Source organism: Phacochoerus africanus, chromosome 11 (assembly GCF_016906955.1).
Source record: "Phacochoerus africanus isolate WHEZ1 chromosome 11, ROS_Pafr_v1, whole genome shotgun sequence".
Taxonomy (NCBI): Eukaryota; Metazoa; Chordata; class Mammalia; order Artiodactyla; family Suidae; genus Phacochoerus; species Phacochoerus africanus.
In genome coordinates this window covers 129,782,471-130,070,828 of record NC_062554.1, presented here as the reverse complement: position 1 = coordinate 130,070,828, position 288,358 = coordinate 129,782,471, and the positions used below count along the sequence as shown (strand labels likewise).

The 288,358-nt window shown below is 43.9% G+C and overlaps 7 protein-coding genes and 1 non-coding gene across 13 annotated transcripts; 5 read left to right on the top strand and 3 right to left on the bottom strand.

Annotated features, from left to right (window-relative positions):
* Nucleotides 1-35,083: 35,083 nt before the first annotated feature.
* On the top strand, nt 35,084-48,350 carry ATF3 (activating transcription factor 3). Of its 2 annotated transcripts, none has more exons than XM_047752349.1 (4): nt 35,084-35,279; nt 41,411-41,654; nt 45,620-45,727; nt 46,882-48,350. In XM_047752349.1, exons 2-4 carry the CDS (start codon nt 41,415-41,417, stop codon nt 47,077-47,079), a joined length of 546 nt encoding a protein of 181 aa, XP_047608305.1. In that variant the 5' UTR covers nt 35,084-35,279; nt 41,411-41,414; the 3' UTR covers nt 47,080-48,350. The 2 variants fall into 2 exon arrangements, with proteins under 2 accessions (XP_047608305.1, XP_047608306.1); XM_047752350.1 differs by having other exon boundaries at nt 35,196-35,297.
* Nucleotides 48,351-52,620: 4,270 nt separating this feature from the next.
* On the top strand, nt 52,621-54,448 carry GARIN4 (golgi associated RAB2 interactor family member 4). The gene has a single exon (XM_047753421.1). The coding sequence runs from the start codon at nt 52,621-52,623 to the stop codon at nt 54,406-54,408; it is 1,788 nt and encodes a 595-aa protein (XP_047609377.1). The 3' UTR covers nt 54,409-54,448.
* A 54,462-nt stretch (nt 54,449-108,910) lies between these two features.
* Nucleotides 108,911-121,108, bottom strand: BATF3 (basic leucine zipper ATF-like transcription factor 3). The gene is made up of 3 exons (XM_047753772.1): nt 120,907-121,108; nt 118,160-118,264; nt 108,911-109,408 (listed from the first exon to the last, which is right to left on the bottom strand). The coding sequence occupies exons 1-3, from the start codon at nt 120,982-120,984 to the stop codon at nt 109,223-109,225; spliced, it is 369 nt and encodes a 122-aa protein (XP_047609728.1). The 5' UTR covers nt 120,985-121,108; the 3' UTR covers nt 108,911-109,222.
* Nucleotides 121,109-148,736: 27,628 nt separating this feature from the next.
* Nucleotides 148,737-148,884, top strand: LOC125112259 (small nucleolar RNA SNORA57). Its single transcript, XR_007131058.1, has one exon. It is a non-coding gene; the product is annotated as a small nucleolar RNA SNORA57 (small nucleolar RNA).
* A 2,960-nt stretch (nt 148,885-151,844) lies between these two features.
* Nucleotides 151,845-197,033, bottom strand: NSL1 (NSL1 component of MIS12 kinetochore complex). Its single transcript, XM_047754134.1, has 6 exons — nt 196,774-197,033; nt 194,107-194,185; nt 189,966-190,096; nt 188,123-188,177; nt 156,995-157,062; nt 151,845-153,333 (listed from the first exon to the last, which is right to left on the bottom strand). Exons 1-6 carry the CDS (start codon nt 196,990-196,992, stop codon nt 153,055-153,057), a joined length of 831 nt encoding a protein of 276 aa, XP_047610090.1. The 5' UTR covers nt 196,993-197,033; the 3' UTR covers nt 151,845-153,054.
* Nucleotides 197,034-197,059: 26 nt separating this feature from the next.
* TATDN3 (TatD DNase domain containing 3) lies at nt 197,060-223,863 on the top strand. 5 transcript variants are annotated; one of them, XR_007130987.1, is made up of 11 exons: nt 197,062-197,214; nt 199,020-199,052; nt 199,959-200,032; nt 200,250-200,334; nt 202,964-203,026; nt 204,197-204,306; nt 204,468-204,523; nt 206,442-206,554; nt 210,108-210,188; nt 212,089-212,536; nt 223,670-223,863. XR_007130987.1 is itself a non-coding variant. In XM_047754136.1 (10 exons), exons 1-10 carry the CDS (start codon nt 197,149-197,151, stop codon nt 212,230-212,232), a joined length of 822 nt encoding a protein of 273 aa, XP_047610092.1. In that variant the 5' UTR covers nt 197,061-197,148; the 3' UTR covers nt 212,233-212,888. The 5 variants fall into 5 exon arrangements, 3 of the variants coding, with proteins under 3 accessions (XP_047610093.1, XP_047610092.1, XP_047610091.1); XR_007130986.1 differs by lacking the exon at nt 223,670-223,863 and adding an exon at nt 214,518-216,627; XM_047754136.1 differs by lacking the exon at nt 223,670-223,863 and having other exon boundaries at nt 197,061-197,214; nt 210,111-210,188; nt 212,089-212,888.
* Nucleotides 222,462-248,148, bottom strand: SPATA45 (spermatogenesis associated 45). Its single transcript, XM_047754138.1, has 3 exons — nt 247,272-248,148; nt 223,403-223,714; nt 222,462-222,700 (listed from the first exon to the last, which is right to left on the bottom strand). Exons 2-3 carry the CDS (start codon nt 223,674-223,676, stop codon nt 222,681-222,683), a joined length of 294 nt encoding a protein of 97 aa, XP_047610094.1. The 5' UTR covers nt 223,677-223,714; nt 247,272-248,148; the 3' UTR covers nt 222,462-222,680.
* Nucleotides 248,149-248,205: 57 nt separating this feature from the next.
* FLVCR1 (FLVCR heme transporter 1) lies at nt 248,206-276,961 on the top strand. Its single transcript, XM_047754133.1, has 10 exons — nt 248,206-249,171; nt 254,319-254,463; nt 261,041-261,181; nt 267,285-267,352; nt 268,037-268,140; nt 270,100-270,210; nt 270,987-271,092; nt 271,584-271,695; nt 274,891-274,958; nt 275,126-276,961. Exons 1-10 carry the CDS (start codon nt 248,434-248,436, stop codon nt 275,210-275,212), a joined length of 1,680 nt encoding a protein of 559 aa, XP_047610089.1. The 5' UTR covers nt 248,206-248,433; the 3' UTR covers nt 275,213-276,961.
* Nucleotides 276,962-288,358: the final 11,397 nt, after the last annotated feature.

Genomic DNA, 288,358 nt, shown 5'->3' with positions numbered 1-288,358 from the left:
TCTGGGATTTTGTTCTGTTACATTCATCAATCTGTCTATCCTTCAGGCCAGTACCATCCAGGTCTTTTTGAATATCTAAATAGCTAATAAGACAAGTCTCTCTCTACCCTCTTCTTCAAAACTGTCTTGATGCTTCCTGTCCCTTTCACATGAATTTTATTAAAAATCACACACAAAGACACCTGTGTGCCTCCTCACGTTTTGAGGATTTTTAAAATTACAATTGCATTGATGTATAGATCTATATGGAGAAAACTGACATTTTTTGTTATTGAATAATCAACAGACATGATATTTCTCTCTATTTAGGTCTTTCTTTACATTGTTCAATAATACTTTTATAGTTTTCTTCACAGAGGTCTTGCACTCAATAATCTTATTACTAGTTTCCATATAGTTTCTACTATGGTGAATAGAATTCTTTTTTTCCTATTATATTTTCTAACTAGTGACTATTACTAGGAATCCTACTAGTTTTTGTGTGATTTTTGTAACTAGCATCCTTGCTGAACACTTTTTTAGCTCTAAGAATTTCTCTGTGAATTTTCTTAAATTCTTTAGCTACACAATTCCATTTTCTGCAAACAAGAACAGTTTTATTTCTCTTTCCACATTCTCTCTCCTTTCTTTGCTACTGCAAAAAAAAAAAAAAAATTCAGTCAAGACTTCCAACACTATGCTGAATACAGGCGTGTAACTAGTATACTTAATAATAATAAATAAATAGATAAATAAAGTAAGTCCTTAATAATAATCCTGACTTTAATGGAAATGCCTCTAAAATATAATCAGTTGGTATAACATTTGTTTTTAGAATTTTGATACATGGCCTTCGTCAGGTAAAGAAAGTTGCCTTCTATACAAAGTTTTGCAAAGATTTTTCTTAAACCATGAATGAATTCTATATGCAATGAAATATCTTTTCTGCATTTATCAAAATGACACTAAAAATGTAAAAAATAAAAGAAAAAGGTTTTTTCTTTTTTAAACTTTAGTAGGTTTTCTAATCTTCAATTTTGCTTTCAACTTGAGATTAAGTCCTATTTGGTGATATTTTCCTGCAAGATTTTGTATCTACATGAAAAGTGGGATTAAATTATAATTTTCTTTCCTTATAATTTCCTTGCCTGGCTTTAGTATTAAAAAATAAATAAATAAATAAGGTGGAATTGCCATTGTGGCGCAGTGGAAACGAATCTGACTAGGAACCATGAGGTTGCAGGTTCGATCCCTGGCCTGACTCAGTGGGTTAAGGATCTGGTGTTGCCCTGAGATGTGGTGTAGGTCGCAAATGTGGCTTGGATCTGCATTGCATATGCCGTGGATGCGGCCCTAAAAAGACAAAGGATACAAAATTTAAATTTAAAAAATAAAAAAATTAGTTGAATAATCCTTTTTCTTTTTTTGCCCATTCTCTGGAACAGTTTATTTTTTTGTTTCTAAAAAAAAAATGTTCTATTTATTAATTTTCTTTGAAGATCTGGTAAAACCATTTGGGCCTTGTGTTTTTGGAAAAAGACCTTTTGATTAACAATTTAATTTCTTTAATGGCTAAGGCCTTATTCTGGCTTAATCTGAATAAATTACCAAATTTTTAATTTTTTCTTAAAAATTACCCATTTCTCCAGTTTATATATTTATTGCCATGAAGGTTTCTAACCCCTTTTTATTTTTATTTTCTGTTTATTGGTTATTTTGGTTTTTTTCCATTTTCTTGATCAGTTTTGCTCAGGGTTCATCTGTTTCTGTAAGTCATTTAAAAAAAAATCAACTTTAGATTTTATTCATCTTCCCTAAATACTATTTCTTTAATTTTTTCTCCTATATTTATTACTTTTTATTTCTAGTTTAGGACTTTCTGTTCCTAGTTTCTTATGGTGATCGTTTTATTTATCTACTGAAAATATTTTTAAGGTATTAAGTATTCATTGTTCTCTTGACCAGCACTTTTTAGTTAACTATTGAACCCCGCTTCCCATCTTGTTATTTTTGTTTCAGCGCCTTAGTTGCACTCTTTTTAAATATTGAAAAAAAATTTAAAACAATAAATGGTTATAAAATTGTTTTAATTAAAAAAATAAAAACATAAACAATCAACAGTTATCCAGGCTTACTAAAATATAATATCCTTTAGTAGTTCTTTTAGTGACAGTCTGATTGATAAAGTCTTGGTCTTGGCGTGTCTGAAATGTCTTTATTTATCAGGGTATTGTATTCCGGATTGACAGTTACTTTACCTCTGTCCTTTGAACATATTATCCTCATTTCTTCTGGCATCTACTGTTATCTATGAGAAGGCGGCCACGAAACATTTTCATTCCTTTGTAGGTAATCCATCTTTCATCTCTGTTAATTTTGGATTATCACCATCCTTAATGTTCTGCAATTTTGCTACCATGTGTTTAGGTATGGATTTATCCCTGTTTCCATGCTTGGTACTCAAATGGACTTTTAATTGGAAGTCTTCAATTCTGAAAACTTCTCAGCAATGATCTCTTTAAATACTGTTTGACCGTCCTTCCCTCCTTTCTCTTCCTTCAGAATTCCCCTTAGATGATGGTCAGTTGGTGTCTCTTCATCAATTCTCCAGATCTGTTAATACATTCCCTTCTCTGCCTGTACTCTGGGTGTGTTCTTAGCACCCCTTTACACCTCACTTCAACTTCAACTTTATTCAGTGCAGAAATTTGTTCATCCAGGGCATCTTAAATTTCAACGATGGTATTTTTTATTTCTGAGATTTTTAGTTGGTTCTTTTAAAAAATAATAATAATAATAAACTTAGTATTGTTTGTTCCATAATTTCTAATATTTTTTATCCCTCTCTTTTGATCCCTCAGATGTACTTATTTCTAGTCTTTGTTAGGCTGGTCTGTAAAATTAGTTTTAATGTGGAGTAAAAATCTTGTCCTGATTATTGACTTTGCTGACTGTCTTTCTTAGTGTTAGATTCACCCACATATTTTGGAATTTGAGTTTGCAGACTCATTTCAGATGGAAGTCATGTTTGGTTTTGTTTCTGTTTTCTTTCTCTCTTTTCCTCACTCATGCCTCTCTTTTCTACCACTGCTGCAGTTGTCCCACCCAGCCCTCCAGGTCCTCAAACCCAAACCAGAGTTTTTAGGGGCATTTCAGGGTTGCTGCTGCATGGTGATGGTAGGGACACAGCAGATCCAGTCGCTGACTCATTCCCAATCAGCAGACGATGTCGGCATCCTCCTACACCCCTAGGCCTGCAACTCCAGCATTTAGAGCCCAGGCAACTCTCTGCAACCTCAATCTCTCTTCCCAAGCTTGGGGAAACTCAAGTCCATGTAACTCCCCACCATAAAACCATAAGCTCCATAAGGAGAGGGACTGTATATATTTTGATCACCACTGTATACCCAGAGCATAAAATAATGCCTAAACACAGTAAGCTGAATGAATGTGCTATGACTAACATGTCACAAACATGACTACACCTGTATAGTTGAACCTGGAGCTCTGCTCCATGAAGAGTGGTCAGTCTAATACAGAGATAACTTGTATATATACAAGAGAAGGAACAGTGGGTGCAAGAGTTCAAAGACCTCAGTTTGAGGATGGCTGTGCCTCTTGCCTAGCTAAATCACTCAATCATCCCAAACCCAGAATTCCTCTTCTATAAAATGAACATCCATGGTTGGATGGCAACACTCTACCCACATTGTGACTGTGATATCAACCTAGGTTCCAGGGTGAGAATTTTAGAGCAAATACCCAGCTGGTGGATATGCAGTGCTAATGAGAAACAAACTCACTGTTTCAAGGCATTGAGATTTTGGAGTTGTTACCACAGTAACCTAGGCTATCCTGACAATACAATTACCTACCTGTATCTCTCCTCTCCACAGATTTTGAGCTCTGGTGGGGGAAGGGTCCTCTTTTTTGCACTACTGTTTCCAATTTCCAGTTTAATGTGTAAATATGGTTATTGTTCTTCATTTTCACTACTAAGGACAAACACATTAAAAATCAGTAATTAGGAGTTCCCGTCGTGGCGCAGTGGTTAACGAATCCAACTAGGAACCATGAGGTTGCGGGTTCGGTCCCTGTCCTTGCTCAGTGGGTTAACGATCCGGTGTTGCCGTGAGCTGTGGTGTAGGTTGCAGACACGGCTCGGATCTTGCGTTGCTGTGGCTCTGGCGTAGGCCGGAGACTACAGCTCCGATTGGACCCCTAGCCTGGGAACCTCCATATGCCGAGGGAGCGGCCCAAGAAATAGCAAAAAGACAAAAAAAAAATCAGTAATTAGCCCACATTTGCAGTCTTCTAATTTTTTTTTTTTTTTTTTTTTTTTTTTGCCATGCCAGCAGGATATGGAAGTTCCCAGGCCAGGGATTGAACCTGTGCCATAGCAGCAACCTGAGCTGCTGCAGTGACAATGCTGGATCCTTAACCCTCTGTACCACAAGGGAACTTCCTGCAGTCTTCCAATTTTCTAAGAAAACTGTGACCTTTGTCTAGAATCCTCAGAACTATAATACAATTTTTAGAAGTGTTATGGTGCTCTTTCTGGAGATGGGAAGACAAAACTTTTGACCTGAACATAATTTAATTTTTGTGTGATGACATGCAACATTATTATATGCCTCAATGAGTCAGTGATGCCAGCAGGGGCTGACACAATGTGTAGGTCTGCCGGCCCCCACAGGAAATGCCCCCTGACCAGGATGCTCTTTGAGTTCTTGGTCCCATATTTCCCTGGGGCTTTTGCTCTTACTCAAGTTGCTCCCCATGGCTCCCTCGAGGTGGAAAACATGAAAACCCAGATCTCAGAAGGGCAGTGACTACACAATTCAGTTTTGAGTTGCTATCTACGAAAAGTTCAGCAGTGCCCTGAGAAAAGTACGTAAGCCCCATGGTAGCTCTTGTGGGTGTTGTGGAGTTTTGTTGCTGTTGTCATTGTTATTGTTTTAACCAATGGGAGCATGTTTCATTAAATTTAAAAAGAAAGAAAAAATTGTGGTTCCATAGATGTTTGCTCTGCTATAAATATTAAACTTTATGATATAATAATTTTGATTTAAGAGAAATAAATATCATAAACAAAATATGACCTATACTATGAAAAAACAAGCCATACAAATTAAAGCATAAAACAATTACCAGTATGACAAGGAATATATCATATATGGGTGTGAACTGTCTTACATATATATACAATGAAAACTCGGCAGTGATTTAGTATTGGATGTTGCTAGATGCATGGCCTCTAGATAAGGGATATAGTTATATATTCTTAAGGAAATTCAGTTTTCTTATTTTCAAGAGCATAGACATTACAACTCTGCCAATAGAATGTTATTTAGTGTCCTCTTTTAATGAACATAAAAAAGCAATTTATAAAAAGCACATTGGTTTCTGAGTAAAAGGGAGCTTCTAAGATGTGTGTGAGGATCCTGAAAACAACGCTCTCTTAGGCCAGTAAAACATTTCTTCCCCTCACCTATGTAGGGCTTCCTGATTTAGCAAATAAAAATACACGATGCCCAAGTAAATAGGAATTTGAGATTAAAAATAAAGAAATTTTAGTGTAAGTATATCCCAGATACTGCATGGGGGCACACTTATACTAGAAAAAAGGTTATTTTTTTGTTTGGCTGAAATTCAGATTTACCTGGGCATCCTGTACTTTATCTGGCAGCCATTACTCACCCTCACTTTTTTTTAACCCTCGTTTTGCACCATCTCCTGGAGAGAAGTAGGCCAGCTTCTGCCCCAAACTGCACATACCCTGTATTAGCAAGCCTGCATTAACGCATTTTCGATTACACATTGTGAAGCTTATGAAGAGACTAGGATCATCAGCCAATGGTTCTCAAACCCTCTGCATCCTTGTAAAGCAGTGCAGCCTCTAGAACTTCTCCGAGGGGAGGGCTGTTGGGCTGGCCCCATAGCGCCCTATTTTAGTCACAGTCATTAGCGCTGGAGAAAAAACACACTGGTCATGCGATTCACCTTGGACCATGTTGCAAGAGAGTCAAAACTAAATGCCTGAAAAAGAAAGCTTGGGAGAAAAGACCTGTCTCCTGAGCCCAGGACTCGAGAGGCCTCCATCTCAAACATGCCCACCTTTTTTTAGCCGTCAAAATCCCTGACAGCTCTCCCTGAGTCCTTTTTTTTTAACCTAAAAAAGAGACCGGGTGACTTCAGGCACTGCCACAAGACCCACACTGAGGAGAGACAGGAAACGCCAACTTTACTGAACTGGTGACAGGAACACACTGATTTACTGACTCCTCATTCCTGTCCACTGTGGTACAGCTCCACCTTGCAAACGAGGAAACAGAGGCTCCGAGAAGTCAAGCCCCTTGCCCAGAGTCACAGAGCTGCAAGCTGAGCTTGGATTCAAAATATGGTCTCTGAGGCCACAGAAGGCAGAGCCCTTTTTCCATGCCACCTGTCTTCCTTTCTGGGAGGAGCAGGTCTAAAGAATGCTAGGCCTATAGGAGGTTCTACAAGAGATCACAGAATGTCCCGGGGAAGGTCCTAAGCGATTTCTGAGAGAAGAGTAGAGTAATAAAATGAAAACAGGCTTCAGAGCTAGACACACCAGGGTTCAAGTTCTGCCTCTACCACTTTGAGCTGACTTTGCTACCAATCCTTCTTCATCAGGATCCCAGCAGGAAAACGATGGCCCACACAAAGCATTGAACTAGCGAGAGTTTAGTGAGGGACTGTTACCTGAGGCTTTCGCAGCAGTAAGTCGACAAACAGGGGAGGGTGAAGTACAGAGAGACAGTAAAAGCAGGAAGCCATCATCACCCCAGGCGAAGGAAAAAGCAAGGGAATATTTTATTGGATCCTTTTGAAAGTTGGAACCATAAAACAGGGGCCGTCCGTCCGACAGGAGCCGTGGCCCTGGAGGACACAGCCACTGTCAGAACTGTACCCTGGAACAGAGGTCTTAACCTTGGACTCTTCTTCCCTGGCCAGGAGCCCAGGTTATCTGTCTGTAGAGGTCAGCCTTCCAAGGGCCCAGACCAGGGTGGACATGGACGGAAGAGGTGGGGGTGGGGCGTTGTAATCAGAGAGCAACAGCGCTCAAGCTGAGCATCAGTTTGCTTTTTTAAAAATGGAACTCACAGTACTGAGCACGGGGCGTTGCTGTGAAGATGAGGAACAAATTGACGGATTCAACAAGTATTTATTGTGTACCAGGCTCTCTCCCATAGATACAGTGGTGACCAAAACAGAGAGTATATCTGCCCTCAAGGAGATTATACTTACAAGAAAGCCAGACTTTACATTAGTATTTACAAGAAGGAAGAGATAAAATATCACTAGAGGGTACTCATAAATAGCAGCTATCATTATTTTTAAAGTCTCCCAAAGAGACTCCTGTCACACAGCACTTCTCAATTTCTCATAATATTTATTAACAACCATTACTGTCAGGCTAGTTTTGCCCACTGTACCACAAAGTTCTGAGCATCTCAAAAGGAGAAAACAGCTTTTACTACCTGCACTAGTTGGGATTCTTGGGGTTCTCTAGAAAAATGGAAGATATATATATATAGATATAGATAGATATAGATAGATAGATAGATAGATAGATAGATATATTTAGAGAGAGAGAGAGAGATGATTGATAGAAAGGTATAGAGATGATTTGACAGATAGATAGATAGATAGATAGATAGATAGATAGATAGATAGATATAGACAGACAGACATTCTTTTTTTATAAGGAATTGGCTCACACAATAATGGCAAGCCCTCAGATCAGCAGTCATCAAGCTGGTGATCCAGAAGAGCTGATGGTATACTTCCTATAGTTCCAGTCTGAAGACCAGCAGGCTTGAGACCCAGGATGAGCTGATGTTTCAGTTCAAGCATTAGCTCAAAGGCTTTCAACTGGATAAGGTCCACCCACATTAGTAGGGCAATCTGCTTTACTTGGTCTATTGATTAAAATGTTAAACTCATCCACAAACACCCAGAATAATGTTTGACCAAAATATCTGGATACCCTGCGGCCCAGTCAAATTGACACACAAAATTAACCATTACACAACCCTAGAGTCAAAAAATTTTCAAGTTATCCCTCTTTGTCTGCTTCCTGTCTAAATCTGACCTCTCTCTTTTACCTGGAGTTTCTCCAGGTATGACTCCCAGTCCACCTACATCAGGCTTTTGTAGGAGCTTGTTAACCATGGAGACAGCAGGGCCCAGAAAGGCCTCCTACTTGAGTGCCTGGGAGGGAGACTGAGGAATCCGCCCATTTTTGAACCCTTGGATCATCTAACAGTGCCCCCTCTCCAACCTGCCAGATACCAACCGGAGGAGGTGAAGAAACCTCTCCAAGGGAAGTCTGTTCTGAGGGCCAGGGAGGCCTCCAAAGGCAAGGGGAGAAGGGCCTTCACAGTGAGGCAGAACCAAACACATAGTGGGCAAAGAGGGAGGCTTTATTAATGAAGCCAGAGGTTGAAGAAGGATTCTTCTGTTTGTGGTGGCATTGCAGCTGCTACCTATGGAAGGATTCGAAGGCTTTGCTGGATCTGCCCGCCTCTCCACCGCTCCAAAATCAACTTTGCTCACCCCCTTGCTCACTATGCTCAGTCACACTGAACTTCCTACAGTTCCCCAAACAGCCAAGCTCTTTCCTGCCTCAGGACCTTGGCTGCTGCTGTTCCTTCTGCCTAGGACACTGTTATACCTCTTTGCATGGACGGATCCTTCTCATCCTTCAGGCTTCACCTTAAAGAGAGCCCCCTTTAAAGGGCCTTCCTCAAACCACCCTATCCAACATAGATCCTCCCTCTTGGCCTCTATTTCACCACCTATATCTTTCTCCCAGAGACTGCATGAAAGATATGTGATTTTTTCAATTTACTTGTGAAGCAGCAGCAAATTTCACAGGCTGCATACTCATTTATGCATAAAATATAATCAATTATTTTTTGTATTTATTAATTTGTCACAGGGGCACAATCTAGTCTTCTTGGGATAAACTCAGCCAGATTAATGACTACGGAATCATTTCAGGTTATCCATTCAGTCAAATTCAGCATTCTGCCTTTGGGTATCTTTCTCAAAATAATGATTTTGCTAAGGTGTAGGATCCCCTTAGCCTTTGATCATTGGCATTCATCCCCCTGGCTTCCTCCTAAATGACCCAGGTCTTGTTGTGGCCTTCCCTGCCTTCTGCATCATCCTTTTCCCCAAACTCACTGGGTTCTCCAGCCTCTCTCAACTCTCCTGGGTTCTGCCTATGAGCTTGGGGCGGGAGTTGCAGTGGGTCTTGGCTACTCTTTCTGCCCCATGCCATGAGGTTGCTCTGGGCCCACTGTGGATGCCTCACTCAGCCATGCCTCTTTACCCTCACACACAGGCTTCTCTGGGAAGTTACCTGTGGAGGGGATGAAAGTCTTCTATGCTCTGAAGTTAAGCAGTTTTCCATGGAGCTTCTATGATCTTCTGAGCCTAGAGCCTGACTGGGGATGGAAGGAGCTATCCCTGCATCTCCCTCTCCTGATGCTCTCTTCTTTCCCAAGCTATAGAGCTTTATCTGGGGTCGGGGAGGTCAGTGGGAAGGAATACTCTTCTTGGGCCATGGTGCAGAGTTGATGGTGCAGAGCTGACGCTGCAGAGTTGATGGTACAGAGTTGATGGTGCAAAGTTGATGGTACAGAGTTGATGATGCAGAGTTGATGGTACAGAGCAGAGGGTACAGAGTTGATGGTGCAAAGTTGATGGTACAGAGCTGATGATGCAGAGCTGACAGTACAGAGCTGATGGTGCAGAGTTGATGGTACAGAGTTGACGGTGCAGAGCTGATGGTGCAGAGCCGATGGTGCAGAGCCGATGGTGCAGAACTGATGGTGCAGAGCTGATGGCACAGAGCTGATGGTGCAGAGGTAGCTCCAGGAGGGCATATATAGCCCATAGCACAGTGCCTGGTACATGGCAAGGCTTCAGTAAATAGTCGATGAGTGGAAGAACAAATGAACAAATGACTATATCAGTAAGAGTTTTCTATCTTGGATGATACTTCTGCCCAGAATAACCTTGGAGAAAGTGCCAAAGAACTTAGTTTGGTGAGAGTTTCAAATGTCCTCTGCAATGTAGTTGTCCCCCTCCTCCTGAGTGAGAGCGTTGCTCTCTGCAAGCCAAGACTGAATCAGTGTACAAGAATATAAACTCGTGAAGTACTGCATTGGTAACATGCTCCAATCATCTTTGAATTTTAGGGGAAGGTAAAAAATAACCAATAATTATTGGTAACAAGCCTTAAAAAAGTGGCTTTTTATTCATGTCCGTGCTATAGACTTAGAACTCCAAAGACAGTTGATGAAGAGCTAATTCCCAGCTTCACCCAAGTCACTGCAATGCCCTGGAGAAAGCATGATGAGTGACTTTCCAGAAGGGCCCTTCACTGGGCAGAGGAGCCCTCTAGGAGCAGCGAGCATCACTGGGGGCTTCTTGTCTCTGACAAGTGAACATCTGCACTGACTCTGACATAGGCTTTGCTTTTCTCTCTTAAGGTGAAGTGAGTGAGTTGAGGGAGGAGAAAAGAGGGGTATGTTTGGAAAAGAGAGGACCACTTAGAAGTTAACAATAATGAAAGCTAAAAATTGAGCAATGACGTCTTTAAAAGATTGTGTTTGATAGGATCTTATGATAATAATACAGTGCTCAAATCACACATAACTGATGTGAACAAATTTGGGGTGTGGGTACATTAATAAATAGAGAATATTCATACCTATGAGCTTTAAAAAAGACTCTTGAAAGCTGGCCTGGGAACTAAAATATTTCCTTATTATACAGTTCCTATAGAAAAATATATTTTGCATTCCAAACTGACTTCAATTGGACTTTTGTAGAAGTTGGGGTGCTGCAATGGGGGTGGGTTACATGATGCAAACCACAGTCTCTAGACTGGGCCTCTTGTCACCAACACACATGTTTAGAAGCCTATAGGCTCAGCTCAGGGAAGCAGCCGTTGACTGAGGGACAAAGCATTGCTAACAGGTAATACCCCGGAACGTGAATTCACAACAAAGAGCAGAAAATGATAAACTCCAGCCTTCCTGTTTTAAAGTCAATTGCAACTTCAGTTAAAATGTAGCATTAACCATTCATTCATTCAAAATACATAGATATCTCCATTCTCTCTCTTTATAAGCCTCTTGAAAATAACACCAAAGCGATTAAAAAAAATTATATTGACTTATAAGGACAGAAAGGACAGGAAAATAAATAACAGCAGACAAGAGATATAAGCAGAACTGTGGAAGATGGAAAGCAGGGGTGGGATGGGGCATATGTAATTAATTTAGCAAGGAAGAAGGATCCCAAGGGAGGTACCTACTGGGGAGGGATGGGGGTCTCTCTACAGACCCCTGTGAGACTCAGTATCTGAGGGCACAGTAACTGCAGGAGGTGAGGGTGAGGGGTGAGGCTGAAACACAGGAGGCTGCTTATAAATCTGAATCAAGAGGTGACCCTTTAAGTAGCTTATCCTACCCCCTACAGCCAGGAGGCTACTCTCCCACCCTAAGAAGCTTCTTTTAAAGGAAAATTGAAGCTGGAGAGGCTTGGGACATGAAGATTCCACGCAGGGTGTGGACCTGGATAAAAACAAAGGGCTTAAACGAGTCTCTGTACACTCTGAACTTGGGGACCCTCAGCGTGCTTCCCGTCCTGCTCACAGACAGCCCCCATCAGGCATGATTCCATCAGTCCCCCTCAGTGGGAAGTTACAGAAAAGAATATGACTCAGCCATTAAAAGGAACGAAATACCGGCATTTTTGGCAACATGGATGGACCTAGAAATTATCATGCTAAGTGAAGTCAGTCAGACAATGAGACATCAAGATCAAATGCTTTCACTGACATGTGGAGTCTGAAAAAAGGACAGAATGAACTTCTTTGCAGAAAAGATACTAACTCACAGACTTTGAAAAACATATGGTTCCAAAAGAGACAGTTCAGAGGGTGGGGGGATGCGCTGGGGTTGTGGGATGGAAATCTTATAAAATTGGATTGGGATGATCATTATACAACTATAAATGTAATAAATTCATTGAGTAATTTAAAAAATTAAAAAAAAAAAGACTTAGGGTTGCTAACACTGCGGTTTTCCAAGGAAGAATCACATCTCATCACCCTGAGGCATCACCACCAGGCCACGAGGCTCCGCCCCACACAAAGAGCCCCCATTCTTTTTTTAGTGCCTCACTCTCAGCTGACAGTTGGGTCAGCAGTGATTATCTTAGAAGTGAGATGAGAGGCTTAGGGACTCTCTTTTTAAATTTAATTGTGGAGTTTCCATTGTGGAGCAGCGGAAACAAATCCGACTAGGAACCATGAGGTTGTGGGTTCGATCCTTGGCCTCCCTCAGTGGATCAGGCATTGCTGTGAGCTGTGGTGGTATTGGTCGAAGGCGTGGCTGTGGCGTAAGCCGGCAGCTGTAGCTCTGATTGGACCCCTAGCCTGAGAACCTCCATAAGCCTCGGGTGTGGCCCTAAAAAGACAAAAAAATAAATAAATTTAATTGTAATTTTTATCAAAGTAATCCATGAACAAAGTTTTAAAATTCCAAGACTAGAGGCTCCGAAATTTTAAAAATGCAACAGTCTCCCAGCCCAGGCAACCCCACCCCTGATTTCCACTCCCTGAAGACAATTGTTTCCATTCCTTTAGCCATTTCATTGCCATGTTTATAAATACTGCCCTTATACTGCTAACTTCCTGATTTTTCCATTTTGGGACACTGTCTACTGATTCTAACTCTGGACTTTCTGGATTTAGCTCTCTTCTTGAACCATCTGCATAACCCTCCTTCAAATGCTCGAAATAATGCCACACTTTAGTTGTCTTCGTATTTGGTCAATACCTTCCTTTTTAAAAATGTACATAGTTATATTTTTAAACAGAAAATTATTGTCTCATTTGAAGCCAACTAAAACACAGCATCATTTTGAGCAAAAGAGAGAACCCAGGTGACTGGTTTTGCTAGGCATGTTCTCCTTTTCATGGCAGAGAAGTGGTGACTTTGACCTGGCAGAGAAGGAAATATGATCCTAGCAGGTCCCCAGACATTGCAGTAGAGTCGGTCCCAAATTGCTATGACTAAGGTTCTACTTATGATTTTACAACTTTATGGTAATTTGAAAGCCATAAGTTTCGACAGAAGCCATACTTTGAATTTTGAATTTTGATCTTTTCTCAGGTTAGTGGTCCACAATCTGATGCTCTGTCGAGATGCCACAGGCAGTAGCAGGAGCTGCAGATCCTAGGCAGCCCCAGAATCACGAGGTTAACAACCGATACACTGACAACCACTGTTTTTCACTTTCAGTACAGTGTTCAATAAATTACATGAGATAATAGGCTTTGTGCTAGATGATTTTGCCCAACTGGAGGCTAATGCAAGTCTTCTGAGCACATTTAAGATAGGCTTGGCTCAGCTCCAATGTTTGGTAGGTTAGGTTTGCATTTTTGATTTAAGATATTTTCAATGTACAATGGGTTAATTGAGATGTAAACCCCCCCCCATTGTAAATTGAGGAAGCGCTGTAATCCCAATTCGCATAGTCCTAGTAATGCAAACCCTATTTGCTTTTCACTCTGAAATCAAACCACTCACAAAGCAAGGGCAACTCAATGCCGGTGACAGAGCTAGCTGATTGTAGATGCTTTCCTTCTTGATGCAAAGGTAAAGGTACAAACAGCAGACAGTAGGAAGTAGAGGGTTGAGATGAAAAGAAGGGAACTGTGCTAAGATCCTCAGCTTACATAGTGGGGAGTCACACACTGCCTAGATGGAAAGGGAACAGGAGGATTAAGTGTAGCACGTAAGTGCACAGAGGGAACCAATAGGACTAAATTCTAAATCAGAAAGCTGGGGGCAGGGAAGAAGGAAGCTAACATCCTCATGTTTTAGAGATAAGTCAATAGACAATGTCTTAAACTGACCGAGAAATTGTATTGTTTTAAATCTGAAAAAAAATTAAAAATAATCTTTAAGGGAGTTCCCATTGTGGCTCGGTGCAAACGAATCTGACTAGTATCTTTGAGGGTGCACTTTTGATCCCTCGCCTTGCTCAATGGGTTAAGGATCCGGTGTTGCCATGAGCCGTGGTGTAGTTTGCAGACACAGCTCGGATCACACATTGCTGTGGCTGTGGTGTAGCCTGGCAGCTGTAGCTCCGATTTGACCCCTAGCCTGGAAACCTCCATATGCCGCAGGTGCGGCCCTAAAAAAAATTTTTTTTTTTTAAACAGGCAGGTGAAAGTGGTGGTCTCTGAAAAATGACATGAATGTGGGGTGAACACTTGATTTTCTTTAAATATATTCCCAAACTATTAGAAAATTTTAAATCTTGTGCCTAAATATACTTCAGTTTCAAAGATGTAAAAGAGGGAAACATCTTTTAAAAGCACATATTTTTAAAAGGTGAATTCAGTGTGAACCCAGAAGCCCAAACTACAGTTTGCTTTTTTTTTTTTTTTAGGGCTGCACCTGCGGCATATGGAGGTTCCCAGGCTAGGGGCTGAATCAGAGCTGCAGCTGCTGGCCTACACCACAGCCATGGCAATGCGGGATCCAAGCCGCATCTGTGAACTACACCACAGCTCACGGCAATGCTAGATCCTTAACCCACTGGGCAAGGCCAGGAATTGAACCTGTGTCCTCATGGATGCTAGTCAGATTCATTTCTGCTGAGCCATGGCAGGAACACCCAAACCTACAGATTCTCATTTTGCAATGGCAATGTGTTATTATTCCTTCAAAAGTTGCACACTTTCCAGGCACTTCTTTAAATGGTAATATAAGCTTCATGGGTTTCTGACTGAGGGATGTAGGAGGTTGGCATTAGATATGGGCTACATTAGGGGAGCAGGATAATGTACTTTCATTGCTCTTACTGCTGGCGACAAAGTAAGTGAGCTGAACTCTTAGTGAAAAGAGAGTGCACAGAGTGAGAAATATCTAGATGAACCTGGTTTCTTGCACCAAGGCTTATCTGTAGTCTGGAAACTTCTTTTATTACCTAGGCAGGTGTCTCTTCTTTGCTCTGCTTCTACCCACATCCACAAAGCTGGGTTTAAAAGATGATTCGAGATTCAAGATTCAAGGTGTAACAAATAGCTATGGAGCTCATAGCCAGGTGTCCCAGGTTGTACAATGAAGTCACATCCCTTCATCATTCCTCTTCTTGGTCAGGTGTCTTAGTTAGGAGGGAAAGGGCTCATCTTTGCAAAGAATGTACCCCTTAGGCACTGAATTTACTGAAAGAATGAAATTCATAGCAAGACATGTAAGAGCATCCACAATCTGATGCCAGCCAGCTTTCTCAGCCTCTTCTTCCCCTCTGGGTCCTCCACCTGGAGACATTTCTCCTTTGCGCTCCCGTGCCTTCGCACATACTGATTGCTCTGCCTGGAACGCCTTTACCTGCTGTCTTAAGGCTATGTCTTCAAGACTCACCTTCTTTAAAGGAGCCTCCCCTGCTGAAGCCTCCTCAGGGTCCTTAGGCAAGGAGGGCCCCTCCCAAAGATGCCAAGCAGCTAGTACCATCCTGTCACTCAAAAGAGGTTCTTTAACGATATAGTCAGCACTTACCACCAGGCCACTATGGCAAGGCAAAATCTAAAGTGATATCTTGGCTTAGGCATGTGGAAAAAATATAATCCAGAAGCTCATCAATCTGGTTGAGAAGGTACTAGGTGTTCCAGCAAGAGCAGAGGTCAGGAAAACATTGTCACCGAGGGAGGCGGCTCTGAAAAAGCAAGCGCTCCTTAGAAACTGGCAGCCCATGGACTTGTCAGGGGAATGCAGCCGCAGAGGCTCTCCACAGCCCTGCCCTGGGTCCAGTGCAAGTGCCTTTCCAATTGGCTGACAGATTTGCACTGCAGTCACCTGCTCTTGAAAGTCAGGCATTTTATAGTCATTTAAACACTTTTTAATGGTGGCATTTTTCAAACATGCCCATAAACATCCCCCATACCTATCACCCAGCTTTAACAATGATCAACATTTTGAAACTTATTTTGTTTACTTTTTTGTGGGGGAGGGAGGGTAGGAGCATTTTAAAGCAAATCACAAAGGGAGTTCCCAATGTGGCTCAATGGGTTAAGAACCCGACTAGTACACCTGAAGATGCAGGTTTGATCCCAGGCCTCGCTCAGTGGGTTAAGGATCCAGCGTTGCCATGAGCTGTGCTGGAGGTCACAGATGAGCTCAGATCCTGCATTGCTCTGGCTGTGGCGTAGGCCGGCGGCTATAGCTCCGCTTTGACCCCTGGCCTGGGAACTTCCATATGCCACACATGTGGCCCGAAAATAAAAAAGAGCTAAAATAAATAAATAAAAGCAAACCATAGGTTATTCAGGGTATATCTTTTAACAGGTAAATACTTTTTAAAATTGTGGTAAATACAATATGAAATTTGCCATTTTATCTATTCTAAGTGTACAATTCAGTGGCATTTACACTGTTGTGCAACCATCACGCCACCCGTCTCCAGAGCACTGTAATCATCCTAAATTCAAACTCCATATTCATTAAACAATAACTCCCTGGAGTTCCCTGGTGGCCTAGTGCAATTAAGGATTCAGGGTTGCCACTGCTGTGGCTTAAGTTTGGTCCCTGGCCTGGGAACTTCCTCATGCTGCAGGCAGGGTCAAAAAATAAAAACAAACAAAAAGCAGTAACTCCCCATTCTCCCTTCACCATAGCTCCTGGTAACTTCTATTCTACTTTTTGTCCCCATGAATGTACCTATTTTTGATAGCTCATGTAATTAGCATCAGACAATATGTGTCATTTTGTGTCTGGCTTATTTCACTTAGCATAACGTTTTCTACATTCATCCATGCTGTAATATGCATCAGAATTTCATTCTTTTTTTAAGACTCATGAAAACATTTAAAGTAATAATCACAACATACCTAACAAAATTAACAATACTTTTCTAGTATCATCTAATTAACTAGTCTATATTCACATTTCCAAGATTATCTCTTTAAATGTCATCTTACAGTTGGTTTGACTGACAGGAGCCAAACAAGGTCAATGCGCTGAAATTGGCTGATGTGCCTCAGGTCTCTTTTAATTTATGATAATTCCTCCCTTTTTTTCATGCTATTTATTTGTTGAAGAAAAAGGGTATTTTGTCCCAAAGAATTTCCTCCATTCTGGATTTGGCTGATTGCATCCTCATAGCATTATTTAATCATTTCCTCTATCCCCTATTCTGAAAAACAATGGTCATATGTAGGGCATTATGTTAGATTACTTTAGATTCAGGTTCAATTCCCTTCATGGGGCTGGCTGTGTGCTTCCTACTCCATCACAGCAAGAGGTCCTTGGTGTCCAGTGGTCTTGCTTCTAGGGAGGTCAACATGGATCAGTGGGTTTGGGTGCTGCAAGACTGATCCACTCATTGATACTAAGGCATTTTAAAATTAGTGTTCTCAGGTCTTTGTTAGTGATCTTAAGCACACTGTGCCTATGTATTTAGTCACTAGGCTCCGCTTTAGAACTGTTGTCTATTTGTTTCTCAGAACTCCCCATTGTCCCTGTTCAATCCATGACACCGAACAGCCGCTCCTGGAATTCTTTTTTTTTTTTTTTTTTTTTTTTGGCTTTTTAGGGCCACACTTGTGGCATATGGAAGTTCCCAGGCTAGGGGGCCAAGCAGAACTGCGGCTGCTAGCCCACGCCATAGCCACAGCAACACAGGATCAGAGCCACATCTGTGACCTATACCACAGCTCACAGAAACACTGGGTCCTAAACCCACTGATCGGGGCCAGGGAACAAACCCACATCCTCATAGATACTAGTTGGGTTCGTTACTGCTAAGCCACAACAGGAACTCCACTCCTGGAATTCTTGAGCTCTCAGATTTCACCTAAGACAGCTCTCTATTTCCAGTTAGTCCTTGAGTTGCCTACAAATGGGTACCCATTAGGAACCACACAGACCCACCCAAAAGGGGTCCTCTCCACCTGCCTTGACAGCCTGATCTAATAGCTAAGCTCTCATCAGAGTCAGTCTTCCTCCTGTTTCATCTAGCTGTCTTCCTGGAGCTGAATTCTCTTTCCTAGTTGGGGGCTCAGTAGGGCTGAAGAGCAGGTGGCCAGCAGACCTTGCAGATGGGAGCTGGGGAAACGATACACGAGGCTAAGACCCATCACAGATAGCCTACATGCTTCACGGATTTATAAAAGACTGGCAAGAATTAAAATATGTTTTGCTGTAACTTCCCAGCAAGGGCTTGGTATTTTTCTTTTCAAATTAAATACTAAATTATTTTTTCAAAGTCAATATTCAGAGAATATGAACTAAAAGATAAACCCTGACAAGTTTTCAAAATTCAGAATCGATATTGCTCATTTTGTGCCCCAATAAATTAGCAGAAGCCAACAAGTGTCAGACCGAAAAAGTCAGTCTACCTCTCACACATTCTGTTCTATGAGGGAGGAAGGATGGAGGAATAAGGAGAGAAAAGACAGTTCACAGACAGTGGTGCAGAAGCGCCTCAGATGAGGGTGACAAGAGGCAAGAGGAGAGCTTGAGTCTATAGATAGAAACAGAGCAGGAGCCAGGATGCTAGGCTCCAGATCAGCTATCCAAAAGAAATAAAATACGAGCTGCAAATGTGAGCTGCATATACAATTTTTAATTTTCTAGGAGCCACATTAATAAAAGTAAAGTCAAGTAAGTGACATTCATTTTAATAATATTTGTATTTAACTCAATATATTCAAAACATAATTTCGACATGTAATTAATGTAAAAATAATTAATGTGCTAGGGAATTGTCTTTTTTTTTTTTTCCTAAGTCTTCGAAATCCAGTGTGCATTTTAGACTTCCAGCACATCTCTATTTGGATTAGCCACATTCAGGTGCTCGATGGCCCCATGTGGCAGGTAGCTATCATACTGGGCCTCGTAGACCTTGGATCTTGACAAAACTGCTCAGACTATTCTCTCCACTTTCAGTCTGTGAACTGGAAATGACTCTCCTTGCTCTGATCCCTTTTCAGGGTTGTGTGGGATAAACAGGAGCTAAGGGAGGTGAATGTGCTTTGCAGGCCCCTCACAGGCCCCCACCTCAGGAGAAAGAAGAGAGTGTGGCCAGCACCTGTGAGCAGAATTAACCTACCAATCTATTGCCTGGTCACCTGGACTTGGCATGAACTAAACTGAATGGAAGTGTGGCAGAGGATCACAGACATCTTGATTTTACAGACTAGTTAAATTTCACAACAGAACTCGGGGGAAATGAAGATGAGACTACCAACTGCTGCTTTTCCATCCACTGTCATAATCATTCTACTTATTACTAGTTTAATGAGCTCTCTGGATTCAGGACGCCTGGATGCTCAAGGCCTGATCTCAAAGCTGCCAGGACCACAGAGGGAGAGGGGCTCTGCCCTGACCTTTCAATATAGCCATTGGTCTAACTTAAAAAAAAAAAAAAAAAAAAAAGGATATTTTAATACTATCCCAAGCACCAGAGATGGTAAGATTAAAAAAAAAAAAAAAAAAAAAATCTTGCTCCCAAGGAGCTCATTAGAGCAATGGGGAAACATATACACACAAAAATGTATAAGGACCAAATAGTTGTTTATTCCCTAGTACTCTTTTGTTTCCAAGTGTAAGAAAACTCAATTCTAAGTGGCTTAAGCAAAAGGGGGTAATTTACTGGCTCACATAACTGAAAAGTGCTTGATAAATGCGGCTGCAGGCCCACCTTGATGCAGAGCCTCTCACCTCTTGCTTCTGTCCTTTATCTCCTGCTCCATGTGACAGCCTCAGCCATCTCATGCTCACAGCGGCCTACATTCAAATCCAGTGCAAAGCGATTACCTGGGTCTCTGGTAGCCACTCCCCTCGCCCCGCCAAATGCTCTCAGCAGTTCATTGGCTCTGATTGGATCCCAAGCGCATTTCTGGACCAATCACAGTGGCCCTTGGCATGGTTTGCTCTGACTGGTGGCTTAGTGCGTTATGCATGGCAAGTATGAGGGGAATGGCTTTCCCAGATGAAAACTGGGAGACAGGTACCTGAATTGGGTGGATAATGAATGGCCAATAAAAAACAATATTGACTAAGAATTGGGGAAACACAGAAAAAGTGTGACCAGGGCTGGCTCCATGAGCTTGTGATCTGTGCAGTTCCACTCTGTTTTTTGTTTTGTTTTTTTGTCTTTTTTCCTTTTCTAAGGCCGCTTCTGCGGCACATGGAGGTTCCCAGGCTAGGGGTCTAATCCGAGCTGTAGCCACTGGCCTATGCCACAGCCACAGCAACGCCAGATCCTCAACCCACTGAGCAAGGCCAGGAATCGAACCCGCAACCTCACGGTTCCTAGTCGGATTCGTTAACCACTGAGCCACAACAGTAACTCCTGTGAATCCCACTTTTAAAAGGTCCCACACTTGGTTTAATGCTCAGCAGTCACCATCTTGAAATTCTTAATAATTTTTGAAAAAAGGGATCTACATTTTCATTTAAATTATAAATTACATAGCTAATCCTGGTTGTGACTATCATTTACATACATGACTTTGGAACTGAATTTTGAAAGATAAAATAGCAATTTTCCAAGCAGAGAGGGTTGGGTAGTTGGGAAGAGGAAATTCCAGGAAGAGGGACCAGCATAGGTAGGCAACTACGTAGCGACAGAAAGGCTCTGTGAGAAACTGAAACGACTAGCGCCTCAAGTGGTTGGAGCTGGTAGTGCCGGTGGGGAGTGACCCCCAGCTGAGCAGGAAAGACTGGCAGAGAGGGACATTTGTGTCAAGCCAGAAGGCTGGCACTCAGTAAGTGTTTCTTAAATGAAATTAATAAATACAAGTCAAGTGAATTACAACATTAGAAAAAAAGTATTTTTAAACCTATATTATTTCAAATGATTATTACAAAATAATCGCCCAACTTTCCACCTTATTTTTCTGCTCCAGACTAAAGCTAAGTTTTCACTGTGTAATATTATCGCCTACTGATCTTTATCATCAGCATGTTGGCAAGGTTAGCATTCCACCTCTGTGACTTCATCATCCAAATATTTATGAATCAGAGAGATGTTTCTAAGAACGTGTTTTCCGATTGTTTACTCTATAGCAATAATAGTGTGCCTTAATTACAAGGATGACGTTTTAAAACCTAAATAGAACAAGCCTCAATTGTGTGGGAGTGCATTGCTTTGGTGATAAAGGAGAAACACAGACAGTGACTCAGGTGGAGAATTGTTTCATTTTCATTTTGTGTTTCCATTGGTTCTACATGTCAGGGCATGTAACAGTCAAGCAGAAGTGTACTGTGGGGAATGCGAAAATTAAAACTAAGGCTTTATACATAAGAATGAAGTACACGGTCCCAGTTCTCCCAGCCTCTCACCTTATCAAGACCAAAATGAAAGGGGAAAAAAAAAAGATGTTGGCTTTCTTCCAACACATGGGATGATAAGCTGGTAAAGGTCAATACTTTGCTCCCAATTCTTTAAAAGAAAGAGACAACACTGGTTCTTCTGAATTGAGATTTTTTTTGAGTTTCCACTCCAGTATTTTTTAAAATTTAAATTAAACGTAGGAGGAGAGATTAATGTTGAGGTATCTGATAAACACCAAGTGTAGAGCCTTTGACCGTTCACTCTTCTGTTCCCAGCACCTTGAACAATGCCTGGCATGTTGCAGGCATACAATAAATATTTGACAAAAAGGTCAATAAATTTATTGCTCTCAGTAATCCTATGTGACTGTGGCAACTTTTCAGATCAAGAAACAGAGACCAAGGCAATGTGCTGGAAATCGAGGGAAAGAGATAGTCCATCCAGGCAAAGAGGGACCACACAGGGCTTCCTCGGTGACTTTTATGCAACCAGGTACATGTTTCTTCTGTAGAACCCTTGAGCAACAGAGAATGACAACAGAAAGAAAAGGGGCTTTTGAAGTGTAATGTCGCCGTCATGATCACCAATAATCACTGACTGCAGACATAGAGATTAAAATCAGAGAACTGAAGAAATGAAAAAATGTCAGAACTTATAGTACCACTATAAATAGACATAGATATGTCACACACTACCCTCGCCTTATCAACTCTGCCAGGTAGGTCTTACTAGCTCCATTTTCAATGTCCCAGGCCAGCAAGAGTCAGAGCCCAGACTCTTGCCTCTTGGAGCCATCCCCTTGGCACAGGTTCCTTGATTAACACAGAAAGAATCTACCCTCATTAAAGTACCCAAGGGTATTCAATTAGTGCAAAACCAGGACTTGAATCCAAGACCGCTATCGTTTCCACTTACCCACTTTCTCAATTCGAGATGAGCACACTTTGGATTTCTTTCTGTTTTGTAGATGTCAGTTAATACTAAGTTAGTGGGACAAAGACTATCCGAAATAATTCAGGACTAATCAGTCATTCCATTTCCCATCTTAGAAATTATTTCATTCTTTCCTATATCCCATCTCAGTTCCTGGAATATGGCAAGCATTCAATCAGGACTTGATACACTTAATTAAGACTCTCAGTCCTTAGTATTCTTCAGAAGCAAGACTGGAAAAAAGTAGGCAACTATACCCTTTGAAAGGCACAGGATACTAGTTTTTACCTTCATTATAATATAAAGATTAAACTTTCATCTTTTAACTTGCCCCCATTATAGAAAAGTTGGGAAATTCTGACATATATATAAGGGCAAAAAGAAAATCACCCACCTGTACTTCCACCAATCAGAATAAAGCACTTTTAATATTTTATGGACTTTTTTTGTTTTTTGTTTTTTGGGCCACACCCGAGACATATGGAGGATCCCAGGCTAGGGGTCGAATCAGAGCTACAGCTACCAGCCTACACCACAGCAATGCAGGATCTGAGCTGCGTCTGTGACCTACATCACAGCTCACAACAAGGCCAGATCCTTAACCCACTGAGCAAGACCAGGGATCGAACCCGCAACCTCATGGTTCCTAGTCGGATTTGTTTCCGCTGTGCCATGACAGTAACTCCATGGAAATTTATTCTCTATTCATGTATTCCATTGTTTATTTATAGTTTTTATTGTAATTGTTGTTTTAAATGTATCTTGTTTTTTAAAACTTATATTGTCCCTACAGCATTCCCTAAGTAATAAGCTCTTTGTAAACATCTTTTTAAATAGGAGCAGAGCATTGAAAAAATAGACTCTTACTTAAACGAGCATCTTCTTTGCCAATTCTCAATTACGCCAGGCCAGGGATCACTGACTTCTCCTGGTCCCTTGGTAACCACACCATTTCTCATTAGCCACTTCAACAGAATGTTAGCTAGGGTCATTCTTTTTTTTTTATTAAGACTTTTGTGAGTAATTTTAGGTTCACAGAAAACTGAAAGGAAGGTACAGAGATTTCCCATATACCCTCTGCCCCCTCCACATGCACAGCCCCTCCCATTATCAATCTCTCCAATCAAATCCCCATTTGCTACAACTGATAAACTCATTTGCTACAACTGATAAACTCATACCGACACATCATAATCACCCAAAGTCCATAGTTTCCATTAGGGTTCACTCTTGGTGGTGGATCTATGGGTTTGGACAATGGATAATTAATGACGTGTATCCGTTACTACAGTATCATACATAGTATTTTCACTGCCCTAAAAAATCTCTGCCTATCCATGTCCCACTCACACATACACACCTAACCCCTGGCCAATACTGATCTTTCCACTGTCTCCACAGTTTTGCCTTTTTTAGAATGTCATATAGTTGGAACCAAATAGTATATAGCCTTTTCTGATTGGCTTCTTTCTCTTAGTGACATGCATTTAAGGTCTTTCGTGTCTTGATAACTCATTTCTTTTCATCACTGAATAATATTCCACTGTCTGGATGTACCACAGTTTACTCAACCATTCACCCACTGAAGGACATCTTGACAGCTTCCAAGTTTTAGTGATTACCAGTAAAGGGGCTATGAGTCTCCATGTGCAGGTTTGTGTGTGTGTGTTTCTGTGTGTTTGTCACACGCACAGCATGCAGAAGTTCCAAGACTAGGGATCAAACCTGAACCACAGCAGTGACAATGCCAGATTCTTAACCTGCTGAGCCACCACAAAACTCCCTGTATGTAGGTTTTTGTGTGGACATGTTTTCAACTTTTTTTGGTAAATACCAAGGAGTATGATTGCTCGATTATAGAGTAAGAACAGATAAGAGTTTTGTCAGAAATTGTCACACTATCTTCCAAAGTGGTGGTACCATTTTGCTTTTCTACCAGCAATGAATGAGTGTTCCTGTTGCCCCACATCCTCACCAGCATTTGGTGTCATCAGGGTTCTGGGTTTTGGCCATTCTGAGAGGTGCATAGTGGTATCTCACTGTTGTTTTAATTTGCATTTCCCTGATGATGGAACATCTTTTCATATTCTCATGTGCCATCTGAAAATCTTTTTTGGTGAGGTGTTTGTTAAAGGCTTTGGCCCATTTTTAAAATGGGGTTATTTGTTTTCCTATTGTTGAAGTGGGATCAATATTACTGTCAAAATCCCAACCAAAAAACACCAGCACAGGCTGTGAACCAGTGGGAGCAGATTTACATGGTACTTGGTCATTAACGGTAAATTCTGAGTCACCCAGAGCAAGGCTCCGTCAACGCCTACACTGAGCTGCAGGGCCCAGCCTGGCCACCCTTCCTCCTTCTGTCCCCTCTCTCCCCTGAGCCTTTCTGTCACTTTGACGTCCCCAACAAGCTGGTGCTCAGCAGACACTGCCTTCTTTGACATCCTACTATTAAAAACAGTATCCCCAAATAACCCATTAGCTCCTTTCCTGCCCACAGCCCTTCCAACGCCAAGCACCCCCAACCCCACCCCCAACTCTGTGCTATAACACCTGAGGCAGGGGACTCCTCCCCTCTCGGTCTGTCCTTAAACCAAGCCGGTGCCAAAATCCAAAGGCAGCTGCCTAGAAGTGTCCCCAAATCATCTTCTCCTGCTCACCTCACGGACCCCACCTCAGTTCAGGCAGCACGGCTTCACCCCCATGGCCTAACAATCACCTGCTTAGGACTCTGGTAAAGTGAGGAACAGTCCCCCACATGAGAAAAGCTCAGCTTTAATGAAGGAATCTCGAACTCTGAAAGGAAGCTATCTAGGAGACAAAAAGCTGCTTCACTTTCTACACACGAAAGAGCGGTATGTTTCATGGATAATTTTTATTCTGAATAAATAACACAGGGGAGTGGGGCATCAGCGTCATCTCAGTTCATCTGACCTGCGATCACCCCACCCAACCAGAGGTGCGGCTCCCTGATGCCTCCACCGGCATCCTCCTCTCCCATCCAGCCCGCTCTCAGCCCGGCACCGGCAGTCTTCCTAAACAACATCTGCTGAGTCGATCCACTGCCGCAAGACCCTGGGCCCCACCTCTCCCTTTCGTCCTGGGACACAATCCAAAGTGATTGTGACAACCTTCAAGGCCGATCACAATCTGTTTCCCCCTCTGGCTCCCCAAGCCCGCTCCCCAAGCCCCCTCCCCTTCATGCATACTCCTCAGCAGCTGCTTCAGCATGTTCCAGACCTGCTGCACGTTTTCCCAGGCCAGTATTTTCACTCACTGCATGTACCTTTACTGTGAGCCCAGCCTATGCCTGGAATGGTACCAGGAGCTGGGAATGAAGAGAGAGCTGAGCAGGGCACAGTCCCTGACTTCCTGGCACCCATAGCCTCTGCATATACGTGTCTCTATGCCTGGAATGCCTGCCCACCTCTGCCCAGAAAATGCTCAGCTTCAACATCCAGCTCGAAAGTCACTTTGTCCATCAGCCTTCGTCAGCTCTCCTGGGCAAAGCTTCCTGGCCCCACTGTAGCCCTTATTACCTCAACCTACCTGTTACCAAATTCTGTCTCCCCATGAGCTATGAGCATCTTCCAGGCAGGGGAGCATCACGGTGCCTCTGCACCTCCTGACACAATACCCAGCACATAGTAGGTGCCCATTAAATATTTGCTAAAATATATTTTCCAGCAAACATTTAATGGGCACCTATTTTAAATATATACACACACATATACTATACTACATACATACGTACATGTATATATATATATACACACACACTATACACACATACACACCCTCTCTCACACACACAACAGGCTGGATACTGTTTCATGCATGTTAATTTGCCATCTAAACAGATTTTAAACTCCTCAAGGGCAAAGGATGCTTTTAGGTTGCCCTTGTAACCCCACGATGTCTAAACATACTGCCGAGCACAGGATCTGGCAACAGGACAAAATTTGAAGGAGTGACTGGAAGGTACAAACTCACCGGAGTGACTCACTCCACCCTCAGCCACTCCAGTTTCAAGTACAAGTTCATCATCAGATGATTTCAGCTCATTGTATTTTGGGAGACAGAATAAAAGTCCAAAAAGCCCTGCTCAGTTTACTCAGTCAATAACAGGGCTTATGTTTGTGGGTAAAGCAAATTATGGAATAATTTCAAATTTGGCAGACGGGATAGCGTCACAAGGGCACAGGGATCTGGAATTCATCATGTGAGAGTCTTCTGAGACTTTAGGTGTAGAGTAAGGTCAACACTAGAAGGTTCTATGCATTCAAAAAGGCTTTGGTAAAGGGAGGGGGTGCTCCTCTCCAACGAGAGAGGGGCGGCTGAAGCTCTCTACGATTGGGTGGATAGTACGGGAGTTCCCACTGTGGCTCAGCAGGTTAAGAACCCGACTATTATCCCTGAGGATGTGGGTTTGATCCCTGGCCTCGCTCAGTGGGTTAAAGGATCTGGCCATGCCATGAGCTGTAGTTTAGGTTGGCAGCTGCAGCTCCAGTTCAACTCCCAGCCCTGGGAACTTCCATATGCCACAGGGGTGGCCAGAAAGAAAGAAAGAAAGAAAGAAAAAGATCAGGTGGATAGTAGAGCTTAAGAGAAGTTTTGAAGGAAGTCAGACCAGTGTTTGACACCAATGCCTAAGAGCAATTTTCTTAACTTTTCTGAACTTTGATTTCCTCGTCGGTAAAACTGAAATAATAATACCTACCTCACAGGGTTATTACAAGGATGAAATAAGATAGCGGGTATTTTTAAAAGTGCTTACCATTGTACCTGGCATGTAGCATGTGCTCAGTAAATAGTAAGGACTGAATATGACCTGACCTCACACTGATTTTTTTTTTTTATTAAAAATCAGTAAGTCAGTCAGTCTGAGAGATGGAGCTTTCCATTGGGCTCTAGGCACTTCTGATGTCAGGGTTCTTTGTGACATGTTAGCTTCAACAAGACATAAGGAAGGAAAAAGGTACAGGTGCAAGGTTCTTTCTGCTATCCCTGGTTCCCACCCCCTGCCACTCACCCTTTCAGCTCTGGGGATGTTGTATGGGATCAGCCACGGGCACAGGGTGCCCTTAAAAGTTTGTGTGTCCCTCTCACCATCAGGTGTTCTTTACCTCGGCCCCATCTTAACAAATGGAGCATCTCCTGGGGCAATGGGCAAACAGCAGGCTCAGATGTCTGCTGCTAGGTGCCTTTTGGTGTAAGAATTTATGACTCTGGAGAATAGTAAGAAGAGACACTTCTCCTCTCTGAACTCAACTGCCCAACCATCAAGTGAGCACGTTGAGCCGCATCAGAGCTCCCCAGGTTTTCCTGTGAGCATGTGCCGAGAGGCAGCAGATGCTGCGGTTAAGCACCCAGCCTCGGGAGCCAGGCTGCCCGGGCTCCGATCTTGCTCTGGCTCTCACTAGCTGTGTAACCTCTGACAACTGTTTACTCTCTCTGTGCCCCAGTTTCCTCATCTCCAGAGTGGAGATGTTCAGAGTCTTTACCTCACAGGGTGGTTATGAGGGTAACAGGCAGTATCTCTATGCCAAGGGCTTAGCCCACAGTCTGGAAAACAGTGAGGGCTACTTAATAGCACTTGCTCATATTATTTTACAATTAAAAGCAGACAAGGAGTTCCCGTCGTGGCTCAGTGGCTCACGAATCCGACTAGGAACCATGAGGTGGCAGGTTCAATCCCTGGCCTTGCTCAGTGGGTTGAGGATCTGGCGTTACCATGAGCTGTGGTGTAGGTTGCAGACGAGGCTCGGATCCTGAGTTGCTGTGGTTCTGGCGAAGGCCAGCGGCTACAGCTCTGATTAGACCCTAGCCTGGGAACCTCCATATGCCACAGGTGCGGCCCTAAAAGGACAAAAGACAAAAAAATAATAATAATAATAAAGGCAGACAGATGAGAGGGAACTAATCCTCCCAAGGTCCTAGGAGTTTAGCCCATCCCAAGCTCCAAATGTATGTGGTATCTTCTTCCTTTCTTTGAAAACTCTTATGTGACATATTTAAATTCAACATATCCATATTTGTTTAACATAAAACAATATTTAAAGCACTCTAACTCATTAAGTGGACACACACTCCAGTAAGACGCCCTCTGTTTGCCTCCTGGCTCTGGGGCACAAGGGTGTACCCATGTACAAGCTCATGCCCACTTCAATGGGAGTAGGTGACTTCCAAGGTCCTTTTGGCTCTGCTGTTTTGTGGTTGGCAGAATGAGTGGCACCAGGCTCCAGGAACCTGTTCCAGTGGTCCCCATCTAGTATCACCTCTGCCACCCGTGACGCTCAGTGCCACTGAGCTGGCATAGGAGATGTCAGGGCAGAGGTGCTACCTAAGCCACAGTGAGCTATTGCCTGGAAGGCACAGGCAGAAGCATCACTCCAGCTGTTCTGCCGCGGTACCACTCCCCCTGCTGCAGACCAGATTGTCTGTTCTGAGGAGGACAAAGAAAAGAGGATGGGAAGGTAGAAAGGGAAAGCGGGGAAAAGTGCCTGCAGGATTTCGTTTATTTGAACGTTAGGAAACCAGGAAAATGCTCAGGTGGTGACGATTCTTGGAGGGTCCTTCCACCTTCCACTATGCCCCATGCAGCATATGAAGACAAATCAAGAGCCCATCTCTAATCTCATTTAAACAACCTGGGCAATGATGGAATTTGATGCCTCTTCCCCATAATAAGGATTCTAATTTTCAGAGCACTCTAGCAAAATATTGGCAACACTTTAAATGCTAAAAGTAGGGGAATGACTAAGTTGTATCAAGACAATTGGCCATTAAAAATTATGGTAATAAAACTCAAGACGGTGGTCACCTCTGGGAGTTAGAGAGAGGTGGATTTGATCAGGGATGGTCACGTGGGGGCTTCTCAGTATTTGAGGTAACGGTCTACTTCTTCACTTGGATGGTAGGTTCTCGAAGTCTATTATCAAAATGAATATATAAGTACTTATGACCATGTATATGTATGCTACATTTCACAATAAAATGGATAACATATTGTAGGAAAAACTTATGGTAATAAAGACCACATACAATTTGGAGTAATAAGTAAAAGAACAAATTTCAAAGTTGCTCACAATCTCAATCACAATTTGGTTTTAAAAAATCATATGCATGAGAAAAAGACCAGAGGAAAAGACACCAAAATGCTAATCGTTTTGAATTATGGTAATCTTTTTCTTTTGCTCACTTACCAAATTTTCATAATGATAAATTTATATTAGCTCCCCAAAGGAATTTTTTTTTTTTTGTCTCTTTAGGACTGCACCTGCGGCATATGGAAATTCCCAGGCTAGGGGTTGAATCAGAGCTGTGGCCACTGGCCTATGCCACAGGAAAACTGGATCCTTCAACCCACTGAGTGAGGCCAGGGATCAAACCTGTGTGTGTCCTCATGGATACTAGTTGGGTTTGTTACAACTAAGCCACATGGGAACTTCCACCCAAAGGAATCTCTAAAAGTATGATTCTTTTAATTATTTTAAAATGATTCTCACATCTGGTATTTCATTGTTTCTTACTACACTTTGGGGGGAGTAAATATTAAATATAAATTACAGACTGGAACACATCGAAGTATTTACAACCTACACTAACTCACTCAATTGTCTGGAGGGAAAACTTTAAGTGGGTCCCAGGTTTCCTGAGTCCTATTAATCCCCTGGCTTCTGGGACTTCAATCTTGGATGCCATGGGGCTCCAGGATCTCCATCTAAAATGGGAAACACTTCTATCTGGGCTTTGGTCCTATGTCCAAGGTAGACATCTATGGCATAGAAGATGGACTGCATGCAAGAAGGTCCCCAAAGATGCTATCTCTTCCTGGGATACTCCACTCCCACCCCCTTCCTATCTAGCAAGGCGCCAAGTTCATTGGCAAAATTCCTCTGAAATGTTCAGAGAGAGAGAGAGAGAGAGGGAGAGCAGAAGGGGGGCGGGGAGGAAGAAAGGAAGGTTGCAGGCCCACAGGCTGTGTTTCAAAATCAAGCTGGACAACATTTCTTTCCTTCTTCCTTCCTCTCTTTCTTCCTTTCTTTTTTCTTCCTTCCTTCCTTTTTTTCCTTCTTTCTTTTGGCCTCACCTGCAGCATGCAGAAGTTCTGGGGCCAGGGATGGAACCATACCACAGAGGCTGCAACCTGAGCCACAGCAGTGACAACGTCAGACCCTTAACCCACTGAGCCACCAGGGAGCTCCTGGACATTTCTTAACTGCAGTTTTGGGAAGGAAGGAGAGATGATTGAAATGGGTCTGTTCTTTGTGCTATCCAGTGTCTTCCTCTGATGCCTTCTCTCCCTCCAGCTCTCTCAGGAGAAGTTATAAGATACATCTGCAGAAGGTCTCCTTCAAGAACCTCAGAGCTCAGCCCAGGGCTCCTCACTTCAGAGAAGATGGGTCCTTAGAGTGGAGGAGTGCTTTGCATGGAGTGTCTTTCTCAAGAATTATAAAGGCAGGACCAGATGAGAATTCAACCCCCTACCCCAGCCCAGGGAACTTAGCACTGGTCTGCCCTGCACTGAGAGCCCTGCATATGCACCAAAGTTGTGTAGATGGACAGTGGGGCTTGCTCTCATTTTCTTTCTTTTTTCCTTCCTCCCTCCCTTCCTTTCTGTCCTTTTAGGGCTGCACCTGTGGCATATGGAAGTTCCCAGGATAGGGGTCGAATCAGAGCTGTAGCTGCAGCCACGGCAATAGCAGTGTCAGATCCGAGCTGCATCTTCGACCTACACCACAGCTCACGGTGATGCTGGATACTTAACCCGATGCTCAAGGCCAGGGATCATACCTGTGTCCTCCTGGTTACTGGTCAGATTCATTTCCGTTGAGCCAGGACAGAAACTCCTCGTTCTCATTGTTTTCTTTGTGGAGTCTTATCCCTGCTCCCCTGAAAGAGGTCGTTGCTGGACATAGCGCCACTCTTCCACAATGCCCTTGCCACTGACTGGAGGGACAGAGTGGGCTCTGGGAGAGATTTAGGGGTATCCCCAGAATGCCATCCTTGAATCATAATTAATGAACCACTGCAGAGGACTGGCTCTGTACCTCAAGGAAGCCGTATACATTAGGTGTTATTATCAGTGCCATTTTTCAGCTGAGGAAACTGACGCAGAGGGTGAAATGACTTATCCAAGGTGACAGAGCTGCAAAGCGATGAATCCGAAAGCAAAGTGCCACCTTCCCCAGTTCAGAGCCCGGTGTACAATGCTTCCCCACATTTCCTGAGGGAAAAGACTCTTAAATTACTAACCCTCACTTTCAGACTGACTTTATCGAAAGCATGGGCTTTGGAAAGCAGAAGAGAGAAGAAGAAAAACCACCCTACTCCCTTTCTGAGGTGAAGAAGTGTGTTGACTCAGGTCAGGGCTATTAGTACCCCGGCTGATTTCAACTTCTGTCTTGCCTGCCTCTCCAGAGCTGGGTGAACAAATACAGTCTTGAGGTTTGAAGAAGAATGGGGTGGGGGGGAAGGAGTGGGAAGGGACTGCTCCCTGGACTCAGAAACTGCTAAAACCTTTAAATATCTCTTGAACTTTTTTTTCCCCTCTTTTGGCTCCCTGCAATGTTTTGATGTTTAGATTCTGTTGCTACAGTGGGCTGTTTTTAGCTGCCTGGTTCCATCCCCTCCCCTTTTAACTTTTTTCCCTTTCTTTTGCACATGCCCCAACATGAAGTTTCCAATTCTTATCTCACTCAGCAAACACACGGGGGGCTGGTCTGAACGCAGATTCCCCAGGCGATTCTCCAGGGTAAAACCTCAGCAATATTCAAGCCTCTGCTTAACCCTCTTTCAGTGAGGATTAACCCCTGAAATAACCCTACCAAGGGCTTCCTTCTCAAGGAGGAAAGGGGTATTCTTTGCCTTTGTGTAGAGAAGCATTTTGATCTGGGGAGCTTTCTTTGCCCTCCTCTAGGTGGTACAGAGTTTGCATGCTGGACACTGGTGGCAGGAAGCAAAGTCAGGGTGAAATGAGGATGCACAGAATTCAGATGCCACGGATCATGCCCTCTGGGCACACACCTTGGGGCTACTCCCTCCCCCTGCTCTTTCCCAGCCTCTCTCCCTTTAGGCGGATGTCGAAGTTCTCCTGGGAGCTGGGGGCAGGGAGGCAGCAGCAGTAGGTTTTGTTTTCCTTGGATAAGAGTTTCATTCACAAGGGGGTGGACTTACAAATCTATCAAGATTCTTTTAGAGTTTCAGTGGGAAAGGAAGGCTCAGAAGTCTGTCTGGCAGCTGACAGCATTTCTACCCAGGTGTGATTTGGGGATTCAAAACCAAGATTAGAATGAAACAGATTTAATAGGAGGAGAGGCATCACGGTAAGAAAAATAAACCAATCAGGGGCTGTGGGCTTCTCTGTCTTAATTACCTGTCTCTTGCATTGTGTTTGTGGAGATTGGTCTGGCTGTTTACCTATGCCCGAAGTTGAATTTCCCCTTAAGGACAGGACAAAACCTCCACAAATCTGGCTTGAGTGTATTAATGGAATTCCAGTTTAAAATGTCAACTGGTTAAAGGTTTCTGTGGGCATTGCACGAAGGGAAAAGGTAGGGAGGAGAAAGCTTTCACGCGTTCCCCGCACCCCCCCCCCCCCCGCCTTGTTTCACTTTATAATGGTGCAACTCACTCGAGAGCAGCGGACAAAGAGATAGACAAGATCTGTAGAGAATCCCACATAACTCACGAAAATTTATAAACGCCCTTCCCGCTCTCGTTGTGTTTTAGGGGTTGTGCGGACACGCCCGGGGTTTACCTGCCGCCGGTGCCTCGGCAAGAGGGCGGGGCGTGGGGGCCTGGGGCGTGGGGGTGGGACCAGGAAGCCCGTTACTACGGCGAAAAGTAAAGCAAAAACAACCGCCCCACGCTTCCCTCCCGACTCCGCTGGAAACCCAGTGAGATCCCGGGCACATCCCCGAGAATCCTGCATGGAAATCCGGGGCTCCCGGCGGCGGGTGGACTTCTAAGACCTCTCTCCGAGTTGTCCCGGGCCTAAAGTTTGGGGTGGGGGTGTTCTGGGTGAGGCTCGGATTCGAGGGTGGAACCCAGGTACAAGGGACTCAGCTTTATCTGCACCTTTGAGGGTATCTGTCCCAGGCTGCTGAGCAATTAAGGGAGGCTGAGGAGAGGAACTGATTCCCCGGGGGTACGGACTCTGTCTTTGTATGCAGGAGAGACACACAGACAGACAGACAGGCCCCTCCATCCACAACTGTTAACAACCTAGGGCTGCAGGTGGGGCGGGGCTGAGGGAAAGATCTGGGCTCTGGAACCCTTCTAGTTCCTACCCCAAATTACCAAAGTGTGACCTTGGATCGCCTCTCTCCGTAAAGGCAGGTGGAAGCAGGTGCCCCCACACCCCACAGGCGCGCGCGGGTCTCCTCCCAAATAGGTAGGTAACATGGCGGGCCACACTCGCATCCACCTATATTCGTCGGCGAGCAGTCGAGAAGGTCCCTGATTCTGCTGCTCTCCAATCCAGAACAGCTGGGGTCGGGGAATCGGAACTGGGAAATCGATTTTAAGGTTCAAGTTCAGTTCTGCTGAAGCCTGGGCTGGAATCTGGGCCACAAGACCCCGCCCCTCCCGCCACCCGGCTTCGGGGCGGAAAGGATTCCTGCCACGGGGCTTCATTTCGGCTGCTGTCAGTGCGTCTCCAGTCCGGGCTGCCGAGTCCCAACCCAATCCTCTCTGGGCGCGGAAAAACACGGGAAAGCCGAAGATGGGTCTTCCCGCAACTTTGCCTGACGGCGAGGCAACCCTCGCCCGGCCTTTGCTACTCTCCCTGGCCTTTAGGCTTCAGTCTTACTCTTACCCCCTCTCTGAGTTACCTCTCCAGGTCGCTCATCTTTCCACGGGTTGTTTCAATGTCAATTTCAAACAATTTGTGGCTGTTTAAAAAACAAAAAAACAAAAATCCTAATCCATACGGCCCTACACTCGCCCTCGCCTCGAAGTCGGGCTTCTAACTCGCCAGGAGATGCTTCCGCGGGGAGCGCCAGTGGGACGTGCGTGGGCCGCGGGCGTGGGCTGCCCTCCGCGCTTGGGTTAACCGACACACTTTCTCACGGCCCCCGCCGCCTAGGTTACCCCCGGGGGTAACGGCGTGGGTTCAGCGTAGGGAGCGCTTGAGCCCTTCTCCCTCACCGCAGGCTAACGCTTCTGTTCCTACGCGGCCCTCTTACTTGAGGAGGTATTTAGCTGGCAACGGGGTATTTTCCTGAAGCTCCAGAAAATGACCACGCATTTTAGAGAAAGGTCGTTGCCCGCTTCCCAGCCTCACCTAGTCTGGACAGCTGCCAGGACCCGCCTCTCCAGCCGCCCCCCCTCCCCTTCCCCAACCTAGCGGAGGGAGAGATGCCAGCGCGGTGGAGTCATGCCTCTGGCTTGGGCACCATTGGCTCATGCCTCGAACACGCAGCAGTGAGTACGCACATCTGGCGGCCAGCCCGGGCGGCTCCGGTCCTGATATGGAGAGAGGGCGGGCGTGCGCGTGTGCCCCGGCGCTCCAGGCCGGGAGAACGCGCCCGGGCCGGCTCCTCCCCGAGCTTGCATCACCAGTCCCCCCCCCCCCCCCCCGCCGCTCCCCCGCCACTTTCCCCTCCTCCTCTTTGGCCCCTCCCCCCTCCCTCCGCCCTCTGCCCAGCCTTGTTCGGCTGGTTCTCCGGGGAAGCTATTAATAGCATTACGTCAGCCCGGGACTGGTAACCCGGAGTAAATGGGCTCGTCGCCAGCCGGAGGGCTATAAAAGGGGTGATGCAACGCACTCCCAGCCACAGTCGCACGCAGAGAGGCGCGCAGAGCACAGCGCTGTCCCCGCGCCGCCGCCCCAGCGGACCCGCCAGATCGCGCCCCGGCCGAGCGCCCTCCGTGCCTGCCCGTCGGCCCCACAGCCAGCCAGACCCCACCCCGACCCCGCCAGCCCTCCGGACCCTGGCCACCCTGAGTGGAGACAGGAGGTGAGCGCTAGAAGCCGAGTGAGTGAACGCGGCAAGGGTAGCTAGCTTTCACTCCTTTGCGCCCCTCTAGTAACCAGTCCCCGACCCTTGCCCCCAGCCTTGGGCTTCAAAAGAACTCCGGCTGAACTTCTCCCAGCCGCCACCGCTCTTCGGCGCTTTAGAAACTTTCTCTCAAAGAACTTTCTCTTTTGACTTGGGGCGCGAGGTGTTCCCGGTGACGGAGAGGTCCGCCTCCCACTTCTCAATCGGCCTCGGAGCACAGCCCCTCTCAGCCCTCGCGCTGAATTTACCCCCTGGGAGCGGGCGAGGAGAGGCGAGGTGGGTGCGCGGGGTGTCCCAGCCTTTCCCGCTAGCCGTCTTGCTCCATCCCTCGCTCCGTGCGCAGGGACATTTTCCGACCCCAGCCTTCCCGAGAAGCGCGGAGGCCCGGGCTCGCGGCAGAGCTGCCCCAGGGGCAGAGCGGAATGAATGGGCAAGGGGCAGGCGAGCCGGGGTCGCAGGCGTGGCCGCTGGGGGTCGCCTTACACACCCGAGAGCGCGGGGCGGTGGAAGCCGCGCCGGTGGCGGGGAGCTAAAAGTTGGTTGGGCTAAGTTTGAAGGAGGCGCGCGCTCCTTTCGCCGCCCCAGGGCGGAAGGCGGAGAGGGCTCCCGGCACCTGTGCCGAGCTCCTGGGCCTGAAACGTCCCGTCCCGCGTTTTTCACACGCTTTTCTCTCTTACCCGTTGACCCAAGCTCCGACTCTTCCTCTGGCGGTTTGCGGATTTCTCTGCTTTTCATCCAGGGGTACCGACCTACCGTAAGGGGGAAGCGAGAGTGTGAAGTCAGGTCAGATAACTGAGAGAATGGCTCTTGGTCTAGCGGCCGGGACACTGAGAGCTTATACTGCACTAGATGTGCAGCCTCGGTATCCCCAGCTGGGAAATGCGGGCATATAGACACTCCTAGCCCCCTCCGCCTGTTTGCCAGCACGAGGCGGTGGCTGGATCGGATAACTTTTACAGTCCCTTCTAGACCAAGAGTTTCAGATTTTAGAGTGGTTTAAGGGAAAAGGGACCGCTGAGGGGATTTGAATGACTTGAATGAGGGGGCTTGGATGTCCCTGGCCAGCCTCCGAGGCAGTGGGGGAAAGGGACTTTATGGGGAGAGGATCTCTTCCCTTCCCAGCGTCCTATCTGCTGGAATGGTTCTCCTTCTCTATTTGATCTCATCGACTTACTTCCTTTCCTCCTAACCATTTTCTTTTCCCTCATTTCATTACCAAATCACATATGCTTCCTTACAAATAAAGGAGTTGCTCAACTCTTAATGGAGCCAGAAAAATCAAATCTGGCACTAGAATATCGGGGTGCGCTCTCAATGCATCCATTTCACTGTGGGTGATGGTCACATCTGTTTGGGGCCTCTGTCTTTTTAAATGAAGGAGCAATTGGTATGACTGTCTCCTTGTTTTGCATTTAGCATTTGTTGTGGAGTAATGCTAACACATAAGCTATTGCTTTGAGGATATCCTGGATGCGGGCTGGGGTGGAGGTGTTGTATGAATGGTTTTGAAGTTGTCTGAATGGTTTCAGAGGCAACACCGCAGGCAGCACTCCAGACACAGTGTTAATAAGATACTACACCCAGCACCTGTGGAGCCTCCAGATCCTTCCCTTTTTTTTTTTTTTTTCCCTGGTCTTTTGTCTTTGTAGGGCCCCACCTGCGACATATGGAGGTTCCCAGGCTAGGGGTCGAATCGGAGCTGTGGCCTCCTGCCTACACCACAGCCACAGCAACTCGAGATTCGACCTGCAGTCTGTGACCTACACAACAGCTCACCGAAACACGGGATCTTTAACCCACTGATCGAGGCCAGGGATCGAACCCTAGTCCTCATGGATGCTAGTCGAGTTCATTAACTGCTGAGCCACGAGGGGAACTCCCTTCCTGTCTTAACCACACCTTTCTCTTTCTCTTTCTGGGTCTTTTCTCCCCATTGTTCTCTTTCGCCTATACTCCCTCCCTGTCTTAGCACTATCAAAGCCTCCTCTGCGGTGGGTACAGGTTACTAAGATTACGAACTTCTCATCTACCTGGCCAATGGCTCTGTTCTCCATTTGCCTTGCTGGTTGAGCCTCGTGGTGTTGAATCTCTTTTGGTGATGGAGCAAAATGAGCAGCAGGGGGATGGTCAACAGCTTGGCCTGGGCTGGGCCACTCACCAGCTTTCTGGCCTGTGCACCTCCCTTTACCTTCCTAGATGGACCCTGTTTTACTCCATTACCAAATGAAGATCTGACCTGGATGACTCTGATATTGGGTGTTCTATCCCACTGTACGGAGCTCATGATTTCTTCCTTTTTCAAACTAGCTGGGCATGGAACAGGGTCAGTGGTTCCAAGAGTTACCCAGCCTGGGGAGGAGGAAGTATACAACCAGGACACCACAGAAACCAGAAATGGTTTCATGCGTGAGAACTGGTTATTTCTCAAGTACTTAAGACCAGTGGAGACAAGCTGGTGCCAGCAAATAGTGGGGTGGAATTGATCTGGTGTGTCAAGAGCCCAGAGGTCAATCAGAGTACAAAAGAATCTGTGAGTGACCTGAACTTCTTGATGGTTCCAGTGAATTCCTAATTTATGGGGGCTAAGTTGCATTAACAGCAGCGATATGAGTCCCCTCCCCCAACATGAGGAACGTGGAATCACAGCAATCATGGCCATCCAGGATATGTAAATCCCCTTCACAAATCTCATATGATCTTCTTGACAGCCCTGTGAAGGCACAGGTGGTACTGGTCTCATTTGACAGATGAGGGGACTGAGGTCCAGAAAGCCTGTCGCTGGGGGAGTGAGAGTGACAGGCTTGCAAGCATCATCTCTGGGCCTGATGCCCAGCCTTATACCTACAGCCTTCAGTGGGCTAGGAGAAAGACCAAGATAGGAAGTTGGTGAAAGAACTGGCTTCCTTCTATAAGATGTTTTATGAGCAGTGCTTAGTGGAAAGAGATGAAAATTAAAAGTGAAAATTCAACCTAGTAGCAGCTACTGGGAAATAAAATCTGGGAGCTGAATTTCCAGTTAAAGAAATAAATGAGTAAAGTTTCACTTTCTTGAAAATGATGAAACTACTGATGATATGACATGATCTCTGATTGGAGATAATGAAGCAGAAGCAAAATGCAGGTTCTTTGTAGTAGGTCTGGACAATTTTAAGATCAATGGAGAAAGTCAGCTCAAAAAATCCCCAAACATTTTTTTTTCTTCAATGAGGGGAATGTGAGAGGGTCCCAACTTTCTGAAAAGCTGTCTGAAGATTTAACTTCATTTTTCCTGCAGGGACACAGCCTGAGTCTAGGCTGAATCACACCTTAAAAGACTGAGTCAAGGAATAACTAGAAAGTATCTCAAGTAACTAAGCTTTAGCCAAGTATAGGAAAAGCCCAGATCTCTACAGATACAACTGCTTTACTCTCTGAGAGGCTTTTAACATTTTTACAACCTGTTTCCATCTTCAAATAAGCCCACTCGATGCTTTTCATAAAAGCATTCCATACCGCTGACATTCTTTAGTTTCTTTCATCAGGACTGCTGACTTTACACTAACAAGGGGAGGGGGGACGTCCCAAACAGCAGACCCCCCAAACACTGAGAGCACATTAATAAACTTAGTTGGGAGGTGAAATGGAACTGCAGTCAACTGTGGCAGAATTCAAACTGCCCTTGTAAAACGAAGCCACACAGTTCTCCAGACAAAGGCCAGCCCAGGGGTAGCTCTGAATTCCACCCCTGAACTACTGGGTGTTTTAATGAAGTTGGAAAGGGAGGGAAAACATGAATGCATGGGAGAATCTTAAGCCTCCGGCTTTGGAAAGCTGACTTCTCAGAGTTTATCACCTGCCAGAAAAGTCTCCTCCCGGCATCCTAAGATTATAGGATTAAACTGATAGAAGAACATCAGCTCTGACTCATGACACAGAGCTTTGAGAAGAGAATTACATACACTTCCTGGTTTTTTTCTGAATAGTCAACAGCAGTGGCGTTTGCTGGCCTGGCATGCTTGCCCTCATCAGTGTATCTTGGATCTTAAGGGGGATTTAGAGGCGAGGGTGTTCTATTCAGAAGTGTTTGAGATCAAAGAGTGACCAGCCACCCTCCCACCTGGACCCCACAGAGCATCTTCAGAGAGCCAGCCCTGGGCTGGGGAGATGCCTGGGAGGCCCAGTAATAAGATATTCCCTAGTTGCTTTCGGTTTTCCAGGGTACACGCAGGTATTATTTCTTCAACACTTTGTACAACTCTATGGGCAAAGAGGGTGATTGTTAATTGGCCTTCTTTTACAGAAGAGAAAGAAGGCTCTGGGAGGTATAAGGATGACCCTTGAGGGAGTGGCCCTCAAATCCTGATGTTCTGACCCCAGTCTGGGAATTTTGTGCATAAAAGACCCACTTACACATAATCCCTGAAAGCAGACAACAGCCTGAGCGTGCCGCCTGCAGAGGAAGCTCAGCCATTCATTACAGAGTTCAAGTTTTCCCCATGGCTCTTTGCTTAGTCTCCCCACCATCACCTCAGTTCCAGGAGCCCTACTCATCCCCAAGCCTGCACCCACTCCCCAAGAAAAGTTTTCTCTGATTTTTTGTTTGTTTGCTTTTGCAATGAAGATTAATTCTCTACATTCTATAAATTAAAGGCATGAGTTCTGGAATCAGACTTAATTCCAAATCCTGATGCTGCCTCATACTAAACTCTATGACTTTGGACAAATAACTTATTTAGCTTGTCTAAATTTCAGTTACCTCATCTATAAAATGGGACTAGGACCTAACTGGGTTCTCATGAAGATTAAGTGAAATGATGCGTATCAGGTTTCTGGCAGGAAGGAGGCACTTGTTACATGAAGGGCTTCTTGTCTGGCTGGACTCGGCTAATGACTGTAGGTCCCAGATTGAGAGGGATGCCCCAGGGGACCGTCGGCCCTGACAATCCCCACACTCATGGCACCTGGAAAACTGATGGCAGGGATAAGGGGGGATGGCTGGGAAAGATTTATAGAACTGGAACCATGGAACCATTACTGTTTCTGCCCTTTATTTTCTTCTGGTTGTCCCTTGGGGTTCCCTGGCTATAGAGCAGCAGAGGTAGGTGGGACCTCAGAGGCCGTTTGATTGGACCGCCCCTTCCCTGTTTTATGTATTCAGTCGGATAGTCTCCAGCAGTCAGTAGGCACTGGGAGCAGCTGGTGCCAGGCGCTGGGCTAGGCTCTGGAAAGAGCGACAGAGGAGACCCCCGTTCCAGTGCTGCAGGAGGTCCCAGACATTTGTCATATGAAGACTGAGACTCAGAGAGCTCAGGTCACACTGCTCCTTAGTGCCAGAGCCAGTCCCAGGGCCCCCCCTCTGCCCACAGCCCAAGCCCCTCCAAACACCACGGGGCTGAGCAATACTCTCCAAGAGAGGTCCAAATTCTTAGTGCCTCACTTTCTTTACTCCGAGGTCTTTTGCTTCACCAGCCTTAACCTTAGGAAGGGACCACTAGTCCCTTGTGACCTGAATTCTCACGCCCCATACCTTGCCAAACTGGGGCGAAGAAACACACCTGCTACAGTTACTGTCCTCATTCTTGTTGACTTGGATCCAGCTTCCCAAGGGAGAAGCTTTAGAGCTGTGTTTGCTCAATTCAAGGGTCCCTCACTCCTTGCTTTACTTGCACTCCCTGATAGATGCCACTCGATTTCAGATACCTTCCAAATATCTTTTCAAAAAGGAGACTACAAATGGGGTTCCAAAATAGTCTCACTGATTTTTTTTTTAATGCTCTTCCTCTTTCAGGACTGTTAGAGGCTACTTTGCATACAGGCACACCAGCCAACGCTAATAATTCTTATGAATTCAGAACAGCCTTAAATGCCACCCCATATAAACTTCAATTAGGCATTTTATCCACATCGCTGAGTTGGGTTATTTTAAGAAACTGCTTTACTCGAGATGAGGGTGGCGTGAAATGAGAACAGCAGAAGCTGGGGGGCTTGTGGGACCTTCCTCTGGGGGTGGGACTTGAGTGTTGGAGGTCACGGGTGTGTGTGTGGGGGGGGGGTACTTGATCCCATCCCCCACATCCCTGAAGTAGTTTGGGTTTTGATGTGTCTTTCAGCAAAATGATGCTTCAACACCCAGGCCAGGTCTCTGCCTCGGAAGTCAGTGCCTCTGCCATCGTCCCCTGCCTGTCCCCTCCTGGGTCACTGGTGTTTGAAGATTTTGCTAACCTGACACCCTTTGTCAAGGAAGAGCTGAGGTTCGCCATCCAGAACAAGCACCTCTGCCACCGGATGTCCTCGGCGCTGGAGTCGGTCACCGTCAGCGGCAGACCCCTCGAGATGTCAGTCACGAAAGCCGAGGTAGGTTCTCGCGGGGTCCCCGTCCTTTCGGCACTTACTTATCACACACCTCCCCGTGCCGGGAACACTTTAGGCAGGGAGCTGCAGTGAATAAAAGAAACAAAATCACTGCCCTTAGGGAGCCTGCCTTCCACTGGGCAGAGACTGACAACACACACAATAAGTAAGTACATAATCTGAGAGCCGGGGCAAAGGGGTCAGGGGAGTGGGCCAGGGGTGGGGTGGCTGTCTTACATCAAGAGGTCCAGGCAGGCATCACTAATAGAATGGCCTTTGAGCAGAGACTTGGAGGAGGAGCAGATGCAGGCCATGTGGGTACCTGGCAAAAGATCAGGGGTAAGACTCAGGGAAGAGGGTGGCTGGTGTACCCGTGGGCCAAGTGGCTGGGATGGGGGGTGGGAAGCGAGGTCAGGGGTAGCGGCCAGATCACGCTGGGTCTTACACGCGACCGTAAAGCCGTGCCACGTACTTACTCAGAGAGGAGGGAAGACGCTGGAGGGCCTCTGAGCAGCGGAGCCACACGGTCTGACTATCTTTCAATGATCACCCTGGCCGTCATGTTGAGGATGGGCAGGAGCGGCAAGGGCAGAGCAGTGTACCGAAAAGAGACGGTCTGCGGCTGGATGAGGGCAGAGAGGTGCCGAGACGTCAGCGGCTTCTGGAACTGTGTTGATGATGTAGCTGATTTCCTGGAGTCCTGCGTGGAGCATGACTCCACGTGGAGGACTCAACAGGGACTTCAGACTTTCTGACCTGGTGGTAGTAAGGACGGAGAGCCCACTTGCTGCTGAGATTGGGGTTGTGGGACAAGAGCAGTGCCTGTCCCATCCGACACCCCCGTGCAGGTGTGGAAGAAGCAGTTGGTGTGGCGCTAAAGTTCAGAGGAGAGTCGGAGCTGGAGATACAGAGTTGGAAGCCATCAGCTTGGGATGGTATTTAAGCCACGAATCTGTATGAGATCACCTTCTGCGTCCAGTTGTTCTGAAGAAGCAGACTGTGGTGATGATTTTCATCACCACAAGAAGCCAGGAGGCCAGACTGTGAAGCAAGGACAAGCCGGCCATGCTCACAGCCTTGGTACAGGTTCTGTTCCAGGTTCTCTTCTGTCTCTGACACTTGTGCTGGTCTCTGCTTGGCAACCTTTTATAAGACACCTGGAAAAACAGACACAGTCAGAAGCCTGGAAGGTGGTTGCTGGAGATGGTGTGGGGGCTCAGAGTCACGGTCTCCGTTGTTTTGTTGGTCTTCCCCTCACGGATGCGAGATGGGAGTGTTTCAAGCTTACTTGACGGGCGTGATCACTACCTTTGGGTTAGAGGCAATGGACCTGGCCAGAAAAGAACTGAGTTTTAAAGGAAGTTGGTTAAGAATCTTCATGATTCTGTTGGGGGGGGGGTAATAATGACTCCTGTATAGAACTGATCTAAGGGTTAAATGAAATGACATTTGTTAAGGGTCTAGCAGAGGACCTGGCCGAGAGTTAGCACCCAGTGAATGGTAGGCAAGACATCTATATGATACTGTATCCACAAGGCATCACTGGGGGCATTGGCTGTACCCCAGTTAACCTCAGAGGTCACCGGTGCCCAGTCCAATACAGGACACTGCAGGATGGAACATGGGACATTCAAGGGAAAAAAAATTTTGTAAATTTCTAATTAAATGTCTTGTGATAATAGAATGCAGCAGAAGTAGTAGGGTGCCCACGGAAGGAAGGAAAGCATTGGAAGGATATTTTCAGGGTTCTCCAGAGGAAGAGGCAGGCATGGAGTTCCCATTATAGCCCAGCAGGTTAAGGACCCGACATTGCCTCTTCAATCCCTGGCTTCCCTCAGTGGGTTAAGGATCCAGTGTTACTGCAGCTGCAGCATAGGTCTCAGATGTGGCTCAGATCTGGTGTTGCCATGGCTGTGGTGTAGGCTGCAGCTAGGGCAGCTCCAATTCCACCCCTGGCCCGGGAACTTCCAACTTCCATATGCCGCAGGGCAGTCATAAAAAGAAAAGAAAAAAAAATAAGAAGAAGAAGAAGCAAGCAGCCCTGCTTCATGGAAACACTCCTTAAAACCACCCAACTCATAGACTGTGCTTCTTTGTTCATCAAGTGACCTTCTGATCTTAGGTCAGTTTAGCAAATAGACTTTTCTACTGGGGGGATAATACACCAAATGACCTAGCTGAATATTCTGGTCCCCTAGGTTGCCTTAATTCTCAGCTTAAAATGAGGCACTGAGTCTGTGACAACCATAGGCATCCTGGGCAGTTATGAGCCTGCTCCCCAGATCCCAGGAGAGAAGGCAGCAGATGGAATGAGGCAGCCGGGCCAAGAGAGGATGCAGGACAAGGAGCCACAGGCCTGGCTTTACGTCTGGTGACCATGAGCTGGTGATTCCTGGGCCTCCTTGAGGACATTACTATTGGCCATTCTGTGCCTCATTTCCACATCAACAGAGTGAGGGGACTGAACTAAATGGCCTTTAGAAAGGCTTTTCTATGTCTGACAGTGTGACACTGAGATTTGCTCTATTTTCAAGTACTTCTTCTTAGGAGAAAACTTGGACTACTCTCCCTATTCCAAAACACATGTAGAGTTAGTTGCAAAGCACATACTAGAGTTACTGAGTTCTTAATGAAGATGTTAATGATGATAATAACTAAAGCTTTCATAGCACTGACTATACGCGAAACCCTGTGCAGAGCACATATATTAATTAATTTGATTCTCATCACAATCCTATTAGGGAGGTGAGATTACTGATCCCATTTCACAATCAGGAAACCGAGGCTCAGAAGAGTGTGATAACTTTGCCCAAGTACTCATAGCTAAGAGATGGTGAAGCTAGGTTTCAGAGACAATTTATTCTAATCCCAATGTCTTGGGGTTCTTGGAACCAAGAAAGAGAAGGTAAAAATGCCTCTCGTTGTATTTCTCCCTTGAGCTTTGTTTCTCCTATGTTGTAAGGTCGCCATCTCAGCCCCAAAAAAGTTGATGTCACATCTAATCCAAAGTCAGATGTGAGGTGATCATGGCGTCTCAGGATCTCTTTGGTTCGGAGTGAGGCTCTCGTGCCCTTTCCTGCTGTCTGGAGCACTTCAAGTGACAGGATGAGGTCTGACATTAGCAACCTAAACCATCACCTGCTCTGCCCACCGTGAGTGCTTCACTCCAGCTGGACTCTGGTCGCTAAGCCAAGGCCAGCAGCCAGACTTTGCTGATTCCCCTTCAGTCCTCAGACAAAGTCAGGATCAGAGTGAACTTCACAGAGGATCAGATCCTAAAGCAGGATGGGGTTTTGTTCTCTAGGATCCCGGGGCTGGCTCAGGATGAGGCACAGAGGAAGACATCGGTATCTACTTGTTGGATGAATCGATGGATGGTCCTAGTCCACCACCCACAGTTGGCACCAAGCCATGGGCTGGTAACGCCACTTTGGTTGGGGAATGGGCTTGGTTGCCTCTTCTTGAGGAGCTGCATGGGCTTCCCCTGAATTTAGGAAGGAGGTGCTAAGATGATGCTCCAGCTAAAGACAGATAAATCCAAGAAGATGCAGGGGGCATGGGTGGTGAAATGACATTCCTGGGGTCTTTCTTGCTGCTAGGGGAAAGGGCTATTAACCACAAAAAAATCTGTTTCTTGCTCTGATTATAGAGTTATTACCAATAGTTATCACTTTGAATAGCACACTCCTATTTTAAAATGCAAATGCTTTTTGAAAATACAATAAATTTTAACTTACTAATATTGCCAATACAGTTTTAACAGTTCTTTGATTTTCATTATTCATTCTTAAGTCTCTGTGTATGTGTATATGTGAAAAGAGGTTTCATGCAAAAAGTCTAGGGCTTTACTTCTGGCTCCTTTAGGGCTGCCCTGGTTTGCCAGGTTCAGTTGGCAATAAGAGGCAGTGTATTTGAAGTGAGTTGCATTTTTTGCCTCCCATTAAGCTTGTGCCTCTTTAATTTTACAGGTAGCCCCTGAAGAGGATGAAAGGAAAAAGAGGAGACGGGAAAGAAATAAGATTGCAGCCGCCAAGTGCCGGAACAAGAAGAAGGAGAAGACGGAGTGCCTGCAGAAAGTGGGTAACTTTGTACTTTCCCCTTCCTCCTGCTCACGCCTGTCCTCCACCACCTCATGTCACGTGAGGAAGGGGAGTTTGAGAGCCCCCACCCAGAAGTGTTTACCCAAGAAGGGCACTGGAGCTGGTACCAGAAATACCAGTTGCAGAATGAGGAAGTAGCAAAGCTGTCAGCCCCAGTCAATGTGACCCTGGGCATGTAAGAAGCAAGTGTGCAAACTAAAACCCACAAGACTGTCCAATGCCCATATTCCCAGGAGACTTGATCCATCTATGTCTGGAAGCTTCCAGGCTGCAGGATATATCAGTCCAGTTAAATAGGTTTCACTTGCCCATTTTCCTGAGAAAGGGAAGCTGCCCGCTCTCATTTGGCTCACTGTGAAAAGCCTTTCATTACTGTCTTCAAACAGGTTATTCCCTTAATCCGTAGGCAGAGGTTACACTTGCCCTGCATTCCTTTCTAGTTCTTAACCCTGCAGCCCTTCTCCGGTCTGTGCTGCCAGCTGCAGTCAGCCGGCTCCCGTTCCAGAAGGGAACAGCACCAGTGGGAAGGGCATCTGTGGCAGGCGGAGCAGGCCATGTGCGTTCTTTCCAATAGCTAGGTCCCCTCCCCTAAGTGTGGACAGTCCAAGGCAGAGCTTTCACCCAGGTTCATTGCTTCAAGGGGTCAGTGAAAATTAAGACATTTTGTGTATTGCTGTGTACATTTTTTCCTCGGGAGATGAGCTTCTCAGTGAAATCAGTGACTCATAAAAGACTAAACACCATTGAGTCTGGATTTCTTTCCAGTCCAAGGCCCTTGCGGGCTGTTGGGCTCATGCAAAGGAGATCTCTGAGCCACTGGTTCTGCTGCTGCTTCCCTCCCATTAGAGTCACAACCTTGAGTGGAAACTCAAGGGCATCTCTGAAAGAGCCTCCGAGTTTAAAGGCTTCTCCGGGCTCTGAATTCTTCCGAACCTAATACTGCTGTCTCTTGCTTTGTGGGGCATTGCAGCAGGGAGCCAATGGCATTCCCTCTGCAGGCCATTCCCAGTGCAATAAGTCCCCATGTGTCCCAGCTGTCACCCCTGCCACCCAGGAGCCAAGAGCAGGCCACCCCCGCTCCTTGCTGGGCCTTGACTCCCTTCCTAATCCCTCTGTTGCTTGTCCCCCAGGAGTCAGAGAAACTGGAGAGTGTGAATGCTGAACTGAAGGCCCAAATTGAGGAGCTCAAGAATGAGAAGCAGCATTTGATATACATGCTCAACCTTCATCGGCCCACGTGTATTGTCCGGGCTCAGAACGGGCGGACTCCAGAAGATGAGAGAAACCTTTTTATCCAACAGATAAAAGAGGGAACGTTGCAGAGTTAAGCAGCCATGGTATGGGGGCAACTGGGGAGTCCTCATCGAATCCTCCTTTTACATCCAAAACCCTGAAGCCATTGGAGAGCTGACTTCCTGTGCACCTCTCGAATCCCAGCAGCAAAGAGCCATCAAGGCGAGGGCCCTCGGTGACTCAGCCGGGCCGTTCCACTCCAACCCAGAGTGGACTTTGGACCTGGGCAAGGGCACCTTTGCCTCAACTCTAGGATTGAGGCCTTAACATCCCGGGCATCCTTGGATTCTCCAGATGGCCCTTGGTTAGGGTCCTGCCTTTCATCTGGATTCTACAAAAGCCAGAACTCCCACCATTAGGATTCATGCAGACGTGTCTGTACCTTGGGTGGGTGGGGTGAGGCCATCTCCTCCGCTGCCGCTGCCGCTGCGCTGCCACTGTCATTCGTAGGGGATGTGGAGTGAGACTGGCATCTCGTGAAGTCGTGCAATGGCCAGGGTTGTGCTTTCTAGCAAATACGCTGTTCTGTACAGGAACTACTGTGTGCAAGGTGTTCATTTCAAAGCTAGGCATTGTGCTCTTCTGACGTTTGTGTCGCACAGCACTGCTGGGACTTCTTTGTGACTTCGCTCAGATCTGGTTTCTGAGAGTTTGGGGGGCTAGCAGCACCACACGCAGCGTCTTACAAAGTGTCCAGGTGGCCAGAAGAGCTTGTCAGCCCCGGGGGAGCAGAAGTGTGCCGGCCAGCAGTGAGTGCTGCTGCGTGCCAACAGAAGAGGCCTCCTTCCCCTCAGCACCCAGGCATTATTAACGCAGGTCCTCTGTTGCACTATGACGCGGTTATAATGTCACAGGAAGAAAGCAGAAACAGAGTCCAGCTTCCAAAAGGTGAGGACTCTGCTCAGTGACGTAGGTCAGGAATGTCTTCCTAGGCTGGAAGAGCCAAAGAATATTCCATTTTCTTTTTCTTGCAATTGAAAACCACACTGAGTGGAGACACATTTGAAGCCAGGTGATGCCCGGGCTTTAGCATTATTAGATGTTAATGGCATTGTTTCTGTCAGGCAGATGTTTGTAGAAATCTGGCCCAGAGCAGTTATAGCTGTGAGAAAGTCATTCACACTGGCCATGAGGGCTCTGGCTACTGTCTGTTTAAATTCTGATGTTTCTGTGAAATTCTCAGAGTGTTTAATCCTGCTCAATAGTATCATTACAATTTTCTGTAAGAGAAAATACTACTTATTTATCTTAGTATTCCTAACCTGTCAATATAATAAATATTGGAACCAAAACATGGTGAACTTAAGTGTTGTGCCGGTTTCTGTTCTTTCCATCGGGTGTTTGTTGAGATCTAACCATTTCCCTCCCCTCTTCTTTTGGTGCTGGGGGGTGGTCTCCAGCTTTAACTATTCAGGTGCTGTCCTTTGTTCTCTGGGGTGTCACTAGCTATTTGACTTGCAATCCTAGTCCTCAGTCTGTGGTTTCTGATGCTCAGCTTCTCACTGACAAACTCTAGAACACAGCAGCAAGTATATCCTCTAGACTAATGGGTATTAAGATAGAATTTTGATATAAAATCTGAATACCTCAACTGCCAGTTTCTTTGCATATACAAAAGCCTAAAATGAACACTTGTTCAGCTTGAACCACAGACCCCTTACATTCTGTCACAGAACTCCTCGTGAAGTATTTACCCAAATTACATCTCTAGTAATGCCCAAATATGTCTCATTGTTGCAAATATGTACTTCAAATTTGGAAAAGAATGAGGGGCGGATGGGGAGGAAGAGAGAGAGAGAGTATAATTTTAAAACAGGATAGGTGTCATAAACCAAAGAAAAGTAATCCACGTAATTTTCTGGCATCTCCAAAGCAGGTGATCCCTTAGGTCGGGAAGAGAACCAGGGTCCTTGTTCTTTGCCTGTGCACATATTTGCCTCTGCACTCACAGCTAGAAATAAAAACTGGCTACTTCAGAAAGATGTTGGCTTCGTTGAAGGTTCATGCACAAGAATGGTGCCTGCTCCTTTAAAGGAACTCCTGTATGGTTCCTTTAAAGACTATCACCTGTGACACATGCATCCTCATTTTGCTGCTTTAATTACATATCAGGGGCCATGCCTAATCTGTAAAGAGCATCTGGTGGAAGTACCATTCACCACTTCTTTCAGGGAGATAATCTATTTTCCTTATCTTGGTGGAAGAGAAAGGATTTCCTTGCATTTACCTTCCAGCTGTGCCACCAATCAGCCGTTATGAAACTCAAGACACTTTTAAAGCTGCCATGGACAACAATGAATTAGAGAGGAAGGAAGGGGAGGTGGCCGTGGCAAAAAAAATTGATCTGAGAAATGCACTGTAAATCATCAGTGGAACTGTAAGTTCTTTTAACGGGTGCATCAAAAAATACTTTTGTTTTCTGTAGCCAAGTTTAACATTTTGATACTTTAACTTTTAAAAAGGGACGAATGTGTATTTACCATCAAGTTCCTTAGTTCATCTTGTTTGACATTCGACGGAGGGGAGGTGGGGGTTCTGAGAGAATACACTTGGCTGGGATCTCTGCCAGAGACAGACACCTGCTCTGACAGGGTCTCCTCCTTGGGCTACCTCCTGCTGGGGTGGTGATGTCACACTGGCCAGACATGGAAAGCCCACCTCCCTCCTGCCTCCTGCCCTCATCCCGTCCCTGTGCTTTTCCCTGAGGTCTGGCCTGACACCTACGTTGTTGGCAGTTGGTGGAGTAAAGAGTTGTAAAGGATTCTGGCCCTGGGCCAGACAGGGGTTCTGGAGCTGAAACTTCCACTTCCTGCCAGAAGCTAAAATGCTGACTACTTTCCATCTGTATCCTAATTTCTCCCACGAGCTTTGAACAAACCCTGAAACCCAAACCCATACCAAGCTTTTCCGCTCATCAGCATCCCATACTCTTCAGTAGTGTTCATGTAGTTTCTCTGTGGAATAGTGCGTGCATGGATCTTCCTGGAGGAAAAACCTCAGAAGAGTCAGCTTTGCCTGATGGGGATCCTTCTGTGTCCACGGATGACTCTAACCCCAGAAGCTTCTCTCTTTGTCTTATTGAAAACTGCTATCAGGAAGGGAGTCGCACTGAGGCTTAAAGGGCCATTGAGACTAGGTTTAATAACAGCTGGTATTTATTGAGTGAGACAATATACTCAATACTTTACTTGCCTTATCTCATTTAATCCTCACAGCAACTGCTATTACACCTATTTTACTGATGGGGAAGTTAAGAGCTAAGCAGTTTGCCCAAGGTCACACAGGTGACCTTTCTAAAGCTGAAAGATATGTTTTATAAGGTTTTGAGCAGTAGTGTATGTGTGTGTTTGTGTGTGTCTGCAATAAAACACACATAAAATTTACCATTGTAATTTTAGAATGTGCAATTCAGTAAATTCACAATACTATGTAACCATCACCACCATCTAGTTCCAGAATTCTTCATCACGCTATACTCCCCATTCTCCCCTCCCTCCAGCCCTAGATAACCACTAATCTAATCTCTCTCTAGATGGATTTGCCTCTTCTGGATATTTAATACAAATAGAATCATACAATATGGGGCTTATTTCACGAAGCATAATGTTTTCATCCAAACTGTAGCACATATCAGTACCTCATTCCTTTTTATGATTGCATAGTATTCCACTGTACCAATAGACCACAGCTCGTTTATCCAATCATCTGTTGACAGACAGGTGTGTGTATTTTAATGGAAAGATAGCCTTTATTCTCAAGGAATGAATCTCTAGGGTGGAATTTCAGGCGGCATAACATCAAACTGGGAGATAAGAGTTGGGAACAGGGATCCTTCTCAGAACTTTCGAGCAACAATTTAGAAATCCCTTATTCTGTGACTGGCTCTGGGGGAGAGGCAATAAGGCAGAGTGTCTAATGGTGCATGCTCCCTGTAGGTGTTAACGCTTCCAAACCACTTCCGCTGGTAGGGAGGTTACTACGAGAGGGGATCTGGTGGGCTCTTGGGATCTCAGGCTATGCACCCTCCACTTCGGTGGGGGAGGAGGGTCATAAGAGAGAATGACTAGATTTTCACACAAGGGCTGTTCTCACAAGCATAGTGGAAGGTAGGATCTGAGGTGATTCAGTCCCCAAAATCAGCCCAGTTGATGTCTTGGGTTCTCTCCACAACATATACACACAGAATTAATTGTGTAACTCCTAACAGTACACCAAAAAGGTCTTCCTTTTTTTTTTTGTCTTTTTGCCATTTCTTGGGCCGCTCCCGCGGCATATGGAGGTTCCCAGGCTAGGGGTCTAATCGGAACTGTAGCTGCCAGCCTACGCCAGAGCCACAGCAAGGCAGGATCCGAGCCGCGTCTGCGACCTACACCACAGCTCACAGCAACACCGGATCGTTAACCCACTGAGCAAGGGGAGGGATTGAACCCGCAACCTCATGGTTCCTAGTCGGATTCGTTAACCACCGCGCCACGACGGGAACTCCCCCAAAAAGGTCTTCTTAAAGGCAGTTAAATCAGTCCAGCTTGAAAACATGTGCCTGGCCCACCTTTCTCTGTGAGGCAAAGCACTGGAGTGGTTCAGAACAAAGGCTTTAGAATCAGCTAGACCTATGTCCAAATACTGCCTCTGCTACCATCAGTTCTGTAAATTTAGACAGGTGTACAAGCTCAATTTTTTCACCTGAAAACTGAGAACAGAGGCAACAGTACCAAACTCAATGGCTTCCTGGGCTCACATGTGAAGAACACAGCCTGGTGCCGAGGAGAAGCGGTTTTCAATGTTACTACGTTATTAAAAACCATCAACATCGATGACCGAGATTTTATGAAAGGACAGACGAAAGATCAAGACAGTCAAGTCTAGGTTATTCGGTACAATTACACCATGAGCTCGAATGGCTCAAGTTTATGCCATCATCTTACGTTCTCACAGATTGTGCCCAGCTGCTGAATGGGGGGGAGGGAGGAAAAACCACCCACACAAAATTTTCCTGTTTGAGGACATTTTTATTTTGGTACCCACCTGAGTCCCTGGCAGGGTGACCTGTCCTCTGTGAGGGCGATGGGGTATTTGGGGAGGACGGGGGTCCTGCCCAAAGGGGGTGGCTGGGGGACGAGACAAAGGGGCGTGTGTGACAGTGACAGGTCACAAAGGGCAGCAGAGGATAAATATGGCTGCGCAGCAGGGTTAGGCTGAGAGACTGGTCACTTCTCTCACTAGGACTGCAGTTCAAGCCTCTCAGGGAGATTTAAAAAAAAAAATCAGCCGCAGAAGTGAGGTGAGGCAGAGGCAGAGCTTGGTGTAGCTCTCCACACACGAGAAGAGATCAGCCTGCTCTCAGGCGCCCTACAGCGTCCCCACGGCCATCATCGTCACCCCCACCCCTGCTTCTGGGAGGCTGTGAGGCAAAGGTGGGGGGCCCGGGGCGGTGGGGTTGGGAGACCTGCCGTGGGGCCCCCTGTGTGACCCGGGAGCACCACTGCTCCCTCTTCGGCCCACGAGGCCCAAGAAGGGAAGACCGAGGCGCCGGCCTTGCCAGCACCGCTTGTCGTGATTCGTGATCGCAGACGGCCATGAGTGGGGAGTCTCTGCTGCCGTATCACACGGCCCAGAGCGGCTCGGGGGTGGGCATGTTCCACACCACCATGGGGAAACTGCAGCGGCAACTGCACAAGGGAGAATACGACATGTTCAAGTACGCGCCCATCTTTGAGAGCGACTTCATCCAGATCACCAAGAGGGGAGAAGTCATCGACGTGCACAACCGTGTCCGCATGGTGACCGTAGGCATCGCGTCCACCAGCCCCATCCTCCCGCTCCCAGACGTCATGCTGCTGGCCCGACCGGCCACTGGCTGTGAAGAGCACACTGGGCGCAACCAGGCCACCAAGAGCAAGAGCCGAAAGGCGGCAAGGACCTTAGAGCTCACCAGGCTCCTTCCCCTCAAGTTCGTGAGGATCTCCATTCACGACCGCGAGAAACAGCAGCTGCGCCTAAAGTTTGCCACTGGCCGCTCCTGCTACCTGCAGCTGTGTCCCCCTCTGGATGCACGAGAGGACCTCTTTGCCTATTGGGAAAAGCTGATTTACCTCCTCCGGCCCCCAGTGGACAGTAACAGCAGCACCTATGCCATTCCAGCTGGGGACATGATCTGCATGCCTGTGCCGGAGGAGGAGGACAGGAGGAGCCTAGCAGCTGCCGATTTCCAAGGAAAGGGGGACCAGGACCAGGTGAGCATCAGGAGCCTCCACGTGGGCTCTGAGGTGGCCGGAGCCACCTCTGCAGCTTTTGCTGGTGGGGAGGGGATCCAGCTGAACTTCCACAAACCCACAGCCATGCCTGATGCTGCCGACACAAATGTGAAGCCTGCAGAGCTTGACAAAGAGTCAACAGTGGGGTCAGTGATGGAGGTGGAGGTAGCAGGGGTGGCAGCAGGCACTGCCAAGGGCACCGGAGCAGGTGCCTTGAGCGTGGCAGTGACCAAGTTCACCACCCCTGAACAGCAGAGCACAGCCACAGCGGCCATAGCCACCAAGGGTCCAATAGGATGCAAAACCAATACAGCCGCGGCACATGCTGCCAAAACATCCCCCAGGAGCATGAAAATGGCCTTGGCGGGTGCCCCGAACAATTTAGAGTATGCTTCCAGCACGTCCACCAGCCCCTCCCCAGAGGCCAGCATGACTGTGGCAGGAGCAGGACTTACCAGCAAGATGATCGGAAGAACAGCCCATGATGAAGACGAGGGGCCCCTCATCTCAACCTTGCCACAGGAAGACCAAGTGAGTGAACAGGATGGAAGGCCACAGCGAGTGTCCCAGCCCCGCAAGGGGAGAAGGGAGAGAAGGGAGCGCCGGGAAAAGGAGAGAGCGCTCAGGAGCTCCCAGCCCCGCAGGTCAGCAGAAAGCCGCCACAAGGCAGGGGGCAACAAGATCATCCGAAAAGCAGCCAGCCACTCCTCGGCCAGCAGTAGAGCCACGAGAGATGACAAAAAGGAGAAAGGCCGCAGCAGCTCGGCAGGCAGCAAGCGGGGTACCGCACACAAAGGCATCAGCCATGCTCCCATCACCAAGGAGTCCAGGACCTCGCACAAATCAGGCAGGAGCTTATCTACAGCTAGTTCAGGTTCTGCCACCAAGAGGCTCAGCAGGATCAGCTCTTTCTTGAGGAATGTCAGAGCCAACCTCACTACAAAGACAGCGGCCTCAGCCCGAGATAAAGATGTGGACATCTTGGCTAAGGCGGTGGAAAGAACCAGAATGGAGGCCATCATAGAGTCAGCAGAGAGTGGCCAGGGGCTAGAAATCGCGGGTAGTGTGGCATCTGAGACAATGGAGACAGTGACCTTTGAAGCCCATTAACACGACCCAGAGCCGGAAGCTGAAAAGGGGACCACGGCTCAGGGAGGTACCCCTGGGAGCCTCTTCCAGATTCCTTCCTGCAGTTTAAATAAAGAGCCATACAATCAGAATGGCATGCAGCATTGTCTGAATTTCTAGGTCCCGGAGCCCAGTTGTGACGTCACAGTGGATTCTGTGATGTCAGCTGTGCCGCAGCCTGAGACCCCCACGTCCAGCCAAGGGCAGCCGCGCCTCACACACACGCTCAGCGCCAACAGGAGTGCTCCATCTGGCCTCCACTCCTCCCTGGCTTCGCTCCCCAGAGCCATGGCTGAGAGTCAGACTATGGACTGGGGAAGCGCTCCTTCCCCATCTCCCTAGCCATTTTATAAACGTGTATTCCCCCTGAAAATATGCAAACAAAGCCAGAGCCAGACACACATCCCCTCAGGCTATTTAGGGGGGTGGGGGAGGGTGTTCGCAGGCAATCAGAAACTTGAGCACTCTCAACTAGACCAACCAATTCCTTTCCCAGTTTCTTCCCTGAAGAAAGCACTATGAGACTGTTTACAGCAAAAACTTAACAGCCAAACACTGGAAGCAGCCCAAATTTACATCAACAGAATTAATACAGCAGAATATGAACAGAGTGGGATATTCAATGATGAACAATGAAGGTGCTACACATATTAGCATGGATCAACTTCTCATTAAAAAAAAAAAAGATTGGGATGGAGTTCCATTTATAGAACCCTTCGGAAACAAGGTCCATGTATTGCATAGGGTATATGTTTCATAAAAATGTAGGCAGAAATGAGGGGACAGTAAACACAAAACTCAGGACAATAGTTTTTCCTAGAGTGGAAAGGCTAGGTTGAGGAGGTGCTGCTGGTAGGCACAACAGGTGTATTTTTCACATTTTACTATCTCTGAAATCATGATGGTATTACATCAATTGTGATGAAATACCGCCAATGCCTTTCCGTTATGTTTTCACTTTTATGTATGCACAAAAGTGGTATGTTAGAAAGGTTTGGTCTCTTTACATTACATTTATTTAAGGTAAATTACAAGAACACTTGGTTATTAACAAAAAAGGAATGATATCCCTATTTTACAGATGAGAACACTGAGGTTGAGAGAAGGTAACCTGCTCTAGTCACACAATGGGATCTTTGCAGAACAGTGACCCCAGCCCACTTCTTTATGCAGAGACCGGTCTGAATTACAGGAAGGAGGCAAAGCAAACAAGCCTGAGATAGGACCAGCACGAGAACCTGTGACACCAGCATTCTTGTCGCCACCACATTCCAAAACTCTCGAGCTGAGCGTCACTTTTACTGGATTGAGGGCAGGGAGAAGTGGGGGCTGGTTGCGCTGATTTTCAAAGTTCGGTGAGCCCACAGCCCTCAGCTGGCCTTATCTCAAGAGAAGCCAGACCACCCCTGAGCTGTTTCTGACTCTCAGGCTTCTACCGCTAGCCTGTGGCGTGACCTGTGCTGCAGCCATAAACAGGCTCCCGTCTGGAATTCCAGGGTCCACTCCTGAGTGGGGCTGCCTTTCTTTGCAGCCTAGTCCTCCCTTAGCCGCTAATTAAATGCCAGGCTCAGAAGCATTTCCCCATGCCAACTCCTCAGGACCTTTCTTCTTCTTGGGGTTCCAAAACGAAATCCTTAAACCTCACAGGAGAGAGATATTTGGTAGGTCATGGCATCCTTGGTGACTGCACCTCAGTTTGTGACTTCTACAGACCTCATCATGGGAGGTGGGGAGAGGTCTCTTCTGTGTTGAGAATAGTGGGCCCTGGGTGGGGGCACAGCACTTATAAGAAAGGGAGACAGCCCCACACTTACAATCCATCACTTCCTCTGGCAAAACAAGATTCCTGACCCCAAGATGAGTCAAGTTATTCTTAAGAAAGAAGGGACATGCCATGCCAAAGATTAGATATGAATTGGCCCTCTGAGGAAAACAACCTCAGAATCATTAACCCAGAGCTTTGGAGAAGACTGGGGGCTGCAGGCAGACAGAATTAATGGTTTACATTTCACCAGCTTTTCCCTGGACTCAAGGAAGAGAAATTACAAAAAGATCACATCACACTCCTTTGATCCTATGATTTCCACACAGGCAAGCGCAGGGAAACACGAGTCTGGAGGAAGAAAATGCAATAAAAACACATGCCTAGCCCTGAGCCATTTCTGAAGCTCTTTCATGTACGTGCTCCCTTCTGATTCTCACATCTCTCCATTTTGCAGATCAGCAAAGAAGTTCAGAGCAGTTAAAGGACCTGCTCCAGGAGGGAGGTGATGGTGCAAGAGTGCAACAGCTTTCGGGCAGTGTGCCTCCCAGGTCCCACCCGCAGGTACAGACAGTGGAGCATGAGTAATTATCACAACTCTGAGTGACAAATACAGTGACATGTATGTTTGGGGACAGGATGTATTCAGAGGAGGGGTTCTGGGGCAGGGAAAGGAGTTGTGGCTCAGGGAGGGCTTCACTGAGGAACTGCCAGGAGGAGCAAGAGTAAAGGCGGGGGAGGGGTGGGAGGGGGCAGGGAGAGTATCAGGCCAACAGGAAAGTCTGTGCAAAGTACAAAGGCTTGAAACCTCACGCTGTGTTGAGCAACTACAAGTTTGTCAGCACTTCTGGCTGGAGCACAAGAGAGGGGAGACCTGAGGCTGGAGAATCAGGCAGCTGGTCTTGGGGGGCCTGGGGTACTGTGGGAATGCCTAGGACTTGGGAGCCACTGAAGGCCAGCCTGCTGGAAGTAAGATCTCTCTGGCTCCCGAGTGGATAGATGATGGGCAGAGGGCTGTCTAGAGACAGGAGATCCTCCAGGAAGCCACTGCACTGGTCCTGGCCAGAGATGGAGAATCCCTGAACATGGGTGGCCCTGGGGAGACAGAAGGGGGCCAGAATCAGGAGATGTTAGAGAGATGAAACTGGACAATTTCCCAGCCCACATCCTGAAAGGCAGGGAGCTCACGGTGAGGGCCTGGCACTCATCTACAGGAAGTGGAACTGACAAAAGTGGAGGTGACTTCCCCCTGTGGTGACTATCGGTCAGCAGAGGGGATGGCCAGAAGAGAGGCTCATGGGAAAGCAAGGAGTAATGTGTTAAAGCTGAAGACAACAGCTTCTAGACGGCTACGAGGGAAACAGCAGAAGGAGGCATCGGGTAGGGGGTGGCTGCGGAGCTTCAGCACTCGGAGATCTCAGAGAGGACAGAGCCCTGAGCAGTTCCCTGCTCCTCTGAGCAAGATGTGCTCCTGGGAGCCCTCCTGCCCTGAGCGAAGAGTTGCCCCTAGAGAGCCCCTTGTGGCCACATGCTGTACTGCAGGTTGGTGCTTGAATAAGGGGCGCCAGGATGCAGGGTAAGTCACCATGACCCTTTCCCTTTGTCACACCACAATTAGCCTAATGCCAGTCCCACGGGTGTGAGCTGGGGGAGGAGAGGGGATCTGGGTAGTGAGGATCTGTCTCATCCCGGCTGCATGGCTCTGAGCCCCTGGCAGTGGGGTGGCAAAGTGTGAAATGGCTGAAAGGTAGGTCCCTGGGAGGCTGGGGATTCCCACTCAAGGGGGCAATGAGTGACAACCAAGAATAGGGGCTGGGGTGGAGTTAGTGTCGGGGTCCCTCTGCAGCCTGGAAGTCATTTGAGAAACAATTGCTGAGTACCTACCAAGAGCAAGACAGGAAATCAGGGACCATGAGATGTTTCTCTCTCTCTCTCTCTCTCTCTCTCTCACACACACACACACACACACACACACAACACACAAATCACAGTGTGGTGATGGGCTCAGTGTATAGAAAGAAGCTTCAGAGAGAGGGGGACGTCTGAGCAGAGGGATGACAGGCCGAGTACTCTTGGCAGAGAATGGCATGACGGGGAAAGAGAAGGGCTTGGGAAGTTCTCAGAGACGACAGATGAGTGCACTGTGACCAGGGTGTGATATGCTCAGGAGAGAGAGAGTAGGGTGTGGGCTGAGGGTGCGGTGAGAAGTGAGGCTAGAAGGAGAAATGAGGCCTTGGCATACAGACACCCAGGATGTTGCTGAACCTCATGATCTTCGTTACTGCAAACAGGACCTGTAACCCAGGGGAGAGGTGTGTGCAGAGCCAGTTTCTCCAGGAAACCGGGAGCAGAAGGGCAAGGGAAGCCCAGACTCCTCCCCTTTGCCAGTTCAGAGAACACGAAACGTACCCTGGAGGCCCATGCCTTCCCACACACTCTCTGAGTGAACACGATCCACAGACGTGCTGAGGTATTGCTACCCCTCCTCCTGGGAGCACCGGGAGGACCAGGCCAGTCGACTTTGGCTGCCAGGAGCCCCATGTGGTACCCCAGTGTGCCACTCCAATGCTGTCATTTTCTAGGTGTGCCATGGCCTGTGAACAGCTGGGAAACGGCTTTCCAGACATGCACACGCTGGTACATGATACAGTATGCACGTGACCTATGAGTGCAGCAGCAGGGGGCTGCTGAGAAGTACCTCCCCTGGAGAGCCAGCCTGCTCCCGCAGCTTCAGCCGGTGCTGACCAGGTGCTCAGTTTCTTAGGGAGGAACACTGTCTGCTTGGAGATGGGGGAGGTCTGGGATGCTTACATGGGAAAATCAAGACCTTGCAGTGTATAAAAGTTACTGAGAACAAAGACCTGGTGCTCAGACTCTGGAGGTGACTCCTCTGAGCCTGCACCGGTGCTGAATAAACCTTGCTTTTCCACATCTCCGAGTGCTGTTTGTCTCCTTCCGTTGCCACAGTTTTTGCGGTTTCCGCAACAAGGTCACCCCTCTTTTCTTTTCCCACTGGCACTTTCATCGTCCCAGGACCCTGCCACAACGCAGCATATGTGGTTCAAGGACAAAGTAGAAAAATACGATGTTTTTCATAAAACTTTTCATAAAGCTCAATTAGTTTTTCAAAGACCTATCCTTTGCTTTGAGATCATGTTCTGTCTCCTTGTTTTCTAAACATTTTATTTTGAAGTGCAGTTGACCCTTAAACAACACGAGTTTTAACTGCCTGGGTCCACTTATATGCAGGGTTTTTTTTTTTTTTTTTTTTAACTAAACACATACTACATACAGTATGCATGATGCACAGTTGGTTGAATCTACAGATGTGGAACCATGGATTCAGAGGGCCAAGTGTAAAGTTACATGTGGATTTTCAGCTGGACACCCCTAACCCCCATGTTGTTCAAGGGTCAGTTTATCACTTTCATACAGAAAGTGTGCCATCGTAAGCATACCACTGAATGACACTTCAGAAATTAGCTAGTGAAGACTCAGAACATCACAACCCTGGAAATGCCTCCTTCTGATCATGAAAGGGTCACCGCGACCCAGCTTCTAACACCAGAGATAAATGTTGCCTTCCAACTTTACAGAAGCAAAATCACAGAGTATGTGCTCCTTGACTCTGGTTTCTTTCCCCTATCATATTTATGAGATTTGCCCATGACTTTCCTGGCAATCATCTCTCCATTTTCACTTCTATACAGTCTTCTATTATGCAACGATACCTCCATTTACTCATTCTGCTGCTGATTTACTATCAGTTTGGGGCTATTAAAAACAGTGTTACTGGAGTTCCCGTTGTGGTGCAGCAGAAAAGAATCTGACTAGGAACCACGAGGTTGTGGGTTCAATCCCTGACCTCGCTCAGTGGGTTAAGGATCTGTCATTGCCATGAGTTGTGGTGTAGGTCGCAGACGTGGCTTGGTACTGGCATTGCTGTGGCTCTGGCATAGGCATAGCTGTAGCTTCAATTAGACCCCTAGCCTGGGAACCTCCATATGCCACAGGTGTGGCACTAAAAAGCAAAAAAAAAAAAAAAGTGCTGCTATGAATATTTATATAGAGAGCTTTTGGTAAAAATATACATAAACTTCTGTTGGGCATATACTTTGTAATGTAGTACCGTAGTACATATAACATACGTTCAGCCTTAGATCATACTGCCAAGCTACTTTCCCAAAACACCTGTGGATACAGTAATTGCCACCAGGGACGTACAAAAGTTCTGGCTATTCCACATCTTTCTTAACATTTGATATTGTTTATCTCTTTAATGAGAGAGATAGCCCACCCATATTGGTGGGCTAAAGTGCCTTTTCACCCTTTTTCATGATAAAAATATACTTAAATATATAATATGATGACCTATAGAAAGAGGTAGTTTTGTTATAATGTCCCTCAGAGGCAAAATTTAAAGTTGATCTCCAAATTAATTTTGAAATTTCACACATCTGAAATCTTAAAAGTCTTCTTCTTCTTTTTTTTTTTTTTTTTTTTTTTGGCCTTTTGCTTTTTATGGCCACACCTGTGGCATAGAGAAGTTCCCGGGGTAGGGGTGGGATCAGAACTGCAGATGCTGGCCTACACCACAGCAACATAAATGCAGGATCCAAGCCATGTCTGCAACCTACACCACAGCTCAAAGCAAGACCAGATCCCTGTCCCACTGAGCGAGGCTAGGGATCGAACTTGCATGCTCATGGATACTAGTTGGATTCATTTCTGCTGTGCCACTCCAGGAACTCCTTAAAAGTCTTGTTTATATATTTTTAAGGAGGGTTCATTTCAAGGGAGCTTTTATTTTTAAACATTTTCCACCATCCTGTTCCAGGACCTTTGGCTTTATAACAACCACCTCAAAACTTTAAGACTAACACAACAGTCATTTTCTTGTAACTCCAAGATTTTTTTTTTTTTTTTTGTTAAGACCACACCTGCGGAATATGGAAGTTTCCAGCTAGGGGTCGAATCAGAGCTGCAGCTGAGGCCTACATCACAGCCACAGCAATGCAGGATCTGAGCTGCATCTGCAACCTATGCTGTAGCTTGTGGCAACACCAGATCCTTGACCCACAGAGTGAGGCCAGGGATCAAACCTGCATCCCCCTGGATATTAGTCGGGCTTATAACCCACAGAGCCATAACGGGAACTCCTCAAAGATTCTTCTACATCAGGAATTTGAGCAGGGCTCAGTGGCGCAAATCTTCGGCTCCTTTGTTGAGTAGTCTGGCCTGGTGAGTCAAAAATAGCTTCATTCACATGCCTGGTGCTGTGTGGGAAATGGCTAGAGGTGGGGGCTCAGCTAGGATTGTCGATGGCCTGCCTACATGTGACCTCTCCAGCATGATGGTCCCTGGGAGTCAGACGGTCAAGATAACCAAGTAGAAGATGCTTCTGACTGAACCTCAGACATTTCCCAGCATAACTTCCACCACATTCTATGGCTACAACAAGTCACAAGGCCAGGCCAGATTTAGAGGGAGAGGAACTAGGCTCCACCTCCTGAGAGGGAAAGGGCAAGACCTCACTGTAAAAGGACATGGCCATGTCCTCATGGCCTTCTCTGGAAAATACAGTTTGCCACTCCCCCGCCCCATCCTAACAAAGTAAACCTGGCCAGGATGTACCGAGGAGCCCTGAGGCAACGGTGGGGGCACCTTATTCCTACTCTTACGCTCTTCCCTTCCCCCCATTTTCACTTTAGTTTTTACTCCCCTCCCTCCCCCCTTTCCGTTAACCAAACTCACCAGGATGCCCACGGGACCTTCCTGAGCCCCTTCCTCCCCATCTCTCCCCAACATACTTTCAAGCTCTCTGACCTCTGGGTGATAGATTACTGGAACACCTAGAAGCACAGGAGAAGGATCCTGACTAATCCTACATGCACTTTACAGATGAGGAAGTTGAGGCCTAGAGCGGAAAGGGACTTTCCCAAGGTCGTCCTTCAAGCAGGGAGCAGAGTTCTGGCCAGTGCAGCACAAAACACAGCTTACAATGGGGCTCCAAGAATGTCAACACTTGCTTCCATTTCTGACTTCCTGAAACTAAAGCCACTTGTTTCTGTTTCACATTCATTGCCTCACCATCACAATGTCCTTTTGGCCTCGTGGTTAAGGAATGAAACCAGTGCTGGCAGGCTCTGTGCCTGCCCAGCCCTGGCCTGGGTCCCAGCCTTCAGAGATGGATTGGGGTGGGGGGGCATGGCACTGGAACAGCATGGATACAGCAAGTTGGGATCCATGGAACCAGCACCCCTCCAACCACCTCCCTGTACCCCAGACACAAGCAGCTCCTTTCTGATACCAGAAGTCCGAGAAGTCCCTGAATTCGAGCATTAGCTCGCAGCCAGTTCTGAAATTTTCTGGACGTCCAGGGTTGGTCTGTGATTCAGCTGATGATGACTAAAGTCAGGCTAAGGATACATCGGAGGTGATGCAGGACAAGACGACACAACTCTTAAGGCCAGGCCCAAGCAGTTTTGTTACGTTAAAGTCCGTTTCCTCTGTTCCCACCGAGTGAGAGGGGTCTGGGGCCGCGAGTAGGGATCCCAGGCTGAGCCACCAGACATCCTGTCGCATCAGCAGCTGAATCTTGAGGACAGAGCAAGGGCTGGAGAAGAATCTGGGCTGGCACACTGCTCTGGAATCTAAAGAGCAATGATCTAGAGAAGAGCCTGCTACGAAGTTTCTCAGAACTTTTCGCCGTCTACCAGTTCAGTGCTTTCGGCCAGAGAGCAGCTCTGCAAGTTGATGATAAGCTGAGAGTGGGACAGGGGTGCTGCAGGGAAGTCACCATAGGCCAACAAGGGTCCCCAAGGCCCTCTGTGTTCCCCAGGACAGAGGGAGAAAGGGCATCTGTGGCAGACTCTGTGGAGAAGAAGGGACTGAAATCATTTACATTTGTATAGCCTGTAAAAGCTCCTTTAAGAAGGTGGCCATGTCTTGTTGTTTCTGGGTCCCCAGGTGGAGCACAGAGCTTGGCACTTACTAGGTTACCTGGTTACAAAGACCTACAGTCACCAGTCCACCAGTCATTGCCTTGCATCCAGGCATGGCTGTGACCTTCCACCGTCCCTCCTCCCTTCAACAGGCCATTGCCAGCTCTAACTGATGGGGGGCCCAGGACATGGAGAAATACCGCTAATAATGTTTAGTCTCTTCCTGCCTGTGATGCCAGACCGTCCCCAGGGACCCTCTACGGGAGTGGCAGAAACATGTCACAGAGGGTCCCCTGCCTTTCTTTTTTGCTGGGGTCCCTTTCTCCAGCCCTGCCAAACAAATAAAGGAAGGATTTCTTTTCCTTCGATACTCACCACCACCCCCCCCCCAGGAGAAAACAAAACAAACAGAAACATCATCCAGAAACATCATTAGCTAATAGGGTCACTTCCCAGCCCGTGGTTGGCCAGAGTCTGTGCCTGGCTCTCATCCACACAGTCTAGATGCTGCTGTGGCTGCACTAACTTGAGTAAAAATTGTATGAGTAGCTGCCACACAGAGCACAGAGCCAAGAATCCGGAGCCCACCTCACGGTTCTAAGTTCTGCAATCTTTTCATTGCATCTTATTTGGAGTTGTCATGTGTAATAACAGTAGTATCAAGTACTGAGTCCTTCCTCTTAGCAGCCACTGTTCCAAGCACTCTATAGGAATTACTCTATTTAGTTCTTTCTCCACAACTCTATGAGGCAGGCAATATTATTCCCATTTTACAGATGAAGAAACTGAGGTACAGATGAGTTCAAATAACTTATCCAAGATACCCTGTGGTACAGCCAGATTTACATACCAACAGGTCTGACCCCAAAGCCCACACTCCTGACCCCACCATGGGTGGACTCCACAGAGTGCCTGACCTTAGAAGGTATCAGACCCTGTACCGTAGACGGTGGCCAGCCTACAGCCGGCAGTCAATAAACTCCGTGGCTTAGGGCCACACATGATACTCAGAAGAGCAGGTGCCACACAGGTAGCTTCCCCTGGCTACAAGAGCCACTCCACTTCTCTTTGCTCCTCTGTGGCAGGCAGCACCTTTCGCACAGGCTCAGGAGTGTCGTGGCCACTGGAGAAATGAGTGGCTTCTATGGGCAAGGTGGCTTGTTCTTTTTTCTGGAAAAATAACCCAAAGTCCTGTCCTGCTGTCATCTGTCTCACTGGAACCACTTTAAAATCTGTCATCTGCACTTTCAGACTGTGACACCTCAGAAAGTCCCTGGACAGACCCAAGGGATGACTTTCGAGGCCCCTGCAAGAAGCCCCACTCTAACACCTGCCTGGCAAGAGAGGATGGAAAACGGCCCCGGGGGAATGGGCCTGGCCACACATTCTCTGGGACCATTAACTTGCTGGATAACAAATGCGCACTCCCCATTCCAACTGGCCATCAGACCATGCCACCAACTTGTCTCTACTTACCCACCCACTTTTTCTCCTCCTCCCTCCTCCCCTTGGTCCCCCCCCCACGGGCTGCCTCCATCTCCACCAAAAGGCCCTGTCTCACTGGGACCCTCAACATCTGCTCCCACCCCTGCCCCAGCTTTGCATCCTTCTGACCTTCCCTCAGATCTGAGGATCCCTCCTCACCCAGCTCCCCACCTACGCCCCACACCCACCATGTGACCTGAATCCCCTCTCATGGGCTCCAACACAGGAGGATGACACTTCAAGGTCCAGCAAACAGGAGAAACACTGATAGAGCTCTCAGTGGCCCAAGGTGACAATCTGCAGGCCAAGGGGATGACAGGACCTCCTGCCTACAAGTCAGGACTGCCATTCCTCAGGGGTGAGGCTGCCTTCCTCTGCCATCTCCTGAGGCACAAAAGCTGGAACCCGTTTGCATTAATTCCCTAGGCTGCTTTTGGTGGCATGCTAATTTATGCAAACTGAATGCAAATGAACACAGAAACTATGTGACCCTGGATTTACTGGAAATCAGAGGCTCCCCTGACTGGAAGACTTAGGGAAATTTTGGAAATCTACTTCCCAAGAGAAATTTAAAAATAGAGTGGCCTCCAGTTGGGGTATGGGGAGGGGTGTGGCTGGAAGTCATTGTCTGGGTTCCCTGTCATTACTACGTGACCCAGCAAAAGTCAGAGGAAGAGAAAGCATCTGGCCACCAAGCCTTCCCCCCTTCTCTTCTCTTGGCTCCGAGCTCTGGTTCAGCCCCTTGCCCTGCCAAAACCATCCTTCAGGGTACACTCTGGAGGGCAGAGCACCCCAGGCGTTGCTGCACTCTGAACCCAGCTATTAGGCATGTCCCACTCCCCATGACAACACTCTGCTCTTCTCTCTTCTTGCACCTCCTACACTGACTCTCTTCTACTTGTCCTCACTGGGTATGACCTGTCAAGTGAACAGAATGTTCTGGAACCTGGCCAAGGGGATTAGGCAGTCTGGATATTCCTATAAAGAGGGCCTCAGAGGACAGCTCTGAGGTAGGTCAATGTGGACAAAAAGCCTCGGGTGCTTCATTTGCAGGAGGAGGGAGAAAAGGACACCACTCCAAGAAAGGACAGGTGAAAAGAAGGTGGCCCCAGAAGTGGCAGCCCATTCTTCTGCCTCTAGGCTGGGATGTAGTCAGCAGCTCCAAAGGGAAAAACTGATTTTTTTTCTTTTTTTTTTTCCTGTCTTTTCTTTTCTTGTCTTTTTAGGGCCACACCCAAGGCATATGGAGGTTCCCAGGTTAGGGGTTGATTCAAAGCTGTAGGCGCTGGCCTGCGCCACAGCACACCAGACCTGAGCTGTGTCTGTGACCCACAGCACAGCTCACAGCAATGTCAGATCCTTAACCCACTGAGCGAGGCCAGGGATCAAGCCTGCATCCTCATGGATAATAGCCAGATTCATTTGCCGCTAAGCCGTGATGGGAACTCCTGATTTTTTCTTAAAGTTTTCAAGAGAAGAAAAGATTTTTTCCAAAATCTTTCCAACAGTCTACTAAGCTTCATCAGAATGTTTTTTATTTAGATGAACATAAATGCTTAATGCTATCATGAAGTCATTTCCTCCTGGCTCTTTCCTCCAGGCAAGCAAAGTATAGCTGTGTCTAATTTTTAAGGTTATACTCCTTTTCATGCCGTGAAAAGACCTTAAGACAGGAGTTCTCTTGTGGCCCAGTGGGTTAAGGATCCAGTATTGTCACTGCAGCAGCCTGGTGTGATCCCTAGCAGGTTTGATCCCTAGCCTGGCAACTTCCATTTACTGTGGGTGCTGCCATAAAAAGAAAAAAAAAGACCTTAAGACAAACTCCCCAAGATTCAGGGATGACCTCACTGCTCCCCTGAAAGGAGATGATACAAACTGCATCCTCTACCCCAGAGAACAGGGAGAGCTGTGTTCTCACCAGTGTTCCCCTAACTGGGTAGAAAATTTGCTGAAAGCCAACTCTCAGCTAGTTGGTACTAGCAGTTACTCACGGGAAGGGACCCATGCTCTCCTATATATTGAAAAGGGAAGGGCACACTGTATCAAGCATGGTATGTATATCTTTTAAATCTTGTAGCTGTCCTCCCAGATGTGTATTATTCCCACTGTACAGATGAAGAAACCAAGGCCAAGAGTTGAAGACATTTGTCCAAAGTCCCGCAGCTGATGAATGGTCATGGCAGAATCTTCCACTGCTCATTAGTATCCATTTTCTCCTTTTCTTTCTAGACAAATGTTAAATTATATTTCCTGGCCCTCTTGCTATTAGGCTGACCACATCACTGACGTCTGGCCAGTGAAACAGGGACAGAGTGATTTTGCCCCTTCTGTCCTAGTCCGTAAACACTGACATCCACCACCCCCTTTCCCATCACTATCTGGACCCCCCAGGGCACTAGGAAGCCATGAGGAGGGGAGGAGCTTGTTCCCTGAATGACTGCCTGGGGCAGAGCACCCTTCGCCCTGCCCTCTGCTACCTGCACTGGACTATGACTTGGACGAAGTCAACCTTCACTGTGTTCACCCACTGAGCGTTCATCAGACTCTACACGCCTCTCTCACTAAGCCGTATTACCACAAACAGCAGAAATATAAAGGTTCAACAACAAAAAATACAATCAAATCTCACAGTTCACATCTCCTCCACCATGCCTCTCCCATAACGAAGAACTAGATTCCCGAAGATTTTAGGGGAAACTGGATAAGCAAAAACACGAAATCAAGCAAGCAATCCACAAATATTTGGTGACCGCATACTACCTGCCAAACACAGACAAAACTACTTTTATTGTCACCTTGAGGTCATGAACGCCGCCCTTTGCTCTCCCACATGGGAGGGGGGCAGAGGATAGGGTGGGAGGCAGGCACAAGCCTGTTCTTTTCAGCAGGGAGATTCTTATCCTTGATACTCCCTTTGGGTTAATGAGCTGCCTGGCGAGCATCTCATTTTTATAATTGAGAAGAATACACTTTTAATGTGGAAAATATTTTTTACATTTAAAATACATAGTTTTGGAGTTCCTGGCATGGCTCAGTAGAAACAAATTTGACTAGTATCCATGAGGATGCAGGTTTGATCCCTGGCCCTATTCAGTGAGTTAAGGATCCAGCGTTGCTGTGAGCTGTATCGTAGGTCGCAGATGCCGCTCAGATCTGGTGTTGCTGTGGCTGTGGCTGTGGTATAGGCCGACAGTTGCAGCTCTGATTCAAGCCCTAGCCTGGGAATCTCCATATGCTGCAACTGCGGCCCTAAAAAAGACAAAAAAAAATTGTTTTACTCAGGTTTCACATGTTACAGATGGGCAAACTGAGACTCAGAGAAACTTAGTAATGGCCCTGGGCCACAGCGGCAAAAGTTAAATCTGAACTCAGTTTTGTCTGATTCCAAAGTCCTTGGTCACTGCACTATGCCAATGTTTCTTAAACTGAACTCCTCATTAGAATCACCAGGGAAATGGTTAAAATACAAGTTCCTAGGCTTGATGCCAGACTCCCAAATCACTGTCAGGGGCAGGCCTTAGGCGAGAGCAAAGACCAGCCAGGTTTGGGGTCCACTATGCTGTGTCTCTCAGAGGGAAAGACTAAGAGGGTACTATGGAGAGGGGGATGCCCAGAGAGTGGGGAAAACAGAGGAAGGCCCGCAACAGCCTCAACCAGGGTCAACCCTGCTCACAGCTGAGATCCTGAGACCAGGAAGACAAAGAAATCAAGAAAAGGCCTTTCTACTCAGTCGTTTTCCTTACACTTCTGTGGAAAGAGGGTATCACGCCCATGGAATTCTGCTGCAGTCATCTCCAGACCTATTTATTTAACTCACCAGAAATGAAGAAAGAAAAGTCCGTCAAGGTTGCGAATATGCTAGTCATTTTCCTGATTCAGTAAAAGTGCCTTAATTTAGTGTTCACTGCCTCCAAGCCTGTGCTGCGAGGCAGCCGGGATGAAACTGGTCGCCACACTCGCTTGGAAGCCAATTCACGAAGAACGGAGCCAAAGCCGGCAGGAGGGTACTGATTAGCCATGAGGAACTGAATGGGACCTGAAGAAACATTTGAGCATATTTATGTGAACAGACATTTGAGCATATTTATGTGAACAGACAGGCACTATGGGAGCACTGCTGGGGAACAGTCATAACAGCTGCCATTTTCTGAGAGCTTAGTTTTACAGGTTCACAATCCCTTATCCGTAGGTTAACCCCACAATTTATTACCCAAACTGGTCAATTGTGAAAGTGAAAGCTGGGAGTGCTATTCATAATTTCACGAGGACAAGGGTCAACCCGAATGTCCCAAGCAAACTGGGATGTATGATCACTCTGTCCAAAACCCTGAGTGGTTTCAAATTCAGACTTTTTTTTTTTTTGGAGGAGTTCCTGTTGTGGCTCAGGGAAATGAATTCCCTCAACTAGTATCCATGAGGCCTCACTCAGTGGGTTAAGGATCCCGCGTCGCAGTGAGCTGTGGTGTAGGTTGCAGATGCGCCTCAGATCCAGTGTTGCTGTGGCTGTGGCGTAGGCTGGCAGCTGCAGCTCCAATGTGACCCCTAGCCTGGGAACCTCCATATGCAGCAGGTGTGGTCCTAAAAAGGCAAAAAAAAAAAAAAAATCAGACTTTTTAAAGATTTTATAGGTACTACTACACATTTGTATCTTTGATGTGTGTGTGCAACACACACATACATATAAATACCCTATGTGGATCTAGGACAGCACCTCATAATCAAACATTGTATTTCTGCAGCAAATATATGAATATTCACAAATGGGATAAACAGATACTTCAGGTCAAATTTTACCATCTAATGACTTATGAAAAATACTTGTTTTCAGAAAAAATTTGAAAATTCTTTTTCAAACTGTGGAAGGGGTTTGCAGACCTGTATCAAGAGCTCTAAGTACTTTCCATAGTGTGGCAGAGACGCTAGCTGTCCCCTTGTAAATGTCCTCTGTCCCTGGTAGTAGGTAAGTGGGCCCATGGAATAAAGACCACATTTCCCAGCACTCCTTGCAGCCAGGTATGGTCATGTGACTGTGACCTGGCCCATGAGACCTACAAGTGGAAAGTCGTGATTGGGACTGTTTAATCCATATGTACAGGTACAGACGTAAGTGTTGTTGACAGAGGGCATCCATTCTGATTACTTGAAATCCATGTTGTAAATATTTTGAAAATCACTTCTGATGTGAAACTACTTCAAAGTCTCCTTAAAGAGATGGGTATGCCCTCCTCCCCGCTTCCCTCCTCCTTCCTCTTGGCTCAAGTGTGGGCAGGACGGTTGGACTGTGAACACAGATATTACTTTGGATGACAAAGCGAGGGCCACATCCTGGAAAGGATGAACTAGAAAGTTGGAAAGATCTTGCATCTGGATAATTCCCTGGCCTACCTCTGGACTTTTCACTGAGAGAATAAAACCTTTCTGGTTTAAGTCACAACTCATTTGTATTTCCTGTTACTCACAAATTCATCTACATTCTAGGATTTGTTCTTGACCCTACCTCATGACAACATCCCTGAAATCTCAGATGGCAATCACATTTCTCATTCGAAGGCCTATGGGCGGCCTGGGGTGGCTCTGCTTCAGCCTATGGGGTCAAGTTCATGCTGCTTCTCCAAATTCTGGGACTAGTGGGCACTCAGGACCGCAATCACACAAGCATATTTAAAGATTCTGTTAGTGTTACACTCACATTCGTTTAGCCAAAACAAATCACAGGATGGCCCAACATGAGGGGGAGGGGAAGAGGATAGAGTCAAAGCCTGCAGGTCACCATCCGCAGAAGAGACACACACAAGACCCAGGCCTACCGCCGCACACGCACGGCGGTGGGGAGGGGGAGGTCCGGCCATCACTCTCAGCATCGCCATGAGCCTCCTGACCACTACCTGCAAGTCCAAGTATGCTCCCCCCCGCCTCCCCCGAGAGCAGCACTACCCAGGGGACGAGGACAGGACGAGAGGACGAGACTCCCTTCTGTTTAGTGTCCCCCTCGCCGGAGTCTCCCAGACCACACTGGGCTGGACCAGTGTTTCTGACATTGTTTCCGAAAGGGGTGAGGAAGAGGTTAGGCTGGGGGCTCTCCTACCTCACATCTGTGTCTGGATCCCAAGGGCCTCCTTCTTCCAAACCTCTTTTGAGAGTTTCTACCCAACTGTTGTACGCAGCCCTCACCCCACAACCAGCGAGAGCGAGGGTGCTTCTGGAAGAGTAAGAAAACGCCTTTCCTACGGTTCTCCATCCAGGCCTCACTGGCCAACCCCAGGACCCACCTCCACCCAATACTAACTGTTAGAGGAAACGTTTAAGCACATTAGCTTCAGGAAATTCTGAGAGAAGTGAAGGGCTGGGTGGATGTCAGGGATGTTGTCCACGCAGCCAGTAGGGAACTGGGTCTCAGGGAAGAACAGACTGGCAGATTTTGCCACCGACCGTGTGACCTCCAGCAATCCCTTTTCCCAGCCTCCATGTCCTTATTTGTTAGAAGAGGGGCTTATTCTCAATGGCATTTAAGGTGTCCTCCAGTTCTGACAGGCTGCGACCTAAGGGGGAGGGAATGGGAAGGATGAGGCCAGAGCACAGCCTGGAAGGACACGCACTGAGGCCCAGGGAGCTGGGGAAGCATGAAGCTGAAGTGCACCTTCTTTGGTCCTTTTCAAATGGTAAAGACCAACCCAGCTCAGCCCCCTGCCTCTGGGCCCCATTCAGGACAATTTAAGGCCACAAAAAGCTCTTCTCAGCAGGAGGTCCATCGGCACCGAGCATGTTGCAGGAAGGAGGAGCCCTTCCAGGGCTCTTGTCTAACACTCAGAAATGAACTGTCCAGAATGAACTTCTTTGCAGAACAGATACTGACTCATAGACTTTGAAAAACTTATGGTTCCCAAAGGAGACAGTTTGGGGAGGCAGGGGATGCGCTGGGGTTGTGGGATGGAAATCCTATAAAATTGGATTGTGATGATCATTGTACAATCATAAATGTAATAAATTCATTGAGAAAAAAAAACCAATAAAAAAGAAATGAACTATCCAAGGCGACACACAGGCTGACAAAGCAAGACCTCACTGGAAGGGGTGCCCAGCGGAGGGCAGGGTAAGGGAGCCCAGGAGAACTGCTCTGCCCCATGGCCTACAGTCCCAGGTTTTATGGGAATGGGGTTAGTTTCCCGGTCACTTCTGGCTAATTGTCTTGATTGGCCCATATTTGGCCTGGCCCAGGGTCCTTCTTGGTGGTGCATGAACCTCTCAGCCAAGATGGATTCTAGAATCAAGGATCCTGGGAGGTTGGGTGACCCCTCCTTCTATCAGCCCCTCCCAAATCCTCCTGGTTAGTCTTCAGGGAAGCACCCTGTTTGTTCCTTATCAGGGCCTCCTAGTGTGAGACAACTCGCGCAAGTGGCTAGGCCTTGCCAAGGTGGGCAGTTTCGGTCAATGGTCCCCTAACAACTACAGCAGGAAAACGCCCACAGGTGCTGCAGCAGCTTGGGCCTCACGGCTCACCTCTTAAGGTCCAGCAACTCTAAACTACCTTTGCTACCCAGCAGGATCCTACGGGGAACTTCCCAGGATAGGCCCTTCCCCCACATCCTCTGCTTTGGCTCCTCTCTCAGGTGCCTAGATGTGGGTATCTGCCGCGCGCATCTCCTGAGATGTTTTACACATGGGAAACGCCCCAGTCCCACCCGCAAGAGGAAGATGTTAACTAGGCGATGACTATGAGCCCACAGCCCCCAGGCCTCCTGGAGCCTAAGGACTGAAAATGTTAACTCCTGTGACACCACTGTGTCAACTCAGCATCAGCCAATCAGAGAACTGTGCATGAGGGGACCACTTGCCCTGCAACCCCCTCCCTCACCTGGCTTTTAAAAATGCTTTACAAAAACAGGGGGGTGTTCCCAATTGGCTCAGTGGTAACAAACCCAACTAGTAACCATGAGGATTTGAGTTTGATCCCTGGCCCCACTCAGTGGGTTAAGAATCTGGCTTTGCCAGTGAGCTGTGGTATAGGCCGAGGTCACAGCTTGGACCCTGAGTTGCTGTGGCTGTGGTGTAGGCCGAGAGCTGCAGCTCTGATCTGACTCCTAGCCTGGGAACTTCCATACGCTGCAGGTGTTACCCTTAAAAAAAAAAAAAAAAAGTTAGGGGAGTCCAAGGTGGGGGAGGGGGGTATGAATCGCCTGTCCCCTTGCATGACCCTGAAATAAACCCTTCCCTGCTCCAAACTCCAATGGCTTTCAGTCTGGCCTCAGTTCCCAGGACACACCTGTGACTTTTGGTCTCCAGGTTCCAGCAGTCCCCTTCCCCAGGACACCATTCTGTCCCTTGACCCCCCCCCCATCCCCCACCTTCCCTGGCTAATGCCTTTTCAACCTTTACAATTCAGCTACATCCCCACCCAGGTCGAGTGCTCCTCCCCGGGCTCCTGTAAGGCTTATCACTGCATTCCCTACACTGTATTGTAACCACCTGCTTGGGGGCCTCTAACTCCTGTCCTACTAGATTGTGAGCTTCTTGAGAGCAGGCAGTGTGTCCTACCCATCTTCTTTCATGCCCAACAGCTTTCATAGCACCTGACTGTGATGGATGAGCCACCTATGTTTGACGAATGAATGAAGGAACAAACGAAGGAACGCACCGGGAAAGAAAAAAGCTGGAAGGAATGTCATACACGGATGGGAAAGGCTACCTTTATCTCCTTCCCCCTCTATTTACCACACCTCACATCTGCAGTCCAGGGAAATCAGGCTGAATAAACACCAGAGCTGGCCTCTAAGCCAGGAAAAGAGATCGCCAAGGGAAGAAGTGCAGGTGTCTGGACGGAAAAAAAAGCCTTGCCCTGATGACGGTGGGCAGAGGGTGAGTGTGGGGTGCGAGGTCCAGTGGGGGCAGGGCAGTCAGGAAAGGAGTCTTTGAAGGGAGCAGGCCTGGGCCAATGGAAACCAAGCTGTCACACAGCCGTGACTCTCTACTGGGGCAAGAAGAGGATGGGGGGGATAGGGAGTGGGTGAGGGGTATGCGAGGGCAGAGGGAGGCGCTCAGCTGAGTCCCTGAGTCTCAGAGGCGTTCGGGTGGCAGGAGGGGGGGCTCTCCCCTCTCCCCTTTAGTTGTGTGCAGCTGCTGCCGCAGGCCTGGTGACCCAAGCTCCGGGGGTCAACCCCTCCCCTGGCGGTCGTGGTCAGAGACCTGCTGGTCCCTCAGGAGGCTGTTTAGCGGGCCTGATATGCCGGCTGGGGTCAGGGGGGGAAATGCTTTACCCAAGAGGATTAAAATTGCATAGGGATGGGATTTGAATACTCCAGTCAGGGGTTCAATTAATACTCGAAGGTTCCTTTTAGGTGATGTGACAACCACCACTGCTGAGTTTCCTGGTCAAGGCTGAGCGTGCTCTGAGAGGAAAGATACTAAATATCCGAAATGTCTACAGTGCGGCGGATGCAGGAAGAGAAGTTTGATGCGCAGGAAAATGTGGCCCCTCCCCTGCCCCGCGGGGCCCTGAGGAAGGGGAACCTCGTCTGTCCCTAAGGGTGGGCACGAATCCTACCCTGAAGCGTCTAGCAAAGAAATCACTTAGCACCCATTAAAATCCAAGCCATTACCTCAGCAGACGGGGGGCCTCCTCCTCCCCAGAGCCCGGAGCAGCCGTCGCAGGATTCTCAAGGCTCACTGGCCTGGCACCAAGACCCTGCTTCACGGCAGGAAACATCGCGAGAAGTCGGCCCTGACCCGGGTCATTGCCCACGCACGCGGGTTGGTGCGCTGTGCGCGTGCGCAGTCCCTGGCTCGGGGGGTGCCTTGCCTTGTCTTTTCCTCCGTCCTATACCCAGGTCCCCGCGTTCAGGGATGGTGACACGATGCAGTCCAAACTTGTCTTCAACTCATTTTAATTGGCAGTCCTGCGGATGGCTAGAAGTTTTGCTGCAATTCAACAGAACTGGCAAAATGCAAGACCACCTGCACCTTTCTGCCCTCCCAACTGAACCCATTACCAAGTCACTGGAGATGTAACCTGGGCCCCTAGGGAGCCTTTGCTTCCATCAGTGTCTTCCCTGAGAAGCCCGGTAGAAAAGACCCCAGGGAAAAGCAGCTGCCCGGTAGAAAAGACCCCAGGGAAAAGCAGCTGCAGTTATGGCGCTAAAATCACACTCCTCCCCAGTTCAGCTTCCTGAGATCCGATGTTCCTTCTAATGTTTGTTGTTTGTTTTTAACCATAGTCTTCTCATTCCTTGAAGTTGTGAACAGCTAACCACACTGCAAACTTGGCAGACATACACAGATGTTAGTGCTGAAATGAAATTAAACTTACTTGCAAGTTAATATGACTTGCAAAGTGGTGTGAACCATATAGTCATTACTTTGCTTCCGGGTAATTAATCATGGTGGAACTCAATAAGCCCAACCGCTGCTTCCCAAGGACTGTATCTCCCGAACCGCAGGCATAATAGAGGCTCTTCGAATTCCTGGATATTAGCTGTCTGCTTTGTGTTGGCTGTGCAACCTCTCCTATCGGAAGAAAATCTCCCACTGTATGATGACCTGGTAGGTGGCTACCTTGGAGACTGAACAGGCCAGATGCTCCTATTCTTTGCACCCAGGTGACCAGGTCGTTGGGCTGAATCCTGGCCTGATTCAAAACAATATTTCTGCCTTTAGTCTTGACAAGTGGTGCAAAGTGCAGAAGCACTAGAATTCTTTACCAGGGTTGAGGGGATCTATATCAGGCCATTCCGGCTGAAAAGCATTTATTGCAGGAGCTTCCTGCTATTTCCTGCCTATATCCTCCAGGCCTACCCTGTATTTTCCTCCCAGCAATTTCCCTTTTTGGGTACAACAACCAGACACTGTTTCTTGCTCCTGAAAGCATCCCCCTTGGCTGTGACAGGAGCTATCAGTAACCCACCCAAGAGCTACTTCAAACCTTTCTTGCTAATAGAACCCCAAGTCTTCATTTGTTCGTACATCCACTGGGATCCACCGGTATGGGTCATGATTGGTCAGTCCCATCCCTTTGCCCAGTGATTGGTTAAAAGTTAGAGCCATGACCCAAGTCTGGCCAAAGAAACCCAAGAGGAAGTTGCTAGGAGCTTCTGAGAAAGATTTTCTTCAATGATTGCACCCTTATGCCCTTTCTTCCTGCTTGAGAAGGGAAGCTTGGAGCCACTGCATCCATCTTTCCACCATAAGGGGAAAAAGTTGCAGCTGTGAAGTTGTCAGGGAGCGAAAGTAGAAGAGCCTGGGTCCACAATGATCTCTCAGATCACCTCCCTCTGATTTGCGGGTTTGCTGTGATGCATCAGCTCGAGTTGTTTTGTTCTTTATTCCAAGTGTTTGGATATTTGCAGCTGAAACATCCTGACATACTGAGGCAGTGAATTTCTCTGTTTTCCCAAATATTCACATGTTGTTGAAGCTAGAAGAGACCTGAGAGATCAACTAGCTGTGAGTCACTTGGTAATAGAAGAACAGATGTGGCAGATGAAGAGCCAGAGCCAGAAGCAGAAGCTGGGCTTCCGGAATTTTACCTCACAGCAGATTCCCCAACACCCTGAAGAGACTGAGTGCCCAGGGCAGGACCCCGGGTGGGGGGAGCCAGGGAACAGAACCTGGATCCTAGCATTTGAGGGACATGGGCAGAGGGGCAAAAAAGGCAGAGCAGAAAGCACTAAGACATCCGAACCTCCAGAGCCTGAGGAAGGGCAAGATGTGTGTCCAGTTCCCACTGGCCTGGCAGTGAGGGCCTCTTCCTCTCACAGACGAGTACTCTTTGTGGTTTCTGGATGGTTTCATGCCTTGTATTTTGCAAACTTCACAATTTTTCTTGCAGCTGTGCTTGGACCAAGGGGATCTTGAAAAAGGCTAGAAATTAGCTTTTGTACTCTGCACAGCTGCCAAAGAGTGACCCGAACCCAGTGAAAATGTCAGTCATGGACAGCAGCTAGCTGACAGAGATGCCTGTGGGCTGTGATCTTTTTCAGAGGCTCCATAAAGACCCCCCCTACCCTAGCCACCACCCCAAATCATACTTATTTTGCATGGGAAATCAGTGCTGAAATTCCACCATTACAGATACAATGTAAATATTCCTAGGAGATAAAATATCCCGTAGTACTCCTCAAGGTGGATGAATTTTTAGGATCCTCTCAGGAGGATGGACTTTGGGAGGAACGAGTGGCGTGATAATTTTATGGGTCACTTTGGCTTGGCCACAGGATGCCCAGATGTCTGGTCAAACGTTATTCCGAGTGTTTCCGTGAGGATGTTTTCGGATGAGTTTAGCATGTAAAGTGGTGGGCTTTGAACAAAGCAGAGTGCCCTTCATAACGTGGGTGGGCCTCATGCAATCAGTGGAAGGCCTGCATAGGAAAGACCAGCCTCCCCCAAGTAAGAGAAAATTCTCCCACCGACTGTCTATGGACTTCACCTGCAACACTTGACTCATCCTGAGTCTATGGCAGATGGCCCTCGGACTGGAACTGTAGATTGGCATTCCTGTCTTCCTCCTGCCAGCTCACCCTGCAGATGATGGAGCTGCCAGCCTCCATAATTCCATGAGCCAATTCATTTATATATACAGACATTCTATATACAAATCTGTTCTGGAGAACTTTGACTGAGGGGACCAGTGTATTGGTGGGTTGAGGGTAGCATCAAAACGTCCCTTTTTCCACCCAGGATAGTCTCTGCAACCTGTTCTGCTGGGGAGCAAGAGGGCAGTGGGAACAGTTAGGACCCTTCCAAGGGGAGAAGTTGGGTGAGGCAAAGGGCAGCAGGGAGGGTGGCAGAGTGTATGGAGGGCCTGAACCACCAGGGGAAGGAGTGCGTAGTTATATTAACAGTGGCCCCTAGGGAGTCTCTGGAGCTTCCTGAGGAAGAGAGTGACACAGTCCAAAAGCTCAATCTGGTGGCTGTGTGGAGAGGGACTGAATGGGGACACTGATGTCAGGGAGCCCAGAGGAGACATAACGAAGGGCTGAACGTGGGCACGAGGAGACGGTAGGGAGCTCGTGAGAAAGGAAGGAGAATAGAATCTAGGTGACCAGGCCACCAAGGACATGTAGGAGGCATGCTGACTCTACCAAGGGGAACTAGAAAGTGAGGCCAGGGAGCTGGATTGTGGGGAAGAAATATTGAGTATAAGTTAATTGGAAGTCATCCAAGTAGAGTTATTATTGCAGTTGTTATTGAGTGACATTGTCAAAAGCCTACTCTCTCCTGGGTACCATGTTAAGCCTTTCACACTCATTATCTCATTTAGTCCTTCCGGCATCCCGTTGGGTAGATATTATTATCCTCCTTTGACAGATGGGGAAACTGACACTCTGAGATGTTAAGTACTTCCCAAGTTCCCACGGCTAGTAAGAACCCAGCGTCCCTACTCCGAAGGTCCTATCCGCCTCTGGGCTCTGGGAGCTGGGCAGGAGGTCAGAAGCTGACCCATGGCCACAGAGGTGATGGGGGGTGGGGCAGGGCGGTGGTTCTGAGGAATGTCTAGGACGTTCAGGAAATTTGGAGGAGAAAAGGGAGAAAACTGATCTTTATTGAATCCCCTTAGAGAAATCACTTCACGCGCACCATCCATCAGGTAGCCTTTAATCGGACCTCTAGTCAGCAGGATTTGAGTGGAATTTGGAGTTGGTGTTGATGTCCCACTAATACCTCACCAGCCACAGTGCAGGGTCACCGTCCCCTGAATGTGAACGAGGTCCCTTCCTCCTTCCACTTCCTAACACAAATCCTCAACTTCTTTTTCTTTTTTGAAAAAGACTTCTTTCCTGCTTGCAAATCTCAGGCAGAATGTTGAAGCAAAATCTGGACAGCAGATGCAGAGGCAGGGGTGCAGGTTTGGGGGTCACTGTACTTTTCAACTACTTCTTGAGAGCTTCAGAGATGGTCTGGGTTGGGGAGGCATTGGAGAGACAACAGGATGGACAGGATGGCCAGAGAAGGAGGGGAGATGCTGGAGACAGAGAAACAGGGAAGAACGATCGAGGGAGCTGTGGCCTTGGGAACATTTGCCCCCTCCATCATGGCTTTTTATTTTTGCTGTGCCTGTGGCATACAAAAGTTCCTCGGCCAGGATTTGAACCTGTGCCACAGCAGCAATCTGAGCCGCTGCGGTGACACCACCAGATCCTTAACCCACTGCGCCACAAGAAAACTCCTCTATCCTGGCTTTTATCTCCCACGATCCCCATCCTGGGCTTCCTGACTCCCTTTCATCGCCTAAAATGAAAGAAACTCCAGAGTTCCCGCTATGGTGTAGTAAGTTAAGAATCCAACAGCAGCAGCTCGGATAGCTGCAGAAGCCTGGATTGGATTCCCTGTCAAACACGGTGGGTTAAAGGATCTAGCATTGCTGCAGTTGTGGCGTAGGTCACAGCTGCAGCTTAGATTCAGTCCTTGGCCTAGGAAATTCCATATGTTGCTGGTGTGGCAAGGAAAGGGAAGGGAAGGAAAAGAAAGAGGAAGGAAGGAACTCAAGAAAACGCTTAAACTGAAGCCAAATTGACACCCCCCCCCCCAATCCAATTCCATGGCCCCATCTGTCTCTTGTATCCTTCTCTTGGTCCCAGGCACTATCTTCCATATTTCCTCCCTCATCCCACATCCCTGCAGGAGCCAAGTTCAGCCCAATTAACTTAAGGAACTCCTCCTCCATCAGGCCTGACCCCATGAGAAAGGGGTGAGCCTCGAGAGCCTGGAGGAACGCTCTGACTCCTCTCCTCTCATCCTCACTCAGGACAGGTGGGAGGTCACCCACTTCAGTCCTTCCCCCTTCAAGTCTGGCTTCCTCACCCTGGCCTGTGTTCCAGGGCTCAGCACACCCCGGGTTCCTGGCAGGCGTTTGCAGAGTGAATAAAAGAATAAACCAAGGAACATGAAACTAAAGGTGCCAAGAGCAGAGACTGCTGGCTGGAAGAGGCTCCCTCCACTCTGGCTGGCCCAGCAGTGAGTCACACGCTCTCCACACCCCCAAGGCAAAGCTCTGAAAACCATTAGCAGGCCATTAGCTCTGACTCAAGCCCAGATGGCACAGAGTAGGCTTTCGTCACCCCACTGCAGAGTTCACATACCGGGTGCCCCTTGGACCAGCAGCCTGGACTCTGGTACCCAACACCCCCAGCCAGATCCCATCTCAGACCTCCTGCCATGGCCCTGTCTGGGCCAGGCTGTGAGTGGAAGCTCCTTGTGGGGGTGAGGGTGGGGGGGTGGGGGGATGGACTTTGGCTCTAGGCCTCATACCTCCAGGGACAGGCTCACCATAGGCTGCAGATAAATGTCAAAGGAAGGAAAACAGGGCCATTCACTGCTCTTTAGGTGCCAGCAGCTTAAGCACACAGATGTGTTCAGGCCACACAGCCCTTTGCAGATGAGGAAATAAATGCAAGCAAAGACGTTGCAACTTCCTTAAAGACCACACAGCTATTTTGGTAGCAGGGACCCAGGGTTGGTTCGAATCATGGCCTTTTGCTCTCAAGGCCATGTTCCTCCCACCAACCAGAAAAACTCCAACGGATATGGGGCCTGGAGCAGGCAACCTTGGCGGCGTCCCTGCAGTTAAAGCCCCTCCTCTCTCCCCACTGGGCTGAGTCGCAGAGGGCTGCAGCTCCTGCTGGGCCTCCAAGGGGCTCCCTCCTGAGCTGTTGCTATGGCTGGGTCTCTGCCTCTCAGATGCCCAGGATGGGCAAGAGGGAGACTCCTTCTGAGACGACCTGGGTGGGCCTCCTGATTCTACCCCAAACCCCGAGGACCTCCTCCTTTTGATGGGAGCACTGGGGCCCAGAGCAAACAGCCAGAGTTCAAGACCCAGGACACACTCTGGAAGGACCAAGGGTCCTGTGGCTGAGAAGAGAGGCAGAGTCAGTGAGTCTGGCAAGGGGGAGATGACTCGCACTTGGCCCCAAAGCAGGCTGAGCTGGTAAAGAAAGTGGACTCGTGGTGGGAATTTAGACAGGACAGAGGTTGTCGGGGGGCAGGGCCTGAGGCAGGCTCGCAGGAGCCCACCCTGCCTCAGCAAGCATGCTCAGGTGTCTGAGAGGCAGCATCTTCAGGCCCCAATCACAGTCAGCTGATTCCAGCTGCCTGAGCTCAGCCTCCCAGCGTTCCGTGTCCCTCGCAGTCATTCAGCCTCTCTGAGAGTCCCTTTCTCCTGATCATCGCCCGCTTCAGAAGACCGTGATGGGAGTTCCCGTCGTGGCTCTGTGGAAATGAATCCGACGAGTAGCCGTGAGGATGCAGTTTCGATCCCTGGCCACGCTCAGTGGGTTAAGGATCTGGCGTTGCCACGAGCTGTGCTATGAGTCGCATACACAGCTCAGATCTGGTGTGCTGTGGCATAGGCCAGCGAGTGGCTGCAGCTCTGGTTCAACGCCTAGCCTGGGAACCTCCATATGCCATGGATGTGGCCCTAAAAGATAAGAAATAAAAAAAGACTCTAATGCTAATGGAATGTGGTGATGTGTGTGAGCAAAGCACTGCCCAATAGAGCCTATGGAAGAAATGGAGAGAAGACATTCAATTAACATCTGTGGAAAGGAACCGTTCCTACTGATGGCTGGATGTTGGGTTTGCAGCTTTTGCCTGGTTAGATTTGGGTTCAGATTTCCCCCCATCTCCTCCTTCTCCCTTCTGACTTGTGCTTGGGTAGTGGAGTAATCACAGTGAACACTAACTGAAGGCCTAGTATATGCTAGATTAGTCCTTCTCAAAGTTCGCCCCCCTCCACCCCCGACAGACTGTAGCAACATCTCCTGAAATGCAAATTAGAAAGGCAAATTCTTGAGCCTTGCCCCAGACGGACTGATTCAGAAACTCCCGGCATGGCCCAGTGACTAGTATTTTAATAAGTCCCCTGGCGACACGAATGCATGCTAAATCCAGTGTGTGAAGTGTTTTACCTGAGCACCTCACTTAATTCCACAAAAGCCTAAGGAAGCAGGGGTTAAGAGCTCTGATTTACAGATGAGAAGCCAGTTCAGAGAAGTTAGTGACTCAGCCCAGATCCCCACCTGGCAAGGAACTCTGGGTCTGCGGGACCCCCTGCACGATTGCCCTTCCCGCCACTGTCAAAACACCTCCCAGAAGTGGGTGTTTTTGTTCCCAGAGGGCTTCCCACGTGGGAGGCAGGAGTAACTGGTAAAGATGGAGTATTTCCCAAGCCTGGCTGAATAGACCTGTTGTGGTGACGGAGGATGACGACACCACCAATGACGCATTGAGCTCCTGCTGCTTGAAGGCATTGTTTTAGAGGTTTTGCAATTTAGCCTCCACCCAGCGTCATTATGTCCCTTTTACAGAGGAGAAAAAACTGAGGCTCAGAGAGGCTCTGGGACAAAAGCTCACAAGGCAAGAGGCAGGGCTCTGGCCCGCCCAGCTCGAAGTTATCTTTCCCTCGAATATACTTCCCTCTAGAAGCCACTTCTCCGAGTCAGGCACATCTGGCCCTGGCTTCTCTGCACCCAGGCCCACTGTCCCTCCCGGCTCCCTGCCCAGGAAGACAGCCAGCTGGAACCCACCAGCGCGCGGGTGGCAAGAGCGAGAGGCACCTGAGCCAGAGGTGCCCCAGAGGGACCTGGCAGCGGCCACACGGTGGCGCTGCGGTTCAGGAGACTGGGGTCCTGCCCGACACCGAGAAGTCTCTGAGGACCGAAGACCAGGACGCAGGACCTTGGGGGGATGGGACCCATCAGAACAGAGCTGCCCTCGCAAAGGACTCGACCCCGAGGGCGCAGAAAGAGGTCGTTGAGAATGCTCTTCCTCTTCCACGGCACCAGGATCCCTCTCCCCTCCGTCCTCCTTCCCGCCCCAGGGAACTGAGGCCTCTACAGGGAGCGCAGGACCCTGCGGCTGGCCTGGGACTCCGCAGTGACTCTCAGGCAGCGCCCAGGAAAACTGTTTCTCCCTTCCTGGCCCTCCCTTCCTCTTTCCCCCTCAGCTCCTCCCCGGCCCAGCCAGCCTGTCCCAGCCCACTGCTCTCATATATCATAATTTTCAAAAATTGAAATATAGTGGATTTAACAATATTTTATAACATTGTGTTGGTTTCAGGTGCACTGAGTGATTGACTTCTATATATATCTTTTTTTCAGAGTATTTTCCATTATAGGTCATTATAAGATATTGAATATGGTCATTGTAAGATATTGAATATAGCTTAAATTATAATTTAAGCATGCTCACAATTTGAAGGGTTTTTTGTTTTTGTTTTTGTGTTTTTTAGGGCCGCACCTGCGGCACATGGAGGTTCCCAGGCTAGGCATCTAATCGGAGCTGTAGCCGCCGGCCTTCGCCACAGCCACAGCAATGCGGGATCCGAGCCACGTCTGCGACCTACACCACAGACCATGGCAACGCCCACGGCAACGCCGGATCCTCAACCCACTGAGGGAAGCCAGGGATCGAACCTGCAACTTCACGGTTCCTAGTCGGATTCATTAACCACTGCGCCACGAAGGGAACTCCTGAAGATTTTAACTACTGCAAAACTAAACCCCAAAAATCATCTCCTCACTATAAGGTGTGCTTCTACTTTAAAACTCATCCATTGAATTTCCCTCTTGATATCAAAAATAAGTGCCTTCTGTCACCTCTCATTCCCAAAGTCCTTTCCCATCTTTTAAGAAAAACATGCTTGGTGAGGTGGAATTTTGAGTGCAAGTCCTGGATCTGCTGTTAAAAATCATGTGACGCCAAACAAGTTTTTTAATCTCCTTGAGACTCATTCTTCTCATCCATAAAATGGGACTAATACTAGTACCCACCTCATAGGTTATTGGGAGAATTACCTATGTACATATCATTTGGAATAGTGCTCGGACACATAGGAAGTGCTCAATACATGTTATCCTTACTCTCTTTCCCTCTGACACACTGTGCCCAGCAGAGCTTTGGCATTCAGGGCAGACAGCCTTGTGCTTTTGGCTGACTTTTCTTATAGGATGTCCCATGGCCAGAGGGCTGTCTTATCTACCTCTGTGCGCAGCGCAGGCCCTCACTTTGTGCCTGGTGATTAGAGTGGGTCATGTTGGTCATGACAAACCACAGCCTCCAGCTACAATTCTGCATCCACCTCATCTTCTCCTGGAGGTGAGTTTTTACCTAGGGCAGCAGGTGCAATTGCTGAGTGCTCCCCTTCTCAGCTGTGGGGTGCTTGGTGCCCAGTTTTGAGGGATGAGAGCCTTTTATTCTCCTCTGGGTTAGGGAGCCCCTCCTGCTCCCTGTGGCTGAGGTAGGGGGCTGGTCTAGAAGGAGGGGTGGCACTAAAGCTTGTTTTGTTTCCACTTAGGATTGGAGAGACTCTGTGTGCTTGGCAGAGAAGAAGCTGGCTCTAGAACTTTGGCTTCTAGAACCTTAGCCAGATCAAGACAGCGTGGCGAGTTCCCGCTGTGGCACAGTGGGTTAAGAACCTGACTGCATTGACTCGGGTTGCTGCAGAGATGTGGGTTTGAGCCATGGCCGGCACAGGGGGTTAAAGGAGCCGGTGTTGCCACAGCAGAGGCATAGGTCTCAGTTACGGCTCAGATTCAGTCCCTGGCCTGGGAACTTCCATATGTCGTGGGTGCAGCCGTAAAATTAAAAAAAAAAAAAAAAAAGAGGTGTGCTGGGCATGACCACGTGGGTTGACAAGTCAGGTTGTAGATGTTTGTTTCTCGCGTTCTTTGTTATTATTTATACATTTCCTGACTTCTTCATCTCTAAGAGTTGGATCTTTCTTCAGTCTCTCTGTCTTACACTAACGTGGCAAAAGGCCTTGCTAGCTGTGTGTGATCATTCCATATGCATCGACTGACTGTCTGACAGATTGGCTCTTGGGTCTCGACCAAGCTGGATCTTGAGCAGATCTTTAAAGCATCTGTGATCCAACTCTTTGGATTCCATTAGAAGACCCTGGTGAAGCTGTTCGCAGATCACTCCGGGGTCAATAAAATCATCCTGTGCAAATGAGAGTATTGGAAGTGGAGAGTGACTTGGGATGGAAAGGGCTTCTAGTTCATTTGGGAAGCCTTCCGGGTTTGGGGCGGTGTTGGGGCGGGGGGAGTGGGTGAAGCAGTAATTAAAACGGATGCAGTTTGACAAAGTGAGAGGAGGGTGTGGTTTTTAGGCCATAACCACCCCCCCTTTCCTGATTCAGGTCCTCACTTGAGTCACTCCAGAGTTCCCCTGCCAGCCCTGGGAACGTTCCCGCATGTGTTATCTCTCGGGAAGCCTGCTGAGTTTCCTGGAAAACATCATCCAGAGAGTCAATCCTCCCCTCCTCCTCCCTCCCGTATCTTTCTTAGAAACCCTACCTGTTTGCAGCTGGGAAATGAATGGATTAGAGGTTGAGGATTAAGCAATAACCAAATACTAGTTTTGGGGTGCCCTGGTTATTTTCTTGTCAGCGTTCCTTAAGGCCATCTACCCTCTGGGCCAGGACACAGTCAAACACATGTGAGTTCAGCCCAGGGCAAGGATGGCTGGGGGGCTCTTGGACGATCTGATGTCTTGCTCAGCTGGCAGAGGAGGCTGGCAGCGCACTCAAGTCCTCACCTTCCTCTTTCCCTCTTGGGACTTTGAGAAGGACTCTAAGCCGTGTGTCTCTGATTCATTTGCTATGGACTCATCAAGCTGGTGTTTGGCAGGAGTCCTTGGATGTCTTGGAAAGAGTTTGGGGTTTGGTGTCATTTGGGTTTTGTCATGCGCTTCCTTTGAAATAGGAAGTCTGCTTTTGCCAAGAAGAAAGCACTAGATTTGAGATTGGCTCAGAGCACAAGAAGAAATTAAGATTCTGTCCCTTGCATTTCCCTATTTTAAACTGTGCAATACAAACAAATATTAGTAATATCTAACCTTTAATTTTCTCAGTTGGGTCCTATTATTATTCCCATTTTACAAATGACAAAACTGAACCCAAAGAAGTCAAGTAAATTGCCCCATCCATCTAGCTAGCAAGTGGTAGCCTCATACATCTGCATGGTGTCAAGGGCCCATAGTACTTTGCGAGTCTTACAAAAATGTTGCTTTGTTTTTTTTTAAATCAGAAAAAAGGAGTTCTGTTGTGGTACAGTGGAAACAAATCCGACTAGGAACCACGAGGTTGCAGATTTGATCCCTGGCCTTGCTCAGTGGGTTAAGGATCCGGCGTTGCCATGTGCTGTGGTGTAGTTTGCAGATGCTGCTTAGATCCAGCACGGCTGTAGCTGTGATGTAAGCCTGCGGCTACAGCTCCAATTTGACCCCTAGCCTGGGAACCTCCATATGCGGTGGGTGCAGCCTTAAAAAGCCAAAAAAAAAAGAAAAGAAAAAGAAAAAAAATGAATTTTTAAGTCTCTAAGAAAATGTCTTAATATATGATATTAATATATTTGGCTTTATACCAACAGGGCTATAAAATTTTAATTATTTTAGACGAGGGCATTTTAGGTACCAGGCAGAGCTAGAGCAGACCAGGGGAAGTTATTCGGAGCCACTGCCCTCACACAGGCTGACCACTAAGTATGAAGTGACACAGACACCACTTTACCTCCTCCCTGGGGGAGCCAGGTCCAGATTCTAACCCAGAGCAGCCTGTGCTTGACATAGTGCCACAGGGTTTGGACTAAGTAGGTCCTAAGAGGCTTCGTAGAGCTCAGAGTTGAGGAGGAAGAGGGTTCAACATGAAAGGAGGAAGACAAGAAACAAGAAAGTAGAGGCAGTTTGAGGAACAAGGAATTCTGGTATGGGAGAGATGGAGGCAGCCGATATAGAGGTTATGTCGATAATTGGTTAAAACTGTTCCAAAATGACGTTTGAATTTTTTTTCTTATACATGTAACATTAAGGACCCATGTTCAACTATGAAATTCTGTCAGTAATATTTAAGACCAAAATTTTACTTAAACTCACAATGATTTTTTTTTTTTCTTTTTGTCCATGCCTATGGCATGAGGAAGTTTCCAGGCCAGGGACTGAACCCATGCCACAGAAGTGACCCCAGCCACAGCAGTAACAGCACCAGATCCTGAGCCACTGAGGAACTTCTCACAAAGCTTATCTTATATAATAGAAAGGTAAATAGGATTTTGGTTTTGTTGATTGGTTCTCCCCTGTTAGGTTGTAATGAATATTCATTCTTTAGCAGTTAGCGGCCATCAACAATTAGCAAATTGTCCAAAAGGTCATAAGAAACTATCTCACTTCCTTTTCTTTTTTTTTTTTTTTGCATCAAAATGAAATAGTAAACATTGCAGCACAGTTTCCTTGGAGCAGACTGGTGATTTACAAACAGGGCTCCCCAGAGCTAAGGCTAGGTAAGGATGCCTCAGGAGAAAGGGGGCCACCAGGGTCTCGGGCTTGGGGTCCTTCTCCCTCCTTTAACCTGAGCAAGATGTGTGTGTGAATACACACACACACACACGAAATTATAATTTTAGATATATATAATTATAATTATATATATAATTATATATGTAATTTTATTTTTCATTGCACTTCATTTTATTTTACCTCACAGGTACTGTGTTTTTTACATTTTGGAGGTTTGTGGCAACCCTGCATCAAGCAAGTCTATTGGCACCATTTTTCCAATAACATATACTCACTTCATGTCTCTGTGTCAAATTCTGGTAATTCTCACAGAATTTCAAGATTTTGTGTTATTATAATGTCTGCTATAGTGACTCCACCGCTGCTGAATAGAAACTTGGAGCCAGAGTTTTGAGTAAAGGAGAAAAAAAAATAGCTTTTATTGTTTTGCCAGGCAAAGGAGACCACAGCAGGCTAATGCCTTAAGAAGATTGTGCCCTCCCTTGGGGAAGAATTGCAGGGAGTTTTAGAGTCTAAAAGGAGAAAAACAGGGTTTCAGATAAGAATCAGGATTGGGGCAAACATGCATTCTTCTTTCTTAGGGGGAATCTTAATGATGGAAGCTGGCGCCAGGAGATCTCGGCGTGGTCCTGGTGGCGGTCCCCAGGGTTACTGCCTGGAATAACCATACTTGTGAAAAGGGAATATGGATCAGAGATTAGAACAAACCAGGAAAGTTCCTGCAAAACATCGTGTGCTTGTAATCTTCCAACCACAGGCAACTGTGCTCAGGGTGCCTAATCTTTAGCTCACAGGTGATTGTGTTTAGGATGCCATCAAACTAGAGAGACGCGCAAGGAAGGCTCCATGCGGTTCCATTTTAAAGTATTCATTTCTAAAAGAAGCATAAGAAGTATGACTTTTCTCTTAGGTGTGTAAGATGCCTACATCCTTATGTGCTTCCCTTGAGAGGGAACCAGGGTCCTGCCCCAAGACTGGACTATTGTTTCTTGGCTCTTCCTCCCTGGTCTCTGCATGCCCTCCCTTCCCTGATCTGCAACTGTCTGAACCTGCCCCTTGGAACTCAGGGAAGGCCATGGAGGCTGAATGAAGCCCATTTCCTACAAACAAGAAAGCCTTTGTGCCCAGAAGCCCCACAGGGCCCTGCTCTATTTTAATGGTGTTGACTCTGTGTCAGACACTCTTCCAACCACTTTGTATGTGTTAACTACACTGATTCTCACAACAGCACTTCAAGGTAGGTACTTTTATGACATCATGTGACAGATCAAGAAACAGAGGCACAGGGAGATTCCATTGTGGCTCAGCTGGTTAAGAACTCAACATAGTGTCTGTGAGGATATGGGTTCGATCCCTGGCCTTGCTCAGTGGGTTAAAGATCCAGCATTGCTGCAAGCCATGGCATAGGTGGCAGATGTGGCTCAGATCCCATGTTGCTGTGGCTGTGGTGTAGGCCGGCAGCTGCAACTCTGATGTGACCCCTAGCCTGGGAACCTCTATATGTCACAGGTGCAGCCCTAAAAAGCAAAAACAAAAGAAAAAGAAAGAGAGACACAGAAAGCTTAATTCACTTTCCCAAGGGCATACACATGGTGACAGCACTGAGATTTGAATCCAGTTTGGCTCTGTGCCCTTAATGACTTGCCATGCAGCCCCTCAGCCTGCAACTCATCACAGCCAACTGGCCGGGGGGTGGGAAGTGAGTTATGCTCTCTGTCCCTGAGGCTGCAGTCCCCACTGTTACCCTCAAGTGGACCTCTCAGCCTCCTTCTTGTCTGTCCTGTTTGGTGGTACCTTGCCCTCTGTCCTGCCATTCATTGGCGATACAGATTCCAAGGACAACCCAAGGTTTGGAGGCAGGAGGGAGCGCCCAGCAGGCCTTCCTCACAGTGGACAGCCTCATGGTTGGGCGACAGGCCCATACTCTTGGCAGCAATCATTCCTATGACAGATGCCATTGAGAGCAGATGCTGCTCCAGGCCTTTCATAGTCATTATCTCACTTACTCCTCAAAGCGACTGAGTGGGCAGGTGTTTCTGTCTCGCTGTCCAGGGGAAATTAAGGCCTAGGGAGGTAAGTAACTCCCCAGAGGACACAGCTAATCCTCCTCTGCTTCCTCCACCCCCAGGCCACAGCACCTCTGCTCTCTCCGTGGTCACCACCTTGTGCCCTGGTGCCCCCTAAACCCATTTGCACAGAAGTTCCTTCATCAGTTCTCGGGATCTTTCTTTGCTTCTCTTCCTGCCTCAGACTGTCAGTTCCTCAAAAACCAGTTGTTACCAGTTCTCTTTATGTTCTCTCCTCTCCAACATCAAGGGCCCCATGTGAAGCCCTTCATAGGTGGACCCTAGCGAGAAGCTCTGGCTGCATGGCCGTGCCTGCCTTAGCAGCTGACACTGCAGATACAAGTGCACAAAGGAGGAAACAGCCAAAATTCGAGTTCCCTGATCCTCCATCACTGCAAAGAGCTCTTATTGCATGGATAGACCTAAAATGTGTATCTGCCTAGACCTTTCAGAAAAATGCCTACCCGTGAGTGTCCAAGACCCAGCCATGTAAATCATGATGCAAATGAGGTGGTAGCCACAGGGCTGGTTGCCAGTCTGCAGAGCCAGTTGCATCCACTTAGACCCAGAGAGACCAGAAAACTGGCAGCAAAACCCCACTCCTCCAAGCTCATCCCTGCCCTGATGACTCAGAGAGAAACCACGCAGCAGTTAGCTTGGCAGCTTTTCAAAGCTTCTACTTAGCTTCCCTGTGTGTCCTCCTGCATCCCACCCCACCTAGCGCAGGCAGAGGGAGGTGATGACAGGCACGCCATTACCCGCTGTCCTTGCAGGGCAGCAACAGTGACTGCCCAGCCTGAAAACTGGACAGCCACATGGAAAAGAATGAAAGAACACTCCCTAACACCATACGCAAAAATAAACTCCAAATGGATTAAAGACCTAGATATAAGACCAGACACTATAAAACTCTTAGAGGAAAACATAGGCCAAACACTCTCTGACATAAACGACAGCAGCATCTTCTCAGATCCACCTCTTAGAGTATTGACAACAAAAACAAAAATAAACACATGGGACCTAATCAAACTTCAAAGTTTCTGCACAGCAAAGGAAACCCTAAACAACACAAAAAGACAACCCACAGAATGGGAGAAAATCTTTGCAAGTGAAGCCACTGACAAGGGATTAATCTCCAAAATTTATAAACACCTTCTGCAGCTCCATACCAAAAAAACAAACAACCCCATCCAAAAATGGGCAGAAGATCTAAACAGACAGATCTCCAAAGAAGACATACAGATGGTCAAAAAACACATGAAAAGATATTCAACTCATCATTAGAGAAATGCAAATCAAAACCACTCTGAGGTACCACCTTACACCATCCAGACTGGCCATCATCCAAAAGTCTACAAACAATAAGTGCTGGAGAGGGTGTGGAGAAAAAGGAACCCTCGTACACTGTTAGTGGGATTGTAAATTGGTGCAACCACTGTGGAAAACAGTATGGAGATTCCTCAGAAAACTCAAAAGAGAAGTACCATTTGATCCAGCAATCCCACTCCTGGGCATCTATCCAGAGAAACCACGACTCACACATGCACTCCGATGTTCATTGCAGCACTATTTACAACAGCCGAGACATGGAAACAACATAAATGTCCATCGACAGAGCAGTGGGTCAAGAAGATGGGGTACATATACACAATGGAATATTGCTCGGCCCTTAAAAGGAACAAAATACCGGCATTTTTAGCAACATGGATGGACCTAGAAATTATCATGCTAAGTGAAGTCAGCAATACAATGAGACACCAACATCATATGCTATCACTTACAGGTGGAATCTGAAAAAAGGACAGACGGGAGTTCCTGTCGTGGCGCAGTGGTTAACGAATCCGACTAGGAACCATGAGGTTGCGGGTTCGGTCCCTGCCCTTGCTCAGTGGGTTAACGATCTGGCGTTGCCGTGAGCTGTGGTGTAGGTTGCAGACGCGGCTCGGATCCCGCGTTGCTGTGGCTCTGGCGTAGGCCGGTGGCTCCAGCTCCAATTCGACCCCTAGCCTGGGAACCTCCATATGCCGCGGGAGCGGCCCAAGAAATAGCAACAACAACAACAACAACAACAACAACAACAACAAAAAGGACAGACGGAACTTCTTTGCAGAACAGATGCTGACTCATAGACATTGAAAAACTTACGGTCTCCAGAGGAGACAGTTTGGGGGTGGGGGGATGTGCCTGGGCTGTGGGATGGGAATCCTGTGAAATCAGATTGTTATGATCATTATACAACTACAGATGTGATAAATTCATTTGAGTAATAAAAAAATTTAAAAAAACCAAAAACAGTGATGCCCAGCCTCACTCAGGAAAGCACATTCACCCAACTCTGAGTAACCCCTGGGTGTGCAGGGGCACAAGAAGGACACGAGTGCAAGCCTGGCATAGGTTCTGGGAAAGAATCGTTTAACTGAACAGTGCACAGACTTTGTGACAGTGCAGTGGGGGGACCTGAGTTTACTTTCGTACAACCAGGAAACTAATTTCTAAGTAGACTAATCCAATTCTTTCTTCATTTATTCAATGCGTATGTAAGGACATTTTTAAGGAGGGCTAGAAACACCCCTAAACATGGCCCTTGCAGTCAAGGGAAAAAAAAGAGAATCAGTCATAGCAGCGTGGCCTGTGGGTAAGAATCGGGCATTTTCAAGCTGTTTCGAGGCCCTCACCTGCAGCAGGAAAACAGACCTATGCATCTCCATGCTTCCTTCCTTGCAGCAGATTCACGGGACCCTTTTTTAACTCTCTGTCACTCCACTCCATGATTGCGCGTGTCCTTGAATGAAATAAAAGCCCCCGTGCTTTACAATATCTAAATAACTGCATTCCGACGGCTCTCCCTACCTGATGAGATGATCCCAAAGAATGCCTTTGACCTTGCCCACACCATGCAGAAGTTCCCAGGCCAAGGATCAAACCGGAGCCACGGCAGCAGCAAGGCTGAATCCTTAACCTACCAGGGAACTCCCCAAAGAATGACTTTTTAAAAATCCCCTTTACCTTTGGAATGGACTAAGTCTGTAATGCGGAGTTTTGTCCACAGACCAGCAGCATTGGCACCAGTTGAGGTCTTGTTAGAAATGCAGACTGTCAGGCTCCATATCTCCTGGGTCAAGATGTTTCAGCAAGATCCCACGTGCTTCCAGTGCACATTCAAGTTCGAGAAGCGCCATGTTGGAGGCTGTCTTCGTGGGTAGTGACTTTCCTGGCAGAGTTTTGCTTTGCTTCCCAGGCTGTTAATGGGCTGGTCCTCTCTGAGCATGCGCCTTGTTCTGGGCTTAATTGAAGGTGAGATGGACAGAGAGGGAGCAACCCAACGCCTATATAGGACAGATCCCATAGGGGGTGTGCATCTCATGACCTTGGCGGCTGGCTTCTAGATCAGGAGGAGCAATGAGAGGGAAGAAGCCCAGACAGTGGGTTCTCCTGGGAAGGTAGTGTGCTTCAGGGGGTGAGAGTTTGGACCCTATGAGAGGAAGCACCTGTTTTGATGAGGGTGGTAGGAAGGAAGAGAGAAGCCCTTTAGGCTCAGCACAGGGACCCACGTGTCTCTATTTCAGCCCAGCCCACAGGTGGGTGTGTTGAGGGTCAAAGGCAAGGAACCAGGCTGAGAGCTGGACCCAGGCCCAATCCAGAGGTCCTGGCCTGTCTGCTCCTGACTTGTGTTGAGAACATAAGAGAAACAGGCTATGATTCATGGGGCAAGGAGATCAAAGCTGGCCTTCTGAGCCCCCAGCTGCCAGACCAAAGGAAGAAAAGGAAGGGGGGCAGGGATAAAGCTGGCACAGACGTAATGCCAACACCTGCTCGGGAAAACCTGCAATTATTTCGTCTCTCTCTCTTTTTTTGGGGGGGTTCTTTTTAGGGTAGCATCTGCAGCATATGGAGGTTCCCAGGCTAGGGGTCAATCGGAGCTGCAGCTGCTGGCCTGCACCACAGTCACAGCAACGCCAGATCTGAGCTGCCTTTGTGACTTACACCACAGCTCACGGCAACGCCGTGACCCTGCATCCTCATGGGTACCAGTCGGGTTCAATATCACTGAGCCACAAGGGGAAGTCCACACCTGTGTAATTTTCTCCAGAAAAATCCTGAGCACACAGGTCGAGCACAGGCAGCGGCCACGTGACCTCACTCCCTTAAGGCAGCACTGCAGGATTTCTTCCCTTCTCAGTGTTTCCCAGGCAGCAGTCAGGCCCCAGCTCGCTGTGTCCCCCATAGGCCCGTAGGGGCCTATATCGTGCCCTTTGAGTTACCTGTTGAATAGTCTCTCTTGACTTTAGGGGGCTGAGGAAGCCCTCACTGGTCCCCTTTATACCCTCAGTGTAGCGGAGAGGTTTCAATGATCAGGCAACCAGCTTTCAGCAACTTTTGTGGTAATTTTTTTTGTACAGGCTAGCACTTCCTTTAGAAGGTAGCCTCTATTGCAACGTCGTAGCTGAGTCAAAACTTCAACATTATATCTTGTGGTATGTGTAAGAAAAAAAAAAAAAAACTGGGAAAACCCTAAATGTTTATCAATATTGGTTCAGTTTATAGATCACATGCTGTGGTTAAAAAGAGTGAGGCCTGTTTCAATGCATGAACATGAGATGGAACGCACATTATATTGTGGGAAAAAGCCAGGATCTCGTATTGTCTTCTCTGGGTCTGAAAGGAGAAGGAAAGATATTCACATCTATGTCTTTATGTGCATAGAGTATTTCTGGATGTCCATGCAAGAAACTGGATTGTCCCCTGCTTCCTAAGTAAGGGGCCTTAGAAGTCAGAGTTGGGGAGAAGAATTAGTTTTTACTCTGTGGGATCTTTCTGACTTTTTTTTTTTTTCCCTGCTGGAATCATCTATTACATTTTCAATTCCCAAAATATTATAGAGTCATTTAAAATGTAATTATGAAAATTAATGAAGGAATATGGAAAACTTTTAGTGTAATGTTAAGAGAAAAAAAAACAAACCAAGATCCAAAGGCATTATGTGCATTCCGATTTAAATCATGTAAAGATACTTTGAGTCATTTTGTGATGGTTGCTCGGATTTCCTACTGCTTAGAAAAATTAACTCTATCGAGGAGTAATTTATATACACATCCACTTAAAACATACAGTTAGAGGACATTTCCATCATTCCCCAGAGTTTCCTTTTATCCCATCCCGTTCTATCCTGGCCTGTAATCAATAATGTCACTAGAAATTAAATTACAGAGTTTCATGTAAATGGAATCATACAGTGTGTACACTTTGAGTCCTGGCCTTTTTGGCTCAGCATAATGTTTGTATCCATCCTCTTCTTCTTCCTCAGCAGATCCTGGGTTAAAAGACTATATCTCCCAACCTTCCTCGAAACTAGACATGGTCGTACGATAGTAGGATGGCCAAGGACATATATTTAGAAGTGTCATGTGGGACTTCTGAAAGGCTCTTCAAAAGTGAGAGGCAGACTATGGAGAACAGTATGGAGGTTCCTTAAAAAACTAAAAATAAATCTACCATACGGTCCTTCAATCCCATTCCTAGGTATATGCTGGAGAAAACCATAATTTGAAAAGATACATGAACCCCAAATTTCATTGCAGCACTATTTACAATAGCCAAGACATAGAAGCCAACTAAATGTCCATCAACAGAGGAATAGATAAAGAAGATGTGGTACATATACACAATGGAATACTACTTAGCCATTAAAAAGAATGAAATAATGCCATTTGCAGAAATATGGATGGACCTAGAAATTATCATACTAAGTTAAGTAAGCCAGACAGAGAAAGATAAATATCATATGATATAGCTTATATGTGGAATCTTTTTTTTTTTTTTGGCTTCGCCCACAGCATATGGAAGTTCCCAGGCCTGAAACTGAATCCATGCCACAGCAGCAACCCAAGCCACTTCAGTGACAATGCCAGATCCTTAATCTGCTGCTCCACAAGTGAACTCCTGGAATCTTTTTGAAAAATAATATAAATGAACTTATTTACAAAACAGATAGAGACCCACAGATATAGAAAACAAACTTATCAGTTACCAAAGGTAGAGAGAGGGATAAATTAGGAATTTGGGATTAACATATATACACTATATGTAAAATATATAACCAACAAAGGACCTGCTGCATAGCATAAGGAAAAATACTTTGTATTTTGTAATAATCTATAAGGGAAAATAATCTGAAAAATAGTATATTATATATATATATATATAGAGAGAGAGAGAGAGAGGCAGAGAGAGAGATACTATATACATAATTTTTTGAGAAATATTTTGAGACGTATGTATAGATACATTTTTCAAGTGAGAGGAAGACACTCTTTTTATTTTCTCCCCCTTTTCTCTCGCTGATGGCATGGAATATGTCCTTGATGAATGGGGCTTTAGAAGCCACCTTGGAATATGACTTGACTTTAAGGATAAGCAGGAAAAGAAAATGAGCCCGAGTCTCTGTTAACACAGTGGAGCTACCACACCAGCTTGACTCCATTCCCCTCAGACTGCTTTTACATGAAAAAAAAAATATATATATATATATATATACGTACATACATATGTATATCTTGTTTAAGCACAGATATTCGGTTTTTTTCTATTACTTGTAGTTGAAGCTAATTATAATTACTCCACAAGACTTCTAGCACTATTTGATGTTTTAAGTTATGCATATGTTTTATTACAAACTAAATTTTGATTTAAAAATAAATGTTTATATGGAGTTCCCGTCGTGGTGCCGCAGAAACAAATCCGACAAGAACCATGAGGTTGTGGGTTCGATCCCTGGCCTCGCTCAGTGGGTTATGGATCCGGTGTTGCCATGAGCTGTGATGTAGGTTGCAGACACAGCTTGGATCTGGTGTTGCTGTGGCTGTGGTGTAGGCTGACAGCTGCAGCTCCGATTAGACCCCTAGCCTGGGAACCTCTATATGCCACAGGTGTGGCCCTAAAAAAAAAAGCAAAAATAAGTAAGTAAATAAATAAATATAAACGTTTATGGAGTTCTCTTGTGGTGCAGTGGATTAAAGATTCCACATTGTTACTGTAATGGCTTGGGTCACTGCTATGGCACAGGGTCAATCCCTGGCACAGCAACTTCCGCCTGCCATGAGTGCAGCCAAAAAATTTTTAAAAACAAACGAACAAAACTTTTAGGGAGTTCCTGCTGTGGCTCAGTAGATTGTGAACCCAACTAGTATCCATAAGGATGCAGGTTCAGTCCCTGGCCTTGTTCAGTGGGTCAAGGATCCAGCATTGCCATGAGCTATGGTGTAGGTGGCAAACACGGCTTGGATCCCATGTTGCTGTGGCTGTGGCACAGGCTAGCATCTGCAGCTCCAGTTCGACCTAGCCTGGGAACTTCTAAATGCCACAGGCACGGCCCTAAAAACAAAAACAAAAAAACTTTTAAACCCAAATCTCACAAAAACATTTCAAGAAAAACATCACAGACTAATATCTCTCATGAACATAGACAGAAAAATTCTTGGCAAAATTTTGGTGAATTGAATCCAGCAGTATGTAAAGAGTTATGTACCATGATCAAATGTGGTTAATCTCAGGAATGAAAGGTCAAGTCAGCATTCAAAAATCAGTCAGTGTGATTGACCATATTAACAGCATAAAGGATTACAAATCAAGTAATCCTCTCAATAGATGCAGAAAAAGCATTTGAAAAAATTCAATAATCCTTCACAATAAAAAATCTTGGAAAACTAAGAATAGAAGTGAACTTCTTAAACTTGACTAGAGGCAATTCTGGAAAAAAAAAACAAAAAAAAAACTTAATGGTTAAAGACTGAGTGATTTCCCCTAAGAGAGGGAACAATGAAAATGTAATTGCTCTTAACGCTGGAGCCCTTAGCCAATGCATAAACGAGAAAATGAAATAAAAGTTACACAATTTGGAAAGGGAAAAGTAAAACTTTATTTTACAGGCAACATAATTGTCTACATAGAAAATTCCAAGGAATCTTTTAAAAAACAAACTAAACTAGAATTATTAACTGAATTTAGCAAGGTGAAAGGATGCAAGATCAACACACAAAAACCAAGACACCAGAAAAACAACTGGAAAATTATAATCTTACAAATCCCACTGACAATTAAAATCAGAATGCATCAAACACTTAGAGATAAGTTTAGTAAAAGATATGGGAAACATCTACAGTGGGATTTTTTTGGTAATATATTCTATAAACTCAGGGACATTTTTAAATTTAAATAAAAGACTAGATATAACACATGCATCAACTGGAAGACTCAAGATTATCAAGACGTCAATTCTACCCACATTGAAATATAAATCTAATGCAATTCTATTTGAAAACAACTGTGGTTTCTGAACATTGGCAAGGTGATTCTAAATTTATATGGAGTTCCCATCATGGTGCCGCAGAAACAAATCTGACTAGGAACCATGAGGTTATGAGTTTGATCCCTGGCCTTGCTCAGTGGGTTAAGGATCCCATGTTGCTGTGGCTGTGGTGTAGGCCGGTAGCTATAGCTCCAATTAGACTCCTAGACTGGGAATCTCCATATGCTACAGACGCAGCCCTAAAAAGACCAACCCCCCCAAAAAAACCCAATAATCATGATTAATAAATAAATTTATGTGAAAAGTTTAAAATAATACAGTGAAACTAAAATTGAATAAGATATAATCGATATTGTAACAGAGACACACACAGGGTTCTACAACGGCACAGAGGAAGGAAGAATAGTTCTTTTTTTTTTTTTTTTGTCTTTTTGCTATTTCTTTGGGCCGCTCTCGAGGCATATGGAGGTTCTCAGGCTAGGGGTCTAATCGGAGCCGTAGCCACCGGCCTACACCAGAGCCACAGCAACGCAGGATCCGAGCCGCGTCTGCAACCTATACCACAGCTCAATGACGGATCGTTAACCCACTGAGCAAGGGCAGGGATTGAACCCACAACCTCATGGTTCCTAGTCGGATTCATTAACCACTGCGCCACGACGGGAACTCCAGGAAGAATAGTTCTGATTAGGTAACTCAGGAAAGTCCCCTCAAAGGAGATACTATTTGAACTGGGAGTTGAAAGATTTACCAGGTGGCATATGGAAGTTCCCAGGCTAGGGGTCTAATTGGAGGTGTAGCCACTGGCCTACGCCACAGCACAGCAACGCCAGATCTGAATCATGTCTGCAACCTACACCACAGCTCAGGGTCACGTCGGATCCTTAACCCACTGAGCTAGGGCAGGGACTGAACCCGCAACTTCATGGTTCCTAGTCGGATTTGTTTCTGCTGCACCATGACGGGAACTCCACAGGTTCATTTTTATCATTGCAGCCACTGAATATTTTTAAGCAAGAGAAAGAAATGATCAGACTTGGCTTTTAGGCAGATGGTTCTGTCAGTGCGGAGAGGGTAGAAACAGGCAGATCAAAGAGGAAGGTATATGAAGGTAAACACCAGCGGAACTCAGCAAACATGGGGACTGGGTAGACGCAAAATACCCCTCACCCTGATCAACAGTTTGATATCCCTCGGGGGACGGGGGAAGGAGCGTTAAAAGCAACGGCATTTTGAACAAACTCCCCAATTGATCCTGGTTGAGAACAACTAGTGCAAACAAACATAATGACACCTATGAGGACAGAGAAGCAAGAGCTCCCGGAAGACAGGGCTGGACTTGGTGGAAGAAGTCCAGTTAGCCCTGTAATCTCCAGCTTGGGCAGCTGAGTGGATGATGGTTTCATTTTCTAGGACTTGGGAAATGAAGAGCAGAGTTGATTTATAGTGAGGAGTGGTGGGTGAGAGAGATGGAGGGAAGAATTACATCTACGTGTCCCACAGAGAGCTCAAGATTCAGTCCCACTGGGTGTGCCCAGCAGGCAGAGAGCTAGAGGTGGGCTGGCATGGGGCAGAGATGTTCTCTGGGCATTAATTCGTTAGACAGCTGCTGAGTCTTTGGGCTCGGAGCAAGTACAAAGCAATTTCGTCCATGTTTTGGGGGATGGTGGTGGTTTTCTTTAGCATGGACTTTGTTGGCTGCTAGCCAACTGGCCCTTGGTGTAGAAAGCCCGAACAAATTTGACCAGCATTATCAGTCAGGTTCTAGGACTCCAGGACAATGGTTCTATGGATGAGATTTTAATGAAGGGACAGTTCACAGGGATGCGGTCAGGGTTGAGGGAACCAACAAAAGATGTTGAGACACCCAAGGGACATCAACCGTGGAAAGCTGCCCCAACATCTAGGTCTGAAGGGGCAGAGGGAAAGGAGGGTACTACTGGGGCCCTGTGGAAATGAGCTGTCAAAGAAGGGCTGTCATTCCAGGAGTAGCTATTGTCACAGAAGGATGTGGCACTTCTGGAACTGAGGTTTCTAATCAGGGAGGGAGAGGCAAGAAACCCCCCTGGTGGACCTGTAGCCCCTTTTCACCCTCTAGTCTCTTACTGGTGCCTCCCACTGGCTGATGTCAGTTAGAAACCAGCCATTAGCGGAGCAGGGGATGGATGATGTAGCATCATGGACACAGAGTGAGGCAGAGGAGGGTGGAAGAGGGCTCAGGTGTGTGGCAGTAAGCGAGATCCACCAGCACGACCGCAAGTCCCAACACAGCCTATGCAAGGCAGTGGCATGAGTAATTCTAGGGACTGGCAGGAAAACCACACCCCAGGATGTCCAGGTACTTGGATCCCTGACAGTCCAGGCCCTGCCACACACCAACCATCCTGACGGGCCTGTGGCTGATATCTTGGGCCTTGACTGCTTGGGCTGTAAAATGTTGGGTCATGTGACCCTCAAAGCCTTCCAACGCAAGGTCCCTTAACTGTACGGCGAGTCAGCTGACTCGCTCACCAGCACAAGCTGGGCTCCACCCGTGCTCCCTGCTCCCAGCGTCCCACCCCGTGCAGGCAGGGTGCCAGGCAGCAGAGCACAGCCCTAGGGAATCCTGGGACTGGCCAGCATCCAAGACTGCGCTTGGGGCTCTCCTCTTCCAGCGAACCCCTGGGACGTGCAGAGTCGACCAGGGACTTTCTTTCACTGTGATGAGGTACATTCAAAAGGAAAGAAGAGTGTATTCATCTCCAGAGAGCAGCAGCTTCGCAGGCCTGTGCTGCTGCAGCTCCAGTCCTGGTGCCCCCTGCTCAGTTCCTGATAACTGAAGATGAAACTTGAACAGCAAAAGGGAAGTCTCCTGTCTCCTGCTGGGTATCAAATCCTGTTTCTAGACAGTTTCAGTTCTTAATGACACAAGATTCCATGTTTTCTCACCAATAAGCTGGAAGGCAAAGAACCTTTGGTGACCACCAACCACACTGCACGGCCCTGGGGTAAAATGCAAGTACACCACAGAGCCTTTCTGAAATCCTGATTTGAAAAGGGGTCCAGATATTTCTGACTTGTATCATCATCATTGTCCTTATTAATGTAAATAATTAGTCTGGAGAAGGGCACAGATTTGCCCAGTCTGATCTGGGGCCCAGAGTGCCTCTCATGCTTCTACTTCCCTAGCTTTCTACAAAGGTCAGTGACTCAGACAAGCACGCAGCATCACTTTCTCTTGGGGGTGTAAAGACTGTGCACACCAGGCTCAAGATTTCTCCAACGGTGGCCTCAGGAGAGGCCCGCTCCTTCCTTGCATCCCCAGGTGCAGAACAGCCCAAGGTGAAATGTGTCAGATCTTGATGCCTTCAAAGCATTAATACGCAAATACAGGTTCAATCAGTTTCGGGGGCTCTGTGGTTCACTAAAGAGGATAGAGGAGGAAAAATAGAAAGACAGAGGAAAACACGAAACAGAAAAAGTGACACAGGTATGAGTGTTTTCAAGCAGGTGAAAATACGAAATAAATTTTAAAAGGCAATGTGTCTGCTGAAAATGAAGAAAGAAAAGTTTCCACGAAGATTCTGTTTATACCCCAAAAGTTTTCTTACTGAAGTGGGGCATCAGAACAGGTGGCTTTAAGGTGCTGTGGAATCTTTCACATCAGGATCCATCCATTTGCAAATTTCTATATTTAAATGAGCAAAACCAAAGAATAGGATGTATACCTTGTCTCAAGGTATGGTCAAGGGAAGCACAGGGTAAGAGCATCTAATCAAATGTGTCCGGGATCCAGCAGGCTTCTGGGAAGAGTGACCTGCATTCTGTGACGTAAAGGATGCTCAGGAACTGAAGGAAAATTGAGAAGGAGGAACAGCAAATATGAGGGTCCGATTCAGGATAACACAGCCCAGGACAGCAGAACGGGAGAAAAGGCCCCAGAGATTGTGCTCCTTGGAGGTGACCCTCAATGTCAATACACTCTCTATCCACACGGGGTGAACATCTCTTAACCAACAACACCAGGCTCACTTGACTCTGTTTAAAAGTAAATTTCAGGAGTTCCTGTGTGGCTCACTGGGTTAAGCTCCAGCATTGTCATCGCAGTGGCTCAGGTCACTGCTGGGGCTTGGGTTTGATACCTGGCCCAGGAACTTCAGATGCTGTGGGTGTGGCCAAATAAATAAATCAACTTCCAAAAAAGAGGCAAAATCGTGGCTCTTGTCCGGATACGAAATGAGTATGTGTTAAAACTTTTACTTATTGGAGTTCCCGCTGTGGCACTGTGGGTTAAGGATCCATCATTGCTTCTGCAGTGGCTTGGGCTGAAGCTGTGGCTCTGATTTGACCCCTGGCCCAGGAACTTCCATATGCTGTGGGTGTGGCCAAAAAAATTTTTTTTTACTTATTAAATATTAAATAATGTCATAAAGATTAAAGATCATTAATCAATGGGGTTGCTGAGCAGTTATAACAAGTTCAGAAGAGAATCCGAAGGTCAGTCATATTTACAGATTTGGCATATTGCAATGATTGTGCAAATAGAGGCAAACTGGTTTGGGGAGGGCGAAGGAAGGAAGGGAGTTAAGTGTCTTTGGATGTAATTTGCGTGTCTATCAATAAGAATTATTTTGCACTGCTGTCAATTGGCTACTTCAGTGAACACATGAATGATAAGAAAGTGAAACAGCTTGATGCTGGTATGGAGAACGTTTTAGTGGTCTGGATAGAGGATCAAACCAGCCACAACCTTGCCTTCAGCCAGAAACTAATCCAGAGCAAGATCCTAACTCTCTTTAACTCTATAAAGGGTCAAGAGAGGTGAGGGAGCTTCAGAAGGAAAGCCTGAAACTAAAAGAGATCGATGCATGTGGTTTCAGGAAAGATGCTGCCTCCATGATATCAAAGCACAAGGTGATGCAGCAAGTGCTGATGTAGACGGCAGCAAATTATCTGCAGGATCTAGCTAAGATCACTAATGAGGATGGCTACATTAACCAACAGATTTTCAATGTAGTCAAAACAGCCTTCTATTGCAAAAAGATGCATTTAAGTCTTTCATAGCTGGAGAGGAGGAGTCATTGCCTGGCCTCAAAGCTTTCAAGAATAGGCTGATTTTCTTGGTAGGGGCTAAAGCAGCTGGTGACTTGAAGATGAAGCCAGTGTCCATTTATCATTCTGAAAATCCTAAGGCCCTTAAGATTTATGCTAAATCTACTCCACCTCTGCCCTATAAAAAGAGAGACAAAGCCTAGATGACAGCATATCTGTTTATAACATGGTTTCCTGAATATTTTAAGCCCACTATTGAAATCTATCGCTCAGAAAAAAGAGTCCTTTCAAAATATTACTGCTCATTGACAATGCAACTGGTCACCCAAGAGGACCGATGGAGAGGTACAATGAAATTAATGTTATTTTCATGCCTGCTAACACAGCATGCATTCTGTGGCCCATGGACCAAGGCATGATTTCAATTTTCAAGTCTTAACGGTATTTAAGAAATAGATCTCTTGAGGCTATAGCTGCCATAAACAGCGATTCCTCTGATGGATCTGGACAAAGTAAATTGGAAATCTTCTGGAAAGAGCTCATTATTCTAGATGACATTAGCATTCATGATTCAAGTTCCCATCATGGCTCAGTGGTAACGAACCCCAGTAGTATACTTGAGGATGCAGGTTTGGTTCCTGGCCTTGATCAGTGGGTTAAGGATCTGGTGTTGCCCTGAGCTGTGGTGTGGGTCGCAGACGAGGCTTGGATCCTGCCTTGCTGTGGCTGTGGCTGTGGTGTAGGCTGGTGACTGTGGCTCTGATTCATGGAAAGAGATAAAAATATGAACATTCTTCGCAGGAGTTTGGAAGAGATTGATTCTAACCTTCATGGATGACTTTGAGGGGTTTACGACTTCAGTGGAGGAAGTGACTCCAGATGTGGTAGAAATAGCAAGAGACCTCGAATTAGAAGTGGAGCCTGAAGATGTAACAGAATTGCAGCAGTCTCATGATACAACTTTAACAGATGAGGAGTTGCTTCTTACGGATGACCAGGAAAAGTGGTTTTTTGAAATGGAATCTCCTCTTGGTGAAGATGCTGTTAAGGTTGTTGAAATGGCAACAAAGAATTTGTAATATTAGGTAAAACTTAGTTGAAAAAGCAGGGATGAAACCTATCAGGACCCTGCAGGACCTTCCTAGGGACAAATCCCCTTCCCCTGTGTCTTCTACCTCTTGTTTGCGGAAATGCTTTAGCTTCCTAGACCTTCCCTGAGGTCCAAAGAATGAATTTAATCAGAGAAGTGATAAAATGCAGAAAGAAAAAAAACAAACAAGCAAGAAAAAAATAATAGTTTAGCCATAAAACAAAGCCAAGCACCTTTTGTTTCTCTTCAAATCTATAGATAATATCCTGAGCCATATCCTTGACTTGTTTCACAGATACTAAAACCTCCACCAGGTGGAAAAATTAACTGCATACTAATCACCAGCACATAAACCCCAGACCAGTTGGAACCAGAAGGTTGATGATTGAAGTTCTAGAACCATCACCTGGTTACCTTGCCACCAACCAACTAGGAGGATATACACAAGCTGATCACATACCCCAAGACCCTCTCCCTCCCACTGCCTTTGAAAACCCTTCCCTGAAAGCCAGTGTGGAGTTTGGGTTTTCTGAGCATGAACTGCTGGGTCTCCCTGCTTAGCTCTGCAATGAATGCTATACTTCCCTTCACTACAAGCCAGTGTCAGTAGATTGGCTTTAATACGCATCAGGAGGAGTTTCCATCGTGGTGCAGCAGAAACGAATCCGACTAGGAACAATGAAGTTGTGGGTTCCATCCCTGGCCTCGCTCAGTGGGTTATGGATCCGGCATTGCCATGAGCTGTGGTGTAGGTTGCAGATGCAGCTCGGATCTGGTGTTGCTGTGGCTGTGGCATAGGCCAGCAGCTACAGCTACAATTATACCCCTAGCCTGGGAACCTCCAAATGCCCTAAAGAAATTAAAAAAAAAAAAAAAAAAAGCATCAGGCAAGCAGACCAAGTGTGTTCAGTAACAGTGGCGAGGTTTCACTCCAATTTTAAAAGGGCTTCTGCTGCAGGTAAAATATTGTCAATCAGCTTTGCTTGCTGCAGAGAAATTGCTTGTGAAAAGATGAGTCACTTGATGCAGACAACTTCACTGCTCTTATTTTAAGAAACTGCCACAACTTTCAGCAACCACTACCCTGATCAGATTGGTCGGCAGCTATCACCATCCACCAGCAGCAAAACACTCCACCAGCAAAGAGATGATGACCAACTGAAGGCTCAGGTGATATTTAACCTTTTTTTGCAATAAATTATTTTTACATTAAGGTATATACACTCTTTTTACTTTTTATGCTTTTTGTTTTTTGTCTTTTTAAGGTGGCATCCGCGGCATAGGGAAGTTACCAGGCTAGGAGTCAAACACTGGTTTGTAGGCATAATGCTGTGGCACACTTAAGAGGCTAATGTATTGGTGTATTACAATAGCAAATGAAATTATTTATTTTATCATTTATTTTATTAATAATGTATCATTTTATTGCAGCAATTAAGATGAATTAAAATGTCATTAATTACTAATAAAGTTTTATAATGATTAACTAATGGTTTGCAAACATGGTGAAACAGCTACAGGGAACACTCTCGGGTTCTTCCCACGCTTTAGCCTTAGGACACAGGCCACCCTGGTGGTTCTTGAACTCTCTTACTTTCTCAATTTCAAAAAGTACTGCCTGGCAAATTGAGCCTTCTGTGGGTTTGTGACATTTTGGAAGGTACTTTTTGGCCTTGCTGCCAGCCTAGAGAGAAGCCTTGGAGGAATCTTGGTGACCTCGGGATGCTCAGAAAACGGTCCTATTTTTCAGACCTCAGCAGGGGCACCTGCGCTGCCCAAGAATGAGTCCCTCTGGGCTTCAGACAAGTGCTGCCCTGTACAAGGCGACAGAGAACTCAGACCCGTTCAGGAAGACTCCTGATTCATGGATGGATAGATAAGCGGTGGTTTCTTAAGGGAAATCAGGGAAGTTCCAAGGACACCCTGGGCCTTTCAGGACGGTGTCTGAGAAAGCCAGCTCTGGACTCCCCCTCACGCTTTCCCTCCGTGTCGTGGTTGGAATTCTGGGCCAGTGGCCTTTGGCCTGATCTGAGATGGCATTTCTGACCTTCTTAAGAACACTAGACCAGAAAAGGTCATGCTGGAACACCCCAAAAAGCAGGTGAGCTGTCTCTAGGGACCGAGGCCTCCCTGAACACAGCCCCAGATGGGGGCACGAGTTCGAGGAAGCACACCTGCACCTGCTAACTGCAGACTTTCAGGGTGCGTCATGCCGACGGGGATGGTGTCCAGGGTGAGAGGAGTGACCACAAGGATCTCCGTTGCCCCACGTCGCTGGGGTGGGACAATTCCCTCAAGGTGGCCACGTTCCAAATGGCCATTCCAGGAACTTTCCCTTGACCCCGAGCACAGACTGGTTTCCAGAGACTGGCCTAGGCTAGTTCCACGCGCACGCCTCACGACGTGTGTGGCACCCCCGTCCCGGGGCTTTAGCGTAACCGCCCCAGGAGCAGGGGCAGTTAACTTCAGAGCACAAGGATCCCTGCCACCCTCTTCCCTTCCCCCATTCCCACTTCCTTTTTTCCTTCCTCTCCCCTTCCTCCTCCTTCCTGCTTCACGGGCTTTCGATTACAAGCCTTCCTGCTGTGACATGGATAAGCCCACTGGGACTTCCTGGCGATCAGGGTGAGAAGAGGTGTTGTGAGATTCGGGGCTGTCCCTTTTCTTCTCGCTCCTGCCGGGGCACAGCCCCCACCCCTGGTGGGCACGCCCAGACTGTGGAAACCCTAGCCCTGATGGGAAAGAAGAGAGGGGCTTTTGGGTCTCTCGTCTTCCTGTCCGTTACAGTCATCATTCTCAGCTAAGGCTTGAGGCCAAAATTGGGGCCTGATTCAGTGATGAAAACCCCAGGCTTCAAGGCTGAGGTGGTGCAATCTGGGGCAGGATTGCGGACAGGAAGTGGTGTGGCTGCCTGGGCGTGAAGGAAGGACTTCCTCCCTCTCTGACACTTTCTATTCTGAAGGGGCCTTTCTCAGCCTCCCTCCCTTCCTCCCAGGCCAGCAAACAGCCACTCTCAGACTTCATTCAGGCGCAAGGCCCAACGCCCAGCCCGGCACCCAGGAGCCGTGGGAGTGCAATCCGTCAGACCCAGTCTCCGGAACTGGTCTACCCTCTTTGTTCCTCCTGGAATACAGCAAGCATTTCTCCGATTTATACAGAACTTCTGATTTTTTCCGAGTAGGAGTTGGGGAGCTGAGACAGCCCCTAATGTTGCCAGGATCTTGAGAAAGATGCTCTCAGCAGCAAGGTTTGGAATATTGGGTTTTCAGCACTCTCGTCGCCTCTCCAGGTATCCTGGAGGGGACTTGGCCCCATCACCATGACTCAGTACCCTGGGCTACCCTAGTTTTGGTTCCCTAACTCCAAATCTGCTGTTGCCATCAAAAGTGGAGGCCCAACTCTCCCTAAATGTGAGCTCAACCTCAGGGAGCACACAGCTGAGGGAGGAAGCCTCTGTGCTCAGAAGTTAATGTGATTGATATTCTCCACAGTGGAGAAGGCTGCTGGCATATACTGGAGCCAAGGGGTTGGACTGAGGGGGTATTTAGGAGACACAACTGAAGGACTTGGAAGACTCAGAGAGGATGTGTAGGTTTCTGACCAGGTGGATGACGGAGCCTTTTATGAAACAGGTAAAAAGAAAGCGATTGAGCAGCACGTTTCAAGAGAAGATGATGAGATCATGAGTATAGCTTTGAATATGCTGAGTGGGAAAATCTTGGGGGCTGTCCTCACACAGACATGTGCTGGACAGCTGAGTACACAGGTCTGTCCTCGGAAGAGAGAGCCGGTTCTGGGTACCGATGGGGGATATTAGTATAGGGATAGGTGGTGACCGGGGCCCCAAGAAGCGGGTGGCCCACGGACTAGGGGTGGGAAATGAGCACCATCACCTCCGAGATACAGCCCCTCCACAGCATCCTCTATGGACTCTTCCTCCAAGTCTCCCAGTCAGAGGAGAAGATCTGGGGTGGGGGGTGGCGCTGGGAGGCCCAAAGCAACTACCTGGAAGGAGTTTGGCCACTGAATTGTTGTGTGGAGCCAGGGAGCTTGGGCCAGTGGGGCCGACAGGAATGGACCCCTGGAGTAGGTACACGGCCAACTGGACAGAAGGGACCTTAGGGGTCAGAGCAGATGAGCAGTCAGGACAGCTTAGAGGGGCTGCGAGCCAGAGCATAGGGTACTGCAGGGTCAGGTGAGCCGCAGGCAGAGTATAACACGCTCCTTTCTGGAAAGCACTGGAGTTGAAAAATGCCTGCGAGTACAAGATGCACACTCCACGTGTTCAAGCTCTCAGCCACACAGGCTCCAGGACCCTGGCTCTGAGTCCGACCTTCGCAGATGAGCCGCTCGCCCGGATGGTGCAGCGCTGGCAGCCTGGCGAGGTGCTGACAAGATCACGCCACATTTAGCCACCAGCTGAGCGGGACCCTGGCCCAACTCGCTTCAGCCTAACTCCATCAACTGCAGTGGATCAGCAGTCGGATCCCCTGGGGCCCACAGCCTGGTTCTGCTTCTCACCCGCAGTCGCCCTTGAGCAATCCCCTCCCCCGCTGCACCTGTCATCCGCAAAGTGAAGGGATGAGGCTGGGTGATATTAAAGTCCCTTGTGCTAAGTAATTCCAGCATACCCCTGGAACCGCTGCATTTGGCCTGGTCCTGCCAGTAGGCACACAACGCCTCTGACAAGGAAATCTTGTCACCATCAGCCTGTGTGAGGTTGAAGACAGCAGGCCAGCCTCCAGCAGGCAGGTGAGCTTCCCCGGGGAAGAGGAGGCTAGCGGGGAGCCAACACGGATCCAGGCCTGGGGTCTGCAAGTCCCTCCCTCCCATGAAGGGCTGACTTCTATTTCTTTTCTTTTCTTTTCTTTTCAATTATCTACAACAATGAACTTCCCTTTCTGTCCCTACTCCTTATTCCCTTCGTAGTGGGCTGGCTCCACTTTTCCCAACCCTCTTGTTCCAGGGGAAAGGAGAATTGGGAAGGGATGGGACATGCTCTCCCATCTTGCTTTTCTCGCTAGGGCCACCTTCAACTTGGCCTGGTTCCGTTTTTCCTGAAAGAATAGAGTTGTTGGATGGCACCTTCGAAAGGGAATGACTCTCTTCTCCTCAGCTACCTGAAATATGTGTTGAAATGAGGGACAGACAGCCTCCATTCAGACTGCTATTAAGTAAATGTGTCCCTTCCCCTGGAACGGGAGGTGACCTGGGAGTGTACAGAGCACTTGGGAAAACCAGCCTGGAATAGAAGACCTCCCATGACCACCGAGCCTGGGTGGGAGAGTTGACGAGGAGGGAGGGCTGTGCAGAGCACAAGTCACGCCCAGCACATCCCTGCATGACCCAGCTGGGGAGTCCCACCCCAAAGGTACCTCCCCCTCTAGCATGGACGTGGCTTTGGGGGAGAGGACCAGGAGGACAAGCGAGACCCAGGAGCTGCAAAACAGCCTGAGGAGAAGGATGACCTCTAACAGGAAAGGAAAGGTATTGTGCCTCTTAGTTCCAAGAAGAAGGTGAAAGGAGAGAAGATTCCCACTTTATTATCCATTCTCTGGAGGAAATGATTCTGCACAACAGCGGAACCTCCTAGCTGCCAAAGTGGATGCACAGTGATGCTTGAGGATGGCCTCCCCGCCTGGATCCGCTCAAGCTCTGAGCCAGGCACCTGTGGGAGCATCAAGCTGAGCCTGGGCTGCTGGGGACACGGCCCGAAGCTCTGAGGAGGTGACCCGGCCACAGGACCCCTGGTCCACAGATGCCGGCAGAAGCCTCCTCCCAGGTGCGATAAAGACCAACACTCCTCGCTGGGCAAAGGAGGGCCGTCCTTGGGCTTCACCGGGGCAGGCAGCCAGGCACGGGGTCTGGCCGAGGCACCGGCACAAAGTTCATGGGGCACAGCAGCAGTGGGCACATCTTCTCGTGCTCCTTCAGCGCCTCACTCAGGTGCTTCAGCTCCTCTGTCAGCTTCCCGATCTCCCTCCGCAGCACTGCATTTTCTTGCTCCAGGCATTCGTATTCCTGGTGAGACAGAGAATACACGAAATTGGTGCTGAAACCACATGCCCTTCCTCGGTCCTCCCAGCAGATCGAATCCTTGCCACAAGGCTCACCCCGGTCCCTGAAAGCTTTCTCATGAGCTGAGCCCACCTGCACCATTCAGATTAGTTTGTTTCTTCCCTCCCCACTGGCAAGAAGGGCTCACAAAGGCCAGGCTTTGTTTTTTTTTTTTTTTTTCCAGGGGATTCTGGCTGAGCCTGAGGCATTTAGAAGTTCCTGGGCCAGGGATCGAGCCAGGACCACAGCAGTGGCAAGGCTGAACGCTTCATTGCTAGGCCACCAAGGAACTCCTTGGGCAAGCGGCTTTGATTTTTCGCCTCATCTTTATCGAGGTATAATTTACATAAGATAAAATGCACCCACTTCAAGTGTATGATTCAATGAGTTTTGACAAATGCAAACAACTATGTTGAGAAAGAAGCAGAACATTCCCACGCACTGAAAAGTTCCCAGTTTCCCTTTGGAGTCAGCTGCCCCTCCCCCAGCCACTGATCTGCTTTCTGAAGGTCTCTGTCGGGTTCACTGCACCAGCCCCAGCACCTGGAACAGAGCCTGGAACATAACAAATGTTTGGTGCGTGCTGAGTAAATGAAGGACCATATTCCTCGCCTTGGCTCCACTCCAACACTCACCTGTTAAGTCTGCGCTATGTCAGAGTTTCCAGAGGCTCAAAACTAGGGGAGGTCAGAGACCCCCTTAGCCACACCCAGACAGTGTAGAAACTATCCCCATGTCATTCCACCTCCAACATCCAACTTGTCCTGGGCATTCTCTCCTTCAAAGGACAGTCTGAGCTGCCTATTAGAAAGTTCCTCTTTGTACTGATCCAAACTCACTCTCTCCTTCAAACCCACCTACGGGGCTTGGTTCCACCTATGGAACCACAGAGAGTATATGCAATACTTTTCCAACGCCACGGTTCTTGAAATGTTAGGAGACAGCCCCATACCACTTCCCCTTAGGTATTCTCTGAACCCAACTGTTTCAGGTCCTCTGAGTACCTTGGGTTTTAGGACTTGTGGTCCCTCTGCCCTCCTGGAAGCCATCCCTGGCACATGCTCCGATTTGCCAGGAGCTCTGAGAAAATGTTCCCCAAATGCAGTGCATGATTCTGGGGATGGTCCAGCCGTGCAGAGGGCAGATGCGTGGAGGCGGTCTGCTCTGGGCTGGACCTAAACGCACAGCCGCCTCACTCGGGGGATTCTCCCGGAATCTGCACAGAAGTGCAGGCTTGGTCTGCATCTCTGTCTGTCCTTGAAATACGATTGATATTTTGGCTTAAGGATGGCCTTTACATCCGCTTCTCCTGAATTTCACCGTTTGCTTGGGCATCTTCCAGCCTAGCAAAATCTTTTTGAATTTGATTGTGTCAGTTCTTGAATTAGTGATACCGCGCAGCTCAAAGCTGTTCCCTAACTTGATGAGGCAGATCCTTTTCTTCATTCAACTCATTAAAAGTCCTATGATGCTTGGTCGCTTGCAGAGCCCTGCAGTACACCATCAGAAACGTTCTTAAGGCTGACAGTCTGAATTGCCTCTTGTTGAAATGTCGCTTTCAATCATTTCTAGGCTTAGAGTCATATGACTACGATCCATATGCTTAGGCTTCGTCGTACCATGCACGTTATGCATTGCCTGAGCTGGAGATCAACCTTATTATCTTACCAGTAATTTTTAAGAAATATTACTTTAAAAGTCTGATCTTTTTACAAGCCATGAAGACACATGCAAATTCTCATCTCTGCCCTTTTCCTAACGCTGTCAGCTGCCTTCCTCCTTTTTTTGTGTGGGCCCAGCTCAAGACCACCACTTCCAGGAAGGCTTCCCTGATCACAGCACCTGGCCGAACCACATCTCTCATTATATGCTCTTTTTTTTCTTTTTTTTTTTTGCATTTAAAAATTTTTTTATTACAGTTGATTTATAACGTTCTGTCAATTTCTGCTGTATAGCCCTCATTATGCGTTCTCATCAGTCTTGTATCATAATCCATCTTCCTTATATCAAATAAGGTCTCTCCCCAAAGATGGGAACCATAGAGAAACTAGGGGCCTCTGCCACCTTGTCCCGTATGCCTGCCTCATGGACCCCAGTGCTGGCATCTACAGGCTCAATGACTCCCCACGCCTTGCCCTAGGGCTCCTTCTCTCACCCCCTTCCTGCCCTTCCTCCCCCTTTAAGCATATTCCTCTGTCTCAGAACAAAGGCCCCACAGGGGCTGTGTGCCGAGGCCACCGGAACCATCCCTCTGCCTCCTATTTTTCCCAGGCAAACTCTCAGGGTGGCCTGGAATACTGTCCATGGCAGGAAGCCTCACCCTCCTCCCCAAAGGCTGTCCTGGGGCAGCTGGGCTTCACTAGTCAGCCCCGTTCTGCCTGCAGCTACCACCCCCAACACCCCACCATCCCCTCTGGCTTCTGACAAGCTCTAGGCCTGGAATCAGAATTCAGTCTCCCAACAGAGCCAGAGGTCCTGCACGGGCAGGCAGGGTCTGGATGGAGGCCGAGGAGACTACAGCTCATGGTGCGCGTGCATGCGCGGGCACACACACGTACACACACACTCGCCCTCCACCTGTAACTGGAAATTCTCTTCACCTCCAAGTAAAACGGAGAAAACATTTGAATGGTTCCAATAAGCCAAGATTTTAATTAGATTCCAAAGAAGAGAAAAATCGCTTCTTGTGGCAGACTATTCCAACCGCCTTTATATAGTCACCGAATTTGCAGCAAGATGCTTGTAAGCCCTCTGGAGGCCACAGGGGCCACGCTACCTGAGTCCCCTGCTTTCCCTGGACCCTCCTCAGAAAGGCCACAGAGCTGCCCATCACAGGCGCCCTGCAGGCCCCAGGGCTGCTTCTCCACGGGGACTTTATCTTCTGGGATTTAAATTTTACTCATCAATCTGCAGGGGGGCTTTTCTCAGGCGGAGAGAACAAAAAGGAAAGAAGAAGTCAAAATCTTCTTCAGGTGAAGCCAGTTCCACAAAAATAAAAGGGGGTGCTGGGGGTGGGGAGGAAGAGGAGGTGAGAACACTGAGTGGGGACAAAGGGGACCAAATCAGACCCACTTCACCCGAGAAGAAATTACCTGAATTTAATTTACAGGAAAAATAAGCCAAAACCATTAGATCCTTTGTTCCTTCTAAAGAGACCATCAGTTTAGCTCAAATCTTGCTGAGTCTCGAATCTCTTGCTCCAGAGGGATTTGAAGTCACTGTCTGCCTTCTCTGGGTATTTGCAGGACACAGTCCCAAAGCAGAGACTAGAAACTGGAGGTGGTGAAATCACTGCAAATCCCAGTTCTGTCTCAGAAACTAAGCTGCTGTCTAGGGCAGTGATTCTCAACAAGGGCAATTCTGGCAGTCCCCAGGGGACATCTGGAGTGTTCAGAGGCAGTTTGGGTTGTCACTGCTGGGAAGGTGCCTTGCCGTCTCCAGTAAGTCAAGGCCATAGATGCTGCTCAATATCGTACAGTGCACAGGACACCTCCCAAGATGAGGAAACAGCTGGCCCTAAATGGCAGGAGTGGTGAGACTGAGAAACCCTAGTCTGGGCTCAAAGAGATGGATCTGGGGGGATTTGGATCCAGGATGCCTTTGAGGCAAAAGATGGGTAAAGAAGCTAATGCAGCTACCAGGGCCCAAGATGATAACTAAGGCAGAAAGGAAAGGAGGGGAAGGAAAAGGCCATCAGGACCACACAGACCCCATTCCCAAGCAAAACAAGTGAAACGCATTGGCGCAGTGACTCTTCCGAGGTCATGCCTACTTGGGACCTGATCCCCGAGTCCAACCAAGGTCAACTGCAAGTGCCACGCGATGACAGCAATTCTGCTTTCACTTGGCAGTGCCTGGACCTGAATTCCCCCCATGGTGGTTACCAGCAGTAAAGGGCCATGAGAGCTCAGGATTTTACAGTAAGTCCATCCCCAAGCCTTAAGCTCATACACTTCCCAGCAGAAAAATTGTGTCACCAGCAAGGGTTGTACAAATAAATGTCATCATCAGTTTCTAAACCCAGGGACGGTGGCCATGAAGCAGTCTCTTAGAATATGCAATATCTGAAAACACCAGGGTAACACATACCACAATCGTATTGCCCAAGAAAGTTGTCGGTTTGTGACATTTGGGGTTCCTGAGGATGGCACTGCTGCCTTCCTTTTCTGACTCAAAATTCTTTCTCAGTCTTACACCTATGGGCGCCTGGCTTGAACCAGCGTGACCCACTTCTGAGCCACTTTCAACTTGGCTTAGACAACTGGACGGTTCTCTTGGGTTCCCATTTGTCAGTCTGGACTCAGGCGTGTGCCTGATGTTCAGAGATGAATAGGGGTCAAAATCCCCATGAAAGGGGAAAATGCCTTGAAGGGATGACTTGAAAAAGCCACAGTGAACAGCAAGGCACACAGACACATACTGGGATCCACTTCTCATCATTGCAGTGTGACTTCCAGCAACACCACCCTGAGGGGAAAACTCAAACAGCTCTGAAGAGTGACTCCAGCCTCTCAGGCTCTCCTCCTGCCCTGCTGTGCAGGGGGTTCTGCCCCGATGGGCGGTTCCCTGGTTCTGGGGATGCAGAGCTGGGGGAGGAGGCAGGTGGCCGAGAGACTTAAGATTTGGGATTGGAGGGAGGTTTTCCGGTTGTTGGAGGAAAGCGAGGCTCCAGAACTGACTGGGCAGGTGAGACAGGTGGGGCGTGTACACACACCTTGCTCTAAATACCCTTCGTGGTATTCGGGAAAGGCAAAGAAAGATCTTGGGTTGCTTGGAGAGAGTCAGCAACACTAGCCCACAGTATGGAATAGAGGAATTCAGGGGATAAAGGCTTTACTCCATGCCCCAGGGAGTAGCAGGCAGTCATGGCCATCAGGTGTGAGCTGGCCTCCTTCTGCATTTGAGGAGAAGGTTTCCATGCACTGTGTCTGGCTCTTCCTCTTCCAACCGAGATGTGGCCTGGGAGCCCCAGGGGGCCTGAGGGGCTTTCAGCTGTGACCCACAGCAGTGTGCTAGCTCCTCTGCCTTCAACCCACTGGGGCATGGTAAATTGATTCTTCATCTCATTTTTTAACCAGACATCCCACTCTCAAAATGTACTTTTTTTTTTTTTTCCTTTTTTGTGGCATATGGAAGTTCCCGGGCTAGGGGTCAAAACAGAGCTGCAGCTGCGGGCCTATGCCAGAGCCATAGCAACGCCAGATCTGAGCTGCATCTTTGTGTGACCTATGCCACAGCTTGTGACGAGGCTAGGGATGGAACCCACATCCTGACACACACTATGTCAGGTTCTTAACCTGCTGAGCCACAATGGGAACTCCCAGATGTTGTTCAGAGTTTATACAAGTGACTAGCGACACCAGTGACCAGTCACACCTGTGTGTAGCTAGTAATGCTAAAGGTGTGGACTTCCACTTTGGGGCCTGTGCATGGGTGGCACTGCTGTCCTGGCCCCCCTGACACTGTGGTTCTCAAAGGAACTGGCCTTGCTGCGGGGGGGGGGGGGATCTGCCAGCGGTACACCATCGTGCGCTATTGTTGCAGCTCCACAGAGAAAGAGCAGACGTGGACGTTCCTGGGCTGCAGATCAATCAGCCCCATTCCTGGAAGGAGCAACTAACGCAGTTATGTTTCTGGATGGCAGAATAAGCTAGGAACCCTCTGAAAGGCCCTCCACCCACTGTTCTCAGAGAGACGAGGCAGAAGCAAATGTGGCAAACCGGCCCTAAATTTCCCAGGTATCTGGTTCATCTGGCTATCACATCCAACAAGGACAGAAATTGAGACCCATCTTTTTTCTGACCCTGTATGCAAGCATTTGTTGAAGGTAGGCAGGACAATGCCTCGCAAAGATGTTCACACGTCGGAACCTGCGAATATGTTACCTTACGCGGCAAAGGGAACTTTGCAGATGTGATTTTACGTTAAGGGTCTTAAAATAGGGGGGAAACCTGGATCAGGCAGATGGCCCCAAGGTAACCCTGAGGGTCTTTATAAGGGAAAGAGTCGGGGATCAGAGGAGACGTGGCCACAGACACTGGCAGAGTAATGCCGCGTGAGAAAGACTCAGCTGGCCAGTGCCCGCTTTGAAAATGGAAGGGCAGCATTCCACTGGGTATTTGTGTACCACATCCTCTTAACCCAGTCATCTGTCAACAGACATCTGGCAACATGGAGGCAACCAGAGTCTCAAACTAAGCGAAATAATTCAGAAAGAGAAAGACAAAAACCATAGGATATCACCTACATGTGGAACCTAAACTGTGGCACAGATGAACCTGTCTACAGAACAGAAACAGACTCACAGACATAGAGAACAGACCTGTGGTTGCCAAGGGGGAGGGGGAGAGAGTGGGATGGATGGGGACTTTGGAGTTGGTAGATGCCAACTAGTACATTTAGAATGGATAAGCAATGAGATCCTACTGTACAGCACAGGGCACTATATCTGTCTCTTGGGATAGAACGTGACGGAAGATGGTATGAGAAAAAGAACGCGAGTGTATATACATGTAAATACACACACACACACACACACACACACATATTTATATGACTAGGTCATTATGCTGTACAGCAGGAACTGGCACAACACTGTAAATCAACCATACTTTAATACAAAATTTAAAAATAATTTAAATTTCCTTTAAAAAAAGGAAAATGGAAGGTGACCACAAGCCAAAGACCATGCAAGCCTCTGAAAGCTAGAAAAGGCAAGAAACAGAGCCTCCAGAATGAATGCAGCCCTGCTGACAGCCTGGTTTTTGCCCCGTGAGACCCATTTCATATGCCTGACATCCAAAACTGTAAGATAATAAATCTGTGTTGTTTCAAGCCATCAAATCTGTCAGCTGTAGGAAATGAACACACTGCCCTTGGGAACTCCTATGCTTCCCAAGGACAAGGATGAGACCTTACCCTTCTCTTCACGACTCAGTGGCAATGCCTTGCCTGTAGTGGTTCTTAGTAAATATTTGTCGAATGAATCTACTCAACCTGGGTCCACAAAAAACCTCATCCAAGTCATTTAGTCACCTCTACACACACGATCCCGCAGGACTTACAACTGAGGGTCCTCTAGTGTGTTTTGACCTGAATGCACCTGACTTGGACTGGAAATACCTTTAGAGGAAGGCACAGGTGCTCTGAACACAGGGCCTTGCACAGACTGAGCCTCAAGTCACCTCTGGGGATTAGTGGTAACATGAAGCTAGAACCAGGATTGCTTCAGGAGTAAGGGGGAGGGGAGAGAAGAGGCAAAGGGCATCCCAAGTCCTCTGTGGAAATTTTACAGACCTAATCCAGGCTGGGACAGACCTTCTCTGACCCTGGCCTGAAGACTCTTTCTAGGATCCAGACTTTCTGGAAAGATCTGCCACCACCCCTTTACCCCCCACCGCCCCATGTATTTCTATCAGCAGGTCACCTCTCCCTGGAGCATGTGCTTTCTAAATCTGTTCTCTGCGTATCATGAAGGGGTTTTCAGAAACTGGCATTCCCCCGCACAACGCCTCAGAGTCTCTTACGCTGTCAATGACCCCACACTGGCCTTGCTGGACAATCCCCAGCGAAAGCGTGGCAGGAGAGAGCTGAACTACAACCCTTAATTACTCACACCTACCCTGTGCAAAGACAAGAGCACAGAAGTGCCGTGAATCCCTGGGACAGAGCCTGCATCCTGGATGCCTCTGATGTCAGCGCCTGACATGGAACGGTTCCCATGTCCTGGCTGTGAGATTATGTGAGATTATGCGTGGGGCTAACCAAAATGGAAGCGTTTAGGAGAAGTCCCCATCTCCTGATGTGGGTGATGAGCTAGATGGTGAGTGAGCCCCATTAACTGCAATTTGAAGACAGTGAGAAGAGAAAGCCTCTCAGTGCACAGACACACACTTATGGCCACACTGGGGCCGAGGAGCCCTCAGTGAACCCACTTGAAGGCACCTGGCAGACACTGGAGCTGTGGGACAAGGTCTTGTTGGAATTATCAACACCGGCTTGAGAGCGAGCACGCGAGGAGCTAATGCTGGCAGACCATAGGCTGAATCTTCCAGGATGGTGGGGAAAATGGCAGAGCCTGAAAGTCTGGCCATCGCCAACATTTAAGAACACAGAGGTAGAAAAGCCGATAAAGAAACTGAGAGAAAGAGTGGTTAAGAGGGTTGGAAAGGTAGGAAATGTGGTCTCTTAGAAGTTAAAGACTCTGAAAGAAAATTTTAAGATGAGGGTCAATGAGGGGTCCCAGCAAGTTCAAGGATGAGGAGACTCAAAAGAGGCCCCGAGACCAGGCAGTCCCAGGGCACTAGTGGCCTCAGTGGAGCAGCTTCTGCAGGAAGCTGCGCGCGTGTGCGTGTTTCAGGAGAGCAGAGGACATGAAGACAGCAGGTCTCTTTTCAAGAAGCAGGAACGTGAAGGAAGGAAAGAGAAGAAATGAGGCACCAGCTTGAAAGGGAATCAGGATCAAAAGGAGGTTTCTGTGTTTACGATAAAGGGAAACTTGAGTGTGAGACACAACGAGCTGGTGGGGGAGAAATGGAGACACCAGTGAGCGAATCCCAACGCTGCGCTGGAGGGACACAGCGGAATCCGAAGTGCACGTGGCTGACCTGGTGAGGAGCGAAGCGTGACCTCAGGGCCACCACTGCGCAAGGGCAGAAGATGACTCCCCGTCGTCGTTGTGGCCCTAATGTGGCTCTGCCCCAACCACATTCTCACCTCGTGGAGTTTGTCAGCCTTCTGGGTTTGCTTCTTCCGACTTCTCTGAGCAGCAACTCGGTTTTTTTCTCTCCTTCGGACCTTCCTGTCATCATCCTCAGGGCTCTGGGGAGAAAGGTTTGGTCAGATCTCTGCCCTTGATGTGCACCCAGCCTTGCTCACCCTTTGATGGGCAGCCACAGCAGGGCTGGCTGCTGCATCCCTGGGATAAGAGCGGCCCTGGTTGAAAGCACTCACCACGCGCTCGGGCTGTGTTGGCTGTTAACCTCCACCGCCACCCCGAGAAGTGTGTGGTGGGCCACCATTTAAAAGATGAGGAATAAGAAACTCAGAGAGGTTGAGGAACTTGCTCCAGGTATCACAGCTCGTAGAGGGGTGAATGGGAAGTGGAACTCAGGTCTGCTGGACTCCTAACCACCGTTCACAAACCTCTCCCCCGCAGGGCGTATGCCTGGAAGAGGTGTGGTGTCGGTGGTGTTTATCTGAAGACGGGAAAGGCAGAGGGCAGCTGCGATCTGGGACTTGCCGTGGGCTAGGCTTTCTGCCATTACACACAAACAGGTACTTTTGATACTGTGTGCAAAGCACAAGGATGCTGATAACTCATTGCAACTATGTAACTTTCCCAGCGAACCCTAAACACACTTGGGGACAAGAAGCATCTCTGAACAGTGCTTGACTGACATTTTGTTTCAGTGACTCAGAAAGCAAATTTATGATGTGTCTTGAAAGCTCTTAGCTATTTAGGAGTTTTAACCAAACCTGGTCAAATCCTTCAACAGCTATCCTTAAACAGACAGGCAGAAATGTTACGGTAAAAACATTTTATCCAGTTGTAGAAAACATGGAGGAGGGGAGCAGTATTTGCTTTCCAGAAGCCTATGAGAAGATCCCAGGGAAATGTGACCTTTAAAGAGTGTAGAGGCCAACAGATTACTATTAATGGAAGGCAAACATTGGTAACATAAGATAATGGACTCGTTCAGTTATCATTTTGTCTGCTCTCAAATTCCACATAAGAAAGACACATGTTATCTCCCCAAGTTAGGACTGGGTAAAGGATTTACAGCATCTGCAAGAAAATAAAGCCATGAAAGGAAACAAACAAAAAACACAACAAACAGAAGTGGCCTGGAGGCAGTGCTTAAGGACACAGGCCCAAGGTGTTAAAACACAGTCTTTTCGAGGCAGAGTTTTGGTAGACATAACCAGAACACAAAGGGGGTGTAGCAGACAGAACTTTAACCTTAGAAAACGCAGCTCCTGGTTTTATCTCTTACTATTAATATAACCTTGGCAAAAGGACTTAAATGCTCTGATTTTTTCAGTTTTGTTGTAAGAGATTCATTCATTTGGTTGTAATGTGATTCATTCATTCTTTTACAATTATTATCTGAGTGCCTGCCATGTGCCAAGCAATGCCCTGGACACTAGAAACATATGCCCCAAACAAGTGGTCAGTAATTTCTGCAGTGAGCATCCTAACAGCGCAAGGCTTGGGACTGCATAAAATGAAATTTTATCCCAAAGCTCTTAGCACATGGTACGCTCCCAATAACCTGTTAAGGTTGCCATTTTTTTCAAGTGAATTCCCCATAATGCTGGTCACCAAATTATGCCTCTTTTTTCATCATCAGAAAGTCATAGGGACAAGGAAACAGCCTGCATGCCGCCCTGTAGGAGCCGACACTCAACACTAATTTACCACCTCGTATATGGTCATACCTGACAACCAGCAGAAACATTTAATCAAGATGAAAAGGAGGGAGCAAAGGGTGGAGATATTCAAATATTATTAACCCCATCTCGATTAGTGCTCAAGAAATCCCAAGAAATTGATATAATACTGACTTTACACGTGGGGAAACTGAGGCTCAGGGCGGTTAACCCTGCGCGTGGAAAGCCGAGGCCCACACTCAAACATGTGACTCTTTAGTCATCCAATGACTTTCTGTGCCTGGCATGGAACTGAGAAGAAGGGCATAACTATGAAAAGATTCTGTCCTAGAGCATGAGTACGAAGTTTTCACACTGCCTTCGCTGCCGGCTACCTTGTCTCAGTTTCCTGAGAACGCGATTGTAAAAGTCGTTGCAGGCAGCGCAGAGGACCGGGTGCAGGTTGAAGGCTTTCCACCAGCTATGGGGGTGGAGTCCGCCCACTCTGGGCCGCTACCTCGTACCCCTGGCTGATCCGTCCAGAGTTCCCCATTGGGGAGGCAACCAGAAGAGGAGAGATGTTGGGAGTGCCAGGGAACGAGCTGCCCCTTGGGGCGAAATTTCCCCTCTCCCTACCTTGGCCCCCTCTCGGAACGGCCGGGAAGGACCATGCGCTCCGGCTGTGGGGTGGCAGCCGGCGGCGACGCATGGATGGCTACACCCTGGGCAGCGCCGACCCCACGTGCGGGAGAGTATGGACCGTGCCGAGCCCAGCCAGGCGCTGGCGCCCTCTGGCCTCTCCTCCTCCTAGGCGCCGGAGCCCAGTCACCACCTCGGATGCCCCGGGCACCGTGCGTGCGCCGGGGGCAGCCGGGCAGAAGCTCACGCCTCGGGCCCTGGCCCGCCCCCTCCCCCGTCCCCCCGCCCCACCCCGCTCTCATCTGGCTCCCGCAGCGCCCTCCGCCGCTGCACTCGGTGATCACCATCCTGGAGCCCCGGAGCCCCGGAGCCCCGGCGCCCATCTCCTCGCGCCTCCCCGCGCCCTCCCCACCGCATCCCCCGCAGTCCTCCCTGCAACGTTAGTTTACTACCTGCGGCTGTGCCTGGTTCCCAGGAGCCGAAACGCTCCTCTGCAGGACGCTGCCGGCGGCCGGGAGCCCTTGCGACATGCCGGGGCGCTGCTCCTGCCCGACCCGCCCAGCCGCGCAGCCTCGCGGAGGAGCGGCCGCGCGGCCCGGCGCGCCCTGCACGCGGGGCGCTGCCTACCGGCTCTTTCGTGCTCGGGGCATCCTCGCGCCTCCGCACCTGCCGGCCCCCGCCTCTGCCCCGCCCCCCGGGCTTCCCGCTCTCCCGGCTCCCGCGCCCGCTGCGTGTCGCTGGGTTTCCCCACCCCCTCGTCCCTGCCCGCCGTCCTTCCCGTCCCCAAGTCCGCCCCGCCCCTCCTTCTCCCACCCCCGCCTCGTTTCCTCCTGTCCCCGCCCTCTCGCCGCACTTCGGGGTCCCAAATCCCACCCCTGTCGCAGCTTTCCGCTGGGGCCCCACTCTTCGTGGAAGTCACGTGGGTGGCTCCGAAACCCGGGAGGGAGCTCGAAGCCCACCCACAGGAGGCGATGCTGGGGCAGGCGGGGGTCGGGAAGGCGCGGCGCAGCCTTTGGGGTCTTTCGGCCGCTCTTGGAGAACTTGGGTTGAGAAACACAAGTGGGTGGTTTGGGGTTGGTGGTTTTTTCCCGGTCCCATCACGGCATCTTCCTGCTCATGGGCCCCGCCCTCCCCCCAGGGCAGGGGTCACAGTCTCGGGGGACTTTCTCCGCGCAGTCAGTCACGCGGGCGCCACTCTCACTCGGTCCGTGGCCCCCGGCTCTTGTACCTGGAAGACGAGGGCCGGGGAGGCGACAGCGGCTTCACCGAGTCCCACCGCGCACCCCGAGAGCCTCGGGGCGCCCCAGGGCCTTTCTGCGGGGAGCAGCTACTCTTCTTTTCGACAGTCCCGCGGGGCTAAGGGAGGGGGCGTGCCGGGGCGGCCCCGAGGTGAATTCCCTCAGTGGAGGGTGGCGAGGAGGAGGTTATCCTGGAGAGAAACAGTGGCTGGGCTTCCCCGAAAGCCAGTCTGGCCTGGTGGGCGGCAGACGTCAGTAACAGTTAACAGGTTCGGAGATCTGGACTCAGCGGGGTAATGTGCTCACGTTAAATGGACCAGATCCTTTTTCTTTCTCAAGATTAAAGTGGCAGATGCTCTGCCTACAGGTTAAGATTGCCGTGACTTCATGCCAAACTGAGGACAAGGTAGAGAGACCACGCGTTCCCTCCACCTGCCTGCCAGTTAAAAGATGCAAAGTCAAGCGTTATTGTATGTACATGGTCCCAGCAAAGAAAAAACAAGTGGTTATGGGTTTGTGGTCTGCATACTGCGAACGCCGGGAAGGAAAGATAACCGCGAACCTGGGTGGGCGGGTGGGAACCAGAAGTAGGAGGTCAGACGTGCCTTCCTAGTGTGGTCGCTTAAGCCTCCAGTCCCCAGGCTGGTGGGCAGCAGTGAGGATGGGGGGGCGGGCACTTCTGACTCAGTCTAGTGCACGTGGCTCCCCGCCCGGATTAAGACCCTTGCAAAAGATGTCTTTGAGATGCAGCTTGGGTGAACTTGGCTTCCTGGGCGAGGGCAGGGAAGCAAGTGGAGATCCAGATCTGTGTGAGCAAGCGCTTCGACCACCTGAGAGGAGGGTGGAGGGTGGGCACAGCCCTTTGTAGTGACCGTGCCGCACTCCACGCCATTAAGCCTGCACAGCAGAGCCATCTCCACCTCTACCTAGATTTCTCTTCTCATCTCCTTTTTAATCCTTTTCTTCACTCGCCGTAGCTCATGATTGCCCTGGGGCTATTATTTCTGCCTCTGATACGGACAGCACACGATGTGCCTAGCACAGGCTGGATACATAAGCCTCAGTAAATGCATTGCTGTAGGTCCACTGAGAGCCCTCATTCTTGGAAATCTAATGGACTCTAGCAGGATAGGAAAACCTCTGGGTCCAGTAGTCTTTAACTTTCAGAAGTGCATTCATTCCCCAGTGTTGTTTTTGAAGGGAAGAGAGCAAGGTGAACACACAAAGACGATTAGGTGCACTCCGGCACTTCTCTCTAGGTCCTGCCCCTATTCTGTTCTCACTGAACCGCACCGCATTCTAAGTCCTTTGAGTCTGTACCTTCCTCCTCCTTCCCCAGGGAGCCTGGAACCCTACCCCAGCACATAAGAACTCACCATACAGGCATAGACCTACGTCTCAGTTATTCAAGAGTGTCTTCAAGTATATTTAAAGGAAGAGTCTTGGTGAACTAACAGATTCATTTGACCTCCATACCAAACATCAAAATGAATAGATGAAATAATTAGATCTAGAAAACCAAATCAGGGAGATAAAGCAGAATTAAATCCTTTATTAAAGTCCCTGAGGATAAGACAAAGTGGAATATTCTAAGATGACAGATGAAAGGAGAAACCACATTGAAAAGAACTGAACTACATAACAGTGTTAAATTGCTTCAAATAATAGTATAACCAGAAATTTTAAAAAAAGATGGTGGAAAATATTCACAGTAATTATGACAGAGGGTTAAAATCGCTCTTATATATACACCCCATGAAAAGAAATAAAAGAAATATTGAGACACCCTCCCAAATGTAAACCGAGCAAGTGAAATGAACTGGCATTATTCAACAGAGAAAACAGTCAAGGAAAATAGATATAAGAAAAGTACATGTTAAAATAAGAAACCTTTTAGCATATTATATGTAACAAAAGAAAACGTTGTGAGAGTGTGGTGAAATTGGTACTCTCAAATTCCACTGGGATCATTTTAAATTGGTACAAGCCCTTGGAAAGCAATTTTATTGTAACTTTCAAGAACCATGCAAAACATCACTTTTGACTTAATTTTTCCTAGAAAACATCTAGAAAATTATTCTAGGAAGATCATTGAAAATATTAAAGAGAAAAATACTATATGAACCAGAAGTTTATAATACTATTTTTAAGAGTAAAAAATTGTAAGCAACATAAATGTCCAATTAAAGACAAACAGCTAAATAAAGAAGGTTAGAGCCATGAAATAAAATATTACACATCTTTCACATTACAATCATGTAGACAGATTTGCCACATGAAAGATTTATTTGATACGAGATAATGTGAGGGTGAAAAATCAGGATATAAGAAATACATGTAAATAAAAATGTATGCATAATACTTTTGTACTGTACACTTGAAAATGGTTAAGACCAAAATGGGTAAATTTTATGCTGTATTTTTTTACCACAGTGAAAAAGTATATATAGGTAAGAAAAAGTTGAGAGAGAATATACTGAAGTGGGGCTTTTCTGTCATGGTGTTGGGATTATAAATATTTTTACTTTTTGTAAAAATGTCTTTTTTTTTTTTTTGTCTTTTTGCCATTTCTTGGGCTGCTCCCGCGGCATATGGAGGTTCCCAGGCTAGGGGTCTAATTGGAGCTGTAGCTGCCAGCCTACGCCAGAGCCACAGCAACACGGGATCCAAGCCTTGTCTGCAACCTACACCACAGCTCACGGCAACGCCGGATCGTTAACCCACTGAGCAAGGGCAGGGACCGAACCCGCAACCTCATGGTTCCTAGTCGGATTCGTTAACCACTGCGCCACGACAGGAACTCCAAAAATGTCTTTTTTAACTCTTTGGAAAATGTTTTGATATGATGATAATTTACAGCATTTTATATTTACGAGCAATCTTGCCTCCCCTGGCTCTAAGTTCATTTGCCACTCCAGAATGTCACCACTACTCTGACCAAGTGGGATGCTCTCACGACAATCTGCTTTCTGGCTTTTCTTCCCCACCCCACCCCCCTATACCCACGGCATATGGACGTTCCCAGGCTAGGGGTCAAATCAGAGCTGCAGCTGCTGGCCTACGCCACAGCTCATAGCAGCGCCAGTTCCTTAACCCACTGAGCGGGGCCAGGGATGGAGCCTGCAACCTCATGGATACTGGTCAGTTGTTTGCCCTGTGCCACAACGGGAACTCCCTTTCTTGCTTTTCTGTAATATTTTCTGATTCATTCTATTCAAAGTCAGAAGGAAAATGAAAAAGAAGAAAAGATAAACAAGAATAAACATTTCAAGTGTCTCCTCTTCATCCTTTTCTTTTTATTTGTGTTTTTTTCCTTTGAACTGGAGAAATTGTTATATGATTTGGCAATTTCCTATTACTACCGCAGTGACTCTGGATTACATTTTGGGGGGATAAAGGGAGGAGGTGCCAGTGGTTTGGAGCGCAATGATCAAATCCTCTGGTGATTCACTTCACCAGAAAACAGTTCTTTATCAAAACAAGTTGCTCAAATGCTAGTGAACCCTGCCACTCTTTTACCTTTGCTCTTCTATTTTAAGGAAACTGGACTTCCAGTAAGTACACTTTTACTGCTCTTTCTTAGAATGTGGTCCCAAGGGCTACTGATGCATCTGAAGAAAGGAAAGTTTAAGGCAGAGACCCTTGTGTTCACCACGAGTCAGTCATCAATGTCAAGCAGTGTTCCAGGCACTGGACACTGCAGTGGACAAAACAAAGCTTCACACCTCGAGGAGCTCACATTCTGGAGAAGGGGGACAAATGGGATTCAGATGGTGATACATCTATGGAGATGTATAAGCAGGGACCAGAAATGGGGACTGGTGATGGGGAAGTCAGGCAAGGTTTCCCTGAAGGAGATGGAGGAGTGGTCCAGGCAGCATGACAGCAAGTTCAAGGGCCCCGTGGGAATGTGCCTGACCATCCCAGAAACTGTAGGGGATGGGCGTGGAGTGAGGAAGGGCTGGATACCAAGAGGTGAGGTCAGAAAGGCAAAGGGCCAGGTCGCGCAGGGCCCACTGGACTTCTGGCTTTTGCTGGAAACGAGATGGGAAAATGTTGGAGGCTTTGGAGCAAGGGGGTGACATGATCTGATGTAAGCTTTTACAGGATGACTTTGGGCACCGGGTTAAGCACCGACTGGACGTGGTAGGGAAGAAAGAAGAGGTGACGGCAACAATCCAGGGAGCGGGGTTGAGGGCTCGGCCGATGTTGAGGGCAGTGGACACTGAGGCCGATTTGCCAGGAAGCGATGAGTGTGAGCGTCGAGGCCCCTCACTTGGATGGGCTCCAAGCCTCGGAAGGGGCCCCGGGCGATGTGTTTGTACGGTGCTAGGTTGTAATAAAATTTGCAAAACTGAATTGCTTCAACCACAAATAGTCACAACCCCTGTCTCTTTTCACCCCAACTTCCCTTCAGTTCCCCCAAGTCTGGTGGTAGTGAAGTGGCTGTGGGCTTTTGGGGAAAGCTTTAATCAGAGAGAGAGATAAATACATATATATGGGGGGGATACACAGATGCGGCTTGCATTCATACCTGCCATACCTGTCAAGTCCTGTTATTGCTAGCTGTATAGCTCCCAGCAACACTCCTCCTGCCCTTTGTGCTAACTTACCTGACCAGGTACCTGGTACTGAGACACAGACATCCCGATGCCGCCAGGCACCAATCTTACGTCGGTGGTGGAAGAGAAACACAGTGTGAAACGGAGAGCCCCAGGAGAGGTGACCCTTCAGATCATCACACATGTAAAATGGTAAGCGGAAGATTCAGCTCTTGTTTATGTCTAGTCAAAAGAGCATCCTCTCCGCTAGGAATGAAAGAGACCCTAAAGCTTATACACAAGCAAATGTACCACAAGGGATTTTTTTTTCCTTTTTCAGTGGGAGTGATATATTTGACAAAGCTTGAATATGACATTGTAACTGCTCTTTGGAAATATGTTCTGGAATCTTTTCAACCAAAGAAAGTATAGACTTCTGATTTTTTTTCACATATGAAGGGCCCCATTCTTATCTCTAAATTCATTTATGTAAGTATAAGGTGAGGGATTCGATGAAATGGATGAAGGGAATAAGAGGTACAAACTTCCAAATATAAAATAAATAACTGGAGTTCCCGTCGTGGCGCAGTGGTTAACGAATCCGACTAGGAACCATGAGGTTGCGGGTTCGGTCCCTGCCCTTGCTCAGTGGGTTAAGGATCCGGCGTTGCCGTGAGCTGTGGTGTAGGTCGCAGACACGGCTCGGATCCCGCATTGCTGTGGCTCTGGCATAGGCCGGTGGCTACAGCTCTGATTAGACCCCTAGCCTGGGAACCTCCATATGCCGTGGGAGCGGCCCAAGAAATAGCAAAAAGAGAAAAATAAATAAATAAATAAATAAATGAATAAATAACTTACAGAAAGGTAACATACAGCATAAGGAATACATTGAATAATATTGTCGTGACGCTGTGTGGTGTCGGATGGTTACTAGACTTATCTCAGTGATCATTTCATAATGTTTTAAATGGTGAATCACTATGTTATATGCAAAAATTCACAAAACATTGTACATCAACTGTATTTCAATAGAAAGAGATAAATAATATAGAAAATCAATTCATTTATGTATTAAAGAACTGCGAGGAAAAGATATATCAAATTAGTGACATAAAAAAGAGATAAAGATAGGAGTTCCCGTTGTGGCTCAGTGATTAATGAATCTGACTAGGATCCATGAGGTTGCAGGTTCGATCCCTGGCCTTGCTCTGTGGGTTAACGATCCGGCGTTGCCGTGAGCTGTGGTGTAGGTCGCAGATACAGTTCGGATCCCACGTTGCTGTGGCAGCTACAGCTCCGATGAGACCCCTAGCCTGGGAACCTCCATATGCCGAGGGATCGGCCCAAGAAATGGCAAAAAGACGAAAAAAAAGACAAAAAAAAAGAGGTAAAGATAAGCAAGAGAACATTTTATGACATCAATAAGCAAATTATAATGACACCTGTGAGATGATACTAGAAGCAGTCATTCATTCAGAGGAAAAGGTACAGGTCGAATGGAATCAATGAAGAGTCCCTTGGATTGTCTGATGATCCAGTGATGAGGTAGGATGCATAATGTAAATACAAAGGAAAAACATTTACCATTCTTGCTGCTCTCATATGAAATACTGACACTGATAAAGAAAATATGCTGGTACACTGCTAACAAATTGGTTAATGAATGTCATCAATTCTAACAATGTTTAAAACGAATCATTGGAAAAAGAAAACGTGAAATGCCCTGAATATTACACTCACACATTAAACAATTTAGAGGTTTTTCCAAATCTGACAACAATTCTAAAAAATTACATGACTTATACTACTCAGGCATAAACAAGAATGAAATAATGCCATTTGCAGCAACATGGGTGGAACTAGAGACTCTCATAGTAAATGAAGTAAGTCAGAAAGAGAAAGACAAGTACCATATGATGTCACTTATATCTGGACTCTAACACACAACGCAAATAAACCTTTCTACAGAAAAGAAACCCATGGACTTGGAGAACAGACTTGTGGTTGCCCAGGGGGAGGGAGTGGGATGGACTGGGAATCTGGGGTTAATAGATGCAAACTATTGCATTTGGAGTGAATAAGCAACAAGATCCTGCTGTACAGCATTGGGAACTATGTCTAGTCACTTGTGATGGAGCATGATGGGGGATAATGTGGAAAAAAGAATGTATATGTGTATGTGTGACTGGGTCACTTTGCTGTACAGTAGTAAATTGACAGAACACTGTAAACCACCTATAATGGAAAAAACAAAAATCATTTAAAAACAAACAAATAATTACATGACTTAACCAATAATTTGTTGTGAGGCTGAAAGAAATTACCTGAATATTTTTTAATCAAATTTTTATCCATCTCATGGAAAGACTGAATTATCTTTCTAGTCTCTCTATAGAAAAAGGATATTACAGAATCATTGTCTTATGAAAAGGAGAACAAAAAACCACACAGCTTAAAAGTGTAAGAAAAAAGCATTATAGAGGTATACCAGGAAGGTGATTAATAAAAATACGGTATTTTTCTTAATTTTCTGATCATTTTGGTAATTTGTCAGTTTTTTTAAATTTGTAATTTGGTGTGTGCGTTTATTTATTTACTTATTTATTGTCTTTTTAGGGCCGTGCCCGCAGCACATGGATGTTCCCAGGCTAGGGGTTGAATCAGAGCTGTAGCTGCCGGCCTATACCACAGCCACAGCAACACCAGATCCTCAACCCACTGAGCTGGCCAGGGATCGAACCCACAACCCCATGGTTCCTAGCCAGATTTGTTTCTGCTGCGCCAAGACCGGAACTCCTGGTGTGTGTGTTTAGAGGAAGAGAACCACTTTCCTAATTCCAGCCCTGTTGTTCAAAAGTCAGCGACATTATGGAAGATATGGGCAGGCAGTTGGCACTCAGCATTCGGCTAGCTAACTTTATAACCGTGAATATTTTTATGATTCTGGTCATACATGATAGTAAAATCTAGAATCGATTGGAAAGCATGTAGAAGAAAGACTCCCCATTACCCAAGCATCCACCAGAGATAACTCTCGTAATATTTTGCCATATCATGGTTGTTAATTTTATGTGTCACCTTGACTGGGGGAGGGACACCCAGATTCCTGGTAAAACAGTATTTCTGGATGTGTCTGTGAGGGTGTTTCTAGAAGAGATTAGTAAAGAAAATCCACCCTCACCAGTGTGGGCGGGCATGGTCCAACCGGTTGAGGGCGCTATGGAGCAAAAAGGCAAAGGAAGGGCGAACTCCCTCTCTCTCCTGGGGCTGGGGCGTCTGGCTTCTCCTGCTCTTGGACACTGGAGCTCCTGGTTTGGGGGCCTTCAGACCACAGCACTTACACCAGCAGCCCTCCCCTTCTTAGGCCCCTGGACCCTGACTGAATTACACCACTGGAAATTCAAATATCTTTAAACAAAGAAAAGAAAAAAATAATTCGAATTTGAATATTCAAATTAAGATATTATGAGAAAATAAATCTCAACAAAATACTACAAGTGTGACAAAATTTAGAAAATGGCATACTTTTTTCCATTAATACCTAACAATCTCCATACAATTTTTTTTTTTTTTTAGGGCTGCAGGTGTGGCATGTGGAAGTCCTGGGCTAGGGGTCAAATTGGAGCTGCAGCTGCTGGCCTACGCCACAGGCATATGCCACAGGCATAGCAACACCAGGTCTGAGCTGAGTCTTTGAGCTACACTGCAGCTCACAGCAAAGCTGGATTCTTAACCCACTGAGTGGGGCTAGGGGTTGAACCTGCATCCTCGTGGATACTAGTCGGGTTTGTTTCCACTGAACCACAGTGGGAACTCCACCATATGCTTTGTTGTTGTTGCTGCTTTTTAGGGCCACACCCTCGGCATGTGGAAGTTCCCAGGCTAGGGGCCGGCCTACACCACAGCCACAGCAATGCCAGATCCGAGCAGAGTTTGCAACCTACAGCACAGCTCGTGGCAACGCCAGATCCTTAACCCTCTGATCGAGGCTAGGGATCAAACCCACATTCTCCTGGATACTGGTCGTGTCCGTTATCACTGAACTATCACAGGAACTCTCTGCAAGGAATTTGTAACTTCCCTGGCGGCATCTCCAGTTTCTTGCTGTGTCCAGCACAGGTCTGTCACACACCCACTGAATGAGTCAACTGTGAATGACTCTCCGCTGGCACTACAGTAAACTTCCTAAGCCGGAGAACAGCTCTTTTGGTATCTCCCCTAAACACGCAAGATGGGTGCCTGCGGCTGTCTCAAGAAATCTTTTTTCTCTCTGAACAACTGCCTGTGCTCTTGGCTTGTTTAGACCAGAAAGAGCCTTAAGTCTGTGTAAGAAACCTGCCCAAAGTCTGCCCCTCTACGGGAGCTGGACTAGCTTGTTATTTCCGTCCGCTACACCCCAGGTACCCAAACTGGAATCGCCTTTACTCCTGGTTCCTTCTACTCTGTCATCATCAGTTCGTGAATAGATGTCTTCTAGTTACTTATTACTTACTTAGTCATTAATCAAACAGCAAACATCTTTAAACCCACCACCTAATCCAAGAACCACAATACTAACAACCCCTTTTTTCAACCTAGAGATGTAAATTCCATCCCCTTTCCCATCTCGACTATCCTAAATTTCGTGTTTATCATTGTGTTGCTTTTTTAATTAAAATTTTTAAACATTTGAGCTATTTGTAGATTTGCTTCTGATGAGATCCCATGTGCCTTTTGCCTCGTTTCTCTCCATGGTAAAATCTTGGGAAACAAGAGCACGATATTGCAACTGGTATATGGACAGTGATACAGTCGAGATATAGAAGATCTCTCACAAGGATCACCTGTGTTGCCAATACATCTTGGTATAGAAATTTCCCCGTTCCTGGAGTTCCCGTCGTGGCGCAGTGGTTAACGAATCCGACTAGGAACCATGAGGTTGCGGGTTCGGTCCCTGCCCTTGCTCAGTGGGTTGACGATCCGGCATTGCCGTGAGCTGTGGTGTAGGTTGCAGACGCGGCTCGGATCCCGCGTTGCTGTGGCTCTGGCGTAGGCCGGTGGCTACAGCTCCGATTCAACCCCTAGCCTGGGAACCTCCATATGCCGCGGGAGCGGCCCAAGAAATAGCAACAAAACAAAAAGAAATTTCCCCGTTCCTATAATTTTTTCATTTCATGAGTATTATATAAATGCAGCCATATAGTATATAATCTTTTGAGATTCGCTTTTTTTTCCACCCAGAATAATGCTCTGGAGGTTCATCCACGTCGTTGCCAGAATTAATAATATTTCATTTTTGCTGTTGTGGCTGAGTAGTACTCTGTGGTATGGAGGTACCACCGTTTACTTAACCATCCATGCATTGATGGGCACCTGGGCTGTTTCCAGTTCTTGGTCATTACAAATAAAGCTGCTATAAACCTTTGTGTATAGGATTTTGTGTGAACATGTCTTCATTACTCCAGGAAAATGCCCATGAATGCACTTACTAAGTCACATAGCCATTGAATGTTGATTTTTAAAGAAGCTGACCAAGTGTTTCCCCGAGTGGCTGAACCATTTTAAATTCCCACCAGCAATGTACGAGTGATAACTGTTTCTCAGCATGTTCTCCAGTATATATCACTATTTTTTATTTTAGCCACTCTGGTAGATGTGGAGTGATATCATTGTGGTTTGAATTTGTGCTTCCCTAGTGGCTAATAATGTTGAACATCTTTCCATACATTTATTTGCCACCTGTATATGCTCTGCAGTGAAATGTCTCTTTATGTTTTTTGTCCATTTGATAAGTGGGTTATTTTTTGTTTTACTGTTTTCTTTTGAGAGCTTTATATATAATCTACTAGTCCTTTCACAGATACACAGTTTACAAATACAGTCTCCCACTCCGAAACTCATCTTTTCATTTTTTAAATAGTCCTATGTAAAACAAAATCATTAATTTTAAATAAGTCAAATTTACTAATTTTTCTTTTTGTGGATCATGCTTTTGTTATCAATTCTAGGAACATATTGAACATCTCTAGATCCTAAAGATTCTTATTTTTTTCCTAAATGTTGCATAGTTTTACATTTTATATTTAAGCATGTGATCCATGTTAAGTTAATTCATCTGTAAGGTATGAGTCTTAGGTTGATGTTCATTTTTTAAAAAATCTACGGATGTCCAGTTGCTCCAGCACCATTTTTTGGAAAGACTGTCTTTTCTTCCACTGAATTGCTTTTGCATCACTATCAAAAATCAACTGGGCATATTTGTATGAGTCTATTTCTGGGTTCTCTATTCTTTTCTATTTTTACATGTATCTATCACTCTGCCAATACCATCGTCTTGATTACTATAGCTATAATAAGTTTTGAAATTTGAGAGATGGATTCCTCCCAATTTCTTTCTTTTTGAGATCGTTTCAGCCATTCTAGATTCTTTGTATTTCTGTACAGATTTTAGAATAATCTTACATATATTTATATGTATAAAAACAACTTGCTGGGATTTCGACAGGGGTTGCATGAAATCTGTATATAAAGTTGGGGAGAATTGATATCTTTACTAGGTTGAGTCTTCCAATCTATGAGCATGGTATGTGTCTTTCCATTTATTTAGGTTTTTTATTTCTTTCATTATCATTGTATATCTTTTAGCATATAAGTCCAGTACATGTTTTGTTAGAGTCACATCTATTTCTTCATTTTTGAGTGATTGTAAATAGTATTGTATTTTTAATTTCAGTGTCTATGTGTTCACTTGATGTTCGTAAGTTTATATTGTGTCCTGTGAACTTGTTGAACTTGCCTATTGGCTTTAGGAATTTTTTGTAGATTTCTTGGGATTTTCTATGTAAACAATCATGACATCTGCAAATAGGGATGGTTTCATTTCTTCCTTTCTGATCTGTGTACTTTTTTTTTTTCTTGCCTTACTGCACTCACTAAAATTTCCAGCACTATGGTAACAAGAGCTGTGTGAGCAAGCCTTCTTGCCTTGTTCCAGCTCCTAGAGAGGAAAGCTTTCAGTTTTGCACCATTAACTATAATGCTAGCTGTAGTTTTTTTTGTAGATGCTCCTTATCAAATTGAGGAAGTTCTCCTAATTCTTCTGGGAGCTTTTATCATGAACTGTTGTTGAATTTTGTCTAATACTTGTCCTGCATCAACAGACATAATCTTGTGATTTTTCTTTTTTTGTCTATTAATATGATGGATTATACTGATTGATTTTCAAATATTGAACCTGCCTTATACCCCTAGAATAAACTCTATTTGTCATGGTGTGTAATTAATTTTTATATACTGATGATTTCTACTTGCTAACATTTTTTTTTTTTTGTCTATATTCAAGAAGGGTATTGGTCTGTAATTTTCTTTATTATGTACTGACTTTGTCTGGTTTTGGTATCAGGGTAATACTAGCTTCATAAAATAAAATGGAAAATATGTCCTCTTCTATTTTCTGGAAGAGATTATATAGAATTGGTATTAATTCTGCCTTAAATATTTTGCAGAATTCTCTAGTAAAACCATCTAGATCTGGAGGTTTCTTTTCTCAAATTTTAAAATCTTGAGATTAATTCCTTTAGTAGTTACAGGCTATTAAAATTACCTATTTCATAATGAGTGAGTTGTAGTAATTTGCATCATTTTTCAAGGAATCAGTCCATTTCATCCACGTTGTCAAATCTATGTGTATATAATTCCTCACACTGTTGTTGCTTTATTATTTTTTTGAGCCTGGAGGTTATCAGGTGATATACCCTGTTTCCTTCCTGATATTGGTCATCTGTGTTTTCTCTTTTTTTTTTTTTTCTCTTGGTCAGTCTTGATAGAGGTTTGTCAGTGTGGTTGATATTTTCAAAGAATCAGCTGTTTGTTTTAGTGGTCTTCTCTGTTGTTTTTCTGTTTCCAATTTCATTTGGTATTTATTATTTCCATCTTTCTGCTTGCTTTGGACTTATTTCGCTCTTTCCTAGGTTCTTGAGGTGAAAGCTTGAGACATTTAGTGCTGTAAATTTCCCTCTTGGCACTACTTTAGCTATGTCATGCAGATTTTAACATATTGTGTTTTCATTTCCATTCAGTTCAAGAGTTTTTTTTTTTTTTAATTTCCCTTGCAATTTCCTATTTGACTTATGAATTATTTAGAAGTGTTTAAGAGTTTGAAGATTTTCCTGTTATCTTTCTGTTATTGTTTTCTAGTTGGATTCCAATGTAGTCAGAGATTATACTCTGTGTAACTCTAATTCTCTTTTTTTTAATATATTTTAAAATCCTGAGTTGTTTTATAGTGCCTAGAAGTGGACCACGTTCAATGAGTTTCAAAATTTTATTTCTGCAAATGCGGTGAAAATTTCAGTAGACCATATAATATAAAAGAACTTTTGAAAAAAAAGTCTAGGGAGTTCCCATCGTGGCTCAGTGGTTAAAGACTCTGACTAGGAACCACGAGGTTGCGGGTTCCATTCCTGGCTTCGCTCAGTGGGTTAAGGATCTGGCACTGCTGTGAGCTGTGGTGTAGGTCCCAGACACGCTCACATCTGACGTTGCTGTGGCTGTGGTGTAGGCTGGCGGCTACAGCTCCGACTTGACCCTTAGCCTGGGAACCTCCATATGCTGCAGGTGCGGCCCTAAAAAGCAAAAAAAAAAAAAAAAAAAAAAAAGAGTCTAGATAATAGCCTATGTTACTTTTAAAGTAGGAAATTCCAGGCAAGTTTCATACACTTGAAAGTAGCTATGAATTTTTATGTCTCTCGTGGGTGCAATTTCATACACCAAACAATTATAGTTTTTGCTAAAAATTAAGTTATAAATTTTAAGTCACAGAAGCCGAGAAGAAATTTATTTATTTTTTGTCTTTTTGTCCTTTTTTTTAGGGCCGCACCCACGGCATACGGAGGTTCCCAGGCTAGGGGTCCAATCCGAGCTGTAGCCAGCAGCCTACACCACAGCCACAGCAACGAGGGATCCGAGCCGTGTCTGCAACCTACACCACAACTCACGGCAATGCCGGATCCTTAACCCACTGAGCGAGGCCAGGGATCCGAACCCACAACCTCACAGTTCCTAGTCAGATTTGTTTCCGCTGAGCCACGAGGGGAACTCTGAAATTTTTTAAAATAAAGGTTATCTTCTATAAAAATGAAACAACTATAACAGAAAATTTGAAAATAACAATACCTATTATTGATAATTAATAATAAACTGTTATGTATTTAATGACTAGATAAAATAATTTATTGTTACCAGCCATAATCCCTTTACTTAAGCAACAGTGGCTGATAACATAGAAAGACCCCAAAGAGATTGTTCCGGATCTTTTTTGGTTCCCGTTTAGGCAAACTACACCTGGTAGATTTTTTTTTTTTTCCTTATGGAGAGTCTGTACCCATCCTCAGTATGCCAGGAAGTAACAACGCTGATGGTCAGCAGTTCTTCATGGTTATTTTCGGTTCCACATGCTGTTCTTCAAACCCATTTCCTCTTGTCCTCTCCCCGGCAGTGGCAGAGAGTCGCTGGCCTCTCTCCTGTCGGACAGTCTTGCACAGACCTAACTGAACCACTGCACCTTCCGCTTGCTCTCCTCTGCAGTGAATCAATCAAGGCTCTTGCTTTTTGCCATTGGAGTCTGATTTTCCAATCATGTGATCACTTTGGGGTATCCCTGGACCCTTCTAAGAGGCTGTGAGCCAGGCGTATTCTCCTAACAACTAGCTGACTCATTCTCTTTCCTGATACCAAGAGAGCGAGATCGGATGACTTGAGGGGCTTCCTCTCGCTCCTGACTGTATGGGCCTCCTCATGGAGCCTGGCTTAGGATTCATATGGCAAATATTTAGTAAGATTACTGGCTGTGTGACTCAAGAGTGTTGTTGCTAATAAGAGCCACAAACGGTAAAGGCAGTTCCAGGAATTTGCTGGTTACTCAAGGGTGGTGGATCAAGCAGGAAAAATCATGAAGGCCCCCTGCCCACTTCCCGGTCGGTCCCCATCATGTTCATCATGAAAGGAAGGGCCACAGAGAACAGGTGTGAGGGACCTCGCCTCGCCCCTCGCAGCATGTTCCCTGGCAGGGGCGAGCCCCGAGGACTGTGAAGGCGCTCTGGCTTCTTCAGGGATGCTCTCCTCAAAGTGGCATGGAGCTCTAGGGAGCTGGGGCTCTCCCAGGTTGCCGCCTCCTGGTTTCCATGTTACTTTCCATGGAAGCCACCTTTAAACATGATGTCTTTGAGGCTGTGCTTTGCTGCACACTGTTACCTGTGAACCAGAGAGATCCAGCCATGTTCACTTCTGTGCCTTGATCTGAAGCCCTCCAGAAGTGACTGGGAAGACAGATGGAGGGGGCGGGGGCTGAGCAGTGGAGTGACAGTGAGTCTCAGACTCAGTAAATGCTCAACCTTTGGAGAAATATTCCAGGCACTGCCAAACTTTTGCAGGTAGTGCCTGGCCTGTTTTGTTAAATTCCTTCCTAAATTGGCCCTTCATTCTTGGTAAACAGTTATTCATCACTCCTTTCATCCATCTTATTCTTACGTCTTGGATTTTTTTTTTTTTAAAGCCCTATCACTGGCCCAGAACATCCTTCAGTCAACCTCTGTCTTCTTCCATTATTCAGAGTTCCTGAAACCACCTCTTCCAGGAAGTCTTCCTCGACTAACTAGAACAATGAAACCTCTGGCCTCCTTCCACACTAACCACTCTCCTCAAAGAACTTCCCCTTTGTTTCCACAGAAAGTAAATGCTGCAATTTATTTATTGTCTAGTGTGTGTTTTGAATAGATTCCCAGGAAGGATATAATAAGAGGTGATGCCTTTTGAGAAGTAGCGTGGTATCTCACTGATGTGCAAATGACCCCAACACCCCCCAACACATCACAAACAAATGGTGCTGCTCTACATGGGACTTTGCAGGTATCTGCTCAGACGCTGCCTTCAGAACCTGAACTTCTACGTTCCAGTGGTGCTGCTTATATGCACATCAGCCAGATGCTTCAGGAGTATTCACTCAACAGATATTTACTGAGACCCTGCTATGAACCAAGCACTGTGTTAGACATGGGGGATGTAGTTGCCCATTGAAAAATGTTCAGACTCTTGTGGTGGCCCATCATTTTGGGGGCTCATAATGAATCATGGCTCTCAGCATTCATGCCTTTGCGGCGCCCCCACCCTTACCCTTTCTTGAATCTGAGTTGGCCCGAGACCTGCTTTAATTAGTAGATGATAGCACAGATGCTGTTGTGCCAGTTCCAGCCTTAAGCCAAAGAAGACCTGGATACTCCTGCTTTAGTGGTTGGCAGAGCCCTGAACTACTGTGTAAGGAGTCCAGCTACCCTGCTGGAGAAATCACATGGACAGTCCATTTGGAAGGGGAGAGGCATAGAGACTACAGGGAAAGAGAGGGAAGCTTGGCCACCCCAAGTCCCAGGGTGAACCCAGCCTCCAGCCAATCTGCCAACTAATGCAGCCGCATGAGTGACCACCAGCAAGAACAGCAGAAGAACCATCCAGCTGAGCCCAACTCAGATTGCAGAACTGTGAGCGATAACCATTCGGTTGTTGTTTCAAGCTACTATTTTTGGAATGAGTTGTTATATAGCAATTGGTAACAACAACAACAACAATAACAAAAACCCAACACCACAACCCTATAATTCCTGGAAACAGGAGAGGAGTATATGATGCTCCAAAGTGGCTTCAGTATACTTTAATAGATGGTTCAGCAGGTAAAGGACCCAGTGTTGTCACTGCTGTGGCTCAGATAGCTGCAGTGGCTCAGGTTTGATTCCTGGCTCACATGCCATAGGCGAGGCCCCCCTCCCCCCCAAAATATTTTAATAGACCTAATGCTTATAAATTTAATAAGCAGAGTCCTGGTAGCAATAGGTCTCGAAAAACACTAGGCCATACCAAGCTCTTAGATAATTAACCTGTCCATCTTCTTTAAAAAGAACCTATGAAGGCGTTCCCACTGGTGGTGCAGTAGGTTAAGAATCCAACTGCAGCTGCTCAGGTTGCTGTGGAGGCATGGGTTTGCTCCCTAGCCCAGCACAGTGGGTTAAAGGATCCAGCATTGCCACAGCTGTGGCACAGGTCACAGCTGTGGCTTGGATTCAACCCCTGGTCCGGCAACTTTCATGTGAGTGGGTACAGCCATTTAAAAAAAAAAAAAAAAGCTATACACTTAATGCAGTCTCAGGATTTTTTTTTTTTTTTTTTTGGCATCTGCTGCTAAAGTTCATGTGGTCATTAGAAAAGTAAGGAGGAACTTTCTGGAAAAATAATAATAAAAGGCGGTAGAGGAAGTCTTAACAGAAAATAAATACATCATAAAACAATAAAAATTAAAACACTGGTATGACTATATGAATTGTACAGTATACGAATAGACCTAGGGGAGTTCCCTGGTGGTCTAGTGGTTAGGACTTGGTGCTTTTACCACTACAGCTGGTGTTTGATCTCTGGTCTGGGAACTGAGATCCCACATCAAGCTGTAGCAAAAAAAAAAAGAAAGAAAGAAAGAAAGAAAAAATATCTACATATACATATATAAATACCAGATCTACATATATGTATGTATATATGTATATACATACACACACACACATATATATCAAATTTTATCAAATAAAAAACATGACATTTTAAAACAGTAGGGAAAAAGAGGTATTATTAAATATTGTTGGGACAGGTGGTGAGCCATCTGAAAGAAAATAAAAAGATTAGATCTCTCCCCAAAACTATTACCCTACCGGGGAGTAGAAGAGAAAAATAAACACTAACATTTGTTCATCTCAAAAAATCCAGTTCAGGAGTTCCCGTCATGGCTCAGCAGTTAACGAATCCGACTAGGAACTAGGTTTTGGGTTCGATCCCTGCCCTTGCTCAGTGGGTTGAGGATCCGGCATTGCCTTGAGCTGTGGTGTAGGTTGCAGACATGGCTCGGATCCCGCGTTGCTGTGGCTCTGGTGTAGGCCAGTGGCTACAGCTCCGATTCAACCCCTAGCCTGGGAACCTCCATATGCCGCGGGAGCAGCCCAAGAAATCGCAAAAAAAAAAAAAAAAAATCCAGTTCAGTCCAATTATTTAAAAAGTTTTTAGGAGTTAAGTCTGGCTCCTTTGAATGGCTTGGTTTCTTTCAGATTTCCTTGTTCCTCACCAAGATTGCATCTTGCACTCTAGAGCCATCTGTGCAGGACCTTGTACCCTCTCCTGCCCTTCTGGTTTCCGTGGCAGTGTCCCCATCCACCTGGTCTCTGATATTGTGGTTGATGGGATTCGGTCCAGACTTGTGGCCCCCAGAGCCTATGGCTCACCTCAGCTCCCAGTGGCATTGCATGAACCCAGCATGGCTGTGACTCCCCTTCAATGTGAAGACCAAGATAGGCTGACTTGGTCACTCCCTGGTCTACCAGCCACCTTCATCGGCTCCTTCCACAGTCCTCCACTCGGCATGGAGAGACCTCCAAATGCCTTTTGTGAAAGAGCAGAGCTAAGACAGGTCGGGGGCTGAACTGTGGAGCACCAGCCCGGCATTCAGTTACCCTTCACACAAGGACGGAGTGCTTCCAGGCTCTTCCTCTTGGAGCCCCTTCGATCTAGTCTGAGACCTTGACCCAAAGAGGAGAATGACATCAGGCTCTGAGCCTCCCAGTTTCATCCTCTTCATCTTCCCACAGTTCACTGGAGACAGGATGGACAAAGCGTCCTCATCTCCCTTCTCTCCTAGACTGGGCTTGTAACCAGTCCACCAGAGCTGACATTTTTTTTTTCTTTCTTTCTTTCTTTGTCTTTTTAGGGCTGCACCCACAGCATATTGAGGTTCCCAGGCTAAGGGTCGAATCAGAGCTACAGCTGCAGGCCTACACCGCTGCCATAGCAACACAGGATCACGGGATCCAAGCCGCATCTGTGACCTACACCACAGCTCACAGCAACACGGAATCTTTAACCCACTGAGCAAGGCCAGGGATTGAACCTGCGTCCTCATAGATACTAGTCGGGGTCATTACTGCTGAGCCATGACAGGAACTCCCCACCAGAGCTGCCTCTTAATGTGTTATATGGAAGCTAATGGAATTTAGAAAACTTCTCTACACACACAAAAAAATGTGGCATTCAGGACTTTGCCAGGAGATTCCCCGCTGTTCCACTGCTATTTGTTCCAGGTGGGGCCAGGGTTCCCCTCCTCGTTACAGGGCGGACGTAGCCTCAGCACTCAGCCTTAGACCTGGAAGACCAGGAGGCAACAAGGTTTAACTGGGTCAATGAAACTAAGTCACTTTAGTGTTTTCAAAACATTATCCTTGTAACATGTAAAATGTATGTACATTTGGAAACTAATACCATTTTGAGCATCAGTTGACTAAAGTAATTTTTTATAATTTAGATGAATATCATAAACATGCCACCAAAGAGGACAACAAATTAAATGTGTGCCACATACTTCCCTGAAAAACTTGATGATTCAATTGTCTGGGAGTCGCTTTGAAACCTTATTAATTCACAGTTTGCCAAGTCAGAATTTCTTACAATAATCCTGAACAGACAGGACTGTTGGCTTCCCACTACGAAGGAATGGTTGGCTGTGATGCTTTATATTTCCCAAGCAATTAGTAGCAAAAGTACCTGTGGAATCTCCTTAAGATAATCAACTTCTGTTGACAACTTCGGACACTTTCTTAGATGCTTCTTGCACCTGGGAATACTAACGATTTGCTAACTCCTGGGAAATTCAGAAATGTTTGCTGTTATCATATATTACTATATATCATTAAAAAAAAAAAAAAAAAAGAGCCAGTGGTGGAGTTACGGTGTAGTTGCAAGGACACCTGCGACCCAGGGCAAGTACCACAGGGAGAGATCGGAGGCGGAGCTGGGAGTCACACCACCTGGCTCCACTATGTATAGTCTGCTGACCCCCGGGAAGATGGCTGGGCGTGTCCACTTTCTCACCTCTATTTCTGCATCCTGAGAATGGAGATGATAACAGTGGCTACTTCATATGTCGTTTTAAGAGGATAAGATGATGCATGTGAAACTCTTAGCATGTTCTTGGCACATAGGAAGTACTTGATCCATAGTAACTATCAGTATTCTATTACTAATAACCTTCATCAAAGAAGCTGATAAGGTTAAACTTAAATATATTTAGGAAAGTGTATTTGTACAGTTTTGAGCATATAGTGGATTCTTTATACACTTGTTTTAAAAATGTGTTGTGTAGGAGCTTCCTGGTGGCCTAGTGGTCAGGGATCCAGCATTGTCATGGCTGGGGTTCAGGTTCAATCCCTGGCCTGGGAACTTCACTGCCTGCTGCAGGTGCAGCCAAACAATAAAATAAAATAAACAAAAATTTTAAAAATTAAAACAACCCCTCCCAAAAGCTTGCTTTAAACAACTTTATAATTCATTCTGTTAACGGCCTTTCCCCTGATTTTGCTGCACTGTTACTGTTGTGGCTTCACTTACTCTCTTCCTTTGCATTGGGTAATCTTTCATCTTAAACTGCCAAGAGTAGAATAAATTGTGACCTCATGTAGCTAGAACAAATCTGACATGGTGGGTTTGTTTAAACGACTTTTTCAAATCAGATTTAAAGGGAGATATGAAAGAGAAAAGGAGTTGTGTTAGGGAAAAAACTGGTTTCTGAGAATTTGGAGCTCTGATCTGATGTGAAGGCAACCACAAGTTTATCTGCACATCGCCATTCAGTGAAATCTCTGGAGAGCGTAATCCCTTCCCAGACACCACGGCGGGTGAACTTGATCATGGTCCTTTTGCTGCCTCATCTCAGCTTGTTCCTCCTCTGATTCCTCTCTCTGACAATAGCCTCAAGGTAGGATGGGGGCCCAGAGCAGAGGCCCCAGCAGATGAAGTCCTGTATTTCAGGGAGGGCAAGCCTGGGAGGGTTGCAAGTTGGGGGTGGGGGTTGGGAGGTCACAGAATCCATCATCCAGGCAGAGAAGACACAAAATTGATTTATAGTTTTGAGCTGTAGTTCCTTTTCAGTGTGAAAGATGTAAGAAGTGAGGATTTATTTTAGTAAGGAGCATTTCTAGAGAAACGATCAAATCTGAAAACTTCCTTTAAAAGAAGAATCCTTGGGTTGGGTTTAGGCAGTATTAGGATTTGCCAGTAAATTACAGGAATTGCTGCTCCATCATAGTTTCCAAAACCAGACAAAACAATTTCTTGCAAGGAGCTAATTCCACAGAAGTCTCAAAACCCATAAGTTTTACTCTCATCTTCCCTCTGGGAGCCTGGAATCCTGGCAACAGTGTAAGTTTGCTCCCCACGCCCACCCCGGCTCCTGGCCCTTTCCTTCTGCTCCTATTTTGTCACCCTGTTGGATCCCCAGCTGCCACTGATGTCTCTTGTGACCAGTGGCAATTTGCTTGTGGGTCACGTCCATGCCTTGGTTTGCACGTGCACAGCCACACACCTTAGCACACTATTTAGCTTCACCAAGTATTTGCAGAATAAAAGAAGGTGTGAATATGAAATATGATTTTTAAATACTGTTTGAAATGTGATCGGGAAAGATCATAAGGCCTTGGGGCTGGGATGTGTGGGCCCTGGCCCAGAGATGTCCTACGAGTTGATCAAACATTACTGAAACCACACAACTCAGATTGGAACTTGAACCCACTGACCTGTCATTGAAATCACACACCTGGTCTCAAGACTGAAGTTCAGGTTCTTTATGTCTCAGCACAGAAGGAATTCAGTGAGAGGCAAAGTGACAGGTTAAGAAGGAGATGTACTGCAAGAGAGTGTGGGCCATTTCAGAAAGTGAGAGCAGCCTGGAAGATGAGCATTCCGCAGACAGAATGCAGCCTGTTTCAAAAGGTGAGAAAGCCCTGAAATATGGGGTGGTTAATTTTTATGGGCTAGGTAATCCAATAGGCCTAATAAGGGGGAGGATTATTCCAACTACTTCAGGGAAGGAGCAAGAATTTCCAGGAAATGGGCCACCACCCACTTTTCAGCCTTTTATGGTCAGCCTGGAACTGCCATGGTGCCTGTGGGCGTGTCCATTAGACGCTAATGTATTACCATGAGTGTCTAATGAGGCTCAAGCTCTCCTGGAAGTCGACTCTTCTGCCGTCTTGGGCCTAGATGGTTCTAACCAGGTTGTGTCATATCCTCAAGGGCCGCATCATTTTCTTTAAAGGTTGTGCCCTGCCCTCTCCCCTCCTGTTTCATTATTATTCTGTCCTCATCCCCTCATTTCCACACCCTCACAGGATCAGAGGTGGGCAGACGTGACGACAGTTCAGAGAGGATTCATGCCTACACTTACTTTAACCTTCTTCCCCCTCTAGTTTTCATCAGGGAAGGAAATGAAGCCAGATGCCCAGGTCAACGCCTCCTCCCGTCTCCTGTTCCCCACCTACTATTCTGGCAGAGATGGTCAGGGCAAGACGTCTCCAAAGAAAAGGAGCTTCAAATGTAGGAACAAAGGAACAAGCTGGGAAGAGCCACTGAGCCAGCTGCTGCAGCCAAGGTCAGGGATGGGAGGACAAAGGGACGGCTGGGGTGATGTGGGCAGCGAGAGCCCTGAGCGGGGAGGGCAACCACTGGCTGCTTCAGGGAGGAACTAAGCCTCAGAAGAGCTTGAAGGAACCAAAAGGACGAAATGCCCACATCTCAGATACTTACAGACTGATGAAGAGGGCCATGGAGGGGGTTGGCATCCAGGTGACACCAGGAGCAGAAATGGACTGGAAAGCTCCTGTGCCATTACGGCGGAAGATATGGGCCACAGAGCCACACATGTGGTCAACAACAGGAGCTTTAAAATCCATGACGAGGTCTGAGCCCAAGGGCAGGGGAGCCATTCTCTGAAATGAAGCGAGTCAAGGTGCTGATGTGGCCCGCCGCAGCGCAGGAATCCACAGGGGCTGCGGACCCAGAGGAGGGCGGCTTTCTGATCTGGCTCTCCCAGGCCACCTGGAGGCCAAAGGAATGTAGCCAAAGGAGGAGGGGGCCAGAGGGCAAATACATCTGCTAGCACCAGGGTGAGGGGTGGGAATGCCTTCCCCTGCTCAGATGGCCTTAAGAGATACAGGCACTAGGCTTCAACAATGTAGTCAGAACTCGCTAGAGTTCTAATTAGGGGGAGTTTCCCAGTAATTTGCCCTCAGTACTTTAAAACCCCTCTCCCCTACTCCTCACCCCACTTCCCTGCCCTCCACAATAGTCAGCCTATCATCTCAGCTCAATTAATAAAGAACATGGGACATTCCCATTGTGGCGCAGTGGAAACAAATCCAACTAGTATCCATGAGGTTGCAGGTTCGACTCCTGGCCTTGCTCAATGGGTTGGGGATCCAATGTTGCCCTGAGCTGTGGTGTAGCTTGCAGACAAGGCTAGTATCCTGCGCTGCTGGCCAGCAGCTGTAGCTCCGATTTGATCCCTAGCCCAGGAACTTACACATGCTCCAGATGTGGCCCTAAAAAGCAAAAAAAAAAGAATATGAATGCCACAAGTCATTAATGCCTGACACTGTGATCCCAGAAAACTGACAAGTTAGGAATTTACAATATGAAATTATTCACTCATGCAACTAATATTAGTGGAGGGTCCACAAAGTACGAGCAATGTAGAGATACAGCAAAGAATTACAGGAGGACTCTTCAACCCTGAAGCTTCAAATGAATACATGATTAATTTCCCCCAATCCTTTCTTATAAAATCTCCACTAACCCTAAGCGGTTCCCTAGAAAGACTTTTTTTTCCCCTTCCTTATTGTACACAAAGTCTTGATAACAGAATCTATTTGCAAAACAAATGGTTCAGGGGAGAAAAACTAAAACCCCCAAAGAAACCAAAACTAGACCTCTTAGCTAAAAACAGAGACAATAAGTCTTATCTGAAATATACTAAGATAATGGAACTGAAACCCTGAGAGAGCTCCTGGGGTGTAATACTTTTCTTAATTCTCAATGATAGGAACAATAGAAGAGTGTGCCAAGTATTGTTCATTTGTGTTAGTTTTAAAATAATTTTAAAACCAAATCTATTTTACATAAGCATTATATACACATGATTTAAAGAATCAAATCTATAAGGCTTATAACAAAAACAGTCCCTGGGCCCACTTCTCCTGCCTGGGTTCATCCGCAAAGTTAACCACTTTCCATTCTCCTAGCGTGTTTTTCTGGTATTTACTGAATAATGTTCATCTTGCGCTAGTTCTTGATTCAGCAACTTTAGACATTTTTGCATTGACTTTCACTTGGGGTCAAGACGTCACTCTCCAACATTCCTACTCCTTGGCTGATATTCAGATGGTCAGAGTTACAACCGTTTGAGTTGTTTAAATATTGCAAAATGAACTTCTGTACTGGTTGGTGTAGAAGCTGCCTCAATGTCCCATCTCTGTCACCCTAGCTACTCCCATTCCTGTCCTGGGAAACCCTGGACTTCCCCAGGATCCAGCAGCTGAGGGGCCCCTCTAGACCCCTGCTGCAGCGCTTTGACCACTGCCTGTTCTGAATGTCCAGTGCTCATGCTACACTCTGTTCATTCCTAATCCCTTTGCCCTCCCATAGAACTCTTCCAATTTTTTATTGAATACAGATTTGGGGTGTTCATTACTATGTCTATATAAATATTGTTCACTGGAGCCAATCTGTAACTATGATTACATTCCTTATACAACTTTCTGCTTTTACCGGAGTGATGAAATGCCTGATATTTGATATGATTATTTTAATATCTGAATACTATAAAATATCTCCAAATGTATAATTTTCCAGGTAGTTAAAACCATCACTTTTGTTGTCACTTACACTTTCTCCTCCTGAAAATATCTCACTTGGAGTCTTACATATTCATTTTCCAGCCTGGTCTGACTGGGCTTTTCTCCAGATCTGCTGGACAGTGTCCTATGGACCTGAATTTCCTGCTATCCTGGAGCCTCTCTTTCCTAGATCCCATGCGCTGCTTCTTTGGTTTACCCTTTGTAGTGGAGCACATCCCCAAACAGGACGCTTTGGAGGTTCTCCGTTTTTGTTTTAAGATTTTGTGTATCGGGGAATGGCTTTTGGCTCACCTCACACTTGATTGACTGGGTATAGAATGCTAGGTGTCAAATCATTTATACTGAGAATTCCCAGACTGCCTTACTCCAGAGATGTCAAGATTCAGGATTGTTATTTAATGGTTTGATGACATCAATTCCCTTTTCTTTCTTTTTTTAATGGATACAGTATCTTCATCTCTGGGAGGGCAGTAATTAGTCTGGAACTTTCAAAAAATCTTTTTTTTTTTTTTTTGGTTTGTTTTTGAGGTCCTATGTTTGCTTCGGTTTTTGTGTTCTTATTTTCGGTTAACCAGTATGCACTGAGAAACTATCATGTGCCTTACAGGCACTGTTCTAGGTGTTTGGGATAATGAGAACAAAGATTGCTGCCTTTGTGGGGCTCAAGTCTTTTGGTCTCTGCATTTGGAGACTTCCTTCAAATGTCTGTTGAGTCTCCATTTGTGTGTTTATTATTTTTTTTAAATAGAACTTAAATAAAATGCAGAAAATTTAAATGTATAGGCCAGTGAAATTTTACAACTGTATACACAATGTATGCACCCCTCAGATGAAGATACAGAGCATTTCCACAACCCAGAGCCCCTGTGCCCATTCCCAGCTAACATCTCCTCTCTCCCCAGAGGTAATCACTGCAGGTTGGTTTTGCCTCTTCTGTGATTTCAAGCACAGCATGTACTCTTTTGAGCCTGGCTTCTTTTATTCAACATAATGTCTTTGCGATTCATCCATGTTGTGTGCATCAGTAATGCAGCTTTTTTAACTCGTGTGTCGCATTTCATCATGTGTATATGCCGCAATTTATTTTTTCATTCTATTGATTGGTACTTGGGTTGCTCCCAGCTTTGTATTATGTCCATTCATTTTTTGAGAGTAAGATACATACAAAATTGTTTCTAGAAGCTCTGTGTGAGTGGGGCTTAGAGACTAAACAGCTCCACAATGGGGCGATTGGATTGTCCAGCTGGCTCTGAGGCTTGGGACCTCCAAATAGCACCACTGGTAGCTTTTTTCTCTGGGGCTTTTTCAGTTTCCCTAAAGAAGGATCATCCAAGATGTGTGAGCCAGGCTGCCAGGATCCTAGAACTTCAAGCCTTATCATTCCAGTGTAGAATTTCATCTTGCCCATTTTTTTTTTTTTTTCCCCTGAGTCTTACCTTACTCTCCATGGCCTCTTTATTTCAATTTTCCAGAAAACAAGCCCCTTTATCAGAGAGAATTACTGGCGATGAGTGGAGGGGATAAGGACCCAATGTCATTTCCGGGCTCCTCCAACTCATCTCATTCAACCTCTTGTGGTGTCCTCCATTCTTCAATTGTCCAGAGATTCGGGGCAGGGGGAGGAGTGACTGGACTTCTCCTGACAATGTATCTCTCTGAAGGCACTTAGGTTCCACCTCCCCTGCTCGGCTAATTCATTTCTCTTTACTCCAAACACTCTCTTTCTTCATATGCTAAGATTTGGGGCAACATACCTCCTGATTTCATCAAAAGATGAGTGTTTCCCTTTCTTGTTCTTGTTATTTTGGGGTAAATGGTACAAAAGGAGGGAAATGGATTCAGTGGCTTTGCACCTCCTTTCCCCTCCTTTGTTGAAGTTAAAGGCTCCTCATCACCAATTCTAAGTACAAAAGTCTGAAGAGGTGACCCTGCCCCTTGCTTCAGGTTCACCTGTAGCAAGTCTCTCTTTTTTCTTATGTTTAATGTAATTTTATTTTTAATGAGAAGTCAGTTGCAAAGCACAATTTAAAAAAAAAAATAGGAAGTCATTTTCTGGCTGTTGTTGCTAGGCAAAATAGCTCTTTCAAGTAACGATGAGTTTTCTTTTCTCAAACTGTGTCTGGAAAATTTTGTGCAATAGACCTGTGTCTTTTTTTATCCTTCTGATCTTATGCACTTATGAAGTGGGTTCCAGCACTGCTGGGGTGAGACCTTCAGGGAAATGTGTTTGGTCATTGTTTGGCGGGTCAGGTGTGTCCAGAAGGTAAAGACTTCGGTTCCCGGAGTTGCGTTCTGTGTGCTGGGCGCCTCAGTGGCGCCTGTCTTAACTGGGGTGTGTACACAGCCTTCGTGTGTTCCTCTAGGATATCCTGTAGGCTTGGAGGTCAGTGATCGGTGGTTAGGTGATGCGGATGGCTTGCTTGGAAAGTGGCAGCTTCAGAAGTTTTCCTTTCCTGCATCCTTGGTTACAGTGTGGCCCACTGTAAAGAGTGGGGACTGTCCTTACCCTGGAGCTGTTGGGGGCCTGCGTCTAACTCCCAGGCTGTGACTGTGGCATTTAGCAGAAATGGCTGGGCTCAGAAGCAGCTTCTCATGTTGCCTGGAGGGAGCAAGTCTCTTTAGATAAGACTTCCTTGTAGGGACTTACCTGATGGTCCTCCAGTAAACAATGCTGTCCCACATTCACCTGGCGTGTTAGCGTCTCTTCACACCGCCAGGAACCTTCCTCCCTGATTAGTGTCCTATTCAACTGCTCGACCCTCCTTTTCTTGGCCGGGATCGGGCATGTGGTCTCAGCCCCCCTAATGTACAGAGGTAGAGGGAAAGGGCTCTGGCCCTCTCAGTATCACGGATTCAGTACCAGTGGCTTCCAGTCCACTGGTTCTAGCCTGAGTGCCAGGACATGAGGGGGAAAAAAGGACTGCTCAAGTGTCATGTCCTCCGGGATCTTCCACGACTTCTCCCCAAAGTTCTCCGCACGTGCATCTATAAAGCATTTGCTGCACTGCATAATCACTGTTCACATGCTCATTCTCCTCACTAAAATATGAGCTTCTTGAGCACAGATTTTGTCCTGTGAGTGTTTTCCTTTATCAAACCAAGTGATAATCGTGCTTATGGAATGCTCACTATGTATACCAAGTATTAGTTTAAGGACTTTACATATTAACTCATTTACTTCTTTTTTTGTCTTTTGTCCTCTTAGGGCTGCACCTGCGGCATATGGAGGTTCCCAGGCTAGGGGTCTAATCGGAGCTGTAGCCACCAGCCTACACCACAGCCACAACGCCAGATCCAAGCTGTGTCTGCGGCCTACGACACAGCTCACGCCCACTCCGGATCCTCAACCCACTAAGCGACGCCAGGGATTGAACCCACAACCTCACTGTTCCTAGTCGGATTCATTTCCACTGCACCACGACGGGAACTCCGAACTCATTTGCTTCTCACAATAACACTATAAGGTAGGTATTATCATCACCCCCATGTTACATATGAAAAAAATTGCAACACAGAGCAGTTAAGTAACCTGCCCAATTCTATTTAACGAATAATGGTAGGGTGGAAATCTGAGCCCAGATGATCTGGCTCAGATTATGCTCTGAACCTCTCTGACCTCTGAACTAAGCAGTGCCTAACAGGTATTTGTTAAATGGATTAAAAGACAATGAAGGTGGATAGGAAAAACCAAGGCCTTCAATAAAGTCAAATTCATTGAGATAATGACATTTTGAAGCAAACTAAAAGTTTGATTTTTATTGACTTTGTTCTCTACGCAGCCCAAGCCATAAAGACCCAGGGAAAGAGGTCTAGGAGAAGATTTCCGTCTTGAGTGTTAATGACCAGATGTTTATATCCTCTCAAAACCTGCTGTGTTTAAGCCCTAACTCCCCTGCTAGTGTGGCTGTATTTGGAGCTCAGGCCTTTAAGCAAGTAATTAAGGTTAAATGAGGTCACATGGATTAGACCCTGATCCCATAGGATTAATGTCCTTATAAGAAAAGACACCAGCAGCCTCCCTCCCACCTCCCTAACACACACTTGAAGGCAGAGAAACCTCACCAGAAAACGAACTTGCCTTGATCATGGACTTCAAGCCTCCAGACCTAAATTTCTGTCATTTGAGCCCCCCCAGTCTGGGGTATTTCATTATAGCAACTCAAGCAGACTAAGACAATTTCTAATGGCTGAAGTTTGGAAAACACAGATATTCCTCAGCATTTTCAGAAACCAGCTGCTTTAACAATGTTCTCTCACCCTGGTAACTGGATTTGACCTTCTTGTGTATTTTGTTTTGTTTGGTTGGTTGGTTGGTTCTGGGTTTTGTTGAAAGGAAATTTTAAGACTCCAACCACTCCAGGCTTCTTTTTACCATAGGGAGGTCAATATTTGATTTTTCATTTTTTCCTTCAACATTCTCAGCAGCTATAGATTTTTTTTTACCTTTTATCACCTCAGCTAGCAAGTTTCAGTCTATGCAGAAATTAAATTTTTCTTCCTAACATGTATACTTATCAATATTATTACTGATATCATCCATGTTTATCTTAGGAAATAATGCTAATATATTTTCTTTTCTTTTTTTCTTTTTAGGGCTGCACCCTCGGCACATGGAAGTTCCCAGGCCAGGGGTCAAATCCTGACTGCAGCTGCCGACTTACACCACAGCTCACAGCAACAAGGGATCCAAACTGCACCTGCGACCTACACCACAGCTCACGGCAACACTGGATCCTTAACCCACTAAGCAAGGCCAGAGCTCGAACTTGCATCCTCGTGGATGCTAGTTGGGTTCGTTAGCACTGAGTCACAATGGGAACAGCTAATATATTTTCTTTTTCAATGGAACTCTGCTATAACTGTGGAGTGAAACTTCGGATCCTATGAAAGATTTCAAATTTCAGCTGTCTGTCCAGGGGTTTTAAAAAGAGTAACTTTTTTTTTTTGTAAACTATAAAAATTTCCAGACATAGAAGTAGAAAGATTATAGCCTCACACAGATTCAACATTATCAAGGTTTTTGCCACAATTGCTTTATCTATTCCTTCACTGCTGACACATTTCAGACTAAATCTAAGACATCAAATCATTAAACTCTATGTATCTCACTAGGCACTCTTTATAAAGAGGGAGACATCGTCTTATATAATCACAATCCAATTATCTATCTAGAAGAATTAATCTAGGATAATTCATTTTTTTAATTTTATCTTATTTTATTTATTTTTTGTCTTTTCTAGGGCTGCACCCATGGCATATGGAGGTTCCCAGGCGAGGGGTCTAATCAGAGCTGTAGCCGCCGGCCTATGCCACAGCCACAGCAACGCGAGATCCGAGCCGCGTCTGCCACCTACACAACAGCTCACAGCAATGCCAGATCCCTGACCCACCGATCGAGACCAGGGATCAAACCCAGGTCCTCACAGATACTAGCAGGATTCACTTCCACTGAGCCACAATGGGAACTCCCTTAAAAATAGTTGTTTTTTGTTTTTTTGGGTTTTTTTCTTTTTCGTCTTTTTGCCTTTCTAGGGCCGCTTCCTGTGGCATATGGAGGTTCCCAGGCCAGGTGTCTAATAGGAGCTGTAGCCACTGGCCTACGCCAGAGCCATAGCAACTTGGGATCTGAGCCGTGTCTGCGACCTACACCACAGCTCACAGCAATGCCGGATCCTGAACCCACTGAGCAAGTCCAGGGATCGAACCCGCAACCTCATGGTTCCTAGTTGGATTCGTTAACCACTGCGCCACACTGGGAAAGTTAGTATGCTATGAAATGCAAGGTGCTGACCTACCATCCAACTAAAGCTGAGATCAAAAAAGGCCTGAGACGACTCTTAAAAATACACAGTATCAAGACTTCAGTCTTTGTACATTATTTTAATAAAAACATTATTTTAATAAAAAACACAAATATACAGATCTCAAGTTGTAACATTCAAATACAGAATGGGATAGAGTAGCTTTTGAAGTTTTCTTCACTGAGACAGACTTTCTGTCACATTTAGACTTTTATGATTATTAAGACATAATGAACAAGAGAAGGACAGATTTTTCCAACCTCATGATTAGTAAATTGCTCTGCAAAGGAATGAAGGTATATAGTCATTAATCGGGAAACGGTTGGCAAATTCGATGGCCCTGCCCTACATTGTGTTAATGTGAGTAAGAGGCACGATAAGAGCTCTAAGAAACTATAGTTAAATGTTAGAAGTCCAGGCAATATAGCTTTCTCAGACTTCCACCAATGATTATATACTTTATATACAGACATCCTTAAATATAAAATAGTTAGTATGACTGCATCTATATTTGTTCTACAATGGCAATTTGTTTAATGTATTAATCTGTTATATATTTTTCAACTCGAATCATCTGCAGAGAAGTGAGAATCCTGAAAATAAATTATTAGTTCCAAGACAAATTATGTTTAAAAGTCAAAAGGTCTATGGAAAACAAACTGTAGGTAAGAAACATTGGCTACATACCAATTTTTATTTCTAAGAGAAATTCTTACACATTATCTTCGTCTTTCAAAACAAAACCAAAAAATCCTAAAATTGATCCCACAAATCCAACTTGGCAGAACTTAAGAGTAACAAAGTCAAAGCCAGTCTTGTCATCTGCATATTAACTTGATAAATCAAACTGCATTAGAAAAAGACAAAAAACAAAAACACAACTGCATCTGTTCCTATGTAGAAATGAAGATGTCTTTCAGCCCTTAAATAAAAAATAACTATTACATAGCTCTTCTTTTTTTTAAGCAAGATGTATATGCAGGAGCCCCAAAGGAGTATTTTACTTTTGGAACTCCATAAAAGCTGTAAGGCAACCAAGTGTTGACGGGATACAAGGACCGTAAAAGTCTGCGCTCTTAATGACCACTGACAGGCTTTGTGCCAATATTTAGAAACTATATGCTTTCCATTGGCTCTCGATGAAAGGTGAGGAAAGACATACAATATGACATCACATCCCAGCAAAGAGCCACTCTGGAAGTCCCCGCTAGGCATTAGGCTGTAGTCTAAATGCTGACAGTGCCTGATTTCCACTCCCAAGACGAACAAAGGAGCTTAGGTGTCAAGATTGATTCTTTTTGGCCGCAATGGATACCATTTTCTCTGCGGGCAGTCTTTAGTTCGCTTTCTTCTCAGTACCAAGTCAGTGCTTTTCCTAGTAGAAGTCTCTGCTGGTGTGGTTTCTATTTGTGCTATAAAGCTCTCAGGTTTAACATCGGGTTTCCTACAACAACCAGAAAAGACTTCTTGGTGGACTCTCTGGAGCTGGATGATAGGCTGCATCTTTAAAACTTGGGAAAATCCATCTCCTTGTTCAATTAAGGCAGGCAAGGACTTAAAAAACAAGCAACAGTAATACTCAACATTAATCTGAGGCTGAAACACAAGCACACAGAGACAGAGACACCCCTTGAGTATTTTAACTCTTTGGGTCAAGGCTTTTCCTAAAACTTAAATGTTCAGGTCATGGATATTTGACTTTACCCTAAAATTCCAGTTTTAACTGAGGAATTTTAACAAAAAGCTAAAATGAAAAAGCTATGTTCTGGAGTTCCCATCGTGGCACGGCGGGAATTAATCCAACTAGGAACCATGAGGTTTCCAATTTGATCCCTGGCCTCGTTCAGTGGGTTAAGGATCAGGCATTGCCATGAGCTGTGATGTAGGTCACAGACGCAGCTCAGATCCCTTGTTGCTGTGGCTCTGGGGTAGGCCGGCAGCTGTGGCTCTCACTAGTCCCCTAGCCTGAGAACTTTCATGTGCCATAAGCGGCCCTAAAAAAAAAAGAAGAAAAAAAAGAAAAAGCTATGTTCTATTACTAAAAGGTCAGGTAATAAAATAAAATTCTGGCAAAGCAGGAGGTAACAGAATTTCAGAGTTAAAAAGTTAATGTCTGAAATTCCGTATTTTAGGATAGTATGTATTTTAGAAATCTTTAATCATCAAGAGCAAGGATCAGTGCATTCTTCCTGTAAAGGGCCACGGAGTAAACAGCTTAGGCTCCGAGGGCCTTTACATCTCAATCGCAATGACTCAACCTTCCCGTTGTAACGTAAAGAAGCCATGGACAATAAGAAAGTGAATGTACGTGCCTGTGCTCCAATATGGTTTTATTTACAAAAATAGGGAGCAGGCTGGATTTTAGCCTGGCCAACCACAGTTTGTCAATTCCTGACTAAGAACATGCTATGAGCACAGGGAACTATAGCCACTTTTGATGGAACATGATAGAGGATAATGTGAGAAAAAGAATGTGTGCACATATATATATTTGGGTTTTATACATATATATACATATATATAACTGGGTCACTTTGCTGCACAGCAGATATTGACAGAATATGGTAAATCAACTATAAAGAAAAAAATAAAAATCTTTAAAAAAAAAAAAGTAACATTGGAGTTCCTGTCGTGGCACAGTGGAAACGAATCCAACTAGGAACGATGAGGTTGCGGGTTCGATCCCTGGCCTCGCTCAGTGGGTTAAGGATCCGGAGGTGCCGTGAGCTGTGGTGTAGGTCACAGACACAACTTGGATCTGGTGTTGCTGTGGCTGTGGTGTAGGCCAGCAGCTATAGCTCCAATTCGACCCCTAGCCTAGGAACTTCCATACGCCACAGGTGCAGCCCCGAAAAGATAAAAGACAAAAAAAAAAGGTTAACATGTACTTGCCATAAAATTCAGCCACTCTATTTCCTAGATATTTACCCACAGAAAAATAAAGGCCGATGTCCAATCAAAGATTTGTAAATAAATTTTCTTGGCTCCTTTGCTTATCAGCCCAAAACTGGGAGCCACCCAAATGTCCATCACTGGGTGATGGATAAACAAACTGTGATATAGCCATAGATACTTGGCAATAAAAAGGAACTATTAAGACATGCAACAAAATTAATCTCAAAATAATTATACTGGCTAAAAGGCAATCACACAGTATGATTCCATTCATACAAAATTTTAGAAAATGCAAACCAATCTATAGTGGCAGAGTGCAGATGCCTATGGATGATTAAAGATGAAGGACAAGAGGGAATGTTTACCCAGATGCGTGAGAAAACCTTGGGATGACGAATACGTTTAGCATCTTGAGGGTGGTAATGGTTTCAAAGACCTACATGTCAAAACATCAGACTGTACACTTTGGTTGAATGCTTGTTATAATTCAATAAAGTTGTCTTTAAAAAAAAAAAAAAAAGAACATGCTATAAGAGAAGCATTAGTGCCAGAAAATCATGGGATTAATGCAAACCATAAAATAAATGTTACAGAAAATGATCGAAATGTGTGATTCTGAAGGAGTTTAAAAAATAATTTTCATACACTAGATATCCAGATGTTTTCTGTTTGGGTAAAATAAATGTTAAGAATATAAATAGTTTTATTATAATAATATTAAAACTCCACGTTGGATATGCAGTTGATGGGAGACATCTTCACATACTGAGGTTTGGGGAAATCACCCTGGCTTACACGTGATTCAGCTTGAACTTTAGGCTGACTGAAACAGCCTGTCTCACGGCCTACCGAGCACACATTGTACATCTGCTTTAGCCATCACAGAAAAGACTTTGCTCATCATCCCGTTACATAAAGGATTAAGTCACAACCCACTGCAGTCGCCCAACACAGGGTGCCCTGGGGCATTCAGGATGGGAAAAAGAAAGATGAAACACTGTGCTTTGGATATACAGGCTCCTAGACAGTTAAGATGTGTAACTAAGGAAGAATTTCAATAACCCTCGCTTCTTGCATCTTCCCATAACATAGAAAAAGACACTAAAATCATTAACTTGAGATATCTGATCTTTGTGATTAGCAGCAATTTCTACCAAGATGTGTGGCTGACTACGTTTTTCCCAGCCCAAGGTTCTAATGATACTCTCTTCTGTTCTTATTATATACTGTTCATCGATTATTTGTGTCAACACAGTATAACCCAGTGGTTAAGAGTATAGGCACCGGAGCCAAACATCCAAAGTTTAAATTCTGGCACTATTATTTATGTAGGGAATCTACTTAGGCCCTTTGTGCCTCAGTTTCCTTATCTATGAAATAGGGAAATAGCAGAACCTACCTTAGAGTATTACTGTAAAGATTAAATGAGGTAATACATGTAAAGCAGTTAGATGGTATCTGACTCATACTAATTGTTGACCTAATGTTAGCTGGCATTATTATCAAAAATTATTTGATGTAATTCCTGTTGTGGCACAGTGGTTAACGAATCCGACTAGGAACCATGAGGTTGCGGGTTCGATCCCTGGCCTTGCTCAGTGGGTTGAGGATCCGGCGTTGCCGTGAGCTGTGGTGTAGGTCGCAGACGCAGCTCGGATCCCGCATTGCTGTGGCTCTGGCATAGGCCGGTCGGCTGATTAGATCCCTAGCCTGGGAACTCCATATGTCGCAGGAGAGGCCCTAGAAAAGGCAAAAAGATTTAAAAAAAAAAAAATTATTTGATGGACTGCTTCTGCTAACTCAAAACTCAAAAATGTAACCAACCTTTAAAAGAAGCCAGGTATAATGCTGGCACATAGTAAGTACTTAATAAATGGTAGTTATTCTGAACTGTACTGTCACTTAATAAATCCATTTAAGATCTATTTAAAAGACTACTGCTGGGAGTTCCTGTCATGGCGCAGTGGTTAACGAATCCGACTAGGAACCATGAGGTTGCGGGTTCAATCCCTGGCCTTGCTCAGCGGGTTAAAGATCCGGCATTGCCCTGAGCTGTGGTGTAGGTCGCAGACGCGGCTTGGATCCCGTGTTGCTGTGGCTCTCGTGTAGGCTGGCAGCTACAGCCCCGATTAGACCCCTAGCCTGGGAACCTCCTATATGCCGCGGGAGTGGCCCAAGAAATGACCAAAAAAATAAAAAAATACAAAATAAAATAAAAGACTACTGCTAAGAATTCCTATTACAAAACACATACGAATGTTGAAAGCAAAAACGTAGATACATATGTTGTTCACTTTGTAATTCAGCATGTAGCTTTTACCTTCATGGCTTCACTGATACCCTCAGCTATTGCTTCTCCTCTGCATTTTAAGTTTTCCATACGAGGGGCTGCAAAGAAACCACCAAACAGTATTTTAGGTTTTTTATTTGCAAGGAAGACATGCAGATGCTATCTGGACCATCTGTTAGAACTATTCGCCTTAGTTCAATCTTTCTTAGAATATTTTGTAGTCTACTAAAACAAGTATCCTATTAAATTTATCTAGATGAAAAGACTGTGAAAATATTAGACCAGCAGAGAAAAACTAATAGTTATAAGTATAACATAAGACAAGAGTTGTACTATTAGTCTTAGCACTGTGTAGTCCTGTAAGAGAATCTAATGTTTGTTCTTTACAGTATCCACCACCAGGTTTAACATCTTCAAGCACCATCATCAGGTTTAAAATAAATATAGGCTAATATCTGCTATCTGTATTACTCTGAATTTTATGAAAGTAAAATATATTTGAACTTCGAATATATAATCATACTATATCAAAGAATACCTAAATAAAATTTCTAGAAAAAATGTGGAATAGATTTGTCAGAAATGTTCTTTTTTTCACACTATTTCCTCCATGCTTTTCTGAGTCTTAATACATTTATCTTATTTTCTTCCAATTTGTGTTACAAACGTTCATGGCTACTTCATAACAGAACTGCATAATCAATGATATAAAGGGATAAAAATCCTAGTAAAACTCCAAGTGAAACTGGAGGTAAGAAAAATCGTTTCATTATGAAATCACCTACAAATTAGTTTTTAGAAGAGTAATTCATAGCAGAAATTTCTTCAAGTCTAAGCAAGTATATAACTATGTTAGGAGGGCTACAGCTTTACTGACTTGAAGAGACTGGCATATAAGCCAAGCAGGGAATTTCTTTCATAGCTGCTCTTTTTCTTTTCTGACTTTCCTTAGCTCAAAAAAATGAGAATACATTCAGAAAAAAACAGGAAATGAAGAGCAAAAGCAACCGAGAAAAAGAGGGCACTTAAATGAGAAAGGCAAAGGCAACTTGATGGCCTCAGAAAAGGGTTCTTTACCTTCTTTTGTTCCCAGAGATTTCTTTGGCAATTTGGTAAAACCCACAGACCCCTTCTCAGAATTTTTTAATGTATTCAGTTTTAAAACTGAGGTATAATTTACATACAGTGAAATGTAGATCTTCAGTTTAACATTCAATCACCTTCGACAAATGTATACCAAAGACATGGGACATTTCCATCACCCCAGAAAGTTTTCTTGCACCCCTTTCCCAGTCAGTCTTTCATACAAGCAACCACTCATCTGATTTCTATCACTATACATTAATTTGCTTAGTCTAGACTTTCTGAATAATGTCTTAAAATATAATTTAAAAGTGGAATTACTTAAAAATTGTGATAGGTCATATAGGTGCTTCTTTTTTTTTTTTTTCCTTTTTGGCCGTATCTGCAACATGTGGAAGTTCCTAGGGAATTGAACCTGTGCCAAAGGAGTGACAACGCTGGATCTTTAATCTGCTGAGCCATCAGGAAACTCCAGTGTGTCTTAATTAATGATTTAAATAACAAGATCATGTGGTAGGTCTATTTAACATAATAAAAAAATAATGAGTGTAAACAATATTGTGAGGTATGTGGAACAACTGAAATTGAAAGTATCTGTGGCTTCTAGTAGCAAAAACATATGTATATATTGGTACTAGTAATACTACCACTATTACTTGCATTCAAAATTAAAGGAAATGCCAAATTTCAGTTCAAGGTTAATAAAAATAACAATGTAATTTTTTCCTATCCAAATTCATAGACCCTATAAGGACCCTTTCCTCAGAATAATATGCTAATTTAATTTAAATTCTTTAAAGATTTAGAGAGATCCTCCAAAAGTAGTCAAATAATTACTAAATTTTCTCCTGGCCCTGGGCAAATAAATGATCCAATCTTTGGTACTCTTGTGGCAATCTGGCTTCACACTTACTGTTTCCTCATCAAACCTGCACACTTGTGTGGAGCTGCCCATTCTTCTAATATTTAGTATGTATTTTCCCTGGACAAGTACCAGTACTAGGTACTCAGAGTAAGGAAAAGTGGTCCCTGCCCCTCAAGGAACTTTCAGTTTAGAAGAGAGAGACATATCGAAACATACAGGAAAAGGCATACTTTTTCAAAATCAGCTCAAACTTTTCCTGAGCAGTCTCCTGTTTCCACAATCCCTGTCACTCATTCCACCTGCTGCCGTAATAGATCACTTCCCTGCCACAGGCTCCCACTCGGTCCTGAACAGTATGAGCTGAATACTGGAAGACTTCATTGCACTAATTTGTCTAGAATAGTGTTTCTCAACCCTACTGGACCCAGCTCCCCTCTCAGAACATATTTTGTAAAGCTCCCTTTACTACTATAAAATAAGTTTCTACACACATAAAGAGAAATATAGAAACAGATATTTATATTATTAATATATTTAATATGCTCCAGATCCAATCATACCAGAATATATAAAAATGTACTCAGATCCTTGTACCTATTTATACTGAATAAACTTGGATTTAGGAAAATTTATATTTGCATCCATTCTATAGAGAAAACAAAAGATCAGAAGCTATTCTATATAGAAAACAAAAGATCACAGACATAACAGACTAGATTTATTTGAATGAGGAGGAAATAATCTTAACGGAGTGGGGAAAACACACCAAGACAAAGTAAAGGATGTTGAAATGGTGAAAATTAGGAAGTAAAGTATATCTACAAATGTGATGGCCCTATTAAAAGTGTCATGTCGAAATAATTCCCTACATTATGATATGGGAAAGTGCAAGATTAAATCCAACAGGAAACATATCTCCTGCTGTGAAATTCCACTGTAATTCAGGCTGCATTTGGTAAACACAGTCACTTAAAATGAAATCAGAGATCACACTGTCAGAAGGCAATGGGCCATCATTAACAAGTCAACAAATAACACATGCTGGAGAGGTTGTGGAGAAAAGGGAACCCTCCTACACTGTTGGTGGGAATGCAAATTGGTACAACCACTATGGAAAACAGGATGGAGGGATCTCAGAAAACTAAACATAGAACTAACATATGATTCAGCAATCCCACCCCTGGGAATATATCCAGACAAAACTTTCACTGAAAAAGATACCTGCACCCCTACGTTCACTGCAGCACTATTCGTAATAGCCAAGACATTGAAACAACCTAAATGTTCATTGACAGGAGTGGATTAAGAATATCCATATATATACCCTCATCGTGTACACACACACACACACACACACACACACACACACACACACAATGAAATATTACTCAGCCATAAAAAGAAAACTAGTGCCAAATGCAGCAACATGGATGGAAGTAGAGATTCTCATACTAAATGAAGTAAGCCAGATTGAAAAAGACAAATACCATACACAATATCACTTATTTGTGGAATCTGAAATATGGCACAGATGATCCTACCTACAAAACAGCAATAGATCACAGCCAAGGAGAGCAGACTGCTGGTTCTCAGAGGGGAGGGGGGACGGGGGAGGGAGAGGCATGGATGGGCAGTTGAGAGTTTTCAGATGCAAACTGCTATGTTTGGAATGGATGGGCAGTGGGGCCCTACTGTATGGCACAGGGAACTGTGTGTGATTGGGTCACTTTGCTGTACAACAGAAACTGAAGACACACGTAATCAACTACACTTTAATAAAAAATAATTTTTTAAAGGCAATGGGGAAGAGAGGATGGATTAGGCAAAAACAGAAATATGAGAAACTATAGAGAAGATATATGGTTGACTTCTGTGGATAAATTCAGAGTAAGTATAAAGACAAGCAATCTACTTTAAATTTTTAATATTCACATAGTTTCTTAACATTGTACAAAAATATAATTATGTTTACTGTGTCAATAAAAAGAATTTAAAAATCATTTCTATAAATAAAAAATGAGACTCCCTCATTTTATGTGCTTCTATTAATTCAGTAACATTTAAATTCTATTAAAAGGACTCTCAAATTTATTTCATATTTCCCATTAGCTTTGTGTACCAAAATCCATTTCAATTAAAAATACTGTTTGAAATGCTCTAAGTAATTCATTATCCTTGAAACTGGGATCTAAAACATTTCATAATTAGACTGATAAAATGCAACTCTGGTTGCAAAGATTTGTTGTTTCTTTTTAGTTCAATTTGCCTTTCCTACACATGTAAACTAACAGAGACGGAGTATGTGAAGAAACACGGAGATGTAAGTCAGAATGGTGGTTACCTCTGAGAGCAGCAAGAAGGGAGGGAAGGAAACTTTTTGGGGGTACATAGTGTCCGTACAATTGGGAAGCAGGATAAATATGTGTTAGTTACATTTGTAAACGATATACTCAATATCTTTTTCTTCAACCTCAAATTACCTCCTCAAGTAAAAGTTAAAGTAATGGGTGGAGTTCCTGTTCTGGCTCAGAAGTAATGAACCTGACTGGGATCCATAAGGATGCAGGTTCAATCCCTGGCCTTGCTCAGTGGGTTAAGACTCCAGAGTTACCATAAGCTGTAGTATAGGTTGCAGACACGGCTTGGATCCTGCATTGCTGTGGCTGTGGTGTAGGCTGGCAGCTGCAGCTCCTATTTGACCAGTTGCCCGGCAACTTCCATATGCTGTGGGTGTGGCCCTAAAAAAGCAAAAAAATTAAAAAATTAAGTAATGGGCCCAACTGCTGATATGTAAAAAATATAATAAATATGAAATTTTCCTTATGCGTCCAGATTCTTTGGACATTTTGGACTGTATTTATTGTATATATGAAAACATAATGGGTACAATATTTGAAAATGTAACATTCTATTTAAACATAAGGTTAGGGAGTTCCCTTCACAGCTCAGTGGTTAATGAACCTGACTAGGATCCATGAGGATGCAGGTTTGATCCCTGGTCTCACTCAGTGGGTTAAGGACCCAGTGCTGCTGTGAGCTGTGCTGGAGGTTGTAGACACGGCTAGGATGTGGCTCTGGCGTTGCTGTGATTGTGGTGTAGGCCAGCAGCTTATAGCTCTGATTCAACCCCTAGACTGGGAACCTCCGGTGCGGACCTAAAAAAAGAAAAGGTGGAGTTCCCGTCGTGGCGCAGTGGTTAACGAATCCGACTAGGAACCATGAGGTTGCGGGTTCGGTCCCTGCCCTTGCTCAGTGGGTTGACGATCCGGCACTGCCATGAGCTGTGGTGTAGGTTGCAGACGCGGCTCGGATCCCGCGTTGCTGTGGCTCTGGCGTAGGCCGGTGGCTACAGCTCTGATTGGACCCCTAGCCTGGGAACCTCCATGTGCCACAGAAGCGGCCCAAGAAATGGCAAAAAAAAGACAAAAAAAAATTTACCTTGTGTTTCCCAATTATGCAAAACACTCTATCTAGATCCAGGTAGCAGTTATATGTTCTTATATGTACATGTGTGTACAAAGTCATCAAGCTATGCAGAGTATATCATTATATACATACATATACATACTAATGAACAAAATCTTTTCTTTTTTTTTTTTTGGCTTTTTGCCTTTTCTAGGGCCGCTCCCTCGGCATATGGAGGTTCCCAGGCTAGGGGTCTAATTGGAACTGTAGCTGCTGGCCTACACCAGAGCCACAGCAACGTGGGATCCGAGCCTTGTCTGCAACCTACACCACAGCTCACGGCAATGCCGGATCCTGGACTCACTGAGCAAGGCCAGGGAGTGAACCCGCAACCTCATGGTTCCTAGTCGGGTTCATTAACCTCTGAGCCATGACGAGAACTCCCAAAATCTTTTTTTAACATTAACTCAGGAAAGTTATCCTACTTTTATGTACAGAGTAAGGCAAGCATTTTCCTCTTCACTGCTGCTGCATGAATCTATCATCCAAGGGATTCATAATTTTTTGTATAAACACATGCTACTTAAATTTCTTTTTTTCTAGAAATTCCTGCTGTGGCTCAGCATGTTAGGAATCCGACTAGTATCCATGAGGATGTGGGTTCAAATCCTTGCCTCGCTCAGTGGGTTAAGGATCTTGCACTGCCATGAGCTGTGGTGTAGGTCACAGATGCGGCAGATCTGGTGTTGCTGTGACTGGTACAGGCTGGCAGCTGCAGTTCCGATTCCTCCCTTAGCCTGGGAACTTCCATATGTTGCAAGTGCAGCCCTTAAAAAAAAAGAACGAAAAAAAATTTTTCTTCTATAAATCCACATTGATGGACACAGCTGTTTTCCATCTTTTGCACAAGCAATGACAAGGTAAAAAGTGCTGAGTGGTTTGGGGTTATGTGCAAAATGGAGTCAGGTCCCAGGCCTGGATAACTATGAACAGATTTTCACACATGACTGTGTGGTGGAACATTCTAAAATTGTGCAGGACTCGTAAGACATTTAGTGTTCCTGGCCCCTGACTACTACATAGCAGACATAATCTCCCATTACGGTGATAATTAAAAATTTCCCACTTTCTCAAATGGCCGCTAGGGGGCAGTACTGCCTCCAGTGAGAACCTTGTTCTTATTTATCTTTCAGAACTCCCTTGGGAGTAAGAACTTCATTTTCTCAATGGTGGATGCCCTAGTGTTTAACATAGTGCCTGACATATAGAGTAGGTGCTTGACAAGTATGATGGACCAAGGCTATGATAAAGTATGCTGTGGAGGCACAAAGGAGGGTGAGGTCAATCCAACAGGTGAACTGGAAGGAGAATAAAAGCTTCACAGATGTTACGAGATTTGCCGAAAGAGGATCTGGTGCTGGATGGCTGGGGGTGAGTGGGAATAGAAGGTGGGCGGTAGAGGATGTGCTATACCAAAACAAGGGAATAAATCAAGAAAGAAGCAAACACAGGAACCAGGAAACACGATCCAAAATAGAAAAGAAGAAAAGGAAATTCCCAGGATGAAGAGGAAAGGAACAGATAGGATGAAAGCTTTGCAGCAGGCCTAGAGAGCAACAAGTCCAGATTAGAATAGGAAGACAAAAGGCTCCCAGAGGAATACCTCCAAGAAAAAGGAACGGGTTTTAAAAATGGATTCGATGACAAGACACCATAAAACTCCTAGAAGAGAACATGGGCAAAACATTCTCTGACATTAACCATACAAATGTTTTCTTAGGTCAGTCTCCCAAAGCAATAGAAATAAAAACAAAAATAAACAAATAGGACCTAATCAAACTTACAAGCTTTTGCACAGCAAAGAAAACCATATAAAAAAAAAAAAAGACAACCTAAGGAATGGGAGAAAATAGTTTCAATTATGCAAATGAAAAGAGCTTAATCTCCAAAATTTACAAACAACTCAACAACAAAAAAACAAACAACCCAAATGAAAAATGGGCAGAAGACCTGAAGAGACATTTCTCCAAAGAAGACATACAGCTAGTTAACAGGCACATGAAAAAATGCTCAACGTCACTAATTATTAGAGAAATGCAAATCAAAACTATAATGAAGTACCACTTCACACCAGTCAGAATGGCCATCTACAAATAAAAAACACTGGAGAGGGTGTGGAGAAAAGGGAACCCTCCTATACTGTTGGTAGGACTGTATACTGGTACAACCACTATGGAAAACAGTATGGAGGTACCTCAGAAAACTGAATATAGAACTACAATATGATCTAGCAATCCCACTCCTGGGCAAATATCCGGACAAAATTTTCATTGAAAAAGATACATTGGAGTTCCTGTCGTTGTGCAGTGGCAATGAATCCGACTAGGAACCATGAGGTTGTAGGTTCAATCCCTGGCCTTGCTCAGTAGGTTAAGGATCTGGCATTGCCATGAGCTGTGGTGTAGATAACAGACATGGCTCAGATCTGGTGTTGCTGTGGCTGTGGTGTAGGCCGGCAGCTATAGCTCTGATTCGACCCCTGGCCTGGGAACTTCCATATGCCACTGGTGAGGCCCTAAAAGGACAAAAGCAAAAAAAAAAAAAAAAAAAAAGATGCATGCACTCCTATGTTCATGCAGCACTATTCACAATAGCCAATACAGGGAAACAACCTAAATGTCCATTGACAGATGAATAGATTAAGAAGATGTGATACATATATACAATGGAATATTACTCTGCCATAAAAAAGAACAAAATAATGCCATTTGCAGCAACATGGATAGAACCAGAGATTCTCATACTAAGTGAAGTCAGTTTGAAAGAGAAAGACAAATACTATATATCACTTAGAGCTGGAATCTAATATATGGCAAAAATGAACCTATCTACAGAAAAGAAACAAACTCATGGACATGGAAAAGAGATTTTTGGTTGCCAAGGGAGAAGGGGAGAGAGTGGGATGGACTAGGAATTTGGGGTTAGTAGATGCAAACTACTGCATTCGGAGTAGATAAGCAATGAGATCCTGCTGTACAGCACAGGGAACTGTATCTAATCACTTGTGATGGAACATGATGGAGGATAATGTGAGAAAAATAAGTGTATATATATATGTGTGTGTGTGTGTGTGTATAACTGGGTCACTTTGCTGTACAGCAGAAATTGACAGAAAATTGTAAATCAACTATTAAAAAAAAAAAAAAACAACCCAAGGGAGTTCCCATTGTGGCTCAGTGGTAATGAACCCGGCTAGCATCCATGAGGATACAGGTTCAATCCCTGGCCTCACTAAGTGGGTTAAGAATCTGGCATTGCCATGAGCTGTGTTGTAGGTCACAGACGCAGCTCAGATCTGTCATTGCTGTGGCACAGGCTGGTGGCTACCGCTCCAACTCAGCCCCTAGCCTAGGAACTTCCATATGCCATGAGTGTGGCCCTAAAAAAGACAAAAAAAAAAACCAACAAAAAAGTGGATGTGATGGATAACTGAAGTGTTTACCATATTGAGAGGAATTTTACAGATCTAGTGATAGACACAACACTAAACAAAGCAAAGAGAAAAACAGAGCATTCCAAAGGTGGATGGGAAGTTGCTGAAGAAAGAAAATATATTCATCATGTGCCTGACTCATAGTGAAGAACATTTACATAGTCATAACAATACAAATGCTAAATATTACTGGTTTTTTGGACAAAAACGAGAGATTAAAATTGAAACTGGGAGAGGCGGGACAATTAGGAGTTTGGGATTAGCATATACTATTATACATAAAATAGATAACCAACAAGGACCTACTGTATAGCACGGGGAACTACATTCAACATTTCGTAATAACCTATAAGGGAAAAGTATCTGAAAAAGAATACACACACACACACAAATGTATGTATATATGTGTATGTATATGTGTATATATACCTGAATCACTTTGTTGTATACCTAAAACTAACGCAACATTGTAAATCCACTATACTTCAATTTTTTTTAAAAAAGTGAAGCTGATGAATGTAGATTATTCTTTTGAGAAACTTGACTATGAACACAGAGTTCAGGGAAAAGAAACACAATGGCACAAAAGCTTTCCCTACCTGACCCTCTGACAACCCATTTCTGTAGTATTATGGGCTGTCATACACTGTCAAGCAATCCTGTGTAATACCTTTAGCATCCTGTGAGGCAAGCAAGTTTCATCAGCATCCTTTTATAGAGAAGGAAACAGGAGCTGTGAGAGCTGAGAAATGTATCTAAATTGAATAATTACATAACTGAATAAACAATTAATAGAATTAGAACCCACATTACATGCTCTTCTACATGCTATATGTAACTCCCTACAATATCATTTGGTCAGGAATTATACTACACTCTTTGGGATATAAGTTAATAAATGATAAAAATCAGCTCCAATATAATGAAAACTCTTAAAATAAAATTATGTTGAATAAATAATTAAAAACAGAACATGTTTAGAGTTAAAATCATTTCAACTATTAACATTGCAGTACCAGAATTCCCTTGTGGCGCAGAGGGTTAAGGATCTGGCATTGTTACTGTAGCAGCTCATGCTGCTGCTGTGTCAGGGGTTCAATCCCTATTCCAGGAACATCCATACGCCATGGATGTTCTTTTGTTTCCAAAGAAACAAAAACATTACAGTACCTTTTTCTTTTTTTAGTTAAGTGAATTAAATTCCGTTCTTTGAAAACTAAAGAGAATCAATAATTTTAGGAATAAAACCAAACATAAAAAGACTTTCAAAAAACCACAAAGGGGGAAAAATATCAAACACACATTTAAAAATAATCATTAAACATGTAAATATGTTGTTTATAAATGCATCAAAAAAGTATTCACCAACATAAACATCTGCTTAGGAAATTTCAAACTATATAAACTTTTTAATCCCTCACTTAAGATGACTTTAAATGAATTTTCGCATTTTGTAACTAATAAGAGCATATAGATACTCCCGACAAACATTTGACTTAAGACTGTCTCACATGCAGATGGCTGGTCCCTGCCATGCAGGAGGTGGGGACAGCTTCCTCCAGAAGCATTTCCCATGGCTCCCTCCAAAGCCTGGATGGGAACATCTTTATGGCCCACCTACCTCTTATCATAAACAAAAGTGTTTAAAAATCCAACTTCACTCCCCCCGCAAATCCTATTTAAACATCATGTAGTGGAACTACTGTGCTTCTGAGATGTGATTTTCACAATATTTTTCATCAAAAATTGTAGTATTTCAGCTACATTAAAGAGTAACCTAGAAACGTGTCCGTTTATAATACCACTTGTAATTTTTTTTTCCGGGGGGAAATACATTCCAAATTCCAAAACTCAGATCAAATGTGAATTTTTGAAACAAAACCACTTGTAAGTGTGTAACTACCTGTAAATATTCTGGCAGTGGCTTAAGCAAGTAGTCACTATTAGAAGGAAGAGGAACTGTCTCTAAGCCCTCTGCTTGTAGGGTCAGCAAAAGAATTGGAACTATAAAGTCTACTGTAGAGAAACTCAAAATAGCTCCTTGTCATCACTACATGTTCAGTGAAGGATAGGAAATAATAAAAAGGGAGTCTCTTAGGTTAACTACAAAGAATTTTTTTAAAAAGAGGATGATATAGAAGCAATGGTTAGTTTTACTGACAGGACCACAAAAGGTTATAACTGACAAATGAAAACACATCCGCATGGTAGTTAATTAGAAGATTGCTGCAAAGATATTTTTCAAAAGTTTGCTCTTAAAAATGTGGAAGTGAGGCACTCTTGACTACACTGCCTTCCCTAGTCACTTGCTTTCTAAAACATAGGGAAATGAAAAAGTGGAAATGAAAGATTGAGTAATCAACCTTGTTTTGTTTTCAGGTCACTGAACCGACTAAACTAGGAAACATGAAATTCCAAAAGCCTGCACAAATTCAGAAATTCAGCAAAAATGAATTAATTGAGTGCTTCCTTGATATTTCCATTGTATTTTATGAGCATGATGAGCAAACATGCATAACCTAGGATGTCTGGCTTGTACTAGTTTTAAAGGGGTAACTAAAAGCATGAATAAGAACCATGAATTGAAAAGTAGCATCCCTCATGAAAATGAAACCAAAAATGCAGCAGTGATTTATGACTTTCTGGAAGAGATCCCTTTGCTACAACTTAATCAGATCTGTTTAACACACCTGCTGGGTGGCAGGTATATAGTCCTCTGTATCCACTCCCACCTGCACTTCACCAGCTTCTTCTGTATTGGAGAGCTGCATCTCTCTTAAGGTATCATGTTATTTCCAAACTCCTAACTTGTGTAATCTTGCCTCAGCCAAGTCTCTAACCTTATCCTGTAATTCTTTCCCTCTATTCCTTCCACTATAGCCACTATAGTCCCAGTGGTCTTCTGTTCTATAAACACTCAAGCTCATTCTTAACTTAGGAACCTTATTCTATCGCTCTTCTCTCCAACTGAAAAGCTCTTCCTCTTGTCACAAGATAATTCCTTCGTGTTACTTCCTCAGAAAAGTGTTTTCCAGCACTGAACCCATCACCCTAGCATTGACGTTATTTCTTTTTCCATTTGCTGATGCTTTTCTTCTGCCACCAGAATGTAAGCTCTGCAGAGCAAGGACGCTGCCTGTGTTGCTCACCATTACATCCTCTGCACTAAGAAGAGTTCTGGCATATAGTAGACATTCAATAAATATCTTGATTACATGCATGAATAATAGTCATGCAATAAGTATTGAGCACGGCGTTATATACTGGCTACATATAATGCAAACACAAAGAGCTCATGAAGCTTTCAGTTTTGTGAGAAAACATAAAGAAATACACGAATACATATAACAAATGCTGGAGTTCCCGTCGTGGCTCAGTGGTTAATGAATCTGACTAGGAACCATGAGGTGGTGGGTTTGATCCCTGGCCTTGCTCAGTGGGGTAAGGATCCAGCGTTGCCCTGAGCTGTGGTGTAGGTAACAGAGGCGGCTCAGATCCCGTGTTGCTGTGGCTCTGGTGTAGGGCAGGCGGCTACAGCTCCAATTAGACCCCTAGCCTGGGAACCTCCATATGCTGCGGGTGTGGCCCAAGAAATGGCAAAAAGACCAAAAAAAAAAAAATACATATAACAAATGCTATTAAAGAAACAAACAAGTGTCATGATAGAGAACTGGGAGAGGCTATTTTAATTAGGGTGATTAGGGAAGATCTCTAATCTCAATGCGAGGGCGATGTGTTCAGGTGCTGGAGGTAGTACTTAAATGAGAAAGGAGAGGTTGAGAAGATGCCAATCTTAGCAGCACTGGGGAAAACCCCGTGTGAAAGCGAGGCACTTTGAGAGAACTCCAAGAGGGTACCTAGGTCTACAACACAAAGGCAAGTGCCAGGTCATGTAAGGGACTGCTGAAAGGTTTGAAGCTTATTACACATATTTCTTCATTAGAAGATTTTAAGATTTTAAGCAGAGGAATTAAAGTTGATCTATGTATTTAAGAGCATCCTAGATTTCTAGTCAAGCTGGTCTTGGAAGTTCACAAAACTCACCACCTTTGTCCAAAACATCATTGGATAGATAGAGAAAGTTTAAAAGACAAATCCCAAAGCATACATTTCTATGGGCCAGAAAACAGTCGAAGAGTAAAAGCTGCAAGTCAGGCTAAAGTTGTAGATCCACTGGTAGATAGGTGGTAGGTAGGCAAGAATAACCAGGAATTTGCTTCCCACAAGACAAAAGAGGCTCAAACTGCTCCAGAGGAGCAGGAAATGCGGAAAGTCAGCTTCAGATGTGAAACCAAGGGCTGAGGTAGAGTTTTCCCACCCTTAATAGGAAGCTGGAAAAACACAAAAACAAAAGAACAGTTATTAGCCACTGCTATGAGCCACAGTGAGGAGTGGCAGCATGCTTCAAGCTACACTAGAAATGATAGGAAGCAAAGAATGCCACAAAGCCTTTGGCCTAGATTAAGGCGCCTGCTGATTTAGTGACTAGATCCTCTATCTCCAATATTACAGTGGAACAGGGGCCCCACAGTGCCAGTATCAATTTAATACATGGTTCCTGCCTGGGATTATTCAGGAGGCAGATAAAAGGCAACCACAAAATGATCAGACAGAAGATCCCATCGTGGCTCAGTAGAAACAAAGCTGACTAGTATCCATGAGGACACAGGATCAATCCCTGGCCTCGCTCAGTAAGGATCTGGTGTTGCCATGGGCTGTGGTATAGGCCAGCGGCTACAGCTCCATGGGTATGGCCCTAAAGAGACAAATAAAAACACACACACACAAAACAACCAAAACGACTAGATAGTAAGAGGGGAAAGCAGCAATAAGAAAATAAGCACATGAAAAACTTAGGTCAAGAAGCACTAGCTGAGCAAAATTCTTTTTTTTTTTGTCTTTTCTAGGGCTACACCTGTGGCATGTGGAGGTTCCCAGGCTAGGGGTCGAATCGGAGCTGTGGCCCCCAGCCTACATCAGAGCCACAGCAACACGGGATCTGAGCCGCCTCTGTTACCTACACCACAGCTCACGGGCAACGCTGGATCCTTAACCCACTGAGCAAAGCCAGGGATCAAACCCACAACCTCATGGTTCCTAGTCGGATTCGTTAACCACTGAGCCACGATGGCTGCTCGGCAAAATTCTTAAATACATGAAAAATTACAACCATGAAAGTCAATATAACAACATCAAGGAGATGAACTTACTGTGGATGGAATAAAAATAGAAAATCTGAAAATGATCTTTAAAGGTTTAGGATCCTCCAATAGCTAAGGGAAATCATAAGAGACATTACAAAAGAAAAATAAATTAAGGGATAAAATAATATAAAAATAGAAGAAATGATAAAGAAGCAAAGTCGAAGGATTAAGTTAAAGATTTTCTAAAAGATAGGAGTCCTCAGATTGAAAATATACATAGAGATCTTAGTGGAAGATGAGAAAAAAGAGGAAGAAAGAAAAATAGGAGTTCCCATTGTGGCTCAGTAGGTTAAGAACCCAATACTGTGCCCTTGAGGACGAAGATTCAGTCCCTAACCTCGCTCAGTGAGTTAAGGAACCGGCGTTGCCACAAGCTGTGGCACAGGTCACAGATGTGGCTTGGAACTGGCCTTGCTGTTGCTGTGGCGTAGACCCCAACCGCAGCTCCGATTCAACCCCTAACCAGGAAACTTCTATATGCCGCAGGTGTGGCCCTAAAAAGAAAAAAACAAAAAAAGCCCCCAAGCCCCAAAGACCATGTATATAACCTATTTAAATAAAATCGAGGGAAGCTGTGGAGCACGCAGGTTACTCTGGCCCATGTTCTCCTGCTCCTTGGCCCACCATGGCCACGTGAGGAGACTGTCAGGCACATCCACCCCTGACCTGGAGTAACTTAGCTACCACTGGGGTTTTTGGGAGGAAATCGTTCCTAGGCAGCTGTGGATTTGGTGCATCTACGGGACAGAATGATCATCTCTAGGTCCATCTGTGTTGCTGCAAATGGCAGTATTTCATTCTTTTTTATGGCGGAGTAATATTGAGGTCGCTGGTTTAAATTGGCTGGTCTCACTGAGAGCTGGTGTCTTCACACAGCCTTGAAGAAGGTGAGTGAAGACTTTAGATTGTTGATGCTGAAGATGATGCAAGACATTGGAAATAAACTGGAGGCAAAGATGGATAACTTGCACTCAAAATGGATTAAAGACCTAGATATAAGACCAGACACTATAAAACTCTTAGAGGAAAACATAGGCCAAACACTCTCTGACATAAACGACAGCAGCATCTTCTCAGATCCACCTCTTAGAGTATTGACAACAAAAACAAAAATAAACACATGGGACCTAATCAAACTTCAAAGTTTCTGCACAGCAAAGGAAACCCTAAACAACACAAAAAGACAACCCACAGAATGGGAGAAAATCTTTGCAAGTGAATCCACTGACAAGGGATTAATCTCCAAAATTTATAAACACCTTCTGCAGCTCCATACCAAAAAAACAAACAACCCCATCCAAAAATGGGCAGAAGATCTAGACAGTTCTCCAAAGAAGACATACAGATGGCCAAAAAACACATGAAAAGATATTCAACTCATCATTAGAGAAATGCAAATCAAAACCACTCTGAGGTACCACCTTACACCATCCAGACTGGCCATCATCCAAAAGTCTACAAACAATAAGTGCTGGAGAGGGTATGGAGAAAAAGGAACACTAGTACACTGTTGGTGGGATTGTAAATGGGTGCAACCACTGTGGAAAACAGCATGGAGATTCCTCAGAAAACTAAAAATTGAACTACCATTTAATCCAGAAATCCCATCCTGGGCATCTACCCAGAGAAATCCATGACTCGCAAAGACACATGTACTCCGATGTTCATTGCAGCACTATTTGCAATAGCCAAGACATGGAAACAACCTAAACGTCCATCGACAGAGGAGTGGATCCAGAAGATGTGGTACATATACACAATGGAATATTACTCAGCCATTAAAAAGAACGAAATACTGGCATTTTTAGTAACATGGATGGACCTAGAAATTATCATGCTAAATGAAGTCAGCCATACAATGAGACACCAACATCAAATGCTTTCACTGACATGTGGAATCTGAAAAAAGGACAGACTGAACTTGTTTGCAGAACAGATGCTGACTCACAGACATTGAAACACTTATGGTCTCTGGGGGAGACAGTTTGGGGGATGGGGGATGTGCTTGGGCTGTGGGATGGGAATCCTGTGAAATCAGATTGTTATGATCATTATACAACTACAGATGTGATAAATTCATTTGAGTAATAAAAATAAATAAATAAATAAAATTGAGTGCATGTGTACAAAAGCATGAAAAAAATTTCCAATAAAAAGCATGGTGATTAACTATATGTTACATAGTTGAGTGAAAAAAAAGCATAAAATAAACAATATTGTGTAATTAGACCAAAAAAACCCTCAAAACTTCTTGTGTCTATTTGCCTACATACAAACACATTGACGAAGATCTAAAATTAGATATACCAGGAGTTCCCATTGTGGCTCATCAGTAACAACCCGACTTGTATCCATGAGGATGTGGGTTTGATCCCTAGGAGCATCAAGTGTGAAAACCACAGGGCCAGTGGGTGTTTGGCACATCCTGTGTGAAACAGCAAGAATGCTAGAATGTCTGGAGCACAATAAACAAAGGTGAGAGTGGTAAGAAACTATGGTCAAAGATGAAGGTAGAGGAGCTACCAGGGACCAGGTCAGAGAGGATCTTGCAGAGCAAGTGAAGTTTGATGGGAAGCCACTGGTGACTTTTAAGCAGTGGGTGACATAATCTGACTATGCTTTATAAGGAATCCTCTGGAGGCTGTGCAGCAAACTGAAATGGAAGGAGACTGGTGAGGAGACTACAGTAGCAGTCCCAGGATATGGAGGACATGGTGACAAGGACAAGAGCAGTAGAGATGGATCTGGTGAGAAGGAGTGGGGATTTGGCATAGGTTTTCAAGGTAAAAACAGCCAGATCTGCAGGTGGATTAAAGGGATTATCAAGCAATATACTATAACGCTGGTTACTGGTTATAAATATGTTAATAGTGGTTATTCCCTGAGTACCTGATTTCATGTGATTTAACTTTGTTTCTTTTGCTTTTAACACTTTTGGAATGCGAATGCATTTTTATATAATCAAGACAAAGCAAAAATGTTTTCAATGTTAAAAAAAAAATAAGGAAAAAGTGCACCCCAAACACCATGCTAAATAAATGAAAAGAAACATCTAGCTATATTGCAGTAAAATTGCAGAGCATTAAGATTGTCAAAAAAAAAAAACCTGAAAAATCAGGAGAAGAAAAACAGATTATCTATAAAAGAATGGCATTAGCCTCTCAGGAGACTTCTCATCAACAATGAACACCAGGCCTCTATATTGAAAGGAAGAAGTAAAACTATCTCTAATGACATGACATGATCTTTTTGTAGAAAATTCCATTTACATTAGCAACAAAAGAAAAAAATACTTGGGAATAGATGTGATAAAAACAGTGCTAAAAACTAGAAAACTTTACTGAAAGAAATTAAAGAAGATCTGTATAAATGGAAATACATTTGCTGTTCCTAGATCAGAAAACTCAAGATAGCAATACTTCCAGAAAAATCTACAATCTCAACACAGTCCGTATCAGAATTGCAGCTGGCTTCTTTGCAAAAATTGATAAACTGATTCTAAAATTCATTTGGGAAGTTAAGGGACTCAGCAGAACCAGACAGACCTGGAAAAAAAAAAAAACACCACACACACAAAAAAACAAAGTTGGATGACTCCCATATTCTGATTCAAAGCATACTACAAAGCTATAATAATCAAGAGACTGTGCTACTGGCCTAAGGACAGATGTACAGATCACTGAAATAGAACTATACATCAAGAAATAAACCCATATGTTACAGTTAACTGATTTCCAAGGGTGCCAACACCATTCAATGGGGTATAGAATAGCCTTTTCAACAGATGGTGATAAAACAGATATAGACATACAAAAGAATGAAGCTGGACCCCTACCTCACACCATATACAAAAATTAACTCAAAACGAATCAAAAGCTCAAATGTAAGAGTTAAAAGTATAAAACTTGAAAGCATAGATCTTCCTGGCTTTATACCAGGCAATAATTTCTGAGATATGATACCAAAAGCACAAGCAAGCAAAGGAAAAAAATAAGTTAGACTTACAAAAATTTATAACTTTTCTACATAAAAATATATCATCAAGAAAGTGAAAAGACAACCCACAGAATGGGATAAAATACTTGCAAATCATGTATCTGATAATGGACTCGTTTCCAGAATATATAAAGAACCATTATGACTAAACAATAAAAAGATAAATAACCCAATTTAAAAATGGTCAAAGGAGGAATTCCCACTGTGGCACAGTGGGTTTAGGATCTGGTGTTGCCACATCTGTGGCACAGGTTGCAGCTGTAGCTCAGGTTTGATCCCTGGCCCAGGAACTTCCATATGCCACGCGTGCAGCTGAAAAAGAAAAAAAAAAAATGGTCAGCGGATTTGAAAAGATATTTCTCCAAAGAAGATACACAAATAGTCAACAAGTACATGAAAGATGCTCATCATTATTAGTATTAGAGAAAGGAAATCAAAATCACAATGAGAGACCACTTGGCACGCACCCATTAGAATGGCTATAATAAAAAAGACCCCCAAAAAATGTCAATAACAAAGGTTGATGAGGATGTGGAGGAACTAGAACCTCCACACTGCTGGTGGAAATGTGAGATGGTGCAGTCACTTTGAAAGACAGTTCAGCAGTCTCTCTAAACAGAGTTCCCACAGGATCAGCAATCCCATTCCTAGGTATATATACTCAAGAGAACTAAAAACTTGTCCACACAATAACTTGTACATAAACGTTCACAGCAGCAATATTTATAACAGCCAAAAGTAGAAACAGTGTAATTATCTATATACTGATAAATGGATAAATGAAATGCGTTATTGTCTATAGAATGGAATATTATTTGGCAATAAAAAGAAATGAAATATTGATACGTGCTATAATATGGACCTTGAAATCAGTATGCTAATTGAAAGAAGCTATTCTTAAAGGATGATATATTACATGGTTTAATTTATATGCAATGCCTAGAATAGTCAAATCAATAGAGACAGAAAGTAGATTAGTGGTTGCCTAGGGTTAGGGGAGAGGAATGAAAAACTGGGGGAGAATGGCCAGAGGGTAGAGTTTCTTTTTGAAGTGATGAAAATGTTTAAAAATTAATTACGGTGATGGTTGCATAACTTTGTCAATACATTAAAAGTCATCAAGTCGTACACTTTAAATGGTAGAGTATATGAGTTGTAACTCAATAACGCCATTAGAAAAAAAAAGGGCAAAGATAATGATGTCATATATTCCATACAGTAAAAATAAATGAAACAAAATTTAAGAGCAAGAATAGAATAAAAACTAAGACAGTCTACCACCCACAGACTTTTACTCAAAGTATGGAAAGAAACACTTCAGCAAGAGTATTGAACCTAGAAGGAAGGCATGAAATTCCAGAAACAAGAGCAATCACGGGATTTGGCACATTTTGCTAATAAATTAATCACTGAGTGCAAAAAAAGTGGTAACTATTATTAAAGTGTTTTTTTAACAAAAGAAGAAGTAAAGTTCTAGATGCAAACAAGGAGGAAAACCGGAGGAGGGGTATGCTTATTCAGTGGGTAAATCGTAATAAAGTCCTTGCCTTGCCCAGGAGGGGACTTGAAATGCTGTATAATTCCAGACTGCATTAGACAATTTAGAATTATAGCATGCTAAAATTTCATAGGTAACACTAAAGGAAAAGAAACACAGCATACAGCTTCCAAATCAGAAAAAAAAAAAAGGAAAATAAGAGAATAAAGAAAAATCTGTCAACATGATAGCAAAAAAAAAAGAAAGAAAGAAAAAGAAAACTCATATTCGAAAACTACAAAAAAATCTGGAGCTGAACTATGAAAGTTCTACATGTCAAGACTTGAGGATATGGCTAAAGCGGGACTTAAAGATAAATCTGGGAGTTCCCGTCGTGGCGCAGTGGTTAACAAATCCAACTAGGAACCATGAGGTTGCGGGTTCGGTCCCTGCCCTTGCTCAGTGGGTTAAGGATCCGGCGTTGCCGTGAGCTGTGGTGTAGCTTGCAGACGCGGCTCAGATCCCGAGTTGCTGTGGCTCTGGCGTAGGCCGGTGGCTACAGCTCCGATTCGACCCCTAGCCTGGGAACCTCCATATGCCGAGGGAGCAGCCCAAGAAATAGCAAAAAGACAAAAAAAAAAAAAAAAAAGATAAATCTGTAGCTTTAAAAACATTTATTTAATAACAACACTGAAGTAAACTAACTAAATGTTTAACTCAAGAAGCTAAAAATAGAGAAAACTCAAGAAAGCAGGAAGACCACACTAGAGATAAGATCAGTATTTAAGGAGCCAGAAAACTAAAAAACAAAAGAGAAACTCTGCAAAACAAAAAGCTGACTCTCTGAAAAGACCAATGAAGACAAAAAAACCTATAGCAAGATTTAAGAAAAAAAGAGAAAGCAACACCAAACAATAGTAAGAAATAAGCCTATGTGGAATAGAGATTTTTTTAATTATAAGCAACTACTATAGTTTCATACCAATATATTGAACACATGGATGAAACAGACTATTTTTCAAATATTACCAAAACTGATTCAAGAAAAAAATTTAAAAACTGAAGAAATCAATAGCCATTAAGTATACTAAATCAGTTAAGTTAAACTTACCCCCATAATATAGGCTCATACAGTTTTATACATTAATTTTATCAACTCTTCAAAGAACAAATAACTTCTAATGTTTAGAAACTGTTTTATGAGGGCAGCATAACCTTGATGACAAAATTGGAAAGAGACAGTATTTTTAAAACACATTTTTCTTTTTACTACGGTGCAAATATACTGTTGGCTAACATACTAAATAAAATACAGGTAAAAGTATAGGTAAATTTAATTCAAGTGTATGAAGGAAAAAACATAAGAGTTCCCATTGTAGCTCAGTGGCAACAAACCCGACTAGTATCCATGAGGATGTGGGTTTGATCCCTGGCCTTGCTCAGTGGGTTAGGGATCCATGGCTTGCTTCTGGTGTTGCTGTGGCTGTGGCATAGGCCAGCAAGCTGTTGCTCTGATTCAACCCCTAGCCTGGGAACTTCCATATGCTACAGATGAGGCCCTGAAAAAGAAAAAGCAAATAAAACAAATATGCTTAGTAAGTGGGATTTTCTCTGTGAATGCAAAGAACCTTCAGAAAAATTTGTCAATGTGAATTCACCATCTTAGCAGATTTAGAGACAAATAGCATATGATCTAGGAGCACAAGGGAATTGTGAATGATGAAAAATGCTATATGTGAATTGTGGTTATGCCTATGGTTACCTAGTTGTATACATTTGTCAAAACTCATTATGAATAAGTTGTAAGACAAGCCAAAAATTGAGAGCAAATATTTATAGGGTTTAAAACACAAATATCTGGAGTTCCTATCGTGGTGAAGTGGAAATGAATCTGACTATCCATGAGGATTCGGGGTTGATCCCCCGCCTCACTCAGTGGGTCAGGGATCCAGCATTGCCGTGAGCTGTGGTGTAGGTCACAGATACAGCTCGGATCCTGCATTGCTGTGGATGTGGTGTAAGCTGGCAGCTGTAGCTCCGATTGGACCCCTAGCCTGGGAATTTCCATATACCATGGCTTCAGACCTAAAAAAAAAAAAAAAAAAAGCAAACAAACCATCAAACAAAAAACCCCTATAATGTGTGTGCATATGTGCCTGTGTGTAGGACTCTTAGAAATGAGTAAGTCTGAATAACTCAAATGAAAAATGTGCAAAGAATATAAATAGGCAACTCACAAAAGAACATTTAGGGTCAAAGAACATAATAAAGGATGCTTAACTTTCTAACGCTGCTGGTGGGACTCTAAACCGATACCACTCTGGAGGGCTAGTAAAGCGCAAATATAATGAAGCTAAAGAGAGACAAATCTGTGAACCTAGAATTCTGCTTCCAGACACCTATCCTAGAAAATCAGTGCTATATTTACACTTTACAAGGAGAAAGGTATAAGAATATTCAATGCAATACTGTTGAAACAGGAAAACAAAACAAAACAAAACTCAAACTATCTAAGTGTCCCTCTGTAGAGGAAGAGACTAACAGTGGTGTATTCAGACTCAAGAATACTATAAAGAAACTAAGTGAACAGAGGGATATGTGTGTATACGATGTGGAGGGGGGAAAATAAATTGCAGAGTTATATGAGTAGTATGGTACAATTTATGTAAAATTTTAAAACAAATGCTATATTTGTTTATGGATATATCTACAAAGTAAAAGCATAAAAACACAGATAGGAAGGATCCGCTCATCTGGAGGACAGTGGTTACTTCTGACGTAAAAGGGAGCAGAATGAGATGGTACAGGGTAACAAAGAAAGTATCACCTGTATCGGTATCTTTTAATTCCTAAAAAGGTCTGATGCAAGTTTGGCAAAATAGGAATAGCCCTTAAAAATGAGTGGTAGGTACAAAACATTCATTATGGTTCCTAGTTGGATCTGTTTCCACTGTGCCATGACAGGAACTCCAACAAAATATTCATTGTTATACTCCATCCGTGTTTTCCATATGTTTGAAATATTTCAAATAATTTTTTTACAAAGTTATCTCTGCCTTAAAACAACAAACAAACAAACAAACAAACAACCCAGTACATTGGGAATCCAGCACTGCCACAGCTGTGGTGTAGGTCAAAGCTACAGCTCCGATTCAATCCCTGGCCAGGGAACTTACACATACTATGGGTGCAGCCAAAAAAAAAAAAAATCAATCAATCAATCAACTCTACCTGATGTATATGCAAGGGAACAGAAGGGAACAAGAGTGAAATGGAAGATTTGCCAGAAAACGTGTCTAGAAATCCTGGTTAGAGTAGGGGTGACCTAGATTAGAGGAGATAATAGAGAGCTGAAGAGAAGCTGATGAACATGAGATTTCAAAGGAATAATCTGTAGGATTTACTGATGGATTGTATATGGGAAATTCAGGAGAGGAAAGAAGCAAGGCTGACTTCTGGCTAAAGCAGTATGTAGGGAAAGGTGCCATTTACTCAGATGGGGAAAACTTGTAAAGGATCCAGTTGGAGGGGATGCCTGAATCTTCTTATATGTTCATTGGTCGCTACCCACACATAAGCTCTTTAGTAAAACTCAGTCCTCATCATCTCCATATCCCCCAAAGCTCCTAACATAATTATGCCAAATCATTGTTATACACATTACTTAAGTAATAAATTTTGAAAAAACAAACAACCTTCTTTAAAAGTGTCAGCTTTCAGGAGTTCCCATCGTGGCGCAGTGGTTAACGAATCCGACTAGGAACCATGAGGTTGCAGGTTCGGTCCCTGCCCTTGCTCAGTGGGTTAACGATCCGGCGTTGCCGTCAGCTGTGGTGTAGGTTGCAGACGCAGCTCGGATCCTGCGCTGCTGTGGCTCTGGCATAGGCCGGCAGCTCCAGCTCCAATTCGACCCCTAGCCTGGGAACCTCCATATGCCGCGGGAGCGGCCCAAAGAAATAGCAAAAAGACAAAAAATTAAAAATAAATAAATAAATAAAAAAGTGTCAGCTTTCAAATCAGGTTGATATCACTTAATATTCTAGTAACAAAAAGAAAAAAAACACTTTCAAGAAGTTCCCACAAGAGATGGGATTAAGCGGGTGGAATAGAAGGACTGGAGCTCAACTTCTCTCCTAAACACAACAAAATTACACCCAAGTGCTGAGCAATCTTCAACCAAATGGACCAGAAACCTTCAAAGATATCCTACTCCAGAAGACAAAGAGGAGGCCACATCAAGAGGTAGGAGGGGCAATTACATGATATAAGCAACCCCATACCTCCCGGGTGGGAAGCCCCCCAGACTGGAAAGTAACTGGTTCACAGAGATTCACCTACAGGAGTGAGAGTTCTGAGCCCCGTGTCAAGTCCCCATGCCTGGGGATCTGGCATTGGGAGAAAGAGCCCCCGGAACATCTGGCATTGAAGGCCAGTGGGGCTTGGGCACAGGAGCTCCAGGGGACTGGGGAAAGTGGACATCCCATTCTTACAAGGCGCACACAGACTTTCACGTGCACTCTGTCCCAGGGCAAAGCAAAGTCTCCAAAGGAATCTGGAGGACCTCCTGGGAAAACAGGGAGTGAAAGTGACTTGCTGTGGGGGAAGGGCATTGGAAGCAAAGCTCTTGGGAATATTCAGCAGCATGCCTTTCTCTGGAGATGGCCATTTGGGGAAAATCTGGCCCCACCCGTCAGTCAGCACTGAGAAGCCACAGGGTAAACAACAATCCAGGTGGGATCACAGCCCCACCCATCAGTAAACAGGCTGCCTAAAGAGCCCCCAGGCACACAGATGCCTCTAATTTCACCCATAGATGCACCAGAGAGATAGGAATCAGCTCCGCCTACCAGTGGGCAGGCATCAGTCCCTCCCATCAGGAAGCCTACAGCAAGCCCCCATACCAACTTCAGCCACAAAGGGGGCAGACACCAGGAGTATGAGAGGCTACAACTCTATCATCTATAAAAAGGTCACCACACCAAAAACCTATAAAAATAAAAAGACAGAGAACCATAACTCAGATGAGGGAGAAAGAAAAAACCCCAGAAAATCAGCTAAGTGATGAGGAGATTCTCAGCCTCCAGGAAAAAGACTTTAGACTGTTGATGCTGAAGATGATGAAAGACACTGGAAATAAACTGGAGGCAAAGATGCTCAGTTTACAGGAAACACTGAGGAAAGAGATACAAGGTATAAAACTTGAACAAGAAGAGATGCAAAATACAATAACTGAAATAAAAAATTCATTAGAAGCAGCTAACAGCAGAATACAGGAGGCAGAAGAACAAATAAGTGAGGTGGAGGACAGATTTGTGGAAACCACTGATGCGGAACAGAAAAAAAAAAAATGAAGAGAATCTCAGAGAACTCTGGGACAATGTTAAATGCTCCAACATCCATATTATAGGGGTGCCAGAAAGAGAAGAGAGAAAGGCACAGAAAAAATATTCGAAGAGATAATAACCAAAAACTTCCCTAATATGGGAAAGGAACCACTCACTCAAATCCAGGAAGTGCAACAAGTACCATATAAAATAAACCCAAGGAGGAACACCCCAAGACACATATTAATCAAACTGACCAAAATTAAAGACAAAGAGAAAACACTAAGAGCAGCTAGGGAAAAGAAACAAATAACATACAAGGGAACCCCAATAAGGTTATTGGCAGATTTTTCAGCAGAAGCTCTGCAGGTCAGAAGGGAGTGGCATGATATACTTAACGTGATAAAAGAAAAAACCTCCAACCAAGATTACTCTACCCAGCAAGGCTCTCAATCAGATTTGAAGGAGAAATCAAAAAACAGATAAGTAGCAGCTAAGAGAATTCAGAAACACTAAACCAGCTTTACAACAAATACTAAAAGAACTTCTCTAGGCAGAAAAGAAAAGACCGCAACCAGAAACAAAAATACCACAAATGACAAGGCTTACCAGTAAAGGTATATATACAGTAAAAATACGAAATCATCCATGCACAACTATGCCACCAAAATCAGAAATCATGAGAAGAGGTGGGTACAAATGCAGGACACTGGAGACACACTTGCAATTAAGAGACCAACAACTTAAAACAATCTCATACACATATAGACTCTTATATCAAAACTTCAGAGTAATTGCAAACCAAAAATCTACAACTGATACACAAACAAATAAGAAAAATCCACCCAAATACAACACTAAAGATAGTCATCAAACCAGAAGAGGAGAGAGCAAGAGAAGAAGGGAAGAAAAAAAGAACAACAAAAACAAATCCAAAGCAATTAATAAAATGGCAATAAGAACATATATATCAATAACTGCCTTAAATGTTAATGGACTAAATGCTCCAACCAAAAGACTTACACTGGATGAATGGATACAAAAACAAGACCTATATATGTGCTGCCTTCAAGAGACCCACTTCATTTCTAGGGACACATACAAATTGAAAGTGAGAGGATGGAAGAAAATATTTCATGCAAACGGGAGTCAAAAGAAAGCTGGAGTAGCAATACTCATATCAGACAAAATAGACTTTAAAATGAAGAATATTTTAAGGGACAAGGAAGGTCACTACATAATGATCAAAGGATCAATCCAAGAAGAAGATATAACAATTTTAAATATCTACACACCCAACACAGGTTCACAACAATATATAAGGCAACTGCTAACAACCTTAAAAGGACAAATCGACAATAATGCAATCATAGTCAGGGACTTTAACACCCCACTTACAACAATGGACAGATCAACCAGAAATTTAATAAGGAAACACAGGTCCTGAATGAAGCATTAGACCAGATGGACTGAATAGATATTTATAGGACATTCCATCCAAAAGCAACAAAATACACATTCTCCTCAAGTGCACATGGAACATTCTCTAAGATTGATCACATCCTGGGCTACAAATCAAGCCTCAGTAACTTTAAGAAAATTGAAGTCATATCAAGCATCTTTTCCAACCACAAAACTATACAACTGGAAATCAACAATAAGAAAAAAACAGCAGCAAAAAACACAAACATGTGGAGACTCAACAACATGCTACTAAAACAACCAATGGATCACTGAAGAAATCAAAGAGGAAATTAAAAAATACCTAGCAGCAAATGATAATGAAGATACGACATTCCAAAACCTATGGGATGCAGCAAAAGCCATTCTAAGAGGAAAGTTTATAGCAATACAAGCCCACCTCAGGAAACAAGAAAAAGCTCAAATAAACAAGCTAACTTTACATCTAAAGCAGCTCGAGAGAGAAGGACAGGACCTAAGAAGGAAAGATATCATAAAGATCAGAGCAGAAATCAATGAAATAGAAACGAAGAAAACCATAGAAAAGATCAATGAAATGAAAAGCTGGTTCTTTGAAAAGATCAACAAAATTGATAAACCCTTAGCCAGACTTATCAAGCAAAAAAGAGAGAGGACTCAAATCAATACAATTAGAAATGAAAAAGGAGAAGTAGGAGTTCCCGTCGTGGCGCAGTGGTTAACGAATCCGACTAGGAACCATGAGGTTGCAGGTTCGGTCCCTGCCCTTGCTCAGTGGGTTAACGATCCGGCGTTGCCGTGAGCTGTGGTGTAGGTCGCAGACACGGCTCGGATCCCGCATTGCTGTGGCTCTGGCATAGGCCGGTGGCTACAGCTCTGATTCAACCCCTAGCCTGGGAACCTCCATATGCCGCAGGAGCGGCCCAAGAAATAGCAACAACAACAACAACAAAAAAGACAAAAGACAAAAAAAAAAGAAAAAGGAGAAGTAACAATGGACATCACAGAAATACAAAGGATTATAAGAGATTACTATATGCATCTATGTGCCAATAAAACGGAAAACCTAGAAGAAATGGACAAATTCTTAGAAAAGTACAATCTTCCAAGACTAAACCAAGATGAAATAGAAAAGATGAATGGACCCATCACAAGAACTGAAACTGAAACTGTGATTAAAAAACTTCCAACAAACAAAAGTCCAGGACCAGATGGCTTCACAGGCGAATTCTATCACACATTTAGAGAAGAGCTAACACCTATCCTTCTGAAACTACTCCAAAAAAAATCACAGAGGAAGGGACACTCCCAAACTCATTCTATGAGGCCACCATCACCCTGATACCAAAACCAGACAAAGATACCACAAAAAAAGAAAACTACAGGCCAATTTCACTGGTGAACATCGATGCAAAAATCCTCAACAAAATACTAGCAAACCACATCCAACAATACATTAAAAGGATTGTACATCATGATCAAGTGGGATTTATCCCAGGGATGCAAGGGTTCTTCGATATCCACAAATCCATCAGTGTGATACACCACATTAACAAACTGAAGAATAAAAACCATATGATCCTCTCAATAGACTCGGAAAAAGCCTTTGACAAATTCCAACACCCATTTCTGATAAAAACCCTTCAGAAAGTGGGCATAGCAGGAACCTACCTCAACATGATAAAGGCCATATACGACAAACCCACAGCTATTATTCTCAATGGTGAAAAGCTGAAAGAATTCCCGCTGAGATCAGGAACAACACAAGGATGTCTGCTCTCCCCACTACTATTCAACATAGTTTTGGAAGTCCTAGCCACAGCAATCAGAGAAGTAAAAGAAATAAAGGGAGTCCAAAAGGGAAAGGAAGAAGTACAACTATCACTATTTGCAGATGACATGATACTATACCTAGAGAATCCTAAAGACTCTACCAGAAAACTGTTAGAGCTCATCCACGAATTTGGCAAAGTCGCAGGATACAAAATTAATACACAGAAATCAACGGCATTTCTATACACTAATAATGAAAGATCAGAAAGAGAAATTAGGGAAGCAATCCCATTTACCATCACATCCAAAAGAACAAAATAGCGAAGAGTAAACCTACCTAAAGAGACAAAAGACCTGTACTCTCAAAATTCTAAGATGCTGATGAAAGAAATCAAAGATGACACAAATAGATGGAAAGACATACCATGCTCTTGGATTAGAAGAGTCAATATTATCAAAATGACTATACTACCTAAGGCAATATACAGATTCAATGCAATCCCTATCAAATTACCAAGGACATTTTTCACAGAACTCGAACAAAATATTTTAAAGTTTGCTTGGAAGCACAAAAGATCCAGAATAGCCAAAGACAACCTAAAAAAGAAAAAAAGAGCTGGAGGAATCAGGCTTCCTGACTTCAGACTATACTACAAAGCAACAGTCATCACTCTTGGTTTTGAAATCACTCCTAAAATATTCATATCCAGGAAACCTCCCAGATTCTCTTTTGACATACTTCACCCTTAAATAAGTCTATGGAAAATTCTAAAACTAAGGACATTCTCATATCTAATATACTATCTCATATCTAAGAAAATTAAGGATTGGGGATGGAAACGCTATAAAATTTGGTTGTGACGATCATTGTACAACCATAAGTGTAACTGAGTTATTAAAAATGCTATAAAATGATAAAAAATTAAAATAGAAGAAAAGAAAAATTTTTTTAAATTTCCCATAAAAGTTTTCCCATGCAACTTAACAGATTTTTAGGTTCTATACAAATTTATGCTTTTCACTTTCTACCTAAGCCATTTTAATTAATTTCATAACTTATCAATTAAATGTGTTATAAGATATGCAGTACTATAAGGTGTACCACTGTAAATGGGACAGGATTTATAATAGGGTTATTATTACATAGCATTTCCTTATAAACTACTACTTACACATTTTAGTTACAGTTAATAGAACCCCTTACCTCATGTGATTCATAGCACAACCTCAATAAAAAGGCAGGTCATTTCTGTAATATTTAGCTAGAACTCACAGTTTATCTGAAAGCATCAGGTTCCAAATCTAGAATTTGCCATAAAGAAACTGAGGTTTGAAAAAGCCAAGTGACTTGCCCAAAGACATCCAACTAATAAAACTTTAATTTTGCTGTGTTTAAAGAACCATTGCTATTCTATAAACATTATGAAAATGTATAACAACAAAATCTCAGAATTTATCCAAAAGATATATTCTAAGTAGTCCTTTGCTTACTTGTGAAGTCAGAATCATATGATAAAGATTTTTCCACTAATACTACCTAACTGGAATAGCAGAAATAAAATCATGCAGACCTTCAAAGGATCATTTAAGTAGATCTATTTCCCTTTTAAGATAAAAACGCTACCAAGTTTCCTTAGAGGAGAATTAACTATATCTAAAAAGTAACATTTGAGTACATTATGATACCACAAGTTTCAATTATTATTTTTATGTTGTTAGAGACCAAAACCACTAAATACATCAACCACGGCATTTTGGCAACTATCCCTTAGTGAACCACAGCAATTAAGTGTTAGGTCCTAGGTCAATTTTTATTGCCAAATACAGTGAATGCAGCAATTTTAACCAATTTCAGAGTACTTGTACGTTTGTACTTCCACCCCTTGGTTTGTCCCATTGGCTTGGGACACTTAGGAAGGCAAGTGGATATATTAGAAAGTAATTCAGAATTCAACAACAGTACTCAAATGCTACATAAATAAATCAAGGTCTTAACTGTTTTACTAATAGTTCAGAAATGATACTTTTGAGTGCCAAAGGCAAATTCTAAAAGGTCTCTCAGGAAAATTATTGAAAATTTGTACTTATTTATTTATTTTTCAGCTGTGTCTGCATCATGCAGAAGTTCTCAGGCTAGGAGCGAACTAGAGCCACAGCACTGACAACACCGAATCCTTGACTGCTAGGCCACCTGGGGAATTCCAGTTGTTACAAACTTGTAAATGTGAAAACAAGAGCCATTTAAAGTTATATATCATCCATATTTTTAGCAACACCAGCTCTGTTGCTAGATTTACAAAGTTTGTATTAATTTTATTTGTGTTTTAGAGGATGCACTTAAGTGGAAAGAGAAATGAGTTCAAAGGCATAGTAAGTGTGCATATCTCTTCTTAAATTCAATGCTATATTTTTATTGGATTTTATTCTGTAACTGATGGGAAATTAATGAAGATTATCACACTGAGGAGAGATACCATGCGCGCTTTAATAGTATAACTTTGGCTACGATGCAAAGAATGGAGAGTTTTAATAGCATTAGGGATGGGAGGGTAATACAATAGAAGTTAGAGACTGGGAAGGTGTTACAATAATCTAGATTGGGAGAGAGTTTAGTAAAATCCAGATTCCTGGGTCTTAGTCCTAGAGATTCTGAGTTGGTAGGTTTAGATCAAGTTCTCATTATTCTAAGTGAAAAAGAGAGCTAAACACTGATGAGTGAGTGAGAGCATCAGAGAGAAGATACCCTCGATGCCGACACCTTTAAGGAGTATCAGGGAGTTCCTGGGTGGCTCGGCGGTTAAAGAACCCGACTAGCATCTAGGAGGATTCCGGTTCCATCCCTGGCCTTGCTCAGTGGGTTAAGGATCTGGCTTTGCCGTGAGCTGTGGTGTAGGTCGCAGATGCAGCTCAAATCATGCACTGCTGTGGCTCTGACACAGGCCAGCAGTTACAGCTCCCCTAGCCTGGGAGTCTCCATGTGCCATGGGTGTGGCCCCAAAGAGACAAAAAGACAAAATAAAATAAAATAAAAGAGTATCAGGAACTCATAAAATTACAAGCTCATGTTTTACTCTTACCACAAATGAATACTGACTCACCTGGATCAGGATCATATTTTAGGCCTAATGGATGTACAACAGGGTGGTACTGCTTCTAAACATAAAATAAATTTAAACAGATTTAATTTAACCACTCAGTGCCTCATATAAACATCTTCAGCTAATATAAGCAAATATACTATTAACAGCACATCCTTTTCCCCAAAACCAAAAATCCCTCAAAACCCTAACAATCCCCACCCCCACTCCCAATTAGATCCAAAAATCTGTAGGGAAGGGAGGAGAAAAGATCAACCGAAGTCTGAATTATACCTTTTACAGTATTGCCACCTACTGCATACACTAAGATATAGCACCATAAAAAAGCATAAGAAAAGCAATCAAGCAAAATTAAAGGCACGGAGACTGAATCTCGTGTTTATAAAGTATAATGTAGTTTCCAAATTATGAATGGGCTATTTTTCAAAAGTTAAAACAAGTATTTACAACTCAGAACTCATATTCTCATAGAAACTGCTTTAAAAAATGGCGAGGCCACTACCAGGTCAGCACACCAGTGTCTACCTACATATCCTATGATACAGTAGGTCTGCAGTAGTTGATCTGTAAGAACAAGATCCAAGAGTTTTCGTTGTGGCCCAGTAGGTTAGGAAGCCAATATGGTGTCCATGAGGATGAAGGTTCAATCCCTGGCTCTGAGCAGTGGGTTAAGGATCTGGCGTTGATACAAGCTGCAGTGTGTGTCACAGATGCAGCTTGGATCCAGTGATGCTGTAGCTACAGCAAAGGCCAGCAGCTGCAGCTCTGATTTGACCCCTAGCTGGGTAACTTCTATATGCCACAAGTGTGGCCATAAAAAGAAAAGATAAAAAGAAAGAAAAAGGAAAGTTCTCTCTTTTTTCTTACCCAAAGTAGCAGGAGCCAAAAAAAGTGGGTTTTTTGTTTTTTAAAAAAAGGCTATCTTTAATAGCCTCACCCCATTCACCTTGCATCACTTTTTAAACTTCCACAGCAGTGCTCCACCTAGGCCTGCCAACTTTCTTTCATGCAGTGCTGATACTAGGTCAGAGTAGGGAAAGGGGAATAACAGGGAAGGAGACACGGCAAAGTAAATCCATTGTGAATGTTTTTCCAGAGGAAACTTTAAAAGTAGATGGAGGGGATGGAGCAGGGTATTTCTTGGAGGACTACTTCTAAAGAAAAAAAATTTAAAAAACACCAAAAAATTTTGCTTATAACTATTTTTTTCTTATAGAATGGTAACTAAAATGTTTTAATGTATCTGCCTTTACTCCCTAAAACAATTCCTGAAAGGAAAGTAAATGCAAAATTTATACGTGAAAGTGTACGATAATTTCAAAAGCCAAGGACAAACCGTATAGCACCACTGAAAGCAACTTGTGTATCTCACTCCAGAGGCAAACCTACTTCCACCTCAGGATGATTTTCTGGAGCAAAAAACATTACACACAATTCAGAAAGCAAGTTTTGGTGTTATGAACAGGAAGTCAATCTTCATCACCGATTTAACTAAAAGGTCTTCCAAAATATATAAATATATACAAATAATATGCCAAAAACAAAGACAGGTAGAAGGAAAAAGCTTAAAAAAATAAATTTCTTTTTCCTTCCTAGTCTCAGAATTAAGAAAGTGTCATTCTTCCATTTTAAAGGTCTATTTTATTTTATTATCAGCTGTTGTCAAAACCTAGTGTGACTCAGAAAAGGAGGAAAGTTTTACAACAAACAGTAGTAATCAAGGCAGTAAAAACAAAGGAAACAAAACGTCACTTATCTCCACTTGAATCTTATTCTTTAATTTTTTGTTGTAGCAAAATAGATGTTACATAAAACTTACTATTTCAGAGGTAAATCATCTTACCAGAACTTCTTGTTTTGCTTTTATGATTTTGATGACACATTCAAGGATCTTCCTGGGATACTGCTTACGTTTTGTGGCTACATCAACTATGATTTCATCAAACTGGTCTTCAAGTACTTTTATATCAGAGTCTATTTCAAGAGAAACAGAATAATAATAATAATAATACCAAAAATAATATCAAAAATATATCCAAAAGTTCCTTAAAACCTATTGTTTATAGTCTACATTAAAATGTAATGTAAGTAAACTAAATTTAGAAAACACAAAATTTAAGGAAAACAAATATGGCACGTAGATGGACGTCCCACTTTGGTGACTGATTTATTTACACATTGAACAGTCAACTACTGAGCCCCTATGGGAAGGCAAGCTTGAATCAGAGAAATAAAATATGAACATAAAATAATTCCTGCTCTCTAAGAGCTCATCATTCACTGGGAGTAACAGACAGATAACTGCAAAACAACAAATGCATCAGAGATATGAACAAAATGTTATTGGGACAAAGAACAGTGGAATATTAACTCTGCCTTGGGAATTTAAGACTTTAAAGAAAAAGTAACATTTCAGTCAGATCTTGAAATATAAGTGTAAATCCACTACATAAAAAAAGGGAGGGGAAAAAAATAACAGGGAGAAGCATCTGAGGCAGAGGAAACATTGTCTACAAGAGCATAAAGTCTGTGGCAAAGAGAAAAGTTCTAAATGGCTGCAGGATAAATTATAAGGAAAGAAGGATGATACAATATAAAAGAACCATTTGTAAAGAACATTTAACATCAGGGAAGCCAGCAAGTTTTGACTTTATTATGTGCTGAATCAAAGCTGTAACAGCAGTGAGTGGAGTAGCTAGATCTGAAATAGGTGTAACTGGATAGGAGAAAGTAAAAGATATGGTGACTTTAGAGTTTCTTTGATTTAGGCAAAGCTATCTTATCGGTTGCTTTCCTATATTTTAAAATACAGTTGACCCTTGAATGACGAGGGGGTTGGGATGCTGACCCTCGAAGATTAAAAATCCAGCAAACTTCATAGCTAATCCTCTTTATCTGCAGTTCCACATCTGTAGATTCAACCAACTACAAATAGTGTAGTATTGTAGTACGTATTTGGTGGAAAAAATCCCTGCATAAGTGAACCCTTGCAGCTCAAACCCGTCTTGCTCAAGAGTCGATCGTACTGATTCTCAAACTCTGGGAGAATGAATAATCACCTGGAGAACTTGTCAGAAGTGCAGAAATTTTGATTCAGCAGCGGTCTCTGCAATGGGGCCCATACATTAAGCACTCCAGATGAAATAAATGCAGGTGATACAGCAATCTCATTTTCAAAATCATTTTAAAAAGTAGCAAATATTAAGTAGTTATAAATACTAAAGGGCTAGGTCCTCAGCTTATCCGGTCTTACATCTTAGGTGTTCCTCTGGGTCAAAGTTTATGCTAGAAATGGATTTATTTATTTATTCATTCATTCATTCATTCATTTATTCATTCTTTTTACACCCACACAAGCAGCATATGGAAGTTCCCAGGCTATGTGTCAAATTGGAGCTGCAGCTGCAGGCCTACGCCACAGCCCCGGCAACACTGGATCTGAGCTGCGTCTGTGACCTACACCACAGCTTGTGGCAACACCTGCTTAAGCCACTGAGTGAGGCCAGATATTCAACCCGCATCCTCACAGACACTATGTCAGGTACTTAACCCACTGAGCCCCAAAGGGAACTCCGAGGATCTATTTATTTTATTGAGTAGAGACCTTCATTAGGGAGAAGTCTGAAACATGTTACATATTTTAGAAACATTTTGAGACACTGCTGACACGCATCAGCATAAATACACATATTAGGTAAAGATTAATGAGGTACATACATCATGTATGGTCTTTCACTCATGAAACAAATATTCACTAAGTCCAACTAAATTACTTCTTCTAAGAGTATTATGACATAGTCATTTCTTACTTTGAATACTCATTTAAATGAGCAGCCTTCCCTATGCTTTATTATTTTAAAAGTTCAATCACTAGCCTGACAGTTAAAAAGAAGTCTCCCAGCTAAAGCTTCTATGTAGAAAGGAAAATGGTTTCTTAGCGCCACCTAATGATAAAGATACAAAACTGAAACGTATAAATTTGAGCAGGGAGGAATTAGTCACCAATCTAACAAATATGTACAGTTGCCAAGCAGGAACTATATACATTTTTTCTCATCACTGTTTTCCGCTCTCAAGGAACTTTGTTATTTCTTTTCTTCTTATGGCCACACACATGGTATATGGAAGTTCCCAGGCCAGGGAACAAATCCAAGCTGCAGCTGCCAGCCTACACCCACAGCTGTGGCAACACCAGATCATTTAACCCACTGAGTAGGGCCAGGGATGGAACCCAGACCTCTGCAGCGACCTGAGCCACTGCAGTCATATTCTTTTTTTTTTTTTTTTTTGGTCTTTTTGCCATTTCTTGGGCCGCTCCCGAGGCATATGGGCTGTTCCCATGCTAGGGGTCTAATCGGAGCTGTAGCCGCCGGCCTACGCCAGAGCCACAGCAATATGGGATCCGAGCCGCGTCTGCGACCTATACCACAGCTCACAACAACGCCGGATCGTCAACCCACTGAGCAAGGGCAGGGACCGAACCCGCAACCTCATGGTTCCTAGTCGGATTCGTTAACCACTGCGCTACGACGGGAACTCCCTGCAGTCATATTCTTAACCCACTGTGCCACTGCCAGAACTCTGCAAAGAACTTATCTTTTAATTCTTAAATGGGCCTGGTCCAGCCTTCTGAATACAAGTCTTTTCAGTGTAGAGAGGCAGGGAGGAAGTTAGTTTCACATATATATTCAATTCATTCATTCTCTCATTCATTCACTCATTGGCACAGTGATCTCTGTGAACAAAACAAAGCTCTCTTGTCTTCGTAAAGCTTATTTATTGATTCCATGCATTATATCAGACACAGATCCTATTAATTCTATCTGCTAAACATCTCTTGAATCCACCTTTTTCTCTCCTTTTCCACTGCCTTAGAGAAGGTCTTTACCACCTTCTGCTTATGACTGCAATAACCTCCCAAGGTTGCCTGCCTTGACTTTCTCCCTTCTGCAAACCATCCCTACACTCCAGCAGTTAGCTCCCTAAAAAGCAAACCTTTTCTTATTATAGCAGTGCACCCCTATCTGTGGTTTCAGTTTCCAGTTTCAGTTACCCATAGTCAATCACAGTCTGCAAATTAAATGGAAAAATTCCAGAAATAAACAATTGATAGGTTTTATATTTTATATCTGAGTAGCATGATGAGATCTCACACCGTCCCGCTCTGCCCTGCTGAGGACGTGAATCACCCTCTGGCCAGCATATCCCACCATTCATCACTTAGCAGCCACCTGGGTTATCAGACCCATTGTCACGGTATCACCGGTATCACGGAGCTTGCATTCAAGTAACCCCTATTTTACTTAATAATGGCCACAAAGCACAAGAGTGGTGACGTTGGCAATGCAAATACGGCAAGGAGAAGCTGTAATGTGCTTCTACTAAGTGAAAAGGTAGAAGTTCTTGACTCAATAAGGAAAGGAAAAAACTGTATGCTGAGGTTGCTAAGATCTTCGGTAAGAATAAATCTTCTATCCATGCAGTTGTGAAGAAGGAAAAAGAAGTTTGTGCTAGCTTTGCTGTCACACCTCAAACTGCAAAAGTCACAGTCCAGTGCATGCTAAGTCTTGGTTAAAGACAGGGAAGGCATTAAATTTGTATGATGTTTTAAGAGTGAGAGAGAGAGCGAACATTCACATAACTTTCATTATGCTATATTATTATAATTGTTTTATTATTGTTGTTGTTACTCTCTTATTATGCCTGAATTTCTAAACTAAACTTCATCAGAGCAATGAGGTCTTACTATAGAGCACAAGGAACTATATCCAGTCTCTTGGGCTAGACCATGATGGAAGATAATTTAAGAAAAGAAATGTATGTATATATATGACTGGGTTATTTTGCTGTATATCAGGAATTGGCACAACACTGTAAATCAACTATAATTTTAAAAAATACACACAAAGGAATATAGGAAAAGTAAAACTAGCCACAAAAATAACTCAGAAATTAATGACAGAGGGAAAACTGAAATCACATACCCATAAAGCAACTGTCTGAAGCTTCCTGCCACGCCTGCCCATTGATGCTGACATTCTCTTGTACAGCTGACTCGAAAGTCTGCAAGAAATCCACAACAGTCAAGTCACTAAAAATAACTTTAAATGCTGAATTCAAATATTTTGGAAAATAACAATTTTGATTTGTGAGAGAGAATTATTTAAAAAAACCGCAGACTAGCCTATTAGTATATTTATTCTTTTCAGTGAGGTGAGATTTCATTTCAGTCATTGATTCTAGCCACATTTCAGTTCTTGATAGCCAATTTCCTACCTATGAGAAAATGTGATGCAAAATTTTAGAATACTGTTATAAACAAATTTACTTCTTAAATGAAGGAAAAAAAGCTAACAACAAATCTGGGTTCAGGTGAATCTCAAGGATATAAATAATACATATGTTCCTGAATGAGTGTCAGTGTTAACAAGAGAGAAAATACACATGCTTAAAATTAAATTCCACTTTACAAAGGACTGTATTTTTTGAGGTGTACCCTGAAGTATGTAGGTAGGGATAAAATGACATGAGATGTGAGATTTGCTTTAAAATCAAAAGTGTAATGTGTTTTTGATAACTTAAATTTGGTGATGAATATATGGGTATTCACTGCACTAGTCTATTTTTTGTAAGGTTAAAAATGTTCATAATAAAAAAATAAAGAACTAAAGGAATTAAAATTTTAAAAAATAAAGAACTAAAGGAATTTAGTGGTACCATCAAAATTTTAATTGCATATTCCATATAACCTAACAATTTCACTTCTATCAGTGTATGCTAAAGGGCTATTCTCATAAAAATATAAAAAGGATAAGCTGAGAATATTTATTTCAGCACTGTTTGAAATTATGGAATACTGAGGCAGAGGGAACACTCTATATTCAAGATTAGGAGAATAAACATAACAATATATCCATATCATACAATACTTAAAATAATAAAATATATCTCTACCATAACACTGTCACATAATAGTCAAATAAATATTTGATTTAAAAATAAAACAGGCTAACAATACAACATCACACCATTAATGCAAAAAACTAACGAACAAAAAATTTAAAAAAAGAGAGAGAGAGACAGATGTGAAGCCAAAAAACACAAGGACTACGCCCTCCAAGTGCCCTCCAAAACAGTAAGTTACTTCCAGGATGCAAGAGGGATAGGGGATAGAAATTCAAAAACTTCTGCTTTATGCTATTTTTTCATAATGACAATATCTTTTGTACATTATATATAATTAAAAATAAGCTTAAATCAAATAACTGCTAATTATAAGTACATATTCTACACTTTAAAAATTTTAAAGTAAAATCTTTACTTGATATATAGACTTTTAAGAATTACCCAAGGATATAAATTATCTTTGTAATATTCATTGCACAATTGTATCAATATTATTTAAGAATGTTACTATATCATGTGGTTTTAGATAGATATGTCTACATAATTAAAACCTCCACTTTTATCTGCTCTCTTAATTAAAATAAAACACAAGTGAACTCCCTTGGCAGTTTGTCTCCACACTTTTTATCTTCTGATTCACTTTATCATCCATTAAAGGTATAAAAGTTTAAGCCAAGTTCCTCTTTTTCTGAAAGGTAATTAATTATATTTTCTAAGTACCTTAGCACTTCCTAGAAAGGGGTAAAGTCTAAGATCATTACACAACAAAACAGTCTTCTCTCAAAAAACTACCAAAAACGTCCTCAGATAAGTCTCTTTTCTTCCCTTACTTGCAATACGGGGGTTAGAGAATCATAATCCAGGGAGTGTTCCTTCCTTCTTCCACTGAATCTTTATTTTGTTTGCATTGTGGTCGTTTATACTCAAAAAGGTACTACATTATAAGCATTTTAACTTTTTTTCCTGCATAAAAGTAGACTGTGTGCTTCCTTTCAACAAGCAGCAATCCCCCAATTTGTTGTGTCTTTCCCCAAAACACTTTTTTCAGGGCTTTGCAGAATATTTGAGAAAGGAAGGAGAAATGTATTATAAGGGCCAGTGTGTGATCTTGGTGAAGTTTACAACCAAGACAGCTTCCCTATCTACTTTAGACTTACAGGGAAATTATTTTCACTCTCTTTTCAAGATGTTCTAAAACAAGCAAAAGGAAAGACCAAAAGCTGGTGATTGACTGACTTTCAGTATTACCCTTCCCTGGAGAATTTCTCAGTCTCTGTCTGCACTCCAATAGCGAAGCAACTAAACACTGCCTGTCTGTTGAGGCTTTAAAATATGGCTAGTCAGGAAGGAGATAGCTGTTAAGATCCCAGATTTGAAAAGCTTAGTATGAACAACAGAATGTAAAATATCTTGTTCATTTTTTAACTATTACAAGTTGAAAGTCTATCTTGGATATATTAGGTTAAATAAGTATTATTAAAATTAATTTCACCTATTTTTTTCTTTCTTTTAATTTCAAATTACATACTTGGCTCGCCTTGTATTTTTCTGCGGGACAGCACTAGCCCAAGTAACTAACAAGTAACTAACAATACCCAGCGGCCTCTCAGCATCTGTTTCGCTCCCTCGCGTTTCTCCTGGTGCTTCCATCCAAAGGTGGGGCACCGTTAACTCGGCCTGACCGTTTCTGCCTGGGGTGTGGAAAAACGGAGTGATAAGACAAGAGATGGCTAAGAGGCCCGTACCCACTGCGCATCTCGCAGCACGGGCTCGCGAATCTCCTCTGGCAGCGCGTCCCCGAGTTTTTGCACGAAGCTGCCGCACAGTTCTAGCATTTCCATCACCGCCCGCTTCGAGGTGCAGCGCACCCGGAAGTCTTTGCGGGAAGCGGCAGGGACCAACGTCCTCTCGTCGGTCCTGGCCACTTTCTCCACGTCCCGCAGAGAAGAAAGAGCCCTCTCCATGTTTCCAGCTTGAACTATGGGCGGGAACTCTGAGGGCGGAAGTGCGGGTTCCCAGGGAGGAAGGAGCACGCGTCCGGCCGGAAACTCGGTCCGCCCGGGCAGCAGCGTTCCGGCTGAGGCCCCGCGAGCGAGTCGAGGGACTCCTTGGCTGCGGTGATGGGGACGGTGGGCGTAGGGCTGGTGGACTGTCACTGTCACCTCTCCGCCCCGGATTTTTACCACGTATGTGAGGGCGAGGTTTGGCCCGTGGGAGCGGGGAGGACCCCGTCCTTTCTCTTCGGGTTATCCCCCAGTCTTTCCAGGCCCCTGTCTATGGTCCCATGCGATTTGCTCCTTAACTCTGTATTTAATCTCAGTCACACCGATTTTTCTTTCTTACCCTAAAAAGCCATAATCTCTTCTTGGCACCGATTTGCTGTTTCGGGCCACTGGAGTCCTTCCCACCTACCCAGCCATTGCCCAGCTGTTTATCCTCTCAGCTCCTGGCCGAGAACCCAGGTTCCACAGGACGCATGCTCGCTCCGATACCCTGTGTGCTCCAGTTCTAGTGGCAAAAGGAGCAAACAAAAACCAACACACACACATACGTAATTTCAAAGTGTTTTACCCGCCACTTTGGAAACAAGAGGCTGAGAAACGAGAAAAAGATCAGAGTCTCTTTTAGGGGGAAAGCTTCTCAAGAGGGGACAGTGACGTTGGGGCTGGAAAGACTAAGCGGTGTGTGCATGGTGGTGAGGAAAGCAGGCAGGTTGCAGGCTTCTAGACGGGACAGAATTTGGCGCAGTCAAGCTACTGAAAGACTTGGTGGGGCCTGATGAGCTAGACTGAGAGAAGCGAGCATAAAACAAGACTGAAGAGGTTTGCAGAGGATAGGTGAGGTAGGAGTTCGAATTTCATTAGAAGCGCAATAGGGATCCAGTAAAGGGAGTCGTTTATTGGTTTGTTTTTTTAAAGAGTAACGAGACCTGATACCGTTTGAAAAACCACTTTGCTGAAAGGTCTCGTGTGTCGCAGCTGGAGGCACAATCCGCGACGGCAGCCTGGGTTCCATCCCTGGCCGGGGAACTTCCATATGCTGGGAGTGCGGCCAAAAAACAAAAACAAAACAAACAAAAAAACTGCTTTTCTGATGTGTGGCAAATAGATAAAGGAGAGCAAGAGTGGAAGGTGGAAGACCAGTTTGGAGGCTTTTGCAGTATTTAGACAAAAGATGATGGTGGTTCCAGGGGAAGTTGAGAAAAACAGATGAGATGGATTCAAGGTATACTTTAAAGGTAGAATCTGTCCTACGTGCTGAGAGGAATTGGATGTGGAGAGGGAGGGGAAAAGGAGAACTTGAGGATACTGAAGAGAGATGGTGGGGCTGTTTACTGAGATGGGGAAAACTGAGGTTTGAAGAAAGAATAGTTTTTTGGGGGGAGGGAAAATAGTTAGGTTTAGTACATGCTGAAGCCTAATATCCATCCCCATGAAGATGTCATAGAGTCATTTTAAACTTGAATCTTGGGTTCAGGAGAAAATGATAGACTGGAGATAAAAACTGGGGACTCATTAGCATAATGAGCATTGTAATGAGAGCACTTCTGGTGAGTACAGAGAGAGAAGCATAGAGTCCTGAAATTAAAGGAGAGAGAGCCAGTCAAGGAGACTGAAGAGTAGCAGCCAGCTGGAGAGGAGTATTTGCAGAAGCCAAGAGTGGAAAATATTTCAAGAAGGAAGGAAAGGACAAGAAGGAAGGAAAGGACAAGTGAGGAGTTTCTAATGCTGCTGAGGGATAGGGTAGGAAGACAGAGAAAAGTCCTTTTATTTGACAATAACAGTTTCTCTTTTAGTGGAATGGGAACAGAAGTCAGATTTTACTGAGAGAGTAAATGGAATATGGGTCAGCATAGGCTCTTCATATTCCATCACCCTCTTCCTTGCCATCATTGTCAATCTTTATGGTGCCTCAGCTCTACTGATATACACAGCCAAAGAACAGTTACTTATTCATCTAAAATGACTGTGATTACTTATGCTTATTTTAGGATCTGGATGATGTGTTGGAGAAAGCCAAGAAAGTAAGCCAATATCTATAACTGCTTTTTTTTTTTCCTACTAATTTTGATCTAAAACACCTTGAAATTTAGATATACTGTGTTGATGTTGCTTCAAAAATAAGTTAATAATAAGCAGCATTTATTAAGTATTTACCATGTGCCAAGCACTGAGCTAAGCCTGTGCTATACATCATCTCATTTAATGTTTTACAACTACCTTCTGAGGAACCTACTATTTTATAACTAACCATTACCCATTTTATATCCTTTAATAACTAAGGCCTACAGATTAACTTGTCCAAAGACACATGACTAATAAAGTGGTGTAGACAAGACAGTCTGAATCCAAAGCATGTTTCCACAGCCACCATGCTTACCAGCAATATGCAACAGGTTGTTCCATCTATCGATTCATAGATTAACATTATTCTGGAGACCTAAGAGAAATTATTAGAGTTTTCTGAAACATTTTGATTTGTTTGGGAAAAAATATTAATTTTTGGAAGTGTTAATGAAATTTGTTATAACTAGCATTTTGTGGTCTTCGTTGAATGTGACTGTCAGAAATGGTGCCATTTTCATATACAATCATCTTTCACTACAGTAGCTTAACTAGGAGTATGGGGTTTGGGGTTATACCGGACTAATGATCTTGGGCAAGTTATTTAACCCCATCCCAGACTCTGTCTTTTGACTCATACAATGGATTACAGCAATGCGTATGTCATAGGAGTATGTAGTTTAAATGGGGTAATATTTATAGTCACTGAAACATAGTAACTACTCAGTGATAGCCATTATGATTATATTGCTGAAATGTGAGTGTGCAAGGATAACTAAAAGCACAGAAAACTTTAAATTTTTATTTAATTATATTGGATGTATATTGTTCGAGACTCTTAACTATTCTATTCATTTTTGTTTCAGGCCAGTGTTATGGCTCTTGTGGTGGTTGCTGAACATTCAGGAGAATTTGAAAAGATTATGCAGCTTTCAGAAAGGTGCTACTTCTCTTTAAGATATATAAAGAGTTGCCAATAAGGATGCAGTTATGATGTCATATTTATAATATCAAGGATCATCCATTTTTTAAAGAGAATGAGAAGAAAAAAGTCATATTAAACTAACCCTAAGAAAAGTCTTTCCTACTTGTTCTTCAGAGTAACATGGTCTTCTAGTCTAATATTCCTGCTTTGTTAATTCATTCTACATTTTTAGGTATAATGGATTTGTCCTGCCATGCTTGGGTATTCACCCTGTTCAGGGAGTTTCATCAGAAGACCAAAGAAGTGTCACATTAAAGGTAACAGTTTTATAAAATGAGAACCATGGCTGTGGTGCCATGGTTAAGGATCTGGCATTGCTGCAGCCGTTGTGGTTTTAGTACTTGGTGCTTTCACTGCTGCAGCCTAGGTTCAGTCCCTGGTCTAGAAACTAAGATTCCACATCAAACCACTCGGGAAAAAAAAAAAGAAAGCTATTGCAATAGTCTGTGTGAGACATGATGGTGGATTGGATCAGAGTGATAGCAATGGATGAAGAGAAGTGAATGGATTTGGTATATTTTTGGCATGAATGTAGAAATGATAGGACTGTCTAGCTTAAAAAACTAATTCAAATACCAACAATATACAGGTAATTCTAGATTCTGAAAGCAGATAGGAACTCATCATATCTCAAGACAGTCCTCTAGAAAAGACAAGAGTTAAACAGTTTTAGTCCTAATATGCTTGTAGCCCATACCATAGTTTTTTCTCATACTGATTAGATCATAAGCTCCTAATGTGTGGTACAAAGTTAGATATGAAATAAGTATTCAGTAAATTACCTTGGTTTTTAAAATGAAAATCTCCTAGCATCACGCAAATCTTTCAGCATATTCTTGAATTAATTCGTTCAATAAATATTATTACCACGCAGGGTTTAGGCCCCTGGGATACCTGGGGAATCGCAATTCACTGGCCCCAGTCTACTGCCCCCTGCAGGCAAGGCATGTGCTCTCCAGTTGGCTCCCGTCCCTAGTAACCCACTTCTCACATTTCTGTTACATGGCTGATCCCTGTTCTAAAGGTTTCTTTAATAAAAAATCAATTCTAATTATTTTAAATCATTCAGAATAAATTTCCCTTTGCCCTTCTTTCTTCCTTCTCTTCTTTCTTCCTTCCGTTCCTTCTCTCTCCTTTCTTCATCCATCAGCATAATGGAAACATCAGGGGCTTTGTAGTCAGAGAGACTTGGCCTACTGGTTTCTGCAGTCTGTGGCACTTAACTTTGTCAAATCTCAACCTCCTCATAGTAGATCATGAATAATTATTTACTAGTAATATTCACAGTCATAAGATACAGAATATTTTAAACCCCCCCAGTAGAACCATTAGCTGTCAAGGAAGTTGAGAACTTATGGAGGAAGTAGGAATAACACTGAAATCAGAAATAGACCTATGAATGTCCTTACAAATATTTTACATTTATTAAAATCAAATGATAAAAATCACACAAATACATTTGTACATATTAAATCAGTGATATGAATTAATAGTTTCCATTTACTCTCTTTGACTTGCCAGAAATTTCCAAATTATTCCATGGAGAATTGAAACAGCCTCATTGTAAATTTATTTTGTTTCTCTTTGTAGATGATACATATTCCAAAAAGCATTTTTTTTCCTATATCTGGTCTTCATCCAAATGTGCAACTTCTTTCTGACTTAGGATTTTCTAAATGTCAACCATTTCCTGGGTAATCTCTCCAACTTCTCTGGTCCTTCTGAGGTCCCCGAGACACAGAGTAGTTTGGACGTTTGATGGGGAAAATCTTTGCCTGACATTTTGACCCACTCAGCTGTTGTCAGGCACGTCCTCTGATATCTAGGGATATATATTTTTAGCTCCTCATAGCAATATTAATTCTTCCTCACTGAGTCTCCTGGAATGTCTAAGGTCTGATTTGCCCTCCCTCATCTTTTCTCTCTCTTGAGGCATAATTATAAAATCTGTTCCCTTGCCGTCTGTTTTACCTCCCTTTTCTTAATTCTCCCTTGTCCTGATTAGCCTCAGTCAAAGTACCTTGAATTTATATATTCTGAGACTAAAATCCTCAAGGTGGTTTTCCATTTGAGAAGTAAATTTTCCATTTAGTTGTTTTTCCCTTGCCTGACAAGGGAACCCTCACAGGGGGAATTCTCTTTAAGTGGATATATAATGTCATGGAAAGTAACAATACACAGTTACTTCAGTAGTTGACAAATAAGCATATATGTGATATTTAGTATTTATATTGTTGAAAATTTAGGACAAAAATAGGCCAAGATGGACTATAAAGACAAAAACAAATCAGTGAAAATAGTGCAAAGGATGTATGAGACTATTAGAAACTCACAGGGGTTTCCTGGTGGTCTTAGCAGGTTAAGGATCTGGTGTTGTCACCACCATGGTGCATGTTCAATCCCTGGCCCAAGAACTTCCACATACTAATGGAAAGGAAAAAAAAACCCCAAACCCCATAAACCATTAGGACCCTAAGAGAAGAAGATAACAATGCACTCCCCCAAATTCATTCACCATCACCATTTGATGGATTTCTTCTCTCTCATTCAGCTATTTCCAAAAATCCAAAATCTAGATCAGTTCTCCTAAATGCCAGAAACTCCTCTTAAACAAAAGGAAGTATATTTAAGTAGGAATTTTAAAAAAAATCATGTTCTTGTAACCTGAATACATGTGGGATGTTTCTACCCAGATTTCTAGATAGAAGTACTCACCATTATAGGATTACTATTCCCAGTTCCTCAACTGGTTAAAGGTATTGAATGTACATAAAGGACCCAGTATAGCATAGTGCCTGGCATATAATAGTTGTTTATTTAAAAAAAAAAAATCCTATACAGTTCCCTTCTTCTTCTATTTTAATAAATTTACTTTTTTTCTCCCAGGATTTGGATATAGCTTTGCCCATTATCGAGAATTATAAGGATCAATTGTTGGCAATTGGAGAGGTAAATACTCACTAGCTGATCCAATGAGTTCTAATCCAGACTTTCATGTGATATATGAAAATAATCCTTAATTCAGTATTGGTAATTATAACAGACTTGGATAATTATGTTCACCCTGTTCAGCTGAATAACAGTTTGTCAGGACTTCCTCAATAAGCAAAAGTCCTTAGGAATAAAACAATAGAAAGCCTCACCATGTACTTATGTTAATGGAAGAAAACAACTTTATTAACTTTTCAAAATACTTTGCTCTTTTTTTTCTTTTGCTTAAATAGGGTCATCTCTCTGGTTAGTTAAAATAGTATATACAAGAATGCTTTAAATAGGTTAGAGTTTATAATTAAAGATCATTTTTTTATTAAATAATTTACAATTGTGAAATATTTTATCACTCGGTAATTCTTCCTCTAGTTAAAGATAAAAAAAAGATAAGAACAATACTTACACTCAGAATGAGGTTATAGCAATGCATGCCAAAATAGTATCAAGAGAAGCAGTCACTTATAATCTTCACTGTCCAATGGGGTGACCACATGCAGCTGTTGAGCACTTGAAATGTCACCCACATGGAGATGTGCTCTCAGGATAAAATGCACAGAGGATTTCGAAATCTCAGTACCTCAAAAAAAAAAAAGAATGTAAAATAACTGAATAATTTTTTATATTGATTATGTGTTGAAACAATAACATGACTATATAATAATGATGATAATATTTTAGATAGAGGGGATTAAAGTATGTTATTAGAATTAATTTCACCTATTTCTTTTTAGGGCCACACCCATGGCATATGGAGGTTCCCAGGCTAGGGGTCCAATCAGAGCTGTAGCCACCGGCCTACGCCAGAGCCATAGCATTATAGGATCCAGGCCACGTCTGTGACCTACCAGATAGCTCACAACAACACTGGATCTTTAACCCACTGAGCAAGGCCAGGGATCGAACCCATGTCCTTGTGGATGCTAATCTGGTTCATAAACCACTGAGCCATGACGAGAACTCCAAGTTTCACCTATTTCTTGATAGTGTTTTTAATGTGACTGCTGGATACTGTAAAGTTGTGTGTATGGCTCCCATTATATTTCTCTTGGACAGTACTACTCCATAGTATGCTCTTCTGGGGTTCATTAAACCATAAACATGTAATCCTGTTTTATTTTTCTGTTATAGGTTGGACTAGATTTCTCCCCCAGAATTGCTGGCACTGATGAACAGAAGGAAGAGCAAAGACAAGTCCTAATCAGACAGGTCCAATTGGCCAGAAGACTCAATTTGCCTTTGTAGGTTAATCATCTTTCTATATTAATAGTGACGGAGAAAATTAAATAGTGGTGCTTCTGAAATGAAGCTTTACTTTTCTTTTTCTCTGAATTAGTTTAATAGAACAGAAGTAATGCTTTCATACTAAATGCTTAAAAGGAACTTTTTTGTTGTTGAACAGAAATGTTCACTCACGCTCCGCTGGAAGACCCACCATCAGCCTCTTACGGGAGCAAGGTATTTGGGTTCCTGAGAACAATGTGCCTAGTGTTTAAATTTGACGATTTCAGTCCATATTCTCAGAGAACAAGCCGTGTTTTATTTGATTTCTTAAAGGGAAGGGAATAAGTCTCGGGTAGAGATGGAAATAAACTAACATGGTTTTATAATTCCGGCTCCTGTTTACAAGGTTTTCAGTGTGATGATATTTATCCAGCCATGAAAAAGCAAATGAAAGATTGGGTCAAGTAATTTATATGTCTTAACTTAAAAATTAGCAGCTCAGAGTTCCCGTCGTGGCACAGTGGTTAACGAATCCAACTAGGAACCATGAGGTTTCGGTTCGATCCCTGGCCTTGCTGAGTAGGGTAAGGATCCGGCGTTGCCGTGAGCTGTGGTGTAGGTTGCAGACGCGGCTCGGATCCCGAGTTGCTGTGGCTCTAGTGTAGGCCAGTGGCTACAGCTCCAATTCGACTCCTAGCCTGGGAAACTCCATATGCTGAGGGAGCGGCCCAAGAAATGGCAAAAAGACCAAAAAAAAAAAAAAAAATTAGCAGCTCCAATATTTTAATCAGCTTAACCAGCGGATAACTGAAAGAGAGGAAAAAGCAGAGCGACGAAAGGTGATCACCTTGGGTTACTGTTTTACACGTTTTATGGCTGCTGCTTCAGAAAATGGCATTATGCATTTTGTGACCACCATACATATGATACTCTGTCATCTTCACCAGTTGTTCCTAAATAAAAAATACTTCTTACAGGATTACTTCTCAAACTTTTAAAAACGCCATCCACAGTAACAAGTATACTTTATTTTGAAACTCAATATATACACGTATAAACTGTTTTTGGTACTAAGACTTTATTTTGAGACTCGTTGTATACACATACAGAAAACTGACAAAAGTTTAAGAAGCAGTCCATCTATATGTTTGTATATAAAGAAATATAAGTGTGTGTGAATGAGTGTATGCACACACAAATGTATAAGCACGCACTGGCCAGTCATGACCCACTAAATATTTTATAACTGATTTATAGTTGTAACCTACCAAATGTCACAGCTACCATTTGAAAAAACAGCATCAGATAGTGAAGTAAATAATTTCCTGCAACTAGAAAGCATTGTCTTTCTCAGTGATGAATACTGAATCCTTCTGGAATCACTGAGAGCATGATTTTTTATGCAGGCTGAGTAGCCATCCTATAAAAACTGGAAGTGGTTTTGTGAAGCCAACTCTGCCTATTGAACTTGTGAGTCATTTAGCTCCCCATTTCTTTTTTCTTTTTTTTTCTTTTCTTTTTTTTTTTGTCTTTTTTTGCTATTTCTTGAGCCGCTCCCTCGGCATATGGAGGTTCCCAGGCTAGGGGTCGAATCGGAGCTGTAGCCACCGGCCTACGCCAGAGCCACAGCAGCGCAGGATCCGAGCCGCGTCTGTAACCTACACCACAGCTCACGGCAACGCTGGATCGTTAACCCACTGAGCAAGGCCAGGGACCGAACCTGCAACCTCATGGTTCCTAGTCAGATTCATTAACCACTGCGCCACGACAGGAACTCCCCCCATTTCTTCTTCCACTAGCATTCTTGTTAAGGACAATTTGCTTAAAAACCCATTGTGAACAATAAATTGACAGCTCACAAACTTTTATAAAAGGTTTGATGGTATAGGATGCTTAAGTAATGGTTTAAAATTTTGTATTTCAATTTTATTTATCTTGAAGATTAAAAATTTACTATATTTTTAATCTATTGTTTGAACACTACATTTATCTACCCTTTCGAAGTCATAGGGCCCAGCATTTACCTAAAATCTGTTACTTATCTTTATGTCATAGGGCCCAGCATTTACTTAAAATCTGTCACTCAGTGTGATTGGTGGGAAACCACTAAGGAAATAAACTGCAACTCTGGTTTATCTTTAATTTTTGCGAGGTGCCGACAAAGTGCTACTGCATGCGTTTGACGGTCGGCCGTCTGTAGCCATGGAAGGTGTAAGAGCTGGGTACTTCTTCTCAATTCCTCCTTCTATCATAAGAAGTGGACAGGTAAATTCTTTCATTAAACTTCATTTTATACTTTGTGAAATACTCTTTAAAATACGAACTTTTATTTCATACTTGTGATACTGTTCTGGTTTTACTACAAATATGAATCCTAGGTCCCTACCTCATATTTATATGAAAAGTAAATGATACTTGGATTAAAATGGATCAAAGGCCTCAAGGAAAAAGCTAAAATTCTTAGCATTTTGATCAAAATTTTTGTGACCTTGGATTAGGCAGTGGTTTATTAGATATAACACTAAAAGCACAAGCAACCAAAGAAAAAAATACATAAATTGGCTATCATAAAAATTTTAAACTTCCACAATAAAAAAAAAATTTGAAAAAAAATTTTTGAACTTTTATGCTTCAAAAATAACTATCAAGAAAGTGAAAAGAGGAGTTCCTGTCGTGGCTCAGTGGAAACGAATCCGACTAGTATCCATGAGGATTCGAGTTCAATCCCTGGCCTGGCTCAATGTTTCGGGGATCTGGCAGTTGCCATGAGTGAGGCATAGATCAAATATGCGGCCTGGATCCTGTGTTGCTGTGGCTTTGGTATAGGCCGGCAGCTATGGCTCCGATTCAACTCCCTATCCTGGGATCTTCCATATGCTAGGGTGGAGCCCTGGTGGGTCAGCTGATTAAGGATCCAGTGTCATCACTGCCATGGTTCAGATCACTGCTATAGTAAGGGTTCTATCCCTGGCCTAGGAATTTCCTCATGCCACATGCATGGCCAAAAAAAAAAAAAAGCAAAAAATTTAAATAGATTTTTCTCCGGAAATGCTCTGGAATTAAACAGAGTTTAATGCTCTGGAATTAACCAGTGGTGATGGTTGTACAACCTTGTGAATATAGTAAACACAGCTGAATTGTATGTATACTTTTAAGGGGTGACTATTATGCTGTGTAAATTATATCAGTGAACAATGCAACAAAAACTAATTTAGGGTATTGACCTTATTTCACCATTTTCAAGACACTTGTTTTTTCATATTTTATTTCTGTGAAATTGATTTTTATTTTTTAATTTTTTTGTTTTTTTGTCTTTTCTAGGGCCGCACCCGAGGCATAAGGAGGTTCCCAGGCTAGGGGTCTAATCAGAGTTGTAGCCGCCAGCCTACGCAAGAGACACAGCAATGCGGGATCCAAGCCGCATCTGCAACCTACACCACAGGTCACGGCAACGCTGGATCCTTAACGCACTGAGTGAGGCCAGGGATCAAACCCGCAACCTCATGGTTACTAGTTGGATTCGTTAACCACTGAGCCACGACAGGAACTCCAGCACTAACTACTTCTTATACTTGTAATTTACAAATTTTGATATATGCTGTATTTTCATTTTCAGTTCAAAATATTGTATGATTTACCTTGTGACTTCCTCTTTGACCATATCAATTATTTTTAAATATGTTGCTTAATTTCTAAATATTATATATATAAACTTTCCTATCTTTTTGCTCCTCATTTCTGCTTTAATTCTATTTAAGTCTAAAATTGTATATTGTATGATTTTAATTCTTCTAAATTAGTTGAGATTTAATGGTCCAGAATATGGTCTTTCGTGGTGAAAAGAGCATGCATACTTGAAAGAGTGTGTATTCTGCTATTGTTGGGTGAAGTGTTGTAGAAATATCAATTAGGTCAAGTTAATTGATAATCCAAGATTATTTTTATTTTTCCAACTTTTATCATTTGTGGAGAAATTTCCTATATAGTGGTAATCTTTAGCTGTGTTATTATTTCTTTTCCAAAACTAAAATGCTAATTTTTTTCTAATTTTAAAGATAATATTTGTACATTATAGAAAATTGAAACACTTCAGAAAAGACCAAATTTCAAGGCAACTCAAATCCTACCACTCAGAGACAATCATTGTTAACATTGATTCAGATAAAATTAAGATACCTGGAGTTCCCGTTGTGGCTCAGTGGTTAACAAATCTTACTAGTATCCATGAGGATGCAGGTTCTATCCCTGGCCTCGCTCAGTGGGTTAAGGATCCAGCGTTGCCATGAGCTGTGCTGTAGGTTGCAGACACTGCTTGGATCCCATGTTGCTGTGGCGTAGGCCAGCAGCTGCAGCTCGAATTCGACCCCCAGCCTGGGAACCTCCGTATGCCGCAGGTGTGGCCCTAAAAAGACAAAAGACAAAAAAAAAAAAAAAGATGCTTTATTCTTTTTGTTTTGTCTTGAGTCCGTTTCATGGATATTTATTGATACCTCTAAATATGGACCTTTAAAATGTTTGCATACACACAATATGGGTGTACCGTAATTTACTTAAACGATACCTTACATTTAGTTATTTCTGGTTTTGAACTGCTTCAAAGAGTGCTTCTTTGAATACCTTTGTACATCCACAAATACATATGTATACTTGTAATTACTGCCTATAAATGAATCATTAAAGAAAAGAGTATATATTTTAAAACTTTTTGTTAAATTGTCACATTTATACCAGGTTTATACCAGTTTAACTTTTATCTACTGGCAGTGCATAAGGATGCCTACTTCTGTGCTTTTGAAATTTTAATCTTAAAATAACTTATTTTAACAGCGTTCTACTTTGCCTGATGTATGTCCTTTCTGTTTTTTACTTTAAAAGTACAGTAGCAGCGGAAACGAATCTGACTAGTACCCATGAGGATACTAGTATCCGACTAGTATCTTTGAGGTTCAGTCCCTGGCCTCGCTCAATGGGTTAAGGATCCAGTGTTGCCTTGAGTTGTGGTGTAAATTGCAGACATGGCTTGGATCCTGCGTTGCTGTGGCTCTGATTTCACCCCTAGCCTGGGAACTTCCATGTGCCATGAGTGCAGTCCTAAGAAGCAAGATAAATAGGTAAATAAATAAATAAATAATAAAAATAAAACTGTGGTAGCAACAAGAGAATTATATTTTCAGTATAACATTCGTTGAGTTCATTGTAGTCCCTGTAATCCAGACAGAAAATCATAAACAGGAAAATAAAACCGTCTACCACCCAATCTAAAATTGTAAATGTGCATATGCACTTCAGATTTATAAACATAAAACCTTGAATGACCTAAAATGAACAGTAGAAAGAAACACTAATGTGGTATTGGTGGAGAAACAGAAGTCCTTTCCTTCTGTGATCAGATATTCAGCTTTCTTGCTGGATATTCCTCATATTTTGCAATACTACTTTTTGGGCTTCTGGAGGCTTTGGATAATTTTTGGCAGAGTGTTTCTGTTTAAGTCTGTTAATAGTGGAATGATGAGAACATAGTGAACATTTATTAATTGAAGATTAAAACATAAATTGTAGGTTCTTGCAAAGTAAAATGCATTGGCATGTGGGTTTAATGCTCCTTTTTATTTCCTTTTTTTTTTTTTTTCCTGAACCCATGGCATGTGGAAGTTCCCAGGCTAGGAATTGAACCCATGCCACAGCAGTGGCCCATGCCACTACAGTGACAACACCAGATCCTTAATCTTCTGTGCCACAAGGAAAATCCTAATGGCACCTTTTAAAAATCTTTATTTTTCATGTTTTCAAACTCACTACCTTTCTCTTTTTTTCTAAGAAGCGGAAACTTGTGAAACAGTTGCCTTTAACTTCAATTTGCTTAGAAACAGATTCACCTGCACTTGGACCAGAAAAACAGGTAAATTATTTTTAAATTTCTACATTATTTAGATTGTGTCTTTTATTTGAACTATTTTTGGCTTAAACTGTGTTTCTCATTATAGTCTAAATACAGTGTAATCCTATACATATGTATTTTTCATGTCTGCACCTGCAGCATATGGAAGTTCCTGGGCTAGGGATTGAGTCCAAGCTGCAGTACAACCTACACCACAGCTGTGGCAAAACCAGATCCTTTAACCCACTGTGTTGAGCCAGGGATCAAACCTGCATCTCCGTAGCTACCCCAGCCTCTGGAGTCAGATTCTTAACCCACTGTGCCATAGCAGGAACTCCCAATGTAATCCTATTTTAATGCTAGGTTGAGAGATTATATTAACTTAATTTCATGTCTTTTCTAAATATAGCTGTTATGCTACAAAGAATATTATTTGATATGGGTTGTGTCCTAATTTATGTAAAAATGAGAGCCAGACCAGTGTAGTAAAAAAACTCAGTGTCTAGAGTCAGGAAGACCTGGATTCAAATTCCGCCTCTGCTATCCACTAGCTGTATGACTTTGGGTAAATTACTTAATCTCTCTGAAAATGTTTATTTATAAAATGCAGGCAAAATAATAATAAGATACTTGGAAGTATTACAGTGAAGATTAAATGAAATAACGTATATGAAAGTACCTGGCAGTGTCTAGTATATAGTAGATACTCAATAGATGTTAATTTTTCTTCTTTTAATTAGCATGTTAAAATGGGGCTCAGTTTATTTCGTACAAGTACTATACCAATATGATATAGTCATAGATTTAGTTATTTGATTTTTGCTATACGTTTTGTTATTGTAGATAAAGGGTACAGATAGTCATTTTAAATATTGCCGTTATTATAAATTACAACTTTCTGAATGGAAGCCGCAGCTTCTGCTTCCTTTTCTTTAGACCGTGCCTATTACAGTCCCCTCCCAGTGTGCTTACTCAGTGCCCTCGATGGCTCATCACTTCTGTGTTGCCGTGCCTCCTAGATTGAGAGGATGGCACCCAAAAGTCAGAGGTCTGGGAGCAGTAATGATGTAGTTGGTAATAAACTATAATTATTTGTGATTACAGTGTGAACTTTGCTAATTAACATCCAATTAGTGACTTATTTTCATCAATCAGCTTTTATAAAGAAGACAGATAAATGAGAAAATAGATCATAACCACAGGTGTGTTTTTTTTGTTGCTTGAGTATGGAACAGAATGGTACAGAACTGCATTCCTCATTAGTGTGCAATAGGAGGAAAGGACCTAGAATTTTCTCCCTAAAGAGCAATGAATTTCAAATGCTGTTGTAAGTCAGTTTTATATTTGTATTTAGATGATTTGATAAAAATTGTAAGTTTCTAGTGTAGTACCTTGCACATAATAGGTACTCAAAAATATTTATTGAATACATGAGTTTTTAAACTGCATATGCTTTCTGTTAGGTAAAATGTATTTGTTCTAGGAAATTAGAAAATGTAGAAAATCATAAACAGGAAAGCAGACCATCTACCACTGAAAGGTTACCAGTATAATATAGTGCTTAAAAGCATCAACTCTGATGTCAGACTGCTCCGGTCGAAACCTCAACGGGGCTACTTATTAGAATCCCTTCTTATTGGTAATAAAGCAATGCTAATAATAACAGCACCTATCTCATACAATCATTTTGAGGATTAAATGAGAAATTCCATGAAAAGTTTAGAGCAAAACCTTGTCTACAGCAAGCAATAAATAAATGCAAATTCTCTTTTTTTATTTGTCTTTTTGTCTTTTTAGGGCTTCACCCACAGCATATGGAGGTTCCCAGGCTAGGGGTCCAATCAGAACTGTATCTACAGTTTCCAAGGACTGCTTCCTCGGAGTATTACATTTGGTTTAGTGTCTGCTTTGTCTGTTTCAGGTACGGAATGAACCCCACAACATTTCCATTGCAGCAGAATATATTGCCCAGGTAAAAGGAATCTCAGTGGAGGAAGTTATAGAAGTGACAACACAGAATGCATTGAAACTGTTTCCCAAGCTTCGGCACCTGCTCCAGAAATAGCTTCAAAACAAAATCAACTGCAGAGGGCAGTGTTCAAGAAAAAGAAATATGCTGATGAAGAGTCTGAATTGAAGAAGCCATTGTATCAAGGCATAGAAGATTATAATTTTAGAGAAATATTTCTCTTAGAAGTAAAGCTGGGCTTAGATCCTGAAACCTGGGTTCTAAATCTGCTTTGCACTTCTTTCAATGACTGGAATCCTGGCAGGAGACTGGGAAACACTGCTGCTGCCGACTTTGCCCTGTTCGATAGAACCATTGTATGAACTGAAACTATTTCTTCTGGCACGGGTGGCTCCCACAGGTAAGAAATAAGTGCTGGTATGATAACATAGAGCAGGCTAAAGTTTGCTCCTTTACCACCTGTTTGACTTCTCACAGGATTTACCCAGTGAAAGTAGAGTGTTTAGTTTCTTACCCTAATCAGAAATCTTCTCTTTTTGGGGTTTGCTAAATTGAACTTTTAGTACTTTGAACTATTTCTTGTAAGAGAAAAATGTACAAGGTTTTTATATTGATCTTAGATTTTGATTTATGAAGCCAGTGATTTGTACAATCACCATTAAATACCAAGCCCTACAGTGGGTTTTAAGTTCCAGTCTTAATTTTGGCACATGTTTAAACTGTAAATGTTATTAAAAATGTATCTGACCTTTTTGCATGCGGTAATATTTAATATTTTTAAGTTTAAAAAATCAAAGTGTGAAAAGAGTCCTGTGGATGGTGGTGATAGTAGCACAACAATATGAATGTACTTAATGCCACTAAACTATATCCTTAAAAAAAATTGGTTTTTTTTTTTTTTTGGCTTTTTATGGCTGTACCTGTGACATATGGAAATATGGAAGTTCCCAGGCTAGGGGTCAAATCAGAGCTACAGCCGCCAGCCTGCACCACAGCTACAGCAATGCAGGATCCAAGCCGTCTCTTCAACCTACACCACAGCTCACAACAATGCCGGATCGGATCCTTAACCCACTGAGCAAAGCCAGGGATCAAACCTACATCCTCATGGATACCAGTCAGATTCATTACCACTGAGCCATGATGGGAATTCATACCCTTAAAAATTATTGAGGGAGTTCCCTGGTGGCTCAGTGGGTAAAGGATCTGGTGTTGTCACTGCTGTGGCTTGGCTGCAATCCCTGGCCCAGGAACTTCCACATGCCATGGGTGCAGCCCCCCCAAAAATTATTGAGATGGTAAATTTTATGTTATGCATACTTAAAATTTTTTTAATCTTTTATGTAGTTTACAAGGTATTGTGATCCATACCAAAACCTGAGTATTTAATTTTGTTAAGTTATATAAGCAGCAAATACTGAAAAGGGTCCCTGTCAGAGAAAAAAAAGCTGACTTCCTAGAAAGCAAAGTGATCTTACATAATCTTCAGTATTGTGAAATGAATTCACATAGAGAGGAATCAAAACTAATTCTAGAGCAGATTGTCTAAATCAAGCTAGACTATCTAAAAAGCAGAATCAAATGCTTTATGAGGTACTTAACCATTCATCAGCATCATGACAGATGAAATGCCTACATTTAATGAGAGGTTATATTAAAACTAGATTTCTGAGCTCTCTTTCAACTCTGTATTTCTTTTACTTATTTCCTACCTCCTGCTCACATTCTCTTTGTCAAACTCACCTTTAAATCCTTTAAGATCCAACTTAATGACTTCACTCTATACCTCACCGCAGCTGGACATGATCCTTGCCCTCTAAGTTTTGTAGATGTTTTCTTCATCAGTTTCCTTCCTTTGTTACACAAATAGTTACTGAGCACCTCCAGTAGGTTTCCCACTAGTCAAGGTCCATAGGCTACAAAGAGGAATAAGATGTGGGTCTTGCCTCCAGTTCACAGTTTAAAAAAGGATATAGGAGTTCCCGTGGTGGCGCAGTGGTTAACGAATCCGACTAGGAACCATGAGGTTGCGGGTTCGGTCCCTGCCCTTGCTCAGTGGGTTAACGATCCGGCGTTGCCGTGAGCTGTGGTGTAGGTTGCAGACGCGGCTCGGACCCCACGTTGCTGTGGCTCTGGCGTAGGCCGGCGGCTACAGCTCCGATTCGACCCCTAGACTGGGAACCTCCCTATGCCGCGGGAGCAGCCCAAGAAATAGCAAAAAAAGACAAAAAAATATAAAAAATAAAAAAATAAAAATAAATAAAAAAGGATATAGATCAGTGGACAAATTTCAAAGCAATGTGAGAAGTACTATAATAAAGGAAGAATAAAATCCTATGAAACCAGTCTGATGGCATTGAAAACGTACTCCTTTCTCCTAGGGTTACTTTGTATATGTTCTTCACCTCTAGAGATTGCAGATCTTTTCAAGACAAACTACTTTTTTTGTTTTTGCATCTTTTTGTTTTTTTGGCACCTGGGCCAGGAGTCGAACCTGCACCACAGCAGTGACCCAAACCGCAGCAGTGACAGTGCTGCTCTTTAACCTTTTGCACCACAAGAGAATACCTGTTTTTGCATCTTCTGCATGTCCTGAAACAAGGTTTGCAATGTCACGTGTTCTCACATATCTTTTAAATAAGTGGATAAAGTTCTCTCTCGGAGGAGTGGCCAAGGTGGCAGAGTAGACCCTTCGCTCACCTCCTCTCAGAGGCACACGAAATTATAGCTATTTCCAGAGCAACTCTTGATGAGAAAGACCAGAAGATCAGCAGAAATGATCTTCTACAACTAAAGCTATAAAAAAGGAACAACAAGGAGACAAGTAGGAAGGGCAGAGACATGATATAGTCAAGACCCATTCCCTCTGGTGGGTGACTCACAAACAGGAAGGAAATTACAATTGCAGAGGCTCTGCCCAAGGAGGAAGGGGTCGGAACCCCATATCGAGCTCCCAAGGCCCAGAGGTCCTACACCAAGAAGACAAGCCCCCAGAATGTTTGGCTCTGAAGGTCAGGAGGGCTAATTTTCTGGAGACCCAGAGGGCTGTGGGAAATAGAGACTCCACTCTTAAGGGTGCACTCAAAATCTCACACACTCCAGACCAGAAAGGAGCCTGGGTCTCACCCACCTGCTGATCATGGAGAGCCTCCCAGAGAGGCAGGAGGCAACCGGAGCTCCCTCTGGGGATGTAGACACTGGCAGCAGCAGATGTTGGAGAGCTTCGTCCACCACCGAGCCACTGGTACTGGCAAGGGCCAATGTGGAATCCTCCCTCAAGTTTATTAGCACTGGGACCCGGCCCTGCCCACCAGCCTTCAGCACCAGTACTGGGGCACCTCAGCCCAAAGAACTAGTTGGTGGGGAGGTACAGCCCCACCCACCAGCAGATCTGCTGTTTTAAGACCCATTGAGCCAGTAGCCACCCTGGGATCCAGGCCGGCCCACCAGTGTACCGGCACTAGGCCCTACCCCAGCCCCGTCCACCAGCAGGCCATCTCTTCAACTCTGGGGACCATCCCCCACCCGCGGGCCCTACAGCCAGAGATTTGGGGGCAGAGCTTCACCCGCCAGTGGGTCGGCACTAGCCCCGGGATCCAGCCCCACCCATTAGCAGGCTGACACATGCTCAGAGATACCTTGGACCCCCACAGGCAGCTGCACCAAGATCTAGCTCCACTCATCAGCATACCAGCCCCACAGCCACCCATCCAGAACCTGGTTTCACCTACCAATGGGCCAGCAGTAACCATGGAACCCCCAGGACTCTGCAGCCAGCACCTTGTGACCTAGTCCTGCTAACCAATGCCTGGCAACCTCTGATTAAGGCAGGGCATGGCAGCCCATCAGACCAGGAACCAGCCATGCCTACCTGACCTCCCACAGTACTCAGCCTGCCACGAAGAAGGATCCACACAGCCCAGAAAAAAGTTCAAGGTAATGAGTGTAACAGTGTTCAAAGTACTCAAGAGAAGACTGGATGAACAGAATGAAAAGTTAGACATTTTAAACAAAGAGAAAATATAAGAATCAAACAGATGAAGGATAGTACAATTGAAATGAAAAATGTACTAGAAGGAATCAACAGATTAAATGATGTGGAGGAATGAATCAGCAAGCTGGAAAACAGTGGAAATCACTATTGCTGAACAGAAAAAAAATAAATAAGGATAATTTAAGAGACCTCTGGGAGAACATCAAGCATACTAACATTCACATTGTAGGGGTCCCAGAAGGAGAAAAGAGAAAGGAGCAAAGATCATGTTTGAAGAAATAATAGCTAGAAAATTCCTAACCTGAGAAAGGAAACAGATATACCGGGCTAGGAATCAGAGAGAATCCCAAACAGGATCAACCCAAAGCAGGCCACATCAAGACACGTAATTAAAATGACAAAAATTGAAGAAAGAATATTAAAAGCAGCAAGGAAAAAAACCTATAAGTGACCTTCTAAAAGGGAGATCCCATAAAAAATATATATTCTTTTTCTCATATTATGTATGATTGTGTTTTCACTGTCATTTGTCTCGAGGTATTTTTTATTTCCTCTGATTTCATCGTTGTTGCTTTTTTTTTTTTTTTTTTGGCTACGCCCATGGCTTATGAAAGTTCCCAGGCCAGGGATCTGACCCACACTGCAGCAACAACCCAAGGCATTGCAGTGACAATGCTGATCCTTAACCCACTGTCCCACAAAGGAACTCCAACCCATTGTTTTTTTTTTTTTTTTTTTTTTAGGAGCATGTTATATAGTCTCTATGCAATCTTTTTTTTTTTTTTCTTGTTTTTCTTTCTGTGGTTGATTTCTGGCTTCATGTTGTTGCGGTCAGAAAAGATACTTGAAATTATTTATGTCCTCTTCAATTTGTTGAGCCTTTTTTTATATGACCTACTATCTGGTCTATCCTAGAGTACATTCCATGTGCACTTGAAAAGAGTGTGTATCTTTAGGTTTTTTTCAGATGTAGTGTTCTGTAGATATCAGTTAAGTCCAACTGATCTGTTGTGTCATGTCAGTCCTCTGTTGCCATATTGATTTTTCAGTCTGGATGATCTGCCCATTGATGCCAGTGGGATGTTATTGTATTAGTGTCCATTTCTCCCTTTATGTCTGTTAGTATTTGCTTTATATACTTAGATGCTCCTGTATTGGGTGCATATATGTTAACAAGTGTAATATCCTCTTCTTGTATCAATCTCTCTATCATTATATAATGATTTTCTTTGTCTTTATTTATGGCCTTTGTTTTAAAGCTTATTTTTGTCTGATATGAATGTTGCTCCTTCTGCTTTCTAGTTGTTTCCATTTGCATGAAATGTCTCTTTCCATCCCCTCACTTTCAGGCTATGGGTCTTTTGCCTGAAGTGTGTCTTTTGTAGGCAGCATATTGCAAGTTCTTGCTCTTGCATCCAATGTGCCACTTTTTCTTTTGATCAGAGCATTTAGTCCATTGACATTTAGAGTAATATTGATTCTTCTTTGTTCATTTCTTCTTTTTGTTTTTCCTTTTGTGGTTTGATGAGTTTCATTTGTAGTATGCGGTTCCTTGCTTTTGCGTGTGTGTGTGTGTGAATCTGTTGTATATTTTTAATTTGTGGTTACAATGGAGTTCAAGTATATTGACCATAATAGTATTGCTTGTTTTAAACTAATAGTCATTCAAGGGCAAACACATTCTGGAAGACCTACATTTTTATACTCCCCTGCCCCACATTTTGTGATTTGATGTTCTATTTTACATGCGTATCCTTTTACTGTTTATTATGGTTATAATCACTTTTATAATTTTTGGTTGTTTTTTAATCTATGTACTGGTTTATTTAAGTGAACTTCAACCCTTACTATATATTTGCCTTTCCTGTTACGCTTTTCCCTTTCCTGTAGAATCTTGCTTATTTTCAATTTAGAGAAAATCCTTCAATATTTCTTTTACTATAAGTCCCAATGTCTCTAGGAAATAAAATCAAAAGTATTCTACCTGGAGTTCCCATCGTGGCACAGTGGAAAAGAATCCGACTAGGAACCATGAGAACGTGGGTTCAACCCCCAGCCTTGCTCATTGGGTTAAGGATCCAGCTCGGATCTGACGTTGCTGTGGCCATGGCTTAGGCCAGCGGCCACAGCTCCGATTCAACCCCTAGCCTGGGAACCTCCATATGCTGGGGGTATGGCCCTAGAAAGACAAAAGACAAAAAAAAATAATAAAATAAAATAAAATACTGTAGATTAAGCAATATGGTATATGTTTGTGTGAGTTCATTTTCATCTGTATGCTAGGAAAGATTAGCTAATACATGAAACATAAACTCCAAGGATAATCATTTAGGACAATTAGTGTACAAGAGACTGCTTGTAGAAAGCTCAACTATCACAAGTAACTTAGCAACCTCCCATTCAATTAATGTCTGGGGCTTTTACTAATTAACATATTGATTTTTCATTGGTGAAATGAGTGAGGCTCAGGTATTTGGATTAACTAAAATATATCCATTTTGCATGAGCTAGACACATTTTTAAATGGTAGAAAAAAAATCAAGAGACTAATAATATTCATAATGTATGAAAATTATATAAAATTCAGATTTCTGTGTGTGTAAAGTTCTATTGGGCCACGGTTATGCTCACTCATTTGCATATGTCTGCATTCATTCTACAAGGACAGAATTGAGCTGTAACAGAGACAACAGGGCTGTAAAGATTAAAATACTCATCCTTTAGCCTTTTATAGAAAAAAAGATTGCTCATCCCTGGCCTATGCTTTTCAGAATGATGCCTGAGGCCTAGGATTCCTTCTAGTCCTGAATCCAGCCCTAAAGAGGATCCTGCCGCTTCATTTCTGAGAGGCTCTCTCAATCCCAACTAGAACAGCGGTTCTCATTCCTGGCTGCACATCAGAATTTTCAGGAGAGCATTTTAAAAATTGAATTGCCTAAGGCCCAGCCCAGATCATTTAATAAAGAATTATTGGAATCAGGGCCTAGGGAAAGGAATTTTCTAAAAGCTCACCAGCTGTTTCCAAGGTGCAGCCAGAGTTGAGAACTATGTGTTAAAAAATTGAGTGACTCGGGAGTTCCCTTCATGGCTCAGTGGTTAACGAATCTGACCAGGAACCATGAGGTTGAGGGTTCGATCCCTGCCCTTGCTCAGTGGGTTAAGGATCCGGCGTTGCCGTCAGCTGTGGTGTAGGTTGCAGATGTGGCTCGGATCCCACGTAGCTATGGCTGTGGTATAGGCCGGTGGCTACAGCTCCAATTAGACCCCTAGCCTGGGAACCGCCATATGCCACAGGAGCAGCCCAAGAAATGGCAAAAAGACAAAAAAATTAAATTAAACTAAAAAAAAAAAAATGGAATGACTCGTTCAAGAAAGGTGTTTGTGGGTATGCCTTAAACTGCAGTGCTTCTTAAATTTGAATGTGCATGTTAGTCACCTGAGCATCCTGCTAAAAGATTCTATTTCATCAGATCTGGAATGAACCTAGGACTCTGTATTTAAAAAAAAAAAAAAAAACTGATGCTGATGGTGCTGGTCCAGGGACCATACCTTGTGTAACAAGGCAAGAGGAAGGCCTTCACTGAGCTTATAGACCATATTCCGTGACTTTTATTTTTGCGTGCTTGGCACTTAGCTGACAGAGTTCAGTCAGCGTTAGGTGTGGTCATCAACAAAAGCCTCTGAGATGATGTGCTAGTTGAGATGCTGAAGGGTGAGCAGCAGCCAGATCTGAGGATGGGGGCAGAGCCTCCCAGGCAGAGGGAGGAGCAGAGGTGATGGCCCTAAGGTGGGAGAGTCTCGCTTTTGAGGAACTGGATGGCCCATGTGACTGCAGGGTGACAGGAGTGATGTCTGTTCTGTCTCGTTGATGGTAAAGGAAACGTTCAGAAAGGCGACGCCTCTTACATTGTCTGATACATCACTTTGAAACTGGTTCTTGAAACCAGAGGAAGTCTGTCACCCTGTCCTCCACGCAAGAGAGTCGAATCCCAGGACTAATTTTGGGCAACTCTAACTCTATTGTGATATCTGTGGTTCAGGTTTTTCTCTAGAACAGGCTCGCAGACTCGTGAATGAAGGAGACGGGCGTAAAATAAGAGGGAAATTTTTTTTTTTTTTTTTTTGCTTTTTAGGGCTGCACCCATGACATATGGAAGTTCCCAAGGATAGGGGTCGAATTGGAGCTGCACCTATGCCACAGCCACAGCAACGTGGAATCCAAGCCGCATCTGTGACGTACACCACAGCTCATGGCAATGCCAGATTCCTAACCCACTGAGAGAGGCCAGGAATCAAACCCTCATCCTTATGGATACTAGTCGGATTCATTTCCGCTGTGCCACAGTAGGAGCTCCAAGAGGGTAATGATTTAAAAGAGTCTTTTCACTTAAACCTCCAAGAGAAACTTACTCAGATCCTCCAGGCTCTGCTCCTCCTCCGGCACTTTAAGTGGAGCCACTTCACCCACCCACCACACTGTAGAAAGACAGGAAAGTGCAGGATTGGGCTTGTGTAGGTGAGTGTCCTCACACCTGTCCACCCACACCTCTTCATTCCCTGGGTCCACTGTCCAGCTCTAGTATTGCCTCAGGCCATTTTTGTTTAGAAGTCTTATTTAGATGGCTGCTTGGCTTCTGGCTCTGCTTTGCCTCTCCCCCGGACACATCTGCAGTGCCAGGAAAGAGATGTAACCCCTTCCCCTGGCCACTGTCACCTGCAAAACCCTCTCCAGGAAATGGATGTTGGAAGCTTCAACAGCCATGGCGGGGTCTCTTCTGGAGTACTGGGGGGGAGGGGCACAGGACACCTTCCTGCACGGCCTTAGTGACCTTGACCTGGGAGCTCACCTGCAGACCACCCTCTAGAGAGCCAGAGCGGAAAAACGGAGGAAAGTTATGTGAGTGTGGTCTCTGCCTCTGCCTCTCTCTCTCCAGATGTCTTATTGTTCACATTTAATGCCTTTTCCATCTTGACTAAGCACTTACACACCATGGCCACAACTCTTGAAGTTTTAGGTGTGGTGGCAAAATGAGCACAAGTTTCTTTTTCCTTCTTCGCAATTTCACAGACAGAAGATTCATTCTGACTGTAGATCTTAGCAACCCCAGCAAATGATTTTCTTTCCTTTCCTTATTAAGTCGAGAACTTTCACCTTTTCATGTAAAGGAAGCCCTTGTGCTTTGGGGCCATTATTAAGTAAAATAAGAGTTACTTGAACAGTTGGTCTGATGACCAAGTCAGCTACTGAGAAATTAATGGGCAGGATGTGCTGAACAAAGCAATGATTTACATCCCTGGCGGAAAAGAGCAGGACAGTGCAAGATTTCATCACGCTACTCAAAACAGTATGAATTTTAATACTTATGAATTGGTTATTTCTGGAATGTTCCTTTTAATATTTTCAAACCATGGTTGACTGCATGTAACTGAAACCATGGATGGAAGGCAGAGGGAATACTGTAAAGTTAATTTAAAATTAGCAAGGAGAACAGAATAAGGGGAAGTGTGTGACAGAGTAAGGAAGAAAACCACAAGTAGTCCCATAAAACCAGAGTGTGTCAGGGAGGAGGTGAGGGGATTGTAAAGAAATGAGGTTCGAACAATTGCGAAGTGTGTTATATGTAACCAGACACTCATGTACTATGTGTTTATCTCCTGTGACTCAGCTTGGACTGAGCCAAGGACAGATTGATGCTGTATTTGTAGCCTCTATTCGAGCTGCTAGGTGTTGGGAGATCATTCTCCATACGTGTGTCCCTCACATTTCTGCAGTCTTGTGCCAGGAGCACTGACAGCTTTTGTTCCAGACTATCTCTTTAAGGGTATTTGTATTGCCAAGGGCCCAGCAGCAGTGACACAGAAGTGATAGTAGCCAAATAGGATTTGGCCGCAAGATGATTCAAGCAATGTCAAGTTTCAGGATGGGCAATCAAAGACAACAGAAGACCCTATAGCCACCTGCTATTACCTTCTCAAGTATATACTTATTCAAATTATCAAAATCGTAGCTCTAACAGAGTAAGTTTATGTAATTAAGCAATAGAAGCAAGTGTTAACTCTGAGAAACTTTAGCCTTCAACTTGATCAATGGAGCTTGTCAACATATTCCACTGATTTACAGAAACAATATAAACTATTTAAACATTTTAATTAGTAAAGAGTTCCCTGGTGGCTCAGTGGGTTAAGGATACAGCATTGTCACTGCTGTGGTTCGGGCACTGCTATGGCAAGGGTTTGATCTCTGGCCCTGGAACTTATGCATGCCACAGGCATGACCAAAAATTTTAAAAGAGAGAGAAGATCACGGTAATGTAACCCTTTAGGTCATCTGTCTCTGAAAGTATCTTTACTGACTCAGATCTTCTCTTGAAAACATCTAAGTCTAAATGATGAAATGGAATGAAAATGTAATATATTTTATATGACTCAGCGTTTTCTTGGTGATCTAGTGAATAGTTTGGCTTTTACGATTAATATTTGTGAATAATTTAGAGAGACATTGAAGAAGGATCAAAGAGATTGTATTTCTGGATGTCTCTGGAGATGCATTTTATCCAAATATGGCATTATCTGAAAAATAAAAAATGAGAAGTACTTGTTACATTACTTATAATACATTTCATAGTTCCAAAATAACTGTGAGGCAGAGAGGATAATTTTGTACTGTTTTTAAGATGTAGAAAGTCGGAGTTCCCTTGTGGCACAGCAGGTTAAGGATCCAGCATCGTCACTAAAGTGGCTTAGGTAAGTGCTGTGGTGCAGGTTCAGTCTCTGGCCTGGGAACTTCCATGTGCTGTGGGCATGGCCAGACTAAAAGCATGAGACTACTCAGTGGCAGAAGCAGAACTGAAACCCCAAGCCCAAGGTTCTTATGCTGAAACCCTAATCCCACTGTGATGGTATTTGGAGATGGGGTCTTTGAGGGGTGATTAAGCCCTCTGGAGTTTTCTCAAAATATGGTTCTGAGGCCATCAGCATCAGAATCACCTTAGCCTGCTCAGAATACAGATTCCAGGACCCAAATTGGAGCCTATAAATGAACCCACCTGGAGGTGGACCCTGGAATCCTGTAAGCACAAGAAAGTGAGACTCTCTGGTCTGTAGATCTTACATCAACTAGCCTAGTCTACTGATGCTCTTAACTTCAGATAGATTGCCTTTCAACCGTCCCAGAGAATACGTATGAATCTATTTCAACCCCGGAAATAACGCCTCTGTTTACTTGTAAATTCCTCCTGTCAACTGGGTAGGAATCCTACCACAAGATCTTACTTTTTGGTGGAAAGTGCCTTTTCTCCTTGTGAACAAGAAGACTCAGTTTGACCCAGGAGCTCCTGCCACTCTCGGGAACAGGTTCTGTGATTTGGACGTGAGTAAGGGACTTGGCGGCGCCGTGGAAGTGCCTCTTTTCAACTCTCCATAAGCTGACTTGATTGCCTCTTTCCACCAAGCAGTTGGATTCACGCTTTTCATTTATCTCCTCCAGGAGACGTTTGTCTGCTTTAAGTTTTTTAATTATTTCATTGGTTCTGTTTACAGATGTCATTATGCTGACAAACTAATCATCAAGTGATTCTCGCTATCCTGCAAAAAAAGGGGGAAAAAATACTATCAATTGCCTGCTTAACCTAGAAACCAGAATTAACAATCAGGTATTTACCAATGCCTCCAATTACATTATCAGGTGACTACCTCACAATCAGGAATTTCTCGGAGTTCCCATTGTGGCTCAGCAGAAATGAACCTGACTAGTATCCATGAGGACGCAGGTTCAATCCCTGGCCTCAATCAGTGGGTTAAGGATCTGGCTTTGCCATGAGCTGTGGTATAGGTCACAGATGCCGCTCAGATCTGGCCGTGGCTGTGGCTGTGGCATAGGCCTCAGCTGCAGCTCCAAATTGACCCCTAGCCTGGAAACCATATGCCACTGGTGCGGCCCTAAAAAAAAAAAAGAAAGAAAAGAGGGAGTTCTCGTCATGGCTCAGTGGTTAACGAATCCGACTAGGAACCATGAGGTTGCGGGTTCGATCCCTAACCTTGCTCAGTGGGTTAAGGATCCGGCGTTGCCGTGAGCTGTGGTGTAGGTTGCAAGCGCGGCTCGGATCTAGCGTTGCTATGGCTCTGGCATAGGCCGGTGGCTACAGCTCCGATTCGACCCCTAGCCTGGGAACCTCCATATGCCGCGAGAGCGGCCCTAGAAAATGGCAAAAAAGACAAAAGAAAAAAAAAAGGAAAGAAAGAAAAGAAAAGCTAAAATAGCTTTTGATCCAGACACAACCACATTAATATTTTGGATGTTTCCCAATAAATGTCCAAAGGCATCTCAGTGTAAAAAAGTACCAAAGAAGACATCCAGCTGGATGAGTGGGGCCTGGGTCACTCCTGTGGCATGGGATCAGTCCCTGGCCTGGGGACTTCTGCATGCCAGAGGCATGGCCAAACAAAATAGAAGCATTCAGCCTTTTCAACTTGGGTTAACAGAACATTAACTTCAGAAAAAATAAGGGTAATCATTATTTATACAAAAATAACTCAATTTATAAATAGAACACAAGACTCATGTTAAAATCTAAGGTTGGCAGAAAGGTTTTTAATGTTTTAATTTTAGAAAGTCAATATTAATTTGAAATCCAGGTAACTATGAATAGTCCTTTCTACACAAAGGGGCTACTCTCAGACATTACAAAACAGTCTTGCATTTTATATAGATGAACAGAATTTTGATTTAAGTGACTACTGTGACAAGATTACTCCAACATACCACCCAGTGAAGAATATTTAAAATGCTGGGGGAAAATATTTTTTAAAATTTGCTAGTAATGAAATGACAGGAGACTAAGCAAATATCAGGCCTCAAATGAAAAGAAAGCAAGAACAAGGACCCAGAGAGGTAGAAGCTCCACCTCTTACCAAGGTAAGAGGGATATTTTTTTGATCCCAGAGAGTTAGAGAAGTAGTTTTGCTGACCTTGAGGACAAGGGGCACAAAAATCAAAGCCTAAATCAAAGCCTAAATCAAAGCAGCTATAGCTCTGATTCGACCCCTAACCTGGGAACCTCCATATGCCACAGATGTGGCCCTAAAAAGCAAATTAAAAAAAAAAGAAAGAAAGAAATGAGGAGAGGAGAGTCTAAGAGACCTTCGGGGCAACATTAAATGCACCAACATTTGCATTTTAGGGGTGACAGAAGGAGGAGGTGGGGGCAGAGAAAATATTCAAAGATAATAGCCAAAAACTTCCCTAACATGGGAAAGGAATCACTCAAGTCCAGGAAGCATGGCAAGTCCCATATAGAATAAACTCAAGGAGGAACACCCTGAGACATATGTTAATCAAACTGACCAAAATTAAAGGCAGAAAAAATTGAAAGATTAGGGAAAAGCAACAAATAACATACAAGGGAGCCCCAATAAGGTTATCAGCTGATTTTTCGGCAGAAACTCTGCAGGCCAGAAAGGAGTAACACCATGTATTTAAAGTGATGAAAGGGAAAAACCGGCAGTCAAGAAGTCTCACTCTACCCAGCAAGGCTCTCATTCAGATTTGATGGAGAAATCAACAACTTTACAGACAAGCAAAAGCTAAGAGAATTCAGCACCACTACACCAGCTTTATAACAAATGCCAAAGGAACTTCTCTAGGTGGAAAAGAGAAGGACATGATTAGAAACAAGGAAGTTAGAAGTGAGGGAGTTCCCGTCGTGGCTCAGTGGTTAACGAACCTGACTCGGAACCATGAGGATGTGGGTTCGACCCCTGGCCTTGCTCAGTGGGTTAAGGATCCGGCGTTGCCATGAGCTGTGGTGTAGGTCGCAGAGGTGGCTCGGATCTGGGGTTTCTATTGCTGTGGTGTAGGCCTGCAGCTCCAGCTCTAGTTTAACTCCTAGCCTGGGAATCTCCATGTGCTGTGGGTGTGGCCCTAAAAGACAAGGGGAAAAAATATATGTGTGTGTGTGTGTGTGTGTGTGTGTGTGTGTGTGTGTGTGTGTGTACATAGCAAAGGAAGGAAATCATCCACATACAAATATGATATATATGATATCAAAACCATCAATCACAAGAAGAGGAGAGAATGACACTATGCGCTCATATAAGAGAATAGTACTACTGATACCCATAATAACATGGATGAATCTCAAAATAATTGTGTTGAGTGAAAGAAAAAGCCCAAAAGGAATATGTACTTTACGATTCCACCCATATAAAATTCTAGGACATGTGAACGACTGGAAGTGACAGATCAGTGTTTGCCTGGGAATGGGGAGGGGTTATGGACAAGGCAGCAGGCAGGGACCATAAAGTAACACGCAGCGTGAGTAAGCATCTGGTGGTGAGGAATCTGTTCATTATCCTGACTGTGGTGATGGTTTCATGTTTCTGCATATGTCAAAACTCATCATATTGTACACGGATCATCCTCGACTCAGGCTGGGGTTACGTCCCAATAAACCCGCTGTAAATTAAAATGTCCTAAGTCAAAAATCTGTTTAATACACCTAGCCTACCAAACCTTATAGCTTAGCCTCACCTGTCTTAAAGGTGCCCAGAACACTTACATTAGCCTTCAGTTGCACAAAGTCATCGAACACAAAACCTACTTTATAATAAAGTGTTGAATTTCTCATGTAATTTATTGAATACTACACTGAAAGTGCAAAACAGAATGGTTGTCAGTCTATCAGTCATTTATGCTTTGGATGGCGCAGCTGACTGGGAGCTGATAGTATGGTACCATATATCACTAGGCTGGGAAAAAGTCAAAACTCAAAATTTGAAATACAATTTCTACTGCATACATATTGCTTCTGCACCACCATAAAGTTGAAAAATTGTATATCAAACCATCATAAGTCAGGGACCATCTTTACTTTAAACATGTGCGCTTTATTGTATGTCAATTACATCACAATAAAACTGGGGGTTTTTGTTTGTTTGGTTTGCTTTAGGGATGCACCCATGGCATATGGAGCTTCCCAGGCTAGGGGTCGAATCAGAGCTATAGCTGCCGGCCTACACCACAGCCACAGCAACATCGATCTGAGCCATGCATGTGACCTACACCACAGCTCACGGCCACGCCGGATCCTTAACCCACTGAGCAAGGCCAGGGATCGAACCCGAAACCTCATGGTTCCTAGTCGGATTCGTTTCTGCTGCACCACAATGGGAACTCTACAATAAGACTGTTAAATGAAATTAATATTAGCATCTAGCACATTGCATAATGCATAGCAAGTGGTTAGTAAATACTTGTTGAATGAATGAAAAGTATATTACTAATCAGATGATTTGTTTTCACTTAACATGAGAATTTTTTGTCATTACATATGTCATTAGTAATAAAAATGTAATATTTGATTACAGTAATTTATTGTATGAATTTACAATAATTAATTGACTAATCCCTTTATTGTTAGACTTTTAGATTGTTTACACTTTGAACACTTTGAAATGACAAAAACCACACAAACGTACATTGTTTTAGGAAACCCACCAGAGTCCTCAGTTTTCTGTTCGTAAATACACAAAAGGAACTTTGGGCTAACAAATCTTACAAGAAAAATGTTACTTGGAGAATAGAGTTGCCCTGAACAGAAGGAGTGCTTTAAGGGAGAATGGCGTGCCTGACTTTTTTATCCTCCCTCTTCCCAGAGCCACAAGGAAGACTTGGATTTTCTGAACCACTGTAATGAATTGTCTTAGGCAGTTATTGCCACAATGATGATGCAAAACTCAGTGACATGCAACAATAAACATATATTCTTGTACTCAGTAGTGAATCGATCAGCTTTAAGATTAAGAACCTGGTTGGGATTGGCTCCCACCTGAGGGCTAAGCTCTCAAAATTTTAGGACAAGGAGAAACAAGCAAAGCTATTTTTCTCTAATTCAATATTTCAGAAAGGATCTAACTCTCTTATTTTATTTCTGGAGTTTAAGAGCATAAAGTAAACTCTTTTCTTAAGAGCATAAAGTAAACTCTTTTCTTAAGTTTAAGAGCATAAAGTAAACTCTTTTCTTAAGTTTAAGAGCATAAAGTAAACTCTTTTCTTAAGGTAAACTAATTTTTACCAAACTGCAATTTAATTTTGCTGTCTCTGGCAGGTACAGCCTTTCTGTCTTATCTTTCTCTTTCTTACCTCCTTTGGAAAATTCTTGATCTTAGGCATCATATCTTTTACAATAACTTTTGGAGTTTGAGCTCAGTATAATGTAGGAGCTCAATAAAAAGCAATTGTCTTTCTTAAAGGTATAAATCCAATAATGTTTGGTCACAAATATAAAAGATGTACAACACCAGGAAATGATCCCTTGGTTTTCAAATAAACAATTCCTTAGGCAAGATGTCAATTACAGAAATAAAAAAGGAAAACACTGGATCTAACAAGTTTAAATTGAAAGAGGATAAAATATTTTACATACTCAACAGTAATTAAATTGGCCTCAATCTTTCTAACTCTATTCCAATCACCAATTAATTATCCATGTAGTGAAAACAAGAAAATATGGATGAGCTAAATCTACAGATTGTTCCAAGACCTCATTTTTGTCATTATTTTCAACGTACTTTTACTAGAGATAATAATTTGTTGGAAATTAAACTTCTAGAACTCTAGCTCCTTTAATACTTTTGCTGTTTATCCTCTCCAGGGGGTGGACAAATGAAAAACAAATGGGGATGTGACTAAAGAAAAGGAAAAAGAAAAAAAGGTAATTGTCCCTTATGTACTTTTGAACTAATTTATATTTTGTTAAGAGCCCATTATATAGATTTACCACAAATGCAACATAGATGTCTTAGTCACAAATTCACTAAGATCACAGGATTCAGACTCTCATTGCAGATCACCTAAAAACTGGAGCCAACTAAAATTAGACACAAGCCGAGTCTAATGGTAAGAGCATGGAATTTGAAGTCAAAAAGATTTGATTCCGGGAGTTCCCGTCGTGGTACAGTGGTTAACGAACCCGACTAGAAACCATGAGGTTGCGGGTTCGATCCCTGACCTTGCTCAGTGGGTTAACGATCCCGCGTTGCCGTGAGCTGTGATGTAGGTCACAGACGCGGCTCGGATGCCACGTTGCTGTGGCTCTGGCGTAGGCCAGTGGCTACAGCTCCGATTCGACCCCTAGCCTGGGAAACTACATATGCTGCGGGAGCAGCCCAAGAAATGGCAAAAAGACAAAAAAAAAAAAAAGATTTTATTCCTGTTCAAGCTGTGTTAACAGTATGACCTTGGTTAAGTTACCTTCTCTGGGCCTCAGTTCCCTTGTGTGTTTAACGGAAATAGTATCCAAATCATAGGGGGTCATAAGGATTAAATGAGCTAATACATTATCAAGAACTTTGAGTTTCCTTGCGGTGCAGCAGGTTAAGGATCCAGCATTGTCACTGCAGCAGTCTGAGTTATTGTTATGGTGCAGGTTCAATCCCTGGCCTGGAAATTTCCACGTGCTGCAGGTATGGCAAAAAAAAAAAAAAAAAAAAAAACCCTCAATACAACCAAACCTCGATAAATGATAACTTTAATATATTATTTAGGCACTGTAAAAAGAAAAAGACTTAAGCAATGAGGTCCTGCTGTATAGCACAGGGAACTATATCCAGTCATTTGTCATAGAACATGATGGAGGATAATATGAGAAAAAGAATGTATATATATGTATGACTGGGTCACTGTGCTGTACAGCAGGAATTGACGGAAGATTGTAAATCAACTATACTTTAATCAAAAAAAAATGTTTAGGAGCTCCCGTCATGGCTCAGCGGTTAGCAAACCCGACTAGCATCCATGAGGATGTGGGTTCAATCCCTGGCCTCGCTCGGTGCGTTAAAGATCCAGTGTTACCATGAACTGTGGTATAGGTCGCAGACGCGGCTCAAATCCCAAGTTGCTGTGGCTGTGGTGTAGGCCGCTGGCTACAGCTCCAATTTGATCCCAAGCCTGGAAACCTCCATATGCCTCGGGTGTGCCCCTAAAAAGACAAAAAGACCCAAAAAAAATTTTAAGGAAAAAATATTTGTCTGTTTTAATAAATACACAGTATTTTTATTCATTAATTTATTTACTTGCTGTGTGATCAGGATTGCCTGCGTAATGTGTGTGCCCAGTGAAAAATGAAAAGGCAGGGTCCCTTGTTGAAAAATCATAGAGAATTTCAAGGTGGTGACAGCAGAGCACCTTTCAGGGGTGGGGAGGGTGCCTCTGTGTGAGTATAGAAGTCACATGCCTGTGAAACTTGCTGTATGTGACACTCAGGAACAAGTCAATTTCTATGATTAATCACTCAGTTTTACGATCTCTTAAATGGAGACAAGTAATGTGCCTAGTCTACAGCTTTTTAAAGGGCTTTGAAATATTAAGCATGTATAGACAGGAGATCCTCATTACTTACGGATTCTGTATTTGCAAATTCACCTACTCACTAAAATTCATTTGTTATCCAATCAGTACTGTGGCACTTTCACAGTCATCCCCAAAATCTGAGTCTCCTCGACCTGCAGATGTGTTTCTAAGCAGCAAGAAGGCTGTGACATGCCATACATGTGTTTGATAAGCCTTGTTCAGACATGAGTTATAGTGCTGTTGGCTGTGAGTTCAACGTTATTAAATCAACAATGTATGTTAAATATTTGTCTTTAAACTGAAACATACATAAAACAAACATATATTTATTGGGTGACAGGAATACTATGACTAGATGCTCTCAAGAACCTAACACTGTATTTTCCCTAAGAGCAGTGGCTCAATATTTGCTAATTCAGTGTTTGGTGGTTTATAACTACCAAAATATAAGAATCAAATGAATATACATAGGAAGCATATTACTGTTTCTACAGGTATACTATTATAAATTACCTTTAACACACAGGAACCCAAAGCCTATTTCAAGCCAACTGGTGAGGATCAGCGCACTGAGATGTTACCCTGGGGATGGAATATTTTGAGCTGTACCATTCCAACTCTGTTCTATTCATAGAATCCTGGTTAAGAGAAGTTGTGGAGTCAGAGAGGTCATTTAATTATCAGCCATGTGTCCTTGAATAAATTACTCAGTCTGCCTTAATATCAGTTTCTTCATCTGTAAAATGAAGAAAAGATACTTATGTCACTAAGTTGTGTGTTTGTGTGTATGTGATAGGAGGAGGACGGGAGCTGGAATTCTTAAAGAGAAAAGCCGTAGCCCCCAAATGGCATCATTTATGCTAAAGGCCATGATGCCAAACCTAGATATAATACCTGACTTAATTGCAGTTTTCACCTTTACCAGAAATGCAGTCTTAATCAGCCAGTCTGGAATTTTCAGGTCAGCATCTTCATCCTCCAGAGGAAGAAGAGGCCATCTGCGTGATGAAACCTTTGCCTTTCTCTCCCCCAGCACCCCCCCAAAAAAAACACATCCTGGCCTAAAAACATTTTATTTTCTTTTGCTGAAAGCTCCTTTTCCCCATCCTTCTTCCTAGAAAAGCTTTCCATTTTGTACAACCCCCAGGGTGCCCTTTGTTGCTAGGTTGGATGCTGCCCAGTTCCTAAATTGCCTAATAAAGCCAATTAGACCTTCAAATTTACTGAGCTGAATTTTGCTTTTTAGCTGAATTAAATGAGGTATGTGCATAAATCTCTTTGCATTGCTCCTGGCATCAATTTATTAGATGCGCTTATATTTCTTGAGTGCCTACTCTGTGTCTGGTGCTGTTCTGGGTACTGGGGGCAAATGAGTACCTACCCCCATGGAGCTATTTATAGTCTGAGGGTTTGTGGTAGGTACTTCATAAATTGTAACTTTTTTTTTTTCTTTTTGCTTTTTAGGGCCACACCTGAGTCATACGGAAGTTCCCGGACTAGGGGTCAAATCAGAGCCAAAGCTGCCAGCCTACACCATAGCCACAGCAACATGGAATCCTAGCCGTGTTTTCAATCTACACCACAGCTCATGGCAATGCCGGATCCTTAACTGAGTGAGGCCAGGGATCAAACCTGTATCCTCATGGATCCCAGTTAGGTTTGTTAACCACTGAGCCATGAAGGGAACTCCCAATTGTAACTTTTTATTAATTTTATTAAAAGCATATTTTACTTGGGTAATTATTTTATCTATATATGTATTTTTTCTCAGAAGAGGAAGTCTCCAGCTTAAAAAAAAAATCTTCAGAAATACGTAAGTCATAATTTCTTTCTCTCTTTACAAAAATTAGTGGTAAAAAGAAAGTAGATAGAGGAGTTCCCGTCGTGGCATAGTGGAAACGGATCCGACTAGGAACCATGAGAATGCAGGTTTGACCCCTGCCCTTTCTCAGTGGGTTAAGGATCTGGTGTTGCTGTGAGCTGTGGTGTAGGTCACAGATGCAGCTCAGTTCCTGCGTTGCTGTGGTTGTGGTGTAGGCCAGTGGCTACAGCTCTGATTCGACCCCTAGCCTGGGAACCTCCATATGCCTCAGGTGCAACCCTAAAAAGACCAAAAAAAAAAAAAGAAAAAAGAAAAAAGGAAGAGAAAGTAGATGGATATTAAAGAAAGCAATGCCAGAAAAATTACTTCCCTAAAGAACAATATGAAAGGTCAGCAAAAGCAACTAAATCACCCAACTCTAATTCGATGGGGGTGCAAAATCCATCAAGACCAATGCAGGGCAGTTGCTAAGGATAAGAATTTCTTTCATTTTTTAAAAGCGAAGCTCCCAGATAATGCAAAAGACTTAACAATAGATCTGATCAGCTGGCACAGCCTTGGCAACTGAGGGCCAGGTACAAATCCTCCTTTCTCACATGTAACCTGGAGGATGATTTCTGTCTTTGAACTTCAGCTTCCCTAGCTGTTAAATGGGGCTCATCTAAATATTGTGATGATTAAACAAGATAATAGATGAAAGGACTTGAAAACTGTAAAGTACAACATGAGCATTATGGGTTCTTTTAAGTGTATAATAGATTAGACTCTCATGTGCTGTGTCCACTCTCTCATTATTTTATGACATGATAATTTGCACCAAAAGAAACCTAATTAGAATCCTTTTTTTTCCCCACACACACTGCACGTGGAAGTTCCTGGGCTAGGGATCGAACCTAAGCCCCTGCAGTGACAACACCGGATACTTAAACCCATTGCGACACAAGGGATCTCCTGAATAATTCTTAATCCAGCAGATTTTCCTTGCTCCAAGGTTACTCTCCCAGCAGAGGTTTCAGGCTACGTTCTAAGGTATCCTACCCCTATTTTCTTGGACTTGTTCACTACCCTCTTCAGACCATCAGAGTAAATAATGGGAGGGAATAATCGAGGAAAAAAGTGTTTATGTGAGATCAAAGAATTGCAGTTTGGAGCACACAGATTCAGGTAGCAACCCAAATATTATCCTGCTGGGGAGGAAAAGTCAGGGGCTTTTAAGTAGGGGGAAAAAAAAAAAAGGAGGTTTGCATTACAAACAATAATGGGAGTTGGAAGGAGAAGCTAGTCTTAGCTATACACTATTGAAATCTGAGGCTATCACTAGAGGGAGGTAAAAGTCCATTACCATGACAAGTTTCAGGAGTTATTGCAGAGTCTGGAATATGTGTGGTTTGGCACAGTTCAGAAGTTCATGGTCTGGCTGGGGGAGGATAAGGGTCAAGTCCACCCCTTAATGGCTTCCTGGCTCCATGTTAAAACCCCTTGACTTGAGTGAATCAATTTTGTTTCACATTTCATCTTTTCCCCTTTTGATCAAGATTTATCTTTGAAAGTATCACTGATCAACTTATAGATCTGCTTGGTCTCACATCACTGGAATGGACTTCTCCCAGAAAGCCAGGTCCCATGTCTGGGGGAGTTTTTAATCTCTGACGGCTATTTCAAGGAGTCAGTGTCATAAGAATTAGGCCACATCTGAGCAATTAGGAGGCATTCAGGAAATAACTCTTAGGCACTTTCATCACCTAGGAATTTCATCAAATTACCTGAATGTTCAAGTGAATAAGCCTTACTATCATTTCAATCCATTCAGAGGCCACAGTCTTGGTGCTTATAGAAGTTCTGGAGCAGATCTGAGAGAGGGATAGCATAAGAAGTTTAAATATAAGCACACATAGCAAAATTCTAATAATAATCCTAAAAGTTGAAGTCCTGATCTTATCTAAGCGTCTGTAGCTAAAGAAAGCCAGCTGAAAACATTGATAGAAAATTGGAGAGGTTTTGTGCTATTTTCCCAATTTTTTTTGAGTTCAGATCTACCAGAAGTGTTAATCTAGGTGCAATAGGAGCTGCTAGCTAGGGCCCAGAGGCTGCCCTGTTCTGCAAAGGGATAATAAAGCACTGTTTGATTGCCTAATACAGTCCTCACTAGGGAATCCAGGGATCACTGGTGTTGAACTAAGCCTCAAATGGTAGAGCTGATTAATGTAGCCATGGTTCCACAGGCCAGTTATGGACAGCACCAATCCAAGGAACAAATCCTTTTTGCAATGATAATTATTGGAGGGTAGATGGGGTATAAAAAGGGGGCTACTGAGTCTCATCCAGACCGATGAGATTTTGGCTGGATTTTTCCGTCAGTGAGAACAGTATCCTAAAAGGCATGGTCCTGTCACACTACGGCGGCTGTCTACACATTCGTAAGCCCATGGTCCCCCTTTGTCATCACATGCAAGGATGTACCCAGAAGAGTGTGGACTCCACCAAGAGTGTGGGTACTCGTGTTTCGTTTGCATTGACAGCTTATAAGCTTAGGGACATGTTCTAGCCAAGGGTGGATGGAGCCATTACAGCCCATTAAGGGGCCAGGTGACAACCATCTGGTCCCCGTGCCACAAAAAGCTTGACATAGATGGGTGAGATTGAATTTCTTACAAATTTTGGTCAGCCCTTTGCTTCATGCCATAGGTGAAGGAAAAAGAGGGAGAGTCCAGGAGGTTGGAATGTTAGAGTAGGGCTTTAGAGAAATGTTCTGTGCAGTGTCAACGAAAAACCAAGTGAAGACACCGATCATATAGATATACTGGCCTCGCTCAGTGGGTTAAGCATCCGGTGTTGCCATGAGCTGTGGTGTAGGTTGCAGATGCAGCTCAAATCCCAAGTTGCTTTGGCTCTGGTGTAGGCTGGCAGCTATAGCTCCCATTATACCCCTAGCCTGGGACCTCCCCTAGCCTGGGACCCCCTAGCCTGGGACCTCCGTGAGTTTAGCCCTAGAAAAGACCAAAAAAAAGAAGGACCAAAGGAAATGTCTTAAGCCAAGCCAATTTTAAGGTCTGCATAAATTTTGCCACTTGAGCCTTAATAATCCATCTGTTCTTTCCACCAGACCAAAGGACTGAGGGTCATGAGGACAGTGACAGTGCTATAGAAAAGGCCAGACCTCACAAACTTGTTCTAAAAAATGCCAGTAAAAATGGATTCCCTGATCATTATTCAGTTCTGAGAGCATAGCCCCAATGTGAATAAAAGCTTTTCTAACAGAATTTTTGCAAGCCTTAAAGCAATAGCTGTCAAAGGAATGCTTTAATCCAATGAGAAAACATGCAAATCATAATAAGAATAAATTTATAGCCTTGGGAAGGAGGCAATGTGAATAAAACCCATTTGCCATATCTTAAAAGGCCCTTTAGGCCTATCAAAATGTCCAAGGGGCAGTTTGCATGGTTTTCCCTGGTTGGTTTTTTTTTCGGTTTTGGTTTTTGGTTTTTGGGTTTTTGGGTTTTTTTGTTTGTTTTTGTTTGTGTTTTTTAGGGCCTCACCTGAGACATATGGAAGTTCCCAGGCTAGGGGTCGACTCAGAGCTGCAGCTGCCGGCCTACACCACAGCCACAACAGTGCCAGATCCCCCACCCACTGAGCGAGGCTAGGGATCAAACCTGCATCCTCATGGATACTAGTCAGATTTGTTTCTGCTGCACCACAACAGGAACTCCTTCCCTGTTTTTTGTTTTTTAAGGATGTACAGCACAAGCTAATTGTGCCTCCTTGGTGACCTTAAAAAAATTTTCCCCAACAGTATTGTTTCATTGAGCTGCTGCTCAGTGGGTCATCTGATGAGTCATTTCCATCTTTACATGGACTCTGGTAGGACAGGTCTTCTTTTGGGGCCACAACTATAAATTAGTTAATGGGCTAAAAATACAGCCATTATCAGCCCAATAGAGCCTTTATGCAGTGCCTTAGACTGGCTTTAGATTGGTCTTCTTTGATCATTTTTATTAGATCCTCTTTCAAAATGTAGTCAAAATTCAATCTAACCTTTTCAGGTTGGGTGGTTCATGGGACAGCTGTTCTTACAGCCTGATCAGATGACTTATTCCCTTTGTTTTCATCTGAATTTAATTTTGATGCTCAGGCACCTTAATGAGGACGAGGACAGATGGAGGTTGAATTGATTCCAATGACTCACAGAGCTAACTTTCCTTCTTCATCTGGTTTCCCTCCTGAAGTCAAGAATCCTCTTTGTTTCCAAACTGCCAGAGTCAGGAACTGCTGCAAAGTGACGCTCCGTATAGATATTCACAGTTTTTCCTTCTGCTGGGGTGCAAGCTCTAGTTAAAGCATGGAGTTCGGTGTGCCGGGCTGAAGTAGGAGTAGTCAGTGGAGCTGCCTCAGTTACTTCAAAGGAGGAGGTGATTGCATACCTGGCACATTGTTTTCCTTTGCCATTTTCCAAATAAGCATCAATAAACTTAAATGTCAGCATTAGTACTACGCCACAGCTCACAGCAACGCCCAACCCACTGAGCAAGGCCACCCATGCCATTGGATGCCCCTTATAACCGGCATGCCAGAGAAACACAGGGCATCTGCTCACCTCTCTGCCCACCTATCTTTATATTTCTCACTTAAATAAATCCTCACTTTTCTTTCTCAATTTCCATCTCATTTCTGAATTCCTTCTGCGAAAAGATAAGAACCTTCCCTTCATGAGCAGTAGTAGGAACAAAATATTACTGCTAATAACAGAAAACTAGACATCTCAAGGAATTAAGTGCTTTTCTTTGAATGGGGCGCTGCAGGGTCTGGGGTCACTGAAATCATTCCTTTGATATGCACCTCAGCTATCTGGGGTCTGTATTCTGTGTTTCACATCCTGAATTTCCTCAGGGCTCATTGTCTGTCTGTTGGAAGTGGCTGCAGTCTGATGGCTGCTAGATGACAGGTATGCTTTGTTTCCTTCCTGAGTTCCCTCAGGGCTCACTGGGCTTACCCTTGGAGGTGGCAGCAATCACTAATGACTGTGATATCTTTTGTTTACTGATATAGCAGGCAATATTTTATTTCTCAGGTAGATAAACCCTGGTGGAAAAAAAATGACATCTGCTTGGAGTTCCCTGGTGGCCTAGCAGATTAAGGATCTGGCGTTGTCACTGCTGTGGCAGGGATTTGACCCCTGGCCCAGGAACTTCTGCAGGCCAAAGGCACCCCCCCCCCCAAAAAAAATGGCATCTGCTAAATCTGCTTTTATCATCTGTAAAAAATAGGAAGGACTTTCAGTATAGCCAGATGTATTGTCCTACCCACATGAATGCAAATAAAAATTGACTTTCAGGATCTAGGAGGATGCTGGAAAAGGTACTACAGAGGTCTATTGTGAAAAATTTACCCTCTATAGGTATTTCTATTAAAAGGGTATAAGAGTCAAGGATGACCAGATGATAAGGGATAACAACATTCTAAATAGCCCTCCAACCTTGGACAAATCTCCATCCTCTTGGTTCCTCAATAGGGAGAATGGATGTAATACAGGGACTGTATTACATTACTTATATTCCTCTGCAATTGGTTTAATTCCTCCTAAGTCCTCAGGATTTAAAGGTTATTGTTTAGAGTTCCCGTCGTGGCACAGCAGAAATGAATCTGACCAGGAACCACGAGGTTGTGGGTTCGATCCCTGGCCTCGCTCAATGGGTTAAGGATCCGGCGTTGCTGTGAGCTGTGGTGTAGGTCGCAGACGCGGCTCAGAACTTGCGTTGCTGTGGCTGTGGTGTAGGCCGGCAGCTGTAGCTCCGATTAGACCCCTAGCCTGGGAACCTCCATATGCTTCAGGTGCGGCCCTAAAAAGCAAAATAAATAAAATAAATAAAGGTGATTGTTTATTGCTTAGGAGAGGTTTACCAGGATCGATTTGAGTTCCACTTGGGGGAGCTGAATGAATGTTGCATGTAGTCTGCCCAGAATTTCTCAGGGACTTCGTTGAGGAGTTTTAAGTGTATGTTATCTTGTAAGTTTACCCTAAGGGCAAAAACTGCTAATAGAGTTGAGGAGTTTGGAATCCCATGAGTTGTTGAGGGGGGTTGAATCTCCCACTTTTGAGAAAAAGAGAAGACAACATGATATTTCTCTTAAAAGTCTCATTCTAGGAAGTTGGCAGGAGCAGGACTGACCAGTAGGAAGGAATGATTGACCTGGAGGGGGCCCAGCTGGAAAGAAAAGGGAAGAGACTTATAAATCGTAGGTTTGCTAGATACTCTCAACATTTGAGTATCTCCGTGCTCTGAGGACGGATTTGTTTGAGGTTGGAGGCGTTGAGCAAAGTGTGGCTCTCGTGTCAGTTAAGACAGTAAGGAGCTCATTTCCAATGATAAGGGAATTTTTACCCTGATGATTAAGGGGAAGGACTGGAAAAAACCCTTGTTTGTCCCGAGCAGGCTCAGTCCCTGAGAGGAGCTGAAGGCTGAACATGGGAGCATTGTTTAACATCTTTCAGTTTAAGGCAAGTCTTTTTCCAATGACCGGGCTTCTTACACAAATGACAGACATTTTTAGAGTTTGAAGGCTTTGATTTAGTTTGTTGAAGCCTCTGGGAGGAGTCTGATAGCTGTCGAAACAGTAAATTTATTATTTTAGTGGCCTTTCGCTTATTTGAATTTCAAATGGTCCAGGCCAGTTGGTTTGCTAGATTAACCAAATCAGGAGCTGCCATGGCTTCCCATTTAAACTGGGCTCGCTTTACTAGAATTGTGAGGTTTTCTTCTCAGCCACTTGTGAACATGGAATTAAAGACTCCCTTAGTGGACTCTGCTTCTATGGAGAGTCCAGGATTTTCCTTTAGAACCATTCCAAGTCTGTTGTAACGGTCACGCACAAGTTCATCAGTCCTTGAGTGTGTGCCTGGATTTGTTCCAATCAATGAATGGGTTTGGGGAAGGTGTGAGCAATGGCTGGCTTCATATACAGTTTTTGCTATGTCTTGGGCTTTAGAGCTGTCTGTTGTTAGGACGGCGGAGTGGAGAGAAACAGAGTCTGGTGCAGTGAGATCACAAGCAGGTTTAAAGACCAATAGAGTAGCCATGAGCACTGAGCAGAGAGAACTCAGGCTCCCCGCTCTAGGGGCAAGGGCTTTTTTATGGTTAGGGTTTCGTGTGATAGGTCATGTCTTCTCAAGGAGAAAGGGGAAGAGGGCTTGGGAAACAGGGAAAGAGGATTTAGGTTATTAAGTGTCAATTTTAACAGTCCTTTTGGCTTTATTTTGAGGCTTAACAGCTCCTTAAATTATCTTGGTCCTAGAGCCTTCATCCATGTTGGAGTCTGTTTCCTATTTGTTTGGTCAGCTGAAATCGTGTCTGGAGCTTGGATGGAATCTTGATGATATGGCTGATTTCATGTCTTCTGTTTTGAACTTGCTCTCCATGTAAGAGACACCACATAACATCTGTCACCTGGCATGGTCCATTGAAGAACCTCTAAAGGATGATTCCAGCCAGCTTTAGCCTTCCAGAGTTGTGCCTGACCTTCTCCCAAGAGCTTGTGGACTAACTGATAAAAGATCAGGAAACCCAGACTCATAGATTTTAATGACAGTGTTAAATTCCTCTGCAAAACAGTGACGTCCTCAGTAACCTTGGGAAATTTTTTTTGGCTACAGCTGGCAATTCTGCCTTAGTCCAAAAATGTGTAAATTACATTCATTTTTGGGTTTCTATTTAAATGGATGAGTTTTAACTGGTCAAATGGAAGAGGTTGGGGGTGGAGGATCAAGGGGGGGGTCTCAGGTCTTGGGGATAAAAAGGGAGTTTAGCAAGTTAAGGGGGAAAGAAAAAAGGAGACATCCTGGAGTGGAAGACAGACTTGAAAAGAAGGAGGGAGTGATAGAGAAAAGTTTTGAACCTTTTGTAACTGAGAAATCTTTTCAGGAAGTTTAGAATTTGTGTCTTCGAGGGAAATGATTCCGGGAATCAGAAATTGCAATCCAGGGAGTTCCCCTTATGGTGCAGCAGAAACAAATCCGACTAGGAACCATGAGGTTGTGGGTTTGATCCCTGGCCTTGCTCAGTGGGTTAAGGATCCGGCGTTGCCGTGAGCTGGCAGCAACAGCTCCGGTTAGACCCCTAGCCTGAGAACCTCCATATGCCATGGGAAGTGGCCCTAGAAAAGGAAAAGAGACCAAAAAAAAGAAAAGAAAAGAAAAAAAAAGAAAATTTGTTTTAATAGAAAAGTTTGATGAGTTCCCCTCGTGGGTCAGTGGTTAGCAAATCCGACTAGCGGGTTTGATACCTGGCCTCGCTCAGTGGGTTAAGGATCCGGGGTTGCGGTGAGCTGTGGTGTAGGTTGCAGACACAGCTGGGATCCCGCATGACTGTGGCTGTGGTATAGGCCAGAGGCTACAGCTCTGATTGGACCCCTAGCCTGGGAGCCTCCATATGGTGCAGGTACAGCCCTAAAATAGCAAACAAAACAAAACAAAACAAAACAAAACAAAAAGAATCTCTAGTTGCATCCATATTGCTGCAAATGGCATCATTCTCTTTTATGTCTGAGTAGTATTCTGTTGTATATATGTACCACATCTTAATCCATTCATCTGTTGTTGGATATTCAGGTTGCTTCCATGTTTTGCATTTGCCAGCTTTATTGTGTAAATACTCCCATTATGGCCAATTTCAAACTACTGATGTGATGTCCCTGATGCTGAATCTGGAAGAGGTACACCTGGTCAGCTCTCCCAAGCTATGTATTCAGGCTTCAGCCCATCACTGCTTATAATGCAGCCTTGTTAGGTGTCTGGAGACCTTGAGGAAATCAGATATTATATTTCAGAATGGCTAAGGGAATAGATGTACTTAAAGTTAAATAGTATTAAAATGTTTAGAGTTATCTGAAGTATGTGAGATTTGTAAATTAATTGAATATTAATTGAGTAACAATATTAAATATATATATTTTTTGTTTTTTAGGGCCACACTGGTGGCATATGTAAGTTCCCAAGCTAGGGGTTGAATAGGAACTGTAGCTGCTGGCTATGCCACAGCCACAGCAAGGCAGGATCTGAGCTGCCTCTTTGACCTACACTGCTGCTCACAGCCGGATCCCTAAGCCATTGAGTGAGGCCAGGAATTGAACCCACATCCTCATGGAAACTAGTTGGATTTGTTTCTGCTATACTGCAACAGGAACTCCCTATATTTTTTAAATAAAAAGATTTATGGGAGTTCTCTTATGGCACAGCAAGTTAATGATCTGGCCTTGTCACTGAAGTGGCTTTGGTTGCTGCTCTAGCCAGAGTTTCAATCCCCGGCCTGGGGATTTCCATATACCACGGGCGCAGCCAAAAAAAAAAAAAAAATTAAGGTAACAAAATAACAAAATGGGGGAGTTCCTGTTATTACTCAGCAGGTTAAGGACCCGACATAGTGTCTGAGGATGTGGGTTCAATCCCTGGCCTTGCTCAGCGGGTTAAGGATCTCGATTTGCTGCAAGCTGCAGAGTAGGTCACCGAAAGGTCTCAGATCTGCTGTTGCTGTGGCTGAGGTGTAGAATATGGGTTTGATCTCAGATGTGGCTGTGGCTTAGGTCACAGATGTGGCTTGGATCTGGCGTGGCTGTGGCTGTGCAGCTCTAATTTGACCCTTAGCCTGGGAACTTCCATATGATGCAGGTATGGCCATAAAAAAGGAAAGAGAGAAATAATAATAACAAAATGAATATATTAAGCTTAAGCACTGTCTAAAATAAAATATTTTTTTTCTTTTTTTTTTTCTTTTGTCTTTTGAGGGCCGCGCCCTCATCATATGAGGGTTCCCAGGCTAGGGATCTAATCGGTGCTGTTGCTGCCAGCCTATGCCAGAGCCACAGCAATACCAGATCCGAGCCACGTCTGCGACCTACATCACAGCTCACGGCCACGCTGGATCCTTAACCCACTGAGCGAGGCCAGGGATCGAACCCGAAACCTCATGGTTCCTAGTCGGATTCGTTTCTGCTGCACCACAATGGGAACTCCTAAAATTAAAGATTTGAAATTAGCAATTTAAGTATTGGTTTAAACACATGTAACGTTCTGTAATATTTTGTTTTCCTGAGCACAAAATCCTATCTCAACATTAAAAAACAAACAAAATAAGCTCAAATGATCATGACTGAGAATAGAGGAGCAGCCAGGGGTAAATGTGTGGATGGAAATCTCATGTTATCTTGCTTCCTCTTCTTTAAATGTGTCTTTCTGAATCTCAACATCTTTAAAATCAACATGCCAACTAGCTAAGTGATAAGTTCATTCAGGCTGAAGGGAATAGAGACAAGATATAATATGGACAATTTAATGTGAGTTGACATTGGTTATACTTAAATCACTCAATAGACAAATTTTAAGTCAGATAGGAAAGGCAGGACCTGATTTAGCAAATCCTTCGAGATGTGTTAGGGCAGGAAGCTCTTCCTGCTACAGAATTAAATCCCTAGCACATCTACACAAAAATGTACACCTGGTTCCCATCATCTTTTCATACAATGTTTTGCATGAACGTCCTGGCTAATGCTCTCAAGAGCATCAACAATGCCAAAAGGGACCAAGGGACCCAAATGCCAAGTTCTGACTAGACCTTGCTCCAAAGTCATTGCCCAGTTTCTAACTGATGTTGAAGCATGGTAAATTTGAAGCCATCGATGCTCACAGAGCTGGGAAAATTGTGAACCTCACAGGCGTTTAAACGAGTGTCAAGTGGCCAGCTATAGATTTAACTTGCAACTCAGAGGTCTAGAAAAATGGCAAAATAAACTGCTCCCACCCCATTAGTTTCATTTCATTGGACTGTTGGATACAACTGACATCATGAAACAAGAGAAAGCAAGACAAAAATACACAGAAGGGAAAATCCTAGGATTCTTTTTCTAGGAATGTAATAACAAATCACATCAATGATTTCCAGCACCTCCACCCCTGTATCCCAGCTTAACCTTCTCACAGAGTGGAACAGCATGGTCTTGGCTGCTCAGGTGAACAGACATGTTGATAGTGATGCCACCCGAAAATAAGCTGCTAAAATCTACCCCCCTCCCCATGAAATATGGATTTTACATCTAGTGGCCTTGTTCTGGTTTATACCTTATCCTCTTAGATGTCAGGAAACCTTTGCTCAGGAACAGCCACATCACTCTTAATAGGGTCTTGGACTTTGGCTCTGGGCGTCATTAAGAGCTCCTATCACTGAAGTGTGTACTCAAATCTGTCTCAGACTTGGCATTCCACATCCATAATGTAGCTCAATCTCATCTTGACTCCCAGCCAAGTGATGCCCTCAGTACTGTCCTCTCTAGCAGAGATTAAGGTTCATTTTTTTTTATGGCCACACTCATGGCATATGAAGGTTCCTGGGCCAGGAACTGAATCAGAGCTGCAGCTGTGACATACCCCTCAGCTGCAGCAATGCCAGATCCTTTAACCCACTGCACCAGGCCAGGGGTTTGACCCCTGCCTCCACAGTGACCCAAGCTGCTAGAGTCAGATTCTCAACCCACCGTGCCACAGCAGGAACTCCTAAGGTTCATGTTATGTTATTTATCCAAACATATGATATAAAATATGATTCATGCTTAAACTGGTTAATAAGTATCTACCACTGAAGCCTCAAGAGAGAGGAGGCAAGGTTAAGAGATTAGAATGATTCTACAAAGAGATACTGCTGAGCTTTCCCCTTTCTGGACTACATTTGTTACTTTATGGAACTTTTTTTTTTTGCTCTTTAGGGCTGTACCCGTGGCATATGGAGGTTCCCAGACTGGGGTCTAATCAGAGCTACAGCTGCCAGTCTACACCACAGTCACAGCAATGCGGGATCTGAGCTGCATCTGCGACCTACACTACAGCCCATGGCAATGCCGCATCCTTAACCCACTGATCAAGGCCAGGGATCGAACCCACAACCTCATGGTTATTAGATTCGTTTTTGCTACGCTACAATGGGAACTCCTCTTTATGGAACTTTGTTGAAATAGGCATACATATTTTGTCAAATCCTTTCATTGAAAATATTTTATTTTTGTAAATCAAAGAAACTTAAAATCAGAAGAGAGCTTATATCTCACATAGCTCACTTTTCCATGGAGTTCAGGAATCCTGTCCAGAACAGATGCTTGACTCACAGACTTTGCAAAACTTATGGTTTCCAAATGAGACAGGTTGCAGGGTGGAGGGATGTCACGAGACATGTTTCTACAATATTTTCTTAGCGTCTTTGCTGAAAACTCCATCTTGTCCTGCTTCACTTTTTACCCCATCTTCCTGCTTGGAAAACAGTCACAGTGCTGGTGAATGACTTAAGCACAGAGACCTAATATGTTGGTGTAGGCACACCGGCCCTGTGCAGATGGGCACAGCATGATATGTCCTCTTAAGAATAAAAGGAAGAGGAGCCTCATGGCCCTGAGAGGTTTATGAGAGGTTGTTAGCAGGATATGCATTAGCAAGGAGAACCAAGGTGCAAACCTAGGCACGCCTGGTTGCTGCAGAAGCACAATGGTGATTCTCTAGATGCTATGCATAGACAGCTGATGCCATGCTTCCTCAAATGCTAATGATTGTTAAATGCCTAAAGGTCAGAATAAATGCTTAATCAGCAACCGGCTATGTGACTTTTAAAATAACTTAAAAAAACCTATATCCTGCACCTACAACCCCCTTCTCACTTGACGTCATCCTCAAGAGCACAATAAAAGCAGTGTGGTTTCTTAAGGTGGGGCTCTTGGTCCCTGAGACCCCGAGTCCCCCGGTTCCCACCTTTACTTAAGATAAATGTCTCTGTGTCTTATGTTAACTTTTTTCCTTAAGTTTCACAGCACCCACTCTTCAGCCCCATCCTGCTGAGCTGGTCTTGGCAGGGGGATGCACTGAGGGTTTGGGATGGACATGCTGTAAAATTTGGTTGTGATGATTGTTGTACACGTGGAAATGTAATAAAATTCATTGCGTATTAAAAAAAGAAATAAAATTTAAAAACTAAAAAATACATATTTTTATCTGTCAAAATAAATAAATAATTTTTTTAAAATGATGGCTATGGATAACATTTTACTGAGTATTAATATACGTCAGAGGTCAAGCACCACTTAAGTACTTTATGCTTATTAGCCATTTATTTCTTATAATAATCTCATGCAGAATTTTGTCCTAATTTTCCAGCTGTGGAAACTGAGGCACAGAGTAACTAGTTCAAAGTCATGCGACTAGTAAGTCAAAAAGCTAGAGTTTGAATCTAGGCCATTCGGCTCTGGAACCTGGACCTTTAACCACTATGGCAAACTATCTCAATAACTGTAACGAAGCACCCAGGTGCCAGATGTTATTTACTCACTTAATCCCTGTAATCACAATCTCATGAGGCAGGTATTATCACAGAAAAGCTAAGTAACTTGCCCAAGATCGCACAGCTAGTGAGTACTGAAGGTGGAATTCAGCCCCAGGGAGGCTGGCTCTAGACCTGGTACTTTTCTCCACTATCCTAGATCCTCTTGGTGGTATGTGCCATGTAGATGGTAACAGGGTCAGATACAGAGCTTTGTTGGTGTAGGGAAGGCAAATGACAAGGTGGGCAAGAGTAAGACAGGCACCAGCTGGTCAAAGCACAGAGGGAAAGGAGATGCTAACTGGGATCCAGGACATTCAGAGGACTCCCAGCCCCAAACCTTGCTAAGGACCTAGAGAAGAAAAATTATCTCTGAACAGAGGGAGCCTAAACAATCAGAATGACCTCCCTACAGGAGGTACATTCAGGAAGCTGCCTATGTGCAAAAAGGAAAGTTATCTTTCCAATCTGCAGAAGACATCTCCACTGGATAATGGGAAAATGGGGCTGAATATAATTTGTCAGTTTATTGGTTTCAGGAAGAGGGTGACAAATTTGCACATACCTGAAAGTTTACTGTGAACATGTGGATTGGAGGTAGTACTGAGGCAAATAAAGAAAGGCCCGTTTAACATGCTACCCATTAGTGGTGATCATTTTGAAATGTACTACAGAAATACCAAATCACCATGTGTGCACTTAGAACTAACAGTGTTGTGGGTCAGTTATACCTAAAAAAAAAAAACTAAAATAAAATTCTACCCATTGGATACCCTTTCTAAACAGCTTTTTTTTTTTTCCTTTTTTGTAGAAGATTTCATGTTACATGAAAGTATTTAAAAATTGCCTCAGGGAGTTCCCATTGTGGAGCAGTGGTTAACGAATCCGACCAGGAACCATGAGGTTGCAGGTTTGATCCCTGGCCTTGCTCAGTGGGTGTAATGTAGGTCGCAGACGCAGCTCGGATCCTACGTTGCCGTGGCTGTGGCGTAGGCTGGTGGCTACAGCTCCAATTAGACCCCTAGCCTGGGAACCTCCATATGCCACGGGAGCAGCCCTAGAAAAGGCAAAAAAGACTAAATAAATAAATAAATAATGTTCTATTATAAAAAAATAAAAATAAAGTAAAAATGCCTCAGAATATTGAATAGTAAGTTGTGCTGAATACTAAGAAATGCAATTTGTTCATTTTTCAGACATCCATAAAATAAACTTAACTACAAATCCCAGGTAATTATTTAAAATATTCAATGCTTGTTAATTGCATCATTCAGTAAATATTTATTGAACACCTACTGCTAGGTACTGTTTCAGTTTCTCAGAGCAACAGCAGCAAAGCAACAAAACATTCAGCCCTGTCTTCATGGAACTTACCATTTTAGTGGGGAAGGAGAAAATAAGTAACACTAGGACACTTTAGAGAGTGCTAAGCATTCAGAGGAAAAATAAAGCAGGGAAGGGGATTGGAGGTGGGATGTACAATTTATATAGGATGATCAAGGAGGACATTAAAATGCACATGTTCCTTAAGGTTTAGGATTATGTAGCATTTCATCTCTACTGTATGTGATATATTTTTATACACTACCAAAATAATTACGTTAAGAGGCAATTTAAAAAAAAGGGGGGTACCTGGTTTTAGGATTCTAGATAGAAGCACTTTTAAAGATTAAATCCACTGAGATATTCTTAGTTTCAATTTCACTTCAATCGTGAATATTTGGAGTCTTCTTCTTTTTTTTTTTTTCTTTAAATTTAGTTTCCCAAGAAGTAGCAGGGCTGGCTTTTTCTCTAGTCCACGAAGACTCACAAGGGTATGTGCTCTTCAGAGCAGGGTCTACGTCTCTATTTTTATTCTCCGGAGTCCAAGACAGTGTCTGGCACCTACGTTTCAAAGCAAGTTCCGTGCCTGGAACCCACTGAATACGTCTCCAGTAAATACTATCTACAAGTGTGGCTCCAAGGGAGACGGTTGAGCAACAGGGCCTGCGCTGGCACAACCTGTCTCACTGGCTTCAGTCAGCGGGGTGAGGGTGGGGAGATTGCAACTTCACGAGGGCAGATTTCTGATGATTTACATCTTTTTATTTGGATCAGCACGCCTTTCTGGTGTTTTTCCTCTGCAGAGATGGCACGAGTTTTTGAAACGACGTCCTGTCTGCTCCAAAGGCAGGGTACAATGTTGATAGGCAGCTGTACTGGGTCAACAGGCCAAATTTACCCTCTGCTATTGTTCGACCTGGCCCTACCGGAGCCCCTCCAGGTGGAGAGGCAGGCGTCTGCTTCTTTGTCTCCCCACGGTTTCTCCCACCCCCTCGTTTCCAGTCCCGAGTTGCCCAATCTAAGGGCTGCCTCCTGCCCGCCCGGCCCCAGCCGGAGGACTCTTGCCCAGGTCATCTTTTCAGGAGAACGCCCAACCTCGACCTCCTGCGTGGCCTTCCTCCTCCGCCTCCCGGCAAACTGGCCCCCGCCCCGCCCCTCCAGAAGCTCCCGGATTGGCTCCTACGGTGACGGCGCCCGCTGATTGGCGGGCCGGCCGTCACCGCGCAGTGACGCTAAGTTCTCCAGGCCCCGCCTGGTGCCGGGTGGATGCCTGCTGTACTGCGCGTGGGGACGACGACTCCTGCGGACTCAAGCAGTGCGGATTGCGACTCTGTGCTCACACCCGGGCTCACTCGCCGGGAGAAAGGGTCGCAGGAGCGGTGGGCTGAGGGGTAGGAGTTGGGGTGCAGGGAGGACCTCGGGTCTTGGGCCGGGGGTGCTGGGCTGGGAGGAGAGAGGGGGCACCAGGGACATGGCGCGGCCGGACGATGAAGAGGAGGCAGCGGTGGCGAACGGGCATCCGCCCTCGAATGGATACCTCCCCGTCCCGGGCGACGCGCCCGCGGGAGAAATGAGCGCGGAGACGCAGAAGGAGCCCAAAACTGGCTGCCTGGCCCTGAATGGAGTGTCTCGGGACAGCCCCAAAGCCGTCTCGAGAGCCCTGGACAGGCCGAAGACTCCACTGGCCCCGGAGGAAGAGACCCAGGCCTGGCTGCTGCCCAAGGGCCCCAGCGAAGAGAACCCGGGGGCCGAGAACACCCTGGTGGCCCGGACGGCGCTCTCCCCGCGGCGCTTTGTGATACTTCTGGTTTTCAGTCTGTACTCGCTGGTGAATGCCTTTCAGTGGATCCAATACAGCATCATCAGCAATGTCTTCGAGGGCTTCTACAACGTCCCTTCGCTGCACATCGACTGGCTGTCCATGGTGTACATGCTGGCCTACGTGCCCCTCATCTTCCCCGCCACCTGGCTGCTGGATACCAGAGGCCTGCGGCTCACCGCCCTGCTGGGCGCCGGCCTCAACGCCCTGGGCGCCTGGATCAAGTGCGGCAGCGTGCAACAGCATCTCTTCTGGGTCACCATGATGGGCCAGTGCCTGTGCTCCGTGGCCCAGGTGTTCATCCTCGGCTTGCCCTCCCACATCGCCTCTGTGTGGTTTGGACCCAAGGAGGTGTCCACAGCTTGTGCCACCGCCGTGCTAGGTAATCAGGTAAGGTCTAGGGTGATAGATGAAAACGGATCCTTAATGACCAGATAAAAAGTCATAGGCCATGTGAGCTAGACTTAGGCATGAACTCTTAGGAGGCCCTCTACAAATGGAGAGGAGATGAGTAGCCATAAAATAGGAAACAGTCTTGGACGAAAGAGGGGGGTTGATTTTTTTGTAAAGGCAGAACTTTCAAAACCAGTTTAAAATGACTACCTTATGTTTGAGAATTACTTCCAAAACGGTCTTGGTCCATGTATGCCTAACATAATAGAACACTTGTCAGTGCAATAATGAATGAGACTAAAGCAGGTATTATTTTTGTCACTAATGTATTCTTTGCAAAAGGAAGGTGTTGGATTCTGGAAAGCTTGTTCTTATTTTGATGGTCAGTGTGAACAGCTCCTATTTAATTGTATATATTAGCAGTTAGAGTGCCTGGTACATAACAGACACTCATAAATGATTGCTAAATAAATGTTCTAGTGATAAGGACCTCACAGCATTTCAGAATCCAATTACCAATTTTTAACTTTAAGAAAATGCAAGACAAATCACAGATGATGGAATCTGTTGTAAAAGTATGGCTTATTTTGCCAAGTCTCCATTAAAGTGTTTCCTAGACTTTGCCAACACTATAGGTTCAAATTCCCTTAGTGTTCTAGTAGCATTAGTACGTAGAATGTATGTATATGTATATTATATTCCAGGATTTTTTTTTTTTTTTTTTGTCTTTTGAGGGCCGCACATGCGGCATATGGAGGTTCCCAGGCTAGGGGTCTAATTGGAGCTGTTGCTGCCGAGCTACGCCACGGCCACAGCAACAGCAACACCAGGTCCGAGCCAAGTCCATGACCTATGCCACAGCTCACGGTAACGCTCGATCCTTAACCCACTGAGCGAAGCCCAGGGATCGAACCCACCACCTCATGGTTCCTAGTCGGATTCGTTTTCTGCTGCGGCACGACAGGAACTCCTATATTCAAGATTAGTACTTGATTGAGCATAATGGAAATACTATCAAGGCCAAATCTATGGATTATCTATTTCATGAATAATAAATGGAAATGATTTTTCATAGGCAGATTTCCCCTTAACACTTAGACACCTCTGGGTCTTCCTTCTGCATTCTCCCTAAGTGTTCTCATTCTTCCTTGGCTCTGGTAGCTGTGCACTTGCTCATGACCCCCAAATAGGCATCTTCACCCTAGATTATGGAGTGGTCATGGTAACATTCAGCATTATTGAGCATTCACTGCCGACCTGGTACCATGCTAAGAACTTCACACACATTGTTTCATTTCATTTAATTATGGAAGGTAGGGAGTATTCATTTCCTCATTTTATATATACAGAAACTTGATACTTGAAGGGATGAATTTATTTTCTATAGGTCACACAGCTAATTAGTGGCAGCATTTACTCTCAAGTCTGATTCCTGAACCCTATCTTTTAACTACCCATCTACACTGCCAAGTCTCTAACTTGAGAGAACCTTTTAAACATAGATGGGGGGAGTAGGATGGACCAGGAGTTTGGGGTTGGTAGAGGCAAACTATTACATTTAGAATGGATAAGCAATGGGGTCCTGCTGTACAGCACAGGGCCCCATGTCCACTCTCTTGGGTTAGAACATGATGTAGGATAGTATGGGGGAAAAAAAGAATTTATATATATATATATATATATATATGACTGGGTCACTTTGCTATACAGCAGAAATTGAAGGAACATTGTAAATCAACTATACCTTAATTAAAATTTTAAAAAATTTTAAAAAACTTATAAAATGAGTTTATACAGAAGAAGAAAAAGATTATCAGATTATGCCATTGCTTTACTTTAACTTGCCAGTGATTTTCCATAGTACTTAAAATCTAAATTCTTTACAAAACCTTACTAATATATCTGGTTCCTTAAACAACACTAAACTTGCATTTTGCAAAAGGGCCTTTGCAGAAACATTCTATCGGTCTGGAATGTCTAGAATGTTCTTGCTAGGATCACATTATATCCTATATCAGCTCTGTTTAAATTCATTTTAAATATCATTCAGTGGCATTTCTTTTTTTTTTCTTTTTTTTTTTTTTTGTCTTTTTAGGGCCACACCGACAGCATATGGAAGTTCCCAGGCTAGGGGTCAAATTGGAGCTGCAGCTGCCGGCCTATGCCACAGCCACAGCAACACGAGATCAAGCTGCCTCTGACCTACGTGACAGCTCCCAGCAACACCAGATCCTTGACCCACAGAGAGAGGCCAGAGATCAAACCTGCGTCCTCATGAATACTAGTCAGGTTTGTTATCACTGAGCCAAGACGAGAACTCCTCCCGGTGGCATTTCTTGAGGATCCCATTTAAAATTGCCTGGTCCCTTTCTTACTACATCCTCATACTCTGCTTCTCTATGTCTGATATATTTATGCTTATATATATTTTTTTTTCTTTTTAGGGCAACACCCATGGCATATGAAAGTTCCAGGCTAGGGGCTGAATCATATAGCTGTAGGCCACAGCCTGTGCCACAGCCATAGCAACACCAGATCCAAGCTGCATCCACGACTCACACTGCAGCTTGCAGCAGTGCTGGATCCTTAACCCATTGGCCCTGTCCCCGGGATCAAACCCACAACTTCATGGAAACCAGTTGGGTTCTTAACCTGCTGAGCCACAACGATGGCTATTTATGCTTACATGTTAATCGTTATTATTCATCTCCCATCCCCCACCCTTAGATTCTAATTTTCATGAAATAGGTACATGGCCTGAATGCATAGAACTGTATCACCAGCATTTATCACAGGGCCCACGCAGCGTGTTGTAGCTTCTCCATAAAAATTTATCGAAAAACTTAAATAAGCTTCAGTCTCATAACTACTGGTTAGCTGGATATTTCCAGTTAATATCTATCCCATTCTGAGCCCACCAGTCATGAAGAGGTCATTGCTCTTCATTTCCCCTGCCACCATCTTAGCCTTAGCCATCCGCAGCTCTCGCCTAGAGCTTGCTAGCCATTTTCCTGTCTGTAGCTCTTGCTCTCCTCCCTCTATTCTCCACATTCATCCTGGTGGTCTTACTAATGTGCATATCTGTCCTGGGCACTCCTTTGCCCCTTGCAGTGCCTTCTACTGCCCTTAGGATAAACTCGAACTCTCTAACTTGATGATGGGAGATCCTGCAGTTCTGCCTCCTGCCAGTTCCCCAGCTTCGCCTCTCTGCAGAGCCCCCATATTCCTCATAAACAGACTTTGCTCTGCCCCAGGGGAACTGTGCACTTCTCACCGTTTCTCACGAGGGCATGCTCTCTCCTTTGCACGCCATGTCCCCTTGTCTGAGAACATCTCTGTTTCACTTGGCTAACTCCAATTTCTTTTTTTTTGTTTTTTTTTGTTTGTTTGTTTGTTTTTTTAGGGTCACACCTACGGCATATGGAGGTTCCCAGGCTAGGGGTCGAATTGGAGCTGGAGCAGCCGGCCTACCCCACAGCCACAGCAACGCCAGATCCAAGCCTCGTCTGCAACCTACACCACAGCTCACGGCAGCGCCGGATCCTTAACCCACTGAGCGAGGCCAGGGATCAAACCTGCATCCTCATGGTTCCTAGTTGGATTCTTTTCCACTGTGCCATGACGGGAACTCCTAACTCCAATTTCTTATTAAGATCTCTGCTCCTTTAGAAATTTTTCCGGAACCTCAAGCCCATAGCAAGTGCTCCTTCAAAGTACGTTCTTAGCTGGAGTAACCACATGTTTCCAATTGGCCTGGGATAGTCCAGGTGCATACCTGTTGTCCAGCGCAACTGCTCAGGGAGTCCCTTTCACTCTGAGTGGAAATCTCGATTGGATGATCCATTAGGCAGTCGTCCCAGTGTTGGCATCCTCTGCCTCTCCCTCACAGTACTGCACTTACCACACTTAGGGCTGCTGCGAACATTGTGTACTACTCAATGCCTATTTTCACTTTTACCTAGGTCGTTTGGTAATTCTCTGTTTAACTTTCTTTTTGCTTTTTTGCTTTTTAGGGCCGCACTCATGGCATATGGAAGTTCTCAGGCTGAGGTTGAATCGGAGCCACAGCCACAGCAACGCCAGATCCGAGCCATGTCTGCAGCCTATACCACTGCTCACGGCAATACCAGATCCTAAACCCACTGAGCAAGGCCAGGGATTGAACCCGAAACCTCATGGATCCTAGTCGGGTTCGTTAACCACTGAGCCACAAAGGAAACTCCACTCTGCTTAACTTTTAAAGGAACTGCCAGATTGTTTTCCATGGTGACTGCACTCTTTTACACTGTTACTAGTTGTGCACAAGGGTTTCAATTTCTCCATGTCATGACTTTTTTTTTCTTTAGAGCCATTCTAGTGGGTATGAAATGGCATCTCTTCATGATTTTTTTTCTTTTTTGGCCACCCGGCAGCACATGGAAGTTCCCAGGCCAGGGATCAGATCTGAGCCGTAGTTGTGACCTGCACTGCAGCTGCAGCAACTTGGAATCCCCCAACCCACTGTGCTGGGCTAAGGATCAAACCTGCACCCTGGTGTTGCAGAGATACCTCCAATCCCATTGCACTGCAGCACGAATTCCCTCATTGTGGTTTTTGATTTGCATTTCCTCAGTAACTTATGACACTGAGCATTTTTTCCTGTGCTTATTGGACATTTGCTTATCTTCTATAGAGAAATGGCTGTTCATATCTTTTGCCCATTTTTGAACTGGAATCTTTGTCTTTTTGTTGTTGAGTTGTAAGTGTTCTCTATATATTCTGGACAGTCAACCCTTATCAAATATTTTCTCCCATTCTGTTGGTTGTCTGGTTGTCTTTTCTCAGCCTGTTTTTTTGTTTTTTTTTTTTTTAATGTTCTTATTCCACTTTTTGATTGTAAGTATCCAAAGGGTAAGGACTGTATCTTATACAACGTTATAGCAGCCTCATTTGGTTAGTTGGGTCTTAGTAAATGTTTATTGAATAGGGAAGGCATTTGTCAGCAGATTTTCTTTAATAGTACAATAGTAAAGAACATTAGAACATGATGCTTTATTATACACACACACACCAGCTGTCATCGTTATGTTGTTAATAATTGCCAGTGTGTACTTTTTTTTCCTATTATAATAAGAAGAAAATTAACAGGAATGTTTATTTTACAGCTTGGAACGGCAGTTGGCTTTTTACTGCCACCAGTTTTAGTGCCCAACACACAGAATAACACAGAACTTCTGGCTTGTAATATCAGTACCATGTTTTACGGAACAGCAGCGGTCGCCACATTTTTATTTATTTTAACAGTAATTGGTAAGTGAATTATTTTCCCTAAAGCTTAAATAGATAAATGCATGACAAACATATGAAAATAACAGTAACCAACCCTGAAAATTTGTATAGATAATATTTAAAGTGCCATTGGCTTGTTTCATTCTTGCTGTGCACTTTCTTGTTTAGGTGACGAATGCTACCGCCCTAGGGACATGTTATGGTTCACTACATCTGTTTTAATATTGTAAAGGGTTTGAAGACTAATTCATCTCATTAGTCATTTCATTCATCTCTACTAACTTTTCTTCCCTGATAACTGTTGGTTTCAAACATACCACCTGCCTTCTCTTTGCATATCCGTCTACATGTTCTGCATTTTAAGCTAACCTCGCCAGGATCAAGGTCTTATGCTTTGAAATGCTGCAGATAGGTTACAGCTTTCCTTTAAACGATAAATCCTTCCAAGGATCCCCAGTTTAACAATTAAATAGATCTGATAATGTTGACCAGTGAATGACCCTGGGCAGCAGCGAGCTGTTCAGCAGAATTTCAAACTGTGGCAACTATCTGCTTGTTAGGCCACTCCAGCAAAGCCACTGCTGCCAACATTCGTCCCCGAGTCCTCTCGTCTGGGCCTGTCTCTTGAAGCAGTCAGTCAAAATCAGCTGCAAGCAGCCATCATCAGTTTGGAAGAAGGTTTGGGAAGGTCTGCTTTTTAAAGTTTACTTTTAATGGGAAACAGTTCAATTTCAGGGAAAAGAAAAGCTGAGGCTTCCCGAAGTAATAAAGCGGCTAACATAACTACAGTATCCTATTGGGCTCTCAGTATATCTTAAATTGATTTGAAAAGGAAAGAAACTTTGCAGTTGAAGGCAGTCTTTTAATCCTTAAAATTTACAATTGAGTTGCATTGTAGGGTTTCCTGGTGGCCTGGCAGTTAAGGATTTGGCATTATCACTGCTGTGGCTTGGGTTTGATCCCTGGCCCAGGAACTTCTGCAGGCGCAGCCAAAAGAACATTTTTTTAAATTAGGAAGTGGCACATTTGCTGTGTGCTGGCTATGATCAAAGACAAATTATCCCTGTACTATTTGGGCAGTTTAACAAAGTTTTAAAATAAATCTATATTTTTCAGAAACAAATTTGTACATCTACTTTTTTGGTAACTCTTTGATTGGCTAGATGAAGTAAGAAAAGTGGTTTATGGATAATTTGCATAAATGGACTTTTCTTTTTGGTCATGGGGATTATTAAAATGTAAAATCCTCTTTCATTTGATTGCTTATGTATCTTCACAGAAATTCTGGTTTTCCCTTTTTTTAATTGTCTTCAATTGCTTGTCTCTGGAAGAAGTGAGAAGTAGATTGTATGTATCTATAGATATGAAACTATATGACATGTATCTTTAAACATATATGAGATGCTACAAATTTAAGATTTTTACTTGTCAAAGGAGTGGGACAAAAAACACTAATAGATGAGGCCATTGGCATATCACCCTGTGTTATTTGAAAAATTAAGACAGGGCTATTCATTTACATTATTTTACTTATTTATGTACTCATGGCTCATGAGTAGATAGTGGAAATGGAAATTGGAGAAAAAAGAATGGGAAGAAAATGGAATGGAAATGGAATAGGAACAAAAGGAACAAGTTTTGCTTGGTGACCTAGAATCTTAATTGATGATAACAAGCATAGTATAAAAGCAAAATAATATACAGTTGTGATATGAAAGTCTAGGCTGAAAATCGTGACATTTAAATTAAAAATTTACCTTTATTCTTATACCCAAATATTTGCTACTGAGGAAAATATGGAGTATTTTTAAAATCTTTACTTTCTTAAAGTTCTTTAATTATTAAGAGACAATCCTACTTCCTTCAAAATTCTACCCATAATTAATTTGGAAGCCTAACCAAACCCAGTGTTATAAAATAAATTTTAGTTTTGCTGATGCTTTTCAGCAATGTACATATATACAATTGGTACTCAACAGTCTTCCTAAAATACTATTTTGAGGGTTCATGCCTTGTAATCCTGCTACCTTCCTCATGGAGTTTACCTGTAAATGTAATCCAGCTAGCATTTCTAGGAATTAACCCCAACCTTCCATGGAATTTCACACTAGTGCCCCATTCTTATTGGGAGAAAACTATTGTGGTCTCTAACATTTGACTGATATGTACCAAATATGTTTAAAAACACACTACATTTTTTTTTTGGGGGGGGGGTTGCATCTATGGCATGTGGAAGTTCCCAAGCCAGAGATCAAACCCATACCACAGCAGCAACCTGAGCCACAGCAGTGGCAATACCAGATCCAGGTGGCTGAGGCACCAGGGAACTCCATATTTCATTTAATCCTCACAGCCCCATAAAGGTGGTCCTGTTATTATCATTCCCATTTCATAGATGAAGAAACTGGGCCACAGAATTTAAGTAGATTTAACTTACCCATGGTCATAGTTAGTAAATGCTGAAGATGAAATTTCAGCCTAGGTGGTCTAACTCCATTAATAAAATGTTACATATAAAAATACATCATTTTAGTTTTTACTAGTCTAATTTTTTTGGTTCAATTCAAATTCCTCTTAGAGAAGTGGTAATGCTGATGTGTTTGAATGTTGTTCTCATGCAGAGCAGTAAACTGTATCACTTAAGTATATCAATTAAAAGCCTTACCATCCTGATTCACTAAAATGAGTAGATGACAGAAATTAAAAGTAATAGCAGTCAAAATATTTAAGTTATTTAAACACATGAGTATATAATATGTATGCATATTTTTACTTTTGATTCTTATATTCAGGATATTTATATATCATCTGCTATTATAAACTTTTATTTATTTATTTATTTATTTGTCTTTTTGCCATTTCTTGGGACGCTCCCTCGGCATATGGGGGTTCCCAGGCTAGGGGTCGAATCGGAGCTGTAGCCACCGGCCTACGCCAGAGCCAGAGCAACGTGGGATCCGAGCCACGTCTGCGACCTACACCACAGCTCATGGTAACGCCGGATCGTTAACCCACTGAGCAAGGTCAGGGATCGAACCCGCAACCTCGTGGTTCCTAGTCGGATTCGTTAACCACTGTGCCATGATGGGAACTCCTAAACTTTTAATAGAAATACATTTTACTAGCATTCCCATTGTGGCTTATCAGGATAAGGACCTGATCTTGTCTCCTTGAGATGTGGGTTCGATCCTGGGCCTCGCTCTGTGGACTAAGGATCTGGCATTGCCACAAGCTGCGGCGTAATTTGCACACATTGCTTGGATCCAGTGGTGCTGTGGCTGTAGTGTAGCCTCAGCTGCAGCTCTGATTCGACCCTTAGCCTGGGAACTTCCACATGCTACAGGTGTGGCCGTAAAAAGAAAAAAAAAGAAATACATTGTACTTAGTCTATAAGAATTTCAGGCCCTGAGATAAAGTCTCTAGTTTTTAAAAATAAATATTTCTCCAAAAGACAATGTATTTTGAGTAGTACTCAATAACTCTTTGATGCATAAAAATTTTATGTATAAAAATTCTTTTATGTATATTATATAATCCTCTTAACACATTATTATTATCTCCTTTTTATGGATTAGGAAGCTATAGCAGAGAAGCAGGAATTGGTTTCTTCAGAGTCATACAGTGAGATGAGGCAGAGGCAGAATTCAAACCTGTATTTGTAGAGTTCCCTTAGTTTCTCAGAGGTTAACAAACCAAACTAGGATCCCTGAGAACGTGGGTTCGATCCCTGGCCTCGATCAGTGGGTTAAGGATCCAGCATTGCGGTGAGCTGTGGTATAGGTCGCAGACGTGGCTTGGATCCTGTGTTGCTGTGGCTGTAGCTGTGGCATAGGCCAGCAGCTGTAGCTCCCATTGGACCCCTGGCCTGGAAACTTCCATATGCTGTGAGTGTGGCCTTGAAAACCTAAAAAGCAAACAAAACAAAAAAACAAAAAAAAACCTACTTGTCTTACAACAATACATGTAATGTCTGCACAAATAATAAAATCAAAAGATAATATTATAATCTAATTTCAAAAAAAAAAAAAAGTGCTGCTAAACACAGTAGATTTGCTACTTATTCATCATGAGAGAAAAGTTTGAATGTAGTGCCCCAAAAATCTTTTTTTGGCTACTTTCCATGCCTATTGCCAACGGTGGAGAATAACTGTTTTAACAGTTAATTATTTTATTGGCACAACTTTAGGGGCCGGAGTGGGAAGAAGAGAGGAGGATAGAAGGCTTTTTTCTTTTTTTAGTTTCAAAGGGGAAAGAAAAAGCCATATTTCAGCCTTATGAGGCATAAACGGCGTCATAGACCAGTGGGGTTTTGTCCCTCTTTTTCTTTCTTTTCATAGACTTAAGCCCAAGTTTACTACACTGTGTAGCTGGTAGATAGAGTCTTGGTTTTGTCCAAAAGAGCACTTCACTTCCTAAAACTAAACGGTAACACTTGTATTTGTAACTCTAGTGGAGTTAAAGATTACCAAGGCTTGTTTTCCATTTGAATTCACATCTGAGTCATTTAGGATTATTTACCATAGTTAATAGTAATCAAAAATGACTTAGGACTCTCTAAATACCCTTGTAAGTGTAGTTTTTACATTCTGAAACTTTGTTTTATAACTGAGTAACTTCTGTTTCACCAATATTATTAATAAAAAGAGCTATCTCCTATCTTAACTAGAACGAAGAGAGACTTTCAGGCAAGGACAGCAGACGTTCCCAGCTGTACAAGCGGCAGATAGGTGAAAGGAAGAGGAGGAATTGCAACAGCTTAAACCTTTTATGTCTACCAGTCCTCCAATGTAAGGATATTGAAAAGTAAATATTTATGAGTCTGTCTCCTCTTGACTTAGTCGAGAGACCTATAAAAATAGAAGCCTATTTTAGTTTGATGGCTTATTTGTATCATAATTAACCAATGTTTTGGTGAGCAAAGAACTGTAATTTAAAATTTTTAGCAGCAAACAGGAGAACTAGAGAATTACAGTGGACGTTTTAAAGATCATTTCTCTCTTTTGCAGTGATTTTCAAACCTGGCTGGGTATTGAGTTTTGTGTCTAATACTCATTCTCAGGTTCTGTTCTGGAGGTTCTGATTCATTGAGCCTCAAAAATCGGTATCTTAAAATTTCTACATGATTACAATTGACCGTCAGGGCCATCGATCTAACCTACTTTCAAACTAGAAAGCAGGCTTTGTTAGAAGGAAGAAATAGCTACTATTGAAAAAGAGTAAATTCTAATATCTTAGAAAATATTACTTTCTGAATCCGTTTACCTTCTTTTTTGGTTTTTGAGTTTACCCTATTTCATTGATTCTGAATTGTACATTTTTTCCATGAGATCTCTGAAACTGATTTGCCTTTAATAATCAATGGTATCTAAGATGCATAAGTTTTAGAGATCTATATAATATTATGTTAATAGTTAATGATACTTATTGTTCACTTAAAAATTTGTTAAGAGGGTAGATTTCATGTTAAATGTTCATATCACAATCAAAAAAATCAATGGCATATAACATTAGTGGCAGTTGAGACGTGGTTATGTGAAACCTTCTGTTGATAGCTGCCAAGATCATTGAGTACCAACATCAGACCATCTTAGATTCAGTGAAATGCTGCATTTTCCATCTATTTTAGTTGAAAATTTTGAGTTAATACCAAATCTAGATATTAATTTCTAATGTACCAAATCTTAGCAGATCAGCTCTTCTGTCCAGAAATCTTGACTCCTAGTTAGCCAAACCCTACAGAAATCTCTCCCTAGCCATCTGTTGCAGAAAGTTAGTAGAGCTTTCCCTGCCCGGCAAAAGGGCAGTCTCTAAAGCTCTGGCTGACAGGCTATAGGATCTATCTCTAACTCCATAGAAATGGGCAGTGCTAGGACTTAAGAGTATCAAACTGGAGTTCCCTGGTGGCTCAGCAGGTTAAGGATCTGGCGTTGTCACTGCTGTGGCTCAGATCACTGTGGTGTGAGTTTGATCCCTGGCCCAGGAACTTCTGCATGCCTCAAGCACGGCCAAAAGAAGAAGACAAGATACCATACATCACACTTTTATGTCTCTCAGGTCTACCCCTAGATTTTCCACATGCGGCTAAAGTGAGTCAGCAAGCAAACCTAGCTCTGGTCCCATGAAGGCACCTGGACTTTTTCAGTTCTAGAAGGGTAACTGGATCAGATGATCAACTTTATATCAAATTTCAGAAAAAAATAGACACTAACTTAAGAGAGTCCCATAAAGTTCAATAACATTGGCTTGCTCATATCAGATATTACCTCTGATTACAGATTGATCCACATTTAGAAACGGAGTTGTTGAATACTTCCAATAATAAAAATTAATCTTTCCTAACTAAAACTAGAATAATCCCTGGGCAAGGTTGTGACCTAGTATTGATGGTTTTGTGACTCAGTTATGTGAATTGGCCAAATCTCTGAGTTTTAGTCAGTTCAGAGAGTTGAGTTGATAATACCAAACTATTCTTATAAATGAGTGAAAATGACAAGCCTCACTATAAGACTTTCAACTACCTCTTCAAACTTAAACTGAATTTAGTCTCCTCACTAAGGAAGACACGTGTATTTAATGACCTTTTCATATATGTTTCCAGCATTCAAAGAAAAACCTCAGTATCCACCAAGTCAGGCTCAAGCTATTCTCCAAGACAATCCCCCTGAAGACTACTCCTACGTGAAATCCATAAGGAACCTGTTTAGAAACATTCCTTTTGTCCTTCTATTGATCACTTATGGTAAGTGGGGTTTTTTTTAATTTTCTTTGATGTTCTCTATACACGTTGGAGAATTGCAGATTCTTTTCCTTTAATCTAGTGTCATGAGCTTTAATTAATGAGAGAATGAAATAGGTCTGTTAACTCTATGATGATAGGATATTCATAAACTTAAATTTTTAACTAAAAACAAAAACTTCAGGATAGATTTTCTTACATGTTTTTAAAGAAAAAAAAAATTACAGATCTTAAAGAGAAAAGCGCTATCTTCTTTGGAGAATTCTCCCAGGGGGTTTTAGGTCCTGTATGAACTATAGGTCTGACCACCATAAGCATGTGGAAAATGTCATCATTAGTTCCTTTGACCCCGTGCAAACTGTCACTTACCTTGATGCTGACTGAAAATGCCCTCCAGAGTTCCCATCGTGGTGCAGTGGTTAACGAATCTGACTAGGAACCATGAGGTTGCGGGTTTGATCCCTGGCATTGCCTAGTGGGTTAAGGATCCGGCGTTGCCGTGAGCTATGGTGTAGGTCGCAGACATGGCTCAGATCCTGAGTTGCTGTGGCTCTGGTGTAGGCCAGTGGCTACAGCTCTGATTCGACCCCTAGCCTGGGAACCTCCATATGCCGCAGGAGTGGCCCTAGAAAAGGCAAAAAAAAAAAAAAAAAAAGCTGTCCTTTTAGATCCTGCAGTGTAGCTGACGCATAATTCATCCTAACACTGCACTGCGGCTTTGACTGCAGGCATCAATGTATTTGGTTCTCATCAGAGCTTTCTGACAGCTTATTCTTTGTTTGTTATAGTAACACTGTTTATATTAACCAGTGCCCCCTATTGCTTGCCCTTAGAGGTCATTCACTGCTATTTTCTTCTTTATATTTTTTAGGGGGAGTGCACGCCATAGTATATAATTGTTTTACAAGTTGTAACAAGTTATGCTGTGACCTAAACACTTATCCTTTACCAGGATTACTTGTGTGTGTGTATGTTCAGCGGAAATTATTAAACGTGAAGGTAGAACATTAAATCTAATGAATTCCTGCGTAGCCATCATCACCCAGCTTCAACAGTTACCAGCATTTCACCAATCTTGCTTTTATTTTCTCTGCTTTTTTCTTGGAATACTTTAAAGCAAATCTCAGATGTTACATCATCTCATCATTAAATACTTTAGCATGCCATGGTTTCCTTTCTTAATTTTGCATAAGGATTACCGCCAATGCTTAGCTTAAACCTAAGATGTATAACTAGGAAGCAGAGAAAGTACAGTGGCTCACTGTTACTATTAGAGCAAATTCATTTAGCCTGTCATTTAAGGAGGCTTCTTTCTTTCATTTATCTCTCACAGTGTTTCCCAAAACAAAATTCTCTTTCAGCCAGATATATTATCATCTCTGTGCCACATACACACTCAGAAACATGATTCCACCTGCATATACACTGTTGATTCTCGTCTCGGTGATGCATCTTGTGTCACTGTTTCTTTTTTATGAAATGCGCTTCTTTTTTCCATTAGGCAAGCCTATAAGAGCTAACTTAACGTTTACCTCACTTATTGTTCATTCTGTGATTCATTCACTGGTTCATTTATCCCACCAGTAATTATTAAGTACCAACTAAATGTATAATAGTACCCTAGATGCTCTTTAGGTTAGAAAGAAACGTGATATATGATTTCCACCCTGAAGTATTATAATTCAGTTAATATAAACATCTGAAAATAAACAACAGCTTAAAAGTTATTTATCCCAAAGGTAACAGCACGAGAGAAATTGTTTGGCAAGTCCATGCTAAAGGCATTCAGTCTCTACCATTGGGACAAGATAGGTGAAGGGAAGGGGGTGGATGGCAGGGGGAGCATCATGGCGAAGATGGTGATTGAGCTTGGCCTCGAAGGACAGGGTAGATTTGGGGAGACAACAAGGGAGAGGGGAATGGCATGAGCAGGGGCCTAGGTGGTACAATGTCTGAATACGCTGACTTCTGGGGACCTTCTGTGTCTTTTATATCACATCATTTAGCACTTACTCGATTATTCAGAAATGATTAGGTTAAAATTTGTTTAGTTATTTCATCTAACTTTTTGAGATAGAAAGATTGCTATGCCTATTTTATAAATAGAAGACTGTGGAGTTCCCGTGGTGGCGCAGTGGTTAACGAATCCGACTAGGAACCATGAGGTTGCGGGTTCGATCCCTGGCCTTGCTCAGTGGGTTAAGGATCCGGCGTTGCCGTGAGCTGTGGTGTAGGTTGCAGACGCGGCTCAGATCCTGCGCTGCTGTGGTTCTGGCATAGGCCAGCGGCTGTAGCTGCGATTAGATCCCTAGCCTGGGAACCTCCATATGCCGCGGGAGCAGCCCAAGAAATGGCAAAAAGACAAAAAAAAAAAAAAGACTGTGTTCTCATTTCTTATTTCTAAACTTTGTTTATTTATATGAAATTCAAAAGGTGCAAAGGATAGGGGTTCCCATCATGGCTCAGCATTAACAAATGCCACTAATATCCATAAGGACACAGGTTCCATCCCTGGTCTTGCTTAGTGGGTTAAGGATCTGGTAATGCCGTGAGCTGTGGTGTAGGTTGCAGAGGTGGCTCTGATTTGGCGTTGCTGTGGCTGTGGTATAGGCCAGCAGCTAACAGCTCCAATTTGACCCCAAGCCTAGAAACTTCCATATGCTGCACCTGCGGCCCTAAAAAGCAAAAGAAAGAAAGAAAGGGTACAAAGGATATACAGTGAAAAGTTGGGGAGTTCCCATCGTGGCTCAGTGGTTGACAAATCCGACTAGGAACCAGGAGGTTGAGGGTTCGATCCCCAGCCTTGCTCAGTGGGTTGAGCATCCGGCGTTGCTGTGACCTGCGGTGTAGGTTGCAGGCGCAGCTCGGATTCCGAGTTGCTGTGACTCTGGTGTAGGCCAGCGGCTGTAGCTCCAATTAGACCCCTAGCCTGGGAACCTCCATGTGCCGCAGGAGCAGCCCTAGAAAAGCCAAAAAAAAAAAAAAAAAAACACAGTGAAAAGTTGGTCTTGCCCCATCTCTGTCCTCAGGTCACCCAGTAATGGAGTGAAAAAGGCCAGTTACCCAGGGGTTTTTGTAAAGATCTTTAGATCAGCTATAGGCCTCATCCTGCAGTCTCCAACTTAAACAGGGTTTGTAGCGGAACTTGGCTAATTCTGAAATTCCTATGAGAGAAATAAGGGCCAAGAACAACAAAGGTAATTTTATAAAGAACAAAGTAAGAAACTCATTCTCAGCTATGAAGATTTGTAGAACAATTGTAATTAAGATGCCATGTGGGAGTTCCCATCGTGGCGCAGTGGTTAACGAATCCAACTAGGAACCATGAGGTTGTGGGTTCGATCACTGGCCTTGCTCAGTGGGTTAGGGATCCGGCGTTGCCGTGAGCTGTGGTGTAGTTTGCAGACGCGGCTCGGATCCCGAGTTGCTGTGGCTCTGGCGTAGGCCGGTGGCTACAGCTCCGATTCAACCCCTAGCCTGGGAACCTCCATATGCCACAGGAAGCGGCCCTAGAAAAGGCAAAAAGACCAAAAAAAAAAAAAAGAAAGAAAAAAAAATGCCATGTGTTAGTAAGAGATAGACAGATCACTGGGACAGAATAGAGAGCCCAGTGACCTACCCCTGTGTATCTGTTGACATAGGCCAGGTTGTATTATGTATAGCAATGAAACCCCACCTAAAAAGTTTTAGTGGCCTAACACATCAAAAGTTTATTTCTTGCCAATGTTACATGTTCGGTGTGAATTGGCAGCAAGTTACTCAGAGATCCAGCTGACATCTCAGCATGTGCTTCCATAATTACTGAGGCAGAAAAATAGGAAATGTTACTTTTTTTGTCTTTTTGCCTTTTCTAGGGCCGTTTCCGTGGCATATGGAGGTTCCCAGGCTAGGGGTCTAATCAGAGCTGTAGCCACCAGCCTACGCCAGAGCCACAGCAACGCGGGATCCGAGCCGCGTCTGCAACCTACACCACAGCTCACGGTAACGCCGGATCCTTAACCCATTGAGCAAGGCCAGGGATCGAACCCGAAACCTCATCGTTCCTAGTTGGATTCGTTAACCACTGAGCCACAATGGGAACTCCAGGAAATGTCACTTTTGCTCACATGTAAAGTCATATGGCCTGCCACTAAGTACCTGGAAAGAGAAAAAGTAGAATGTTCGCAAGCAGCTATGATGATTAGAACATTATGTATACATGAAAACCTGATGTTTGTAGAAGAGAATCTATACAATAAATTGTCCTGGGACAATCTGTTATCCATATGGGAAAATAAAGTAAAATTAGGTCTCTACATAAACCCTAAATAAAAGATGGATAAATATGATTACTTTAAAATAATGATATTTTCTAAAAAAGTCATGACATAGACTATGAGAAAATGTCTGCAATGCATATAACCAACAAAGGCTTAGTACCTACAATATAAAAGTGACTCCTAATCAGTAAGAAAAGAACAATCCAGGGAAATCAGAAGGCATTTGCATGTTCGTGTGTGTGTGTGTGTGTGTGTGTATTGCTCGTATATGACGCTCAACCTTACTAGTAATCAAGGAAATGCAAATCCAAAGCAGAGTAAGATACGATATCACACACATTCAAATTGGCAAAAAAAAAAGGTTTTTTCTTTAATCTAATGAAGACAGATTTGGCAAGGATATGGAGTCAAGGGACTCTGCTGGTAGTATAAACTGATATAACCATTTTGAAGAGCAATTTGGCTATATCCAGAAAGTAGAAGTTCTGCTCCTAGGTATATACTTAGAGAAACCCTTATATATAAGAACAAAAGCATAGTATTCATTGCAAAATTGTTTTCAATAGTGAAAAACTGGAAAAAGCCCAAAAGTGTCTATTGACTTAGGACAAGAGGTAATTAAATTGAAGTGTATTTGCAGAATAAACAGTTATACACAAGAGAAAACACTTGAGCTAAAATAAAAAGTATTGACATGGATAAATCTCAAAATCGTGATATTGAATAATAAAACAAATTGCAGGTGAATACAGATATATTATTTATATAAAGTTTAAATACATGTGTGTGGAATAGTGCTCTCCATTGTTTATGGGTATACATATATTGTAATGTCTAAAATGATAAATGCCAGGATCAGGATAAGGGTTACCTTTGAGGAAGAATAGGATTAAGGAAGGTCTGAAAAATCAACTCTGAAGCAAAGATGACAAAATGTTAATGTTTGGCCAGGAGGGTGATGAGTAAGGGTAGTTGTTAAACTAGCCACTGTTCTATTTAGTATGCTTAGAATCATTATAGGAAAATAATAAACTGAAGTTTCAGCTAAATTAGGAGACGTAAAGTCATATAACATATGCAAAGAAACTCCAGGATTCAAACCTAGTCATGTGCTTCCTGATAACCAGCTATCGTCATGTTTCCCTTATTATGTATTCTTTAATTAACATTGTCTTGCTAATTGCCTTGTAAGTCTTTGATGCTGGGATGAGATCTCTGGAGCAGGGATTCTGTCTTAATGCTTTAACATCCATTAGCTCGAGACAATGAATGTCGTAGGTGCACAGTGAGCAGTCCATTGCTCGATTGCCACATACAGTGTTATGCATGGCCTGTGATTTCTGGTTGGTGTGTCTGAATCGAAATAATAATAAATGGGGAGTTCTGGTCGTGGCTCATCGGAAACAAATTTGACTAGTATCCATGAGGACACAGGTTCGATCCCTGGCCCCACTCAGTGGGTGAAGGATCCAGTTGCCTTGCACTGTGGTGTAGGTCGCAGACACGGCCAGGGTCTGACTTTGCTGTGGCTGTGGTATAGGCCGGCAGCTACAGCTCCTATGCGACCCCTAGCCTGGGAACCTCCATATGCCATGGGTGTAGCCCCAAAAAGACAGGGGGAAAAAAAAGAAATGATAATAAATGGTGTTGTGACAGTATTCTACAGTCAAAATCTCTAGTAGGTTTAGTTGTTACATTGATCAGCCTACGTCCTGAAAGGGAATCGTCTTGCTGCTTTTCTGCCACCTGTCTAAGAAGACTATATTTTCACAGTTGTCATTGAATTCCCCCTATCACTTTATGAACTAGTAAATGCTACACTTAAAATTTTCTGTTTCCTGTTATAGGTATCATGACTGGAGCATTTTATTCAGTCTCAACATTATTAAATCAAATGATACTGACATATTATGAGGTAAGCTTCTGCCTATATTGTGTTGCATGTCTGGCCAAGCATTTTTCTTTATCAGTTTAATTCCCTTTAGCATGATCATAAGATTAAAGCTGTATGATGATTTGTATTTGTTTAAATTGAGAATACATTTAATCTAATTTATAAGACACGACAGGGAAAGCAGAAGTCATTATTGCTTTAACAATACCTCCGTCTCGTTTCAGTTTGTTTAAAGAGATAGTGTGACTGGTTATATGGCAAAAGACAAAGAACAATATTTAAAAGAAACCAAAACAAACACAAAGAAGTAACTATCAAGCTCTGACCTCTCTGCTTTTGAACGGAGAAAGCAGTTATACCAAGTAAAAGCGATCAGATTTTAACTTCCTTTTCAGACATCTGTGAATTACTTCAGAATTCTATCAAGAATCACTGTAGTTCTAACCATGGAGGATCAAGAAAAACTTGCTTATTGATTTCTGCCCCCTAGCAAGGTTTTTCTTCTGGCTTTAATTATAGAACAGCCCCTATATACTTTGCCTGCTCCCACTCCACTCACCTTAACACAAGTACTGAAGTCTTCCTGTTATAGTACGTGCTTAATCTGATCTGCTTATTTCCACTGACTCTGAGAAGGTATGAGAATGTGAAGGACCTGTTTGAACTAAAGGTATCTGATTAACTTCTTTTGACAAAAATTTTAAGGGAGAAGAAGTGAATGCTGGAAGGATTGGGCTCACACTGGTCCTGGCTGGAATGGTGGGCTCTATTCTTTGTGGCTTATGGCTGGATTATACCAAAACATACAAGTAAGTGGAAGTAGACACACGCACGGTGTACAACCTAAGGCATTTTGGTTTGGGTTTTTTGTTTTTGCTTTTTTTTTTGGCCACACCTGCAGCATGTGGAGGTTCCTGGGCCAGGGAGTGAACTTGAGCCATGGCAGCGACGTGAGCCACTGCAGTGACAACACTAGATCCTTAACCACAAGGCCACAGGAGAACTCCAGTATTTTGGTTTTAAGGGAATCTTTGCTTTTTATTTTAAGAACTTTACAAAGTGTTATTGTTACTCAAAACTTGGATTCTTGGGAGTTTCCTGTTGTGGCTCAGGGGAAACAAACCCGACTAGGATCTATGAGGACATGGGTCAATCCCTGGCCTCGCTCAGTGGGTTAAGGATCTGGCGATGCCATGAGCTGTGGTGTAGGTCGCAGATGCAGCCTGGATCCCACATGGCTGTGGCTGTGGCTGTGGCTGGCAGCTGCAACTCTAATTTGACCCCTAGGCTGGGAAGTTCCATATGCTGCAAGTGCAGCCCTGCAGCAAAAAAAAAAAAAAAAAAGCAATGCTTGGATTCTCAACACTCTTGGGTTCCCTTCACTTCTGAACGTCTCAGTAGTCTGTATATTGTCTTATTGGTCATATTGATTTCAGCCTTGAGAACTCAGATACCTTATGCGCTCTCTTCCCTCTAATAATACATACACTGCAGAATGGATTGTTTCTATTCTAAAAAGAGCCTTTTCTGAGAAACATTTGACTTTTGACAGAGACTTTATATTGCTTTCTTCTCATGCGGTGAACTTAAAAAACAAAGAAAAGGTTGTTCTTCCCTATCAAAAAATGATTAGTGAGCATAAGACTTTTTTGGCAAAATGTTTTTGGCTGAAATATCCCTAAACTGTAGCGCCACTTAACTAGATTACTGTCATATATAATATGAAAATGATATTAATTGTACATCCATATGGAACCAGAAAGATGCTTATACGAAAGAAAACGTGAGTAATGCCAACTGGGAGACTTAGGGATTTCAGAGGCAGCATCTTTTGCATGGGGCCTTAAAAGAAGAGCTACATTCAAAAAAAAAAAAAGAATAGCTACATTTCTTAACAAGCAGAAACATCCCATCTGCATGGGAGAAATACATGGAGGGAATGAAATAAATAAAATGAACTGTTTCCTACCTATGCACTTTTCAAACCCAAGATACATCTGATACCATTATCTAAACCCTTTCAAAGTACCTCTAATCTTGAAATTCTCTTGCATAATTTAAGACAGTATTCACTGCAGCTTCATTATTATGAAATGATAGCTTAGAGTGAAACCCGTTAAATTTGTAGATGAAGGGAGCATACGTGAGGGATTAACTTTATTAATAGTCTTTGGTCCATCATATGGTTAGAAAACTGGACAGGCAGAGAAATGATTCCTTTGTTGCCCGGCTTTCATTCACCAAGCTCCTGCTGGGTGCATCACTCTTAGCTGGGAATCGTGGCAAGCTATACACATGTTCCCTGTCATTAGGCCATTGGGAAAAATACAGTGCTCACTTATGAAAAGTTAAATAATAATATAACAGACTAAAATAGATGTTAGGTGCCAATTATGTATAGAAAATGATTAGGGAGTTTGGAAGAAAGAGAGAATCCTATAAGCTGCTGTGGTTAGGAAAGGCATTTTGGAAGGGGTGACATTTGATCTGAATCTTGAAATATGGATAAAAAATTATCCTATTTGGTGGAGTAAAAATTATTCTATCCGTCTGACTATTCCTTCCTGAGTGAGCATTGGAGATGATTTCGTTTTTGTCGTCTGTGGCTAAAGTGCATGTTTTGGTGGAAACCATTTCCATAGATAAGAAGGGCCAGCTCTTAAAATGTGAAGAATTTATTGCTGTGTGGACAGAGCAGTAGCTAGCCCCATGATTTTTATGTGCCTAAGGAAATCAGACAAAAGCTAACGATTTTGTTTTTGTTTTAGACACACTACTCTGACAGTTTACATTTTATCTTTTGTTGGAATGGTTATATTTACTTTCACACTGAACCTCGGACACATTATCATCCTGTTTGTCACTGGAGGGTTGCTTGGGTAAGTGACAAGTGTGTTTAGGAGTGTGATAGCATGTCATTACAATTCTGAAGTATTTTTACTGTGATTTTTAATTTTTTAAGTTCTTCCAAAAATTCTTTAACATGTTAGACTTTAAAGGATCTGTCCTGTGCGTGTTAATGTAAAGGATCTATAAAAAACCATTTAAGTAAGTTTTTGGTACACTCTAGATGAAAAATGGATAAGCCTTCCTTCATCTAGCTAACTTCATTTGGCTAGAAAGACAGCTTCAGAGTTCCCATCGTGGCTTAGGGGTAATGAACTCCACTAGTATCCATGAGGACTCGGGTTCAATCCCTGATCTCACTCAGTGGGTTACGGATCTGGCGTTGCCGTGAGCTGCGGTGTAGGTTGCAGACATGGCTCGGATCCCACATTGCTGTGGCTATGGTGTAGGCCAGCAGCTATAGCTCTGATTCGACCCCTGGCCTGAGAACTTCCATATGCCGAAAGTGCAGCCCTAAAAAGACAGAAAAGAAAAAAAAAAGACAACTTAAAAAACCAGAAGTAAATTAGTCTCAGAAAAAAAAAAATCAGAAATTGTTTTGCTTTTTAGTTCATTGCTCTGCTTCTCAGTTCTTGTGTCCTTAGGTCACTTGCTGGATGATAATCTCATGTCTTCCTTTCACAGACCAAGCTCAAAACATTCACTTATTTGGTCATTAGAAGTAGGTCTGAGAAGTAGAGTGATTGCATCAGTATGTGGCATTGTCCTTCTAATGATTCTTTCCATAATGTTGGACTTGTTTTCTTAGTTTCTTTATGACTGGTTACCTCCCCTTGGGTTTTGAATTTGCTGTTGAAATCACTTACCCTGAATCTGAAGGTACTTCATCTGGTCTTCTTAATGCGGCTGCCCAGGTAAACCTCTGATTTCTCTTAAATCTGAAGTGATTATTTTACCAAATACTCTAATGGATAATGAACTTGGCCATAGTTTTGGTTTTAAAAACTCTGCCGTTTGATCTTCCTGTTATGGCTCAGCGGGTTAAGAACCAGACATAGTGTCTGTGGGGATGTGGATTCAATCCCTGGCCTCACTCAGTGGATTATGATCCAGCATTGCCACAAACCGTGGTGTAGGTCACAGATGGCGGCTCGGATCCATCGTTGCCGTGGCTGTGGTGTAGATCTCAGCTGCAGCTCCAATTTGATCCCTAGCTTGGGAACTTGGCATTTGTCTCAGGTGTGGCACCCCCCCCCCAAAAAAAAGTAAAAATTCCACCTTTCAATGAATGTTACCTAGAAGTCAAATCATATGAGTAAAATATACATAAGAAAATTTCTTGGGAAAATGCTATATTATTTTTAAAAAGCAAACTTATTAAAAATTATTTCTCATTTTATTTTAGATATTTGGAATTTTATTCACATTGGCACAAGGAAAGCTCATATCAAACTACGGTCCCAAGACAGGGAACATTTTCCTTTGTGTTTGGATGTTTATAGGCATCATTTTAACAGGTAATACTTACATCACATTTTCTTTATACTTGATGTTCATGGCTTGGCAGAGCTCAAGGGAAAAATTGAGATCAAGTTTTCCTCCAAGGATCTGAATCTATGAACTCATTTTTCAGGTTTCAAACTCAATACAATTACTATGCGTAGAAAATGAAACCACTATAACAAGAGTAAGTAAAGAACGGGAGTAGGCAGCCCCCAGTTCTGATTCTGCTGCTCACTAGCTGTGTGACTTTAGACAAGTTACTCAACCTCTCAGGTCGCCTTTTTCTCATTTACATGATAGGGTATTAAAAGCCTGCCTTAGAGGGTTGCTTTGAGGATTAACTAAGGTGGCTGGTAAAAAGCTCTAGTATAGTGTCTGGCGCCTAGGACACGCCTGAACAGGTTAGCTATTATTATAATGTGGTAACCAGAGTAAGAAGTCAGACGGTGGTTGTGGAAATAGCACGTGGACTTATTCTTCTTAGGTAGAATCAGAATAGACTCGAACAGGAAAGAGAATAGTGCCCAATCTCCAGAAAAAGAACGTGTAAAAGGACTTTCATCCTAGTTGATCCAGGCACACAGGTGTAAGGATGGGTTAGAAGCACGATTTATATCCAGCAGTGCTTCCAGGCCCATACTGGCCTCTACCGTTAATTGCATTTTGCTTACTTCTTTCTGCATCCCTTTGCCAGCATGCGAGACAGAGCCGTGGAGACCTGAAGAGGGACTGTTTTTTTGATCTTCTTATAACTTAATTCAAGGATAGACTCTAACAGAAAGATGTGAATCAAAACTTCTTCTTATGTTTGTTGAGTACCCAGTTATTCCTTCTGAAACCCCCAGCATGAGCTCTTACCAGTGATAAACACCTAGTTTGGAAATACACACCCACCTAAAGTCACTGCCATCCACTCCTTACTCTCAAAGGGACTGAATGTACTTTTTCCTCAGAAAAACATCTTAGCACGGGAGAGTTTTCCCCCTATTCTCTTCAGTTAGTAAAATAAAATATACAAACCTAAATGTTTTATAACGGAATTATGTAATTTAACACAACTGCCTTAATTACTGATCTGTCAATGATAATCCCATGTCGGTTCTTAATTTTCAGGGAAGTCATACATAGCTATCAAATAGATTGTTACTGTGGCACCCAAACAGGAAACAATTTTGTATTCTCTTTTCACATTATAAGATTCATAAATGTTATTTCAAACAAGCGAAATCCAGAAAAGTAATTAAGAAGTAAAAAAAAATCTTTAAACGTAGTTTCACATTGATGCTTTTACCATCTGAAAATGCTAATTACTGTCTCTCATATGTTAAGTATTTTCCTGGAGAGAGCTTGATGGGTTTATATGCAGTTTGTATAGACAGAGGAAAGATGGCTGGGAAATGTTGAAGGTCCTACCTTTGCTTTTTACAAATTTTTTCCCCTAGAATTGTTGGCAGGTCTTGTTTTGACAGGAATTACCATTTGAATGCAGTGTGTTTTGCTCTTCCAGTATTGACTGCTCTCTGTAAAGCAAATTATATTTGCTCCTTAGCCCATTTATGTCCATGGAAAAAAAGTATCTCTAAACACTTCATAGTGTTTCTGAATTCTACGATTAGTATTGATGATAAAGAAATACAGTTTCCTCCTATGAAAAAATGAGTAGCTGCTTTGATTTGCTCGATTGTAAGCAGGGTAGAGCAGATGAGTGGATGTTGCTTGTTGCTTCAATTTAAAACGTGGTGTTTAAATATCAAACTGCTCGTAAATATGAGCTTGTTATCCAACATCACCAGTTTCTGTAAAATCACTTAAATGTGTTCAGAAGGGCCATTTTTTATATATCCAAGTAGCTCCCTGTAGACATCTGAATTTCTAAAATGTTGGAATCAGTAAAGGAACAGAATTATAAGGGGCAGTGTGGATTTCTAAAGAAGAATTAGTTTTCATTTTTAGGACTGATTTTACTTTCACCTTTCATTTCTACTTTGCTTTATGACTGATTAGATTGTTTAACTACCCACAAACTTACACCTTTTCTAGTTTTACACTCTCTTTGTGCCGTCTACCACTTTAACTACCACTTTAACGCACTAGTAACTTCCCAGTTTGCACCTCCACACCCTGATCTCATTGCATTTCAGACCAGGGTGTCCAATCGCATATTTACTCTCAACCTGTGCAGCCCATGGAATTTTATCCTCGGCCTGCCCGGAACTGAACGCACCATCTTCCCCTCACACTTTTCCTCTTGCATTTTCATTTTCAGTAACTAGGACCACCACCCATTCAATTGCCCAAGCACGTCACCCACGTCCCCCTCCCCAAACTCTATTTTTCATATCCTATCAACCCACCGAGTCTCATTGGTTTGACTCTAAAATACCTCTGAAATCTGTCCCGACATTGCCATTTCTCACTCATTCAGTTCTTGCCATCCCTCAGCAGGACTCAAGCCCCTCGCCTGGCCCTCCCGCCTCTAGCCTTGTTGCTGACCATTGTCCACCCAGCTGCCAGATTGAGCTCCCTGCTGCCCAGGCCTGATCGTGTCCTCCCCTGTTCAGATGCAGTGTCCGCACTGTCACAGGGCCTGCATCCAAGCAACCCAGCCTCCTCTCTTGCCACCTTCCTCTGTACGCAGTGCTCCAGTGATCCCAAACTACCTAGTGCCAAGAATAGACTGTATTCTTCCTGCCCTGGTTTCTTGGCATGCACTGGTTTCCGCCTGCCTGGAACGCCTTCCTCTCTCCTCTTATCTGCTTGACAAGTTCCTACTCATTTTTCAAGTCTCAGTTCAAAGGTGTCCCCTCGGGCAATTCTTTCCTGATTTCCTCCTGTGACATGGGCCTTTTCCCCCATGTGCTCCCACTGTACCCTGTACATGCCAGCATTATTGGAGTTGTTACACGACGCTGTAACTGTTTGCATGTCAGTGTTTCCCTAGATTATAGGATCCTTTAGGGAAACACACTTTTTGTCTCTGTGCCTTCATTCTTAGCATCCTGTATTTGTTCACTAATGAATGACTTGCTAATTAAGCTAAAGCCTTAGAGAGGTGCTATTCTTTTTTCAGGCCGCAAGAATGTTATAGAATCTTACGGTGCTATAGTGTGCTAAATTTGACAAGCTCAAAAAGGTCTCGCACCGCTTGGAAGAAAGTCTATTTAAATACTTACTCTGTGGTAACTCCATTGATGCTTCTCTGTTTGCAGCATTAATCAAATCTGATCTGAAAAGACACAATATAAATAAAGGAGTTGCAAATGGCGATATGAAAGCTGTAAGTAATGAGTATTTTTATTACTGTATTACTGAGAAATGGGTGCCTGGAGTGTAACCCACGGACCCAGCCAGCTGTTTTCCATTTCTGAGCCACCTGTTGATCTGTCATGATGGCCTATGCTAGATACATACTGTACATTTTTCATCTTCTGATTCTTTCTACAGGTACCAGTGGATAGTCCCACAGATCAAGAATCCAAAACGATTCTGATGTCCAAGCAGTCAGAATCAGCAACTGATTCTGAGGTCTAACTTTGAGGTGAAAGGAAAAGTTACTATTGTGATAACTGAGTAGCAAAGCTTAGTTTATAGGTTATGGGGAATGGACACTTACTTGAAAATGACTATGACTCCTAAATGCAGTTACTGTTTTTACTCACTTGTTAATTGAAGCGATGTTTTGCTTCAAATGCTTTTGCTTACATCATTGTAATACTACCATTTATCTAATGAACGTCCCATCTTACGTCGTTGATCCAAAAGCAAGCTTCTTGACATTTGTTTTTCAGAAGTTAAGTGTTGTTCTTTTTGTAGAAAACAGACACGTGGAAGACTTTTCTAAGATTATGATGCGGAGGTCCAATCCCTTCCAGTCACGTAGGAGGGAGTTTGTTTACTTGAAACTAGCCAGGGGTACCAAGTGTACAATATATAACTAATTCTCTCTCTTCCCATTGTTTGGAGCAACCGTCCAAGCCCCCTTCTTGTGCTAGAGTCACAGTTAGACCAATATGACACGTCTAACCCACCAGTGACCCTACTGGCGTGAGACTCCAGATGAACTCTAAGATTTTGCCCATTTCTTACATTCTTGTTAGCAAATGCTTTGTACCAGATCCTGTCGATGGAACCCATAACCTCGGTCTTATGCTTATGTTCTCATGGAGTGAAGGAGCCCGGACAGACTCATTGCCCAGAGTCCTCCTTGGTGCTGCCTTCCCGTCGTGGTACAAACACTAACACTCTATGTATTTTTCCCCCAATACGTAACTTCTAGTAAGAAAATTTCATCCTACGTGTTACTGGCTTTTTCTTGATTTCTTGTGACACACCTTCTTCTTTTGCCTTGAGGATTCCTGAGATAAGGAAATCTCTGATAACTTCCAGTGGCCTAGGTGTTCCCATTCAGGGGGAGACCTCTGGGAACGCTCCCTGTTCGAATCCCGCAGCATCCCCCTCATGCCCATCCTCCTGTGAGGAGGGCTGTGCCCCCTCGGCACACTGGGCCAGAGGAGTCTCTTCTCACCACACAGTGTGGGTAAGCATGTGCTGCAGGGACAGCCCGCTCTTCCCACGCTCAGGGCAAGGGGAACAGGAGCCAGCGTGTTTCCACAGTGCCTCCCACTGCGTTCCGTTCGGAGTGAGAATCTAAATGTTGCTTGTGTCCTGACTGTCTAAGCTGATGGGGGACATCTTTAGAGTTGAGGGTATTTAAATGGCCATAATATTTATATTATGTCCACACAAACACAAAAGCCAATCAGGTATATGCCCTGAGTACCTTGAAGTCCATCAGCAGTTCAGACTCGGGCCTACTAGATGCATTACTTTATGTTAAAATGACAACATTCTCTGTAACCCATCGGCAGTAAATTATATGGAATCTTAGCCTGGAGAGCGTGTTACCAGAAGAACTGAGCTGGGAGTCAGGGACGGCGGGGTCTGTGTCCTGGATCTGTTTCTAGCCTCCCTGTAAATCTCCAGGTAGCATTTTTCTCATCTGTATAATGAATGTGTCGAATTTGATCTCAAAGATCTTTTATGAATCTTAAATGCTAAGTCTTGAACAGACAACTGTGGTTGCTGCCTTGTAGATACAGGGAATTTTAAATCTGTTCTTAGCCTTTTTTGTTCATTTGGTGATAGACAAGCAGAGTTTGTGAAATCATTAACTTCCTTAGATATTTATATCAGAGGTTTTAGGGCCAAAAAATTTTTTTTTTCCTGCTTTTTAGGGCCACACATATGGCACATGGATGTTCCCAGGCAAGGGGTCAAATTGGAGCTGCAGCTGCTGGCCTACTCCACAGCCACAGCAACGCCATGTCTGAGCCACGTCTGAGGGACCTACATCACAGCTCATGGCAATGCCAGATCCTTAACCCACTGAGCGAGGCCAGGGATTGCACCGGCATCCTCAGATACTACTCAGCTTTGTTACTGCTGAGCCACAATAGGAACTCCCAGAAATGCATTTGAAGGTCCATCCTCTAAGTCATTATTTTTATTTTTAAACTGTCAGTGTTGGAGTTTCCTGGTGGCACAGTGGGTTAAGGATCCAGCATTGTCGCTGCTGTGGTGTGGCTTCAGTCCCTGGTCCAGGAGCTTCCACATGCTGTAGGCATGGCCAAAAAGGAAAAAAAACCTGTTAATGTTGTTTAAAATAACCATGTACTTGCTGAGTTCCTGAGGTTTTGAACAAATTACAGATAAAAATTGGGATATTTATTTCCAAAAAGTGTACATACATGTATGTCATGTGTAATTTTCCTTGTTGGTTAGAAAAAGAGTGAAATATGATGTGACAAAATATACAAGAATTGATAATTTTTCTGTATTTTGAGTTAAATTTGTCTGTGATAGATCAGGTAAGAATGTCATATAATTCCATGTCATATCTTTAGAAAATGTAATTGGATAACCATCACTTGTGTAAATATTAACCAAGTGATTTTAGAAAGAAACTAGATGCTTTCAGAAGCTCTTGTATTTGTAAATGTTGAGAATACAGCTTTTGCCTTATGTGAATGTTGGAGAAATCGCTTTAAAAATATGTTTTCAAAATACGTGTAAACTTAGCGTATTGCCAGAAGAATGGCTGTCATTTTTCGTGGTCTAATTTTTGTTCTTTGTACTGTTTATCTGTATGCTTTTTGCTCAGTGTTTTAAACTTGAGATAAATTTATTTTTGTAATATTAACTTTGTATGGCTTTTTTTTTAAGTTCTTCAGTACATGTGGAGAGTGAAAAGGGATTTAAAAGATTTCAGATGGGGCGAGGGTGGTTTGTAGAACACAAGGTAACAGAGGCCGCCAGGGCCAGGTTGAACCAGCAGAGTAGCCAAGGCTCAGCGCCCTCCCTTTCCTTTGGCACCCACCTCTCACTGCCCAGATGGGCCACCTGCCGAGAGCCATCAGGGACACTGCACCTAAGCTCAGACTGTTGTCTGTCCCTTTGTCCTGGTAGCAGGTACCTTTATGGCACCTTAGCTCCTAGAGTATGTGACACTGTTCCTCAAGACTTGCTAATTAATATAGTAAAACTCAAATTTCTTCATTGAAAATAGGGTATGATAAACATTCATTCTTCATAAGATCCAATACATGGAGGAGTTCCTGTCGTAGCTCAGCGGTAATGAACCTGACTAGGACCCATGAGGATGCAGGTTTGATCCCTGCCCTCACTCAGTGGGTTAAGGATCCGGCATTGCCACAAGCTGTGGGGTAGGTCACAGACACAGCTTGGATCTTGTGTTGCTGTGGCTGCGGTATAGGCCGGCAGCTGCAGCTCCAATTCAACCCCTAGCCTGGGAACTTCCGTATGTCATAGGTGCGGACCTAAAAAGCAAAAAAAAAAAAAAAAAAAAGGTAAATAAATAAAATAAAATAAATAAATAAATGCATGGTAAGTGTTTAGAATACAGCTTGACATAGTACACACCCAAAAGTCGGTTACTAGTTTAATGTATAAATGACCGGTAACTAGCATTTAGTGCCGCCTATGTGTATTGAGATTTGAAGAGAGGCGTTACATCTAAAGTGACTTACGTCTAAAGACGCCAGTGAGGAAGATGTGCGGTCCTGCGGGGGTGTCAATAGAGAAGATATTTAGGGAAGAGGGCACTGATCTGTACTATTCAAATCAGGCCAGGCAGGGGCCAAAGCCTCCCGAAGCTAGTCTCCTGTTCTAATCAATGGGTTGATGTCTAGTAAGGAAATTGGGACAGACTGAAGGCCTGAAGAACACACACTTAAAAATCATTGAGGAGCCCAGTCATTGAGGAGAACTTCTGTTTGGTGAGTTACGTCTGTCAATATGTATCATATTAGAAACTCAAAAAAACCTATTCATTTAAAAATAACTTCAGGAGTTCCTGTTGGTGCAGTGGAAATGAATACCACTAGGAACCATCAGGATTCGGGTTGGATCCCTGGCCTCGCTCAGTGGATTCAGGATCTGGTATTGCCGTGAGCTGTGGTGTGGGTTGCAGATGCGGCTTGGATCTGGCATTGCTAAGGCTGTGGCGTAGGACCGCAGCTGTAGTTCCAATTAGACCCCTAGACTGAGAACCTCCATATGCCACATGTGTGGCCCTAAAAAAGAAAAAAATAAATAAAAATAGCTTCAGGGATGGAGTTCCCTGGTGGCTCAGCAGGTTAAGGATTCAGAATTGTCACTGCTGTGGCATGGGTTCAATTCCAGGCCTGGGAATTTCCACATGCCTCTGGCACAGCCAGAAAGAAAACAAACAATTTTCCAAAACAAAACAAAGGTAGAAAAATTTTAATATTTAAAGAAGAACTTTTTTAAAAGTGAAGGTGTAAAAAGAAAAAATAAAAGTAGGGACCTCAAAATCTAAATCCTTGCCCATGAGGAGGCGGGGCGGTGTATCCACAGCACGTGGAAGTTCCCAGGCCAGGAACTGAACCCACACCACAGCAGCACCCCAACCTGCTTCAGCGACAATGTCAGGTCCTCAACCTGCTGCACCACAAAGCAACACCTCTCTCAATAAGCCCTTTCTTAGAGCTTACTGAGAATCAGTAAAATTACATTTAAATTTTCAGTGGGGAAAAAAGACTTCCAAGAAGAAGAAAAAGTACCATTCTTATTTTCCACAGCAGGCAAAGATTCATGGGTGAGCCCCACATTTCTGAAATCAAGTCTTTCTCCTGTAACCCACCCGCCCAGCCTCAGCTTCCTGGACCGAGAAGTGCGCCCCCACCCCACACTCTGCCGAGGAGCTACTCATTCGTACAGGTGACCCCTTCCCCTGAAGTGACTCAGGGGGTCTTGACACCATCTGGCGCTTGGAAAAATGCCTCTGTGACATCTCACGGGAGATAAAATACCTTCGGGTCCCTAAAGAGAGATAAGGTTTCAAAACGCACTGGCCACCAAGAAAGAATACCGTATCTTAAACCAGTACTGAGATCTCTAGATGTCCTGTGAACAGGTCTGAATAGGAGAGGACCTGAGTCTGGAGGCCCTAGAGCCTTGAGAAAGGAGGAGAATGGGATTCAGGAGGCGGGGAGAAGATGCACATTTCCCATCTAGACAAACGACAGAGCAGGCCTCTGCCTGGTCGTGTCGCATGCATTCATGTTGCTTTTCCCTTCATTTCTGTTCGTGTAAGCCCACGATGAAACGGTCGCTCTAAAGAGAACAAACTGCCAGAAACCAGCAGAGACTTGATGTCTGGTTAGGGCCTCTGCGTTCGGGTGGACACGTGCTGCTCAGATACACCTGTCTTTCCCACAGAAACACCCGATTCCTCCAGGGATTGAAATTGCCCCGGACCTCCTGAGATGAACAGGTAGAATTAATGTTGGTAAAGCTTCATAGTGCATGAGTGACGCTGAAATGAGAGTGCTTTCTCTTTCAGTGAGAAGCCTGATCCTTCAAAACGTATTTTGTAAGCTCTGGATCATCCAGCTTAGGGCAGCATTTATGGGTGGCAGAGCTTCCCAGTATTAGAGAAAGGGTCCCTGGAGAGGTTATACGAAGGGCATAGATCCCTCACGTCTAAATCTATGGTTATGTTATTGATGTGCATTATTTTATTGCCCCTGCGGCAGTGTGAGCCCTTTGAAATGGTATGTCAGGTAAAAACACATGTGGCATTCGGGAGTATAAAGGCTTAGGTGTGAAACCAACTGACTAAAGTCTTGGGAAACTAATGGAAACCCTTTGAGTTTCCTCTGCTAAATGGGATCATATTTCCTAGCCTGCAGGGTGGTGGCAAGGATGAATTTTACACAGAGGGCCCACAGTAGCTTCTGAAGAAATCAGATCCGTTATTATTCTCACTGAGAAACAATATCAGCAGGGATGTGCTATGAGGAGCTCCTGAGAAGCAGTTGACTGATTTGGGAGAACTTGGTGTTCAAGTGTTTGAACTTGATGTTATTCATAGCCGCTGCCATGAAAATCATTAATGTTCAAAGGATTTAGATGCTTCCGTGAGCACGTGGGTGCAGCCCTGGAGCATTGTGATCAGCACAGGAAACAAATGAATTTTGTTTGGGAGGGACAAAAATCTGAGCAAACGGGGCGGGGAGTCAAGGTAGCTTGGCACCAAAGAGCAGAACCGAGACGCTCTTGTGGGCAGGAAAAAAGTGGTTTGTATGTTTCTTGCCCAGCCCATGACAAAGACGATAAACAGCAAGCTAGGAAGGAAGCTCCACAAGCCCGCTGCCCATCACAGCCCTTCATTTCTCCTCATTTCCTTTTTGTTCACATGCATGTTTAATCAAGTATAAAGCAATTTGTACATTCCACCTAATATTGTAATTGCTATGTGGCTTCTATCAGAATTTCTATATTTTCTATGTGGCTACATGGGCTTTGTTAATCCCTATTTTATTTTACTTAGTTTTTTTTTCCAGTTTTATCGAGACACGATTGACATATAATTCTATGTGTTTAAGGTGTACGACATAATGATTTGATATAAATACATATTGAAATGATTGCCACAGTAAGTTTGGTTAATATCCATCACTTCACATAGTTACAGTTTTTTTCTTGTGATGAGCACTTAGAAGATCTCCTCTCTTAGCAATTTTTGTTTGTTTTTCTTTTTTACGGCCACACCCATGACATATGGAAGTTCCCAGACGAGGTGTCAAACAGGAGCTGCAGCTGCAGGCCACAGCCACAGTATCTGAGACCTATGCTGCAGCTTGTGCCAACGCCAGATCCTTAACCCACTGAGTGACACCAGGGATCAAACCTACATCCTCAATGGACATTATGTTGGGTTCTTAACCTGATGAGCCACAACAGAAACTCCTCTTAGCAACATTCAAATCACTGTTATTGCAAATCCCTGTATACTATTCCAACAAGGCCAAGATCCCATAAGTTACTTAATGGTTTCCTGCTCATGGCCATTTGTTTGTTCACTTAGCCAACATTTCTTGAGCATTTGCAGGGTTGTCAGGGATTATGCCAGGACCTGGAAATACAGAGCAGTGTCCTGCTCTCAAAATTCTGAAGACAAGAGAACAAATCATCAGAGACCACAGCATGGTCAGAGGCTATACATGTGCAAAGGAAGGCGGAGCCCCAGGGGCAGCGACCCTCCTGCAGGACAGGACGCTCAGGGCCGGACTCAGCTCTCACCGAGGGAGTCACACCAGACCTTTCTTCTGAATGGAGAGGGACTGTGATGCTCGCAGGTCCCGATTTCATTGCTACACCCCAAATGCCTCTGCCTAACCCAGCCCTCACTCACCCTCATCTTCTGGTTTGTCAAATCCCTCTCAGCTCCCTCCAACTCAGTGAGACACGGAAGCCTGAAGTGTAATCCTGGATTACATGTGCATCTTAAATGGGTCTAGGTGAAATAGACAAAGCTCAGACAGTCTCAGAGTTCCTGCTGTGGCTCAGCAGGTTAAGAACCCGACCAGTATCCATGAGGACATGGGGTTTTGATCCCTGGCCTCCATTGATCAGTGGGTTAAGGATCCACTGTTGCCTCAAGCTGCCCTGTAGGTTGCAAATATGGCTCGGATCTGGTGCTGCTTTGACCCCTAGCCTGGGAACTTCCAGACAGTCTCAATTGTCTGGGAAGACAGACTATGCCAGGCTATGTGTTTCCTTGTGTCCCTGAAGTCACTTTGCTTTACACTGTTGCCTTTTTGATCTCTAAGTAAATCTGCTTCTTTTTAGCACTGAAAGTCTGGCTTTCAGTTTGGGTAGACCAGGCACGGTGCCCAGAGAGCTGATTCCGGTCCAGAACTAGGGAAAGCACGCCCTCTACCGATCATTTCACAAACTAATTCAGACTCTCTGCTGAAACTTCACTGGATTGGGGGGGGGGGGTGTTTGGGGGATGGGGGACAGGGATGTGCTGGTTCATTTCAGCCATAGCCAAACAAGCAGGAATCACTTGCCCCAAACACACACACACACACACACACACACACAGCATGTCTAGGCAGCACAGCATGGAACAACAACAACCTCTCGAACTTCTAGTGATGCTTCCAAGCCAAATGATGGGATGGCTGGTGAATGGGCTGACTTCTTTCTTTTTTCTTAAAAGAGGGGTGATTATTTTTTTCTGGCCCTTCCTGCATGTGGAAATCCCCAGGCCAGGGATCGAACCCATGTCACCGCAGCAATAAAGCTGCTGCTATGACAAGGTCAGATCCTTAACCCGATGTGCCACAAGAGAACTCCTGAAACTCAGAAGCTACTTTTTATCTTTTTCAGCTGTGCCAGCAGCTCCTGGGCCAGGAATGGAATCCAAGCTGGGGCTTTGACCCACGGCACAGCTGTGGCAACACTGAATCCTTAACCCACTGCACCACAACAAGAACTCCAGAAGCTATTCTGTTTCTTTTTTCTTTTTTCTAACTCCTCTTTACTGTCCCGCACCATCTCTGTAAGATGGGAAAGAGCATGGGGTTTTTCCACTGGAGGCTGCTCCCGCTCCTTAGGGCTGCTCCGGACTCAGCCCGGTGGCCCAATGGTGGGCTTCCTTCCTCGGAAACCCCTCAGCTCGCGGCCACAGGCTTTCTGCCTTCTCCACCCCCGCTGACCACAGATCAAGAAGTCGAGGGCCTGTGCTGAACAAAACACAGCAGTTTTAGGTTGGGCAAAGGGCTTTGCACGCAGCAGTAGTATCTAAGCCAGGTTATCGGGGGATCTATGGAAACATACCCTCTAAGTTGGGACAGACACTCCTCTGTACCTGGAGGAGGAAAGGCATCCTTCAGTGTCTCTCCCTCTCACAGGCTTCTCAGCAGCCCCGCAAGCCCTTTCCACTGGCAGGCACGCCTAAAGAAGGATACTCTGAACAGCACACTGGGGCCAGGGGATGGGCTGCTCTGAATGGGGGCCTCGGTGTGGCCCCCAAGCCCTGCCTCCCCCGCCAGGACTCGTAGCTGACCTTAACCCAGAGGCTGTCAGGCCAGGCCTGTCTGGGAATCCCCGGAGGCCTTATTAAACTACAGAGTGCTTCGCCCATCCCCGGGGGTTCTGATTCTGCAGGTCTGAGGTGGGGGCCCAAGAATGTGTGATCCAGGAGTTCCCACTGCGGCCCAGCGGAAACGAATCCAACTAGGAACTGCGAAGTTATGGGTTTGATCCCTGGCTTCCCTCAGTGGGTTAAGGATCCACGCCACAGCCGCAGTCGGGATGCCGGGTTGCTGGGGCTGGGGCTGCGCCGTGGCCGGCAGCTGTAGCTCCAATTCGACCCGTAGCCTGGGAACGTTTATATGCAGCAGGTGAGGCCCTCAAAAGCAACAACAACAACAAAAAGAATGTGTGATCCTGACAAGTTCCCAGGTGAGGTGGATGCTGCAGGTGCGGGGACCACACTCTGAGAACTCCCACCCGAGAGTAACTGCCTCCAGCCTGGCTTCCCTCGCTTGGTGTGGCTGAGCACACGCTGCCCTTTCAGGGGAGTCGGCCTGGGCTCCATGCCGCTCCGCACCCCCCCACCCCCCAACTCGCGCCGATGCCCGAGAAACGCTACCTCCAGCATCATTGGAAACATAACCTGGCTGGTCCTTTCAGGATCCAGATGGGAGGCTTTTATCTTTCGCTTGTGAAGAGGAACAAGGTAGAGATGTGGCTTCTTAGCTACCCCAACAGTTCAACAGTTCCGTGCCCTGCGGGTGCGTCAGTGGCTGTGGCAGAGCTGCCGTGGGACTCAGGCCAACGGGCACGTGCTACTGCGCAGAAACCACCGGAGCCCCCGGGGGCCAGGCTGGTCCCTGGGGGGTGTAGGCTGTCCCTCTCCTAATCAGACAATATCTTCCTCCCTCCCCTTGCTTTGGGATCAATTCAGAGACCAGGGTGGATTTGAGACGGGAGCAGAGGACTCTGCTTCCAGGAAAGGACCATTGGAAAAACCAGCTTCTAGGAAAGCAGCTTTCTCCCTGGGGAAGATGCCACTAATGCACCCCCCATCACACAGCCCCCTGATTGCCACTAGCGTGGAAGACAAACACCCTTACCTGGTCTGGAGAAAAGGTAGCAAAAAGAAGAAGAGGTCCACCCCAGAACCTGGGAGAAAAATCCAACACTTTCAACAGGGCAAACTCCTAGGCTTGACTCAATGGCCGGCATCCCTCTGACTTGAGGGGAAGAGGGAAAGAGATGCTATGGTCTTGATTTTTAAGCTCTCAGCATCACCTGGTGATCCCTAGTACTGCCTCATGGGATCAGATCCACACAAGACAACCACTTTCCTGAAAGATACCCACTTCTAGAACTATCAAGTACGGTTGGCCCAGCCCGCCCTCTGCCTGTTTGTTTTCCCTGTATTATTTATAAGGATGTGGAATTGTATGAAGAGGACTTTTTTCTTCTTCAAATTATCTTTTAAATAATTTTATTTTATTTTTTTTTCTTTTTAGGGCCACACCCATGGCACATGGAAGTTCCCAAACTAAGGGCCGAATTGAAGATGCTGGCCTACACCACAGCAACACCGGATCTGAGCTGCATCTGCAACCTAAGCCTGCCGCAGCTTGCAGCCACACCAGATCTTTAACCCACTGAACGAGGCCAGGCAGGGACCGAACCTGAATCCTCATGGATGCTAGTTGGACTCTTAGCCCACAACAGGAACTCCCTAAATTAGCCCTAACAGGAACTAAATTATCCCACAATGGGAACGAAATTATCCCACAACAGGAACCCCCTATTTATCTTTTAAAATGCAAGGTCTCGGAGTTCCCATCATGGCTCAGCGGAAACAAATCTGACTAGCATCCATGAGGACGCAGGTTCGATCCCTGGCCTCGCTCAGTGGGTTAAGGATCTGGCGTTGCCATGAGCTGTGGCATAGGCGGGTGGCTACAGCTCTGATTTGACCCCTAGCCTGGGAAACTCCATATGCCGCGGGTGCCACACTAAAAAAGAAAAGAAGAAGAAAAAAAAAAAAAACGCAAGGTCTTCTCTGAGTTTCCATCCCCCAGGTTAATTATGGGATTTGTTCATTTATTCATTCAACAAACATTAAACAGTACTTTGGGCCAGGGGATGGGTTGCAGAGCCAAGCCAGACCTGATGCCAGCTCTCGTAGTCTGGTGAGGACGGACATATGGAGAATATGACTGGCGTGAAAGAGTGGAGGAGAGGTTCTTTGCCACGTGCTAAGCACATCAGCAAGACTGAAGTCTGTGGGTGGCGGTAGGGTGGGCAGGGAGTGGGTGAGGGAGGACCTGGGGGCAGACCTGCTGTTTGAGCGGAGTCTCACAGGTGCATCCATCTACGCCCCTGTGACCTCTAATTTTCTGACTTTTCCCACCCAAAGGGAGCTGCTGCCCTTGGCAAAAGCCCAAATGCATTTAAGCCCCAACCTCCCCACTCCCATTTTTGTTCTCTAGTTTCCTTCTGCACCATCTCAGCTGACTTTCCTGAAAGGAATATGTGGCTGGTGTAGTTGGTGTGTCCCTGTCACTTCAGCCCCTCCCCGGGACAGGGGAGCAATTTATACCTGGGAAAGATTCTCCTGAATTTGAAGGGTTTGAGGGAGCTCTGTCTTGGCAGGGGACCAGATCCAAAAAAAAAAAAAAAACCCTTTCCAAAATGCTAATTCAGTTTGTACGACAACGACCAGGGATGCTTGTAATTAGAAACCAAACCAAACCAAAACCCCTCCCAGGTTGTTCCGGCCCACTCCTGGACACGGCTGTGGAATTCCTCATGAGCATCCCACTTGTTCCCGAGGCAACTGGGTGGTGGCCACACCTTTTGCCTCTGAAGGCTTCTGCCACCTATTGGGAGGACCACCTGGGCTGCTGAGGAGGAGGGAAACGCCTCCAGAAAACGATGGCTTTGGAGGGCTAGAAAGGTCTGACCAAGTCCCTGGCTTAGGAAGGAGCCCGATAGCCGCCTGGGGCATCACCCAGGGCCGGGAACATGCTCACTGGAGGCCTCCCTGCCGAAGGGTCCACAGCAACATCACTGACCCATTAGGGAGCAAGGCTGGTCAGGCTCCAGGATGAAGGGTTGGGGTCCTTCTTTAGGGGAGATAATAACACACGTGTCTGTTGAGGGCATTACGGTCCCCAAAGGGCTTCCCTGCACGTGCTCTCATGTGACCATCACAGCCATCCTGCACGGGAGGCAGGGTTGACTCCTATAACCATGGCGGCACCAAAAGACGGCTCAGAAGGGGCTTCAGCCTCGCCCTGGCTCCCCATTCTGCATCCCATGGCCAATGGGCCTAGAATTCAGGTAAGTGGTGTGCCTGCGCTCGTAGGCCGTTTCCCAGCACCTCCTTTCCTAGGGCCCTAAGTAAACCTCCTACTTTAAACCCGTGGAGCTTCAATGATTATAACCATTTTTGCAGAAGCATCACCTCAGACTCAGCCTTGCCAAAAGCTGCAGGGCTAGAAAAGAATGGATCCGGGATAAGGACAGATTTGCAGGGCAGGCCTCTGCAGTGCTCCCTGCTGCCTCCCTGGGAAAAGGTGGGTGAGAAAACCAAGCTGGGAGAGGCTGGCAGCCCCAGCGTCAGGCAGGCGCCAGTCCCTCTCCAGGACCCAGAGGAACAGAAAATGCCTTGAGGGGCATCGGGGCTGGCTTTCTTAGCCCTGGTGTGAAGCTGCTGCTGTCACTTCTGCCTCCCAACACCCACAGGACAGTTGCCTTGGATGCTCCCCAGCAGTGGGCCCCGTGCAGACCCTCCAGAAAGACGGGCTCCCACAGCCGACCTGTCTGGGGCCGCCATCACCGCCGGCGCCCTCAAGGCAGCCCCCTTTCCATGACCCCCCCACCCCCCACGGACTGCATGGCAAGGTTCTGGGCCGGTGACAGAAGCCAGGTCCACAGAGGTGGACACTGTGGCCTGCTAATTATGCCAGTTGTAAGCCACACCGGTGATTCCCAAACTTCTTGGAGATCCTGGGGATGTTTTGGTAAAAAGTCCAACACACTAACCCACCTGCTCCTGAGTCAGACCCCCTGTGGGAGCTGGAGGTTCATATACGTTAGGCTTTTTTTTTTTTTTTTGTCTTTTGCCATTTATTGGGCCGCTCCTGCGGCATATGGAGATTCCCAGGCTAGGGCTCCAATCGGAGCTGTAGCCACTGGCCTACACCAGAGCCACAGCAACACGGGACCCGAGGAGCGTCTGCAACGTACACCACAGCTCAGGGCAACGCCGGATCCTTAACCCACTGAGCAAGGGCAGGGACCGAACCCGCAACC

Coding starts and splice junctions, on each gene's coding strand:
- ATF3 (XM_047752349.1), top strand. CDS start 41,415: ATGATGCTTCAACACCCAGGCCAGGTCTCTGCCTCGGAAGTCAGTGCC. Junction 41,655..45,619: donor TGTCAGTCACGAAAGCCGAG/GTAGGTTCTCGC, acceptor TTAATTTTACAG/GTAGCCCCTGAAGAGGATGA. Junction 45,728..46,881: donor AGACGGAGTGCCTGCAGAAA/GTGGGTAACTTT, acceptor CTTGTCCCCCAG/GAGTCAGAGAAACTGGAGAG.
- GARIN4 (XM_047753421.1), top strand. CDS start 52,621: ATGAGTGGGGAGTCTCTGCTGCCGTATCACACGGCCCAGAGCGGCTCG.
- BATF3 (XM_047753772.1), bottom strand. CDS start 120,984: ATGTCGCAAGGGCTCCCGGCCGCCGGCAGCGTCCTGCAGAGGAGCGTT. Junction 118,265..120,906: donor GGAACCAGGCACAGCCGCAG/GTAGTAAACTAA, acceptor CTTTCTCCCCAG/AGCCCTGAGGATGATGACAG. Junction 109,409..118,159: donor AGGCTGACAAACTCCACGAG/GTGAGAATGTGG, acceptor CTGTCTCACCAG/GAATACGAATGCCTGGAGCA.
- NSL1 (XM_047754134.1), bottom strand. CDS start 196,992: ATGGAGAGGGCTCTTTCTTCTCTGCGGGACGTGGAGAAAGTGGCCAGG. Junction 194,186..196,773: donor TGCTGCGAGATGCGCAGTGG/GTACGGGCCTCT, acceptor GATTTCTTGCAG/ACTTTCGAGTCAGCTGTACA. Junction 157,063..188,122: donor AAAATATGATCCTGATCCAG/GTGAGTCAGTAT, acceptor GTTTCTTTGCAG/CCCCTCGTATGGAAAACTTA.
- TATDN3 (XM_047754135.1), top strand. CDS start 197,149: ATGGGGACGGTGGGCGTAGGGCTGGTGGACTGTCACTGTCACCTCTCC. Junction 200,033..200,249: donor ATTATGCAGCTTTCAGAAAG/GTGCTACTTCTC, acceptor CTACATTTTTAG/GTATAATGGATTTGTCCTGC. Junction 204,307..204,467: donor AGAAGACTCAATTTGCCTTT/GTAGGTTAATCA, acceptor GTTGTTGAACAG/AAATGTTCACTCACGCTCCG.
- SPATA45 (XM_047754138.1), bottom strand. CDS start 223,676: ATGACATCTGTAAACAGAACCAATGAAATAATTAAAAAACTTAAAGCA. Junction 222,701..223,402: donor AAGGCACTTTCCACCAAAAA/GTAAGATCTTGT, acceptor TTTATTTTTCAG/ATAATGCCATATTTGGATAA.
- FLVCR1 (XM_047754133.1), top strand. CDS start 248,434: ATGGCGCGGCCGGACGATGAAGAGGAGGCAGCGGTGGCGAACGGGCAT. Junction 267,353..268,036: donor TGATACTGACATATTATGAG/GTAAGCTTCTGC, acceptor AAAAATTTTAAG/GGAGAAGAAGTGAATGCTGG. Junction 271,696..274,890: donor TATAGGCATCATTTTAACAG/GTAATACTTACA, acceptor CTCTGTTTGCAG/CATTAATCAAATCTGATCTG.